At 34.7% G+C, this 215,753-nt stretch overlaps 3 protein-coding genes across 3 annotated transcripts; 2 read left to right on the forward strand and 1 right to left on the reverse strand.

The window, feature by feature from the left end:
- Positions 1-6,710: 6,710 nt before the first annotated feature.
- On the reverse strand, positions 6,711-179,818 carry LOC149788944 (E3 ubiquitin-protein ligase RNF123-like). Its single transcript, XM_089975088.1, has 38 exons — positions 179,734-179,818; positions 172,757-172,828; positions 169,469-169,633; positions 164,090-164,168; positions 161,881-161,954; positions 160,853-160,953; positions 155,922-155,976; positions 155,144-155,229; positions 151,145-151,231; positions 150,608-150,675; positions 149,408-149,533; positions 146,652-146,769; positions 140,566-140,694; positions 139,855-139,980; positions 136,243-136,335; positions 135,159-135,223; positions 131,245-131,356; positions 129,054-129,150; positions 124,352-124,413; positions 118,151-118,222; positions 115,526-115,652; positions 112,171-112,272; positions 108,284-108,355; positions 104,714-104,823; positions 103,624-103,707; positions 99,022-99,129; positions 94,254-94,431; positions 89,560-89,634; positions 85,170-85,257; positions 83,193-83,280; positions 82,123-82,213; positions 73,256-73,395; positions 70,939-71,127; positions 40,727-40,802; positions 28,965-29,049; positions 21,239-21,384; positions 14,319-14,496; positions 6,711-9,411 (listed from the first exon to the last, which is right to left on the reverse strand). Exons 3-38 carry the CDS (start codon positions 169,557-169,559, stop codon positions 9,279-9,281), a joined length of 3,711 nt encoding a protein of 1,236 aa, XP_089831214.1. The 5' UTR covers positions 169,560-169,633; positions 172,757-172,828; positions 179,734-179,818; the 3' UTR covers positions 6,711-9,278.
- On the forward strand, positions 51,644-55,880 carry LOC149788945 (adenosine receptor A2b-like). The gene has a single exon (XM_089975087.1). It carries the CDS (start codon positions 52,327-52,329, stop codon positions 53,365-53,367), a length of 1,041 nt encoding a protein of 346 aa, XP_089831213.1. The 5' UTR covers positions 51,644-52,326; the 3' UTR covers positions 53,368-55,880.
- A 172-nt stretch (positions 179,819-179,990) lies between the features above and the next one.
- On the forward strand, positions 179,991-214,955 carry LOC149788946 (rab GDP dissociation inhibitor alpha-like). Its single transcript, XM_089975091.1, has 11 exons — positions 179,991-180,120; positions 188,377-188,484; positions 189,973-190,069; positions 193,161-193,295; positions 196,255-196,453; positions 198,327-198,458; positions 199,317-199,485; positions 205,827-205,929; positions 207,914-208,058; positions 209,565-209,619; positions 210,187-214,955. Exons 1-11 carry the CDS (start codon positions 180,076-180,078, stop codon positions 210,319-210,321), a joined length of 1,323 nt encoding a protein of 440 aa, XP_089831217.1. The 5' UTR covers positions 179,991-180,075; the 3' UTR covers positions 210,322-214,955.
- The last annotated feature ends 798 nt before the right edge of the window (positions 214,956-215,753 follow it).

Raw genomic sequence — 215,753 nt, forward strand, 5'->3', positions numbered from 1 at the left:
CTACAAAATGCATTCAGCAGACCCCATTGTTCCGCTCACAGTTTAACTATAGAGGAAGGACGACATAATGCCCCCCCCCCCATGTTTAAGTGTTATGTGATAAATAGAAGATTAATGTCACTTTGTTTTACAATGCTTTTTTTTATTATAAAAAATCACAGATCTTAGGAACAGACTCACACAAGAAATATTTATTAAACAACACCCGTGTGAAGACATGTTCTATTCGCTGATGAGGTCTAAGAACAGTCATTATGTATCAATTTGCACAATACGTTTTTTCCAGCATTCAAAAGAAAAGGTCAAATATACACGTAATGATATTATTTTATTTTCCCCTCTACAACTATGGGATTATATAAGTCTTGTTCTGTTTCATCTTTCTACACGTTTCTAGTTTTTTCTTTCCTTTTTCAACTCATTGTGTTAAATCTTCGTAATTTTCCGTTCTACAATAATACACTATTGTTGTGTAACTGTAGTATGGGTCTATGGCCAACACTGCAAATAACCATTGTCATTGTCAAGGTATTGTCATAGAGGTGCACGGCTTTATTGCAATACCGGTTTACCACGGTATGTGTTTTTTCCTTGGAGGTACGTGGTAATTTGTCACTGTACCGGTACATCGGTAGTTTCCATCAGTAAGAGATGTACGGAAATTCCTGAGTAATCTCATCACGAATTTAATGCTATTAGCAAGGTGGCAAATTAATTTTACAAAAATAATTAGTTGTATTTTGTCGCAAATTAATAATAAATATTACAAACATAATTATATTCATGATGCTTTACTCACATGTTTGACACGTGTCACATATGCCAACGTCATCGCCAAATGGGATCTTGGGAAAGATATTCGTTTCCTTTTCCCTAAGGTTTTGGAAAATGTTCGGAATACTATTTAAAAAAAAAAATATAATGATTTTCTAGTTTAACGTTAATATGTCAAGAACATGTACTCCTTTATAAGACTGCAAATCATCCGCTATTTTGTCCCCCTTTATAAGACTGCAAATCATCCGCTATTTTTTCCCCATTTGTTGCAAGTGTTTTATGTTTACAGAACCTCTCTGATAAAAGCTTTAACCGAGAATTGGCATTTCACTCAAAGTTACCCTGCCTATTATATCACTAGTATTGCTAGTAAAACGAAAGCTTCGGTATCAATACTTCCTTTTTATCAAAACGCACCGATGGCCTATAGGTTAGAGCTTTCGCCTCAGATGCAGGAGGTCGCGGTTCGAACCCCGGCCGAGTCATACCAAAGACTTACAAAAATGATACTAACAGCTGCCTCACTTGGCGCTCAGCATTAAGAGGCTAGTGTTATGAATGGTCGGACTGGTGTCCGGATAATGTGACTGGTGGGACATCATGCTACATGTCTGCGGCATGACGCCCCAGTGCTCGACATCAATAGAAACTGCCACACTGCAGTCATCGTAGCTATATGACTAAAATTGTTAAAGCTACGTTAAAAATCCAAATCACTCACTCACTCCATTTTTATCTACAATTTTTCTATGTCACCACAATGTCTTTCACAGGGTGTCAGCTACAGTATAAGCTTAATCATCCCACTTTGTTTGCATTTTATAGATTACAAGTTTACAATAATTAACATGCACATACCAAATTCATCCAATATAAGGTACTACCCATATAAATTTCTCCTTAGAGGGGCTGCGATTTTCTTTGGACCTGATACATTTTATCTCTTATCATAAGATAATTAGTTTTTCAAATACTATAATTGTTTTCATATGGTGTTCATTTTGCTATATATCTGAGCAAGATAGTTTTCCATCTATTGATAGGCAATTTTTCTTTAAATAGTGTCTGGCCCCGGTCTCAAAACATTAACTTTTGGTCCCCGATATACTTGCGGTATGACATGGCTTTTGAAGTGTTGGTATAAAGCAATTTGATATATCAATATTATTGGTATATTAAATTGTGGTCCGCCCATGGCGCATTAATACGCACATATAAACATCGTTTCAACATTAGGTTATATTGCAACATTAGGCTATCGCTTCTTTATTCTCTACATTTATGATGAATTTCCACTGATTAATCACTAGAGTTGTTATAAAATAACAATAAAACTAATAATAATCCCAGTCTTCTAAAGGAATTAATATGATGCAGAATTTCACCAAAAGTTCTCTCGATCGATCGATCGATCGATCACGTTCCATTGGATTTTAATACACTGTTCACAATACCAAAGATACATTAGCCAGTCAAGACTTGTACCGTATATTTATTTGTAAGGATAAATACACATACTGTGATCAGTGTCGTACCAAGGGTAAATGGAGCCCTGGGCAACCAATGAAGACCTTAAGAGGTTATGGCGCCCCGAGACCTCTGGCGCTCCAAGACCTCATGCTCACTGTCCGTGCCCCAAACCCCCGTTAGTACACTACTGACTGTAATCTTTTTAAAGCTTTGTTGTTGTTTTATAAAAAATTGTATTTCTTTCTTCATGTTTTAGAAAACTTATTAATTTGGGTCTAAAAACATTATTTAATACTAAAATGTCTGAAGACTGATCTACCGCCCCTTAACCTTTCTATATTACTGTGTGGACTGATAAGGCAGCAGACGACCAATAAAGAAAATTACATATGGGCAATGAATGAATGCCTTTATGGTCTCTCTCCCTCGCACTCTCTCTCAAAAAAAGGCAAACCCAGCGTTGCGGATTTTTGCCTATGTCATGCGACAATGTCTGTGGACCATTAAATGATGGGAAAATGTCACATGAAAAAACGGAAAGGAAAAGAAACGGATGATAGAAACAATCGCATGGTTGGTAGTAATGTTAATTAAATCATACGACTTAGGTCAGCTGTAAAATATTTAAGTATTTTAATTACTCTCGCTGGTTTCTCATTTCACTTAGTTTATAATTCCTCGTTTAAATATGCTAGCTGCTATGCGAAAGCCAGTGCGTTCAATGTTCAAGTAGTTAACCACGCTGTGTTTGTAGTGCTCTACTTTCTTCATTTAAGCTATCTTTGTTGTTTAAACCATAAGTTTGTCTTATATTTATTTAATCAGTATGAATGGAAATAGAAGTTCAAAAACTAAAAAAAGCAGCTTATTAATTTGCAAAGGAGATTGTGACTTTTTCGCTTAAGTTCAACAACTAGTTTGAAGCGGATACAATGGACTGTTCTGTGCAGAGTTCATTCATTGCGTCACTACACAGTTGCATGAAGACAATCTTAACTGCGTTGGCAATGCAACTATATTTATTTGTAAGTGATGTAAATAAAATATATGTATAGTAGGTATGCTGTATATTTGATATATTAATCTTTGTATAAAGTTTTCATTAAAAGGAAACTGAGCAAGCCTTCTTTCCTTTTAATGAAAAATGTATATTTCTCATGGTATATCAATGAAACAGCACAGATACTATATATTTGCTGATGACTGTGTCCTCATGGCACACAAGACAAGTGACCTGCAGACAATGCTAAGTAAGTTTTCCGAAGCCTCTAAGCTATTTGGCCTCATAATTAGCCTTGGCAAGATTAAGTTCTTTTCCAGCCAGCCCTAAACACCAGTGCACTATAGTCAGTCACAACCCTTGATGGCACTCAACCGAAAATTGTTGACAGTTTCAAATACATAAGCAGTGTTATCACCAATGATGGTTAGCTAAATAAAGAGACCTCCACAAGGATCAGTCAATCACGTCAGTCACTCGGAAGGCCTTGCAACAGATTACTCAACCGTCACAATGTCACCCTATCCACCAAGATGAAGGTGTATAATGCAATGGTCCTCACCTCCTTGCTCTATGGCTGTGAGACATGGACTTGATATTGCAGAAACATCAAGCAGCTGGAGAAATTCCAAAAACAGGTTCTCCAAAATATCCTTGGGATCCGATGACAAGATAAGGTTACTAATCTCGAAATCATGGATAAAACCAAAACAACAACTAAAAGTTGTTAAAACTATGTTTAAAATCTAAATCACACACACACACACACACACACACACACACACACACACAGAGTAAACAACATTTGTCTGATTATTCAATTAATAAATACAATTTTGTATTCACTTCTGAGAATGTTGTTCATAATCAGGAAAACTGCATGTACAACAGCATCACCACTTTCAAATCAACTGCCAGCAAATGTGTGACAACGAGATTGAGCCAAAAATTACTTGGAGCTAAACCAGGAATGTGTGGAGGATGTGGCAAAGCTTGGATGCTGTTGTCATTTAGAGAGTCGGTCATGATAGTGGATTTATGCACTGGTGCACTGTCATGGAACAGATGGATACCTTGGTAGTGGTCTACAGATAGGTGGTTTGATAGTGTTCACAATGTTTGTCAACACTTTGCATTCACATAAATAACCAGTGACACTAGCACAGGCACAAGTACCTGAATAACCGAACCTTTGACATTTAATAATAATATGAATCAAGTCTCCTGACATTCCAGGAATACCAGGTAATTTGCAGTCTCTGTTTGCTTTCTCCAATCCAAACTTTATGACATTTTTCCAAAGTTAGGTTAAAAAAAGTAAATTTATATTTCATCACCTATGACAATTCTGGTCACTATTTTCTTATATGGCGAGTTGCTGTTGGGCAATTTCAGTATGATTCTGTTGGTTTTTTTTAGCAGTCAGCGCTATGGGACTCATCTTGCACAAACATTCTGAACTTAAAATAATTCTTCAGTGCATTAAACACAGCAAAGGAATTACTAACCATGATAATTTAAATATATTCCACTGTGCCTGGAACGTTTTCATCCAAATGCCGCCGTCAAAACAATAGAACATCTTGATCCAAATGCCACCCTTCAAAGCAACAAAACATCTTGATCCAAATGCCACCCTTCCAAGCAATGGAACATCTTCATCCAAATGTCACACTTCAAAGCAATGGAACATCTTCATCCAAATGTCACACTTCAAAGCAATGGAACATCTTCATCCAAATGTCACACTTCAAAGCAATGGAACATCTTCATCCAAATGTCACACTTCAAAACAATTGAACATCTTCATCCAAATTCCACCCTTCACAGCAATGGAACATCTTCATCCAAATGTCACACTTCCAAGCAATGGAACATCTTCATCCAAATGTCACACTTTAAAGCAATGGAACATCTTCATCCAAATGCCACCCTTCCAAGCAATGGAACATCGTCATCCAAATGCCACCCTACCAAGCAATGGAACATCTTCATCCAAATGCCACCCTTTAAAGCAGTTGAGCATCTTCATAAAAATGCCACCCTTCAAAGCAACAGAACATCTTCATAAAAATGCCACCCTTCAAAGCAATGGAGCATCTTGATCCAAATGCCACTTTTCAAAACAATAGAACATCTTCATCCAAATTCCACCCTTCCAAGCAATGGAACATCTTCATCCAAATGCCACCCTTCAAAGCAATGGAATATCTTCATCCAAATTCAACCCTTCAAAGCAACAGAACATCTTCATCCAAATATCACCCTTCAAAGCAACATAACATCTTCATCCAAATGCCACCCTTCTGAGCATGGAACATCTTCATCCAAATGCCACTCTTCAAAGCAACAGAACATCTTCATCAAAATGTTTCTTTCAAAGCAATAAAACATCTTGATCCAAATGCCATCCTTCCAAGCAATGGAATATCTTCATCAAAATGCCACCCTTCAAAGCAAAGGAACATCTTCACCCAAATGCCACCCTTCCAAGGAATGGAACATCTTCATCCAAATGCCACCCTTCCAAGCAATGGAACATCTTCATCCAAATGCCACCCTTCCAAGCAATGGAACATCTTCATCCAAACGCCACCCTTCCAAGCAATGGAATATCTTCATCCAAATGCCTCATTCAAAACAATTGAACATCTTCATCCAAATTCCACCCTTCCAAGCAATGGAACATCTTCATCCAAATGCCACCCTTCCAAGCAATGGAACATCTTCATCCAAATGCCACCCTTCAAAGGAATGGAACATCTTCATCCAAATGCCACCCTTCAGCTTCACAGCATTCACCTCCTGCTCACTAATTGCAGACAATGGTTTTCCCAAAACACAAGTCATCTTCCAATTTTTTGTGATCTTCTTTAAAAGTTAGAAATAAATGCAGCTTTGTTTGCCAAAGATTTCATCAATATTCATAGATCATCTCAAATGGTACTCAAGCTAATCAAAATCAGTATGATATTCTGTCAGCCAAAAAACTGAGCATCTTATTCTCCTTTAGCACTGGGTGCAGCACTTTATTAGCTTGGAATGAGATTAATCCAGTCTAAAATCAACAGTAACAATCTTTTATTTCATTTCTTTGGTCCTTTTATGCACCCTAAGGATGCCATGGAAAGAACATTTTTGTGCCCAAGATGACAAATAAAGGTTACTGGCACAAGATTGCAGGCTAGAATGAACCTTGCAATGCACATTTTTGTTGTTCTTTATTATGGTGTCAATACAATGTTATTAAATGCAAAACAAAAAGATCAGTCTTTACCCACCCACCCCACATTAAGTAACTCTTTTTTTTTGGTGATATTTTTTTTTTTTAGAGAGTGTGCATGTGTGTGGATGGATGGGTGGGTGCATGTTCTTTATGTAAAATGCCTGATTTGTCAACCAATGATTTATTATATATGTATCGACAAGTATAAGAAAAAAAATTTAAAAAATAGACCAAATCTGCACAGTATCTGAAATTTTATTCTGTTATGAAGACAGTTACTTCATCACATGAAAAAAGATGCTGACAAAAGACTTCTAAATGTGGTCAAAGACCATTCAAAGCACAAAATAACTGATTCAGTGGTTATATACTGATAAAATAATTCATTACCATATATACTCGCTTAAAAGACAAGTCCAACTGAAAGCTGCACAGACTCAGATTATGCAATGGTAGATCAGGATCTTTGTTGACTGCAGTTTGACTTGACTTACAAGGGACTATATATGATATTTTACAAAAATGGGTTATATGCTCAAGTCAGATACTTTCTATTTTTATTAGTACATATTTCTTATTTCACTGATAAATTAGTATTCTTTGATTATTATGCACTAATTTAGTTAAAGTAATGGAAATAAATGTGATTTTTAATTTTTTGTGTTAATGCATTATTCAAGATTAATATTAACTGCTGTCATAGTCTTTCTCTTAGAGAATTTATTAATGGAAACCACTCGTCTTCAAAAGTCCAAATATTTCTAGCATTTGGGTCATGCTAACTGTAGAGAATTCTCATGATACCCCATAAAATATTTGTATCTGACCCATCAAATTATTTAAGATAATACAAAGATCAAATATAAAAGAGGCAAACTGCATTAATCAAAAGATACTGATGATAAAAAATTATCCACATGGTGTACATGAAAAAGTGAATTTCATTTACCTTTAGATCATAATTTGAAAATAACAACCCTATAAAAATGACACATTTGTAAAACTAATATTTAAGTAAAATGCCAGTGCTTTTGTAAATCTATCACTGATTTAATTTGTAAAACATAATTGCTTAGCAATATTTACATAGCAGCATTTTATTGTCATAAGAATAAAACAGTTACAGCTGCTAACATTGGAACATGGCATCCACACTACATTTATGTTATTTTCCTGCTATTTGTGAGTTTTGGTGACTATTTCGAACAGAATAAAAGGAAACTTGGAGATATGTCATGGGCAGTCAGTTTTGACAGCTACACAGGATCCATCTTAAGTGACTTAAGATGTCTAATCAAATGAGAAAATATCAAAATAATGGCTAAACACTATTGGTCTTAAGAAACTAAAACTCAAAGAGCTAAAAGTTGTATATAATAGAACAATGTCAAACAATAAAACCATGGTTTCAGCTGTGAGATACAAAGTAAACAAAACAAGAGGCCTAAGCAGTGTTCACTCATCTGGCTGACATATGCCAAACAGCAAAACGAAAAAGCAGTTGGCCATGAAATCTGGGCCTGATGAAGTTGACTGGATATGATATTAAAATAATTATTTCAATTATTTATTTTTTTACACATTGTCATTATTTGTGAAATACTGGGAGAGCTTTATGCCACATTACTTTCAAAGTTGGTCAAATTCTGTTCAGCAATATAATAGACAAAGATCTTAAAATTTCATTATATTTTAGTAATGTGGCCATATTTGACAGCAGAACTACTTAATTTATACAAGAATTAAAGGGCCTTAATATAAAAAGGTAAGAGTCTTCTGTGCCATATTGTATCCTGTTGCATGATGTCAAATTCTGTTGTGCAGGTTTTCAAGAAAACTTTCTAAAGGTTTGCAAATTGTTACTAATTCAGGCCATATCTGACATCACATCGCCATCATTTGTATAAATCAGAAAGGTGTTCAAGTCAGGATACACTCTGCCAGATTTAACTGAAATTGGTCACATGATGATGGGTGGTACATTGTGAATGGTTTAAGCTGTACATAAATATGGCCATACCATAAGATCATTTAGCCTTAAGGCCAGATGGATAAACTGTTGTAAAGAGTATATGTTTGATTTTAAAACCATAAAACCATAAAACTGTCATTAACAAAAAAAAAAAAACAGGTTTCACTAAACAAAATGTACCAAAAAGCAATGAATAACTGGGTTCATTTTCACACATTCTTAATAATCTGTAACAAAAAGCAATGAAATACTTGGGTTTCAATTCCCTATACTCTAAATAAGCTATAAAAAAAACCAATGAATAACTGGATTCATATTCTTACGCTCTAATCAGTGGTTCTCAAACTTTTTGGGCCATGAACCTACAAAATATTTGTTATGAGCCTATGACCCTGCTTCCACATTTTGGTTAAGTTTTGCCACCCTCCAAAACAATCCTGGCAACCCTCTATGATCCTGCGGAACATCCTCGTAGCCCAGGGCTTGAGAACCACTGCTCTAAATAAACTGTACCAAAAAGCAATGAACAGTTATGTTCATTTTCTTGCTCTCCATCTTTACAACTTTATAAAAGAACAAAGAATAACTGTGTTCATTTTCTTACATGCCAAATAAACTTAAAGCAATGAACTGGTTTTTTTCCCTACACTCTAAAACAATGTACGAGACAGCTCTGTATAAATAAGTATGCTTAAATCTGAGTTCATTCAATACATATTTTCCTGTTATTCATAGCAGAAATGCATTGAAAAAGCTACTATAAAAGTGATTAGCATGATTATAGATTATATTGAATTAGAAAGTGGGTTTCTGACACTAAAGTTCAACACCCATCATTTAGTGGAACTGTGCCTGGCATGTTTATCTGGAAGGATGGGTTGTCCATGAAGATTCAGAACAGTAAGTATCACCGCTTTGCAAAAGAAACATTCCTTTTTGCTCATCATCTGCTGACTGATACAGGTCCTGGAAATAAAGTAACCATTATTTTCTCCATGTCTGAAATTATCTCATTGTCTTGTAACATGGCTTGGCAGATAAAATGGTGGGTATGATGTTATCTTTAGACTGAAATAACTGTAGCAGGAAAAAAAGACAGTGGAAAAGGAACTGTCTTTTCATTGCATAAGAATCTTTTTATAACAGAGGAAAAACAGCTAAAATTTCAAAAACACATCTATATTTATTCTCAATAAGTTGAGAAAGTCTTATGGTAGGGGCACTATGGGTAGGTTTTTCACAGTCTAACTAGCCATTGGTTGTTGTTAATTTTTAAAGGACCACATTTATTAGAGGCAGGGAATATTTTGGTCCTTAACACTGGGCACAATAGTTTTAATGAAAAAAATGAAGTCACTCTACTTAGAAAACCTCTAAAAGTGTTGATTCTTTAAAAAAAAAAAAAAAATTTGATAATTTCTTAAGAACATTATGGAAGTAAATAACAGTCAAACTAGATATAATACAGTCAAACTGCACATAATACAGTCAAACTACATATAATACAGTCAAACTACATATAATACAGTCAAACTACATATAATACAGTCAAATTGCATATAATACAGTCAAACTACATATAATATAGTCAAACTACATATAATACAGTCAAACTACATATAATACAGTCAAATTGCACATAATACAGTCAAACTACATATAATATAGTAAAACTGCACATAATACAGTCAAACTACATATAATATAGTCAAACTACATATAATACAGTCAAACTACATATAATAGAGTCAAACTACATATAATATAGTCAACTACATATAATACAGTCAAATTGCATATAATACAGTTAAAACTTCAAAATAAACTTTTGTTATTGTTGGAGGTTAATGAAACATATAATACAATCAAACTGCATATAATAAAGTCAAAACTTCAAAATAAAGTTAATTTTGTTGTTATGGGTTTAAGGTAATTACACAGATATGACAGTATATACACCTTTTCCTTGATAACTTGCACAAAACAGGATCCAAAAATGTAGACCATACTATAAGTGAGGGTACAAGTTACCAAGGGACCTAAAACAAAACATCTGCTAGACATTCAGAAAACTGTGTTGCATGATAATGGGTGTGTCAACTGGGCCATTTAATGACTTAATATTCATTTTATTATCATGTCAAAAAAATTTGTCAATAAAGCACTTCTTCTAATAAAGTTATCTGTTATTCTGTTTAAGTTATATTTATTTTCAAAATGTCCAGCGTCTGAAAGATTGTTAATACTATTCCAACTGGTTTCAACATCCATAATGTGTACGAAAAAACATTTGTATATTATGTCACTGCTTTTTGTTTTGCTGATTAGTCTGGTTCCCCAAGCGGTAAGTAATAGTGTAGTGCAAAGCATGGAGTCTATAACGCATGGAACCACACCAACTGTTGATAAATCACCAAACAAGATTCCTTCTTTAAAAAGTTAGCAACATTTATTTCGTGAGACAATCAACTGTCGAAACTCAATTTTTGCATTGTTCAATTAGTAAACTATTGCTGTCATAATTTCACTGCAAGTAATACTGAAACTTTTTTTAATATCATCCTTGAGGATATCTCAAAGTGCCAATTCAGGAATTCTCTGAAACTTGTTACCCCCACAATGGTCCATATCCGTGAAACAAACCTCTTTTTATTTTATTAAATATTCATTCGCTTGGTTGCTTTGTAATCTCTGATCACAATTATGTCTGATTTAATTTAAGGTAGTTTAATTATATTACTTACACAATAACATTTATAACAGTGTTCAACTGATCACATGAAATGAGTTCACCCGATACACAACCGGAGCTTCAAGATCTTAAACATGTAGGATTTGCATGACTTTTAACTTTTCTTTTTATTCCACCTCCTTTATTTGATTCAAAACATGTAATTAATGTGATAATACAAAGGAGTCCAGCTTTTAATTAAGTGCAATAATACAACAAATACTTCCATTAGTCAGATATCAAAACATGGTCAAAACTTAATTAAATTCTCAGAGAAAAGCTCATAGACAGAGCAGTTTTTGTCGTTTGACATTTTATGTTTAAATACGTGAGGACACATTGCATTTATGATGAATACACTTAAAAGGAACTAAATGACAGAACTAAAGCACAAATTTCACTCAATAAGAAATGATTTAATTGAAATTTATTTATTAAACTACTAGGCACAAGTGACATTTTCATTGACCAAAATTTCACTGAAAATCGTTAATCACGGTGTACTAAGAATGTTGTTTGGAAAAAAAATGTAACAAATTATATGACTTCTTATTAAAAGTTGATAATTTTATCATATTGATTAAAATTTCCAGGTCTTCTCTTCATTTTTTATGATAAAACGAGTGATATATCAAAGTTTCAGTTACCAGTTTTGATTGCAATTTTCAAGTTCAACAATCTGGATCGATTGGGGGGTATTTTGGGTTTAAAAAATGGAATACATGCCTGACCCTGCATTATAAATGGGTTCACAAGTTATCAGGGCATGAGTTATCAAGGAAGTGGTGTACATGGTGGCCAGTGTATTTGGTGGAGGAAGAACCCAGCATAAGCCCGGTAAAAACCACTGACCCACAGGAAGCTACTGGCAAACTTTCTCACATAGTCAAGTTGGCCAAGCCCAAGACTTAACTCATGAGGACACAGGTGAGATGTCAGTGATCTGTAAAGGCGAGCACCTTAGACCACTCTGCCACTCAGGACACCTTCAAAATAAGTCATAAACTTCATGATTTCATAAATTATACACACTGTGCTTTGACCACATGAGAGATTACCTCACAATGTCCAGATGAAAAAACTGTCCTGTTATTCATTCTTTGAGATAGGAAAGACATGTATTCTATGTTGGAATCAGCAATCATCAGGACTGCCAAAATCGATAAAAATTATCAAATGGTAATTCATTTGACAAAAAACAATATGTTTAGTGCTTGAAATTTTAGTGGCTTGCCTCATCTGCTGATTTTCCCTAATGCAACATATTTCTGAGGTTGTATAACTGCTATAATGGATACAATTTCTATGCAATGGAACATGTAGGGAATGCATCATTCAGAAAAAAATTTAACTTTATTAGTCTGAACAGAAAATTAGAAGAGTGAAGAGCATTCAAAGACAACACTAGTGAAGAACAATGAATGAATAAAACTGAATAAAAGCCAGATGTGAAAAGGAAAATTCCACAGCATAATACTGTTCCAGTAGATAACTGTACAAAACAGTCTTTTTCAGTGCAGAGTTTGGTGACTGTCTGAGACCTTCTAATGCCAATCAGGTATATGGAAAGTTCAAGTGTACTCTAGCTACAATGTTGTAGCTTCGACATGATTGATCCTATGAATTGATCCTCTAACTCACAATGGAGCAAAGAAAACTACTGTCAAAGACAAAAAGATGAAATGATCAAATATTTACTACTATGTAGAGTTATGTTGTTAGGAAGTTTGGCTTCTGATAAAGTTAATAAGCCTCGAAAGGGTAAAATTAATTGGCATGTTTACATTAACCATCATCTGACTACAATTACAGATAATAAAAGATTCCTGTGGTAATTTGCTTTCCAAAAAGGACCGCTACACCATCTTTGGTTATTCTATGAACTGCTATTTAATGAGCACTATATCTTCTATGACCTATTAGCATGAGCAAAAAAAAATCGAAAACAAATTTTGCCTAACTACAGGAAGACTGTACATGAACTTACTGACAAAACAAAAATATTTGTTGGTAATGGAAAGGTTGTTTTACTTGCAAAGAACATTAGCATGGTAAATGGCCATTTTTGGAATTTAACCTTATAGGAGTGTATATGGATATAAATATTGTGAATATTTAAATTTAGTTGAAGGAGTATGGTATTATTTTAGTAGTTAAATTTACTATTTAATTTATTACGGTTTTTCTCTCAAAACGCTTCAGCTTAAACAGGGATAGTAAGGTACAAAATAACATGAAGGATAAAATCTCTCTCATATCGGGTCATATTTTATTTTGATCGTGAGTTACAATTCTCTCTCCAACTAAACAAAACTGGAAAAAGCATCAGTGATGCACTTTTCTGACTGCGGTTAATCTGAAATAACACATGGTAATACCATTAACATTAATGAAACCGCACGTTACTATCATTTCACACAGCATTATAACTTTATCCTAGCTATAACTCAATAAATTTTCAGGTTAGCATCATTAAATGTAACTAAAAGGACATAATTCATTTAAAATACTTCATCTGGAGCAAATTCATTACATTTAGTTACATTTAACAATCCTAACATGAAAATGTATAGTTACAGATATGATAAAATTTGCTATGTTGTGTGGAACAAAGTGATAAAGATGAAGCTGAGGTATTGATCTGGCCTTGTCTTATACTTAGCATTGATTTATATATGGATGAAGAGTGGAAAATTTACAAAATCTGCTGATTCTAGTTATGCTCTGCCAGCAAATATGGTAAGTGAAAGCCTCATATCTTTACAACAAACTGTACTGAAGAAGTAATGATAACAATTTAATCAAGATGACCCCCATACTGGATCTGACCATCTTCCTTTAGGACCAGTTGCACATTGTAAGAAGTCTTTTAAAGTCACAACAACCATCTGGAAAAACACAATTTTCAAAGATACATTGGAAGTCATGTTGTATGTCAGATTGGCAGCATTTTCAACTAGATATCAAAATAAGTCTTTTAGTGGAAATTCCATGTTGCTACAGACATCATGGTGCCCATCATCAAAGTCAGATTGGCACAATTTTGATTTAGGTCCAACTACACGTGACAAGGTTTTTTTTATAGTGAAAATCCAATGACGACATAATTCACCATTGAGGAAATTAGAAAATTAGAAATTACCTGCAAGACTGGTGGCCACAGGGTTGAAACATAGCACTTTTAGGATTGGCGTAACAGATCGTACATATGTCCTCATCCTTGACAATCTGCTCCTTCCTGACAAATGTCTCCTGCTGCTGCCGAATGTGAGAAATCAGCTGTTGTAAGGCACTTATCTCCTCTGCATTCACTTCTTTGTCTACAAAATATAAAATTTGGAAAAGCATGTATTACAAAAAGTACTGTGCAGAATGCTGTTTTGCCAATTGAGGGTACCAAGATACAATCTGGATGGCAAGCTTATTTACAAACTTATTTCTGAAGTAAAATAAATGATGTTATTATATGCTCATTTTTTCTCTGTAACTTTACACTGTCAGAATCGTTCAGTAATTTATGATATTGCACACCTTCATATTGCATTCACATGCATAAAATAACTGCTTTCTACTGCAAACAGGCAATGGATGCAGATGCCAGCACTTTTTATTTGTAAACAAATCATGTACACTTGTGGAGTAGGCACTTTATGTTTTGGTTGATTAAATTTGTTTCTGAATGAAGTAAAGCAGATGTTTCGTGAACTGCCACATACTAGCTGATTTGGCACATTCCACGTTAACTTTTTTGATACAATGCTTCGGATATAGACTAGCTATGCAGTAGACGCAAGACTGGGTCCTTACAAATAACATACAAGTGACAAGGCATAAACTGTCTTCTTTAGCTGATAAAAAGAATGGCAAAAATATATACTTAGTTTTACATTCTGAATTTCCTCAAAATGTACTTTCTTAGTTTTGCAAATCCGAATTACATGAGCCATCTCATAGGTTCTCAATCTGATTACACCTTTCGAAATTGTACTGTAAATTCAAATATAAGTGCAATCACATCCCCCTTACTGCACTCGAAAGACTTCATATTTTCCTCACATTATGATTTCAAACATTCAATAACAGAAACAAACACATTTGCAGGTGTCAATATGCTTCTCCCTTGCTTCTTCAATCTGATATATTTCATGTGGAATTGTCACGTATAAATCCAGTCCATAATCATGGAATTTTGTATTATCGAAAAAAATACCAAAATCTATTCATTCCAGATCAAATAGAAAAGTTGTTGCTATGTGCATTCATTCACAATATGACTCCAAATTTCAATTTTAAGTAGACATGCCATTTTCTTTCGAAAGTTATGACTAAGTTCAAATTTATCTGGGCAGAGTTATGTGCACAGTAATAATAATAATAATAATAATAATAATTAGGACTTTCTATAGTACCAGATCTTTAGAAGCTCTAAGCGCTTTACAACATTAGACAACACCTATAAGATAAAAAACATATAATGATATGATTACAAAAACAAACACCATGAAATTAGAAAACATTAAAAAACATGCTGAGCATATTTAAGGTAGGAAACATTATTAGGTCTTTAAGTTTGTTCTTGCAGTTGAAATAAGTGAGTTTTGAGAGCTCTCTTGAATGTGATCACTGTGTCTTTGTGTCTAAGTTCAGTGGGCAATTCATTCCATGTTGCTGAGACTGGTATGCAAAAGAATGCTGTCCATATGACTTTGTTTTCACAGTGGGAATAATGAGTATATGATTATCAGAAGAGGAGCGTAAGTATCTTGCTGGTGTGTACACATGGGTGAGGTCGGATAGGTATGTTGGACTAGAGTCCGACAGTGAAATGTAGCACAGATAACAAAATTTTGTGTTTGATTCTGGATCGAATGGATAGCCAGTGAAGGGTACAGAGCAGCGGGGAGGTGCGCTATGATCGCGGTACTCTAAGTATGATCTGAGCAGCTGTGTTTTGAACTTTTTGAAGTTTGTGGAGCAGATATTGAGATGAACCAGACAGAACTGAGTTACAATAGTCCAGTCTTGAAAGTACTAATGAATACACAAGTGTTTTAGTGGCATCAACTGAAAGATATTTGTGAATTGAGCTGATGTGTCTCAGCTCAAGATATGCAGCCTTGCATATGTTCATGGCATGTTGGTGCAATGTGAGAATACTGTCCAGAGTAACACCTAGGTTTCATACTGATTGTGTGAATTTAATGTTGGCGTTGCTGATATTTATTGTTTAAGGTAAAGGATGTGAATGAGAAAGTCTTTGTGTTGTGATCAGAATGGCTTCAGTTTTATCATCATTCATCTGCAGCTTGTTACATGTCATCCATGATTTCACATCAGAAATGTACCTCTCTACACCTTGGATGGTAGCATCAACTTCAGTTGGGTGGCTAGATTTGTATATTTGGGTGTCATCAGCGTACAATTGATGAGACACTGGATGATGATCTATGACAATTGAGAGCAACTGAGTGTACAGAATGAAGAGAACAGGTCCAAGAACAGACACCTGTGGAACACCACAACATAGATCAACTGGGCTGGAGTGTATTCCATTTTGCAGATACAATTTGTGTCCTGTTGACCAAGTAGGACTTGAACCACAGTAAGGCTGTATCATAAATGCCAAATACATGCTGGAGACGGTGAAGTAATATATCATGGTCAAATGTTGTTGTGTAATGATGAATCTGCACTTGTGTACACCTCTCCCTTGATAACTCGCGCCTGGATAGCTCGCGATCCTGCTTATAATGCTGTGTCCGTCTTGGCTCCCGATTTTTTCCAGAGAAAATCTATTTAAAATATCTTTAAAATATGCTGAACATGAAAAAATTACGATAAGAATTGATAAATTAAACTTTGATACATTGCTCGTTTTATCATCGAAAATGGTGATTAATGCCCATAAAAATATAATCCATATTTTGAAATTTGCAAGTTCTAAATAAGAATTAATTTCAGAGATCTCAAAAACGCTTAATTACACGTATTTGGACGCCAATTTTTGATCTGGGACGCAGAAAATCACTGTGGTGGGAGTCCTCCATACGCATGTAATAGGTGCGCGGGAACATTCAAAGATTTGCCGGTCCTGTTTCAGCCACCTGCTTTGTGGGAAAATGTGTTAACTGTGCTGATATTTATAATGACAGAATTCAGTGACTGAAAGACTCTTTGATGTACATACATGTTGCCATTTTATAAGAGTACATTAAAAAAAAAAGAACATGATGCAACAGCTAGGCGGCTAGTTCAAAGGCTTTGACTGGCGGCCGAGTGATAAAATGTACTGATATTTAGTGATTGAATTCAGAGGCAGAAACACCCAGAAAATCCTAGCGAGACCTCTGTTTAAAGATATCATATATTATGTAAGTTTTTAGGATAAATAGTTGTCAGTATACTGTAAATAAACAGTCTGTTGAAATAGCGATCAATGAAAACTTCTGGTAAATGCTAACAGGTGGCAACAGAGAATGAAATAAACACCAATTAAACGTCTTCGGGTGTGAAAGTCACGTTCTAATCCTTTAATTCCGTTTCAGTGTAAACATTATAATCACAACATATTCTGTTCATTGAAAACATGAAAAGAGTCAATCAACCATCACATCGAAACCCGTGAGTACTTCTGTGAGAACCTAATTACATGCCGGCTTTGTTTTGGTCAACAACTTGGGGAAGTGTCTGTTGCATTAAAAAAAAAAATCGATTACAAGAGACCTGGGGTGCTGGATTAAGGGTCTTGGAGCCGCCTTTGACGTAAAGCAAAACAGTAACAGAGACAGCGACGATGATAGTGACTTCGAAGGTTTCAGTGAACCTGATGTCATTAATGCCGAGGCTGTTTGGGAGAAATTCATACAGACTCATGGTCCTGAGATGGGTGTTTCTCTTGATGATATGGAGGAGTGGATTTGTGCTGACAATGATTGCCCCACAGCCAAATACATGTCAGATGAAACAATAATTAATTCTATAATGAACAAATTTGCAGCAGAAGACGATTCTAACTGGAATCACTGTTGAAAGTGATGCAGACGCAGATGTTGCTACCCCCACCCCCCTGCACAGGAAGCAATCAAATATTTTGATATTGCCATAAGGTGACTGGAGACCCAAAATGTTGACTACGTAAAGCTCATGCAGTTGAGAAATCTGAGGGATTTTGCTTGGCGGCAGCGAAACCAAGGAGTAACACACACAAAAAAATTAACTGATTTTTTCAAAAAGTGAATTGCTATTTGTCAAGCGTGGCACAAACGGCAAGTATTGACTTCTTCTAATTTACTTTGTTTTAAATTTGTAAACCAATTAAATATGTTAGTACTGATTAACCCTTGCTTTTTGTTTTGCATTTTACTTCTATCGCATTCCAATATATCTATCTTTCGTTCGAACAACACTGTTTCTCGAAAATAGTCGATCTTTTGTACATATAAAAAACGTCTAATTTGGATCAAACAATAAAACTAGAATGTATCCAATTCAACATAAAAATTAGTGACGTAGTACACAATGTGTGAATTGGTACACATGTTAAGCGAACAGAAACCATGTGGAATAATGTTTTCGATGATTGCCTCAATATACTGTAATTTATCCTGAAATTAATGTTGCCCTATGAGGAAATAATAAAGTACACCGTTATGAAGAGATATTTATTCACAGTTAATTTCAGCATGATTATAAAGTGAGTATTCAACAGTATAATCTGCCTACCCCCCCCCCCTTATTTTTCCTTTATGTCGTCAATCACTTTATTGGTTTTGGGCTTATTTTATAGGTCCCTCGATAACTCGCGCCTCACTTATAGTGTGGTCGATGTTTCTGGACCCCGATGTGCGTGAGTTATCGAGGGAGTGGTGTATTTAGTTTGGAATATGGCATACATTCAGTTACTTCGTTTCTTGTAGTGTATTTTGTTAATATAATTAAGCATTAGGTAGAATAAGAAAATGAGCATATAATAAAAAGGTTATTGCATTTGTATGAGAAAATATGAACTCATTTTGTCAGATGGATATACTGCACTCCCAAGGTCATGCAGTATTTACATCCGAAAAACTCGTTCATATTTTCCCAAACAAATGCAGTAACCTATAAATACAATTATTCTTAACACTTATCATGCTCACTCATCCAAATTAACATCATATTACATACAAATTTATAACTAGAAAGAAGAATAAAAAGGCACAATTTGAATCGGCAAATAATCCTAATAATCAGTAGGTAAAAATTGGAACATTAGTTAGAAAGCAAATTTCATGTTTTAGGCATTATCTGTCTTTCATATGCATATATATGTGCTTAATAATTCATACTTAGTAATTTAACAAATTTAGCTTCTTACTATTTCTTTTGGCATTAATTGTGTATCTTAAGATCTGATGGTTAAGTGAAAACTACCCAACACCTAACTTATCCTACCAGACTGAGACTTAATCAGTGAGACTTTAATCATGACTTTCAGAAAATGTGTCCCATGGCAAGATTAAGGATGCATTTGATCATATGGTACTATTAAACTGAGTGTTCCAAAACTGCCAATAAACCATGTATTTGTTTATTTCATGCAGACAAATCAACTAAACATACAAAAAGAATTCTTTCAATGAACTCATTTATGCAAACTATTTCAATTCAAGCATTTAGTCCAAAGTTGTCAGCGTATTGCTCCCACTGCAAACAATGAAGTGTAATAGTATTTGATCCCTGTAAACTGTATCCTTGAAAACATCCATATTTAATCTTGGTCACTAACTCTTTTAACTCTAATAATGCATTTAAAAAGGAAGGATTAATATTTTGACAATTAAGACTATCTGGTAGTGTACCATTTGTACTTACTTATTAGTCAAGTCAAATGGCAAACAACAAAGATGAAGTTCTACCAGAGCGTAATGGGAATGCAGATCAGGGTCTACGTTGTTTTGTTTTACTGATTACTCCTAACAAACTGCACAGACCCAGATCTGCCAGTCCATTATATAATGGCAGATCTAGGTCTGATGCAAATTTGATCTGGCAATCAAGATCAAATTATTATGATAATTATATTTTTGCATACCTATCGATTTTCAAAATAAATTTATAAAATCCCAAAATGTAACTGAAACAAAAACTGTTGAACATTTCAATCTTTCGGGTACAAATTTCAATTTAAGTTATAACTAATTTTTTTGGTTCTGAAAAGCTGATGTGCACATGGACATCAATTTTATGCATAATGCATAATGTGTGTGTAGCAACATTCACTCTTTTTCACTATGGTTAGAGCATCCGCCTCAGATGTGGGAGGTCTCGGGTTCGAACCCCGACCAAGTTAAACCAAAGACGTACAAAAATGGTACTAACAGCTGCCTCGCTTGGCACTCAGCATTAAGAGGCTAGTGTTAGGACTGGTTGGCCTGGTGTCAGAATAATGTGACTGGGTGGGACATCATGCTATATGTCTGCGGCATGATGCCCCAGTGCTAGACATCACTATAAGAGAGGTGAACATTATGCAAGGTTACATTATAATTCAGATGAATGAGTTCAACATAAATGAGGTTTCACCACATAAATCTTTAACAAGACACATGATTACAACAGCATGTCCAGTCAATGAAATACCGTATATACTTGCTTATAAGTCAAGTCAAACTGCAAACAACAACAACCCTGACAGGCCAGAGTATATTGCGATTGCAGACCAGGGCATATGTTGCTTGTGCTACAAACAAATGGCACAGACCCAGATCTGCTGGTACATTATGCAACAAAAGATCTGGGTCAGTGCAGTTTGCACTTGGTCCTGACGTATAATTGAGTTTATATGGTATGCTGTGGCATTTAACTATAAACAAACAAACTCTGATACTGGAAATGTGGTATCTATCACAGCAATTAGCTGCTAGGCACCAATCTGTTTTTTCTTAAACCCCAAAAATTAACCCACACCATGGATAGTATTTGCTGATATCCCTCTGATGCAAACATAGGAAACAGAAAATAAATGGAATTAAGTGTGTATCATTGGATAAAGATAAGTATAACAAACTTGATAATACTCACAATGACGGAAGTCAAAGACCCTGTCCTTTAGACTGTCTATATTATCTATGGGCTTTTCACTCGTGACCTTGGCACCCAGCATAAATTCCAATGTCTTTAAATGAAAACTATGGTCAGACAATAAGGCAATGGTGGCTTGAGTCTGGCTGCAAACAGAACAACCATGAAACTTTTGTTAAATAATATTTTCAGATGCATGCTATGAATTGTTCCAAAATATTAATTTAACAGACATTATATCTCCTAAAAGATGAATAAGCCATAATTCACTAAACATCTCAAAACTTCTTCTTCAAATGTAATTTTTTTTAATCTTCTTTTTTTTTTCTTACTGCATGGTTAGAAACAATTATTTTTCACAGAACATTCAGCATGCATCGTAAACTAAAACAGTCATGAGATCTTCTATATTTTTAAAAATAAGTCTTGAATAGCTTATTTTCATAAGAAATTTTGAGGATTTTACTCTTTCTTTTCAAGATTCAAAATGCTTTGATGTGGAAAATTTCAAAACAAAATAGCAAATTTCTATCCTGTCAAACATCTCTACTTCTGAAATTAATATTGTATAAAATATACTGAAAGCAAATAAACACAGAAAATCAATTTGAGAAGAATTTTGAGAATTTTTGTGAAACCAGGGTCAGGCTATCAACCAATTTAATAGATACTCACTTTTAAGTCAGATTCAGCTTCATATGGTATAGAACCAAATGTGCCATATCATAATGTGCCTGCAGGTCTGGGTCTATACTGTTTATTAGAACTTAACAGTAGAACAAATGCAGACCCTGATTTGCTATATCTGGTCTAACAGTTACCTACAGTCGATTAGTCTCAACATCTATTCCCATTTCACTCCATATTTCCTCTATAAAAGTCACGTATACATGTATTAAACAATCACTTGCTTTCAATGGCAATGAATCCCTTAACTTCTTGTTGTAGTTGTTGTTGTTGTAGGGTTTAATGCCATTTTTCAGCACATGATAGGCTATGCATGGCAGCCAGTTTTAATGGTGGAGGAAGAACCCGGGAAAACCCCGGGAAGAACCACCGACCAACGAGAAGCTACTGGCAAGCTTTCTCACATACCCACATTGGCCGAATCCTACACTTGAACCCATGCAGACAGAGGTGAGATGGCAGTAATCTGTAACGGAGAGTGCTTTAGACCACTCGGCCACTCGGGGCCCCCATATACTTAACTAAAATCAGGTTTCTTACTGGTTAAAGATCCCATTCAAATATACTGTAAAAATGAAGAGTCTGTTTTTCCCAAAGAAAGGCAACATTTAGGTAAAGACATGTCAGGTAAATTGTAGTGTAAAGATGCCTATAAATTGGCTAATTTTTATTGTGAGAATTTAAAAAAGCCACAAAATTACTTAGAAATTTTGTTATCTGGGCAAGTACTCAAGATAATTCATTATTATAGTACACACACACACACACACACAGAGTGTTGATGAGCATACCAAATTTGGATTCATCTAAAAAGATTAATAGACAATAATTTTTACCCTTAATTTTCTTCAGTTTATCAAATTTGGCCTATTCAATAATTTCTATGAACGTTTACTGTTTCATAATAATTTAGGAATTAAGATCAGGGTAATCTCTTCCTACGTATTGTGTACAATGTGAAAATACAGTTTTCAAAGATTGCTCCTTTCTGTCAGATAAATGGATATTAATTTTAAGAATAATTTTTTCTTCTTCAAGAAACCTTATTTTCTTCATAATAGTACTAGACCATAACTACATACCACTGGATAGTGGTGGAAAAAATGACATAACCATGCAAAGTTTTGATCAAGTAAAATGTTTTTTTTAAGTGGAAGCCTACAGACTATAATAGTTACTGTAATACGAGTTTACTCTCAACTTCATATACCCATAATTCTGATCAGGCCTTGGGTAAACATGGAATACATATATACAAACCAATCAACAGACACAATTAACTAATCCAGACACAGAATAAATTTTATTTAGAGACAACGGACCAAGGTTTAGTTCATCCACAACATATTTTATGGTAACCGGATAAACAAAACATATAAAGTAATGTGCTATGGTGAACTGACAAGATCTCTGACAGTGGCAGTTTCAACTTGCATTGTACAGTGTTTTTAGAATAGATAAAGAAGCATAATGAACCAATAAGCTACATGTATATACATTCATAACCACTGCTTTTAAAGAGTGAATAGTTAACTGTAAGACTGCTCCTGTGGCCTTGTTCTTGGAGCGTCCACCTCAGACGTGGGAGGTTGTTGGTTCGAACCCTGGCCGAGTAATACTATAGGTTCATAAAAATGGTACAGTAAAACCTGTTATGAGAGACCGCCTCTTCTGCCAACCAAAAACAGTCTCTCAGGACAGGTGGTCTCTCATAAGAGGTGTATGAAAATGGACTGGTTTCCAGGATCAACAGCATTGCTGAAGAAGGAAATATATCCATACTCACTGCACATGTATCATATCCTTTATTCATAAATCTTGTTAAATATTGCATGCATTCCTCTCAAAATAACTTTATATATTAAAGATATACATTTTCAAACAACGTGAATCAAATTTATATCTGAACATCACATGACTATGTTCTTTCTTCCAGTGTTAGAATTTTTCTTTTTTCATCAGAGGTTGTGTCATTGTTATTAGTGTTGATGTAATAATGACTATATGTATTTCAGTTTTGATCAAGTTTTAGGGAAATGTGGAATAAATATATTTTATGTACCAATGAATTAAACCAAAGACAATTAACTCAGAAACAATACATTTATTTAGAGACAAAGTTTAAATCACCAGTGTTATAGCTTGATAAACAAAGGTTGCAACCATCTGCACCCAGGTACACTGTAACAAAAGAAATAATTTAAAAAAATAATCTCGAAAGGATTCTCACTTACTAGTATTAAAGACAGAGAGCTCATTCACACACACACACCCATTACGGATTAACTGGAAAGACAAACAATGTACTCAACCCTAAACTGGTAGCTAGCCTATTTTGTTTTTTTAAATACCTTATTAGAACAATCTTTACCATTTATGTGGTTGTTGTTACAAAGGATTAAATGATGGTTAGTGGTGTTTATCTCGCTATATGGTTGTTCAACTGTAGTGTTATTTAATGTGCACTTTGTTTGCATACAACATGTATCCTGAGCTCTCGTGTTTACAAAGGATTAAGTCAAGGTCAGTGGTGTTGATCTGGGTTTTGTATAGATGCGGTCTTTCACTGGTCATGTTCAACAGGTCGTTATGAGCACTTATATAATAAAATCAATCCGTGCATTGTGATTGTGGTTGGAAATGACAGGTAGTTGCTCATAGCAGTTTTTACTGTATTAACAGCTGCCGTGTTTGGCACTCAGCATTATGAGGTTATTGTGAAAATTGGTTGACCAGGTGTTGCGATAATGTGAGTGGGTGGGACATCATGCTACATGTCTGGGGCATGATGCTGTAGTACTAGCCATCACTATAAACTGCAACATTGCAGACAATGTAGTGATTTGACTGAAAAAAACTTAAAGCTGTGTTAAAATTACAAAACTCACACACAAAGTTAATCGTAATGGGAAATTACATAACTTTGGCACTAAAATGGCTGTTAGTGACATGTGATTAATTTTGGTTTACAATCAGTAACATATGACACAACCTGTAGGTTTAATGAAACCACTAGCCACACTCAGCATATTTTCCAAACTTTTTTTCTTCTTCTGGGTTGGAGCGATATTTACTTCAACTGCAGACCTTCCTCAGTGAAAGTGGTTAAAAAGGACTATGTAAAAGTCAGTAATTTTTACATCTGGTTATACAACGAAGTCATTCATAGCAGTATTAAAACATATATTTCACATAAAAATGGTGGCTGCTGTTCATGTTCTGCCAATGGTTGCTTATGAAATTTATATTTTAAACTCAATCTGTGCATGACAATATTGATTGTAAATGGTAGGTGATGGCTCACAGCAAAGGTCACTAAAAAAGGCTGTAATGTAACTGCATTCAGAAAGAATTAGGTCATCTACCTATAAATCTTTTGCTCTTGTAATGTTATTTCAATGTCCTTGAAAGATAAATAGGGCTCCTCAAAGGTATGTCTCAGATAAGTCATACCTAATTACTGATATTGCTTTTGAAATTGCCTTTGATTTACTGTGAAGCCATTGTGAAATTGTTTGTCCTTTAAATTTGAAGATAACCATGACTACATTAACTGTTTGGTTTCAGTGAGTGGTTGATCAGGTCTGTGGCACACCTGATAAGAGATTCTGCATGGGTTTGCTTGATCAACAGAGGAAGTGTTGCAGTTCTGACATTTACACTGCTTGCACTTCTGCACTACATCCATCTGAAGTCTGTAACTCTAGTAAGGATGACACTGCACCAGGTACAGTAATCCTGTGTGCGATCTTCTGAAGACGAGGGGTCAATGTTGAAGTGCGTTTAGGATGACTTGAGGGCATCTTTGAAGCATTTCTTCTGACCATCCTAAGATTGCTTTTCCTCCTTCACCACAGAAGATCTTTGGTAACATGGCCTGTGCATCTCAACTGTGATTTTATCAGCAGAGAGTGGATGCTCGGAATGCCCGCTCATGTGAGAACCTCAGTGACTGGGACCCTGTACTGCCATCTTATCAGCATCAGTTTTCTCAAGCAGCCCATGTACAAATTATTCAGCTTCTTGGCATGGAGTCTGTACACTATCCAGGTTCCACAAGCAGGCAGAAAAGTTGGCAACACAATGGCTTTGTAGGCCTTAAGTTTTGTTTGTAGATGCTTCTGCAATCCCACACAACTGATCACAGTCTGCCAAAAGCCATACATGCTTTAGCAATTATGGCATTGTTTTCATCTCTGATGTGGATGACAGTGTTCTGCTGAGATAGGTGAACTTGTCCACTGCCAGGAAGTTTTGACCATTAACTGTGATGCTAGGGTCTTTTTAAAACTTTCCTGGTGCAGGTCAGTGCATCACCTCTGTCTTTGTGATACTGATTGTGAGACTGAAACTGTTACAAGCTGAAGAGAAACAGTCCATACCCTTTCACATGTCATGGCACAGTCAATCAGAGACAGTCTGATTACTTTTTATAATTTTGATACACCTTAAAATTAGGCACACTAAAATGCACCGTTTCTATGTGCTGCTTTTAATTTAGTTCACTTGCATGCAAGTCTTTGCTCTCTTCATGTTATTTTCATTTTCTAGCAAAGATGAATAAGTCATACTGGGATGTGGGTCTCAAGAATATGACTGAAGCAAAACATCCCCAATTACATAAAATAACAAGAGGCAAAACTGAGTGAACCAAAACTGAAATGAATAGCAACCAAAAATGAACAAAATGGGTAATAAACTCCATTATTTGACTGAATGTTTTAACTCTGACAAGTTTCATCTAGTATAGAGAAGATTACAAAATATTACAAAGTATGAACAATTTTTCTTCTTTAATCAACATTTACTAATTGTGAATTGCGTTTTATTTACTAATTGTGAATTGTGTATTATTTTACTAATTGTGAATTGTGTATTATTTTACTAAAAAGAACTCAATCATATAACAAACTAAAGTAAGTCATTATGCAAAAAAGAAAACAGTAAAAAAAATAAACAAGTTGACTATAGCCTGATTATTTAAATAATCACTGAATAATATAGGCATGGAGGTAAAGTACATAAATAGGGTTTAAAGGCAAATCAGCACAATCCTGACTATGCAATGATGAGTAAGTTTACTTATCCCTACAATAGCACACAAAATAAGCCGAACATCAAGGTATAAAATCTTACAAGGCCAAGTCCACTTCATGATACAATTGAAACTCTAAAAAAATGGTAAGGACTTCACAGCTGGAGGATCATCGTAGGAAAAATCCCAGGGCAAAATGTTGCCCCCATTAGCTGCCTCTGAAAACATGCTTGAAGGCACATGGGGCCTCTTATACAGTCCATAGCCAACATGTGGCCAAATAGGTGTACAGACAATATATGGATACTTAATATTAATCAAAAGTATAAAAGTACATGTACTGGGGAAGACTACAGACTTAGCACCATGTGTTGAAGCAAGGGTGGAGGAAATGAATGGAAATATTTAAAAAGATTATTAATTAAACATGAATTTTTTACTCTATCAATGTATTGTGTGTGTGTGTGTGTGTGTGTGTGTGTGATCTGGATTTTTAACATAGCTTTTAACAATTTTTCAGTCATATCGCTACAGTCATATGTCTACAGTGTGGTAGTTTACAGTGATGTCTAGCACAGGGGCATCATGCCACAGACATGTAGTATGATGTCCCACCCAATCACATTATCCTAACACCAGACTGACCAGTCCTTATACTAATCTCTTAATGCTGAGCGTCAAGTGAGGCAGCTGTTAGTACCATTTTAAACAGTCTTTGGGATGACTTGGCTGGGTTTGAACCTGGGACCTCCTGCATCCGAGGTGGATGCTGTAAATACTATGCCACCAGAACAGTCACACTGGACAAATGAAAATTTTAATCAATACATGGCTTAGAAGAGACAACACTGGCAATGTTTTAAAAAACTATTAAGATTTTCCAAATGTAAAATTAAAAGAAATACAGTATTGGTTCTATTTACTGATCTGATCAGTCATGAAGCATTAGTTTTGAAAGATCATAAAGAAGGTATACCTGGAAAAGATTATTATATTTTCATGAATTTATAATGTACAAATAAGACTTTAGTGACAGATGTACTCCATGCTGTTGTCTGACATAAAATTTTGCTGAAGGTGAAATTTTTTATCCTACACTGAAGCATAATAAAAGATTCTTTTTCTTTACATTTCTGAATAAAAAATGAGGGTGGAAATAAAAATGGTGTACTGGAAATACTGATGTAACTTTCAAACAACATCCACTACAAATTTCTTTTACCTTAGAGTGTAAAAAGTTAGGTTTACAATGAAAAATTCAGTATAAACTTTAAATGACATTTGAACACATTATAGCTTTCATAGTGGCTAAAAATAGTTGCGATAAGTCAATACATAGCAACTGAATGTTGTAATGTAGATAGCTTGTGCAATGGTCAACAGGTTAAAAAATGAAGCCCATAAGATGAATTAAGACAGAAAACTAACATTTAAACAGTCCTTCAACTTTGATCCATACCTTATTTACTCCTCAGAAACAATGACAAGATTTTTTAACATTAACATTTTACAACAATGGCTTTTTCTTATTTGAAATTACATTCAAGAAGCCGTACATGTATCTAGGCTAGTGTGAAATGTCCTGTTTGTTGAACACTTTTAACTTCAACCATAGTTCCTGGGAACATGTAAATGTGTTGCAATTAATGTTCATCTAGATCACTGTGGAAAAATGTTCAAATGAAAATGGAAATTAGGAAGTGTTTGATACTTTGCATTCACTATGCTTGCAGTAGATGTTCAAAATAGTCCCCCAAGTCAGAATGAAGGTCACGTGTGAGATAGGATAGGCCTATCTTACACCAGAGTTCAGCAAAAGAAAACACAATTGTATACATTTAAGAATGTGAGGATACTTTGCGTTGATTGAAAAAAGTGCTATCATATATGATGTACAGATTTAAAACAAAATCTTCAATATTTTGGCACTGCTGTCACTATGATTGGGATAAAACAATTCTTACTATCTATTCAGGTTGAGAAGGCAGAAATAATCCAAGTTACCTGGCATGGTCTGTCTTGAGAATCAGGTGAATGAGGATTCCAGCAATGACGGATAGTATTGGGTAATAAGTTACACTCTCCATACCTGAAAGACACAACATAATGGTTAGCAATCTGTTCTGAGTTCAGATAATAATCATTTTATAGCTATATGTAAGTGTACCACAAATTAATATTTAAATTCACAAAAGAAACAAGTTATCAACATAATTGTGACAACTTAAAATAATCAATGAAGCATAAAAAGGTCACAGTGACCTACTTTTGTTAACAGTGTATAGCGCTCAAGTCAAATAGTCATTGCATTTTGTCTTTGTACATCCAACAGGTACAGAGAAAAGGATCTAAATACAAAAGCCTGAAAAACTTCAATGATCAGGTTTTATTAGGACTATGAAACTTTCCCTTAGAGAATAGACATGACTCTCTCTGGAAAGTTATTATGCTATACTCGGCTTTAATATATAGGCAAGTGCATTTCAATTAGAAGTGCCCTCATTCAGTTTTATTTGAAAATTTGTCATCTGCAAAGTCTTTTCTCCATATTATGGAAACAGTTTATATAATGACCAGGTGTGAAACAATTTAATATGCAACATGTGCTGACATATTGGTTGATAATCAAAACACACCAATTTTGGTTCTGCAAAATAACCTGGGTGCTAAGCCAGGCAAAACAACTGATCTGCCACACTTTGTTGCTGCTATCAGCAGCTGTCACTAATGATGATTCTAAGCAACTGATTTGCCCTTCTACTTGAAGTACCTGTATGTGAAAAGGGATAAGATTAACAAATCTGAATGTTTTTCCTATCACCCTGAAAATAGGTAAATCTCTCTGTCTCTCTCTCATTTACACTGCTTTAACACAAATTTAAATGTGTAAGAAATGAGGTTTTCCATACTCTCCTGCTGGGCACTAACTACCCATTAGAATCACCATCAAGTTCTTAACCAGGTATGGACTCCTGTTTAACAAATTACTCAGAAGGAACTCCATGTAAGCTTCTCATCTGTAATCTATAAATAAACTCATAAACTTGCTCCCTTCGCTAAATTAAAATTATGTTATATTAAGAAATTCCTTTGGAATAAAGCAGAGATTAATAAAACTCCAACTACAGTGATGTGGGTGAAGACAGTTACTGAAACACAACAGCATAATATGGCATCATGTTTTTGTAGACACAAAGCTTAAAGTTATCTACATAACTGCTACTGGAACACTATTTGTTGCAAATAGATTAAATCAATAATAATAATAATAATAATAATAATAATAATAATAATAATATCAACATCTTTTCAAACTCTCTTTGTCAGACAATTTGCTGCTAAGAAGAGGATAAATTTATTTTAGAATAATTTTTTTTTCCTAACCCTGCTAATAAGATTTCTTCTAAAATCCCAAGCTCAGATTGTTAATAAAAAATAAGTATAAAAAAGTTAAAAATCGGTGCAATGTACTTAACTCTAATCAGTTTATTTCCTTGTAACCATGATAAAGTGTGAGATATCATATGATTGCAACATCTTGTGCCATTGTGCAAAAATTGATTCAGGATAGATATATGGGTTACAAAAGTGCAGATGTAAGGACAGAGAGTTGATCTGATAGGCATGCAAAACAAACTGGCCCTTTATGCTACTTATGTGGTGGCATAAAAATCAATGTGAAATTTTATGCACAATATTAAATAATCATATACTATCCCTGCTTTTTCTTCAAAACGCACAGATAACCAGTAAGTTTACATTGTGGTGTTTTAGTACCTTGTTGGCGACCAATAACCAATCTAAGCCTTGGCAACATTTTTTATTAAATCAGATAAAAGTCTTAAGTTACTCTCATTACATTGGAAGTATGCAAATATCCCCACCTTCTTATTTAGCTTGTTCCAATGCTTAAGAATGTATACAATACCTCAAATCAATTTGAGATGGTTTAGATTTTTTGTTTGTGTTTCTTTTTAACAGTATGTATTATTAAGACATTATTTAAATATATCATGTTGTCCAACTCAGGAAATGGGAGCTAAGCACCATTCCCAAGAAAAGGCAGTGAAGTAACTGGCTGACAAAAGAGGGTATCGAATCTGTGACCCTTGTATTACAAGTCTGACGCTCTATAAATGGAGCTACCACATCTTCCTCAGATTTGGGATGGCTGTACAAACATACAGACATAGAGATGTACAGATGGACATAAGCAAAAGAAGATAGCCCTTTATATTAATGAAGGATGGGCATAAAAGCTAATGTAAAATTTTGATGCGCTACATTGAATAATCACATAATCCACACCTTTTCTTCAATATGTGTGGGTATACCTCATTTAAAAAAAATTAAAAAATATTGGATCTTGAGACAATTTTGGACAGAAAATAATATATGTATGCTGTTCATCCTTATTTCTTTAAAGAAAAAATATTCTTTTCATATTCCTATCACATTCCAAATGTTGAATCCCACCCTATCCCTCTCTCACTCTATCTCTTATTTACATAGACTGATCACATGTTTAAGCACTTATAACAGCATCATTTGCCACACATGCTGGGCACCTGTTTTACCACCACCACCACCATCAAGTTACTAATGAGGCCAAGACTCAATAAACAAATTACCCAGAAGGAACTGTTTGAAGCAGTGCCTGATTTTTTTGATACATGTAACAGGATGGTGTGTGGTCTTCATCTAAAAGCCTTGCTCCTTAAATATCATGACATAATCCTGTATGTTTGATCGATAAACAGAAATTATAATTAAAATCTAATAACTATATAAACATTATAAACAATGAGACAACCTTTCAAAGACAAAAGCTTTATCTAACATATTAGTGGACCATGGTCACTGAGAAATGTCTTCAAAATTACTCATAGAAAAATTGTCTGTAAAATACAAAATAAATACAAAAGTCGGATGTATGACATGAAATAATTTTTTCCCAAATTGTCTTATTGGAATTCCCAGCATTATGATGTATAATTATTGTGTAAATCATGTTGTATTGATGCCACAGGATATTTCCTAATCCAAGGTTTTAGCATGGCTTCATCTGAGATTTGCCCTCATGACTATATCTCCAATCCTTTGACTATTAACATCTTTGCTATCTGATATTTCTTTAGAATCACATTATTTGACATTTCACTGCTGCTGTCAACTCCACTTTACTGACATGATTATCATATACTGTGACTTAGTTTGACATGGGTCAGCTTAATGGTTTTCTTTACCAGCAATATGGTTTGTTGGTGATATCTCCTGTATTGGTTAAGTATCAATTTGTTTTTTTCAGGGATAAAACCTAATCCCATACCAAAAGGAATGGAGAAATCGGTCCAAAGGTATGGAGAAATCAGTCCAAAGGAATGGAGAAATCAGTCCAAAGGAATGGAAAAATCTGTCCAAAGGAATGGAGAAATCAGTCCAAAGGAATGGAGAAATCTGTCCAAAGGAATGGAGAAATCATCTTAACATTATGTGCCTTAATGTATCAAGTCTTAGACCTAAAACTGAATTGATACAGATAATTTGAAGGAGTTGAATGTACGAATTTGAGCTGAGACAATAGGTGGGATTTCAATGTGTGCGTGAAAGCTGGCATGTTAACGTAATTATAATTGTAATAAATATGCTAAAATAATTAGATAATTTTCAGTGAAGAAAATTAATTTTCTCTTTTTATTATTAAAAATACTTTAGAAATGCTTGCCATTGCCATGACAACCAATTTAAGTTTTATATTATAAACTATTTGCATATTTAAATGATACTTTATTTTACTTAGAACCAGTGGCATAGCTAAGATATTTGGGCCCCTATGCAGGTCACTAATCAAAGCATACTGATGGGCCCCTACCTAATCTACAGTGTAAAATAATAATTGGTGGGCCATATGCTTTTCATACTCTTTCTATATGGTACCTACACCCCTGTTTAGAACTGGGCTGCTTCAAAAAGCTGCCTAAGGCTGGTTGATCCTAGCCTTAAAACACCCTTAATTCTAATATTTTACTGACCTGGGGTGATACTGAGGTCTGTACTTGGGTTATCTCAGCAGAAATCCCTACTCTAGATCTGGGTTGATCCCAGAGGCTGAAGAGTGGCATGTTTGAAAAACATGGTGAAATCAAGGCATGTTGTAATTAAATCAGTAGTTGAAAGAGTATCGAAATTGGGGGTAAAACAGTGGCTGGCCATTGCTGAGTGAGTAACCCTAATGACAGATAATCAGATGACACAATAACTTCATTTATAATGTGCAAATGACATATAACACTTTAAGCAGTGCCTGGGGAAGGTGGCAGGATTTTCAGTTCAAAATCATTTGAAAAAGAACAGAATCATTGCAAGTTAAATATGAACATGTGTGTCCTGACTGACTTATCATGAATCCAAACAAATATTTGTCCCAGAACCAAACTATTTCCTCAGGCCTAACTTTGATTGGCTAGTAATGAGCTCATATACATAATAGTCAATTAGTTAAGTCTTAGCTTGATTTTGATTGGTTAATAGTGACCACATATTTCTTAGGAGTAGATTATTCAACGAAACCAATTCTGATTGGCCTTTGAATACATACTGTGTAGATTGAAAATACATCAGTAACATGTACTAGATTGCATAAATTTACTGTTAAAATAAAAGGAGACTTAGAGAGCCATAAAACTACCAACTGCAATACTTGGCTCGCTGTTATGTGTGACATCTTTCTAGAGTGAGAATACTGATTAAATGGTCATGCTAAGTAACAGCAAATCGATGGAATGTAATGCAATGTGTGCTACACTGTAAGATAATATAAAGTCTTGCTATGTCATAAATGCAAGGGTTGTTGTAGTTGTAGTTGTTGTAGGGTTTAACGCCATTTTTCAGCACAAGATAGGCTATACATGGCGGCCAGTATTAATGATGGAGAAAGAACCCGGAAAAACCCTGGAAAGAATCACCGACCGATGAGAAGCTGCTGGCAAGCTTTCTCACATAACCACATTAGCCGAATCTGAGACTCGAACTGACGCAGACAGAGGTGAGATGGCAGTGATCCGTAACAGTGAGCGCTTTAGACCACTTGGCCACTCGGGCCCCCAAATGCAAGGGAAGCAAGCCCATCAGATCTTAACAACAGATCATTGAGGTGATTAATATCTCCAACACAATTACATGCATCAAGTTCAATTATGATAAAATACATACAAATATATCTAAGGAAATAAGGTAAATACAAAAACTTATAATAAGTGACATATAATAAATATTCCATAATGATTTACTTTTGCACATGGTACTCTAAAATTTAAATACACCCATCAAGTTCCATGATTATACATGCAGCTATCAGAGAAATAGAGCTCAGTGTAAAAATTTCACAAAACTGCTGGAGTGTGAAAAGGAGGTCACTGTGACTTTCTTGCCAACAGTGAGCAGTATCGTCATTGAGCATAAAACTGCCAGAGTAAATGAGTTACCAGTATATGCAAAACCTGGAGAATAACACCTATAACAACAACCAGAACACCACTGGAAGATGGATCCCTAAATCTTCCCTATGCTGTTCAAATGAGAAAAATATGATGGCTTCTGTGCAGTATTAGTCACAAATGGTGATCAAAAATAAAAAGGGTAATGGTTTAATTTTTTTCTTAATTTCTAAATGAAGAGGCAGAAAACACAGATTTATTGATTATACTGGGATATATTATTAAGGGTTATCAGAGTAAGTCAAATTTTTACAAAGCATATTACATGTGGTTAAACGATCATAAATCCTTCTAAACAATGAAACAAGGATTTAGCAATCTTATTCAAGCAATCATCAATACAAAATGAAAGCAAAGGAGAAAGAGAGGGTTAAGAAGTTTGAACTGCAAAGAAATATCTTCAAAGAAACTTTGCTTTAAAGATCTGTAGTGGACAAACATAAGCAGCCGCTATTGAGATGAACATGGCAAAATATTATGTGATAAAGAGTTATATTTAAGTAATTGTAGTCCCCCATGTACCAATGCCAAAAACTGTAGTTTACTGCTGATGAATTTTTTGTCAATAATGTTGACTAAAACTACATGCAATTAATGATAATGTGTAGGGGTATTAGGAACATGAAATTAATGATAATGTGTAGGGTTATTCGGTACATGTAATTAATGATAACATGTAGTGTATTAAGTACAATAAATTAATGATAATGTGTAGGGGTATTAGGAACATGAAATTAATGATAATGTGTAGGGTTATTCGGTACATGTAATTAATGATAACATGTAGTGTATTAAGTACAATAAATTAATGATAATGTGTAGGGGTATTAGGTACATGAAATTAATGATAATGTGTAGGGGTATTAGGTACATGAAATTAATGATAACATGTAGGGGTATTAGGTACATGGAATTAATGATAATGTGTAGGGGTATCAGGTACATGAAATTAATGATAATGTGTAGGGGTATTAGGTACATGAAATTAATGATAATGTGTAGGGTATTAGGTACATTAAATTAATGATAATGTGTAGGGGTATAAGGTACATTAAATTAGTGATAATGTGTAGGGGTCTTAGATACATGAAGATAATGATAGCATGTAGGGGTATAAGGTACATGAAATTAATGATAATGTGTAGGGGTATTAGGTACATTAAATTAATGATAATGTGTAGGGGTATAAGATACATTAAATTAATGACAATGTGTAGGGGTCTTAGATACATGAATATAATGATAACATGTAGGGGTATTAGGTACATTAAATTAATGATAATGTGTAGGGGTCTTAGATACATGAAGATAATGATAACATGTAGGGGTATTAGGTACATTAAATTAATGATAATGTGATGGGGTATTAGGTACATGAAACTAATGATAAAATGTAGGGGTATTAGGTACATTAAATTAATGATAATGTGTAGGGGTATTAGGTACTTGAAATTAATGATAATATTTAAATCTTTATTATGATTCTCTCTTGTATTAAACTAAGGCTGACTAAGAACTTCAAGCCTTGATACATCAATGATCAAGCAAAGGCATGTGCTCTGATAATTACCATAATGTTGATGTGGCACTGAATGACCAAGTCCACAAATCTATTTACAAACTGAGGTTGATAGAGATAACAGTGAATGGCCAATACAATGAGATATATGCCACTTGCAGAATGAATTAATTAGATTGACATCTGGACATCAACAGAATCTCTACTACATAAACTAATTCCAAATGACCAGTGTTCAGAAGTGTGTCTGAACCTAGCCATCTAACCCTCCTATTAAACAGATGATCACTCTGAATATAGAATGAAGATGGCCAATTTTCTGAACAATAAATCAATTCAAGGAAAAGAAAGAAGGAAAATACTAAGTATGGAGTATCACTCAGCATGTAAATGACTATGGTTGTAAATTACCTGTGTAATGAATCAGCTTGCAAATGAAACTGGTGTGAATTACCTGTGTATTGAATGAGCTTGTAAATGATACTGGTGTGAATTACCTGTGTATTGAATCAGTGTGTAAATGATACTGGTGTGAATTACCTGTGTATTGAATCAGCTTGAATGGCAATAAATAATGGTATTGTTTGTTACATTACATGAACCAGAGTGTATTCAGCATAGCTTGCCTGTGAAGGTTTTAGTCTAAAAGCCATTGTGAACATTATCATGCAGAATATAAATTTAGTTGTTGTTGTTGTTGTGGGGTTTAACGCCATTTTTCAGCACATGATAGGTTATGCATGGCAGCCAGTATTAATGGTGGAGGAAGAACCCAGGAAAACCCCGGGAAGAACCACCGACCCACAAGAAACTACTGGCAAGCTTTCTCACATACCCACATTGGCCAAATTCTAGACTCAAACCCATGCACACAGAGGTTTGAGACAAAGTAATCCTGACAATAATATGTTGGCTGCAGTGATACACCAGGATATAACATAGAGGAACAGTCTTTTTGTTTTTAATCAAAATTAATGAGCTGATTTAATATACAGAAGTTAATTTTGTTTTCCTGTTTTTGTTATTTTAAATAACTGTTCTGAAAGTATGCTTTGAAGCTATTTTACTGTCCACACATAGAAACCAATTTTTGCTGGGTAAAATTCACAAATACATCTATACATTCATGCACATATACATACTTTCCCAAACACAATTACATCTAGTCACATCAGAAGAAAAAGAAGATATTTGATGTGAATAATCAAATACACAGGATATTACAAATTTCTTGGATCTGGACTGTCTTGCAAATAAATGCTGAAATATCGCAACATAATTTAAACAATGTACTTTTGTAAAACAGTGTTTCTCAGTCTTTAAACAGATAAAACTGTCACACTGTCACCTTGAAAACATGGTAATGTTACTGCATGGGTATGGGAATTACCAATGTAGTATTGTTATCACATCAGGTGTTATAATGTCAATTTGGAAAAAGGATAATGGTACCACATGGATTTGGGAATTACCAATGTAGTATTGTTACTACATCCAGTTCTGGAGATCTGAGAATCAATGACATATGGTTAATGTTGCTATTAGGGTTTGGGCATTATCAATGTAGTAGTGTTATTACATCAGGTTTTGTAGAATGTGTTATACTGTAATGCTACTACATTGATTTTGGGAATTAAGAATGTAGTATTCTTATTACATCAGGTTTTGGATATTACAAATTAAGTGTTATAATGTCAACTTGGAAAAAGGATAATGGTACTACATGGATCTGGGAATTACCAGTGTAGCATTGTTACTACATCAGGATTTAGATATCATAAAATCAGTATTAGAGGGTAATGTTACTACACGGATTTGGTTTTAACAATGTAGTATTATTACAAGCACATTTGCAAGTACAACATCTATTCACTTTACAGTTTCTGAAGCACCTTCCTGATTAAATCTCATACTGTGTCCAAAAAAATTGAAAATTTTCTTAAGAAGAAAAAGTAAACAATTCCTTTCTTGTTCTCGTGGTGTAACATTAAGTGCAGGCCCTTCACAGAATCTGGTCAGGGTATGTGATCTAAATCAAAAGTTCTTATGCAAAGACCTTTAAGGCAGTCCAAAACTTCAAACCAAAAGATTGTTATGTCACTATTTATATCTTCACACTAACCTGATATATCTCTGGTATATATTTAGTTACTATAATAGAACCTGTCTTGAAAGACCACCTCTATTGCCAAAACATTATGGTCTCTCATAACAGGTCACAATGATACATAATTAATAAATTTGTGCATTGAGAATGTGATCTCTCAAGAAAGGTGGTCTCACATAGCAATGGTCTTTCAGAACAGGTTTTACAATATATATATATATATATATATATATATATATATATATATATATATATATATATATATATATATATATATATATATATATATCTATATATAGGGGTACTCACCAGTTATTATATACTTTTGAGAGAGTGACATATGTAAGGTGAAGTTGTTTGCATTTAAAACATGCACGATGGAGAGAATGTTGGCATACCTCTATGCTACATTAATGTAATGTGGATGATATTTCTTAGGATATTGTACTTTTGGAAATTTTACATGACTTAAACACATTGCTAAATAAAATGACTGCTCCCTTGTGCTAAAAAAATCAGTCTGAATTAGTCTAAAGTACACTATACATAGCAGAAGTTATTAAAATTGGGAAAATGAATTCTGCCAGACTAGACAATACCAGCTTCTGAAAGTGTAATGAATGAATTACCAAATATATAAAATGTAAAAAAAGGTTATCGGCTCTTTATCATACAATTTACCTCTGAAGTTCAGGAAGTGAAAATGACCAAGTGGAGCCAGCATTTTTTGAAAGGTGCACATCTGGAGTAATTCTAAGCTGTATACTCTATAATCCATATTACACCCATCAATCATACACCAAAATAAAAGGAATTAAAGGTTGTTTGAATTATACCTAAGATATACATGGTCTTTTTAAATAGCCAGTATAACCAGTAAGGAAAGCTGAGGAAATTCTTTTTCTTTAAAATCCTAACCCTATGCAAAATACGCAACTGTAGAGTGCCACCATATATATATATATATATATATATATATATATATATATATATATATATATATATATATATATATATATATATATATATATATATATATATATAGTAGAACCTGTCTTGAAAGACCACCCCTTCTGCCAAAAAATAATGGTCTCTCAAGACAGGTCATAACACTAATAACACTATATAACCCAATAAATCTATAAAAGGAGAACCTGGTCTCTCAAGAGAGGTTTTACTGTATATACATATACACCATCTGCACTTAAATTAACAGTCATTTACCTATCCCACTCCCTCAATACCAACATGTTCATAATTTGTCTCTTAGTATCCAGCAACCTGTTTGTGCAAGAAATATTTATAAATTATTGTTTGATATTACTTCAATATTGTATGTAGTTTTCCTTTAAGATCTCATTTGCTTGGATCAATGTTTTTAATCATACAGCTTAATTACTCAAGTTAACTACATCATCTAAGCAAAGATTATTGATAAGAAAAGCAGAGCTTGACATAAACCAAAGCTTCTTTCTCAAGACACCGTATCACTTGTTCTCATTTTAAAGCACTTTCCATGATGATTTCTGTAAATAAATACCTTGCAAACCAACAGCATTTTTTTTACTCAATGTACAAGCTATCCACAAAGTCTGATCCAGGTCTGTGATGTAGAACTAATGTTGTGTGGAAACCATTTTTCTTCTTTCAGTCACAATAACCTTGACATTTGGCCTTTGACTCCAAATCGATAGGTTGCTTCCTTACCCCAAGTGCAAGCTAATCCACAAGATTGATCCAGGTCAATGGTGAAGAACTAATGGGTATAAACTATTTTGTTTCCTTTCAGTCAGTGACCTTAACCTTTGACCTTCTGACCCCAAAATTAACAGGCTTCTTTCTTTTTTCAAGAAGATCTTACCTCTAAAGTCTGGCAACAATAGCTGCTGTAGAACCTAAGGTACCATATCAAGAAGGCCACTAACAGATCAGACAGAATGACAGACTTACAAGGTCATAGAATAATAAACTTGGCTAAAAGGTGGATATTAATTTAATTGGTTTGCAATAGTCCAGACCTTCAACCTTCAGATACCATAATGAACAGACTTATTCGTATTGTCACAGTCAATATCTTTAACAGGTTTGGTTAAGGTGTGTTAAGTAGAATTTAAACTTATGGGGGAACTATTTTAGCTTCTTAGGTCAGTGACTTGACTTATTACCTTCTGACCTACAAAAACTTTTTAGAATCCTATATGGCTAGCCACATGCAAAGTTTGGTGATGGCATGTGAAGCATAACTTATCAAGCAAAAACTGTTGTCCTTTAAGATGAACACAGTGGCAATGAACTTTGATCTTCATCACTCCCCATGCCCCCACCACTCCTATCAAAAAGGATCTTTGTGGCCTATTGGGCAATTCACCAGCAAAATTTGGTGAACCTGAAAGAGAACCTAAGATTTTGTGTACTAATTAAAATGGTAATATAGAAACAGATTGATGGACACAATGATAATATACTGCCCCTTGCCTTACAGCAGGCACATGAAAATTAAATATTGCATGAACGTACATTGGTTTTCATCCCAGGTGGACCCGCTGCTCAAGTGAATACAACTATGAAACTCACCACTGCAGCCTGCAGAACTCATCTACTTAATGTATCAGCAATAATTACATATTCAATAATCCACAATTACCTGTAATATACAGGGATACCACAGAGTCAAACATGCCTCCCTTCATAGTGATTCTATTCAAGACTTGACACACCAACTGAAATTGGAAAAGAAAGAAAAAAGCTATACTGTATCACTAATTCAGTTACAAAAAAGCATACAAGTTTTGCTATTGCTAAAGAACCATTTTTATTTTCTGACAGTTCTGGAAAAGAGAATGGTTCTGCAACAGTTGTATTTGTTAAAAAAGACTCAAATGAGCCCAAATGACCATCTGTTAACTCTGTATTTCTGACATTTTGCATTTGGTGCCCATAATTGTTCCATGCAATTAGTTGGTCATTATATTTTTTTAATTGTTGAAAACACTCTGTTATCTAAAACAACAGAACATGGAAGTTAAATGCATAGATGCCTGAGATTGACTAGCCCACCCCACCCCTTATGGAAGAGAACAAATGGGATGGTCTTCTTTCATTTCAAACAAGACTCAAATTCCTGCATTTCAAACACTGGCACTGGCATTGCTTGCAAACAGGAAAAGAGAATAACATCAAGAAAAAGAAATAATACTAATGTACAAACATTTCAGCAGACAAAAGAGTGGCCAAATCATACTAAGGAGAACAAGGCTATGCAGCATAAATGGTACACCGAGTTTACAAAAACTGAAACCGAGAAAACAAAATTCATTGTGGTTGTGCGTTTACATTTAAATCAGTAATCACATAAGGAAACTGTAAGATCTTGGAAAGTTTAAATCAGTATGTTTTTGACAAATTGGTTAACTCGTTTAGAAATCCAGAAGTGACTTTCTTTGTTACAGACAGTGCCTTAGTTACAGACAGTGCCTTAGTTACAGACAGTGCTAGCAATTAAGCACGATTTGTCCTGAACTTACTAGACCATTGTTAGACTTTTGAGATGCGTGCAAATGTACTTCATCTTACTCTTTTTTACAGTTAATATAGTAAAATCTCTCTTGAAAGACCATTACTATAGCAAAAGTAATACAGGTCATGTATGCACATTTACTGATCTTAAATATAAATTGTTGTTTGAAAATTTAATTTTTTTTGTGGATAATTTTGGTTAATCAAAGCATATTCAATCCTGATTATTCCATACTTTGTATAGTAACTGTCACCAGGCTGCTTTGCATAGTAACTGTCACCAGGCTACTTTGCATAGTAACTGTCACCAGGCTACTTCCAGATTAAAATTATCAATTGCTATGGACTTTTACACTGGTGGCTGGGTATTAAACAAGCTCAAGAAATGAACACATTGAATCTGTCACAATATGGGGTAGTACGAATTTCTTTATAACATGCGCAGCTTTCACTGTGGCATCACAGCATGCGACATTCAATCTGGATTGTACTGGATCACACCTGTATGCTGATCTGGTCATAAAAATGTCTATGTATTTTAGCATCGATTTTGCCATTGTACTTTTTGGGGCATGTAAATAATGACCTTCCAAAGGAAGATGGATGTTTCAGGATCTAACTAAAGTAAATAATTGCCTTCTAAAGGTATGCAGAATCAAATTTTAAAAATTTACACCCATTTTTGAAATAGTCGATGCTCAACACCTACAAGACCTGTATGACTTACTTTAGGAGAGAACAACTGTTCTGAGAGACTATATTTTCAATGCATATATTTATTAATAAAATAGTGTTATGACCTGTCATGAGAGATCATAATGTTTTGGCAGAAGGGGTGGTCATTCATGACAGGTTCTACTGTATATTCAAGCAGCCGTGGTGATTTTCTCCAGTTAGATATGCAATCCAAATCTTGATATGTAGCTGACATTGTTTTGTGGGAAGGACAAGTCACAATTTACCAGGACTAGTCAATTTTTCAATATACTAGTCTCTAGCTACAGAGAAATTTACGTTAAATTCTAGGCCTAAAATCTTACAACTAAACAACTATCTCAGGGTCAACAGACATAATATCAGTCCCACACATGTGATATCTAATTATACTGTCACAGTGTACATCAAGTTTTCACAACAAAATATGTGTCCTTTTAGGTTCCAATTAAACAAGACACATGGTACCACAAACAACACCCAGTCTTTATTATCATCCTCCAACACCTATTTGAGGATGTGATTTTAAAAAATAACTTTACTGCTGGAACTGACAAGAAATACAAACCATTGTGTTGATAAATAGGAATTAATTTTATAAATTAAGTTGTTTGAAATAAAACAAATGAAGCATGAAAAGAAGATAATAAAAACTGAAATAACAAAAAATCCCAAAGAGAAAATTATCAATTTTATGTTACATGTAATAACTGATTCTATCAATATTTTCTATGTATTACAACTATGTGTTACTGTATTTATACTAAATTATAATACCTGGCTGCCATTTTAATTTTCAGAAAATACATGCGAGGCCAAAGCTAATACAAATTGGGGGCCTCACAATTAAGTAAACACATGATTGCCCAATACTTTGTTACATACTTTACATTCAGACCCTGACAGCCGATGATGCACTGGCAGATCTGGGTCTGTACAGTTGAGTAGTCAGTAGAACAAACAATGTAGACCCTGAACTGTAGGCACACGCTACTTGTCTGCAGTTTGCTGTGGCTTGTAAGCAAGTATAGACGGTACTTCAGCAAATGAGATTTATGTCTACAGCTCTATTTAGCTGTGTCAGAGTTCTTGAGTTTCAATAATTACTTCCGCACTGATCTGACATAGGAACCAGTCCATTTCATGTCAGGAAAGTAAAGACCATTCATTAATGTGTACAAATCTCAGTTTCATGTTCATATGCCAAAATGAGTTTTGTCAAGTCATGGCAGTCAAAAGGAAGTTCAACACTAAGTAGTAGGAAATAATGAGGGCATATGTATAATATCAGTAATTAGTTTACTAAATATAAAACCATCTATGAAAGCTACTGAATCCAGTGATAATCCTTTGACAGAAGTTCATACATCAAACTGCTCCAATCTTTTCTAATCAATTAACTTGAACTACTCTTTCATTTTCAATTTATCAGACTTGAACTGCCCCTGGACCAATCTTTTCATATTACAAGACCTGAACTGTTCCATTTTTTTTCTTTTTCAAATTACTTGAGCTTTTCTATTCTTTTCAAATTAATAGTCTTGAACTGCTCTGTTCTTTTGAAATTACTAGACTTTAACTGCTCTGTTCTTTTCAAATTACTAGACTTATGATTATCCATTCTGTTAAAATTTGATTTCATTAGTGTTATAATATAAAACCAACTATGAAAGTTACAGAACATCCAGTAATATGCTTTGACAGAACTTCATATGTCAAACTGCTCCAATCTTTTCAAATCAATGAACTCAAACTGCTCTATCATTTTCAATGTATCAGACTTGAACTCATCAATTCTTTTCAAATTACAACACTGAACTACTCCATTCTTTTCAAATTACAACACTGAACTGCTTCATTCTTCTCAAATTACTAGATTCGACTTCTTGATTTTTTCTTTTTCAAATTACTTGAGCTTTTCTATTCTTTTCAAATTAATAGTCTTGAACTGCTCTGTTCTTTTGAAATTACTAGACTTTAACTGCTCTGTTCTTTTGAAATTACTAGACTTTAACTGCTCTGTTCTTTTGAAATTACTAGACTTTAACTGCTCTGTTCTTTTCAAATTCTGTTAAAATTTGATTTCATTAGTGTTATAATATAAAACCAACTATGAAAGTTACAGAACATCCAGTAATAATACTTTGACAGAACTTCATATGTCAAACTGCTCCAATCTTTTCAAATCAATGAACTCAAACTGCTCTATCATTTTCAATGTATCAGACTTGAACTCATCAATTCTTTTCAAATTACAACACTGAACTACTCCATTCTTTTCAAATTACTAGATTGAACTGCTTCATTCTTCTCAAATTACTAGACTTGAACTGCTCCACTATTCTCAAATTACTGGACTTTACTGCTCCATTCTTTTCAAATTACTAGCCTTGAACTGCTCCATTCTTCTCAAATTACTAGCCTTGAACTGCCCCAGTCTTCTCAAATTACTAGACTTGAACTGCTCCATTCTTCTCAAATTACTAGACTTGAACTGCCCCATTCTTCTCAAATTACTAGCCTTGAACTGCCCCATTCTTCTCAAATTACTAGCCTTGAACTGCCCCAGTCTTCTCAAATTACTAGACTTGAACTGCTCCATTCTTTTCAAATTACTAGCCTTGAACTGCCCCATTCTTCTCAAATTACTAGACTTGAACTGCTCCATTCTTCTCAAATTAATGGACTTTACTGCTCCATTCTTCTCAAATTAATGGACTTTACTGCTCCATTCCTTTCAGATAACTAGACTTAACCACTCCATTCTTTTTAAATTACTAGCCTTGAAATGCTCCATTCTTCTCAAATTACTAGACTTGACCTGCTCCATTCTTCTCAAATTACTGGACTTTACTGCTCCATTCTTTCAGATAACTAAACTTAACCACTCCATTCTTTTCAAATTACTAGCCTTGTACTGATCCATTCTTCTCAAATTACTAGACTTGAACTACTCCATTCTTCTCAAATTATTCGGGGCCCCAAGTGGCCAAGTGGTCTAATGTGCTCACCATTCCGGATCACTGCCATCTCACCTCTGTCTGCATGGGTTCAAGTCCAAAGCTCGGCTAGCGTGGATACATGGGAAAGCCTGCCAGTAGCTTCTCGTGGGTTGGTGGTTCTTCCCTGGGTATTCCAGGGTTCTTCCTCCACCAGTTATACTGGCCGCCATGTATAGCCTATCTTGTACTGAAAAATGGCGTTAAACCCTAGAACAACAACATCTTCTCAAATTACTAGACTTAACTGATCCATTTCCTTTAGATAATTAGACTTAACCACTCCATTTTTTTCAAAGTACTAGCCTTGAACTGCTCTGTTCTTTTAAAATTACTAATCTAGAACTACTCCATTCTTTATAAATTACTAGGTTTGAACTGCTCCATTGTTTTAAAATTACAGGACTTTTACTGCTCAATTATTTTTTTTAAATGTTGGGTATGAACTTCTTCATTCTTTTAGATTTAATAGAATTAAACTGTTCTATGTATTTTATATTTTAAAAAACTGAAAGATATTAACTGCTCTATTCTTTCAAATTACTGTTCCATTCTTTTAAAATTAATAGACTTTAACTGATCCGATCTTTTAAAATTACTAAACTTGTACTGCTCACCAAGCATATTCAAATTTTGATACTTCAAACACCTGAATCACACATTTGGCATCACTCAAACATGTTTACCTGCTTAACATCTGTGAAAATGAACCATTGGCCATGAAATCCGGGTTAGTATGATGCATTCTGACATTTAAAGTTTGTATACATTTTTGTTATGGCAGCCTTTTTATTTACAGATCAGCATTATTTGTGCAAATTAGAATGGTGGTAAACCATGATGCTGTATGTGAAATTTGGTCAATCTCTGCTGACTGGTTATTGAAAGGTCGCTAAAGGCTTTTCTATTTTAAATAACAATGGCAATAATGAATAAGACCAGTATAATTTGTACAAACTTAGAAAAAGACCTTTATGTTATCATGCTTATAGTAAAATCTGGTTAAATTCTTTTGAGCAGTTTGTAAGAAAAAGTAATTTTAAGTTTTTTTTTGTTTTAATAATGCAGTTCAGAATAATTTGTATATGAAATATCCTCTTGCCACAGTGGTTTTTGTCAAATTTTGGTTCAATTGTATTCAGAAGCTTGTGAGGAGTTGATTTAAGGTAATTTAATTAATTTATTTAATATAGGTGATATGTGAAAGATCATCACAATTTAATGAAATTTAAAAGGCTTTCTTGTCAGATTGACCAGGTAGTCAAAGTCTGTCTAGCAGTCTATGGGAAAGAAGTCTTTTAAAGATATGTCTGTTATTAGTAATGGTGGCCATATTTAATGGCAGATCACCATTATGAGTAGAAAAAATCATATGTAAAACTTATAAGGCTTCCATGTATGAATGCTTTTTCAAATTGGTAACTTCTGTCCCATGATTTTGAGAAAATGTAATTTAAAGGTTTTAAAGTTTTAGCAATGGATCAGCATCATGTGCACAAACTTGAAAGACCATCATGCCAGGATGCTTTCTGTCAAATTTGGTTAAATTCTAATCCTATCTGGCCATTTTAGGCAAAGATGTTTCAATGTTTTTCTGTTTTAGCAATGATGGATGTACTCAGTACCTTTTAAGCATCATCTGTACAAATCTAAACAGCCTTCATGCCTGGATGTTTTCTGTTAAATTGGTTGAAATTCTGTCCAGTAGTGTTCGAGAAAAAGTCCTTCAAAAAAGTATGTCAGTTTTTAGTAATGGCAGCTATATCTGATGATAGATCAGCATTATTTATTCAGAGCTGAAAGGGCTTCCCACCACGGAAAAATTCTGTCCAATTTGTCGAGAACTTGATCATACAAGCCTATATTCCACATTTTTTCAACATCTTATGAGAAATATTATATGGCCTACAGATCTATAACAACCTCAGCCAATCAAATGCAAGGTCAATTTATTAATACATGTGCATCTTGCTACTGATAAAACTTTTCCGAGATCTTGATGATGTAAGTGCATTCAGAACAGACTCATGAGTGGTAACAGTATCAATTAATCTGGTGCAAAATCATCTTCAATAAAATGTGTGTTTCTATGTGTGTATCTTGCTCATTATTGAGGGGAGCACCATGTGGCCAAGTGGTCAAGGTGGTCACCTTTACAGATCACTCCAACATCTCACCTCTGTCTGCATTAGTTCGAGTCTTGACTCTGCAAAATAGATATGTGAGAAAGCTTACCAGTAGCTTTCCATGGGTCAGTGGTTCTTCCTGGGATTTTCCTGTACTAAACATACTGGCCACTATTTATAGATTACCAAGTTCTAAAATGATGCTAAACCCACAAAAAACAAAACTTGCTCATTATCAAACTTTTCCAAGATCTTGATTACAAAAGCATATATTCCAAGCCTTCTGGACTGTTATTAAGCTCTGCTCATCAGAAGCAAGATGACATTTACAATAAAAATATGCACAGATCTTGCTCATATCTGAACTGATTCAAGATACTGATGATAAATGTATGTTCCAAATTTGATAAAAACAAGTAGATCAAAAATATGGTCTACAGAGTGAAAAAAGGATATTTTGACAAGTGGACAACTAACAGACAATGGAGGACATACAATCAACTCACAAGGCCTTATGACCAGGTCAGCTGCACAGGGGAGAAGCTTCTTAACATAGAAGGGATTTAAGGAAGAAACAAATGGAGGAGCTTGAAAATATGATACACAGCTTTGGCACATTCAGTTGATTTTCAATATGATTGTTTTTTACAAATCAGATGAAATCATATGCCGAAGCATAGACTTATTACGTTTAAGCAGGTACAGACATATTGCATTTAATCAGGAATATATATATATATATATATATATATATATATATATATATATATATATATATATATATATATATATATATATCATTTAAGCAGGAACAGACATACTGCATTTAATCAGGAATAAACATACCGTATATACTCGCGTACAAGCCTGTTCATGTATAAGCCTTTCCCCCCAAACTGAATAGGTAAAAACACTAAAAAGTGGATGACCCGCATATAAGCTGACCCACAACTCCAAGACATCACATTATGCATGCGGCAAGTTCTAAATGCATTTATTTAGGCAAACTTATATTAACAAAAATTACATGTATACTTATCTTGAGGTTGGCATGTATGATTATTAAAAAGAAATGGTATAAACTTGTTTGAAAAGTAATTTCTTTAATTTTCTGTTTTTTTTATATTGTTTCTGCCTAATTTAGATTTTGTGTATAATTTGATCAAATGACGAGAATTCAGCAATCGCAAGTTGCTGTAACACTACCTCTCTCTTTTGACTCAATTACTGTTTGTTTATGCATTATTGCATTGTATATTTTATATCAGTGCACCAGTAATTACATTTTTATTTTGCCTTGAAATTGTAAATACCTAACTCATTAAAATATGATCCCAGTATGACAACACAACGAACAAACAATATGGTTTGATTCAATGCTCGTAATTAGGCTACTAAACGTATTTACATAATTGTGCCACCGCATTTACATTGTAGGTTTGAACACATACTGAATGAAGTATATTTCGCTGAATGGAGTGCACCCCTTAGAGTCGAATCATGGGCACCACTGCACTAACTTTAATGATATCTCCAAAATAGAATAATGAAGTTTCTAAAATAATGCTTTGAAAATTATACTAATACTGTAAAAGCGGAGTTGTAGTTTGCTTTGATGTAAGCAACATTACAGCAGACCTGTCAACTTTCACACTGTGAGAAAAAAATAAATCCCAATTTTTGGGGTTGCTCCACTCCTACCTCCCAATTTAATAATTTCTCCAGATTTTTACATAGAACTCCTGATATTTCTATATGTCTTCGATTTTCATTTCTCCTAAAAAAAACATCAAAGTCCTACATACTTAGATATATTGCATGCAACCCATGGAAGCCATGTTCTGTTGTTTCACCTGTGAATATTGTTGTGATGAAATAATATATTTCTTTACCAGAAAGAATTTGCTTCTTCATTAAATAGAATGTAAAGTTTAAATATCTTTCAAGCCAAACAAATTTTAAAACTCAACAATACAAAAATCAGAAAATAAACCAGAACAAAAAATAAACCACAACAATAAAGTTGTCGACAATTATTTTCAATCACAATAATGATCACTATGAATGCTGCAACTATATGCTATAGCGCCATTCCCATCAAAGAAACTTGTAAGAGTGAACATCTGGCATTTTTGTACTAAATATACCTAGGTGTTACTCTGGACAGTACTCTCACATTGCACCAACATGTCATGAACATATATGCAAGGCTGCATATCTTGAGCTGAGACACATCAGCTCGATTCGCAAATATCTTTCAACTGATGCCACTAAAACACTTGTGTGTTCATTAGTACTTTCAAGACTGGACTAATGTAACTCAATTCTGTCTGGTTCATCTCAATATCTACTCCAGAAACTTCAAAAAGTTCAAAACACAGCTGCTCGGATCATACTTAGAGTACCACGATCAGAGCACACCTCCCCGCTGCTCTGTACCCCACACTGGCTATCCATTCGATCCAGAATCAAACACAAAATTTGTTCTCTGTGCTACATTTCACTGTCGGACTCTAGTCCAACATATCTATCTGACCTCACCCATGTGCACACACCAGCAAGATACTTACGCTCCTCTTCTGACAATCGTATACTCATTATTCCAAGTATGAAAACAAAGTCATATGGACAGTGTTCTTTTGCATACCAGGGCCCAGCAATGTGGAATGAATTGCCCACTGAACTTAGACACAAAGACACAGTGATCACATTCAAGAGGGCTCTCAAAACTCACTTATTTCGACAGCAAGAACAAACTTAAAGACCTAATAATGTTTCCTACCTGAAATATTCTCAGCATGTTTTTAATTTTATCTAATTTCATGTTGTTTGTTTTTGTAATAATATTATTATGTTTCTTATCTTATAGGTGTTGTCTAAAGTTGTAAAGTGCTTAGAGCTTCTAAAGATTAGGCGCTATACAAAGTCCTCATTATTATTATTATTATTATTATTATTATTATACGAACGTTAATTACCATAAAAAAAATAAAAGAAGGAATGAAAATACATACCACGCATCATAAGTGTGCTCAAAAAACTATTTCAGAATACATTTTTCATAGTTAACAATAATAAATGCCTTATGAGTTGACAATAAGGAAATACGGTGGGATATACAACCAGGGTAAATGAAACAGCTATTAAGGTCTAGCTGAAATGTTATCTGGAAGAATGTAATTTGGTCAAAACAATGAATAAACAATGAATAAAGCAAAATCTGCATCTAATATGTTTGGGAATAAACAAGGCTTTAAGTTGAGCCTGGTCTCCCGGGTAAACTCAACTGGCCAGCGAATTATGAAGTCTATATTTACCTTTATTTAATTTCGTGTTGGAGAAATCAGAAAGTATGCACATACAAAATAATAACAAAATCAATCATATTACTTTATAACAGTTTAATAAGTGTCGGGACACTGAAAATGATTTTTTTTACAAGCATATGTCTTAGGACATGGAAAAAGAATGTTTTTTCATGTCCCATGATTTACATCCATTACAATAGTCAACAAAAAGACTTTAAAAAATTTCTGTTTGGACATTGGCCTGTGGATAAGCCGCTGCCACATACCCCCTTTTTCAAAGCCTTTACTTTTTCCTAAATTATTTGGCTTATATGCAAGTATATATGGTATTTAAGAAGGAATACATGTAATGCATTTAAGCAGGAATAGAAGTATTGTGTTTAAGCAGGAACAGACACTGCATTTAAGCAGGAATAGACATTTGCAATTATGCATGAATATATATATTACATTTAAGCAGGAATAGACAAATTGCATTTAAGTAGGAATAGATGTATTGCATTTAAGTGAGAATAGACATATTGCATTTAATCAGGAATAGATGTATTGCATTTAAGCAGGAATATACATATTGCATTTAAGCAGTAATAAGAAACAATGAAAAGACAGGAATATTAGAGAGTTATGGAGCCATCCATTTCATATCTACCACTTATTAATGTATTATAGATATTTGTTGTATGAAGGCCTTTTTCCATTAAAAAATGTTCCGATCTGCATTTTGATATATTTTGTATCAATAGAATTCTGTGTCTATACTATTACATTGAACCAAGTTCTTCAGACTTCAATAAACATTGCATGTCAAGTTGTAATTCAAGGTATAAAGAGGGCAGAGTGTTAATGGAATCTCTTCATTTTGTACTTCTGTGGCTCTCAATAAATCACACCAGTTAAATAGCTATGGTCTGGAAAGCACAGATAAATTTAGGATAAAATTTCAAGTCAAACAATGCAGTGCAATATATTACATAGCGCACCTTACTAATATGCAACTTTGTGCAAACATACAGGTGGGAGTTACATTAACTAGAAACAACAGGGCCAAGTCCAAAAGAATTTACCTGGATAACCAATCAATGATTATTAGCTTAAATAATATTTTATTGACTATTTCAGTGAGGTTTGGATTCGATCTGGTATAGCAGCATCTTCCTCTCAATCATAATGTACAGAATTTGTGCCAGATCTGGGATGACATGCAATACATACGAAGTAACTCAAATTAATTGACACCTGTTGCAGCTGTGCTTCTTCAAGAGTGATTTTCAAGGATTTTTGAGTGAGTGAAAATTAAAAGAATTTGACTCTGCAAATTATATGTGACTATTTTTCAAGAATTCGTTCGCAAGGAAAGTGGTAAAAGTTTGTGGAGGTGCGTACACTTTATTTACTTTGGACAAAATGTTGAAAATTTAAATAAAAACAGTGTCAGTGGAGCAATCATACTTTCTTTTGAAAGTTTTGGAAAGAAGCTGTTCCTCCAGAAACCTTTTAGTTTTTAACTTATTGTTGAATGTTCCTCTGCATTTTATGTAGTCTGAACATAATAAAAATTTGACGAAAATTAATTAAAACATAATGAATACTACCCAGCTTATCTGTTTCACATATGAAAGTAAATTTTCATTTTCTGAAACTAATGACAGTGAATCAAACTTTACTGAATTTAAAAATATTACAAATCTAGTACCAGAAACAGCTCACATCACAAGAATACAAGAAATATGTGACTTGGTGAATGCAGTTATCCTGCTCATTGTAGCTCCAGCAATTATGTTTGGAAATGGACTTGTCATCATATCTGTTGCCAAGTTCAAACGATTGCAAACCAAAATGAATATGTTACTTGTAAGTCTTGCTGTGGCAGACTCTCTTGTAGCAGCTCCAACAGTTCCCGTGTATGTCCTCTTTTACATGCATATTAGCCTGGTGGAAAATGCAAAGTATGCCTGTATGGTCAAGTGTGGATCTGTACTGATTAGCCTAAGTGGGTCAATCATGAGTTTGACAACTGTCACAGTTGATCGTTATGTTGCTGTTGTCTATCCTTTATACTATACAAGCTGGATGACCAAACTACGTATTATGAAATTAATCCTCATCATATGGATCTACAACATCGCCATCAGTGTGATGCCATCTATAGGGGTAAATGTTTGGAAAGATGGGATAATCTGTGATTTCTTTACTGTCCTTCCAATGCCATTCACCATTTTCACAGTACCCATTATTCTCTTCACCTGCCTGTTTGCCTCCAGCTGCATGTACATCCAAATTTTCAGAGAAGCCCATCGAAACAAAAAGCGTGTGGAAAAGCTGAGCCTGAGAGATAAAGCAACGCGAGAAACAAGAGCTGCAAAAGTGATGTTCCTGATTTTCTTCCTATTTTTCCTTTTCTGGTTTCCATTCCTGATTTGCAGCTTCCTAAAATACATTCCAACCTCCCGTGTTGTGATAGAAATCATCAAAAACTTTACCCTAACCCTGGCCATGTGCAACTCTGCAGTAAACCCGATTATTTACTGTTGGCTAAGGAGTGATTTCCGTGCTGCCTTTAAGGCAATTATTCATTGTAAATCAGAGCTGAAACCTTCAACAAATGGACAAGAATCTTTCTGAGGACTAATAAATTAGAAACCTGGCCCTGTTCTGAAGTTTAAGCTTAGAGAACCAAGTTTAGTATTTTAGAAAAGTGTCAATTTCCTAAAGGAAGGTTCCAAATATAAGCTTAAGTATTATAACCAATCGAAAAAATTAAATGACAAACTTGCTATTCATTGATATATACAAGTTTTAGAGTTTGTAAAAGAATTCTTCAAAAACCTAAAAAAGTCCGTAAAAGGACTTTCAAGGAACCATAACAAATTTCTACCTTCTGTAGCTGTGTGATTTATACACATACTAAATATATACTGTGTTTATCTACTTATAGATCTAATCCTACAACATGTACCAAAATCTGCCACTGCATAATGCACTGGAATATCAAGGTCTATTCTGCTTGTTATGACTAATTAGTAGAACAAACAAATTAGACTGATCTGCTAATGCACAATGTGATGGCAGCTCAAGTCTCTATTGTTTGCAGTTGGATCCATCTTGTACATAGAATATACAGGAAGTGAAATTGAGAGGTTCATGAATACTGTCATGCATAAGCAGGTGTCCTTGATATTAGGAGTTAAGGTTTTTAAACATTCTGATTGGGTATTATATGTTGCTTGTGCTTGAGCACTTCTCTACCATAAAGTTATTGGTTTACAGTCATTAGCGGAAACTACATGATCTGAAAATGTTACAATCTCAATATTAAAAAAAATTGTATCCTTGCACAGATCAGAGTTTCAGCTGGTTCTGTGTTAAACATTTTGTTTGATCCATTTTCAAGATTCTGAATTCCATGTGCCATCTGAATGCACTTTCAAACATACCCAAGCACATGTGTATGTGTGTGCATGGCATCCTGCTTATAAGATCACCTGCTTGTCTGGATCTGTAAAATGGTGATTTTTCTATGACTATTTTAAACAATGATTAATGACCCTGGTGCATAATGGAATATACTTATCTTCTTCAATATATACTAAACAAGTCCCATTCACTTCACATTCAATTAGCCATTTCAATTTTCCCAAAGTGGATGACTCACGTGGCCATACTGCTGCTGAATGTTTGCATATACAGTTGTCAACGATGTTAAATAGGACATTTGTTTTTAGACAACATGGCATATGGAGATGCTGATGGTATCAAAAACAAAATCATAACCATATTTTATATTTTTGAAGAAATTTTCAAAGTGATGCCATTGTGGATGGCAGTGTCCAATGCAGATAAGAGAGAGAACTGTGGTTATTATGGTAACTGAATGACAATTTTACTGACAAGAAAATGAAATCAACAATGATAGTGGAACTGTCAAGAGCTGCTTGTGTCTTAGAAAATACACTCCTTCTCTGAAAACAAAAAATTGTGTCCAAATAATGACAATGATGATTACGTGTAATGAAATATGAATATTTCATCAACAAAATGAGGATGAGTACTACAATTTTGCTGCCATGAAAATCTACTGTCAATGCAACATAACAGTTCCACTTATGTCACAGCTTTTATATGATGTCACATTGAAACACAAATGAGATTCATCCAGTGAGTATTTACAATTAATGAGGTGTTTTAAAGCCATTCATGGAATCATGAAAATCCTAATTTTTTAGTTTTAACATGATGGACTTTATTTCAATATTGGCGTATGAAATAATGTTAAGTCTTTATTTGGTATAAAATATGTAATAACTAAGTTATTGAATCTGTACCGAAAAATATTGATGTGCACTTGTTTTGACTGACAATTCATCATAACTAGCAACTCATTATCTTGGCAGCCCAACCTGCAATCTTGTTGTATGAGACAAATGAATGGAATTATGCACTTGCTGTGTATGTATCAATATATGGTTCTCTGCAAAACAGTACATATTAAAGAGTTTAACACTGTGTTCTCACTGTTTCTCATTTAGTATGTATCAATTTAATTTAGTAACCATGTCACTGAAGCATGTAGTTTGGCACCACTCCTAACCCTCATACATACTAGAAAATAAACACACAACATTTTCTTCAGTTAAGTGACTTGTCTCAATTCTGCGCTATGCATCACTTAACATAATGGCACTCTGTGGACTCTTGCCATTAAATAAAGTATTTGGGACTGGAAACATTCCTAGTATAGCAGTCCCAGATGTTTTAAAAAGTTTGCTTCAACACAGTAAATATTTTGGAACTGGAAACATTTCCAGTACAGTAGCCTTGAACATATTAAAAGTTTTCTGCTCAAAAAATGTTCATGTCACTTGATAAGACTTTTACAAACCATACAAATATTTAAAAAAATTAATGTAGGACAAAAAAAATTAAAAACTGTCATCCCAGGAAAGTGAAAGTCTTTTCTGTCACTCTCAGTACTAACTCATAAATATTGGATCCAACTCAAAACTGCACAGACCCCGATGATCATGTAATACACTGGTAGATCTGTACCTATGCAATTTGTCAGGTGTAATCAGTAGAACAAGCAACACAGTCCCTGATTTGCCAGCAGAATGATATATATATATATATATATATATATATATGACAGCAGATTAGAGTATATGTTCCTTGTAGTTGAATCTGACTTATAAACATGTATATATACCATATACACTCACTTATATGTTGAGTCCAACTGCAAATTGCACAGATTGAGATCTGCCATCACAAAATGCACCAGAAGGTCTGGGTCTGTGCAGTTTGTTAGGAATAATCAGGAGAACAAATAAAATACTCTGACTGGCAGGAGCATTATGCTACTGCTGATCAGGATCTTTGTTGTTTGCAGTTTGACTTGACTTATAAATGAGTTCATACAGCAGTACATCCATTTAAGCCATCACAGGCAAAAGGTCCAAATTGATGAAATAATGTTTTTTTAAATTTTGATTATTATAATGTAAATAACAAATTGTGAGGAAGCCTGTCTACAAAAGAGCAATAAAGGAACAATAACAATTTATCTTTTATAGACAGATGTACTTCATATGAAGTTTAAGATGCACTTCAACTTGTATGCATAATTTAAAACAAAAGTTCTATTGTCTCTGACAAATCTCCTTCAGCTTGAATCTTAAGAGTTATTGATGTAAAAATGTAATATTCATTCAAGTCCTAAAATTATATATGTAGTTTGTCATTTATGACCACAAAGAATATGTCTCTTTTATATAATTAAGTCTGTAATACAGAAAAATTATACTCCTGTTAACAAATATATCCTACAACATTTTCCCAATCTCACTGTATTCTATTGTGACAATAAAATATGTTTAAAACAAAACATTTTCCAACATGTCATGCTATGCTTGACTATTGCCAACACTCCCAGCAACAACATTTTCTGAAGTATATGAATGAATGGAAACTCTATTACCTTGCATGGATTGAGGTTTTATATTTCCCTTTGATCAAATATATCTGAATTGCCACTGTTTGCTTCTCTATGAAGTTATGTCACCTGTATTACACTGTAAACACCTGGTCTGCTGAATCACTCAAATTTGCTTTGGGTTACAGAGAGTAAAACAATTTACAAAATATCAAAAATGTAATTTACTGTAACAAATTAGGTTACCCATGATAAAATATTCCCTTAAATCACTGATATTTTTATGATCAGCCAATGAATAGGACTGAAATTGAGGTGAGTGTAAAAAGGAGGGGAGCGAAGGGGAGGGTTAATAAGGTAGTTTAATGTTTAAAGCTACATTTTCATGAGCTAGACTGGCATATAATAAAAAGAATTTTTATTTTCCTCTGTACATAATTCATCCTGTACTATTGAAAAACAAGCCCTATATATTTTAACCTGTGAATTTGCACAAAAAATACATTTTGAAAAAATATATGTCCTGTGTTCATGTTAGACAGGTATCCTTTATATATATACAGGTCACCTAGATAATGATTTTTCATGGTAGATTCAGAAAATGTGCAACATATACAGGTGTCATTTATATAAAAGTGTCATTAACGACAGACTTCACTGTACTGGCTCTATTTATGATTTTTTAAAGCAATATTTTTGAAATTTTCTATTCTGTTTTTCATTTTTTTCCATGGGTTGCTTGTTTTTTCAAGTTCTTCCTCCCAAAAATATACTGGCTACAGTGTAGAGCATATCATGTCATTAAAAATGACAATAAAGCCACAAAACTCCAATCCACAAACAACCTGTTTTAGGTTATATTCTACTTAATTTTTTCATCAGCGAAAAATATGATGTATCTGTTGGGAACAGTTTATTGTAAGCTGTTGGGAACAGTTTATTGTAAGCCATCACTGTATAAGCATTATTGCCATATAGATTTCTGTTCCATCACATTTAACCAAGATGAGATTTCTCAAAATGAAGAATGAAGTTGTGATGTTTGAAATTAGTGCTGATTTATGGGTCTGATGCCAAGATGCATGGATTTAATCGACTGTCATGACTGTATGCACAAAAATTACAACTAGAATCAAATGAACATAGGATGCTTGCTCTATGGCCTTGGCCCAGTGGTTAGCATGAGAGACTCTCAATCAATAGGGTACAAGCTTGATTCTGACCATCAAATAAACCCAGGTTGGCTATTATCGTGTGTTCTTAGGCAAATGCACTTTACTCTGATTGCCTCAGGTCTAAATAACCTACTCATGTTTCAGTGCCATAAAACCCCCATCCCCACCATAGCACCATTTTATGCAGTATAACATCAGCTTCCATTACTTATGCACAAAAATCATTATCAACTGTGCAATGATGTCAGTAAATGGATATAAAATGTTTGTTAGTGATTTAATTTTGCTATTTTTACCAATGGCTACTCAAAATTTATCCCCAAATAAATTCATATCATTAGAAACGTTTTTGAAAATGGACTGGTAAAAATAGTCACCAAGATGGTTAGGCCCCCCACCACCAAAGTGTGTCCAATCATCCAACCATCCCTATTTTTCATTGCCAATTCTAGTATTTATTTCTCCCCAGGTGAAACTTTTGAAATATTTTAGTTTTTCATTTTTTTAAATTCCCAAAAATTATTTGTGCATCTAATTATGCTGCTTTACCCCAGTGCTTGAAGCACTTAGTACATTATATATATATATATATATATATATATATATATATATATATATATATATATATATATATATATATATATATATATATATATATATATATATATATATATATATATATATATATAATGTTTTTAAAAAAATTAAAACAGCAATAGGAAACAAACTTATTTTTGGGGCCTAAGATTCTTAGCTACTGTTTGCTGGTGTTTAGCCTTTTGTATACTGGTGTACCATTCTAATGAGAGTATACAAGAATATAACCACACAAATGTATGTATTTACCAGTACATCATGTCTACCTTCGAAAACTTAAATTTTGAGTCACTTGATTGCTGATCATTTTTATACATGTAGTTTGTCATGTGCAGAATAGTGTTCTTACAATTTACACATGTATGATTTTGTGTTTTAATGTTTATATATTACAAATGTTAGGTTGTGTTCTAATATGTTTGTTCTCAATTATTGCAAAATAAAGCACCAAAAAGTACTCTTTTTCCCATGTTGTTGTGTTTCACCATATATCCTACAACAGACAATCAATAGTAAAATGAATTTACTGATTTTTGTGGGATACCAATTTTCATGTGGTATGGACTGTCAAGGATTCATGCATTGCTGCTAACCATGAATTTAAGACCCAATACAAAAACAAAGAATAACTTCAACCCTGGCAAAAAGTGTATTTAACTCACTTCCATGTAATCAACATGCCAAAAAATGCATATAGCAAAATCAATGTTATAGTATGTGGAAAATCTTGGACACGGTCAAACAAGAGGTATGTTTCATTATAAACCAACTGATGTCAAGATGAAAACATTTATAATATCTTGCACTGGTAATGTTTAGATCCAATGTCCACTTATCTTGACCCAGTGTTCACTTACCTTGACCCAATGTCCATTTATCTTGACCCAATTAAGTACTTGGCTGCCATTCTAATGATGACAACTAACCTGCTGGTCATTAGAGAATCAGAAATGAATAGGCTTTGGTCAAACTATATTATTATTACATTTACAATTTCTATATATATTTAAGATCCATAAATGCAATTACATGACAATGCTGATACACACTTTAGTGTCATATAAACTCACTTGTAAGTCCAGTACAATGGTGAACAACATAGACCCTGATCTGTCATCAAATAATATGCCAGCAGATCAAGGTCTATTTAGTATGTTCTACTGATCATTCCTAACATACTGCACAGACCCAGATCTGCTAGTGCATTATGCAATGCTAGATCTGGGTCTACGCAGTTTGCAGATAGACTTGACCTATTTCAATCATGTGTATATTCAAATGGAACAGCCTTGTTTTTTATCTTCTAATCATGGGTTTAAATGGAACAGCCCTGTTTATCTTCCAGTCATGTGTATATTCAAATGGAACAGCCCTGTTAATCTTCCAATCATGTGTATATTCAAATGGAACAGTCGTGTTTATCTTCCAATCATGTGTATATTCAAATGGAACAGCCTTGTTTATCTTCTAATCAAGTGTGTATGCAAATGGAACAGTCTGTTTATCTTCCAATCAAGTGTATATTCAAATGGAACAGCCTTGTTTATCTTCCAATCAAGTGTATATTCAAATGGAACAGCCTTGTTTATCTTCCAATTATGTGCATATTTAAATGGAACAGCCATGTGTTTCTTCCAGTTATGTGTATATTCAAATGGAACAACCTTGTTTATCTTCAAACCATGTGTATATTCAAACAGAAGTCTTTTTTATCTTCCAATTATGTGTATATTCAAATGGAACAACCTTGTTTATCTTCAAATCATGTGTATATTCAAAATGGAACAGCCTTGTTTATCTTCCAATCAAGTGTGTATGCAAATGGAATAGTCTGTTTATCTTCGAATCATGTGTATATTCAAATGGAACAGCCTTTTTTATCTTCCAATCAAGTGTATATTCAAATGGAACAGCCTTGTTTATCTTCCAATCAAGTGTATATTCAAATGGAACAGCCTTGTTTATCTTCCAATTATGTGCATATTTAAATGGAACAGCCATGTGTTTCTTCCAGTTATGTGTATATTCAAATGGAACAACCTTGTTTATCTTCAAACCATGTGTATATTCAAACAGAACAGTCTTTTTTATCTTCCAATTATGTGTATATTTAAATGGAACAACCTTGTTTATCTTCAAATCATGTGTATATTCAAATAGAACAGCCTTGTTTATCTTCCAATCAAGTGTATATTGGAACAGCCCTGTTAATCTTCCAACCATGTGTATATTCAAATGGAACAGCCCTGTTTATCTTCTAATAATGTGTATATTCAAAAGGAACAGCCATGTTAATCTTCCAATCATGTGTATATTCAAATGGAACAGCCATGTGTTTCTTCCAATAATGTGAATATACCAATGGAACAGCCCTATTTATCTTCTAGTTATGTGTATATTCCAAAAGGAACAGCCTTCCAATTATGTGTACATTCAATTGGTTCAGCCCTGTTTATTTTCCAATCATGTGTATGTTCAAATGGTACAGCCCTGTTTATCTTCCAGTCATGTGTATATTCAAATAAAACAGCCTTGTTTATCTTCCAATCATGTGTTTGCTACAATTTCACTGGAGCAGTTGCACCTGCTTCATATCACCTATAATACACTATGGAGTGTTGAAACCACTGATATTTTTCAGCAGTAGCAAAATGTTCAAATTAGCTGCTGTGGTGGACATATTGGGTATCAACTTGTCACCATTTTCAATTAGGATGAACAAGACATCATAAGAAATCTTCCAGTGGAAACCCCATGTTGATATGAATTTCTCTTCTGGAGGAGCAATGATAAGATTTTTGTGGCCATTGGATGTCAGATTGGCACCATTTCTATTTAGCACAAACTAGATGAAGAAAGAAGTCTTTTTTGGCAAAAGCTCAATGTTGATATGACCAGCCATCTAGGAGGAGTAGTGATAAGATTTATAAACGGGCTATTGTGGTAGTCATATTATTAGTCAGACTGGCATAATTTTCATTTTATGATCAACAAGACATCAAAAGAAGTCTTTTAGTGAAAACACCATGAATATGCCATCATCTACTCTGGAGGAGAAGTAATAACTAATAACAATATTTTCAAGATGATCACCATGGCAACAATAATGGATGCCCAAGCAGCAGCATTAAATTAGGACAAAGTAGATATCGTAAGAAGCCATTTAGTGAAAACCCCATGAGAACAAGCAGTAACAAGGTTTTCAAGATGGCCACTTTGCCACCATTTTTATTTAGGACCAAACAGACTATGGGATGAATGAATGTAAAGTTTCTTACATTGCATTCAGCTGCAGGATCAATAATATACTGTCTGGAAAGTATTTTCAGGAATTCAAGACAAGACCATTTTCTTCTTTTAAACTATGGGTGGTGAAACCATCTCTAATATTCTTGAGTGATAAGATTTTAAAAGTAGCCACTCTGGTAGCCATGTTGTATGAAATTTGGCACCATTTTCATTTAGAATTAACTAGACACCATTAGAAGACTTTTGGTAAAACCCCATTCTCAAATTTCCATCCATTCTGAGGAATACGTAAAAACGTTTCATTATTTCATTGTGACAGCTGTATTTGAGATCAGGTCTGCAACTGTTTTCATTTGGGTCTAACTAGATATCATAATGAACCTCTGCTGAAAACCCCATGATGATATGACCTTTAATTTAGGATGAGTAGCAATAACAAGATTTTCAGGGTGGCTGCCACAATAACCATACTGTCTATTCAGATTTACACCATTTTCATTTGAACCAGTTTGACATCTCAAGAAGTCTTTTGGTGAAAAATCAATCTTCATATGACTTCCAATCTAAGTGGAATAGTGATAATTTTTAAGATGGCTACTGTGGTGACCATATTGGATATTAGAATGGTACAATTTTGATTTAAGACCAACTACCATAAGAAGTGTTTTGGTGAAAACTCCAGGCTGATATGACTTTCCTTTGAGGAGAAGCTGCAATAACAAGATTATTTTCAAGATGGCTGCTGCGGTGGCCATAATGGATTTCTGATCAGCACCATGTTCATACAAGACCAACTACACATGATAAGAAATCTTTTAGTTAAAAACCCACATTTGCATGATTTTCAAGATGTCTCGGCAGCACCATATACCTTTTCATTTAGGACCAACCAGACATCATAAGAAGTCATCTAGTGAAAATCTCATACCAATATGACTTTTCATTCTGTAAGAGTAGAGATAACAAGATTTTCAAGATGGCTGCTGTGCTGTTCTTTTTTTTATGTTAGATTGGCTCCATTTTCATTTAGCACCAACGAGACATTAAAAAATGTTGTAGTGACACCCTTGTGCTGATATCACCAATCACTCAGAAAGAATAGTAAAAGCAAGATTTTAAAGATGGCCACTCTTTAAAACTAAATTTTCCTGTGATTTTTTAAATACAAATCTTTATATCATGACCATGTCAATCCATTTAAAACTGTAAGAACACAGATTCTGTCATGTCCAGGTATGTCAAACTTACAACCTCCATAAAAATTGCAAGAGTACAGCCGAAATGCACATCTTCAAACAATGACCATAATAAGCACTAAGTATCATGGCAATCCATTAAAAACAATGAGATTAGTGAAATTCACAAGTAAAAGTGCAATAACTGATCAAAATCACAATAGCAAAATGATTAGATCATAATATGCAACAAGTATATAGCAACCAATCAAAAGCTCTGGGACTAGTTGAATTCACACAATTCTGTCCCAGCCTGCATTCAGCAGTAAGACAAAATGTGCAATAACTTTTAAAAAATGTTTGGCAACATAGTGATTTTGCCAACATGCACATCTTCTGATGATAACCATAACATTTACCAAGTTTCATGGAGATCCACTGAAAACTGGGAGACTAGTTGTGTACACAAGTTCATGTGATAGATGGACATAAGAATTCATGTGCCTCTATAGAGTAATATAAAAAGAATTACTTTTCTACCTGTCCTGCTAATTTGCCAAAAGGCTCCTTCCATTCTTTTTGGTGGTGAGGGCAGAATATTAATAAAAAGCCATATGTTTCTGTATTAATATAAAACCTTAAAAGAGGTATAACAAGTTGTGACAAAAAAGAAAACATACCTAGGTATGACATTGCTGGAACAATTGACATTGTGCTTTTGTGGTTTATTACCTTTGAGACATCAACACATTAACATATCAGTTTTTGTGAATCTGAAAGGTGTCAAAATTAACCCATGTAATCCATGCACGTTATTCTCATTACCTATAAGCTATGACCATGGAGATTTCCACACCCTGTCTTCTGGAACTATTTTTTAATACTATTGCTATGAAAAAATAGGGCAGCTGTCTTTCCAATTAATAGCTAAATGGACATTGGAAAAATAGGTAACTTAAAATGCAAAGAAGCAGTTACACAGGCTGGAATATGACCCATATATCCGATATAGAATTCTCAGAATGCAAAACTAAAAGAAAAACATGAATAAACATTTGCCAAGTTCAACAGAAAATGTATTTAACCATGAAATGCCTGCAAACTTAGTGTCTTAATCCTTACATTATTGCTATAATGCAGGATTATTCTTGCATCCCACCCACCACCCAGACAGGAATGGCTTAAATATCAACTAATAGGAGTAAATAAGCTCACCTCTCTTATAAAAAGGATTTTGCCAAATGCTGTTTTCTAAACACAAAATGTAATTTAACCATCACATTCTTCCAAATAACAAAATGCAAATATTCATTTAAAAAAAAACATTCAGTTTGAAAATATGAATTCCTTAGAGCTATGTGAATGCAAATCAATAACATATCATCTGCATCAGCACCTCTATGTTTTGTACAATTTTAGTATCCATTAACCATCCCTCCTGACAGACAAATATCCAACAACTTGAATCCCATTTCTTCTGCCATGTCCATGAATGCATCTAATGAATGTTCATGGTGGAATCAACACATTTGGTGGAAAAGTTGTAAACAGTCTCATGAAAATCCATGTATATGGAACCACAACTACTCAAGCTGACATGAAAAAACTAAGTGACATCATACTGGAATTTCCATGAGAGACCCAGTGTCGAAAATGATGTTTGTGTCAAATGTTATATTGAATTCTCTAAATCTACTTTTAAATGCTATTGGTTATCCAGTTTTATATTATTTCTTCAACTCTCATCTGTGACTTTTTTCATGTGCAAGAATCTAAAAATGCATTGCCTATGCTAAGACTGCATGAAATGCCAAAATCATTTGTTGTTCTTTCTATCTAAACTCTATCCACCCTACCAAACAATGTGATAAACAGATTCTCAAATGGGTAATGTTTTAACACGTAATTTATGAAACTTACTGAATAATTTCCTTTTTACCCATTTGCAAAACCTGTAAATTATTCCATTTGTTTCATCAATTTAATATCAAATCATTACCCATTTGAGATCCTCTGATTCTTAAATGTACCTAGACAATGTATCATTTTCAGTTCCAGATCTGCTGCTGCTTTAGTACTAGTTCTATTCTGCCATGATTCCCTGGTTTTCTCTCACACTTTCTCTCACACTACTTATTTATAAAATAATTTTTGTTTCTTTCAAAAAAAACCAAAATACATAATATCAAACAAAACCAATATTTTCTTCCATTCTTCTGTTTTAATAAATATAATAAATTACAACAAGACAGATGTGCTATCTCGAAAATATGCAACACCTAAATTGTTGGCAGTTTCAGAGAAGTCTGATGGTGAAGATTAAATTGTTTACTCCATTAACAAGTATTGGAGAATGATAATAAAAGTTAGTTGTTGTTTCTAGCATGGTTTTTAAAAAAAAATTATTTAGGCCTAGGCTACACATATTTTGTTCTGAAGGTTTGATTTTCTGACACACCATGATACAATATAGTTCCAAGCACATGGTGTGAGAAGCTGATGTAATGTCTATAGCAGAGACCCTGGAGCAATCATTCAATTACAAGAGATAAGCTTGTATACCTCTTTTATCTTGTGCTTTGTGGATACAGAGTGTTTAAATGTAAAACAAATGCATGGAATAATAATAGGCATCTCAAGTCTAATGTCTGATAGGCCAAATTAGCAAACAGACATTGACAACTTGTGTCGGACCAGTCTAGTAAATAAAGTGAATAAAGCTATATTAGGATTTCTGATACACACACATATACAAAGTAAAGCTCCACTGCTTGTATAGTGCAGCTCGCTTCCTTGAACTAATAGGCCTACAACAAATACAAAAAGTGTCCACAATGCAATGAATGACAGGTAAAACTAGATTAATGACTTGCAATACCTTCAAAACTGTGTATAATAGGAAACAACGTTCTCACCAAATACTTACTTTCAGGTATGTACAAGAGTTTTAATCATCAATTTATGTTCTATCATCATTTGGCAGAGCATGAGTATAAATGTTTAAACCCACTGAATATCTTAACTGAAAGAGTGACTATTATGTTGGTACCAACATCTCTTCAATTAAAATTACCAGCTTAAGGACTGAATACCTGTGGACAACTGTAATATGAAACTGTCATTTAAACTGGATATATAATGAAGAACAAGTATGTAACATTATGCATATTTGCACAGTATCTAGTCATTTTACTCCATCAAGAAACCAGCAGCTATCTGCATACTTTTCCATACTTTATCAAGTTTTATGATCTTTTTCCCTTTAAGTGCACTGAAAATTAATTATAAAGGCAACTACCCTAAATTCTTGAGCAAATATTCATGCGAGCTTTCTCTAGTCTTGGGTTAGATCCTGAAAAGCTGAGCTGAATATCCTGGATGTCACAGCCTAAGCTGATATATCATTCTTTCCATCTCTAAGTGGTAATAGCAAGTTAGATCTCCCTCTTCTGATCAGCTCAGTTTGCTATAGGGTGCTATTTCAGAGCCCTTAAAATGTCCAGTAGATACTCTTTGGATGAATGGTCCAAAGAAGTCTGGAGATTCAAGACAAAGGACTGATTCTCACTGGGGTGGAAGTCCTGTTCTTGTCAATGAAACCAGGGTCTGTCATGAGTAACAAGTCGTGTATCCTATGTTTCTTGCCCACTGACTAGGAAGCAAATTTTGTGTGATAGGCGAGATGAGGATGCTCTATACACTGGTTTGAAAAGGTGTCTTATTTAAACATATTAGAATGCAAGGAAGACTATATTTCAGATGAAGGGCTCTAGTTTTTGGTCAAGACAAATGAAATTTCACAGCATGGTCTTTGTTCTGGTTTATATCCTCCATTCCAGGATGTTAAAACATAACTGAATTGTGGAGAGGTAGCCCTTGAATGTAACAGGAGTGAACTGTGTCTCAATGAGCCAGAGGAAGAAGTTAATGGAACTATGATATGATGGCTTTTAAGGGAGAAAGTATTTCTGTTCATACCAATTCTCCATCTCCTCTCAAACACTTCCAAAGTGATGAGCTTTCTTACCCAAAAAATCCCTCCATTTGGATGGAAAATCTGCATTTACATTTGTCTGATTAGGTGGTGAGAAGGTAGTATTTTCCTGGGAATCTCTGCTGCTATGTTAAAGAGATCAGTGATCCATGATATTTTCTACTGAGGGAGCAATCTGTTCTTTGGGAATCAGGAGTTGTGTGAAAAGCATATTCATTGAGACCATTCAAATTCAAGGAAAAATATCAGGCTTTTGAATCTCGGACCAAAGAGTCAAAGGTTGGGACCTTTGCATTCCACCTTGTTGCAAACAGTACAGGTAGGAATTAGCCTAACAAGTGCTGATTTGATTGAAGACTATGGGGTGAATGAACTATTCAGCATGAATCTGCTGATTATATTGGGAAAAAGAGTCTGCCAGGACACTGAGCCTGCCTGTGAGGTGGCAGACTTGGATGCGGATTTGTCTATGATGGCACCAATTGAGAAAATCTCTAACCAGAAGGCAGAGGTCTGTGAACTTGGATACCCCCTGCCTTCTGATGTAACTGTCAACAGCTGAGATGTCAAGTACAAAAAGAATGCCCTTTCCAGAAAGAATCTCCTGCCATGAATGATAGACTATCACTATTGCCTTCATCCAAGGGAGACAGATATGTAATAAGTGAGTTCTACTACAGGGGTCAAACCGTGCAAACTCTGCAAACTGTTTGAAAGAAGGACATGAGATCAGCAACAAAACCTACCATGCTGAAGTTTGTGCAGATCATAATTTCTGAAGATCTGGCAATGGGACATCTGTAAACCAAGTGATGTTCTCCCATTTTCTCAGACAAGGTCTAATGTATTCTCAAAATGTGATTGTTTAGTCCACTAGACAAAGTTCTGGCTGCCACTAGGATAGAAGGATCTTATGCAGTGATCTCATGAACAGGCCACCCAGGATGATGAAGTCGGCTGCAGCAATATGGAGACTCATGAGGCAAATACATTCCCATGCTGAAATTCATTCTCTGAGTGAATGGAAGACACTTCCAATCTGATTTTCAAGGCATGTTCCTGTAAAAGACAGACTTAGAACAACTGGGTTTTGAATCCCATACACATGTAGGTGAAATGAGTGATTACATGAGACTGGATTTGTCCTTGTTGATAGAGAATCCAAGGCAAAGAAAAAGTGAAACAAGAGATTACAGGTCTTGATATAAAATACAACTTTCCTTGTGCTTCCTAGAATGTCATCCCACTAGATGAAGTCACAGATCTCTAAGTGGCTTGGAAGTGTGACATTACTGTGAAATCTACATAGTGAATGGTGTTGTCACAGTGTTGAGAGGGTTTAGGCTCTATAGCTGAACAATGCCTGTCATTGGCATTAGGGGACCAAGAACAATCTGGAGTAAAATCCTTGTGAGCTTACACTGAACAATCTCTACATCCTTGTTTGTTTAAATATTGCTGCATAAGAATGGCCTGGCTCTGAATGGGTCTCTTGAGACATCTGTAATGAAAGGAGCTCTTGATAATAAGGTAAGGGCCTGCACATGATCTGAAGGTAATCCAAGAGGATTGGCAAGATCCACAGGTCATCTGGGTACGGTCTCTCACCAGCTCCATAGCAAAGTTCTGGAGTATCAAGTTCCCCTGCCCAACTACAGCCTAAAAAGGACGGTGGGAAAATGGCATCTAGAAAGATGCTGTCCGGATGAGAAACTGAGTTGAAAGCGATCTTTGCTTCCCTTTGTCTTTCTTCTGTTACCCTTGGAAACTGAATTGTCATCAAAGGAAAGGACTTGGGATAATGGTTTTCCTGTTTGAAATGCCCTAAGAGGGTCCTTCCTGATTTCCCCATCTCTCCTCAGAAACAAGGAATGGATTTTAGGTCATTGGGCATGTCCAAGATTTGCTCCAAAGGCTTGTTGTTGTTGTTGTAGGGTTTAACGCCATTTTTCAGCACATGATAGGCTATACATGGCGGCCAGTATTAATGGTGGAGGAAGAACCCGGGAAATCCCCAGAAAGAACCACCGACCCTTGAGAAGCTACTGGCAAGCTTTCTCACATACCCACATTGGCCGAATCCGAGACTCGAACCCACGCAGACAGAGGTGAGATGGCAGTGATCGGTAACGGAGAGCGCTTTAGACCACTCGGCCACTCGGGGCAGCCTATTTCCTAACCTCTGTGTGGTCAATATGAGAAGTTTAGAAAAAATCTGAAGCAACCTGAGAATGACTTTGTGGTAATATTTAAAGGAGGCAAAACTGGAGACAAAGGCATCAATGTGAAATGAAAGGTATGTTGACATTTGGATCGTTAAGCTGCCTCTTAAAACAATGCCGAATACAAGCAATTCAACAAGACTGGGGTGATTGTTTGAATGATGGTTGGTGTTTCTTAACAGGTTCATGTAGGTGGGAACTTTATAAGTGGCCAATACCCGAGTAGGTGGAGGCAGGCAAAACTCCAGTGACAAATGCTGGAAAGCTTCTCTGCACGATGGGCAGAAGGCCAAGTCTTATCTGGGCATTGATGGATCAAGAAATTATGATGATGATTGTGAGTCTAAATCTTCAAAAGTTGTGTGGTGAAAGAGACAATTCCTGTGATGCATGTTTCAACTGTGCTGGCAAAACAAGATGAAAGGAAAAGTGAATAAGGCTGTGGTTCCTACCACATTGGGAGACAGTTATCTTCAGATGTTCAGTGTGTGTATAACTGACAGTCAAAACTGGGAACCATACACCCTCAGACCAGCATAGTCACATATAAGAATGGACTTATTTGCACCCCATACCATTTATACAGGGAGAGTGCTTGGGACAATCAGTATTCAGCCAGTTTGAACCATCCCAAGCACTTTATACATCTCACTGTCTTGACACCTGTAAACAGTAGAAACAGTGAAATCAATCAAGCAGTGTTCTAAGCTTGATGTTAAGTGGGCACCGACTATTACAAAAAAATGCCACTGGAAACTGCATCCATGACCTTACCACTCATTCCTCTTTTTTAATTAATATAATAATTACTTGACATAATTTATTTTTAAAAAATTCCAATACTGAGCTGAACGGAAGTATAACTGGTAAAACAGCAGGCAATTTATTATGGTGCCAACATACTTATCATACAAAGTAGATAAATGAAGCATAAAATACTCATTTTTGATATCAGAAATAGATATAAATATAACTGGAGTATACATCCCTGGAGTGAGAAATGGACACAAATTTATAGCTTTAGTATACTTACCTGATGTGAGAAATAGCAATACAGCTAGTGTATACTTCTCTGGTGTGAGAAATAGACATAAATATAGGTGTATCATACTTCCCCATACATGCCAACCCCTAAAGATGTATAAGCGCAATTATAACTAATATGTAGCATATATTTTTTACGAACCTGGATCTACAGCTGGCTAAAATAAATTTGGCACAAATGGGCCAAATCCATGTGGATTTGCATATAGGATTTATTTCCCAGCATGAGCAGAATAAATAACTGACAGGTTAAAAGAAATTGGTGCTAATTCCTCTTATCCAAGGGAAGGTTCTCTTATCTGACTTTCTCTTGGCAAGGATATGACCTTTTAGTACTTCTGTTGTTACAACAAGCCAAAAGATTTGGCAAATTTCTTTTCTTTTGCCTGGGAGGGCTGGATCTATGAGGTAGTGAAATTTCTTTTCTTTTGCCTGGGAGGGCTGGATCTATGAGGTAGTGAAATTTCTTTTCTTTTGCTTGGGAGGGCTGGATCTATGAGGTAGTGAAATTTCTTTTCTTTTGCTTGGGAGGGCTGGATCTATGTGGTAGTGAAATTTCTTTTCTTTTGCCTGGTAGGGCTGGATCTATGAGGTAGTGAAATTTCTTTTCTTTTGCCTGGTAGGGCTGGATCTATGAGGTAGTGAAATTTCTTTTCTTTTGCCTGGGAGGGCTGGATCTATGAGGTAGTGGAAAAACTCATATTATGGCTGGGTATGATACTTTGAAAACAAACTTTCAAACATTCTGTAATGCAAAACAAGAGAAATGTTTACAATCTGTTTTTAAATAAAAGCAGCTACATTGTACCTGAATGAGTCTGGAAAGCAGTAAATCAGATGAGGGTTTGAATGGGTCCAAGAATAGGTCAGAGGCAATATTGACAGCCATTTCAAGGACACGAAACAAGCACACAGAAATCTCAAAACATGTACTGCAAATTTTCAGCTGTCTAGTCTCCAAAAGTCTTGGCTCTGTCCGTGAGAGAACCTGTTGTATCTACAAATACATAAATAATACAGAAGAATTACTAGAAGTAATATATAGGAACATCTGCAATGTGGTTTCTGTTACAGATACATACTGGGCTTGGATGAGATTCATGAAGAAAAAAGGAAATAAACAAGAGCTATTCCATCAACTCTGAGAAACATTGGGTGGGTCTGCTTGTTCATTACAGTGATTCAGGTAAGAGCTCTCAGCAGTGAGAGTCCCTATTTTCAGAACTGCCAGTTTCTTGTCCTGGATTATCAGATATAATAATGATTGTGCAGTTTCTACATACTGGACACATTTTTTTTTAAAAACATCCAATAAAAAGCATACCATGGGATATGCAAACATGACCAGTATGGTTGACAAAAGTGGCCTCATTTGCATTAAACAGATTTTGTTCCCAGTGCATCACTGTCACTATGAAATAGCAATAACTAAAAGAAATTTGTGCATGAAGAAATGGCATTACAAGACAGCTGAGCTTTTTATATTTTGGTTCCTATGGACACCACATCACTGCTTGGGGGAGTCACCCTGAAAGTTACTAAATTTGTCCAGCAGTTTTCTAGAAGTTTAACATATCAATATTAATGGATATTGTTATGTATATTTGATTTAATTTATAATATGATTTAATTTAATTGTTTGTTTGTTAGTTTTAATTTTTTTTATTCCATTGCATGCTATTGTAATGTAATTTTGCTTACTGGAATTCGACATTTTCCAGAAATTAGTTTGACCAGACTGTTTTTTTTGTAAACACTTAATAATAGAACTTTGTAGCTTAATGCTGACCTAGTTCCTGATCTTGATTCAGAATCAGTAAACAACTTCTTTTTTATTTTTTTAATTCCTTCGTTGTGTGGCATTTATTAGTGAAATCGAGGATGTACTGGAAGTTTGTGACTTAAGACATGTAAATGGCTTCTATCTTGTTCTAGAAAGTGATCGTGTGACCCTCATACGGGGATCTGTTTTGCATCTTAAATTAGTATATATCCTTTTTCTACTGGGAATTTAGTCAGTCAGGCTTTTAAATACTTAGATGCCATGGTGTTAATTCTGTTGTGACAAGTTGGAGTTAAATTTTAATTTTTCATCAAATTATTTGGATTCTAAGAGATTAAATCTTTTCCCTGGGAATATTTAAGTGCTTATACAGAATTCTGGGACAAAGACATTTAATGAGATTTATTTCGGAATTAAAAACTGGAATACTGTTTTCCGTGGTTCCACAAAAAACTGTAGATAAATCAATACTACACTAACTATAGCCTACGTCATCGCCTTCCATTTTGGAATTTCATCGGGACTTGAACATGGATTCTTTAGAACATTTTATTACCTGGACTTTTAATTTTTAATTCTTGAATTATTCTCGGATTATTTTTGGATTTGATTCTTAAAACTGCAAGTTCTTTTCCTCGTTGTTACCTTGTTTTTCTAGGGATATAAACTATCTGATAAATTTTACAAACCTTGTTGTCTTCACTTTTTTCTTGTTACTGTATATGTAGCCTAAACACATAACAATATGTATGCAGGAACAGAGGCAATACAATTTAACTATAGTGTTTAGTCTTTCTCCAGCAATTTCTGGAATTACACTAACAAATTTTCAAGGTATATTCATAAAATAATATATATTGAAATAGACTGAGAAAGAGACGGGATGAAAGCTTATAAACCCTAATGTTTTCAATAGGTCATAGGAAAGCCATGAAAAACAAGGTAAGTACCCAGTATAGATTTTTGTACAATTCCCTTGCATGGGTAGTTTACTTGTATTTAATTTACCACTTAATACCAATGACATCATTTTAGTACCTTGTCTCATATTTTAAATATTAATTACATGAAATATAGTGTCACACTAGATAAAAGCACCTTGTTGAAGGCATAAAAGAGTACTTCATAATCCAAATGCTTCACTATTTTTGATGATATAAATAATTTTACAACATTCCATAATATTGGTGCAAATTTTATATTTTATGATAACATAGCTGACTTACAAAACCCATAAAATGATTTCTTTTGCTCTAAACTTACTACAAAAAATTATTCAACTTGTTTCATGAATTTCATAAGACATAAGCATCTATGTAAAACCAAGCATTTTCCTCCCTACCTCTTGCATCATCCCAATGAACTCAGAAAAGGACCAGTTTAGCTGACTCAGCAGTGTGTCCAGGAAACGAGTAGCTACTTCTGATTCAGTGTGAAGAATGTCTTTCATAAAGTTCTGGAACACTTTAGATGGACAGGGCGCTGGAAATAGTAGAAATTTATTGCTGGGTAAACCGAATACTGTTTAAATAATGTCTTAAATGAATACAATGGAACTAAATTCCAAGGTAGAGAGTCCTCCAAGGCCTATAAGTGGTTGAAATAGTTGCAGCTTTTAGGTGGCGCTATACAGTTTCGCATTTTGCATAGGGTTAGGATTTTAAAGAAAAAGAATGTCCCCGGCTTTCCTCACTGGTTATACTGGCTATTTAAAAAAGACCTTGTATATCTTAGGTATAATGCAAAGAACCTTTAATTCCCTTTATTTTGGTGTATGATTGATGGGTGTACTATGGGTTATAGAGTATACAGCTTGGCCTTACTTCAAATGTGCACCTTTCAAAAAAGTGCTAGCTCTACTTGCTCATTTTCACTTCCTGAACTTCAGAGGTAAATTGTATAAGAAAGAGCCGATAACTTTTTTTACATTTTATATATTTGGTAATTCATTCATTGCACTTTCACAAGCTGGTATTGTCTAGTCTGGCAAAATTCATTTTCCCTATTTTAATAGCTCCTATGTATAGTGTACTTTAGACTAATTCAGACTGATTTTTTAACACAAGGGAGCAGTCATTTTAGTTAGCAGTGTGCTTAAATCATGTAAAATTTCCAAAAGTACAATATGCAAAAGAAATATCATCCACATTACATTAATGTAGCATAGAGGTATGCAAACATTCTCTTCACTGTGCATGTTTTAAATGCGAACTACTTCACCTTACATAAGTCACTCTCTCAAAAGTACATATTATCTGGTGAGCGCCACCATAAAGAAGATGTAGGTATTATTTTTGTATGATTTAATTATGTTTATATGGCTGAAACATTTAAGTCGCAAGCATCAAAACAATCCTTATGAATAATTCTCCTGCCTTTTTCCCCACAGAACAGTATTTATGAGTGTCAGAGTCTCTAACAAGTCCAGCCTCCCCCCCCCCATGATAAAAGTGAGTTATTTTAAGAATGCACATTACATTTTGTAAACATAGCAACCAATGTTATGCTGAATGACAGGAACATGAAACTAGCCAGAATTATTTCTGAGATATCAACAATGAATTTTACAATTAGAAAAGGGAGGTAACTCATCAGCTTCATAAAGGTCAAAGGTCAAAGTGTTCAATATTTGCCTATTGTTTAATATGGAAGAAGCGAATTCACTTTCTCTTCATTTATTTTTTTTATTTCATTGCAAATAAATGAAAAGAAACATTTTCACCATATAATTCTGTCACTTATTGCAACAGTTTTAAATTTAAGTTGACTCTATTCCTATATTCTAAGTCTTCTAATTTCCCCATAATTAAGGTCACTACTCACACAAACATACCTCATGGCAAATTATGTAAGCAAGAGAAAAATGATCATAATTAGCTTATTTTCATGCTTAACATCAATATGAATGTACCATTTTATTCAGAACATCATACATAATTATATGAAAATTAAAAAAAATAATTGCAAACATTTTTTTACTTTCTTTAAGGTGGCGCTATACAGTTTCGCATTTTGCATAGGGTTAGGATTTTAAAGAAAAAGAATATCCCCGGCTTTCCTCACTGGTTATAGTGGCTATTTAAAAAAGACCTTGTATATCTTAGGTATAATGCAAAGAACCTTTAATTCCCTTTATTTTGGTGTATGATTGATGGGTGTACTATGGGTTATAGAGTATACAGCTTGGCCTTACTTCAAATGTGCACCTTTCAAAAAAGTGCTAGCTCTACTTGCTCATTTTCACTTCCTGAACTTCAGAGGTAAATTGTATAAAAAAGAGCCGATAACTTTTTTTTACATTTTATATATTTGGTAATTCATTCATTGCACTTTCACAAGCTGGTATTGTCTAGTCTGGCAAAATTCATTTTCCCTATTTTAATAGCTCCTATGTATAGTGTACTTTAGACTAATTCAGACTGATTTTTTAACACAAGGGAGCAGTCATTTTAGTTAGCATGTGCTTAAATCATGTAAAATTTCCAAAAGTACAATATCCAAAAGAAATATCATCCACATTACATTAATGTAGCATAGAGGTATGCAAACATTCTCTTCACTGTGCATGTTTTAAATGCGAACTACTTCACCTTACATACGTCACTCTCTCAAAAGTACATATTATCTGGTAAGCACCACCTTAATGGTTCTCATGTTATACATAGAATAAATGTCCTTAATGGGAGATAATCCATTCTTAGTTAACTTCTATTCAAGTTGTGCTGGTGTACATTTTGCAACTGAGTTGACACGAGCAAGCAGTCCAAGTGCACCATTCTGGCACCATTTTCATTTAGGAAGAAATAAACTACTTTTAGGTTTTTTTAAACTGCCCAATATAACCATCCATTCAGAATGAATAGTGATGACAAGATTTTCAAAGCTGTTCTGACATTCTCGAGTGATATGATTTTCAAGGTAGCAACAGTGGCAGCCATAATGGATATAAGGTTGGCACCATGTTTATTTTAGACAAACCACACATCATCAGAAAACTTTTGGCGAAAACCTTTTGCCAATATGACCATCCATTCAGAAGGAGTAGTAGCAACAATGTTTTTCAAGATGGCTTTCAAGGCAGTCTTATATGATAAAAGATTGCCACCATTTTCATTCAGGACCAACAAGAATTCTTCTGGTGAAAACCCCATGTTAAAAAGTCTTTTCATTTAGGAGAAGTAGCAATAACAAGATTTTTTCAAGATGGCTGCTATAGTGGCCATATTTGAGATCAGATCAGCACCATTTTCATTTAGGACCAACCACATATAATAATTATTCATCTTGTTAAAAACTTATCTTAAAATGACTTTTAATTTAACTCCTTCCCTACTGCTGACATGTATATCCACTGCACACATCTGTCTTGCTGCCGCATTGACTTATAAATCTGCTTGTAAACAAGCACTGCCATCCATTATGTGTGCTTTAGACATCAGTGATGGTTACCGTATTTTCCGGCGTATAAGTCGATGCGGAGTATAAGTCGAATTGACCAATTTTGTAAATTTTCCATCCTTCGTCCATATATAAGTCGATTCGGAGTATAAGACGAGACCAGGTCAATAACTTGGCTTTGTATTTTATACTACCGGTAGTAACTTCCGGTTGCATGAATATTGATGGTATCATTGTATGATATTCCATATTGCCGGCAATCGTGAAATTGCATTACCGATGCTAACATGCTTGTGATTTTACTTCTGAACTGCTATATTTTGTTATCAATTGACACAGCTGAATAAACAATCCATGCTTGTCTTATTATAACTGAAAGCACATCCATGTTGTAGTTCATTTTATTACCTGTAGTTATGAACGTGACTTATACAAACTTGTCATTTTCTATCGTAAGTTTGAAAGTCACGGACTCCGTTAAATCGATTCGTATATATATATATATATATATATATATATATACATACATATACTATTTTTTAAGTGTTTGTTCTGTTTGGACTTGGATATAATTAACATTTTATTACTAATCTATTCAATGCTATACCCTACTATTATCTTTATCGGCGAGTTCAAATACAAAGTAATGGGTATGATCTCTTGTCCTTATAACAAATTTTGTATGGACAATGACTTCAATAAAATGTTGACAGATTTTCATTTCCCTAAAACAAAGCCTCATTTCCATACTGGCAGCCTCGCTGATTTGACCTATTCTGTCGATTCTTGCCCTCAATCTGGTTTCAATTATAGCCAAAGCGCTAAGCATGTTTAATTACCGTGTAAATAACACTGCATAGCCATGTGGTTGTTGTGACAATGTACATCGTAATTAAAACAAGAATGAATTGTTGATTTAGAGGTGTTTATTGATAATGGAATATAGTAGGCTCGTAATACATGAGGATTATCACAATCGTCAGGTAACTCAAAATACTGTCTTTTTTCTCTTTGCAAAAGCTACAAATAAAAACTGCCCTGAATAAAAGAACGATCTTGTACACGGACAATTTTTTTTCATCTCTCACTCTCTCTCTCTCGTGCGCACACACACAAGCACGTGCGCGCTCACAATATATCTGATTTTAGTTTAGTTTAAACCATATTTATTTTAATTATGATATCCATTGCAACAAGAGCCACGTGGCTGTGCATGCTATGAAAAGATTGATCAAAATATACCGAACTCATTAAAATGTGCCCGTACTATAGCAATGAAAACAATGCCCATGACTAAATTCATTATTTACATCTAGAGAAGGGAGTGGGCATCATTTCCTGTTGTATTTAATCCCATTGATATTAAAAACGGGTAGCGTAATTGATGCGGATTAATGATAAAGAACAATGGGGTACTGGCAATATGGTAACTAGTATCGGTAGCTAAAGCCAATATCAAGGTCTAAACAATTGCGGCAACTGGCTTTGATTGTTGTTGGAAACCAAAGACCAATTTATCAACAACCGGTATAATCAAAGAGAGACACCGAATCGTCAGCTGGTTAAGAATGAATATAAGTGAAGTGTTGACATTACAATTTGCTTTAAACTGAATTGCGAAACTAAAAATCATGGATCACTGATGATCTATGAGTACTGGTAGTCCATCTATTATCTGATTTTAGTGTAGTTTAAACCTAATTTATTTGAGAAACTTTGTCAAATACAATTAGAAACATATGATTTGGGGGATTCAGTAGAATGCATGATCTACATTATTTTATAAATAATCACAGAACGCTCAAGTTAATATGGATTACATCCCTTTGTAGGATCAATTGGATCAATTAAAAAGCTATGCCGGTAATTGCTCACGTGTGTCCAACATTATACTGGAAAATCAAATAATAATGGACCAGTTATTTCATATCTTTTTTTTAGGAACAAACAATATGCTTTGAATTAGTACAGTACACTATAGAGTATAGACTGTAAGTGTGCTATGCAGCCTGGTGAAGTTTTTACCGGTACGGTAAATTGTTTTCTTTTATTTTATGTTTGAGAAATAAGAAAAAACACGCAGAATGCAAAATAAATAATGACAAAACTTACAAATATAAAAGCAGTCATATTAGTTTATGACAATTTATTGACATAGTAATTTAACATGAATTTGTACTTCTATGTGATCTGTTTTCGATTATGCCAATTATAGAGCAATGTCAATAGCATACCGGATACTGTAATCCATATATAAGTCGATGCAATTTCAATGACACAATCCATATATAAGTCGATTCGGAGTATAAGATGAAGACCGAACTTTCAAGTCAAAAAGTATCGACTTATACGTCGGAAAATACGGTAGATCCTTTCTGTATGTTCATGTTACAAATTATATAATTTGTCAACAATGGGCAGTAAAGGAACAAATCCGAATAGAGTTGACAAATGGTTCATGCTGTGAAAGAAGTCATATACTAAATATGTCTACCAAATACATCGATTTTCTACAATTCTGTAACACATGATAGTTAATACATATGGTTGTTGACATTCAAAATTATGGCTTTTGCATGCGATTTGGAATTGTAATTTTTAGTATTTTCAGAGGATGAGATTGATGTTGTTGACACAGGAAGTGTTAGCAGTGACAGAGAATTATCTTTTTCCAGTCTATCAGAAACTGAGACAGAATTGGATGATGAAGACAGTGCAGTGTGAATAAGAAAGCCATGTGCTCTGCAGGTCTCAAAGTCACTAAAAGCATCAGTCTTACTTCTGTTTTGGATCAGAGGAAACAATTCATAGATTTCTTATTTTAATATTTTCCCCTGGTATTATATGAAAGAGAAGCACGATGATGAAGTCTGAAAGCAAAAGAGGCACCATGAGGTGCCCATAATGTGCAAGCAGTGTGATGTTTGCCTTTGTGTTAAAAAAAACTGTTCTTACAAATATCATCTACTGCAAATTATGTGTGTGATTAGAATTTTTAATGTAGCTTTAACAATTTTTTAGTCATATCGCTACGATGTCTGCAGTGTGGAGTTTATAGTGATGTCTATCACTGGGCATCATGCCGCAGACATCATGTCCCACCCAGTCACAACACAAACGTTGTAATGCTGAGTGACTAGTGAGACAGCCTACAGCAAATTAAGAACTAATAAAACATAATGACCAATTAAACCTTTGTTAATAATTATGTTTACAGATCAGACATATTACTGTATAAAATAATGACAGACAAATTACAGTGTTACAAACAGTGTGTTTTATGTTCAATTCATGGAATGTTTTCATCAATTTTGTGAATGTCAGTGGGATAAAAGAATCACACAGACAAAAACAACTTAAGTTTATATATACATACATGGTTTTTGCATATAAAACAGCCAATGATAAAGAAAAAACTAAAATCAATTGGCCCAGATCACCAAATCATGAACTAAATACTATCATTTGGCTGCAGCAGCATAAGCCTCTGGTGGTCAGCCCACAAATCAGCTGTAGTAGTGACCCCAGCAGCCAGGCAGAGCAGTGAGCCACTAAAGCAGCGCTAGTAGTTTAAGAGTTACAAGGAGTAGCAATAACAAGATTTTCAAGATGGCTGCCATGGTGGCCATCCTGAATTTCATATTGGCCGTTTTCATTTAGAACCAGCAAGACATACTAGTCATCTGGTGAACACCCAAAGTAGAAAAAATTTATATCTATTACAATAACCAACGGGCAGATGTAACAGTCATACTGGATATCAAATAGGAACAATTTTCATTTACGACCAACAAGACACCATTAGAGATTGGCCAACAAAAGCCTCATGTTGAGAAGAAACAATATCAAGATTTTCAAGATGGACACTTTGGCAGCCATATTGGATGCTCAAGCAGCTTCAGTTTAATTTAGAACCAACTAGATTCAAGGATGAGTGTGAGTAAAGTTTCAATTTAATCCTCCAAGTTGGTTTAGGATGAGCAGATATACCAAACTTGTGGTAACAGACAGACAGATGATCGATGATAGTCTATCACATATGTTCTGCTCATATTGATCAGTGGAGTTTTAAAAAAAGCCCAAGATGTCATCTACATCCCCTGCTCCATCAAAATGTCTGTGTGGCAACAAAATGATTTGCTCAAGATTTCATATATATGATGTTTGTATGTAAAAAGTGTACATGGGAATGATAGGCACTGGGAGTTTTGCTCCAGAAATGAAAGAGTGAATGATGTGTGGTTGATGAATAGACAAATGGAAAAAATAATGGAAAAAATATTGAAAGTGAAGAACTGTGAATAGCAAAAGAATAATTTACATCATTTAGCAAATATGTGTACTAAAAACAGTGTGTGTGTGTGTGTGTGTGTCTGTGTGTGTATATGTCATTTGGATTTTTAACATAGCTTTTAAAAACGTTTAAGTCATATCGCTACAATGTCTGCAGTGTGGAGTTTATAGTGATGTCTATCACTGGGGCATCATGCCGCAGACATCATGTCCCACCCAGTCACATTATCCTGACACCAGGCTGACCATTCCTAACGCTAACATCTTAATGCTAAGCAGTTGTCTGTACCATTTTTATAAGTCTTTTGGTATGACTCAGCTGGGGTTTGAACCCATGACCTCACAAAAATTCACAGTTGTTGTTGTTGTTGTTGTTGTTTTTGTTGTGGGGTTTAACGCCATTTTTCAGCACACAATAGGCTATGTATGGCGGCCAGTAATAATGTTGGAGGAAGAACCCGGAAAACCCCGGGAAGAACCACCAACCCACAAGAAGCTACTGGCAAGCTTTCTCACATACCCACATTAAAAAATTCACAGAGATATATTATATCATTTTCAGAGTTTTGTAACAGGAATAAAAGTATTAATAATTAACAGATGGACAAAGTGACAAAAACATTAGAAATATCTTGAATGGTTTTGGAGTTATGCTCCAGATACAAAAGTATGAAAGAAGGATAAATAAACAGGGAAATGAATGAAAATATTAACAGTATTTAAAATGAAAAATTGTAAATATTCAAAAAATGTCTACAGCTATTGCAGTAAGTGTACACAATTTCATAGAGATGTCTTGTATGGTTGTAGAATTTTGTTCTGTAATCTAAAGTGTAAGTCATGGATGAATGGAGAAACAAAAGGAAGAAAACATTAAAAATATTGAAACTGAAGAATTGTGATTAACAAAAGGCACAATTCTAATAGGGAGCCAGATGTTATAGGGATAGCTGAAATGCCTTGGAATTGAAGGTAAGGATTATCAATGGATTGACAGACAAACAGATAAAACATTACAAATTTCAGAACTGAAGAATTGTGAATAAAAAAGGTACTAGTCTAAGATGTGCACCAAATTTCATGGAGACATCATATCATTTTGGGGTTTCACTTGGAAACAAAAGTGTGTATAATGGATGAATGGATGGATGGATGGATGGATGGAATGACACACACAAGCACGCACATGCACACACACATGCACACATACACACACAAATAAAACTGAACAATGCAAAAGGTGCATTAGACAACTGGTCCAATATGTGTACCAGGTTTTGCCAAAATATCCTGAATGCTTTGAGAGTTATGCATCAGAAAGGAAAGTGCAGATAATGAATGGTTAATGGAGACGTAAATGGACAAAGATACAAAGAAATATTGAAAGTGGAAAACTGTCAACAGCAAACGAACAACTGATAACTAGTCCAATATACCTTCAATGAATAAACTGCCTAGTTCAAATCAGTTCACGTCAATAAAAATTGTGTATAGATGATTACTAAGTTTCATTCTTACGCTGAAGGCTGGCTGTTCCAAATTCAGTCAGCTGGACTTTGGAGGGTACAAGGTGAGGTAGGTGACTGTATCTAAATCCAAACCCACAACCCTGAAAACAACATCATTTTCATTTACATATCTTCCAAGAGTAAGGCATGTCATTAAATTTACACAACTTCATAAAACTCAGTATACACATTGCATAAAATTTTGTATGTGCTTCTTGGCATTAAATATACCATACTGCTGTGTGAATGTGATATAAATTTATTTGCCTATCATTGAATTTGTCAACATTTTATGCTAACAACAGATGTGTTAATTACTATCCTGTATTGCCATACTTAACCAGTTAAGAATAGCTTTAGAAAACCTCAACCACACTCTCCCTCTGTCCCCATCCCATTAGAAAAGTAAACACTCTGCTAAATTCTACATTCCTAACTACTGTAGCCAAAACCAATATAATTTCATCATACATAAAGACAAATTTTAAAAACTGTTTACAAGAATGTCTTGAATAAATTAAATCATAGTAAGAAAATCAAGAGTAATCTCTGTGGGATGTTTCAACTTTGGATAACCACCAACTGATCAAAAAATTTTGTATTTTGCAGTATTCAGGTGGAACCATGATAATTCACATTACCTTGCCTACATTTGTTTCTGGTCTTCTCCAAGAAAAATTTATGAATAAATGTGACTAAATGAAACAATACAAAAATCAGTGTCTGTGTGTGTGTTTGTGAGGAGTGTTATTGTTGTTGTTGGGTTTAACGTCATTTTTCAGAACAAGAAAAATATACATGGCAACGAGTATTAATGGTGGAGGAAGAACACGGGAAAGCCCCAGAAAGGACCACCGCCCCATGAAAAGCTACTGGCAAGCATTCTCACATACCCACATTGGCCGAACCCTAGATTCAAACCCATGCAGACAGAGGTGAGATGGCTCTGTGTGTGTGTGTGTGCATACATACATATGGATGGATGTACATGCATGTGTGTGTGTGTGTGTGTGTGTGTGTGTGTTTGTTTATGCAAATAAGTGCCATAAAAATAGAATAAACCTTTAAACTTATTCCTACCTTCCATATTCTAACAAGAATCCAGTTGGTCTGAGCCCAGGATCTGTTCTCATATGGAGCTATCAATGACAACATCATGGCCCTCTGACTGCAGAAAAGAGTGTAAGATTTGATATGCTGTATGCACTGGGCTAATAGGAAGGTTTCTATATTTAATACAGAAGAACTGATCCACATTTCACCATCCCGATTATTGGTTTATCTGAACCTATGTTTCCTAGAATAACTCAAATGTCTGACATATCCCCAAATAGCAGAGACTCAGTCTTTTCCCTAGGACCATTATCATGATCATTGTCATGATACATCATCAGTTTAGCACATGATGCTTGTGAACCTGTCAATATACTATGCATCAGGGTTTATATGCTTTATATTTCATGCTAACCTTAAAAAATATTCTGTTTAATAAACGTTCTGTCATCTAATCCTAAACCCCATCACTCTAAAGAGTACTGGTCGTATAAACGTTCAATTTACAAATGGTGAATAACATTTCTCAATTACTGTTTAAATGATCTGAATGGGACTTTTAATTCTGTGTGTCTCACATTTGTTGATCTGAATGGGACTTTTAATTCTGTGTGTCTCACATTTGTTGTGGACATTATGGATATCATGTCCATTTGTCTGCTTCGTTGAAAACTTCTTTTGTGACTCAGTGAATGCATCCTCATCATCAACTTTATCATCTTTAATTACAAATGGTCCAAACAGCTTGTTTAGTTCATTCATAGACAAATCTAAGTAATCAAAAACTCTGGCATCTGCTACATGAGTGTACATTGTTTACAATCAAAAATAATTCCTAACAGACGATATTAATTTTAGACACACATGTCATGCAGTATGGAAAAATACATAATTCTAACAATGTAAAGTTAACAGAGAAATAAACGCAGATATAGTAATTTATAATACTGATGGTTTGAAGAGTTGAAGTGATAACAATTGACACAAGCTCAGCTGTTATAACTCCAGATATACTGCTATGTATGGTCCGTTTTACAGCTGTATATAACTCCAGATATACTGCTATGTATGGTCCCTTTTACAGCTGTTATAATAAAACTCCAGATATACTGCTATGTATGGTCCCTTTTACTGCTGTATATAACTCCAGATATACTGCTATGTATGGTCCCTTTTACTGCTGTATATAACTCCAGATATACTGCTATGTATGGTCCCTTTTACAGCTGTTATATTAAAACTCCAGATATACTATGTATGGTCCCTTTTACTGCTGTATATAACTCCAGATATACTGCTATGTATGGTCCCTTTTACTGCTGTTATAATAAAACTCCAGATATACTGCTAGGTATGGTCCCTTTTACTGCTGTATATAACTCCAGATATACTACTATGTATGGTCCCTTTTACTGCTGTACATATTCTACTCTAAATAATAGTAATAATATTTGTTTTTGTTTTCTTTTCTTTATATACCATAAAGAATTTATTTGAACACAAAATAGTTTTTGAGAAATTACTGTAAATTCCCTTTAAAAGCATTTGCTTTACAAATGTTCCAAGTATTATCAGGAGTGGAACAATATCCTAGGGAGATAACTACTACCAGGTCCAAACATTTACCTAAATGCGAGTTACATTTACTTATCTAACTCTGAGTTGCCTCCCTTGCTGTATAAAATGGAAAGGCAAGTCAAGTGGCTTTATATTTTCATAATAATTTAATAAAATCATAAAGTATATTACCACTTTTAGTAATATAAATTAGAATGAGTTTTAAAAAATGGACACTATGCTATAAACATGAAGGGATTTGAATCCCCATAAATTCGAAATCAGAAAATTATCAACTATGGAGGAAAAACCTGAGGTAATTTCAAATACACATAAGTTTTAGCCAGCAGGAATGGTGTAGAACTGGATTTTGATTGAAATCAACAATCAAAACTAATCAATTGGTAATTTTGTTAAAAGTGCTTTTCCTACAGGAAGTATACTTACTTTTCTACTGGCAGGGTCTCCAGAACTTTAAGGGACTTCTCATAACAAGTGAAACATGCAAGGGCTTGGATGATGTTATCTCTGGCATCTGAGTAATTAGAAATGCTTGACAATGAAAGCTGATGTAGAAACCTATGTGTGGTCTTGAAAATAAATAGTAGTACAGTGTGACCCCGCTATAACATGGTAGTTGGGAGCCACAGAACCCGACAGTGTTATAGACCGAACCATGTTATAAGCAACCAGGTCAGTTAGCTAAAGAAAATGATGCATGTACCAAAAAAAAATTGCTGGGGGGGGTAAGTAATAAATGCAGGTGGTAAAATATGTGCTTCACTGGCACAGTTATCATCTTAAATCAATGCATATTAAATAGGAAATACACCTGTAATGAAAACAGAGAAGGCATATATAATATTTTACTTTATTTAGAGACCCATGGATTGGTACATATGCAAGTATACTGTTTATATATACATGTCTTATGTATAGCATGAATAGAGTATCAACACCATGTACTCACCCACAAATCTCATCACATACATTGAATCCACAATACAATTCCATCGAAAAAATGCACACACAGAGATTTAAACTATTCAATAATTTTTTCACAGGTCATATAGGTCTGAATTCAGTGGATAAACATAGCACAATCACGTAATGAAAGATGAAGCACATCTACTTTTCAGTACATACCAAGTTGGTAAAAGTTAGTTTGCATTTTAAGCCGCCGTTGGTAGCGTTCATAAGCACAAACTTTTTACCTGCAAAAAAGAAACTTTCACGGCACAGTAAATGTGTTCCACTCACATTGGAAAATGAAAAAATCCATCAGATTCCATTGCTTTTTTAAAGTTTGCTACTAACTTCCTTTGAAGAAAAATTCTTTGTTTTTACTGAAGATTGTAGTCGGCTTTCTTTGATGAAAGATGCATGCATTATTGAAGTCATGACTAAAGGCCAGCTTTGGAGAACAAAACAAATGCCTGTTTCTTATTGTGGCAGTAACATCAAATAATTGTATTGCATGATCGCGATTGATTTTTTTTCATTTGCTTAGTACATATTCTTAACAGTCGGTGCATCAAAGATAATGTTTTCTTTGAAATTTCAGCAAAATGTTTTATCTGGGTATAGTTTTAAAAAAGGAATTGGCCATCGTTTGGTCAATTATGGCTACCATTCCTCCCTCCCTATTGAACAGACCAACAAGGAAGATTTGTAAATATTTTTTACATTTGTGGTAGCAGAGTGATGCTGCCTTCCACTCATGCGTCAAAAATTTAACAAGGAGTCAATGGACGATAGACACAGGTGTTCTGGTCTGATGATAAGGATTAGTACAGAAAATGTGGGTGTTCTGAAGGATTTAATTCTGAGTGGAAAGAGGAGGATTTTTACTTACCATTCACACACAAATGTCAGTCAATGTAAAAATATTACTAGCAAGTGGCCGAAAATCCAATGAAAGATAGATTATGAGATAATGCCTCATTCGGTTGATCTCTGCTACCAGAAATATAAACAACAAAAAATCCGGATATCTCACAACATACAGAACTCATGCTCGATGTCAACATAAGCGGATTATATATAACAATGTACTGTTAAGATGGTTTGTCAATATGGACAAAGAAATTGTTTATGTAACAATTGATAAATTTGAATGCATTTTATATCACGTTTGTGGCTTCCTTTCATGGGGCCTAAGAATTTCTCCACTCTGAACCAATGGTTGTATATACAACCAACACTGTTGCCAATAAAAAAAACTCACCAAATGGTATATTTTGCCACCAATAAGTTTGTGATCTCTTCCCCAAAATGATAATAAACTTTTTATGTGTTTTTCGTACTTTTAACAAAGAATTTTTTTTTTCCTGTGCAAGAAAAATACATGTATATAAAATTTTGGGATCCACACTATGACTGTGTTATATACGAATTCATGTCATAATGGAGCATGCTATAGTGGGGTCACACTGTACCAATAAAAAACTGAATTCCATCATTATCTGATGAAAAACAATGTTGTAAAAAGATAAAATAAATCATGACATTATTCACCAAACAAATTGTAGGACTGTTTAAATAAATTTAGGTAAACACAATTAAATATAACTTTGGAAATGGACAATATTGAAAATATGCAAAGCATCATAGGCAAATAATTTTGATGTTATGTTTTGGTGTTTCACAGCACAAGAACACTTTGAAAAGTTATGATGAAGCAAACAGAGTAAATGCCTTACCCAACGACTGACCACATTAATCAATCTAGGTTGACCTGACAGTGGGAACTGAATCCATACTCATCTGGTCACAAATCCAACATCCTTACCACTGAGCCAGACAAAATTATACAATTCCTGTTTTATTCCAATACACAGTGCTATACTTTAGCCTGAAATTCTCGATCATTAGACCAACATCCATGTTTATATGGGCTGTTGACAAGCCCCTTTTAGAAATATTAAATGTTACCAAACAATAAATAAAAGTAATTTCAAACGAGGAACAAATGATGCCCATCAGTTATGTCAAAACAACAGATTGATTCTGGTCCATTTTAAACCATTTCTGATAAATCCTGTCACATTTGCAATGAAAAATATGTAGACGTATTTGCATATATTTATGTTTTTCCACATGTTTGTTGGTTCTGAGTTGGAAGAGTGTGCAAGTGCTATATTTGTTGGGTCACAAACTCAATCCACTTGACTGAGCTTACTGGTACACCTAAAATGAAATGACTGATCTATGCTGGCCTTCTGCATTATTTCAATGCATCCATTCTTATATCTAATTTCTTTAGACAAGCAAGAGTTAAAAACATTAAATTCCTTCAAGAACCTCCTAACTGTCTGCTAGTATTCCAATTTGATCAATAAAGGTCCTGTGTTTTAGAAAGTGTGCTTGGGACCGGGCAAAGGCGGATGGGTGCAAAATCAACCAATGGCATTAACAATGAGAACCATGTTATACATTTCTGGATTGCATACTATGTGTTAAGTTCAGTTTCAATTAATAGTTTTTTTAATTTGTTAATAAAATTCCCTAATTCTCCTATATGCCTCATCCCACAACTGAATCCTCTAAATATAATACTACCTTACTAAGAAGCACTGGAGAAAGTTGGAATTTTATCAAAAAACTGTGACAATTGGGGCCATAATCTCATTTCAGGAGGTATTTAGGATGGGAGATTCAGAAGGCATCTTTAATCTATTGTTTTTCCATAAAATGGAAGATAAATTAATTTTATACATTCAGTTAAGAAGCATTTTTAGACCACCATGTTGTTTGCTTGACTTGTGAACACTAAATCTCAAAGTTAACTGCAAGAATAAGAGTTAAGGAACAATGGGTAATTATTATAAGAAATGCAGAATATTATTCACTGGTCAATGGACTACATGACAATAACACCACAAAGTCACGTGCATGTATTGGTAGCTTCTTGGGTTTCTGGTGATGGGGTATTTAATTTTATTTATCATTGCCCCATAACTGTAACAACCTTTAGGAGTGAGAGTAACATTGATGTTTATCAAGAACTGAAATTAATTCATGATAAATTGTACGAGAACATATAAAGCAGAAGCTCTAACCACTTAGGCAACTAGTGTGGTGCTGCTTAAAAATGTAACAATTTTTAAAAAAGAGACCTTGCAGCAAACAAATGGATGGATGGACAGATGGATGGATGGATGGATGGGCAGATGTGATTACTATAATTTGATACCGACAAAAAGAATGACTGAAAATTAAGTGCGAATAACTTCTACAAATAGAGGCATTGTATATATTTTCCTTTAAGTCAAATCAAACTGTACAGACCCAGATCTGCCATACATAATGCACCAACACATCTTGGTCTATACAGTTTGTCTGAAGTAATCAAGAGACAAACAACACAGACCCTAATCTGCTGTCACATTATGTGATGACTGAACAGGGTCTTTGTTGTTTGTTGTAGGATTCAATTTATAAGCAAGGATATATGGTAATATCTATATGAACACGTATATGATGGACTTTTTTTTAGTTAGTGAATGCCGGTTACTAATGACAAATTATTCTAAACTGCAAATTTTGTCCTCCCCCCCTCCTGATTTTTCAACAAAAAGAAATTCTCAAAAGAAAAAGACTTGCCAATATTTTAAGGATGCTAAAAAAGCCCATGAATCAAAACAAGTGAAATATCAGGATCACTTCAATGACACTGGCATCATAGTTTGCTTCATGCAAGGTTCAGTTTTGCATAAACATTTCATGACAACAATTTAAAGGTGTTATCCCAGGATTTGCTGACAAAGGTAAAATATCATAAGTTGTGAAACACTAATCTAATGAGATATATGAGATATCATAGTCTGTGACATACCTGAGATAACGATTCTGTTGTTGGCAAAGTTGGTAATCAAAAACATCGCATATTTTTCATTTAACTCATCAATACCTACAAAGATAAAGATGCTAAAGATGTAAAATTCAACAACTGGAACAAAAGTTTACTAGTAAAATAAGTATAATATAGTATCAATTTTGTATTATGGAAAACATACGGGTTTAAGGACTTGGAAGTTGTTCCTTTGTATATTGGTAGGGGAGTGTGGGTGTGGGTGTCCATGCACACACATGTGTGTGAATAAAACCCAGATGGGATAAAGAATGTGTGTGTGTGTGTGTATGTGTGTGTGTGCACTATCATTCCTTCTGAATCACTTTAAAAAGACTGATTTTTCAATCAGGTGATAATATTATGGCTTATTCTGTGCATGAAATCAAATTCAAAATCACCTAGGTACATTTATTTTAAAGGGAAAATCCTGCCTAAAATATATTTACTCGACTGAAAAAGCTCACAGTATTCAATATTTTTAAACGGTTAAAACTCACCTGACCAACCAATCAAGGAGTAATGAAATTTTGGAGTAAAATATTTTGTCTGATAATACTTACCTGATCACAATACATTACAAGATTACCTACAACCTCACCAAAATCAGCCCTTGGGAAAGGCACTTAACTCCCATTTCCTATGCATAAAGCTGCCAATAATGTATTAAAAGCGCTATTAAAATAAAAAAAAATAAAACAAACACATCAGTTACTACTGGAGTGATATGCACAATCTGACAGATTTAAAAATGTAACTACAGTAAGGCTGAGTAGGTGTGAATGTGTTAAGATTGGGTAAGTATTGTCAAACAAACATATTTTACAATAAATATTGATTTCTTCTTCATATACATTACCAAATCGTAATACATATGTAAGAGGTGGAGATAATTATGTTCTTACTTATCCCTGAGAATGACCTGTCTCTGGTCCCCTAATGTACATGAAGCAACTTCAAATCTCATGAGATATTACTGTCTACAAAAGCCTAAGATATCCACCACCAATCCTGCTGCAAATCCAGTGAAAGTATTACAAGGGCTGCATCAGCATGGTGTAATTTCTTGGATGCTGATGGGAAGAGAAACTGCGACGAAAGCAGTCTTTACCTTTCCTATTTTTGTCAACAAAAGCCCTTGGAAAGCTTGTTCTTGGCTGAAAGAAGGCTGGTTGGACTGCTTCTCCATTAGGCATTATTTAGTGGGGTTGGGGCAATCTTGTTTCACTGGTCTCCATTGTAAAATGAGGTCTGAGATCAAGTATGCTGGGCCTGCACAATGTCCATCTCTTTGGTGACTTGCTTACAAACCTAACCAACATGAAAGAGCAGAAAGGGTGCTGGACTTGTCAGACTTGGGTCTGAACTGATACCAAGAGGCTGGTACTGGATTGAGGCTGTTCAATTATTGATGCTAGTGCTGGTTGTCTGATGCTAACATGATAAGTGAAGGCCATTCACTTTCCATGCTATTGTCAGTTTACATCAGGCTGGGACAGGACAGGATGAATTCCTCATCACACCTGATCTCTTCATGCATCTGTTGAAGCCAATTTAAAGCCAGTATTAACCATGGCTAATTAACATCTGAACTCAGTACTGGTCCAGACAGGCTGCTTTAACAAGCTGAACTGATCCTATAGGCATCACAAAGAAAGTCTGTTCTGATCGTGGTTGTGAGAGTGGGACTGGAGCCAGATGTAAAGCCTGTTATGACATGGCCTTCTCAAACTGAACTTTCTGCCTTCAAAATCACTCAGGCAGCATCAGTGTCAACACTGATGGCATCTGCATCCTTGATCATGTGTTCCCTCCCACTTGCTCAGGTATTCTGTTTAGTCAAGATGGTCACACATACATTTTCTGCCTATCAAACGCAAATGTCACATGTATGGACCTGACTGAACCCCATACATATACCAGAAAGGTAGCATGGTTATCTTCAGCCAGCATAAAATGTTGGCAACCCATGGACTTAATCTGACTCCTTGTGTTGACACATGAAATTTCACTGAGTAAAATGATAGCATATTCAAGTGAAATTAATTAAACTCTGTGTGAACTTACTGAATGAGGTCATTCTCACAGAAATATTTAATAAAGTTTGATCAACAACTTTATGTAATGTAATACTTGACAATTACCTAATAAAATTCATACGCAGGTTGAGTGATATAATTGATTTGGATTTAGATTTTTTAATGTAGCTTTAACAATTTTTTAATCATATCGCTATGATGTCTGCAGTGTGAGAGTTTATAGTGATGTCTAGCAATGGGGCATCATTCCACAGACATGTAGCATGATATCCCACCCAGTCACATTATCCTGACACCAGGCCAACCAGTCCTAACACTAACCTCTTACTGCTGAGCGCCAAGCAAGGCAGCTGTTAGTACCACTTTTGTAAGTCTTTGGTATGACTCAGCTGGGGATGCAGATGCTCTCTAACCACTAGGCCACCGGAGCAGTGAGTGATATAACTGAACTGATGAACTAAAGACTGCCAGGCTGGTAATAAAAATGGCACTGATGAAGTCAGATCAATAAATTGTGAATTTTTCATCTCAGAATACAGTAAAAAAATAAACAGAAATATAACTGACATATTATTCCCCATCTGAGAAATCTCCTGAGAATATCCAAACAGCACAAATGGAAAATGATTTCACCAGGACTCCAAAACAGCATGCTTGCTATCTTGAGCAGAAATAGGAATCAAAGTATTTGAAAGACTTAAAGCCAACCCCTATCACTCATCTGGGTGGGCAGATGAATTTTAGCTCTTATGCTGGTAAAAAGTCAGCTTGGGAGGGCTGGATTTGTGAGATTGGTCATACTCCTATTCTAATATGATCATGTAATGTATCTTCAAAAGAAATATGTGTTTAATATGTCAATTTTCATAAGGGGTGTGGCAGTTGTAACAGGCACTTCTGATTAATGTTGTCAGGTTTATCAAGCTTGACCACACTGTGTAAATGAGAGAGAGAGGGAGGGAGCATACTGCAATTTCAATCACAAATTATTGGATGCATGCTTCTATAAAAGAATAAACAGGCTGCAAAGAGCATCTCTTGACCAGGCTCATGAAATGCAATTGAAGATCCTAAACCATTAGCCTGCCCACATTAATTAATAAAACAAACAAAAGAAACACAGCAATAATAGTATCTGCATATTTTCATCTTAAACTAATCTATTTATTTTAAGTAATTGCCAACATTTACAGAATTTTGACTGAGAATAGATATCTTGTGTGTATTTTTCATAATTTACATGTACAGAAGAAACAAAATTCACTTACAAAAATGCAAAATTCCTATGCATGCATAATTGTTTTTTTTCTCAATACAAATCTCTCTCTCTCTCTCTCTCTCTCTCTCTCTCTCTCTCTATATATATATATATATATATATATATAGTGCAAAAATTTAGTAAATACCAAAATACAGAACAAGAGAGGAGACTCATAAAAACATGTACCTTCTCTTTGTTATCACCAGGTAAATGTACCAGTGCAATGTCAACAGAAAAGACAGAGAATATGGTTCATCTCAGAGTACCTGCTAACATGGCATGACCATGTGATAATTAACTTTTAGACATTAACCCAATTGCTTGATTAACCTCAATGTTGAAAATCAGAGTAATAGTTTAGAATTTAATGAGGATTAATTCACTAATGATGGCTGGATTTTCCCTTGAATGTTTTAAACCTTGATCTTCTCTATCTCTACTGAATAATTTAAGTCACATGAATTTACCATGGAGAAAATCATGCTGGTCCACTAGTATACAAATTACAGTAATGTGAATATACCTGTTCCAAGACAATGGTTAATGAGGAATACATTCCCCTTGCTGTACTTTATATACTCACTAACAAGTCAGGTACAACTTCAAGCAATACAGAACCTTATCTACTTTTGCATAATATGCATAATGTGAAGATCAGGGTCTCTGTTGATTACTATCTAAGTTACTTCTAACAAACTGCATAGACCCAGATTTGCCAGTGCATAATACAGTTTGCAGCTGGATCCAATTTTATTTTGAGTATAGTAATATAATTATGCCAAGAATCATTGCATGTTACACTGAAGCTAATATGTTCAGAAAAATTAATGCACCTTAATCAAATGTCGAGGAACTTGAAGCATACAAGACAAAATGCTGATTTTGCAACAGAAGCTCTATTTCATCTTTTATTGCCTGTGCCTTTTGATTCCTTGCACTATTTAAATCTTTCAGCCAATTCATTATATTTACATTTTTCTTAACTTTACTTATAATCAGCACCTTGTAGCAATTACTGTGCTGATGTGCTGTTAAACCCTAATATGTATTCTTTGTACAACAACAATAATATGGTAAAACTTATAACTCAAATTCCATCCCAAAGATACTAAGCATCACTCAAATGACTCACTGTCTCGGTGAGAAAGATTCTCCAGTCTACGACTATGGAAAACTACAAACATTGGATCTTGAGCCAAACGTCTGGTCCTGCAACCATTTGCATGATTCAAAGTTCAATTTTAATCATAATAAAAAATAAAATAATAATAATAATAATAATGATAAAATCAATGCATCAATGTCAATTTTACAAGAAAAAGAGAGGAATATATGTTTTTTGTTCTTATCCCTTCCTTTGAATGTTTCAAAGAGCTTACGTGGTATCTGTTCCATGGAGCTGGTTGGGTGGAAGTAGTTTTTGAGAGCATTGTAGGCATTGATGACAATCTCAACATAGAACTCTGGCATGTACTGGAACAGCTGCTTGTACACAGAGGCCTTCTCCACTGTTTTCATGGCCACACCTAGCAACCAGGCAACATCCTCCTGCTTGGACTGAAATTAATGAGATCTCATTTAAGGCTATACTGCCATCTTCAAAATATAGTTAAAATTTATGATGTTCTTTATAACTTCAAATTAATGTTCTGTCTGTTTACTACCATATTTGCCAGCCTATAAATCAAATAAGCAAATCTGGTAAATCTTCCATCCTTCATCTACATATAAGTTGATGCTGAGTACAAGACAAGGCCAGATCAACACCTCAGCTCTGTCTTTTTCACTTTGCTCCACACAGCATCACAAATGTTATCCTATCTGTAACTCAGTAACCTTTCTGGTTTGGATAATGAAATGTAATTAAAAGTACCTAATTTGTTTCACACGAAGTATATTAAATGTACTTTTAGCTGCAAATAATTACGCTGACCTGAAAATTTATTGAGTTACAGATAAGATAAAATTTGCAATGCTGTGTGGAATTTAACTATAATAACTCTCGGTATTATAAATAACAAAAGTATCACTCTATGTTATTTTAGATTACCAGCAATAGAGAAATTACATCAATAATGCTAAACTGCTTTCTCCACATTCTTGTGGGGAACAAAGATACATAAAGAGATGCATATGTTTTCCATTGCATTTTTCTTCTTGTACCTCACGATCAAAATAAAATATGGCCCAATATATGTGAGAGAGAGAGAGAGAGAGATTCCAGCTCTTTGTGTTTGTTTTATCTTAAAGCCCTTGTTTAGCTGAAGCTTTTGATAAAGACAGAAAACATTAACAAATTAAATAATAAATGTAAACTATGAAAATACATACCATACTCCTTCAGAGTTGCAACAAATAATATTTTTTTTTAAAGTGATTGTACTCTCCCTGTACTTAGGAGTCAATTGTTTTCGATCTTTGCTCATGCTATATGTTACTGTAATTGCTGTCAGTCCTATCGGCAAGTTCAAAAGATGTCACTGGTTAAGAAATTTACACAAGTAACCACCTGGCATTTCCATACATTATATGGTACTGTATTCATAACACCCATGGGTAGCCTCATTTCCTTATTGGTAGCCTCACTAATCTGATCTGGTCTGCAAAATTTTGACCTCAAACGTGTTAGCTTAAGATAACCTGACTACAGCCGCTGCATATTTAATTAGCATGTAAATACCATTACAAAGCCACAATTTTCCTAGACAATGGAAGTGATTACTAAAACTTGAAGGAATTGCTTACCATTAGTATTAATTGATAATGACTATGGTACTGCACTTTTGTACATGAGTAAGATAAATGACATCAAGTACGTGAACAATACAATACAGAATAGCGTTCTCTCTCTTTTAATGGGATATAACTTTTATTTGATCATGAGGTCCAATAAGAAATCTGTGATTTTCATCTTTGTCATGGTTATTCATCTTCTAATTTGTCAATTCTAATGCACATATATCAAATTTAAACAATGTATATTTCAAACAGTGTATATTACTAATGCATCCTGCTTTAGTGCAATTACATCTGATGTACATTCATTTTTAATACTGACCATCATGCAATTGTTTAAAATCCTTTTCCTATATTTTTTCATACAAAATCTTTTCTTCAAAATGAAATATTATCTTATACACATTTTTGTACTTCTGGAAAATTATATGACATACAATACAGCAATTCAGATGACAAGATCAATATAAATGTTGATTCAGAGTATAAGAAGAAGCTAAGATTTTCTAGTAAAAAAGTATCATCTTATAGGCCAGCAAATATGGCATGTAGACAAAAAGATCATTACACCAGATGATTCTCAACTAATGCTGCCAACTAAAATTACATGTATAGCTTTTCTTCGACCCAAGGTCATAATACCTATCACTGATGACACCACCTCAGAAAATATAAAACCAGGAGGAAGAAGTTTGGGGATTTAGTCCCCCCTTGCCTTCTATGATAATTAGCCACAGTGGAGTTGCTGGATAGAATGAGTATGACCCTTCCATGTAACATCTCCAGCCACCAATAAAATGCTACACATATAGAATTCATCTCTTCAATAGTGCTATGCAACAGTCATTCCTGAGGAGGCCACAATCCACTGGCTCGTGAAAATGATGGCAGAAAGTTGGCATTCCAGCCTGCTATAATGGCATCTATACAAAACAGGATTCCAGGAAAACAGATCTGCTAGAAAACACCTGCTGTAAGCCTGGTGTGTTTATCCCATTAACTGAGAAATCTGAACTGTAGAATCATGTCCCAACCAGTCACATTATCCTGACACCAGGCCAACCAATCCTAACACTAACCTCTTAATTCTGAGCACCAAGCAAGGCAGGTGCTAGTGCCATCTTTTTTAAGTCTTTGGTATCACTCGGCTGGTGTTCCACCTGCAACCTACCGCATCCAAGGCGGATGCTCTAACCACTTAGGCCACCGAAACGGTTTGTTGACCATGTAGACAGAAATCCCTGACACGGAGGTGGCACTTAAGCGCCACAAATTTTTTTCCATAATATGTATTAAAACGCTGGAACTATTGCTCAAATGAAAGGGAACTGGCACATACCGAGTCCCTGAATGAGACTAGTCTAAGTTTCTGAATAGTGACGACAAGATTTTCAACATGGCTGTTGTGGTGGGTAAATTGGACATAAGATTGGCACCATTATCATTTAGGACCAACTAGACATCATAAACCCCATGAAAATATGACCATTCATTTAGGAGTAGTTGTAACATTTTCATGATGGCCACTGTGGTGGCCATACTGTATGTCAGAGCAGAATTGTTTTTATTTAGGACTCCAATGGTCATATGACTTTCCATTCAGTAGGAGTAGCAATAACAATATCTTCAAGATGGCTGCTGTGGTGGCCATATTTGATGTCATATCAGTACCAATTTCATTTAGGACCAACTAGACATCCTAAGTCTTCTGGTGAAAACCCCCATGTTGATATGACTTTCCATTCAGAAGTAGTAGCCATAACAAGATTTTCAAAATTACTGCTAGGGACACCATAGTGGATGTCTCAGCAGCATAATTTTCATTTAGGACCAAATGAACAATGTTTGTAAAGGTTAATGGGAATCATCCAAATAGTTTAGGGGTAGAGGTGATAGCAAGCTTATGCTAATGGATGAATGGACATTGGACAATAGGCAATACATGCTAATGGATGGATGGACATTTGACGATAGGCAATACATGCTAATGGATGGATGGACATTGGACAATAGGCAATACATGATGGACAATAGACATCAGATCACCATGCTTTTCCAGTCTATGACCAGCAGAGTTACAAACTGGGCCTGAAAAGTTGAAGCTTTCAAAATGCACATCTATATGTAATAGGCAATTCACCAACCAACTGCATCCAATTATACATAGGAATCACAGAGCTATGCTGCTTAAAGCAATATTCCATGCAAATACAACAGTAATTTTCAAAGGCCATAACTCTAACTCTAACTAAATAGAGCCAATATGACAAAATCAATAAAATGCAGTCAATGTTTATGAGGCAACATACACACTAAATTGTATCTGAATATGTTTTATGGTTCCTGAGGAAATGCTGGTTACAAGGATCTGCTGTTGCAGAGAAGTAATATTGATGGAAAAAGAGAAAGAAACGTTGTTGTTGTTGTTGTTGTTATAGGGTTTAACACCACTTTCAGCACAAGATAGGCTATAGATGGCAGCCATTATAAATGGTGAAGGAAGAACCCAGGAAAAAACCACTGACCATGAGAAGCTACTGGCAAGCTTTCTCACGTACCCACATTGGCTGAGCCCTGAGACATGAATGCAGAAAGATGAGAGATCCAAGTGATCTGTAACGGTGAGCACTATAGACCACTAGGCCACTCCAATAGAAAGGTAAAGGCATTAACTGTGAATTTATTGTTGTTGTTGTTGTAGGGTTTAACGCCATTTTCAGCACAAGATAGGCTATACATGGTGGCCAGTATAATTGGTGGAGGAAGAACCCGGGAAAACCACGGGAAAAACCACCGACCCACGAGAAGCTACTGGCAGGCTTTCTCATGTATCCACGTTAGCCAAGCCTGAGACTCGAACTCACAAAGACAGAGGTGAGATGGCAATGATCCGGAATGGTGAGCGCTTTAGACCACTCGGCCACTCGGGGCCCCAAACTGTGAATTTATTTCATGTTTGTCAATTTTTCTGGTTTTGCAAAGCATAATATATTATTTCTAGTATTCAAGGTGCACAAGCAAACATACAAAATACAGCATTTCAGACATATCTGCATATGATACAAAGAGGCATGATCAACTGTGAGCCGTTGATTTCTGGAGTAAAAAATATATCAATACACAAAAATTATCAATTAAGTTTAACAGGAGAATATGTTTTTAGCAATTCTGATTGCTTGGTCTCCACTTCTATTCCTCTTTCCATACGCTGAAAATGCACTGCCCATATGTATTACTATGATTTTTGTATTACTCCAAAAGTAAAATTTGTTTAGAATTTACATTTCAAAAAGCACAATGCTGTATGACAAAAACAACAATTAGTTAATTTCAACTCAAAATGCTTAACAAATTAACCATGATATTAATAAACTGTGATTCAATCTTCTATGAGATACACAGTTGCTGTACCTTAGAGTAAATGACTGCAATGACCCAGGCCATTTGGCGTGCCTGCTCTGTGATTTTCTCCAGGAACACTACCCTTGCTCTCTCCAACTCCATCTTTACCTCACTCAGCTGTAAAATATACAAGTGAAGCATATTTATCATTTTTTATATATAAAAAAAATACAATCACATTTTGCTAAGACTCATAAAATTTGGCTAGAAAGTAAAACATTTAACATTAAGCTTACTGTAAACAATTTTAACACTGACCTAATAGGGTGTGTGCCTTTCTGGGGATGCCTAAACTTACCTGTCACTATATATCCAGGATTTTGCTGATTTGTCACTCAACTCTATACACACATATCTTCACCTGATTTACTTCATATATGGAACAATTTATACACATACTTGTGTATCATCACATACTCCCCTTATGACAGTATTTTTCATAACAATGGTGGGGTCATAAGGTCAAGAATGATAATGTACAAGGTTTTGGTTTAAGTTTTTCTTCACTTATATATTCAATTCACTTCAGGTCTAGAATATAACATCAACGCACATTGACCTAACAAATTTTACTACTGCTTCAACCCCCAAATCAAGCCACTGTGTGGGGTTATCTAATCACCATGTAGGAAAAGTTTTGATTATAATTTCAATTTCATCTCTTGCATTTTAATTAACTATTTACTTCCTGCTGCAAACCTGATCTTGGGTCATATGCCTGGTTGGGGTAAAGGGACATTTGAGATGTTGACAGCTATCTCATGGGGAATAGATTATCTTTCTTAAATCAAATCACTTTTTTATATGGACTGGATCTAATAAAACATACATGGCCACCCTTTCTACAATAAACAGAGCTGACAAAACACAACACAGCTTACCTGCATACTATACCAGTATTTGATGAAGACCAAATTATCCTACCTCCTATGAAGTAATAGCTTGCAGGGCAATTACTTTTTTATAATATTTTTCATCAAAAAGGTTTTCATTATAAACTCCAGCTGTCGACATTTCAGACATAAGTCTGTATATCAATTTTAACAAACTGCGAAAGCTGGTGAATGGGATACAAAACACAGTATTCTCTAAATGTGATTTACTGTATAACTATTCACCATGATGATCAATAAACTGGCATACACATGCACCTGTAAAATAAACACTACACAACACTATGATTTTAAACACAAACTCTGAGAATCATCAATGAAGCATCACATTTAGGTTGTAGTGACTGACTTTTGGAATGATGAATCATAAAGTATCCATATTACATTGATTAAATGATTGTGGATAATGGCATGCCAGCACTGAAAACCTATATAGCATGCTTGAGATATTGACCTTAAGGCATAGCTCAAGGTCATGGATGTATGAAATATGGCTCATAGTGAACTACTTTAGATGTGATGATCAAGTTCTTAGTATAATGGATCCAATGACAAAGCAAAATGACTGTACATGAAAAACTGTATGACATACTAACTAAATGTCCAAGGTGTATGATAGCACTGATAAAAAGCATTGAAACGTGCAAAGTAAGTCATTATTAAGTACTTCTGGCATGACAGTCTAGTTTTCTCCAAGCTGGATCCACACACTAAACTACATGACCCTACAAGTGACAGTGTTTGAAAAATTCACCTAAAGTGATGCAAATTAACCAAGAAATGATGGAGAGAACAGACAGATGGATGGATGGGTAGCAGTTTATGCCCCTTTCACATTTATTTTGGATCTTACAAAAATGGCTTGTGTCTTTTGAAAGCAATATAAAAGTTAGCAATAGGGTAACAGGAAAAGGGATTTCAAAACTTTGACCAGAAAGAGCAAACATAAAACAAAAACCGTAATCTCATGCTTTTCACTATGAATTGTAATAAAAATCAGTAAATGTTTATTAAACTAACAAGTAAACTCCTGATAATGTTTATAGATGAAATAAGTGAAATTAAAATTCACAGTTCCTGCATACACAACACATTAAACACCAACTTTAACCAGAATCTGCACTAATTCAGTTGGCAGAGCATCAGACTTTTCTTCCTAGGGTTATGGGTTTGATGCCCACCCAGGACAGCCTTGTTTACTGTCTCAGGGTGTTCTAGAGAAAGGCACTTAGTTCCCATTTCCTCCACATAATATAGCCAATTTTGTGCAACAAGAATCATTGAAACCAACAGAAACAAACAAAAAGCCTATAATGTGTGTGTGTGTCATTTGGATTGTTAATGAAGCTTTAACAATTTTTCAGTTATATCGATATGATGTCTGCAGTGTGGCAGTTTATAGTGATGTCTAGCACTGGGGCCTCTTGCTGCAGACATGTATCATCCTGTCCCACCCAGTCACATTATTCTGACACAAGGTCAACCAGTCCTAACACTAACCTCTTAATGCTGAGCGCCAAACGATGCAGCTGTTAGTATCATTTTTATAAGTCTTTGGTATGACTCAGCTGAGGTTCAAACCCACAACCTCCCACATCCAAGGTGGATGCTCTAACCACTAAGCCAACAGAGTGGTCCCAATAATGTGTAAACAATGCCATTAAAACCAACAAAAACAAATAAAAATCAAAAAGCCATTTTAACCTACCACTTATCTATGACAAACCTTAAAAGCAAACATTAAACTCCTAAATTTGAAAACTTTCATCTAAAACTTTTCCGCATACATTTCGAAATTTCAACCTCATAATTTTTCACATAAATTCACAAAAATGTAAATACAAAATCTGTAAAACTGGATAATCAAATGCATTAAATATGGGCAAAACACATGCTATTTAACAAACAGATGTGAAACTAAAATGTATAGTTCCTTCCAAAAAGTTAAATGAAAAACTTTAAGCACAAACTTTAACCTAAAACTTCTTCCCATACAATGCCAAAAATGTATGTAAAACTAGGTAAAAGTGCATTGAATACAGCCAGTCATGTGTTATGTAACAGACAGAAGTAAAACTCGAAGAGTTCCTTTATACAAACAAAAATCAAAACCTTTCACTTGCTAATGAGAGTAGACCTTAAATGCAAACTTGTGTGCATGCGATTTAAATTTTGAATATAGCTTTTTTTTAAATTCAGTCACATTGCTGTAATGTCTGCAGTGTGGTAGTTTATAGTGATGTTTAGCACTGGGGCCTCATGCACAAACATGCAGCAGTCATATTAACCTGACATCAGGCTGACCAATCCTAACATTGATCTCTTAATGCTCAGCATCAAGTGAGGCAGCTGCTAGTACCATTTTTATTAATCTTGTTATGACTTGGCCAGGGTTCGAACCCATTACCTCCTGCATCCGAGGCGAATGACTTTTGGAGTGTTCATAAGCATGGCCCATAAGATGTAAGATTACTTCATCAATAAGTATAGCTGTCAATCATAATCCAACTCACCCAAGAATGCAATAATATAAGCTCATGTACCAAATCTAATTAACATGGCCTCATGAGTGTACACAAGTGTTTTGACTCTATGTTCTTTAACTAAGTAACAGAAAAGAGCAAAAACCAATAAGTTTTGTAAAAGTCAACAAATAATTTATTTAATTGAATAACAAATAAAAATTTAAAAAGAACTTACAGTATTGTGAATTATATCCCAAATAGTCCCAAAAGTATTATCACAGGTCCAAATGTAGAGTTTGACTTGAATTCCAGTGGTGTTCCAAATAAATTCCAATACTGAATGTGTTGATGTGCCTTTAGTCTCAAATGTTCTAATGTGCCAATGGTCTGGAATGTAGCCATGTGTTAGCAGTCATTTGATGTACCACAATAATATAATCCAAAATGCCCTTGTCTGAATCCACTATAATTCCAATATAATTATTTATTCCAAGAAATATTAATGAGCACTTTGATATTTCCAGTGAATAATTTAAATAAATAAATCCACCCAAACTAAAAACTGAACACAACAATAAGACTGATTCCACTTCAGATGTTAAGGAAGGAATGAGTAATTTTTCAAGTAAACAACATTGATATAAAAAGCTAAGACACATCAACAGAGCCAGGATGTATGTCCGTCTCCTTTCTAAAACATTCAAAGCAAGTCATCAACAAATTAGGAATTTCCAAATGAAAAACTGATGTTTACTTCCATTAATAATAACCTGAATAATTAATGTTCAAAACCTTAAATACAAACATTATTCTTCTGTCAGCATATGCTGATGACGATGATGCCAATGATGCTGAGATTAAAATGTAAGCTCCATATCAGTGAGCTGAAAATATTGCTTTATAAAACATGTAATCTCTCATAACAGGGATAAAGTTAAAATATACTATTTTCAGGTAGAACAAGGTGGCCTTATAAAAGGGATGACCATTCTTAAGATGGGCTTCTAAAGGGACCACTGTACTGCACATAGTCCACAAACAAAATTTTTTATTAGGACTATTAAGTATAATATGTATGTTCTAACGTGTTCTGTTCTTGTGGAGTGAAAAACTGTATATTATAAAAACGGAAACATGAACTTGTACTGTTATGTTTGCTTTAAGGAACAAAGAGTAAAAGTACATTCCTTTGAAAACCTTGCAGGAAATCTGAAGCAAGAATTATTTAATATAACATATTTTATAAATTATACCTCAGTGGGGCATAGCTTTAGTTTCTTCTCAGTGTCCTCTAAAGACAACACATATTCCATCAGATTGTCCCTTAATGTACTCATCTGGAATATAAGAAATAATAATAAAAAATTAACACTGTTACAAGTTGAATCACATTTGACAAAATTTCCACACATATTTCATCAGACTGTCCCATAATGTACTCATTCAAATATAAGAAATAATTAAACAAATTATGGTTGTTACAATGCAAGCTGAATCACATTTGACAAAATCTCCAGTCATTGCAATGATCTGTAGTTAATTTTGAATCATAAAATCTTAATAAAATAATCGGCACGAAAATTAACAATCTTGATAGATTTGTTGTTGTTGCTGCATTTAATGCCATTTTTCAGTAAACATCATAGACTGTCACAAGGCAGAACAATATTTTATAACAAATAACAATAAACACAGTGATACTAGTAAAGTTATTGCTGCTCCATAAAATTTTTAACAATATGATGATATATGCATAGGGTTTCATGGCACATAAGCACAATGATGGCTATACAGCACCACATATGTTTAGGTATCCCCCCAATAAACACACAAAATAAATATTTCTGGTTTGGTTTTGTGGAGTTTAACATAATTTTTCAGCACATGATCAGGATATGCATGGAATCCGCTATATTTGCTGGAAGAAAACCCAGGAAGAACAACCAACCCAGAAAATTGTACTGGCAAGCTTTCTCACATAGCCAAGGTTAGTTGAGCCAAGACTTGAACTCGTAGACAGAGGTTAGATGCAACGATACAAGCAAAAAAGGTAAAATCCTTTGAACAGTTAAGTCCAATTTAAAAATAAAAATTGCATTAATTACAAAGTTGCAAGACCTTCTCGGCTTGAACACCATCAATGAGCATATACCATGGCAAAAAAGGTTGTCTTCATTAGCAGCCTCTTAGTATCAGCTAAGCCAAACCTACAATATTCAAGTTATTAATTGACATCAAAAAGAAACTTAAAATAGCTCTGAATAATATGCAAGATCTTACATAAAGATATGTGAAATGCAGATCATTCAAATGATCCTTATCCCTCAGAACATTTTACAGTACCTTGCCCAGCTGTTTGTGAGAAGCAATGTGGTAGAGGAGGGCCACTCCATCAAGAAGTTCCATTAGTGAATTTCCACTGGGCATCTCAGTCTCAGGGTATTCAAGCAATTCTGATAAAATAAAAACACAAATAATATTAACAATATGGGATAATAAGCCTTTGTCTCTCCAGCATCTCACCCCTACCCCCATTATGTAGTCTACAGTCTATTGCAAAATAAAGTCATAGCAGACTCTTGAAGGTGTATATAAGGAGAGAACTTAGCATCAGATTCAATCCTATTTTCTGATTCTTATTTCATATGTGAAAATCAGTCTGCAGATGTGTTTGAAATTATGTTTTGATAATTTGAGAGGAGACATTTGTTAGGATTATTCATCGGAATTATAAAGTGTTCATTAGAAAGGAACATTATTATGGGACTAGTGTGAATTATTCAAAAGAGGTCTGGACAATGCCATTGTGATACATACATTCGAGGATCTGAAATTCATTTGGAACATTCAATTCTTTTGGACTTGAACAGAACTTTCTACGATTATTTCGGATTCAATTCATAACACTACGTTCCTCTAGCATTTTCATTTGATAATTTTCATAATTAAATTATTTGTTAAGTTTTACAAAGCTGGTTGTTTTTGCTTCTCTGTGTTACTTAGTTTTTGACCATAGAATCATAACAATGTAATCTAATTAGGCACTGCTGGTGAGTTCCTCCCTCTCAAATTCTTGATTTAGGAACATGATGTAATTAGACAACACAATATATGCAGCTTGCTCTCGAGGACACATTGTGCAGGTGGCCACAACACTCCCTACCATTTACATGTATCTTCTTATCTACCTCCAAGTATCAGTACACCTTCTTTCATACTTGGTGTCTGTATAAATTGTACAGACCACTTATTAAAATGTTTCTTCAATAAACAGCATAACCTATTTCAGACATTTTCCTACATCCATGAGGTCACCTGAAGCACATATTCATTGCTAATTATGTGCCTGTCTTAAGGTTTCACTTTATACTGTTTGGTTCCATTCTGGATGGAGTAAGTTGTTTTTGCTGTGGGGTTTAATGTCATTTTTCAGTACACAATAGGCAACAGGAAAAGCCGGGAAGAACTACTGATCCACGATAAGCTACTGGCAAACTTTCTCACATACCGGATGGAGTAAGTAATGTTTTTTATCAGGCTTCTGTATTAATGCATGCATAATCTATATCTACTTAATGTACACACATAAAGACCATAGAAACATCTTTGGAAAATTTCTATTTTATTGTTTCATTCTATTTTGGGCAGTATAGTATTTACATATGGTTGGGGATTAACTCCACAATTAGGCCAGTTGCAGTAGCCTACAATCAGGAGTTATGACCCCTTGAGCTAATTCAGTATTAATAAACCATAATGTTTCTTGTTATTAAGTTTTAGTATAAGATTTTAATATAAATAGTTTAAAAAATCTCTTTCTCACATATGTTTCATAAATATTGTCTTTATCACATAATGCCTTATTTTAAACAGTAAAGCTTTAGTACCTCAATTTTAAATTTTCCCTACCTTGGACAATAACACAATGGCTACATGTCAGCTTATATAATGTTTGGAAAAAATATATCATCTAAAACATGACTGTCACTGAGATTTTTGTGCACATAAACTGTGACAACCACCCTTCCAAAAGACCCATGGACTGGAAGCCAAATAAGTTACCCCTTTAGTAAAATCTTAATGCATGGACATCTGAGGTACAAAGCTCAGTCAATTTCTAATAGTTGTGTGGATATTAATTAACAAATGAAAGATACCACAATATTCATAATGCTAAAACCTACAGAACAAATGATTTATGAAAAAAGAAAAGATAAAGCATTCTGTCTTTTACCAAAATTTCCAACTGCAATGTTAAATCATAGTTTCCAGACAAATACGTTTCAAGTTAAGGGCATACACTGATAAAATATAACTATGCATTGACTAACAAACAAGTATCACATGAGTTGTATGTCTTGCCTGATAACTATTTTAGGACTTGAAGTAGTAGTGATGTGCTGTCTTATTTACAATTTGCTCTGCAGTGAAATAAACAGAAAAAATTATGTTGGAAAATCAAAGTTTAGGGAAGATGGGCATAAAGGGGCCATAACACTTCTAAATACTGATAAGTGATGCTGGAAATAAACTAATTCAAGGTCTCATCTGAAGCCACATGCCAAATCTGGTTCAAATCCAACAAAATTTGAGAAGGTTATCTTGAAAAAACACAAAGTTTGGACATCAAGCAATCAGGGCACCATAACTCTTTTAAGTGAGAAGACTAAACTAAGGTAAGGTATATGAGAGTCTATGAGACAACATTCATACCATATTCCATTGAAATAAACTGAATGGTTTTTTCAGTGCTGCTGGTTACAAGCAGCATTGCATGTGCAAGTAGCATTCCATTTGATGGTATGAAGTTAATTACCAAGGGCAATGACTCTATCCAAATTGGAATTAATGAAACAAAATTCATAAAAACAGATAAAGGTCTTGAGACAATGTATTAACCAAACTCTATTAAAATATGCATAATTGTTCCCAAGTTATACTGTTACAATGACTGCTGTTGTCAAGATCATGTAATACTGGTGGAAAAAGGGCAAGAACTCCACAAAAAGTGAGCTGAAATGGTAACGCCTTCACAAGGCACATCAACATTTCACCAACCAAATGGCATCTAATTATACAAAGGGTTGCAGAGCTATGCTGGCTATATGCAAAATTCCATGTGATGATATGAATTGTCAATAGTCATAATAGTCATAATTTAATTCCAAAAAGAGAGCTGATGACAAAACCCCAAAAGCACTACAAGATCTACAAGACAATTTACACACCAGACTGCATTGAACAATTTCTAATCCATACTGGCTACTGGGATCTGCTGTTGTCGAGATATAATACTGATCACAGAAAATGGCAATAACTCCATCAAGCCTGGATCTAAAATAAATGACACCTTTCATAGGAATATTAAATGGCACTTCACTTATCAAATGGCATTCAATTAATGTGTAATGGTTCCAGTGTTATAGTGCTTATAAGCTGTGTGATTGGATGGACTCATGGAGAGACAGATTGACAAAAAAAATAAATTACTATGGGTTTCACACATTTCAATGTGGGACCCTAAAAAATACCATTGCATTCGACTTTCAAAAATTCAGAAACAAAATATGAATGTTAACCATAATGCTTTTAACTTAACCCCAAGAAAGATAATACATTTATCTTGGTATTTGCTTTTAAAACATCAACAGAAAATTTAAAATCTTTTCTTTTTACTGCATTTGCACTGTTAGAGGAGACAGTGGTAGATTGCATTCCTAGGGCATACATATCCCAATCAACAGCTAACTTAGATCACACAAATTGTTGGATATTATTTTAACAGTAATCTATCTACCTTTGCTTTGGTTAATATAGCTTATATCTACCAATTACCAATTTGCTATGTAAACATTTTCATACTGTATGCAGCCCTATGTTAGTCCTATCAAAAGATGACAAAACCTCCCTCACCTTCTTCTGTTTTATGGACCCTGATGACTTGACCATCCTTGATCTCTATGCCCTGAGCCTTGTTGACTTCCGCTACAATGGAAAGTAAATTTTGTTGCAAATTGTGTTTAACTGAGAAAACTTACATCACATTAATGTTAGGAAATAAAATTTGCTGCCTCTCAAATCCAACTTCCTTGGAAAGATAAGAAACTAGTCTTTCACAGCTATATACCACATAGACAATGGCAAGAAACTCTAACCAATGACACCAGTTTCAAATGAGTGCTATATGGATTAGGATGGTTACATCTGAATGGAATTTTTTGCTCTTGATGGTTTTAAAGACATTATTAACAGAGTACTGGTTATATTATGCAGAGGAAATGGGAGTTATTTGCCTTGTCCAAGAACACAAAAGCAGCTGTCCAAGGCTGGGTATTGAACCTACAACCCCTTGGATTATGAGTATGATGCTCTACCAACTGAGCTCCCCATTTGTGTAGAGGGCTGGGAGAGCTTTAAAGTACTGTGATCATGCAACTATTCTAAGCAATATATATTTACTAAAATATTTTGTTTTCTATGCAGAATACATTTTCTGATCACATTAATGCTAGGATAATACGCAATAGGAGGATTTGCTTTGGCATACAAATTCTGACATGGATACCATTCAAAAGAGACATGACTGAAGTCATGAAGGAGAAACAGTCTGATTAAAGTCGGATCTCCGCTGTCCTACGTGTGAAGATCTAACAACAACCACTTAAGGGTCATGATCTGGTGACCTTTGAATTTGCCAGTGGAAATGCAGCTTTTCGATATCTGTAAGTGAATCAAATTGCTCCACACACATTCATACTCTTCATCCACACTGCTCAGTCTTCCAACGCGAAGATATAAGACTTCATCTGATTCGTTGATAAAATTAGCAATTATGGTAATAACATAGGTTACCAGAACATGATCCTAAGTGGTCGGTGTCAGATCTTCAGGTATAACAATGGAGATCTGATTTTAACCAGATTGGAAGGATAATCTGTTTCTTTAATGAGAAGGCAGGACACCAATGATCATGTGACACATTACATCAACATAGTGGTAATATTAATGGCATTTTCTTACCAAGAAAAAAGTTGTTTGAATCCAATGAAGGCTATAACCCTATGTCCATGAGGAGGTTCTACTATCATAAACTTTCTCTGGTTGTCATCTGGTCCACTAGACTAACCAGGTTCAATTCCATCTTTGCCTGCACGGGAACTATATTACTGCCCTCGCTCAAACCCCTACAGACATGTCTATTTCAATCAGATGCCTTCAAATTTCCAAGAAAATCATGAATTAGAAATTTCCTGATGTCACTACACACTTCATTAGAACTGTACCAATTAGGCATCTTGTATTGCACAGTACTGTACCACTGCCTACCATACAATGTTTTCCAAATCAGAACTGATGAAAGGTAAAACTTAACCGTATAACATATATTAATTATTTATTGTCAATTTAATATGACAGCCATTGATTAAATGTGATAATACAGTAATAATATCAAATAATTTTATGTTCTATTTTCTCATGCACAAAACTTATGTACTTAGGGCAAACAGGTCACCCCATTACCCTCATTAATATATTAATCTTCATGCAAAGTATTTGAAAAAAAACAAAAACACATGGTGCAAGACACTCATTGCACAATACTTCCAGCACATAACAATTATAATCTTTTTCTTGACTTTTTTCTTCCTTTTCTATGAGTGGCATAAGCAGTTAGATTCTACTTGGATAATTATTCAAATTTTCATAAAAGTACAAAACCTGATGACCTTTATAGAGTGAGAAGCAATAATAGTATCTGGTGAATACTTTGTTTTGAATCTGCTAACTAAACTGCAAGGGTACAGGATTATTTTAATTTAGCTGGCAAAAATTGGGTGAGAAAAATAAAGTCTGTCAGTGTTTGTATCAAGACAAGGAAATCCATGTCCAGGGTTAAATTATTTGTCTCCACACTCAGCATAGCCTTGTGAGAATACAAATAACATAACCCCTTGACTAGGATTTCCTTGTCTCCATCCAAACCCAAACATAGATTCTATTAGTCTGGTCAGGGATGGAAAACCTAACCATGGTTGATTGCACTGGTTGAAAGAGGCAGGGATTTTCCTTGAAACATCTATCATCATGTCAGATAAATTGTTCACTAAAGATTTGTCCAATTGTATTCCCCATTAATGGAAAGACAAAGGTTATTTAATTCCTATGTTTGCCTCATAGGAGTGATAGAGGATAGAGGGTTCCATAACTCCATGTATATCAATCTACCAATGTTTTCTCCATTCCCACCTCCCTTTGTTTCATAGAATGACTTGTTTCAAAAATAATTTATTGCATTTTCTTGGATTAATAGCCATTGGACAGGATGAATGGAATTTTTCCCATGCTAAATTCCCAGACAATAATTGCATGTTTTATTTGTCTACAATTCAATAAAGTTACAAATGTATAAATGGCTAAATTCCCAGACAATAATTGCATTTGTTTTATTTGTCTACAATTCAATAAAGTTACAAATGTATAAACGGCTCAAAGAAAAAAACACTCCTTTGAGATGAAACTTCAAAGCATAACTGAATACTTCTTCTGACTGCTGGTCCTTTACAGAAGAAAATGTGCTATTTCAGCAGCTTTATACAATGTATATATATACTGACTTTCTTGGTGAGAACACTAAGGATGCTGATTCATTTAGACAATAAGAATGAAATAACAAGCTTGAACCCAACTAATTTGTACTGAACAAAAAATAAAACAAGCACTGTAATTTTATCAATATTTAATTTACTTGCCAAAAGTTCAGAATATCTGATCATACTTTTTCAGATATCCATTGCGGGTACATGTTTCCTTGTTAATTCTTACTGTTAGTGTTACAGCATTTCTGAAATACATGTAGATGTACCAGGATTTTATTAGCAGCAATTATCTACTTCATCATCTGCATAATTACGTGTTGTGATAAGGGAAGCACTTGTCTTTTTTCAAAATTTACAAAGAGAAATGTGCTTTTCCCCCTCCACCAACCTTCCCCAGGGCTTTGCCCTGGACACACGAAGGGAAATGGGTGGCCCCCTTTATCCCAGGACTACTTTCCAGTATTGTGTTTTTTCCCTAATTTCACCCATGTGTATCCATGTTGGGGGAGGTCCCCCAAACTGCTCCACTTACTTTGGCAACTCACCCTCCAATTTTAAATCTAATGGAAGGCCCTGCAATTAGACATCATAAATGTTTTAGTAAAGAACCCATGCTATGACCATCCACATAGGAGGAGTAGTGATAACAAGATATTCAAGTTGGCCATTATGGTGGCTAAGCAAGTGGTACCATTTTCATTTATGACCGACTAGACAGTGTAAATAGTCTGCTGGTGAAAACCCCATGTCAATATGACTTTTTATTCATAAGAAGTGGCAATAACAAACATTTTAAGATGGCTCCTGTTGTGGCCTTACTGGAAATCAGATCAGAGTCATTTTCATTCCGGATGAACTAGACATCATAAGTTCTTCAGCCAAAACCCTATGTTGACATGACCATCCATTCAGGATAAGTAGCAATATCAAGATTTTCAAGATGGTCACTTTGTCAGCCATACTGAATGCTAGATAGGCACCACTGTCATTTAGGACCAACTAGACATAACAAGAAGTCTTCTTACAAAAAACATTCCTTTAACACTTTAATTGCCATATCAATTCAAAGAAATGTGAGCCAAGTGCCTTCCCCAAGGACCCACAGTGTCAGCTGATCTGGGCTGGCCTTAGCAGTTACCTAACCAGTGGCCTTGGATTAAGAGTGTGATGCTAGCTTCCATTACTTTTTGATATCTATTTTACCTCCAAGCATCTTGTTGAGGTGAGACAATGATCCGCCACATCTCTGGAATTCAAAATAATCCCTGGTGTCTGACCAAAACTCCTGGATGGGCATGAAAGCCTCTGTTGATATAAAAAATAACTATGTATTCTAATGAAATAAACATAAATCAGTTAGTAAAATGAAAATGCAATTGTTCTCCAATCTGAAAGGTACAGAAAAAAACTCACTAGCTAGGTATGGCATGGCACTGATCCAACAATCTTATGTTTTTATTAGTAAACTGCCTTGAGACCAATTTTTGGAATAAGTTATGTCTTTGATAATACTTAACTGTCCATAACATGTAAGGAGAACGTAAGCTACCTCAGCTATTCTGACTGCTTGGGACTGAAGACACATTACCCATGTCTTTTGGCTTGTTTTAGCAATAAAAGTCATAAAACATTCTCTGCTTGTTGAGACAAAAGTCAGATGAGAATGGTCTCCACACGGATGTTGGAATTGGCACCAAAATTCCGTCGTCCATTAGTTAGTACTGGAGTGGAAGTGCATGCTCTTCCAGGGAGATAACTGCAGACTGGGCTATGTAGTGAATGCCCATGTAATGATCATATAAGTACAACTGAAAAAACTGTTTACTCCAACAGCTTGTTTCTATTTGAAATAAATATGCTGCTCATGCGACATCTGAAGAGAAAGGATTTGCACTGTCTTACTCCAGAGTTGACTCTGCATCTTAATGACCTTGAGAATCCAGAGCTGGCAGAAAGGCACATGAATCATGATCATTCCAATTTTGTGGAAAGGCACTGGCTGCCTAGGCTTTCAGGACTGGGACTGGTAAGATAAAGAATGGGAATTTAAAATTCTACCTAGGCATAACGAGGTCTCCTCACTGAATCCTAACCCTTTGATCATTTTGTCAAGTAGGCAAAGTTCTGGCAACCACTGGGATAGGAGGATCATCATAAGGACCTCACTGATAACTGCCCAAAACAAGAAAATCCATGCCCCATCAGGAAAGTCATTAATAACCTGCCCAAAACAAGAAGACTCAGGTCCCATCAAGAAAGTCATTAATAAGCTGCCCAAAACAAGAAGATACATACCACATCAGGAAAGTCATTAATAACCTGCCCAAAACAAAAAGATCGATGTCTCATCAGCAAAGTCATTAATAAACTGCCCAAAACAAGAAAATCCATGCCCCATCAGGAAAGTCATTAATAACCTGCCCAAAACAAGAAAATCCATGCCACATCAGAAAAGTCATTAATAAAATGCCCAAAACAAGAAAATCCATGCCCCATCAGGAAAGTCATTAATAACCTGCCCAAAACGAGAAGATCCATGAACCATCAGGAAAGTCATTAATAAACTGCCCAAAACAACAAGATCGATGTCTCATCAGCAAAGTCATTAATAAACTGCCCAAAACAACAAGATCCCTGTCCCATCAGCAAAGTCATTAATAAACTGCCCAAAACAAGATCCATGTCCCATCATTGGAGTCATTAATAAACTGCCCAAAACAACAAGATCCCTGTCCCATCTGGAAAGTCATTAATAAACTGCCCAAAACAAGAAGATCCATGTCCCATCAGGAAATTCATAATAAACTGCCCAAAACAAGAAAATCCATGTCCCATCAGGGGAGTCATAAATTAACTGCACAAAACAACGGATCCATGCCCCATCAGGAAAGTCATTAATAAACTGCCCAAAAAAAGATCCATGTCCCATCAAGAAAGTCATTAATAAACTGCCCAAAACAAGAAGATCCATGTCCCATCAGGAAAGTCATTAATAAACTGCCCAAAAGAAGAAGATCCATGTCCCATCTGGAAAGTCATTAATAAACTGCCCATAGTAAGAAGATACATGTCTCATCAGGAAAGTCATTAATAAACTGCCCAAAAGATGAAGAGCCATGTCTCATCAGGAAAGTCATTAATAAACTGCCCAAAAAAGAAGATCCATGTCTCATGCTGAGAATACAGACCATCATACCCAATTTTGGTGACACTGGGCACAAGTCAAAATGGTGCTGGATTTGCAGTGGATGAGGTACAAGGACAGCAGATATCTGGTACAATATTCCAACACCATATATCCTGAATAGGGGTCTACATGCAGTGACAGGTTGTCCAGGACTGGTCCATGTGGGCCACCGAACCTTGTTGATATAGCCCATTAGTCTGTTCCTTGGTGGTATGGCAGTGAGAAATGAATGGCCAAATAGGTGACAATGTTGCTACAATTTTAGAGGGACAGTGCTGTGGCAAAGAATTCAAAGTCTTTTTCCTTATCAATCACTTCTTGGCATCAAGTAATTTGTGGCAAGACATCAATGGAATCCAATGAAGACTGCTTTCTAGCTCTCTTTCTAGCCAAGACAGCTGTTTCACAGGAAGCATCAGGCTGGATGATTATCTTCAACCAGCTTAAGTCTTTCACATGCCCCACATTTAACCCTGCCCACTGCTACATGTAATTTAGAAAAACAAAACAATGCCATATACAAATGAAATTAGTCAAATATCACAACAGGCTTACAGCAATGTTTACAATAAGAAATAGACTAAATGGCAGAAACAAATTAAAGGAATGGTATAGTTACTGAAAATAAATAATCACTTACTTAGAATAAAAGGCAATGAAGGTCAATTACTGGGATATACTGTAAGTAATACATATCTTTGTAGGTAATTAGGATAGTACTGTTTAGCTTATCATGCTATAAAACTGAACATCGAGTGTTACACATTCAGCTATGATGAGGACTGAGCAAAATTCATGAATCCTTCCATCTGAGGGGAGAAAATTCTCATCCAACTTGATAAGCTAAACTGTCCAAGCTTTCTTTATGGCTAAAACAAGCCTCAAGCCATGATTATAGTTTTGTTTACGTCAAACGGGGCTGGATTTGGAAGAAAGTGTATCTACTAATATATTATTATCAGGTAATGATTTTGAAGAAAAAATACATGTAACATAAATGTCCTGCAGTTTGAAGTTAGCGGTGACTGAAATGTAAGACTTATTTTAGGCAAGAGTGTTGTATTTACTGACAAGCACTCATACACAAAGATTCATTAATTTATAACCACCAGTTTGCAGAAACATACTAATACAAAGCACAAGACAGGTTATGCAGACTGACTGCTGGATGGATCATGATAAAATCTATATATCTCTTCCACATTGGTTTTGGAGCACATAAAAGTTTCAAATTAATTCCTAATTCCTTTAATATGTAAGGTCAACAATGTATCGTCTCTTATTTTGCCTTAGGATGATTTAGCAATCAGTTTGAATTACAAAGTTTAAAAAAGATTCATTATTGTGCCTATCCTTGTGCATGGTCCTTACCTGAGCTATTCACAAACCGTACTGGATCTTCTTTTCTAAAATCATCCCAGAAGTACCGCAAAACCTTGACCATTCTATGGAAGAAGCACAGACCAACTGGCAGGGGGCAAGTGTTAAACTCGTGTATCTGGAAAGACAAGATTCCGAGTGTTTCATTGGATTCAGTATCTAAACAGCATTCCTTTTATTCATTAATTTCAATAAAAAAAGTATTAGCTTTACTAATATTCTTTAGAATTAGTAAATTCTGCATATTTGTAGTTATCATTTTGTGAATTATTCTTTATTGTGTGTGTGATTTGGATTTGTGATGTAGCTTTAACCATTTTTGAATCATATCACTACGATGTCTGCAGTGTGGCAGTTTAGACTGGGCCATCATGCCGCAGACATGTAGCATATGTCCCAACCAGTCACATTATCCTGACACCATGCTGACCATTCCTAACACTAAACTCTTAATACTGAATGCCAAGCGAGGCAGCTGTCGGTACCATTTTTTTAATAAGTCTTTGGTAGGACTTGGCCGGGGATCGAACCCACAACCTCCCGCATCTGAGGTGGACACTCTAACCACTAGGCCACCTGAGCGGTCTTATTCTTTAATAATAAGTAGATGATTTGCAAAGGACATTATATGATTGTATAGTAAATATGCTAAAAAAGTCAAGAATACTATAATCTTTAACATAAGTGAACAACAAAACATAATCAATATGTTAACATAATCTTTAATTGTATTTATCATACAAACCATTAGAAATATTAATTTCCATACTATGTCACTGTTGGGAAAATAACATATTTGTGCAGTTTGTTTATGTGTCTGGTTATAGAAACACAAACCAACCAAACAGTAAAAACCTGAATAAACTGTAACATCATTACCATTTCTACTTGCTTATAAGTCAAGTCCAAATGCAAACAATATAAACTTTGACCTCTCATCACATAATGCATCAGTACATCTGGGTCTATGTAGGTTGTTTGGAGTAATCAGTAAAACAAACAACACAGACCCTAATCTGCTAGCTCTTTACAGTTGGACATGACTTGGTGGCAGCGGTGGGGATGTGGGGGAAGAAAATAAACAAGTTGTCAATCAAACATATAGTAATAATTTCAGTTTATGTAAATTAAATATATTTTTTACTGGTGGAATTTGTACACTTCAATCTTTGAAACAATAACTTATTTTAAAAGGAAATAAAGATATTATGCTACTTGTAAATACATATTACTGATCTATCACTACACTGTCATCATGTTTAAATTGATTTAAAATTGTGAAAAATCTCAGCCTCTTGAAGAAATAAATCCTATGATTAAATTTTATTTTAATAACAAAGGAGACTTGTATACTTGTTTACTATTGATGTACATGATGAGGGTATAATGGTATCTATGTTGGGTTGGGAGATGAGGGGTTACATATGTCTTTTGTGAGTCTCTGATAAGCCAAAGACAATTAATATAACTTCAAGACTGGGATTTCCTTCCCATTGAGCCAACTCCTATACTAAATGATTTTTCTCACCCAGTTAGTTAAACTTATAATTCATTAATTAGTCATATATCAGTTCATTTTAATTCTATCGTTAATTGTTGACATACGTTATGAAATTCTCAAGCCAAAGGTCAATTATAAATACTGCATAATGCTGAAACCTGACAGCATATGCGTTTCATGCAAGATGAAAGACAAGCGACCCATGACAACAGACCCAAGACAACTGACTAGAGATAACAAAACAAAAAAAAAGTGTTTTTGTGACTTTCTATAAATAATGGTTAAATCAAACAGCTTCCTTTTGATGCAAACCTCAAAACAGGAAACAACCTACTACATATGCAAATTACATGCATATAAAACCACTATTAAAAAATTGTTGAACAGTTTGAGATAACTGAAGTAAAGAAGAGTTAAAGGTTGCTGAAATTAATGCATTTTAAAAAAATAATAAAAAATAAAAAAGAGAATGTGGCGAAAAGTTCAAATAGAGGCAGAGCTTTGGCCCAAAAATATGTATTTGATGGCGGCATATCAGCATCACTAGTCCTATTAAAAGTCATCTATGCCAAGGTACTTTTGCCAAATTTGGCCAAAAACGGTATAAATGTTTCATAATAAATAATGGCTGTCATATTTTAGGTGATTCATCTTCATGCATAAATGTGAAAGGAATTCATGTTATTATGATTTCTTTCAAATTTGGTAAAATTCCATCAAGTAGCTTTTTAGAAGTTATCAAAAGTTCATATAATTTTAGCAACAGCAGCCATATTTGATGGCAGAATGGCATCATCTGAACAAACTTAAAAGACCCTTCATGCCAGGATAAAATCCATTAGCTTTGGTAAAATTCTGTTCCTGAGATAAAGCCATTTAAAGGATTTACTTTTTTGTAAAATGTGTTCAATGAACACATATGCCCCACCAGTGCTCAAACTGACCTAAACACAAAACTTAAAGTTAAAACTTATGGAGGTAACACTATCGTGATACATGATTTAATACTCCTTCTGCCATGATATATATACCTTCTTGTTATTTCTGAAGAAGCATTCATAGCTAGATGACTTTCAAAACCAACTGGTGCAAAAGAAAACAAAATGGGAACTTACTCTTGACATGCCAGTATTATCCTTCAGGAACAGTCTAAACTTTTCAATGAACACCACTCGTGTTGTCTTTCCCTAAAATGTAAAACAACATAATCACATATTAATAGAAACTGAAAAAAAACAGCATTTAGCAAATTTAAATGTCAATAAAAATTCTTTGCATATTGTTTTTAAAAAAAATTCTGTAATGAAACAAAAATTGGTAAATCACATTTGCAAACTTCCATCTGGTTTGAATAAAAAAAGAAAATTAATTCCTCTAGAACTATTGCTTGTTGTTGTTGAGTTTAATTATAGTGGCGTGCGCACAATTGTGCATGTGCCACTTTTTTCTGACTGCACCGCAGCCTGCTACTTGTTCCTGGGGAAGGGGATGGTGCCACCTCCCCCAGGCTTTTATGGGTTCAAGGAACCCTGATAGTTTGGCCTCAATCTGTGGGTCCATAAAGGTCCCTACAGTTGAATGGTTGGCTGTCATTAGTGGGAAGGAGAGCTTAGGAACGGTCCTGCTTGCTTTACATTGCTGGTTTCTTCTTGCATTTGCCTGGTGTTTCTTGTGATTTTTTTCGATTTTTTTTTGTTCTTCAAAATGTTCTAAAAAGGGAAGGGTGGGGAATGTTCTATGCTGTTTATAGAGGTTCTTAGTAGAAATCATGTATGAAGAGATTTTCAAGGTTATTATGGTATTACTACTTGAGGTGTTTAGGGTGTGTTTTCTACGTTATGTTATTTATAAGTTTTTAGATATTACCTCTTTAAGTTATTTATTAATTAATGTTTTTAGAGATTGAATGTTATTTATACTTTATTTAGCAAGAGACCAGAGTCCTAGCCGATTGTACGGTTCATTAAGGACATCTAGGACCGGAATCCTAGCTGATTACTCGGTTCGTTAAGGACATCTAGGACATCCAATTTTGCAGTTTCCTTAGTTTTTTATAGGTGCTTCGTAAGTGAATTATTTATTAATACTTTTATAAAATTGAAAGATATGTTATGGGTTTTTATGTGGTGGCTTCAAAATTTATTTAGCTAGTTACTGGGTCTTTTGGTTTTGTGGGGATAGTAATTATATTTTGTTCCTAAGTCCTGCTGAGTCTATGAATTGATTTATATTTTTATATGCTAATTGTTTATTTTTATTAGAGTCCATAAGTAACTCTGGGTATGTGTGTGGTGATCCAATCTCTTTTTGATTTTTGATAAATATTTTCCGAGCGGGTTGATATTTTGGGCATATATTGAACATGTGGTGTAGATCTTCGGTGGTGTGGCAGTTAAAGCAGTTAATGGTTGCTGGTTTGGGTCCTATAAACCTTCCAAAACTGCTTGCTAGTTTAGTTTTTCCAGTTATTATCCTGTTTATGGTTTTCCGTTTTAAATAGGTACCCTTAGGTAACTGTATGTTCCTATCTACGTTTTTTTGGGTTTCATGGTGCTTTTTACCTTTTGTGGAGGAGTTCCAAAAATCTTGCCATGTTTGGTCTATATATGTTTATGTGAAGCTTATTGCTTCTGTAGAGCTATAATTAAGCTTGATAGAGTTTTGATCTCCTAGTTTGGTTTTTGCAACTTTGTCTGCTGTTTCATTGCCAGAGATTCCAATGTGCGACGGCATCCACGAGCTCAACTAATTGATGTGCTGTGGTGATATCGTCGATTAATTGGCATGCTCTGTCGAGGAATTGTTCCCTAGAGAGTGTATTGCGATTTTGGATCAATTTGATAACGCTTAGGGAATCGCTTATAATGACTGCTTTAGGTATTTGGTTGTCTTTGATCCATTGTAGTGATTCAAGTATAGCCCAGAATTCAGTGGTGTAAATGGAGCAATAATCTAGTAATCTGGATCCCGTTTGTATATTGAATTCAGGGATGACTATTGCTGCTGCTGTTCTTGGTAGGTTGTTTGTTTTTGATCCTTCGGTATATATTTTAACATAGTCCGGGTATTTTTGGTTGATTTCGTTTACCAGTACAGGTTTTAGTAAGTTTTCTTGTCCTTCTTTATTGCCTAATTTGGTAGCTTCAATGTTAATCCTTGGTGGTTTTTGTAACCATGGTGATTTGTTCTGGTCTGTATTGTTTGTTACCTGTTTTTTTAGTAGAGGTATCTTTTCTCTTAGTTCAAGGATTACTTTGCCACTTGGTGTGATGGGTATGATTTTGGGTTTGAAGACAACTTTAAACTTGTTTATAGCTATTTTGGTGGGATGGTTGTCTGGGTGGGTATCTAATCGAATGGAGTATCGGAGGAGCAGTTCTTGCCTACGTAATTTTAAGGGTAGTTCTCCTGTTAGTGTTTGTAGTTCTTCTAATGATGTTGAGGGGAGTGTTCCTGTGCATAATAGTAAGGCTTTTCTCTGGATAGTGTCAAGTTTTTGTAGTAAAGGTTGCTTAGCCGAGTTATATGCTTGGCAACCGTAATCCAGTTTTGATCTAATTAGGCTTTTATATATCGTGAGGAGGGTTTCCTGGTTGGATCCCCAGTCAGTCCCTGTGATGTTCCTGAATAAATTGAGATCTTTGTTACAATTCTGGGTGAGTTGTTCAATGTGCTATTTCCATGTGAGGTGGTTGTCAAAGAACATTCCTAGGAATTTTACTACTGTTACGTATTTGATTAACTGATTTTGTATATAGAAGTTTGGATAGACTAGGTTGTTATTTCGTTTGGGGGTGAATATGACTGCCACAGTTTTTTCATGAGATATTTTGAAACCCCATTTGTCCGCCCATCTCCCTATGTTGTCTAGGCTCTGCTGGATTTCTTTAACTACTGTGTTATTGGCAGATAAGTGCATCGTAAAGGACTCCATTCACTACAATTTGCTCCATAGAACCTTATACAGAGGTGTGTTTGTGTGTGGTGTTTAGATTTTTAACATGGCTTTAATGTTTTGTTCATATTGCTATGATGTCTGCAGTGTGGCAGTTTATAGTGATGTCTAGCATGTGGCATCATGTCCCACCCATTCACGTTATCCTGACACCAGGCTGACCAGTCCTAACAGTAACCTCGTAATGCTGAGTGCCAAGCGAGGCAGCTATTAGTACCATTTTAATAAGACTTTGGTATGACATGGCCAGAGCTCAAATTCATGACCTCCTGCATCTGAGGTGGATGCTCATCCTGCATCCAAGGCAGATGTTCTAACCATTTCGGCCACTGGAGTGGTCATATAGAAGTTGTGTTGGGAAGTCTAAGTTATGGATATATGGCCATTCGGGAGTAATGGCTTCTAAATGTTGATGAGATTCTCAAAATGCAACCCTACAAGATCTCTCCACATACAAGCAACATCCAGTGTAAAAATGAAAACATGTAGTTGACTTACAAACATATGCTAAACAATGAGCATCACTTTGTACAAATGGAGTAGACAAAACTAAACCCACATAAGGCAAATTGAAGTGCATGAGCCAGTGTTCATACCAAATCGCTCCAGAGAATGCTCAATGGTTCTTGAGCCATGCCAGCTGCAAACAACATGAAGATAAATGATATGGAGTTCATGGACAAGGGCCATAACTCTGTCCAAAATGTAGCAGACAAAACTAAACCCATAAAAGGCATATACAGGTGCACAAGACAATGCTCACACAAAATTAAACCTGAATAGTTTTGTGCCATGACAGTTTTAAGCAACATCCCATATAAAAACAAGCTAAATGTCAAGGGACATAATTAAATATATATATACATAATATACAAAACAGAATATACATAGAGAAGTTCATTTCTCTTTTAATGAGAATAATTTATGAAATGTTATGAATTTATCAATTAATGAAGATTATATTATCAGAATTATAGCTTTGTAGATAAGTCTGATGGTAAACAAATAGTTCAACCAATATACTTCCATCAATAAACTTAAATAAATAAACAGCTCAAAAGATAGACCACTGAGATGAAAATACCTTTTATTGACATTTTTGTCAGTTTTCAACAATAATTATAAAATTATAAAAGTTCAGTTTCAGTGTTATAGGTTAACCAATTTCCTTTTTATATGAAGCAGTAAGAAATGACCAAATGTACAGAGGATATTTAAAACAGATATAAAGAAATATTTCTGACAGAAGTGGGAAACGCTGTATTGCAATGAGCAATAACTGACAATATAAAAAGTTTCTACTTCACAAATATTTCCTTTTATCTGCTAAAACAAATTGAAGATTTCTGCTTTTTAAATAATATTATAATTTAAAGACAAAACTATCAATTTACAGATTATTTTACTCCATTCCTTGCCAATGCAATTAACACCTTCATTACTACATTAGTAAAAGGTTCTGAAATTTACAATAATTTTAACACAGCAAGTTTTTACACATTTAGCTTGTGCAATAATGCCTCTAATTGTGTATTGTGTCAAATTAGGTGTTTTTTTTAAAAAAAACACTAAGAGATTTTATTTTTATTAACACATTTTTTGCATGGATTGACACAGTGAGCATTGTTGGGTGGGGATACTATGAAAATAACAGAATAGTCCCATTATACAGATTTCAGATTGTAACATTTTTAAACAAAAATTTTAAAGATACGAGTTAACTTGTCTGAATTTTGATTCTTTCTTTTGGTAATTTCTGCATTCAAATGAGATTTTTTTACCCTGGCAGGCTTGTATGGTAACAGATGCTGCAGCCAAATTTAAATGGCCACTTAATCTTGTTTTGCAATCAACACTCATCAATACCAAATCTTTAAATCATTATTAAGCATAATTATGATCGTGCTAAGAGTCAGAACGACTACTTAAATAATTTTATTACTATATTTAACCAAGCATTTTTCCTAAAAAGTTTCCATTTGTCATGGAGTGTAAAAAGCATACAATACTGTATTGGTGACAAAATACCGAATTGCACCAGTTCATGTAAAGGCTATTCCATTTAAGCATACATGGTACCAGGGGAAGGCAGTTTGTTAAAAAAAAATATGCTAGGGTACATTGATTAAACAGATTTCATATTAAAATGACAAGAAAATTCTAAATTGAATCTATGGATGAGTATCCTATTTTAAAAGTGCCTTCCCTGGGTCCTATGTATGTTTTAATGGAACAGCCCTAAATTCAATCACTAATAATTTTCAAAATTCATGGGTATGTGAGAAAGCTTGCCAGTAGCTTCCCATGGGTTGGTGGTTCTTTATGGGGTTTTCCCGGGTTCTTCCTCCACCATTAATACCGGCCGCCATGTATAGCCTATCATATGCTGAAAAATGCCGTTAAACCCTACAACAACAACAACAAAATTCATGTGAAAAAGTAATTAAAAAGTTAATTCTTGAAGCATGCTTTCTGTCGTCTGGATTTTGTTTTTAAACATATCTGGATAGTAACCATTTGCTGATTTTTTATATATATATATATATATATATATATATATATATATATATATATATATATATATATATATATATATATATAAGATGAGTCCAACTGCAAACTGCACAGACCCAGATCAGCCATCACATAATGCACCAGAAGGTCTGGGTCTGTGCAGTTTGTTAGGAATAATCATTAGCACAAAGAAAATAGACCCTGATATGTGGGCACATTATGTTATGGCAGATCAGGATCTTTGTTGTTTGCAGCTTGACTTTACTTATAAGTACATACATATGGTAATTATACATTAGAGGGTTTAAGGCTTTAACACATTTCAAAATCAGTTTCATCTGTTTTAACAAGACAAATTAAGCAACAAAAGGTATGTGAGGTCTAGGAAACAATGTTCCTACAAACTGCATAAGAATATGCTGGATGGTTCTTGAGATACATACAGATAGAAAAAGCTATTAGCATCTGGCCACAGCATGGTCTAAATCAGCTTGGCTCTATGATCATATGTATTGGCTACAAAGATATATCTGCAACTGTTCATAATAAATTACAGCTTCTATAAAAAGGACAAAAATATATATGTACCTTTGGCCTAAAGTGTAAAACATAGGAAAAAATGCTTAACTCTCAAATTTTCAAATTACGTTTTATTAAACAATATTAATGGCATGGGTGCCAGTCTACATGGTTTCTGATAAGGTGAAAACGAGAAATCTGAAAGAAATAACCAATTCTTGATTGGGGATCACTTACTGCGAAAACCAAGAACACTGAGAACTAAGAAGATTATAATTTGAGCTCATGTAATCAAGATGTGACTTTAAAATCTCTTTCTTTTACTTACGCCAACAATATCTTTGTGATACAGCAGGATTTTGAGTATTTCTATTTGGATGGCTTCTATATCTAGATAAAGAAGACAAAAAGAAACCAATTATGAAAAGTAACATACCTTTCTTCCACAATACTGAAGTGATCACAATGTGTTAATTCTCCTTACAAATCCAGCCCTACCATGAGGGTCAAACAATGGTAGCAATGTCTTTGCATTGTTTTTGCACTAAAAGTATAAGGATATTGTCTGCCTGTTGAGATGAAATTCAAATATTCTCCTCTTGAATTTTGGAAATGGTGTCAAATCACCTCATTTGTCAGGTACTATCGGAACAGAAGTGCACACTCTTCAAAGAAACTGATTTTACGTTTAAAAATTGATTTCTTATTGTATCTCATGATATATATGTATGTGTGTGTGTGTGTGTATGTATGTATATATGTGGGAGGAACAGGTAAGCGGTTGAGGAAGTTACATCACCTTCCCTCAGTTGGCTCTGACTACATGCTTCTAATATGACCAGCAGCTTCAAGGAAAGTCTTGTATGAGATATGGGAAAAATTAGCATAGATCAATGAAAAGACGCAGTCCTATGATAATTTAATTCCAGCTAATCCAGTGGAAGTAAAATAACCTGCATCGGTATGATGTTGCTGATGGACATGAAAAGATGGTCTGTTGAGTTTCTCATACAGAATCTACCAGGTCAAACTGAGCATTTTGCGGTGAAAGGTCTATGAGCCTAAAGTCAGAAATTGTTGTCAAACTTCCAAATTATTTCACATGCAAGTCTGGTACCCACTCCCTTAACCTCACGAATTGATATATGCACAAAATTTATATTATAATGAATCTTGTAACTGAATAAATAACCCAACAAATATTATCCTTTCCTTCTTTGGGTGGTAAAACAACAGAAATCTCCATCTTTGAAACAATCTGAACAAGGGTCTGTTGAGGATGAACTTCAACGCTAAAGACATTTTTCCCATTAACAGAAGCCTGTTCTTACCAAGAAAAGCTAGGGCCATATTAAACTGAATAATCAGGATGGAACGGCAAAAATGTTAAGACTAACTGACAAGGCATTAATTCCAATGAATTAGATACAGTCCTGCTAAAGGTAGGGTGACTAGAAAGCAGATCTTGGATGAAAGGAGAATCTGCAAGGCTTGGAAAGTGACTCAAGGGTAACTGAATTAACCACATCAAAACCCAAGGCAAATTCTGTTTCAGACAAAGAGCCAAAGCTTTGAATCAAGACAGGTAAAAAATGGCTAGAATGTCTAAGAGATCTTTGTTTTGACCTATATCCTCTCTTTCATGATGATGGAACATGTCAGATATGGTATCCCTTTTAAGGTATCAGTGCTAACTTCTCAAGAAGGGATTATCTCATGCTTGCATCACTGGAAGAAGACATTATCCCTCACAGACTTTCAGAGTGTTGGGTTCACTAAAATGTTTCTTTCTTAAGGCATTGAAATAGATTCATCTGAATACCAAGGGGTGTATAGACCATTTGGTCTCAAAAGTTGACTCTATCAGTATACTGAATCCACTGGAACATTATGGCTGCCCAAATGTGGTCTTGTCAATGACAAAACTTGAGAAAATTACAAAGAAGAAGGAAGAGATCTGGAATTTGGTGCAATGTACCAAAGATTAGTCATCATATAGGCTAAGAAAACCTTTCCAGAAAGCGTCTCCTTTCATGATTGCAATACATTGACTATAACCTTCATCTCCAGGTAAGGATCACCACAAAAGGTGCTGGCCTGTTGGTGTCGTATAGGACTGTATCAGACTGGTTCATATGGACTTCTGTACTGAGGTGATATGAGCCTGGAAGTCTTTTGATTGCTGGTGTCATTGGTGGCTAATCAAAGTGGGACGGTGGGTTGAGTTGATGCATTAGAACTGGCCTCTTGAGACAGCAATGACTGCTTGGCTTTCTTCTTACAATGCAATCTTTCAGCCTCTAGTAAATGTGACGTACAGAATTTACAATCGTGGTCACATCAGCTGCATGTACATCACATCCTTATAAGAAGGCATCTTAGTTAATTCACTAGCTTCATATAATGAATTTTATTGTTTTTACAGAAACTGTACCACATCTGTTCCCTAACCATCTGGTACAGACTTCACAAGCATGTTTTGTACCATATACAGAGAATTTAAATATTCAATAAACTCCACACCTGACCCTGCCAATTATGCCTGTCAATACAGACAGGGTTCATATAAATCAGGAGAACAGAAATTGGACGACTATTCAATAATCCATTCCCAGTTCTCAATGACGTCTCTCAGCATGAAGTGTTCTAAATCCAAAGATTAATTTAATTACAAGACTTAAAACAAAAACAATAAAAGATATATATAAAAGCAATGAAATACAAAAGGCAGATGATAACAAAATCATTGTAACTGAACCCAAATATTATACACTGCTCTTTAGCTGCTGTACTTTCTCATCCAGATGCAACTCTAGTGCTTTTATTTGCTCTTTTTTTTCTTTTCCTTTTCTTCTGTGTCCATTAGACTGAGATATTTGTGTGAATACTTCTGTTATGCTTCATCTGCCAGTTTGTCTGCTGCCTGGAACAGGCCACTGACATCCATAATATTTCAGCCTTCAACATATCACTGCTTTGCATGAAACCTGTCACTGAAACTGCACCCTCACTGTTAGTCATTGAATTCATGAAATACACTGACAAATCTGGCTTTATTGATGAACAGCAATAACAAAGAATTAATAACACTATTTGTACTGAATCTACGAATGCTGACAATGAAACAGGCTAATGTGTTTTCATGAGCTACAAGTTTTTCTAGCAAACTACACGTTTCAATGTTGCATCTTCTCCAGATTTGCCAACCCTGATGAGTCCATCTCAGTAAGGCAGTCGATTTTTTTCCATAAGATTGACCAGTTTTCAGTAAGGTGTAGCAAAATATCAATAACTACTATTGTAAAGCTGGAAAACGCAATTAAAAGTTCGACACAGCGACGACAAACATTATGTTCTAAAAGGGACACTCCTATGCACAATGTCTGGTTACTTCCCATGGTTTCTGATAATGATATAATAGGTAGCAGATGATGGAAAAATCAAACTGTACTTCCAATCTTGCACAACGTACACTAAATGACTAAAAAGCAACATTTCCATTATAATTTATTTTTAAGCAAAATCTCTGAAGTTTACAATCTTTCAATGACCTAGGTGAAATACCAATCAATTTCAAGGACTTGAAACGAGGTTTTCATTTCTCACTTACTGGGAGCAAAACAATATCATAAATAGGTAACAATCCTTCAAATGCTAAGCCTGATGTGATGCAGATGCTAGAAATGAAATAAATACCTCCAAGAATCACTGAAATGGTCCTGAAGATGCAAGTAATCAATAAATAAAAATAGGATGCAATATGGTCAAATACTCAGATGAAAATGTAAGTACTAACAACCACTGGAACAAAGATGTAACATGGTGTCATTGTGGCTATTGTATGATAAAATAAACAAATGGATGCAAAATATTCATCTATGGTGAAAATAGAGCATAATTCAACAAGAATATATTGAGTATACTTCCTATTTGATGAGAACACTTCATAGATCCCCAAGATGCCTAAATAAGCACAAAGTTCAAGGAATTTATTAAGCCTCAAAATGAGTACACTGTCACAGAATGAGTGGATTTGGATGCTATTTTTAAAAACATCGCTTTAACAATTTTTCAGTCATATTGCTACGATGTCTGCAGTGTGGTAGTTTTTAGTGATGTCTAGTACTGGGGCATCACGCCACAGACATGTTGTATGATGTCCCACCCAGTCATATTTTCCCAACACCAGGCCGATCAGTCCCAACACTAACATCTTAATGCTGAGCACCGAGTGAGGCAGCTGTTTGTACCATTTTTATAAGTCTTTGGTATGACTTGGTCGGGGTTTGAACACATGACATCCCACATCCAAGGCTGATGCTCTAACTACTAGGCCACCAGAGTGGTGCACAGAATGAATGGAAGTTGTTACTGACAAATAATGGTCTTTGATAACAATCCCTTAATCAAAGGGGGAGACCAGTCATATCTAACTTGGATCTCATTCAGCATATAATATCCATGCACTTTTTTATTGCTTAAACAAACCAAAAGATATTAACATCCCTTTTCACTTTGTGGGGACTGGGCTGGATTTTGTATGAGGCAGTAGAAGAACATACTGTGATCGGATAAAGTATTTAAGAACATTTCCTCTCATTCTGTCAGACATGTATAGAAGACTGTATGGTGAAACTGATACAACATATTATAAGCCCTATATTCATTATAAACAACCAGTGAGTACAGTAAAAATTGTGCATAAAAGCAGTCCCAAATGTTTTTTAACTGAAATAATTCCATGCTGGTTGTTCATAATATTTTGGTATCAGTATGGTTGATAACAAAACAATCAATAATCTTGAGCAAACTGTGCCGTAAAGTGGAATATTAGGACTATTATCTATAAGTTTGATTATATTCACTCTGTTTTCATAACCAACCACTTAAGCATCCTAGAAAAAATATCGATCTTGTGGACAAAGAAAACATTTTTCCCCACTTTTTAAATGTAAAACCTTTTCCTACATAAGCTCTGCACCAGGAACCACCTAAATGTGAACTACTCTACTCTAGGATAGTCCATTTACCCTCTATTTTTTCCTGTAAGCTTCTACATGCAGCTTCATATTTAGTCTTCCTCTCTCTTTCTTCAGCTGATTCATTTGGTATGGAATCATCTCCTTCCTAAAAGAAGGGTATACATTTATTAATTGAGAGACTACACTACAACTTATCAATTGAACAATAAATTTATTTATTGGTAATTGGTCATGGACAAGTTCAACTTTTAAAATCTATTGATTTCTTGAGGTACTGATAAGATTTCAGAATACAACTGGACTTATTTGGAATAAATACTGCATTAAAATGCTGTATGAGATATCTTTGCTTTTAAAATCCATCTGAAAAGCCAATGGTAATGAACTGCTATATTTTGTCTGTGAAACTAAAACCTATGTTACACTTAAAAAGCCAGTTAAACTATACTGTATGTTCCACAACCACTTTTTTTTAAATCAATATGTCTCCCTTGCTTTGCAAGGTGATACAAAACAAAACATACATGAAACTAACATTTTGAACTTCTGGTTATACATTGTACAAAAGAATATTTTCTGTGATGTTTAATTCTGATTTGCATTTTCCTTTGTAGCGAAATCTCATTTTCGTAATGAAAAATGTCCCTCTACTTGATTTGTATTCCTTGTTATTCTCATTTTGTTAAGGCTGTTGTTCTTATTACAATATTTGTTGCTGTTATTCCCTCATCACTGCTGTCACTATCATGAACATTACTTTCATCCTTGTTTTACATTTCTTCTTATTATTAATTATCATAACACCAACTGCTGAGATCCATATATGAGTATATGCAAGGCATATCCAGTAGGTCAAAGGTTTTGAACAGCACACACTGAGCAGCCAGACTCCAGTCATAGAGTTCTCAAATATCTGTGTTATCAACTTCTCTTTGACTTGTTCATCAACTATACTAACAAACACTGTAATGATGTAAAGTTCAAAGGTCACTAGGTATGATTTACTGATTGATAATTTAGTGTGTGTGTGTGATTTGGATTTTTAACGTAGCTTTAACAATTTTTCAGTCATATCACTACGATGTCTGCATTGTGACAGTTTATAGTGATGTCTAGCACTGGGACATCATGCTGCAGACATGTATAATTTAGTATTGTTGTAGGGTTTTATCACAATTTGTCAGAACATGATAGGATATAAATGGCAGCAAGGAAAACCCTGGGAAGAACCAGTGACCCACAGGATGTTACTGTCAAGTTTTCTTACATATCCACATTGGCTGAGCCTAAGACTCACACCCTCACTGAAAGAGGTGAGACGGCAATGATCAGTAAAGGCAAGCACTTTAGACCACTTGGTCACCTGGGGCCCCAATTAATAATTTGTCAAACAATCAACAAAGATGTTGCTGACTAAATTTAATTAAGATTGACCACATTGCTTCTTCGTTGGATAATCAATAGCTGTGTCTTCAACTAAGCATGTTTAGTAATTATGTTTTCCCAATTGTCTGAACACTCTTTAGCCAAAAAACACAAGACAAAAGAAGAGCAAAGCTCATTTCCTGGACTTATCAAAAGCCCTATAACTAAATGACTGTATACAGACATTACATCAGTCCCTCACACCACATGGTTTGTGTCATGGTGTGTCAGCAAAATGAAAACTTCTGAACAAAATTATTGAAACCTAGGCCAAATTAAGAAAAATGATACTAGCAACAACAATCTTTAACATCATCTTCCATGACTTATTTGGGGACCGAGATCAAATATAAAACTTTACCATCCAACTTCACAAAAAATGCCCATTAATTAGATATTGCAAAATTTTGAGGAAGTATATCAGCTTGTTTCCAAGTAATAATTAATTTTTTAAAAACAATAGAAAGGAATGAAATATCATTGTTGGGTAAAATTCTGTGGCATAGTTTTCAGGAAAAAAAATATACACTTCATGAATAATTAGTTTGAAAGGAAACAAGTTGAAAATGGAAGGACACTACTAATACCAAAGCAAAAAAAAAACCAGAACCGAAAATGATCCATTTTCCAGTACATTTAATAATTTGGTATAGCAACATTTTGTTCTTTTTGTCAGAACTTGTTGTATATCTTTTGAATATTTACATTTTAAATTTCAGGAGTATGTGGCCACCACATTCATTTTTGGAGAAAAATGTTTAGTGAAAGTAATTAGATTTAAGGATCTCTGACTAATGTGATTTAGCAAAAATACCTTTTTGTTTCTTTCCCACCAGACAGTTGGCACCATGTCTGCCAGCCCTGCATCATCTGGAGGCTTGATATGTAGGAATATTGGGAACTTGATTTTGTCAAATATACACAGAGTTAAGGAGTCAAATTTGTGAATTATGGCCACTGATCACACTGGGGAACAAACAGTGTTCCAAGTCTTTCACTGGTTTAATTATACACAATTAATGTGTTCTTTTAATAACAAAATAACATAAGTGACGAATAGTCACATTTTTTGTGGTGGTGGCAGTTGTAACTGTATAGGAGTTCAATTGTCCAAAGCACTGAATTTGATAAACATCACAAAACAAAAGCATACACACACAGGTAACTGCTAAGATTTTTAATCTTTTTTATATCTTTCCATCTCAATTATTATTTATTAAAAAATTAGAGTATTCAAGTCACATGTGTCTATTCCAGGAATATAAATATGCCTCATGACAGGCATACACATACACATGTCCTGGCCCCAGTCTCGTTGTCTCTTTCTGCACCAGTGAAGTACTTGCTAGGTAAAGGTGTGCTGTGAATCACAAAATATTAGTGCACACCAAATTCTAGTGAATTTAATGTGTGAATCAATTTTCACTAAAATTTAATAAGCATTAAAATTCTGTGACAATATAAGAACATAATACTCATGCTAAATACTATTATGGCTAAACAGATGGATGGTTCTGGAACCCGGGTTAGATATCAATAACCATCATGTGCCATGATTGACGTTTTTGTTTTTAAAAAATAATATTTTAATTAATGTTTTGTAAGTAATTTTGTTAGTTTGTATGTATGGCACATCAGCATAATAGTGGCTATATTCTGCCAACTAATGGTAAATGTTCTAAAAATTTAAAAATTAAATGCACAAAAACTCTGTCAGATAAATGCAAGCATTAAGTGCAACAAGTATAAATCACAAACATGTTAAAATCCTGTAAAAGGTATATAAAATAAAAGATAAAGGTAGCACATTTAATATCCTTAAAATATATGGTCAAAACTTGTTATATAAACTGTATATTCTCAAAAGATTTTCCTGGGTGGCATATCATATTACAGTTTTTCATGCAGTTAACATACGAATGCTTCTTTATCTCAGAATAGAACTCAACACACATAACAAGAATGTATTGCACTGTCAGTGGACAATGGCATTCACTCTGGCTGAAGTTCTCCAATCAGGAGGTATGTATGTATGGGTTAGGTATTTGTTGCTGATACACAATTGACACAATACAACCTCATTTCTGTGATTTGTTCTGTACTGGGATAGCATTTTCTCACCCATGCGACAGAAAAATCTAGCTGTTTTGCTAACCTTACTTTTCTTATCTCAGTCAAGTCATCTCAGACCAGTCGTCTCAGTCAAGGTGTCCACGCGCTCAGAACTACTTTTTTAAAAAAGAAACCCCGGTTGAATCAAAAATATACCTACACTATTTAATGACAAATAATGCACTTACCAGCCAGAAGTAATCATTTATCCGTCATCACATTAATCCATAAGCAAATTTCACTACAGCACTTGCCATATTTCCAGGACAGAAAAATAAATGTTCAAAGAATCCGTGAACCTGAAAGTTTAGCACATGGTTATCCGCTAGAGTCCGTTTTTGGAGGGTCTATTATACATGGGGGTAATTTTACAATCAATATTAAGGACAACACAAGCATGTCACACAGTTTCTCCTCCTCCAAAGAAAAGAACAGTTATATATGATAGTGACACAGAACTCTAATTACCCATGAATAATCTAAAGAAAGATGGTACTCTTTGTTACAGCTTGTACTAAGTATAACTACAGTAAGGCTGAGTAGCCAATATCGTTTTATCATTTACAATATAACTTTTCAAAATTGGAACTGATGAAAATAAAACAGTTTCTTGTAATAAATATTAGTTATTTATTGTCAATTTCACATAACATCCATATACTAAATGTAATAATACCTCATTATTATGCGATGTTTTATGTTGTATTTTTCTTTGCTCATGCATATAAACTGTACTTCGGACACAACGGTCATACCACAGCCCTCATTAACATATTTATATTATTTGCCGCATGTGAACATTAGATGTGAACACTAGTGAAGAATTCTTTTTACTTCAAAGGAAAATATTGCATGAGAAAAATAATCTATTTGGGGTTTGGACCGAGGCAAGGAAATCCCAGTTGCGGCTTTATATTATATGTCTCCCCACTCTGGCAAGCCTTGTGGGGAGACAAATAATATAAATACTTGACTGAGATTTCCTTGTCTCAGTCCAAACATAGATTCTATATCTCCAGTAGTGGGTTTGATGTTCTTATGTTTAAAGAGTTTTCATTTCACATATTTCACCAAGTATGAAGAACATGCTGATTTATACAGTATATGCAATCTTCTACTGAGAAATGGGTGACTGCAAGCAGCTTCAGCACCTTTATCTACCCTTACATTACTCTTTGAACTAATGTGACTAGACAGCAAACAGGGCAAAATACTCTTTCCAATTATATGTGGCATATTAATGGGTTGCTAGATTTGAGGTCTTGCAATGCTTTCAGTGTGGTAAAGGGATCTGAAAAGATGACGATATTTGCTTTTTGTGAGGTCTGAATGACGTTCAAACCTTTCAGTATGGCTGCAATTTACACAGTGAAAATTAAGGCTCTATCTGGTAAGTGACTAAAAAATGGTGCCATTGGAGTTGCAACAGCAGCTCTAACTTTTTCTCCATGTTCAGACCATCTGTATACAGGGAAATTATCTTTCTTTGAGAATACTTACCCAATCATAATACCTTAGGAGAACTACTACAAAGAACCGGTTTCCTAACCAGACTTTGAGAATACTTACCCAATCATAATACCTTGGGAGAACTACTACAAAGAAACGGCTTCCTAACCAGACTTTTCGTCATGAAGCCTCTATCTTGTCTAGACATATCACCTTCAAGACCCAGTTTAGGCTTTGAAGCGGTACCTTAATAAAATAAAGCTGTTGTGTTGAGGGAGATCATGCCTGTGTCTACCTCTCAAGACAGGGCAGGAGGATATATCAACATAGAATATCTTGTTCTGGATTATGTGGGTTATTTGCTTGGCATATAGAAAAATAACCCCAGCTCACATGAACTTATTATACATTTTGGCTAATAAGGTTAGAACAGTTGCCACCAGCATACGATTCATCCAGAACTGTTAGCTAACCAACATCATTCAGGCTGTGGGATGGAGATTGGAGTCCACATTCTCTAGCTTTTATCTCCAAGTTCTGTCATCCCAATGGGCACAATTCATTCTGGTAGGACCTATATCTGCAGCTCAACAGGTCACCATTCCAGGTCGATTGACAATTTAAGATGGGGTTTCACAACTTCTGCTTGATTTGTGGAGGTAAATCTTTCCCTATTTGCAGCCATGCCCTGGCAGATGGAGCCCCCCTCCAGTCCGGTTACCTAGAAGCTGTCTCACATACCTTAGAGGACTGGACCTGATGGTATCTCTTGGTAAGGGGATGAACCTTCCTCCACCTCTTATATATTTTCCTAAGGTATTATTATTGAGAAACATATTTAAAGAAGAAACCAATTTTTCCTAGTAAAATATGTTTTAATACTTACCCAATTGTAATACACATAACCCTTCCAGCCTCCCTGCAGTTACATCCATAGCGAGCATGCCTTCTGCTCCTGTAGTAACTGAGAGGTTCTTAGACTTTGCCAACAAGTCTTATACCTAAGGGGAGATCACTCTGCTCAACTGCCATCTAAGCTCCTTTAACTAAAAGTAGCATCTGGGATGGCTGGATTTGCGAGGTAGTAGTTCTTCTAAAGAATTAGATTGGGTAATGTATTTAAGGCAGAACTCGTGGAATATTTGTTTAAAAGGATACAGAACAAATTCAAGCAGGAAACGGCGAGTCTGATGATGCCGCAAGATGGCAACAAGTAGTGTTAGGTAGATTCTCTGCAAATAAAAGAAATATGCCAACTAAGCTGTAACTTATATTTCTGTTTGCCATAATTAGCTCTGCAATGAAAAGATACCACTAATGAGTTGTAAAAGACAGAAAGCATGGTGGACAAATGAATTATGTTATTTTTCATAAAAAAGAAATGAAGGTTTGGTCTATATCAAAAGGCCGTCAACTTTATAAAACTCAATTATCAGAACTGCACCAAAACATGTCATCTTTTAATATAAATTCACGTGATATCTTTCTCAGTAGGAAATGGCCTAATGACAGCTGTCAATCAACAGTGGCTTACAAGTGGTACATTTCATGGACTACTAACCAAACAGGTTTCCAGACACCTGTGTTGCTTCCTTATGACTTAATGATTGTCCAAGCCAGAGAACTGTCACAGATTTTACAATATAACATATAGGGATTCACAATGTTTTAACATTTTACCTGATCTGGGAAATCTGTTTATAATTTAATCAAAAATATAAGTGACACACAAGTGCAAATTTTGAAAATGATGTCTTGAATTGTACCAGTTAGTGAATAGTTAGAAAGATCATAACTGATAGGTTGGTAATAAAGAATTTTAAATAACTGTAGATGTGAAGGAGGCAAGAGAATAAACATCCTCTTTACAGACAAAACAATCAGCCATACAAATCTGTTTCCCTTAGTATCAATACAAGATGACAAACTTCAAAATGGAGCATGCATTTATGGCTTTCATCCTAAATGATATGATTAAACAAATGATGTCAATAACTTCAATTCCTTTACAGAAACAATTTAAAACTGTGGAGGTATCCACTAAAAAGAAATGTACAACTTCTAACTGTTACTGCATTCAGTTAAAAAAATATCCTTACAAAGTAAATGTATATGATGAATTGAGACAGACCATTCTGAATGATCATTTTTTTTTAAAACGTGATTATCTCCAAAGATTTTGTGTGAGAATAAAAAGAAAGACTTCTCTTCTGGTAAGAGATGCAGCAGTATTACAGATCTGAGTACTTACAGGATTCCTAAAGTCTGGGGTCACAGGGGAAAATCTGTAGGAAGACAACATGGATACCATGAGATGCTCTAAACATGGTTTCAGCTCAAAATCCTGGAAAAGAGCAAGATACATGGGTATTACATTTTTGTGGTTTTACAAAAAAATGATTTGATTATCACTTACACTAATGGATATGCTTCTCATGGGCAGGAGCATCCTACAGTAAAATCATAGCTTTTATTACATCCCCATTTACTCTCATTAATGTCTGCACACAAGTTGTTCTTAAACACACCAAACGGAACTGCTTTCTATCTATCAATCTAAGTTTGTTTTGAATTCTGATTACACTGTATAGATAACAATATTTTGAAAGTGTAAAACAGTGCGTTATGTAACCAAAAGTGCTTGAATGTTTTTCCCTGTGATGGCGGAGAAAACTATTTTGATTGACATATGTACAAGTCTCCCTGCACCACATTAGACAGATTCTTTCTGCCTATTTGCAACACAAAACATGTACTTTTGTGTATGCAGCAATTATGAAAGTTATAAAAATTGGTTACCAAAAAATCAAGTCAAAGTGCACCATTTTTTTTATTAAAAAAAAGAAATTCATAAGTTAATTAATATAAAGCTTTAAGATAACACTGTATTTTTAGCAAAATGTATCATATCTTTCTATCTTCCTTACCATCAGCAGATCACTTTTAACTAAGATTTAAATATAAATATTAGACTGATATAATCTTCATGCAAACTAAAATAAAAAAGAAGTCAGCCAACTGATGATTCATAAAACTGTGTTTTCAGATACCCAAAACAACAATCTTCCTCTGACGTCTCAAACCTAAGGGGCAGAGAAAATTCCCAGCAAAACAATCAGAAAATTTAGAATGAGTGAGGGTGGATCAAGAGTTACAGCTATTTTTTAATTTCTGGAGTCAGCCAATTTACAATAATGTCTATACCTGCTTTTAGCTCCAAACAACATAGACCTTGATCTGCCACTGCATTTTTTAAAAATCTGCCTTCATTGAAAAATCTGAGAAATATTGCTTCCTTTACTAAAATTTCCTCAATGATAGTAATTACTATTGTCTACTGTAATGTACACCACTTAATTAGCAACTAATGAGCACCTGCTCCATAACATGCCATTGATAAAGTGGCATATGGTATGAACTTGAGGTATTAATGCTGCGAGTCATAATCAGAATAAAATATTCATGCAAACATGAGAAAGAGCTGGTTAAATTCAGCCGGGTCAATATTAATGATGCTAGAGCACTGTTATCATAGGCTGTCTCTCACACACTCTTGCCTGAATGCTAAAGAAACGGCTTTCAATTACAAATATATAGGACTAACACCACATACCTAAATGCAGTGGTAATATTAAATCTGACTGACTGGAATGAAATTAAAAATCTCAGAATGGCTAGTGTATGGCAGGGTAAATGTTATACAAATTTCTTTATCTACCACACCCAAGATATTTTCTTTGATCGATTCACAATATCTATTAGATAAATTGGTAAATAAATTCAATGTATTTTTTCTATAAGGCATTTTAAAATAAGAGTAATAACAACTGGACTAATGAAAAGACTGACCATCTTTATGTGTCGTGACATAGCATACATGAAACATATACAACTATTTTAAAATTTTATTCAAATATAATTAAGAATTAAAGATTATGCATACTTGTTAAATCAATTAATATTTTTTGTCAAATGCCATGCTTTTTTCTCTGGGGAAACAACTACAAAACAGAACTTCTGATCACAACTAATATGAATCTCTTCTTTATTATGCCCATCAATTGATCTCAATTTGCAAGTAATACTGATAATCTGAAAATGGCAACTATTGATAGCTTTTTTTGAGGCACTGTACATCGTCACTTTCATATTTCAATACTGGGCATTTGTAATGTGTCTGTGTGATTTGGATTTTTAATGTAGCTTTAAAAAATATTCAGTCATATGCAACGATGACTGCAGTGTGGCAGTTTATAGTGATGTTTAGCACCAAGGCATCATTAGAGCAAACATGTAGTGTCGTGTTCCACCCAGTCACATTATCCTGACACCAGGCTGACCAGTCCTAACACTAGCCTCTTAATGCTGAGTGCCAAACGAGGCAGCTGCTAGTACCATTTTTTTTAAGTCTTTGGTATGACTTGATCAGGTTTCAAACCCATGATCTCCTGCATCTAAGGCAGATGCTCTAACCACTTAGGCCATCAGAGCAGCCGAGCACTGTAATAACCTAAATCACTTTTCTGTTTCTGAATGAATACTGAAACTGATCTTAATTAGTGTCTAAAACATAAAGTAAAAATTAATATTAATGTCCAAAAACTTAGAGTGCATTAAAAGTGAAAAAAATAGGTGTGTGCAAAAACTTAAGTTGTCCAAAAAGTTATGGCAAACATATAACCAAGCCTACTAGTTAGCAAAATAATGTAACCAATTTTAATTATGGGGATTTAACTGGAAGTGTCTGAGAGGCCCTCACCAGCAGGATGTTCCATCACATGCCTTGGAAAACCCAGACCTAATTTCCTCTGGTCTTTTAAAACTTGTCAGAAGGAGTAATAAATCACTATTGTAGTTGGTATAATCGATATATATTTTTACTATTAACCTGGTTCTGCAGCTGGTCAAAATTCTTGTCAAAAAGGGCAAGATCCAGATGGATCAGAACCAGAATACAAGAACATGTTAATTGTTGTAATAGCCTGTTGCTAGTACTAATTCATTTTGTTAACTGGTATGGAGGTGAGTGATTAGTTTATTGACAGCAGATGGTTGGTAGGTAGATTACTGGGATTTATGGTAGCTATGTCAGTAGGACATAAGTGAAATAATTACCTGCCAAAGGGAACAACTCTAAATTGAACATGACAAGTGATCTTATTTGACTTTGTTCTTTGGATATAATTTTTTCCGTTTCTCATACTAATCACTACATATGGACACAAAATGTTCCTCCATATGAAAAGAGCAAGTTCTTGCCTCAGAATAATTCAAATGGTCGAATGTAACTTGCTCACTATTGTTGCAGACACACTTTGAAATGTGACTGGACAATTGCTGGTTCCACTACATTTTACCACCCTCTTTTTCTCAGGACTGCTGTATATCACCTTCCTTGCCCAATCAAGTTCATTACAGGCTACATCATGCTCAGGAAAGAGGAGATACATAATTTTCCCAGAACACACCAAGGCTGCTAACCAGGGCTGGCCTGGACAGGTATTGAACCCATGACCTGAGCATTAACACTATTCAAAATTTGTTCATGATCTTCATTATTTTTTCACATTTTCTACATCAAAATTAGCAAAGATTAACCAACAGGTATATGTTACTGTAAAAAAAAGTACTTTCCAAAAAATGAGAAGTTGTAATTTATCAGCAAAATTTTCATTTCTAATGGCTCATGGTTTTTGTTCTGTCTTTTAAAACAACAAATTCTGCAGTTAGTGTATGCACTACTTTGCCATAACTTTTTCCAACCTGTTGCAGGCCACTTACAGGAGTCTGTACAGTATTTATTGAGCCATATGCAGTGAGCATAATTAACAATGCATAATCAACATCACTAAACAACACAAACCTGCATCAAACTCCACATTAAGTCCAGAATTTTTAATATTTTCGGTACAGGTTGTAGGAAGTCAGATGTGTCATTGTGTTTTACTAAAAACTTTAATAAACAAGCTTCCACTACGTATGCACTTTTCTGCAAATAGAAGAAAAAAATGTTGCATGTATGACAAATTGCATCTATGATATTACCATTTCTTCAACTAGCGGCATTCAAATTTCCACAATCCTTCAAACCAATTAAAATGCAAAATTATAGCCTTTTGTCTCATGGGGACACTGGTCATTTTTTTTATTTATATAACTGCATGAAATTTATTTTGATGTATATGTATAACTATGAAACTGTGGATGCTGCTTGAAGTTTAAAGAGTATGAACACTATTAAAATGTGTAGTCTTCCTTGCTAGAGAAAATACATGCATAGACTTAAAAAGACTAAGAAATTAAGAAATTTAGATAGTTTTTGACAATTCTAATTTTAGATTTTCAAGTAAGATCCATAACAAAACAACTGCTGCACCAAAAACAACATTAAAGACAAGCTAAAACCTTCTTAAAATGAGAGGATATCAAAACAATTTAGTATCAATGTATTCTCTTTGTTCCAGACAAATTTAGTGATTTAAACATCATATTCGTGTCAGAAAATCATTCAGATAACTTTATTCAATTAAATTACATGAAAGAATGAATATCAACAAAATGGAAAATAACCTACCAAAAGTGGGGCCAATTTATCAAATATATGTGCTGCCACTAAAAGCAAGGAACACTTCTTGCTTCTAAGTTCCATTAATGGGGGTGGTGGGTTATCTTCCTTTCCAGCAACCAATGCTCTATCATCTTTCTGAAAAAATTTACCGTCATGATCCAAAAGGTGCGATGACTTTTGAATTCAAACTCAAGTACCATATATCATATGTTTACTATACTTCTTTTATGCAAAAGCAATTTTTTAAGTAAATCTAAGTCACACACACACACACACACACGTGTCAAATTCCTCCTTGTAAAAATTCTTACCAGTTAAATCTGGAGGCTTCTTCTTATCTGTACATGCAGCTGGCACAAACATTCATAAAATCCAATTTCAATTTAAGTGAGACATCAGGTTTTTTCCGTGATGTGCTTTGAAATCATCAAAGAATGCAAACCACATTTTGATTATACTGAGTATATGGAAGCAAGTCAAGTGTTTTGAAAAAAAGAGGTTTACAGACATTGGCTTTGTTCATGCACCTAATCCCTAATTACTGGGAACATTTTGCTTTCATAGCAATCGTTAAGAACACCTGAGAATGTAATTTCTTAAGATTACAATAATGGTATTAAATGTGTTAGTATAGACATGTTTTAAAAAAAGCCTGCATTTTCTTTAAGATCTCTACATTTATGCCACATGTTAGCAATGAATAACTTAATTAATCAACTTAATTACTGCAGCGTGGATTAAACCTGTTTGCTCAAAAATGAATGGAAATGAATGTCTGTGTAATCTTGTACAGAGGCATGTGTTACGAGTCTAAGCAACAGAATGCAAAACCAACCAGTTTCGTAAACTCAACAAATAATTTTATTCTCTAAGTTATAAAATGAAAATTTAGGAGAACTTACAGTACTGGGAATTAAATCTCAAAACAATCCTAAAAGTTCTATCTCATGTCCTAAAGTATAAAATGTTCTGAATGAATTCCAATAGTCATGAATGTCCTGATGTGCCACAGTGATTTAATCCAGAATTTCTTTTAATGAATTCATAATAATCCCCAAATAGTATTAATCCAGTCAATAACCACTTTAATAGTTCAAATGAAAGATTTAAATAATTACTCAGTATAATAAGCATGAAATGCGAGTAGGTATTGTTGATATGCAAATGGCAAAACCATTCAAACATGTCGTTTAAATCTTGGTACATACATTGCATTGTATTTAAAATAATTATCTTTCCATTTGCTCCATTTTCCTACTGCCACAGAATTGTCTCCTTATTTGTTACAATGTCATATATTTGAGTCTTCCCAATGTAAACTTTTTCAGCAAGAACTCTTAACTCTCCCCACTGTCATCAAGATGAATAACTTTTACTTTTTCTTCTAAAGTTTTAATTCTCTATTTATGTGATGACATATTAAAGTTTTGTAATGATTTATTCCTATGTTGCTAGGCCTAACTGTTCAGTACTGCAACTTAATTATGCAGACAAATCTTTTGCAGAGTCCACAGAATGCCTTGTTTATAAAGGAATTGATACACATACTGTCACATGATTTCTCTATAACAACAATGTTGACCCCATTTCCTGTAAATATCTGCATTAATGATATAATATTAACCTTAGTGGTACATGTACTTTAGCCAATACTTCTTTCACTAACAAAAACCTGACATCAAGAAACAGACATAAGTAAAGATAATTTGATTACTTACCATACCATGTGAATTAAATATTGGTTCTGGACTTGTATTAAAATAAAATATGGCCGATAGTGAGGGGTAAATTTGATATTTTTGCACCAATGCTGGTGCTGGTTGCATTAGAGGGGTGGCTTTACTTGATGGGTACTTTTGAACACAAACTCATCGGTGCCAAGGGATTCTGGCCATAAAAAGTGGGTGGCTGCTAGTCTGGGTGCTGTTCATGAGGGGGACCACTGTATTGTGATCATTATACTCAGTCCTGATGTTAAAGTATGCAGGTCAAGACTATGCTGAAGCTGGAGTGGGTATGGTCCTTGGCTAGCTGGTGTCTGCATCAATATCAGAGTGCAGAGTGGATATGGTCCTTGGCTAGCTGGTGTCTGGTATCAAAATCAGAGTGGATATGGTCCTTGGCTAGCTGGTGTCTGGTATCAAAATCAGAGTGCAGAGTGGATATGGTCCTTGGCTAGCTGGTGTCTGGTATCAAAATCAGAGTGCAGTTACCAAGAGGGTGATCACCAATGCTAGTACTGGGATTCTGCATACAGTAATGGAATCTCCAGGACTGGTCCAAGAAGCCACGTCAGGGATCATCCTGGGCTTCGACAATGTTGCAAATTGTGATTTTTTTCCCTTATTGGCAACAAAATATTCCATTTGGCGACTTTTTTGGCAACAGCCTTTTTGGTTTTTTTAATCTGCACATTCAATCACGGATTTGGAGTGGAGAAATTCAAAGGGACAACAAAAGCCACAAACTTGGTACACAATGCACTGGAATCTTTACAGTGCATTGTTACATCATAATCTGCTTATGCTGACATCTGGCTTGAGTACTGTATGCTGTGATACACTCAATCATGCTAACGGACTAAACCTACAATTGACCAACCTCTGAAAACACGAACAGAAACAGCTACAGTTAATTGAACAGCTAATCATTTTGTTTTTGTTTTTTAAATATACCAATAAAATAGTTTTGCTGAAACTTCAGAGAAAACTGATTACCTTTGAAGTACCGATTGCTGTGTATAAAATACAAAGCAAATGGAAAAATCTAAATCACAATTATATACTGTCGACAGTGTAACATAAGTTAGACGTTGCATGTTCATCATCTCATCCTAACAGTAAGTTAAAAAAATTAACAGCATTTGAATTTAGTGCAAATTCATCAGACAACACAGTCATTGAACCTGATATTAAACCTGGCAGTCCAACATCATCTACATGTAGTGATGGTAGTAATGTTTCAAGTGCAACACCACATCATGGTGAATCTGTCAAAAGTTCCCAAAAATTTCTAAACAGCTGGAAACTTGGGTGTCCGTGGCTGAGATACGATACAAAGTTAAAACATGTTCTGTGATATACGTATCAAGGAACAAGTCATCAATTCATTTACAACTAGCTGTCAAATTTTGAAGGAGTGTGTCACCAAACACGAATCCAGGTGGAGTAAGTAATATATGGTAATTTTGCTAATTTATTTTTTCCATTTGCCGCCAATCCCATGTTATGACTGCAGAGACTTAAACTATGCAACAAGAAATAGCAACAACAAAAAAACAAGTTCTGCATAATTAAAATCAAATTATTTCTCAAAATACAAGAGTGAAAGAATTAAATTAACTTACAGCATGGTGAATGAATTCCATGTTTCTAAAAGTCCTATCAATTCCAAAAGTTGCAAGAAATCTGATTATGTTCCAACGAATGAAAAATGCCTCTGCTGTATTTAAGTTACAAATGTACATAAGAATTAATTAATTTCCAAAGAATTCAAATAGTCGCTGAATAATTATAAATGAAATATTTATGGCATAGAAAATTAATGACTATTTCCATCTCAGGGTGCCACCCAACTCTCAGACCTTAAAGTAGATATGCACACACCATATGCATTCAACAAGTGGACAGCCCTAAAATCATGACGGATCATCATGTGACATTCTACAACATTTTAATAGTGCAAAACAGTCATGTAATGATTTATTTTGTAATATTATAGCTGTATTGCTTGTTGTTAATAAAGTAATAACTATCCCATCTTTTGCAATTTTCACTGCCTATTACATTAACCCTTTACCTCATGCAAGCGTCTTTGGACGCCTCTACACCATTCGCATGGAAGCGCCTTTTCACGTCGACTGTAAACATCAGCCATTTTAAGCTGGTTTTCGTAGCGCCACCTTCGGGGAAAAACCCCTATTAGATATTACATTCATTTCTGCAAACGACAATTATGTCAGATCACATGGTCACTGTTTATGCACTGGTCGATATCTGCTATTTAAAGTAACTGGGTCGTAATCTCCACTCTCCAAAATGGCGGTCATGGATTTCATTCAGTATTTACGAAGTTTTCATGATTAGAATCACAACTATGAAAGATTCAATAACCAGGTAAAAGCTAAGATATTGATGTAGGCAGCAATTAATTTTTATAAATTATCAAATTCAGATGACTTAGTGATATAGACGCAGGCGAAAAACTTGTAAATTTCGAGTATGAGAAATGGCATCTACAGTTGGTCATGCGGCCTCACTGACGTGATGGTGAACGAGTTCTCTCAAGATTTTAAAGCACATACAAAATTCTTCCATGATTAATAATTACACAGCTATAACAATTGGACTTTACTCTTAAATTTTTCCACATATAATAGATGTGCACCAAAATTGTAAAATGGTTAAAATTGCTGTTAAACGTAATATACACTACATTGCTAACAGTTCACAGACAGGCCTATGTGTATGCGGTTGACTAAGTAACAGGTGTTCTATTTATAGCGTGCTGCACTTTGTCACTATGCTTTATGAGGTAAAGGGTTAATAGACTTTTCATTGCCTATTACATTAACAGACTTGGAAAAATATTCACTACTTGTTCTGGTGACATTTTTTGAAAATTGGTGACAAAATATTAAGGTTGGTGATTTTTTTGGCGACTACTTTTTAAAAGCCAGGACTATCCCTGCATGTATCATGTCAGTCCTGGCTCAGTAGTCTATTTTATGGTGATATTCTCTAGTTGTGGCACTGTAGGTGGAAGCAGGGCTGCAACTGTGTGCAAGACCTGCAATCATAGATATTGCCAGATACTCTTCTGAACTGAAGATCTTTCCACTTTGAGTGACTTGGTCAGAAAGAACTTAGTGACTGGGAAATTGTCAGTGGCAATCTTGATGGCATCTAAATCATTGTCAGAGTGCTTCTATGCTCTCTCATTAACCCAGGTCAACTGTTTGTCTATGATCATTGCCCATCCCTCTTTAGCTTTTGAGAACACACATCACATTGATGGTTCAAATGACACAACATACAGCTTATGCAATTGGAGTGATTTTCTTGCCAGCTATAAAAAAAACCAACATATAATCTTTCCCCATGTTGTTGATATTTGTAATTAAAGACAGCAAAACTACAGTATATATAGACAAATTAAGTCAAGTATTACACTCATCTACAGTGAAGTGGATGATTTTATTTAAGATAAATGCCAGGGAAAATTACAGAAATATATAATTACTAGGAATAAATAATAATTTACTTGGTAAAACTTACAGAAAAGGTTGAATGTCATGATGAATTGTAAAAACTATAGAATAAAGGACAAGACATTAAGATGGGACTGATTTGCTTATTGTACAATGAAGTTAGACACATGAAGTGCAAATATATGTCTAAGAAAAATGTTTACCGTGCAAGACTTAGTTAACTGATGGATATTTTCTTGAGGTGCAAAAACTCCAAAAGAGCAAAAGAGCAACAGAAACCACTGAAATAGAATTTAGTAGGATGCAAATGCAAAGCATCTTGTCAGCACATGGTGATAACCAGGCAAGAGCAGAAGTAATAACTGATGTGATTTCGTGCCAATCTCTATACCCATGGGGAACCCAAAAACATCTGACTTCCATCTCTGCAATCAGATGACTTTTCAGCACTAATGTTACTAAAACAAGCCAAAGGAAATTTGTGAAGCAATTTATGTACTCCAAATGTATTATAATTGAGCAATGAATTTAAAGAAGAAAGACTATCAAACCTATAAAAGGATGATGTGAAAATGACTATAAATTTGCAATACCTCTTGTTTGACAGAACAACAGAAACAAGAAATTAAGGTCTTACTGTCTTAATTTTTTTTCCTGATTCATGATGTTCCTTTCTTTATCCATGATGTACCTTTACTGATCTACGATACCCAGTCTGACAATTCTACTGCTGCAGTGAAGCAGCTTAAGAAGAAATAAATGTAAACCAAGAATCTCAAATTAACTTCATACCTGTCATAATATCCTTGTTACCACTAGACCGGTAAAACCTGCATTCCAAAATTTCACGAGGTGGCAAGATCTAACCTCCATGATAACTCACCATTTCTTCCTCTACCATCACAGGTATCAAGATGTCCAGGTAAGAAAATAACAACCGGGCTTGGCTGACTTGAGCATCAGGAGAGTCTTGCAGAGGACGAAAACCTTCCACAGGATATGTTCCACCAAAGTTAAGGAATATCATTCTTTGCAGTGGATGATGGCATCATTATTATTATTATTATTATTATTATTTGTTCCCACTTAGAAGATGTGAAGAAGAATCTGGTTCCAGAAATCTGGAAAACCAGTTGTACACTGCAACTCAGGAAATCAATGATAATTTTTTACAAGGATATACATACACTTCCTTTCTTACAATTCAGAAGTGTATTACCTATTCAAAAATGTTGATTAAAGACAGCCCATATACACAAAGAAAGGTAATAAGCCATGGATGGCTAAAAACAAAGCCATACAAGATAGACAAAATTATCTCAGTCACACATTCATACTTTGTGAAGGGGCCATGTAAATAATTCTTTCTGTAATTCATAACATTCCTAACATCTTCTTGCATTTAAATTTTAAGTCACATGTACAGGTGAAAAATAAAAAGTGTAACTGTCAGTGAATCATAGGAGTTGTTTCAGGCTGACTGACCAAAGCTTTATTTGTAATTTACACTACTGGCCAATGCTGCAATAAATTTTTTTATCAACATACAATTTTACAGAAGTGCCAAGTTTCACATCAAGATACAGACGTATACATAATGTCACATATTAGCAAAGAGTGGGTGAAAACAAAGTATACATACCTACCAACCCCTGATGAGGTATAAGTGTAACCTAAGTGGCAAAAAAGCCTAATCTGAGCATAAAATGTGTAATCTTTGTACAACATGCAGTAATTACAATAAGCTGCATGAAGCTGTATAATTACCTTTGCTACTAACCTAGATCTGCAGCTGGTTTAAGATCTTGTAATAAATGGGCAAAATCCATGTGGATTAGTTCCAGAATACAAATATAAAGCATATTAACAAATTAATTATATATATATATATATATATATATATATATATATATATATATATTATATATACAGCACTCACTTTAACTATTACACATGTTTAACTTTCATCAAGTGATTGTGAACTCCACAAATTCTGCAACGAGTATTATGATGTGCTCAACCTGAGTGCTGTATTACATCACTTTCATATTCATATTTTTAAATTTAAAAGCATTATTGATTGGTCCTTTTCCTGATATGACAAGTTTTAAGGTTTAAAGAGATCCTTCTCCTTAAACAGTTTTTTTAGACATATAACATCCTTGAATCACATCGATAAAGCCTGTTTCCTCTTAACATCGGGTACCATTTTTTTTAAAAGTACAGACTGGTCCACTAATCAAATCTCTTCATTCATGTAACAAATATAAGGTTTCAAACTGAAGAAACCCATCTGCTTTCTTTGATATGTGTCATATACAGCTGCTATAAATAGACAATATGGATAGTACATGTACAGTAGGTTTATTAAGTACAAACTTAGACAATGACATCTTATACTATTCTTATGCAGCTGCTTTCATGTTTAGAATAGTCTCAAATTTATAAACAAAACTCAGTATTGTTTTTTCTTAATTTTCTTTTTAATGTACCATATAAAAAAAAACATATTCCATGAACAGGCAAGTGCAAGTGCAGGATGTAATTGGGTGAATAAAAGTGTAATGATTATGCCAAAGCAGAAAATATTGTTCTAACTTAATATGAGAAGATACTTACACAAACTAAATAAATTTTTGTGATGGGTTAGCTGAAAGAACAGATTTGATATGGCACAGGGATATGTTAAAGATTCATCCACTTTACTTTTCCTCTGCCATGAAACAAAGCATGGTTGCACTTTTATATTTATTACAAAAACTCTCTTTTATGCTTCAAAATACTTCTAATTAGTTCGAGTCAATGAAACTCAAAACAAACCTATAAAAGTCTGATTTTATACATATCAATGCAGAGACATCACTGAAAACAAACATCAATGAGGTGACATCATTGAAAATATCAATCAATTCAGGGACATCACTGAAATCACCAATCAATGCAAGGACAATCACTAAAAACACATTAATATAGGGACATCTTTGAAAACACACAACTGTAAACAACTATCAATGCAGGGACATCATTGAAAACACCAATCAATACAGGGATAACACCACTGAAAACACCAATCAATGCAGGGACATCACTGAAACAAATATCAATGCAGGGACATTATTAAAAACACCAATCAACAGAGGGACATCACTGAAAACAAATATCAATGCAATGCAGGGACATCAGTGAAAACGCCAATCAATGCAGGGACATCAGTGAAAACAAATATCAATGCAGGGAAATCATTGAAAGCACCTAAATATTAATATAATATTTCAAATCTTGGTTAGGTACAAAAATACAGAATTAACACCTGAATTAAATGTCTTATCAACTATGCAAGATTAAATAGGTATGTAGTAACATGCTTTTCCATGACAACAGCACAAGTAATATTTTTTCAGGCTGCAGTCGGGCAACACATCTTGTGAAATCTGAGCTATTTTCTGTCTCACATTTTTCTACTTTTAACATGCACATCAATTGCTATCTGGGCTAAATTTACCAGACAAATGTTATATCTACAAATTGCAAGCAAGTGACCAATTATGATGACATCCATAGTTCACCATGTCACTATATATATAGCATGTCCAATGATGTTTGTGTCATGAGCTGAAAATGTATAGTTGCAAAGGATATTGTAGAGGTGTGGCTCCAAAATTGGCACATACATTTTCTGAAGGTGAAAGACTGACAGCAGGAAAATAGGCATATCCCTTTCCAACCTTCACATTGTTGAAGGCTTCACCAAGGCACTTTCCATTTCTGTCATAAATACAGAAGAAAAAAAATGCTATTTATCAAAGTCACTAAAATTATTTTATCAGTTTATTCTACAGCAAATTATACTACATTATATGACAGCTGGATAAGCCATGGAAAACTTTGTATTTTCTTCCTTTTATATCTAAACATTATGTTGATAAGTACTATTATCAGTATCCTCATTCCATAAATCATCTTTATATGACAATGTATCTATAGGAGTTATCAGTGAATGCTGTGGAACATGCATGAACTCAAAATCTGTTTTAACAGCAAATAAACTTTTCTGCAGTAGGGAGCTGGTACAACATTAGACCTGCAGTCCAGACTATGCAGTTTTTATACCTGCTTTGACCAGCCAGGGTTGGCTGCCTTGGCGTGTTCTTGGTAAAGGAACATAGCTCTTATTTCCTTGCCATGATATAGCCAGTAATTCATTTAAAGTGTCCTTAAAACCAACAAAACCAAAAACAAATCTTCTGTAGTAGAATGCCTCAAGCACATATCTTTGTGCTAAATGATTATTTGAACAGTGCTATGATGTACTGTATATACTTGCTTACAAGTCGAGTCCATCTTCAAAACAAAAGACTCAGATGTAGACCCGTTTCACCTAACCTGCCATCACATAATGTGCTGGAATTTAATGGTCTATGTTGTTTGCCTTAATGATTACTCCTAACAAACTGCAGAGATCCTGCGCATTATGTGATTGCAGATCTCGATCTTTCCAGTTTGCAGTTGGATTGGACTGATAATTAAGTACATAAAATACTTCCCCTTCACAAGGTTTTAAAAAACTTGTATGCATAACTTCAACACAAACTCTTAATTTTGACTCTGCAGATGATGTTACCACTATAAATGTGATACCCAAGATTAAATGCAAGATAGACCAAAATTATATGATTAACTAGAAATGTCTTCATAATATACAGATGCCTTACCACAATTCTGAAAAAGACCTCAAGTCGAATCTTAACCAAAGTGTGACAGACAGTGTAGAGACAAGGGTAACACTACATGTCTCTACAACTGTCATTGTGGGGTATAAAAAGGTGCAGAAGAATTTACCTGTAAAAAGTTATTATTCCATTATCACAGTCTATTGTGCAAGTAATCACATCTCCTGTCAACCAAGGCTAGAAAAAGGTAAAGAATATCATGATCAAAACTAATATAATTTCCTTAAAAAAAACTGTACAAATGTTTAATTAAAAATCAACAGAGCACAGTTATTAAAGGAAACGAAAGCCTTCAACACATTAAGTATACAAGGGCTATAGCCCTGTCAAATAGCAGCAAAATGGTTAAACAGCTTATGAATTTATATATGAGTGACATGAACTGTATGAGTAACATGAACTGGTGGTTTACAATGCAATTGTTCATTCATAATTCATTAGGCAAAATAAAGAAGAATAAAAAAAAATTGCATAAAACTTGCTAATTTTATTAACTAATTATAATTTGTCATCAAGCAGCCCCTAACATTGTTACCTTACCTACCTATGTCCACACCCATCCATCCATCTACCAAAACAAACACCAGCATTCACACATAAAAGTAATATATATTTCATGAGTTTCTTTTCTCTCTGTGTGGATTACCTCTCCATATCTCTGTGTCTTGACATTCCATTTTCTCACACGGCTTCCATCATAAGCATAGGAGTCGGGGGTATCTCCAACACCCTCCTATTATAAAAGCAAGACATTCAGTTGAACAGTCAAACATTGAATTTAAATGTAGATACAAAAGGATTCATATGCAAAATACTGTATGCTGGACAACATTTTATTTTGCACAGTAGCTGTCTCACCTACATTAGAAAGCAAGAGACTAAAAGAATCCATCATATTAAAATAGAGAAATAGCTCTTGAACATTACCTCCCTTTGGCATTGCCAGGTGTCGCTAGTTTTTAACTGAGCAAGATACTAACAAGGATTCTTGCACGGTGGGGTGGTTGGGAGGGTTTTATGGTAATGTAAGTGGGTAAGTATTATCAGAGAAACACAATTTACTTAAAAATCTGCTTTCTTTTTTGAATACATTTCCCAATTACATTATATGAGGAGAATAAGTAATGGGACGACGGAATGCTGAGCATCTGACTTCTACCTCGGGTATCCTTTTAGGGAAGAATAGCTGGATTCCCCATGTGAATGATAACCCATTCTCCTAATTACATAAGCAACACAGCATGGGGTCACTTGACCTGTGACCCTAACATACGGTTAGGAAGATGAATTTTGAAATCTTATCTACAAAATTTCACAGGGCCCAGAGTGGCCGAGTGGTCTAAAGCACTTTCCATTATGGATCACTGCCATCTCACCTCTGTGTGCATGGGTTCGAGTCTCGGATTCGGCCAATGTGTATGTGAGAAAGCTTGCCAGTAGCTTCTCGAGGGTCAGAAGTTCTTTCTGGGAATTTCCTGGGTTCTTCCTCCACCATTAATGCTGGTTGCCATGCATAGCCTATCGTGTGCTGAAAAATGGCATTGAATCCTACAGCAACAACAAAATTTTACCAGCAAATCCAGCAAAGCTAACAGGCTGTGTTGATTGATCTAGTTGGGTTTGGTGGCTGTTTGTGCTGCCGCCACAGGATCTACCAGATTCAAGGTTTGCATCCATGAGGCTATATCTGAGATGAAGGCTCAAGAAGGTTGACTCTGCATGTCAGCCAACAGATTCTATTATATCCTGAACTGAAATGTTGCATTTTTGAATGCGAGGCTCACAGAAATGGCTCAAACCTTCTGAACAGTAATCTTCATGATGCAACTCTGATCTGGTGAGACATCAGAGTACACACAGCATACAACAAAATTAGCCCAGAGGCTTGAAGGGTGATATGCAGTGTTCTGGCTCACACTGGCAGGAAAAGGCATTTGGGTGTGCCAGGACTTTTCTCTGTGCATTCCAAGTAGTGCTTGAGATCACAGGCAGGATCCTGCATGGCTGTGTCAAAATCCAAATGTATTAAGTTCCAAATGAATTTCAAATAAATTCCTACATTGAATGTGTTGATGTACCTGTAGTCTCAAATGTGCTAATGTTCCGATGGCCTTGAGTGCGGCAATGTGCTAATAGTCTTTTGACATAATACAATAATATGTTCCAAAAATATTCTTGTCTGAATCCAACACAATTAAGACTTTTTTAGTCCAAGAATACTATGGAAGAGAGCAAGCAAGTGACGACTCATTGGTTACTGACAGATGATAACTTGTTTTCGGTTACAAAGCCTGGTTGTGTCAAGATAACCACCAAACTCTCCAATGTGAACTTAAGAGAGCTCGGTTTGACATAAAGGGTATGCAGCTCACTTACCCTGTATGCTGAAGTGTAAGCTATCAGGAAACAAGACTTTTATGATAGTGACTTTAGTGAAGTGTGTGCTAGAGGTCTGAATGGAATCAAATCAAGCCATGTTCAAACCCAGAAATGCTTCTATTTGGAAACAGAGTTAGGGATTTTGGTCGACCGAGTCCAGAAAGGACTAAAAGATCCAATAGGTATATCTCAGGGCAATATCATGTCTGCATGATGCCCGAATGTGTCCAACATCATGGGGTGGTAGCCTTTGACAGAGATTAGGGTAAACTGTTTGTCCTGAAAGAGCCAAGTGCAAAATCTTAACATAACTGGTTATGACCTATTTTTCCCATGTTGGAAGGACCCTCTTAGATGAATAAATCCATTAAATTTTATGAAAAAAAAACACAGCCAAATGTGCAAATAGAACTCATAATATTCTAAATTAAATCCGAACAAAGGCCTAAAAATCCTGTCAAAGTCCAAATGTATTAAGTTCCAACTGAATTTCAAATAAATTCCAACAATGAATGTGCTGATATGCCTGTAGTCTCAAATGTGCTAATGTTCCAATGGCCTTGAGTGTGGCAATGTGCTAATAGTCTTTTGACATATTACAGTAATATATTCCAAAAATATTCTTGTCTGAATCCAACACAATTAAAACTTTTTTAGTCCAAGAATATTGTTGAACACTTTGTATTTCCAGGAAATAATTTAAATAAATAAATCCACCCAAACTGAATACTGAACACAACAATAAGAACAATTCTGCTTTGGATGTCAAGGAAAGAATGAGTAATTCTTCAAATAAACAACATTATATAAAAAGCTAAGACACAATAACAGAGCTAGGATGTAGGACAGTCTCCTTCATGAAACATTCAAAGTTTCAACAACTTTAGGAATTTCCAAGTAGAAATCTGATGTCCTAGATCCACACTCTAAAAAATAAACATTTACCATTAATAATTATCTGAATATTTAATTCACACTCGCAGAAAAATGTTAACCATGTATTCTATTGTTTACAAAATAAATGTTACTGGTCAGGTACACGATGACCTTGACATAAACAAAGTACAAAAACCAGATGTACACAAAATAATCATTAAGAAAAGCCAACATATTATAAAACATTTAATACACATAACAGTTGAAATATCCTACTGATGCCATCAAAGACACACACACTTTATGACAGAACAACATGGAATCATCATATTGATGCCATCACAGACACACAAACTTTATGACAGAATAACATGGAATCATCATACTGATGCAATCACAGACACACAAACTTTATGACAAAATAAAATGGAATCATCATACTGATGCAATCACAGACACACAAACTTTATGACAGAATAACATGGAATCATCATATTGATGCCTTCTCAGGCACACAAGCTTTAAGACAGTTGTTGTTGTTGTAGGGTTTAATGCCATTTTTCAGCAAGATGGCTATACATGGCCAGTATAAATGGTGGAGGAAGAACCTGGGAAAACCCTGGGAAGAACTACTGACCCACGAGAAGCTACTGGCAAGCATTCTCATGTAGCTGAGCCTGAGACTTGAACCCCTGCTGACAGAGGGTGAGATGACAGTGAACTGGAAAGGTGAGCACTTTAGACCACTCAGCTACTCGCTTTAAGACAGAACAACATGGAATTATCATAATGATGCCATTACAGACACACAGACTAAAAGAATGAAAAACACTGAATCATCATATTGATGCCACTACAGACACATAAACTTGAAGAAAAAAACTACTGAATCATCATACTGATACCATCTTAGGTGGAAAAGTGATACCAATGTATCACCAATTGTAAATCATGTGTCGACATTAGGTTGACATATTAGAAAAATACTGAACATACTATTGTTAGAAAACATAAAACCAAAGTCATTATTGATGACCAGGGCAAAGGCAGTGCCCTTAGACTTCAAAATTAAAACCTATCATGGTTTCATTTTGGTTTCTCAAAATATGTATTTTGTTCAGACAGGTACTGAGTAAAGGAATGGAACTTTTTTTTAAAATTACTTTGATGGAGTATGGATGCTCCACCACAGTACCTAAAAACCTACATATATGGAAAACATAAACTTAACTGAAGTATGACAGATGGACAGAAAAATGCACAGAACAATGGATGAATAACACTATATGCCCTACCAATGTTGTGGTGGGGCATTAGAAAACATCTAACCATGCTTGTCATAGGGGTACAGGGTAGAGAGAGAGAGAGAGACAGTGAAATAGGGATATACCTCCTGAGAAAATTTACACTTGATAGTGCACCATCCTAACTGCATAACTCCTTTGGAACCCAGCATAAGCTCGTACAGCCATTTTCCTAAAGAAATTCATACACTGCCAATTAATCTGTTATCAGTAAGAAAATATCCACAGCATCACTCTTTAATAACAATAACACAAAAACATTAATATCATTCACAATGCTCTTGGTGAGTTTAAATATCAAAGACTGACATACAAACTCTGCATCATAACCGTACACATTTGTGTAAAATTCAAGTCTAACTACAAACAACAAAGACCATGGTATGTCATTGCATAATGTGCTGGTGGATAAAGGTTTATGCTGTTTGTTCTACTTATTACTCCTAACAAAATGCACAGAAACAGATCTGCTGCCACATAATTCAAAGGCAGATCTGGGTCTGTGCATTTTGCAGTTAAGCTAAACTTATATACAAGTACATAAAGTAATCTTGTAATGGGTCTGCACCAGTTGCTGTCTGGAACAAGTTATGAGATGATTATAAATCACTCTCAATACTGCACAGCAGTTTTGTTAGTTGCATTTTAAAAACTAGAAGTTGCATTACCTGTCAATGCATCCCTAGTTAAATAAGTCAAAAATAAATAATGACTGTGTGATAATTGGTTCCATGTGGTAATTGGTGCAGACCATCTTTTACAAAAATGACAAAACATCAATAATGATGAAAATGTATCATAGGTCAATAAATGACTCAATGTGACAGAGAAAGAAAGAGAAATTTGAAAGACCAATTTATCTACCTTGATAGACACAGCAGTTGGCTCTCATTGTGCTGAAGTTGCTATGACTCTTTAACTGAAAATTTGAAGAGAAAAAAAGCAGAATTCATATATTTTTCATACTATACACTGGGCTTTTATATGCATGTATACTGTGTGTAAAATGCACAAACAACTGTGAACACTGCAAACTCTTATTATCAAAATCAATGCTGTTTGCATGAACATACAGATTCTGATCCACCAGCAGAAAATATGTTATACAGTGCGACTCCACTATAACTCAGTGGCTGGAGTCCACAGAACCTGACTGTTATAGACTGAACCATGTTACAACCAAACAAATCAGTTAGCCAGTAAGATCAAGAAAATGATGCATGTACCCAAAACGTGGCTGGGGGTATAATAAAATGGGTGCAAAAACAACTGTTTTTGACTAACAGAAATGAAAACATGTGGATAAATAAAAAAGGTTAACAAACATCTTTGCGAGATACACTATCTTCAATTAATTTGATGGCAAGATAGCTACGGTTTCAAAAGATTGGAAATTTAATTACTGGTATGCTACCATTGGTAGCAATCGTAAGCATAAACTTATTTCCTATAAAAATGAAACTTTCACTTCAAAATAAACACATTCCAGTCACTCTGAAAACACAACAATAAATCAGATCCCATTACTTTTATTTAAGTTTGGTACTGACTTCCTTGGATAAAATGTTTTTTGTTTTAATTGAAGATTGTAGTTGGCTTTCTTTCATGAAAGGTGCATATGTTATTAAAGTCACCACTAAAGGACAGCTCTGGAGGACCAAACAAACGTCCATTTCTTATCGTGGTGAAAACATCAAATAATTGTAGAACACTGTTTAAGACTGATTTTTTTTCATTTGCTTAGTATTTACAAAACAATCAGTGCTTCCAAGGTAATCACTTTTATTTGAAGTTGCAGCAAAACAATTTTTAAGGGTACATTTTTAAAAAAAAGAATTAGCAGTCGTTTGGTCGCCTTTAGCAATTACTGTTCCTGCCTTCAAAGGTTGGTTGATTGAAGCTAGTCCTGGCAGCATGACTAGTGGAGTGTATCACAGCATAAAGTACTTAGGCCAAATGTCAGCATCAGTGGATTATGGTATAACAATGCAGTTATAAGATGGTTTGTCAATATGAAGAAAAAATTTGTTGATATAACAAAAGATAGAATTTCTCCAATCCAAACCGAAGATTGTATATATATAAAGGTTTAAACAGCCAATAATATAGCAAAACAAATTTCTCCAAATGCTGTATTTTGTTGCAATACAGTAACAAAAAATAGCAATTTTTGAAATTGGTGAAGCCCAGCACAATCCCTGAATAAACTTTGACATCATATTTTTCATATTTTTAAGAAGAAAAAACTATTTTTTGTATATGAGAAAAATGTATGTAAATGAAATTTCAGGAGTCACACTAAGACTATTTTTTTATTAGAATTTGTACATTATCTCTTCCCCAAAATGACAATAAACGTTTCACATGATATTTTGTGTACTTTTAAGAAAGAAATTTTGTTCATGTACGAGAAAAATACACATACTGTGTGACCCCACTATAGCGCACTCCGTTATAATGAGAATTCGGATATAACACGGTCATGGCATGACTCCCGAAATTTCATATACATGTATTTTTCTTGTGCAAAAAAATTCTTAAAAAGTATGAAAAAACAAACAAAGCTGCTTATCATTTTGGGGAAGAGATCACTTATGAATAATACAAGAAGGTCGTGGCTTGGCTCCTGAAATTTTATATGTATTTTTCTCATACACGAAAAAGTATTTTTTCTTCTTCTTAAAAGTAAGAAGAAGAAAAAATGCATAAAAAGTTTATTCTGGGATCGCATAGGTCTTCGCCAATGTCACAAACTTGGATTGTTTTTCCTTAATGGCTGCAAAACATACCATGTGGCTTTCTTTTTATTTGTTGGCAACATTGTTGGCTGTTTAAACTTTTATATACAACCATTGGTTTGAAGTGCAGAAATTCAGAGGCCCCATGAAAGGAACCCACAAACTGCATTTAAAATGCACTGAAATTTATCTATTGTTACATAAACAAATTCTTTGTCCATACTGACAAACCATCTAAACAGTACATTGTTATATATCATAATCTGCTTATCTTGACATCTAGTATGAGTTCTGTATGTTCTGAAATATCCGCTTTTTTGTTGTTGACATTTCTGGTAACGGAAATCAACCGGACAAGGCATTGTCTCGTAATCTATCTTTCATCGGATTTTTGGCCACTCGCTAGTAATTAATATATTTACAAAGACTGACATTTGTATGCGGATGGTAAAGTAAAATTCCTCTTCATTTCACTCATACTTAAATCCTTCAGAACGCTCAAGTTTTTTGTAATAATCCCTGTCATCAGAACACCTGCGTATCTATCGTCTGATGACCCTTTGTTAATTTTCAGATGCATGCATGGAAGGCAGCATCAAGCTACTACCACAAATGTAAAAAAAAGTAAAAAATAAAAAATACATCTTACTTACTGGTTTATTTAGTAGGCATGGAGGAACAGTAACTAGAATAGTCTAAATGATGGCCAATTCCTTTTTAAAAATGTACCCAGATAAAATAGTTTGCTGAAATTTCAAAGGAAACAGATTACCTTTGAAGCACCAACTGTTATGAAAACGTACTCAGCAAATGGAAAAAATACCAGTCTCAATCATGTAATACAGTTATTTGATGTTGCCACCACAAAAAGAAATGGGCATTTGTTTGGTTCTCCAAAGCTGTCATTTAGTGGTGACTTCAATAGCGCATGCACCCTTCATCAAAGAAAGCCGGCTGCAATCTTTCAATAACAGCAAAGAACTTTTCTTCAAAGGAAGTCAGTACCAAACTTAAATAAAAGTGATGGAATCTGATGGATTTTTGCATTTTCCAACCTGACTGGAACACGTTTGTGCTGTGAAAGTTTCCTTTTTGTAGGGAAAAAGTTTATGCCAACGGCGACTTAAAACACAAACTAACTTTTACCGACTTGGAACGTACTTCAAAGTAAATGTGCTTCGTCATTTGTTGCGTGACTGTGCTATGTTTTCCCAGTGAATTCAGACAAATATGACCTGTTACAAAATAAATGAATATTTTAAAGATGTGTGTGCGTATTTTCGATGGAATCACTTATATTGTGGATTCAATGTATATAATGAGGTACGCAGTTGAGTACATGGTGTTGATACTATTCATGCTATAAATCAGACATGTATATATAAACAGGATTCACATATATGTACCAATTCATGGTTCTCTAAATAAAGTAAACTATTATATTATGTCTTCTGTTTTCACTACAGGTGTATTTCTCATTTAATATGCATCAATTCAAGATGGTAACTGTGCCGACGAAGCACGTATTTTACCGCCCGCATTTATTACCCACCCACCCCTCCATTTTTTGGGGGGGAGGGGGTACATATTCTTCAGCTAACTGACTTGGTTGCACATAACACAGTTCGGTATATAACACAGTCAGATTTTATGGCTCCCAACTATCCGTGTTATAGCAGGGTCACAATGTATATGAAATTCTGGGAGCCACACTAGAATTGTCTAATATCCAAATTCGTGTTATAATGGAGCATGCTATAGCAGGGTCACACTGTACTGTTTCGCAGATGGATGTAGCATTACACACAACATATGTAACAATTATAAAACACTGACAGTCATTTGCAAGTTTTGACAAGGAAGTGGCAAAAGTGTTATAAATTTACAGCAGGCTACAAACATTTTGTGTGTTTGTACATGAAGAATAAATTCATCTGTTTCCTCCTCAGTCAGCCAAGTACCTCTAAAACAGGATGGATTTGTTTATGTCTAAAGTAATACTACTCACATACATTGAACTGAAATTTTGTTAATATCACCATATATGATATAGCTATATAAATATTGGCTATATCTAATTTGAGGCCATGGAATAAGTATTGATTGGAAAAGAAATTCTGGCACATATTTCACCAGCATCAAACTTAAAATTATGTCTAACCATGAAGAATTTAACAGGTCAATTTCAAGTTGGATTTAAAACCCTAATGCCACCATTTATCATAAATTTCACCCTTCTTCCAGTCTAAGTATATTTTTGAAGGAAGGAAAGATTTGTTAAAAAAGCTATCTGACATAAACCATTCTTTGAAATAATCAAGATATTAGTTTAAATGATGTTGAAATATTCAGCTTAGAATTAAGAGGTGCCACCCCTTAATTTAGTTAGCAAAGTCACGTGTAATTCCAGTCTTTTTCCAAAGTGCTTCAAAAGCAGTGATGTGATACATTTGACAAATTCTGTCAGCAACTAATCTAACAACAACATTAGCATGTGACACACAAAACGGATTTGGGAGGGAATGAAGAGAGGCACGCATGCTTTTTTAAGCAGATCCAAGAAGAAATGGGTGCATTATATAAAAATAAGACTTAGGTGAATATTGGTGATCAGCTGGGGTACTGGAATATACAATGAAGGATGAACCTGAAATGAAGACAATTGGATGTAGCATGGTGTTTTTTTTGTTTATAATGGTGATGTCATCAAATCTTGTGTGCCAGCTTTTGAGTGAAATCAGTTCACCCACGGATGTTGCTGTTCAGCTTCGGATTACATGTACACATGTGGAAAATGGCAGGGTATCTCAGTTGGAAGTAGAAATTACATACCTCATATGATGAAACATCAATATTATCTGATTTTAATGGAACACAATGATGTTTAGGGCCAATATCTTTCAAGATTCAGTTTTATCCAAATCATTTGGCATAAAAGATTTTTGCATGTAATGGTGGCATTGGAGCTTTAAGTTTCAGCCAAACAAACTGCTGTATTCTAGACATTAGTTTAAGACCAGGCTTAAGTTTTGAAGGTGAAAGATTGTATAAAATTACCCCAAGCCTATTGGGTTCCACAACAAGTGTCCCTACATTGGCTGATATGTCAAATACAACCTCAGCTGGGCCTATCCTTTTAGGGGTCTTTTCGTGTTTCACTGAAATGTACAGATAAAAAATAGAATCCTATTCATATTTCACTGAAATGTACAGATAAAGACCAGATCCTATTCACACTTCACTGAAATGTACAGATACAGACCATATACCATTCATACTTCACTGAAATGTACAGATACAGACCAGATCCCATTCATATTTCACTGAAATGTACAGAATAATACAGACCAGATCCCATTCACATTTCACTGAAATGTACAGATACAGACCAGAATCCCATTCATATTTCACTGAAATGTACAGATACAGACCAGAATCCCATTCATATTTCGCTAAAATGTACAGATACAGACCAGATCCCATTCATACTTCACTGAAATGTACAGATACAGACCATATACCATTCATATTTCAGTGAAATGTACAGAATAATACAGACCAGATCCCATTCACATTTCACTGAAATGTAGACACAGACCAGATCCCATTCACATTTCACTGAAATGTACAGATACAGACCAGAATCCCATTCATATTTCACTGAAATGTACAGATACCGACCAGAATCCCATTCATATTTCACTGAAATGTACAGATACAGACCAGAATCACATTCATATTAAAAAAAAATAGATACTTTAATCCACAACTTTAGAAATGTTCTTTCAGATATATAAAAATGAAAAGCATCAATTAAATATAATGTTTCAAGTTTCATGGTTCTTGTTTGAATCAATTCTGATAGAATAAAAAGATGCTTGCATTCTATTTCAAAATAAGTTTATAAATACTTAAGAATTTATACATTGCCTATAGGATTAACTTGCATGCTATAATGCAGCATCCCTGTAAGGGAGGGAAAATCAGACAGACAGATGTCACATGAAAGAGAGATGAGAGTGTGTCTCAGATGGAAAATGGAAAAGAGCGAGAGGATAGACATTTAGCAAATGAAGGAAGATTACCAGATTTTTGTGACACAGTTTCATCTGCAGCTCTGTCAAGAACACTATGAAGGTTTTGTAAGGTCAGTGCTTTCCTACAAGAAAGAATATCCCATATTATTCACACATATGAAGTCACTATCAACACATAAAGATTTGAGAACACTCTTAAAAATGTTTAAAGAAGCAATAAAGAAAAATTATACAACTTTGAGATTTCATTAATTATTTTGCAATGATGTTAATCCTGCTAATCAAGTCTAACACAAGAGTCCCTAGAGGGGACTGACATTCTACTGACCAAAAGAATTTCTAGAAATTCCAGTATTAACAAAAATGATTTTGTGAAAAATATGACAGGCAATGAAATTATATGTATTTATGAATTATTACATGACAGACAAAAATACATGAATATGATGTCTGAGAAACTGGTTGTTGCTGTAGGGTTTAATGCCATTTTTCAGCACAAGATAGGCTATTAATGGCGGCCAGTATAACTGGTGGAGGAAGAATCCAGGAAAATCCCAGGAAGAACCACCAACCCACAAGAAGCTACTGGCAAGCTCTCTCAAGTACCCACTTTAACCAAGCCTGAGACTTGAACCCACACAGACAGCAGTGATGGCAGTGATCCCTAACAGTGATCACTTTGAACCACTCGGCCATTCAGGGCCCCCTGAGAACTTAGTATGAAATCGGACAACATGATATGAAGTCCAACAACATGGTATGAAACCACGATAGAGAACTTCCTCTTGTAGAAAAAGACACAATCACACAAAAATAATCTTATATAAATTTTGTAGCATATTTCATTAAAAATGTTCATGGTTTTTTCAAGGTTTTTTAATGTTCAAAATCATCTTTCTCAAGGTGCATTATTACATTAAATTTAAAGGATACATAAATTAAACTGTATGTAAATACAAGTTAATACTATTACTCCATACGAGGAACATTTCTTGCAAATTTATTTTTTTAAAACAAAAAAACATGATCATTGATATCTTTCCCATCTTACATCTGGGCATTAGAATAATGTAGTCACTGAACAAAGTTCATTTTACTCTGTCTACACTACATTATTTACAAAGTCCAAAATATTTTTGAGTGAATTTTTCAGTTCTTGTAGCTTGTCATCAAGCTGTTCATCAAGAGCTCCAAGTTCAACGATTTTGTCCTTTTCACTTTTTCATCAAATTATTTTGATGTCATAATAAAGAAAATTTTCCAAATGGTCTCTCCTTTCAATGCATAGTCATCAGCAGCAGCTGTCACTGTCTCAATGTCTTTTTCAGTACCTTCCTTTCTTCTTCACTCATTCCCATAAACCAAAAAATATAAAGATATTTTTTCTATTATTGCTTATTTAAAAACAGTGTATGGATATTTTAAACTATTTCATATTAGATATATTAATATTTCTCTCAGCTTAGCTGTATTCAAAATTTTTAGATTTATCGTGTTCATTGCAATTATCATCTGTCCTATTTCCACTCAATCCCAAAATACAACCGGATTGAACTAATTTCATAATTATGACTATATAAAGATTCTATTTTAAAACTTGAATCTCTGTGTTCACAGGCACACCTCTTTCATCAAAAATGATTTAATGCTGAAGGCTTCTTGTTTTGCCTGTATTAAGCGCCATTACAAGAGCTTGTTTTTTTTTTTTTCTTCAGCTGCATGTGACCGTAATCACTCTCTCCCATTGCATGCAAATCAATATCATTCTGGCACAATTTGAATTTTGCAAGCTCTCCAAGAAAGATCTTATAATCCAAACTTTATATTTTACTTCATCTAGCCACCAAAATTGGAATCAGCAGCCTGCCATGTTGAAGCAAATGATTCAAATTTAAATCACTGCTACATACGGGCCTCATACAATCGGAAGTTCAAAATGTACGACTGCGCAGTGGCCAGTTGTGGAAATATTTTTGTTCTGGCACAAACTTAGCAAGAGATTGTTTTTTTTTTGTCCCCCCCCCCCTTCTTTTGATTTAATTCTGTAAAATGAAAACTATATATTAACTCCTTTTGGATTCAAGAAAATCAAGGCTTTTCAAGGTCCACAGACAATATTTTGAATTTTCAAGGTGTTTTCAAGGCCTTGAAGAACAATTCATTCAAGGTCCCCATACAGACCCTGTATGTATGTATATATATATATATATATATATATATATATATATATATATATATATATAATTCAAACATTTACTCAGTTCCAATTGCCCCTGCTTCAGATGATAAACATTGATCTTGAAATATTCTTTGCAGCAGTTGAAACATAAAAGGATCTGAAAAAGAAAATGCAAAATTCTTTAAATTTGTCCTTTAAAAGTACAGATTTCAACTTGAGATATTGCAATATCACATGGATGGCCCTACGAATATAATGAAAGCCAATTACAAAGTTCAAAGTAAATGTGGATCATTAACTCTGCTACATCTTTTCAGAAAATGGTGAAAATCAAATGTGACCTAGATCTCATTAATGTATAAACCAAATTTTGTTTAAATCCATGCAGTCCTTCAAAAGTTACTGTCAAAATGCTGTGACAGAACTAAACATGGACAGAAGGTTTAATCTGGTTTATTGTCTTACAAAACAGCAACAAGTTGCTTATTTACTGCCAAGGCAATCAGTGTAAATTGTTCTGTCCAAGGGCAGATCACTGTAGCTAACCTGCACTGATTCAAACAAAAGATCTGAACCCACATCCATTCAGTCACAAGTCCAGCATACTAACCACTAAGCCACCATAGCTCCAATGGGACAGACAGACAACACTATATGCCCTGTCTATAGATATAGAAGAGACATATAAATAAGGGCCCAGGAATCAAATTCACTTTTTCTTCAACATCAGCAGCATTTTGATAGCTACAATATTTTCAAGAAGCAAAATTCAGAGTATTTTAATTTCCAGTAGCATATCTCATATTTTTTAATAACAATTTAAACACACTTCCAAATTATCATTACCAAGAAACTTCTAATTTATTTTATTTTAGCTAGCACTACCAGAACAGTAACTATCAAAATGCTATCTTGCAAATGTCAATCTTGATCCCTATGGTTTTGACTGAACATTCTGTGTGTGATAGGTATGAATGTGAAATGTAGTTTTTTGGGGGAAGGGGTAAGTCCTGTTATTAAAAAATACTTATCTCTCGTTATTATACCGTTATCCTTTTCCTGGTATTAGTCCCTAGTTCAAGGTGAAAATTACCTCCGATTAGTAATTGGAGGACTAAAACAAAAACAACACAGCCCCAATTATTTAGTCACCTTTCATTTGCAGTACATTCATACCAGTAGTGTTATCCTTATTGGACTTGGACCAAGGCTATGCAAATGGGGATGGAGGGAATCTGGTAAGTATTATCTAATGAAAAATTAGTTAACTCCCCAGTGAGTAAAAATTAACAGCATTAATACATTGCCTGCTATTATTACATTTTGCCAGTCTGGAGGGAGGCTGATGGTCCCATAATAACTGTCAAGAAAAACTCAGCTGCTGACACAATCTGTCGTAATCCATAAATGCCCTTGCATTCAGTTGGGGGTAGAACTAGGAGAAAATGGAATGAGAATGGCAAAAGGCAATTCGCATTATATCATCCTGAGAAGAATAATTAATAAAGGCCCAAGATGTAGCATGAATCTCATGGGTTTTGATTCACAAGAAATCATGAGCTCTTTGAGGTTGACAGACTCTTTAAATAGTGGAACTAATCCACCTAGAAATGGTGGCTGGTGAAACATCAGAAGTAGCTTTGATTGGGATAAAGAGTAACTTCTTACCATTTTTTTGCCTCTTTTGATCAGCCATAAAGAAATGTAAGGCTCTGACCAGACCAAGAAATCTTTCTTGATCATTACAAGCACAAATGTCACAGAGACTAGGGATCTGAATTAGTCCAGGAACTAACAAAAGTAGCTGATTCTTGGCCACAGAACCAGGTCGGCACAGAAGAGAGACTCAATCATGTCACTGAAACAAAGATAATCCTCTTCCACCAATAAGGTATGAATTTCACTCCTTCTCCAAGCTGATGCCAAATGAAAGAACGAAAACTATCTTTAATGTGAGATTCCTGGAAGAAGCCTAACCCTGAGATTCATGAGGAGATTTGCATGACAAAAAACAGCACAATAAAGGTTCCACCCAGACAATAACTCTCAAAAGCTTAAAATACCTATAAGCTGATAGATAAGGATCTGACCTATTGGCAAACCCCATAAATACAAAAGACTATTAGAAATGGCTGCTCAATAGCTCTTAATGATGGAAACCAACATTTTTCTTTAAAAAGAAAGAGAAGAAAATCTGCAGCTACATACTGTGCAATGACTACACGAGATGAACATGCATCACATCAATTTCAAGAACAACACAAGCCGGAAAACCCAAATTCACAAATATTTCACATCTTTAATTATTACATTACATTACATAACAGCCTTAAGTTAAGAAATTTGCTAGGGGCCAATTTATAAAATGTTGGGGCCCCGAGTGGCCGAGTGGTCTAAAGCGCCCTCCATTACGGATCACTGCCATCTCACCTCTGTCTGCGTGGGTTCGAGTCTAGGATTCAACCAACGTGAGTATGTCAGAAAACTTGCCAGTAGCTTCTCGTTGGGTCGGTGGTTCTTTCCAGGGTGTTCCTGGGTTCTTCCTCCACCATTAATACTGGCTGCCATGCATAGCCTATCGTGTGCTGAAAAATGGCGTTAAACCCCACAACAACAACAATTATAAAACTGTCCCCTGCCACCTTGAGGGATTGGTTGGAAAGATAGAAGGGTATTGCCATACAGTTGATCCCACTTCAGACTGAAAGCATCCACCCCTCACCCTCATGCACTTTGATCCATAAAGTGAACAATTTTTGCTGAGCTTCAATGCAAAGAGGCCAACCATTGCCTCACCTATCCCATCCCAGCTGAAAGTGATTCTCTGTTACTAATTGATGCCGGACCATTTTTTTTAGGGATGCACATCCTTGCCTTGAGATGGTGTCCACCAGATTATTCTTTTTTGTCTGAAATGTGATGAACTTTCAGGGTGATCCCCCCCGAAGCTGCCCACTGAAGGAGGTTCCAGACTTCCAAACAAAAAGGAGCAAAAGTGTAACCACCCACGTCTTATATATGCCATGATGATCATAACAATTATGTTTTATGTGACTGATGCATGCCTGAAGTGCTAGAAACACAGCATGCATTTATGGGTTGCTTATGTGTAAGGATGAGACCTACTCAGACAAGTCCTGGAAGGACTTTTCCCGTGACTCAAGGTGAGTGCCCAAAAACCCAAATCTGAGGCATCAGTATACAGGAAGAAGCGAGGCCTTGGGGAATGCAGCAGAATTCCCACTAAATTCCTGTCCTGACTGATCTACTCTCTGAGGTGGGGTTGAAATCTGTACAATAACAGAACCCAAGCTGAAAGGTGGTTCAGGGTTCTCATGAGAGAGAGAAAGGTAGAGGCAAGCAAACAGTGAAGGATTTTCCTGTGGTACAGAAAGGTGGGGTAGAATATCCTGGAGGTCAATGTAGACTGCCCAGTCATTCGACCTTAAGGCAGTCCTGAATGAGTCTTATATATCCATTTTAAATACACTTCCATAATAGACTTGTTTAAAGGGGATAAGTCATTTAGAAGATGAAATTTGTTTACTTTTTTATGAAACCAAGAAGATCCAGGAATAGAATCATGGGGTTTTGAGTGATTAACACCCTCTCTAATACTTCCATTCTTAACCATCCCTGGCTGTTATGGATGCCCTGTTTAGTGAATGAAGAGGGAAGGGATTTTTAAAAAGAGTTTGGCAGTTTAGATGGGACCTCAACTAAAGTGTTTTAATGTGGACCCACTGACCTCTCAGGCTGAGGATGCTTCGACAATTTGGCTGGCCTGGAACCACAGCCAAATACTGGTACTGCTGATTTTCCAGATCCTGAGAGACCACTATAGTGAATAACCTACCAAACAAGGATACCAGTGTTTAGCACCCTCTCTAGTGATCTGATGAAAATACAAAAGGGGTTTTGAATAATGTTGAAGGTCCTGAAAACAAGTCACTATCTCTTAATGTTGATAGGATCCATTCATCATTCATGAGGTCCTAGCAGGCCTCCAAAAAGTAGTCCAGCAGCCTAGTCTGGCAAGTACAAGACCATTAGGATTAGTAGGACTCAGCCCTTATGGACAGTAGAAGGAATCTATAGACTTTATGTCCTGACCTTTATGGTTGCCACATAGAGAAAAAGTAGGCTGAAGGAGATTTTTTAAAAGGAGTTTAGCAGTTCAGCTGTGACCCCTACCTGAGGTGTTTTGGAATGGAAACTCACTGATCTCTCAGGCAAAGGGCACTTCATGAAATCAAATAGGTCTGTTACCGTAGGCAATGTCTGGTGCTGCTGATCTGTCACAGCCTGAGTCTACCAAAGGCATTAACCTGCCAAAAAAGGATTCCATGTCCAATGGGGCCACCCACAACAGGTTTTTGCAATGCAGCATCCATACATAGGAGGAACAGCTCAGCTGATAGTGCCAGTGAGAGTGAGGCCTCCAGGAGTCTCTGTAACCAGTTATAAAGACTCCTCAATTAAAGGTTAAAGGAGACTTCCAAAAAAGGTGGCTAATGTGCAACAAGTTCCATAAGTTCAAGTACCCTCACTGGAATGCAAGACAATGACAACAGAGATCCCAATGGTAATGCACCTCAACTAGCATGTACAAAAGATACAATCAAATTTCAATAAAATGACAAAAAATGGGACACATGTAATAAACTAAAATGTAAGGTCTGGCAATAAAATGAAAACTGCACTACAAAATTGGATAGTACTGAGCATAATTACGGCAAAGACACTCAGATTAATAATAATCTAGAGTGCACAAACATGCATGTTACATGTACTACCAAGGAAACCCATGGATAAGACAGACAATATCCTAAATGAATGGAAGTGACTAATACATTTAACTGGGATGGTGCTGTATTTGTTCCAGACCGCCTATTAGAATTTTCACCTTGGACTGGTAAATTGGACAGGAAAAGTGACAGTAATGTTATAACAGCAAGTAATGTATAGTTATTTTTTATACAAATGTTATCTTCCTTGACTACTCTCCAAAGGAAAAGATCAGTATAGGCCTATGATTTCAAATTCAGCCATGATCCTGCTTACTTAACTTTTTATAAAAAGTGGGGCTGTTTTTTTAAGTAGTGTCCATTTGACAATTTTAATTCAGTTTTATTCAAAGAGGCTTTGATTTTCTTTTAACAATAAATAATCATGTTAAACTAAACTACAGATTTAAAAAAGATAAAATACACTGGAATTTTACCTGTTATCTCTGGTTTACTTTGATACAAGATAATTACCATTAACAGTCCTTTCTGATATGTTCTGTCCAAGTAAAACCCAATTTCTATAATCCTATATACAATATTCTTAAGCAAATTATTAATCCCCAATTTCCATCTCTATTTTTAAATACTTCATTTTTGAAAATGGATATAATATGAAGAATAAAGAAAAATGTCACAGAAGTGACATCATATGAAGGAATAATCTTACCCTCATAGGAGACAACTTTGACTCTGCTATTCGGTCTAGGGTCAGTTCCAGAATCTGGAGTGATGTCCTTCCCTTTATACCTATCACCCATGGCTTGTTTTCAGTATAAATTTAAATTTTGCTCCAAATGAAAGCAAAGTTACTATGGTAGCACCATATCATTTGCTGCAAGTAAAGAAATGAAAATGAAAATCTGGGTCACTGCTTTTGATTTTTATAACAGGTTCTGTATGTATAATACAGGATTACAAATTAGGCTTCAAGTCTGGGATGTATAACAACATTTGGATAGTGTAAATCATTATACATTATGCAAACATTTTCATTAAGTCTTTTGAAATTAATCTGTTGGTCATATGACATAATTGATAATAAAATTAAGAATTTACTATAAAAGAGTCCCTCAGAGGAATACATGTTCTATTATCCAAATCAAATTTCAAGGAATACATGATAAGATTTCTTTTTTTAAACTGCTGAATGTGGAAACCATCTCCTATCTTCTTAAGCAAATATATTTTCAAAATTAGCTACTATGGCAGCCCTACTAAATTCAAAAGTGGTACAATTTTCATTTAGGACCAATAAGACCTTATGGCTGAATATGTACCTAAAGGTTTCATGGCAATCCTCCAAGTAGTTTAGGAGTAGCTATAAAAGCCTGTACTAGCAGATGGATAACTATCAAACAACAGATGACAAACTGGCCATCCCATAACTCTTTTAGTCTATGACCAATAGAACTCATAAAACCCATTTCATAATATTCTTTCACAAGTTGTCAAATTTATATTAGCTATGTTAAAAATATAATCATTATACTTTTAAGTGAAGTATATCATGTTATCAGTTGCTAACAAGCTTTCATGTGGCCATCAGGAGAAAATGTGTGGGAAATAGTATAAACCTGTGTGAGCGTTGATTATCATATAAGTACATCAAGATTCCACAAATGAATCACATCCCTTTCAAACAAGTCCCAACAAAATTTTAATTTTAAATCTTTATCCAAAGCCTCAGTGAACACAGCTGTTCAATCATCATTTCCATATAACACACCCAGAATGGAACTACATGTACTTAGGAGTCTTCTTTGAAGTCTGCATTTTTTTTTACACTGTAAATCAGTCTTTAATAAATCCCAATTCCTTGTGAATTTCATTTGTACAGTACAGCTAAAATTATTTGGAAGAGGCAAAGATGGGTTGTGTGATAAATACAAAACCATGTTTGTGGGTTTTTTTCTAAGTCGAGGGAAGAACTTGTTTATTATGGTTTATAATCATGTCTCAGTCTCATGGCCTCAGTGCAATCTGCATCGTATAAAACTTCTTCTTTCTGCAGTCTCAAAAGAAAACATGTATGTAGTTTTGTGTATTTATGACTTGTTTTTCACTGCCATTTAATGAAATTTTTATTTAATGCATCTGTGCATTTGAAAACTAAATTACCACTAACGTACATAATATTAGCTTACTGTTATATTTCTGTATCAAGAGGAATTTATTTCATACTTTGTATTTTTAAATACAATGACATGCCTAATTGCTGTGGTTTTTAAATATTTATTCCAAAAATATTTGGACTACTAAGTCTTGAATTTTAAAACAGCTAATGTGTAGGGAGAAAATAAATTTAATGCACAATTATATGCATACATGCAAGATGGGTATAGCTATCCTCATCCTTTCAAGGAAGTGGAGGAAAACTGTGATACTGTCCATCCATATGGTCAGGTGTATGCATGTATAAACTTACCCACTGAGATTTAAGAATAATCTTGATTATCAGACTGATTACTGATATTTTTATATTAAAAAAACTTTATGAAACGTACTAAAGTTATTTTTTTGTACTCCTTCCATGTACAATCAACCCTAACCCACATGGAAAGATGAACAATTTTGTTTCCATCAGCCTGCAACCATAATCCTGCAGTTTTTGCAAGTATAGTTAACAGACAGTATTTCATCTAGTTTTGTAAAGTCTACAAAATAATTGGAATTGGGAACATTTCCAATTTTTGTAATTGACTAATAAATTTAAGTTTAATTTACTCTGTTAAATTGCATATCATACAAAAAACTCTCAGAACTTTGTCCAGGCACTTGATGACATAGGTACTGGTGAGTGTCAAATGGTTTTCAGGTGGAGAATATGCAGCATAAAAGGTCCAAATTACAGGTACCAAACAAAAACAAATATACAGGCGTACAAAAAAAGCCAAAAGAAATCTATGGCTGTCCCTTTGAAAATCTGGTTACAGGGTACAAAAAAAAACACAAAAAGTCCATGGCTGTCCCTTTGAAAATCTGGCTACCCAGCACATAATTGTGTTTGCCCAATAAATTACTGCAATTGCCCACAAGACTGCTGCAATCAAAATTATCCAACAACTTATATAGTTAGTTCTATGTGGACATAATTATTGTAACTCATTTACAGTTCTGCACCACAGCTCTGGTGGCCTAGTGGTTAGAGTGTCTGCCTCGGATGCAGGAAGTCATGAGTTCAATCCCCAACCGAGTCATACCAAAGACTTACAAAAATGGTGCTAACAGCTGCCTCGCTTGGCGCTCAGCATTAAGAGGTTAGTGTTAGGACTGGTTGGCCTGGTGTCAGGATAATGTGATTGAGTGGGACATAATGCTACATGTCTGCAGCATGATGCCCCAGTGCTAGGCAACACTATAAAATGTCACACTACAGACATCGTAGCAATATGACTGAAAAATTTTTAAAGCTACATTTTGAAAAAATCCACAAAAATCCAAATCCAACAGTTCTACCATAAAGTATCACACAAGTCTGCGCATATACTTGATCTATTTGAGATCAGCAAATAAAAAATAACAACAATTTCCTTTTTCTCACAGTATCTTGTCTGTCAGCTTTCTAGTATTCTGCCAATATTGACTAGAAATATATCCATTCTTCATCTTTATCCAAGTTTACATCATTATGCTACATGTTACTGTTAATCTGATACTGTTCATCCTGTCTAAACATTCTGGGAACTTTAAGTTTCCCTGTGGGATTTGTGTTTAGCCATTAAACCAATATAGTATAAAATAACACTCATGACTGTTTTAATTAAATAAACTTACCATATTTTGTATCTAAGGTTATCCAACTGTTACAGGGGTAGATAAATGTGAAAAGCTTTGGTTGTCCCCAGGTAACCAACTTTGAAAGTATGGTTGCCCAGTAAATTACACCTAAACTGCTGCACTCAAATCATTTAACTTCTGTCATCTGTACAAATAATGTACAATAATTGTAACTCACCATAAGTCCTGCTAGTGGAAACAGAGATCTCGGAAACGCTTAGTTACGCATATTTGGTTGCAATTTTTTTATCTGGAAAGCAGAAAAACACCCACGCATGAGTCCTCCATACATACGTTTTTGTTGCAAACAGGAATGTTTCACGGCACAATAAATATGTTCTAATTACTATGAAAAATGAACCAATAATTTTATTTAAGTTTGTTGCTGACTTCCTTTGATCAAAGGTCGTTGGCTTGCTTTGATGAAGGTGCACGTGTTATTGAAGGCGCCGCTAAAGGCTTTTTTTGAAGTACCAAACAAATATCCATTTGTTATTGCTACAGCAACATCAAATAATTGTAGAACATTCAAACATATATTTTTTTATTTGCTTGGTATATATCAGTGCTTCAAAAGTAATCAGTTTTCTTTAAAGTTGCAGGAAAACTATATTTTTATATATTTTTTTTAAATTGCTGTCTTCTGATTGACTGTAGTCATTTCCCGTTCTCACGTTAAGAGGTGGTTAATTGTAGTTAGTCAGCTGCATGGCTATTTTGGTCATATTACAGCATACAGTACCAAGGCCAGACACCAGGGTAAGCGGATTATGATATAACAATGTACTGTTGAGGTGGTTTGTCAATATGAAACAAGGATTTGTTTATGTAACAATAAATTCCAGTGTATTTTTATATCCAAGTTTGCAGGGACCTGTAATGGCGCCTTTGAATTTTTTCACTCCAAAGCCAAAATTATATACAGTTTTTAACAGCCAAAAATATTGCCACCAAAAATTTCTCCAGATTGTATATTTTGATGCTAATTAGGAAACAAAACCACAATTTGCAACACTGGCAAAGCCCAGCATGATCCCTGTTATTGTGTTCATTTCTGATGGTAGCCATATAAATATTGCATGCGACCTCAAAATCAAGACATGTTGAGACTTGGACAAAATGCCATGTGCAAATCTGGATAAGTATTTTGGGGTTAAATGGAAAACTGATGAAAATTTTAATGAGATTCAGAACTCTGCTAAAGTTGCTATAACTGATAGTTTGGATGGAACAGTAGCCAAGTGTAAGAAAGTGTGTGATCCCTGGCTTAATGTCTGAAATAAAAACTTTCCTTGGATTTACAAAATTCATTCTGATTGAAAAACAAGTTATATGACAGAGGTGTAAAGAATGTTGAAAATTAAACTCAATGGCAACTACTGGTTCTTCTAATCTGCAAAGTTCCACGTTTTCTAGGCATGAGACATCTTGAGACCACCTACTTGCTAGATAGTCATAAAATCATTGAACTGCACAATGACAGAAGCTTGTACAACTCTAGTTCAAGAGTACAGAGACTTCCAGACTCTGCAGTCCTAGCTGTGATTGTGTTGGTGTTACCAGTGACATCCATGGCATGCAAGAGGCTTCAGTGTGCAGAACAAAATCAAGACAAAAGGAATGTCCAGAATAAAACATACATGCAATATTATCCTACATACATACTGATTCTGCACTGAACAAAGCCCGTAATCTTACTCAACATGAGACTTTAAACACAGCAGAATGTAAAATAGAGAGAGATGTAATTCCTTTCACAATACAATATAATCCTTCATTACCCAATTTAGGTCGTATAATTAATATATATTATAGTCTCCTAAATTTATCCAATAAAACTAGCGTCAAATCACTTTTCAAAATTAAACCAATTCTTGCTTATAGAAGACCCAAGAATTTGCAAGATTTTTTAATCAGAACTAAACAGACAGAAAATAAAAAAATACACTTTTCATCATCTAAATGTAACAAACACCAGTGCTCTCAATGTGCAAACATAAGAGAAAGTACTTCTTTCAGTAGTGCTGATACAAAAGAGGTATTTTCTCTACGCGATAACACCAACTGCATATCAACTGATGTGATTTATTTAATAACCTGTAAAAAATGAAGCATGCAATATGTTGGACAAACACTACAACAAGTTTCTAAGAGAATGAATAATCATTGCTTGCATATCAAAAATTATAGAGATCCTCAGTTTTCCTCTAATGTTTCAACACACTTTAACACCAATAATCACTCTCTACTTGATTTTTCTTTCATGCCAATAGATATTGTGCATGGTGACATGAATAGACTCATAAAAGAAACTTATTGGATTTATAAGTTAGATACTCTGTATCCGAATGGACTTAATGCTAATGCACTATATAAAATTGTATAACTTAAATTGATATATTGTATATCCTTTATAACAATATAATTATATGTATGACTGTTTGTCTCTATTTTATTTTATTTCACCAAAATAAAACATGAGACCTTAACACAAATGTCAAAGAAAAGGAACAGTGTGGAGGAATATGATCCAAAGCTAAGCATCAGAAAATTTTGTGAAATGCGACACAGACAAAAGTGAACTATATTGTAGTTACAGAATATGATATTTGTACATGATATCAATTTTAATACATATTTTTTTTATAGAATAATAAATGATTACAAAAAATAAAACGGACAAAGTTTTGTCCATTTATTCCAGGCATTTTAATGGACATTTAGCCACTTCAATGTGTTTCTGGGAGGGGACTGCCAACTTCTGCTAGTGGGACTCCGATTTTTTTACCAAGTTAGGAGTCCTGGACTCCTGGTTTTAAAATTCTAGTGAGACCTCTGGGAAAGTGTCACATATGTTGACATTTATTTCATCTGCTTGAAATCAGCTAATAAATGATAATCAAACAATTTCCTATTTTGGATGATGTTTTGTAGCCTGATAAATCAGTCCACAAACCTAGAAAGGTATTGATGGGTAACTAGACTTGGCATCTTTATGGCAATAAGCCACCACTAATCATTATGGCTCACATTATTATTAATTTGATGCTAATATTCCCGTGTCTAAACTTGAAAGTAAACATAAACTTTCTACATGGGATTTTTGTTTAGACATTATCCTACAAGCCAATATGGTATGCAATAACAATTACAAATAATTCAAATCTTTATGCTTGCTATATTCTTTTAGCTAAAGTTTGCCAACAAAAACAAGTGAAACATGCTCTACAGCAAGTACCCATATCATTCAATGTCCAATGAAAAAGTGTACTACATGTACTAGATCAATGGCACTGAATGCATCAGGTCAAAGATGAAAGATACCACTTCCACATCTTGGTGCACTGACACAACATGGGAATTCACTGATCAAGTGTCTTTAAAGGTTGTAGTAAGGATTCTGATTACTTAATCGGACATGTGGATCAGTGTGGTTTCCTACCAATAAAAATCAACCAACATTCAGCAGGTATATTATATGGAGATACAAGACAAGAACCTTACTAAAGGTACTCAGAGGACAATTTAACAATCAAACATTTGTGCTGAATGCTTGGAAACAAATTAAATTCCATTCTAGTTTTTAACATCATGATCTTTAAAATATCTGTCGCACTGCCTGACTGGGCTTTTACATTGGAAAAAAGTTGCCTAGCATAAAGTTTTGCTCATTCTGGATTTTCCAGGTAATTGAATTTTCTATTCCTGTGTTGCATGTTCTAGTGCAAGTCTCTATTTCTTCAACAGATGAATGAGAAAGTGTAATACTCAGAGATCTTGGAAATGCATAATTACGCGTATTTGGATGCCAATTTTTTATCTGGGATGCAGAAAATCACTGAGGCGGGAGTCCTCCATATGCATGTAATAGGTGTGCGGCAAAATTCAAAGACTTGACAGTCCTGCTAAAGCCACCTAGTTTGTGGGAAAATGTGTTGATCAGTTAGCTATGCTGATATTTACAATGACAGAATTCACTGACTGAAATACCCCTTGATGTACATACATGTACATGTTGCCATTATAAGAGTACATAAAAAAGAACATGATGCAATAGCAGGGCAGCAAGGTCAAAGGCTTTGACAGGCGGCCATGTGGGATATTGTACTGATATTTACAGTGATTGAATTTGGAGTCAGAAAGACCTGGAGATGTACATGTGGTCATTTATAAAAGTACATCAAATAAACAACTTTAGCTTTCGTTATTGTTTTCAGTTCTGAATGTATTGGGGTTAAACGGCAAACTTACTAAGATTGTAATGAGATTCAGAAGAGTGCTAAAGCTGCTAGAATTGATAGTTCGGATAGGACACCAGCTACATGTAAGAAAGTGTGTGATGCCAAGCTTAGTGTTTGGAATAAGTCCTTACTTGGATTAACAAAATTCAGTATCACTTTGATGGACGAACAACAGCTATTTAAGAGGTACATTGACTGACCATTCTTTTTTTAAATGCCCCGAGCTTTAGCCCGGTTACAGTACCTCTAGTGCTGTAGCAAAATGTATTCATCAATAGATCAGTAGCTAGGCCTAGTTTTGATAGCTGATTGACCATTAACCCTTTTCCGAGTAAGGTAGCAACTACCAATTTCCTGCATGATATCCTTTGATGATAAAACATACAAACATGTGTTTTAAGATCAGAATCGGTGATCTGGATATATATTAACTGCCTCTTAAACAATATTTCATCATAAAATTAGTTTGAAACTGTAAGTGAACCAGTAGGCTTTACGGGAAATAATGGCGGACTTTGCTAAGTCTGGGATGTACCAGTTTATTAGGTTGTCTGTTTTAGTAAACCATCGGGCAAATATTTTCAGAAAAATATACAAATCATTGAATGCAAAGCCAAGGTATTATTTTATTAAAGAGTTAACTTTAAACTGCAAATTATGTAGGTCAGAAACGTATAGGACAATGCTATATTGTGGAATTCGTGAGATGCGCTTTAAGGTCTAAGCTATTTTCCGACTTGACACGTATTTGCGAAAATACGGGGAAAAAACAGCAAATCAGATACTATTTAACTTTTGCCTAAAATTACTACAAGGATGTAGACAAATAAATAAACCATAAATTTTCAATCCTGTCAATGGACTGTTGTAGTGAAGCTATAGTAGAGTGAGTGATTACATTAGGAAAACCTCTCCATCTAAAAATAGATGCACTCACATCTGTATTGATTCCGTAGAAGAGACTGCAACTTTTGATGGTGGGACTCCTACTTTTAAAAAAATGAGAATCCTAGACTCCCAGTTTTAAAATCCTAGCGAGACCTCTGATACCTGATGACAGTTTTTCAGTGTGTCAAACCGAAGGTAAAATAAACCAATACTATGTGGTTATATAGCGACTAAAGACGGTCTCAAGTCTTGTTTCTAGTAAGGTTTACCCTCAGGGCTAGTAGAATGGACTGTGAGTATTTAATCAGGTAATGAATAGCCAACACCAGTAGATAATAATGGCTCTTACCATTAACAATAACCCAACACTCAATTATGGAATTAGTCTGGTACCTTGCTATGGGTACATGTACTATGAGGGACAATATATGCATCAAATGTTTGTCATTAAAATTTTTTAATGATAATATGCTAATAACATTTTCTGGTTGCCTAACTGGACTTTGAATCTGTTTAAAAAAAAATCTGCAATGCATTAATGTTAAGTTGTCCTAGGCAATTGATTTTTCTACCCCAGATAATACAGATGTGTAACTGTCCACTCACCAATTGAAAAATAACAAATTTGTGAAGGAGAAAGAACAAGTAATAAAGAATGAATGTGACTGAAACCTTTAAAAGTTCATTACAAGTACTATGCCTTATGATGCAGAAAATAATTCTTTGTTTTTACATAAATGTCATGGCAGAATACAACTGCAGGAAGCATATGAAAAAGACAATTATATTATATTATGATGGCACTATTCCAATCATCATTACATATATGATGCCACTGAATGCTATTATTGAAAAATTATACTAGTAGTAGTATGAATCATTTTATAAGAAAGCAACTTTGAGAAAGTGAGACTTGACAGTTTACTTTCAGAATTTACATTCTTTCTCTCTATTCCAGAGAAAATAATGCACCATACTGATATAGATTACTGTTTTAAAAAACAGATATACTTCAGATATAGACTAGTGAATAAAGATACTGGTCTTAAGATGGCATGTTACACATTATCAGAAAGATATGTTATCATACATCAAAATTCAAGTGATATGATAAGTTAATGGTGGGGATATAGTATACAGGCAGATGAGGCCATATTTTCAAACAATTTTATAACTAATAAACTGCAGTCCTTTGCTCCTGTTCATCTAACATATGATTTTCATCTTGTGTAAATGTAACTGAATGCACAGATAAATATCCCTAATTGTACCTTTCACCTTATGATCTTACGTTAGACTGCATATGGTAAATTTTTAGCAGCTCAATCAACTACTTTCATTCCATATTTATAATTCTACATTGATTTAGGTTTTTCCTTTAAGATCCTTTTTCTAGCATAAATAAGTAGCAAATAATGTTTTTCTCTTCTACAGGCAGACCAAACTTTGTCTACTGTGAGTTGTTGCTTTTCTTTAACAATTAAAATGTAATCCACCTGTTTCAACAAAGATTACTGAGTTAATTCCTCCAATAAGTTTTGTTTGTCTTAATTAAATTATATAATATGTATATATTTATTAATCTCTATATTTACAGTAGGTAATATCTAATAATTTCCCATCAGCTAAGAGTAGCAGCATTACAGCACAAAGAACCTAACCAAAACTCCTCAATACTTTAAAGAATTAAATTATGCTGGCTTGGCTAGCTTTTGATAATCTGTACAAAACAGTACCCAGTAAACGAATTATTGATGGCTGAAATAATTACATGCTTACAAAATATTCCAATTATTTATTTGGTATAAAACTATACATCTGAAAACGCACAAACAAAACCAAAACAAACAACTATACTAAGTAAAGGCAGTGTTGGCAGCTTAACATCTTAAAGAAAGATCAGCCCATATTCGCCGTATACTGCCCACTTGTATGCATTATTTGTTTCTTTTTACACAAGTTATCATCTGAAAACAAGCAAAAACTTTGTGCAAATGCATTAAGGGTGAAAGCAAAGCTTATTTACCATTACATCCAATTGACTGTCATAATCTGTATACTTCAGTTTCCACCGGAAACGACCTAAGAACATCTGCAAAATAAAGGAAACTACTCCGCAAAATAAAAATAATTCTGTGATTAATTTGCTTGACAATTTATAACATGCAGTTAAACAATTAGTAAAAGAAATAAACATGAGAAATCTTTAAAAATCTAAATTTAACGGTTTCAAATGTATTAATCACAGAGACAATATTGTGACTATCTGACGTCATCAATATTAATCCGCCATAAGTGGGGGCCAGTTTCGTATCATACCGGCTAATATAGACGTACAGGGCACTTCCTAGATTTAGGATTAATAACAATGGATGAAGAATATGATGCTGTTGTTCTTGGTACTGGTTTGAAGGTGAAAATGTGTCTCTTTATATTCATTGAGTACATGAAAACCATTTATTTAGGCGATTTGATGAAGTGGCGGTACTGAATTGATTCAGCTCATTTTTTCTCTCTGACGTATCTATATATAATAATTTTACAAAGGGTACAACGGTTACTTTACATTCTTATTTGTCAGTCATGTAATGATCGAATGATATCTTTGTCGGTTTCTAACATAATTTTGTAAATTGCTTTAAAATGAAAATGGTCAGCAAAGGCAATTGATATGCGAATTTTGATATTGCTTATTTATGCTGTAACTGATCGATAACAGGTTCCGCCTACCATCTCTGATTAGCCACTCACAGTTCATTAGAATGGCGTGGTGATCCAAAAGTATTTTAGATATCGTGGCTATTTGATAGCCAAAAACTTGCCAGTTTAATATTACCTTTTAAATTTGCCAACATTTGATAAAGGAATGTTTTGACGGAGCACACATTTGATGGGGTTTAGCAGTGGCTGTCACAGCTGCGGCAAGAAGAACAGAACAAGTTTATGCATATTGATTTATGTCTTCTTCTTTGCCAGCTGTACATTATTGAAGAATGTGAATGTACAATATAGAAGAATGTGAGTGTAGCATAATCACACCAGAATTCTGTTCAAGGCCCCTAGTTACTTTGTAATGAACTCTCATTATTGAATCAGATATCCAAAATCAAATTGTACTGTACTGGCTTCCTGGCCCAAAACTTTCACTTGCAGTCCTTTTGTATTTTTTGTGTGGGTAATGGCAGTATCAGACTGGAATGGTTATGGGCATTAACTCAAGGGTATCTTACTTTCAGAAGTTTTGAAAGGAAATTGCAGATTATATAATCATTCAAGAATGGATATTTGCATTAATTGAAACTAAGAATAGATACCTTTCTGTAGCATAATAGGTTATGACTCATTAGCTTCATTCTTCTGATGGCAACCTTGAGATAAGGTTGAAAACTAAGGAGTCATAACCTATTATGATGCAGAAAGGTATCTATTCTTAGTTTCAATGAATATAAAATCATTTTATTACCTAACCAGTATTGAATTTTTATACATTTATAGTAATGTCAAACTAAAAACAATAAATGTTTAGTAATTCTCCATTTTTTTTAAAAGAAACTGCTATCTGTAAACTAGTTTTCAAACAAGTTAGTTTCTTTACATTTTCTTATTCTTTTACTTGAAAAATTGTTTGGCATCAAAATTGACAACTACATGACCCTCTTCTGTTATTCTGATTAACTTGTTTGATGTTTTGTGTTACAAACTTGACCAGGCTATGGTTTTAAGTCTGTTCTTTCCTAAAATGCCTTTCACAAGCAGCATAGGAACAGTTTTTAAAAAAATATATACTAAGCACGGCAAAATGAGTTAAAATGTCACTATTCTTCCAAATGTCAACACGTACAACTTTTTGTGGCATGTCTCATTTGCTTTAGGACGTGCTTGAATTGGATATAGTCTTGTATTCTTTTGCCATCTACCAGGTAGGAAGGCCATGTGCCTTACATAAATGTTCCACGAGATCCTGGAACTCACTAAATATATTTCGGGTGTTACTGACAAACAAGCTGGATTATAAATTTTATTGATATTCTGCAACTTATTGAGTCCTCGCATCCATACCATATATTAAAGGAGACCAGAAACCAATGGAAATATAGAATAATAATAAAAGTACTATAGCAGAAAACCTTATTCTGAAGTATCATCTGCGACCGTAATGCCAATATTAAAATATTGGCCTATCTTCTAGGAGCTGAATTTCCGTGACCTCGTATGCAAAATTTCCGCGCCTATTTGGTTACTTTCGGGATGTGACGTCATAGTAGCGACTCCAGCAGCCCAAGTAGGAGTTGCCAGAGTAAAAGACAATACCGTTTTGCGTTGCTTACAGGTGTAATAGAACATTAAGAAAAGCCTGTGGACAACATTTTTTTTCTTTTCCGAAAGATAAAGGCATAATGAAAGAATGGATACATTATTACAAACAAGTTGATTTCAAAGCAACACCATACAGCAATATGTGCTCGTTACATTTCTCAAAGAACTGTTACGAGAGGGATTCTGAAAAAATGGCAGCTCAAGGATACGCAAATGCTAGGCCTAGACTAAAAGTTGGCGCTGTTCCAGACGTAACATTGAATATTTTAAATCCTAGGAAAAGTGTTAAACGTGCGAGTTACGAAAATAGGCAGAAGGCCGAGTAAGTGACCACAAAATGCAACAATCAATTCACAGATCTTTTATCTACACCAGCAGTGCTAAAAACAAATATGATAGCCCAACACCCTGGGCCCCTCTGGTTTTAGTTCCGGCCCATCTTGTATTCAAAGTGAGGTGCCCGTCAGGCTTGTCGAAACAAAAATTGTTTGCCTGAGGAAACTTTGATCGTGCTGGTGAAATTAGTAAATGTATTTTCAAGATGTTGATATACATGCCTTAACACGGCACAATCTAAATCAAATCACTACTGTCCAAGGTGAAATTTAGATTTGATTTTAATCAAATGGAGGCTTTGCCAAAAATAATATTCTAACCTGTCATGTTTCAAGAAAACACAATTTTCAGTAATCTTATAAAAATTACAAATTTTAAAAAAAATCATTGTATACATGTAGTATGTATAAACGGTAATCTGTAATGATTGGAACTGATATAAAACTATTCCTTGGGCAGTTTAAATAGCAGCGATTAAAAGAAAAGAGGTCAAAGTTTCACATTAAATGGCTGACAATAGAAACTGGGGGGTGGGGGACTATTGACCCAACCCCTTGCCCCAATGTGCGAGCGCCCATGGGACGTACCTTTTCTCCATGTGATACGCCTTATTATTCCCCCAGGACAAGCTCATTTTGCATATTCTGGTCAGCTCTGGCTAAATTGCAAAATAGCGAAAGTTTTGATTTAAGTACACAAACAATAAAGCCGGTGTGACTAATGAACATACTCCTTATCCTTGCATTGATCTTGTGAAAACGACTGCCATTCGGACATACTTCAAAGAAACCATGTTCGACTGTGTGTGTATATGAAAGCACCAGCAATTGATTGCCAAAATAAACGATGCCTATTTTGTTGTTACTTACAATGCCATGGACTTCAGGTTTAAGTCTTAATGCATGTAACACTGTTTGCTGAACAAAATATTTATTCAGAATTAGTTCTTTAGGGCCACATATACTGCATGGTATATTTTGTTTTATTCCTTGTAATTTAATCATGGTAATTGAACTTTACATATACAGTAGAGGAATGTCAGGTGTTAACAGGCCGAGTTTCTTTGGCGGAAATGGAGATGCGATTTTGTTTGCAGAGAAAATTTCACAGTGATCATTCATTTAAGCTAATTGGTGACAATTTTATTCTTTTAATTTTTTTATACTATAGTACTGTTGTAGTTGTTTAAAAACATCTGAAATTTACTTGAATAATGTTTAATTTTCACGTTCTATTTACTGAAGAAGAAAAAACTGTTGTGTGATAGTAATTATTTCGTCCAGTGCTGGATTTAGACGTGTGTGAATGTGATTTGAATTTTTAACTTAGCTTTAACAATTTTTCAGTCATATCACTACAGTGTCTGCAGTGTGGCAGTTTAGACTGTGGATTGCATACGTTATATCTATTTATAAATGGTTTGGGATTGGGTTTTTTTCTTCTGACAAATGAAAATTGACAGACATAATGTAAAAATCGGGACTTCACTGCAAAAAATTTAGAGATATTACGAGATCGGGATGTAGATGAGGAAATACACCCAAAATCGGGAGGTTTTTCTCCCTGCTTGAGAGTTGACAGGTATGAACTGTCTGGGCTTGTGGAATTTCAGTCAGGGCTTGAGTTTATTTAAGTCACCAGCCCGGGGCCTGTGCCTAAAAAATTTCTTTTAGCACTGACCAGTACAGTACATAAACTATTATATCAGACTGCAGATTCAAGTTTTGAATGTGCAACCCAAATGTGGTCTCCTTCCGTCTGCCTCGCTCGCCAATGTTTATGTTTGTATTCGAGGACTGGCTAGTATTGCGTCACGCTACCACGTGATCTGTCGTCTCATTAAAACTTGGAAAAACTCGGCAATTTACGTAATCGTGGTATCTTCCATGCAATAAAATCACTACCTGCTTATGATATTTAATTTATAAACATGACAGTCGAATTAAAATCTGTAGAGAATTACATACGTAGAAGGAAAATTTTGATTTCTAGTCTCCTTTAATGTCAAGTTTATCAAAATCGGCTGTTGATGCTGTTCGAAATAGATTCTTTTGTGTCACAGTGATTCACACCCCTTCATTATACTTGAGATATCCTTCAAAAACCCTGTGGTAATAGAAGTTGGAGTCTTCACCTTATTTTACAAGAATTTTGCTTCAGCATTACCTTTCACAGCCTTTTACACACTAGATACTTCATAGACTGCTGTGTTAGCAACCTCCAAATATTGACCCAATAAAAGTCCAATCTAAGACATGTACATAATTTAAATATTTCCACCACAATGCGGTCAGATGGTATCGGCTGTACCAAAGCATGGTTGATGTCAAGGTTTTCAATAGACGTGTACCCTTGGGTCTTGATGCGTGGAATTAAAAAATAACCCATTTTTGATGCGAAGAAATTTCGACTTGTGCATCTTTTTGATGCATGTAGATTTGGGCTGGAACATCAAACTTAGTTTCTTACTAAGAGTATGCTGTCTGTAACAGATTTATTGTAGGAGGCACTGATAGTTTAGACTTTGATGGCCAATAATATCACACCAATGCCAATGGAAGATATATATATAAAATGGGTGAAGCTAACGGTTCCCTTAAGTCAGGCTTAGATTCAGCTGATTTATGTTGAATTGTTTCAAGATTACATTTGAAGTTTATGACAGAAAGAGGAAAAAAAATGTTGACATTAATGGACTGTCTATTAAGCAGATATTATCATTGGTGTGTTTGGACTATAATCAACTGGTCAGAACTGGAGCATATCATTCTGGCGGCTTGCAAAGCCAGTTGTCATTGGAATTGGATGAGCTTTAATTGTTTTTTTGGCAAGTTGCTTCATTTAGTGGGATGTTTTAAAGTCTGGAATCATTTATGGCTTCACTGGATTCATTTCTGATAAAATATCTGCATTTTTTTTATTGCACTTTAAATTATAATCAGACAAAACGGGAATATGTGGCCTCTTGCTAAGCCAGTTTTCAGCATGGGATTGCATTTTATTGGTGAATCATTAAATGCTTGAATCAGCAAAATATTTAAAACCTTAAACATTTTAATTAATGGAAAATTAAGAAAAAATTGAACAGGCATAACACTCAGTGCATACATCTGAACTTTAAAATAACAGTTTCTCTAAGAAGTATATTTTCTTTTCTGTCTTGGAAACGACCTGCCAGTGATGAATTTTCTGACCCTGAAACTCCAAGAAACTGAAAGACAGCGTTGACTCTAATGAGAAGAAAAAGAGTCAATCTCCAAAATTTGTTAGAAAATTTAAGGACAGTGGAAAAGTGAACTGTCAATTCTGTGACGTACATCCTTGGTATTTGAATAATATATAGCCTTCATGGTTGTATGGGTGTATTTTTACATAAAATGTTATTTGAGCAGTTGATAATAGAATATGTTCAAAAGTTGCAAATATAATAAAGTATAAAATAATCCTGTCTGTTTCATATAAAAAAATATACACACAGTAATGTATAGTTAGAAAGAGAAACATTTTTACAAAATTCAGATTGTATATTTCTTGCAAATTATTGTACAAGTATTTCTCAAAATTCAGCACTGGATGAGAAATCATAAACATCATTTGTTTCCACCAGTAATGAAGAATCACAATTATAGGCTCATGACTGCCCAAAATAACTGACTTTTAAGATTTTAGTTTTGACTCTTGAAATTTTCATTTTGACTCATGAGATTTTGGGGTCAAGAGTCAACTGGCTCTTCAGTTTGGATATCTACTGAGAACCCTGGATGTTAGAAACATTTAGTACCCACGAGCAATGTTTGTATGTTGTTTATGTGATAATTACAGAGACTTGCCATTTGCTCCTTGGCAATCAATCAAATGGATAAATGTAAATGTTATATCATTCTCAGAAATAAGATTTTAAAATATTTTGATGCATGTCGCAGGTTTGAAGGTGACTATAAGGTAATGGATAAAATAAGTGTTCTCACATTCTTCAGATTCAAGTATAAGTAAGTCATTTCAAAACAGCACAGCTATAATTCTTCCTCTCTCTCTCTCTCTCTCATAAATGTAGTTGTTTCAAAAATATTTTATACATATTCCTTTATTTGTCTGTGTACATGTATGTTATATCTGCGTTCAAACTACATATCTACATGTGTTATGTACATATGCATTATTCAAGAACTTCCTCTGCATATGGTTTTAGCATGCCAACAGAGATACAAAGAAAAAAGTTTCAATAAATATAACATGATTTCCTTAAAATATGCAATATTTCATCTTATTGGTTTATTCATGTTGGGATATTATGTTTGGGGCAAGCTTATACTTTCCAAAGGTAAGATCAGTTTTCTAGTCTGCTTCCAATCTGATTTTTATAAAATGTGTAAATCTCTGGTTCTCTATAAAATGTACATCTCGCTCATGAGAATCTACTCTAGGACACTGGAAATAAATAAGGATATTTTGTGAATTGTAATATCGGTTGATTCATCAATGAAATGAGAAGAAAGTACATCTTTCTCAATGAAGGTCTTTTTATAGAATTTTGCAAGTTGATATCCACGTCTACTTCACTGGAAAAAGTTGCAATCCCACTCCTAAAAGTCTCCTTGCAGCAATTCAGGTCATTATGTGTGTATTATAGATCTGTAAACAGATTGTTTTTGCTCATTTGTTGTGAAATATTTGGTATCATAAACTATTGAAGATAAAGGCAGTTGGTAAGTGTGGTATTGCAACTATAACAATTCTTAATGCCATTACCTTGCCATTCTATAATTTTTTGTCCGGTTCAAAGAAATCCATTCTTCTATATTTTAATTTATTTAATTAGTCAAAAAAAATTGTCCAAGACACTGGAATAAAGAAATGATCATATTCCATTTACTTTTTTAATTTTTATCTCTACAGCATATTAATGTTCATTTCACAGACACTTAACTACAAGAGGGGCCTAAGCTGAAATTAGTCAGGCCCTGTGCATGGACTTGAAGATTTTTCTTGCACTGGTATAGATGGTATGGTTGCTATGTGACATAGTGTATCTCAGTGTTAGAGTAACTTGTGACACGCATTAAAAATTGACACATTCAAATATAAATAATACGATAAATATTTGAATACCAATATGTGATTTGAATGTTTACGAGAATTTATTCTGATTAGAATACTAATTTTAGCTCTAATGCATAATGATACTGGAATCTGTATCAACTTATGCTTATGAAAAATGAAAACAGGTATAATACTTAAGCTTTGCCAGCAATTTTCTGTTAAAAAATATACCTTACTAATTTTTTAGCTCACCTGGGCATTTGTCCAAGTGAACATTGGATGGCGATGCGACTTTATCTGTCAGCATTGAAATTTTTTACTTTGTCTTAAAATACAGTGGGAGGGGAGTGCAGTTTGGATCAAACTTATCATGAATGTGCCTCATTACATGGTTCCAAACTTGTATTTGGATGGTGTGGTTTCCAAATTAATGATAATCTACTAATCCATGAAAGTGAATTGATGAGTGGTCAAGTTCCACTTGTTTACCACCAGCTGTCAGTCAGTCATTGCTTGAAATTCAGATGGAATGTTTACCAATCTTGTCTACCAGCTATTACAAAAATAATACTTGGAGTGCTGAACTGTTCTAAATCTGTGGAAGTGTAGATCACTGATTTCTTATTTTAAAAAAATAACTTTTTCCCACATCGGACCCAAATTTATAATGTTATAAATGTTGAGCTAATTTTTGTGAAATTTAAAATACGTTGAAATGTTTTCTAAATGAATTTTTTTCAGTTATAGAGGATGCTATGGAATTGTATGGGTGTGATTGTGCTTTGATTTTCCAGTGTTGAAGAGATCGTGTGGGAATTAATGGAAAATTGCAAGAAGTTTTCTACTTAGTAATTAAACACTCATTTTCATTTTTAGTTCTTACTAAATTTGTCAAAAGAGACATATAAGAATATATCAAGCATACTTTTTCTAGCATATGTAATGCACATTAAATGGATGTAAATGTTCCTTTCAGGAATGCATTCTGAGTGGGATGCTGTCTGTTTCGGGCAGGAAGGTGCTCCATATGGACAGGAACAATTATTATGGAGGAGAGAGTGCTTCTATAACACCACTTCAGGATGTAAGTCCTTAATTATAGTGGCTCATAAAGATGACATCCACTCGGAAATGTGCCGATATATTACATAACTACTTTATTTTGCATGTTCACCTTTCAGTGAGATGGTGCAAGTCACCAGTCTGCAGCTGGTAATATTTTTGATTGAAGCTAATGTATTTGTTTATAATTCTTAAGATTAGACTGATTCTTGTTGTTATAGGCCCACAGTAATAACGTGTGTTGATGTAAGCTGCACTTTAATTGACTTGTCAGCAGGGTTGTATATACAAATCTCATCTGCATTATAAAAATAGAACTATCACACTAATATAACAAAATTATTCCATCACATTTTCATTCTTGAGTAATTCTAAAGCATAAATTAAATAAGTGAGCAGAATGTCTTATAAATTCTTGCTGAATGTTACATGAATTAAAATACCCATTTTAAATTCTCGTCAGTTAAATTAATCGCCAGTGAAACAGTTAAAATTTGTCCACTTATCTTTGATAACTGGGTTTGCTAGCAACCATATTTTCCACAGTTTTGCCTAATTGATTATTATTTGATGGGTATGCTGATATTTGATCAAACGTTTAATCCAAACAAGTCATAAATAATCCCTCTTTCTCTATCATAAATGTCATAGATACTCTCAAAACAATATAACCACGATCCAGCTAGGCACAAACATGCATGACATCAGTGGCCTGTTAGTTCCACCAAATACATATTGACATAGGTGCAATAATGCTGGTCAATATGGGGTAAACAGTAGTCTTGCAAATATTGATCACTGGCGGATAAATTACCCAATGTGAATCAAGGGTAATCAAAACTCTGGCCCAAATCAACTTGCATTAAAAAAAACGCTTATGTTTGAATTTTCATGTGTCAGAAATGGTCAGATATAAATTCCAAGCATCAAAACCTGAGGGTATGTGTATGTTGTGAAACATTACACTTTGCATTTAGCATAATTTCTCTGATACTTCTGATTGGCAGTTTCAAATACCTATATGTATATGCATCATGGCAAAATACCAGGTATAAGATACCCTTTGCAATCTGGCATTACTGCCAGTGGGTTTTTATTCTTCTTAGTGTATAATTACTCATTTAACAAAATGAATATTTAAAATGGCATTTTTTTTATCCATCTGGATAAACTATTGATGTTTCTGTTTCACAGCAGCAGCAATAGTAGTGATATGTGTAATATATATATATATATATATTTGCAAATAAGTTGAGTAAAATTGCAATCTGCAGAGATCAAGATCTGCCAGCACATTATGCGCTGGCAGATCTGTCTTTACAGTATTTTTTATTTTTAAATAAAATGTCATAATATTATGTAATTAAAACATTTTCGGTAAAGAAATTTCAAGCTTTGAGAATTAGCATAAAATCTGTTAATAATGGCTTTTCCTTGCATGTGATCTTATCTTTTCATTCACTATGATTAAAACCTGTGTGTAAATGATGTTAAACATTTCTTTTGACAGTTGTATGATAAGTTTAAGATGGGGAAAGCACAAGAGTCGATGGGGCGAGGACGGGACTGGAATGTGGATCTCATTCCAAAGTTTTTAATGGCAAATGGTAAGACTACAAGAAAGTTGAAGTACAATAGAACATTGTTCACTCAAACAGCCCAATATTTTCGAGTTTTCATTTGCTTGAGTATTTAAAGCTGCAGACATGAAAGCTTTATGATCAGACTCGGCATGTGATTATCACGTTTAGAAGTTTAGAATTTTTTTTTTTTTTTTTTTTTTTTGCTCTACTGGTCCATGTCCAGAAGAGTTTATGGGATGGTCTATTGTCCATCATCTGTCTGTCCGTTAGCACACATTTGTTGTCGCTGCTTCTCCTAAGCTACATTGAGGAATGACTTGAAACTTCACACATGCATTCATCCCATGGTCTAGCTGGCTGTAAATGAAAATGGCACTACTCGGGCATCCATTATGGCTGCCACACTGACCATCTTAAAAATCTTATTATTGTTACGTCTTCTGAATGGGGTGTTCATATCAACATATGGTTTCACCACAGTGGCCATCTTGAAAATCTTGTTATTGCTTCTTCTCTATGGATGGTCATATCAACATGGGGTCTTCACATGAAGATTTCTTATTATTTCCTAAAGGAAAATGATACAAGTCTGGTGTCCATTATGGTCACCACACTGGCCATCTTGAAAATCTTGCCATTGCACTCTGGAATGGAGGGTCATATCAGCATGAGTTTTTGCTTATTTTGACTTAAATTAAGATGGTGCCAGTTGTAAATCAAATATGGCTGCCATGATGACTCTCTTAAAAATCTTGTCAATGCTGACCCAGAATGGATGATAGTTATGTTATCTGGTTTTTACCAAAAGATTTCCAGTGATGTCTACTTTGTTCTTATTAAAATGGTGTCGAGCTGAATAACAGTATCTGTACCACATTAGCTAATTTGAAAATCTTGTTAGTGCTGAAGAATAACAGAGATGGTTTCAACACTCAACAGTTAAAAGAAAGAAATGGTGTTTTCTTGAATTCCTAGAAATTCTTTCTGCCCAGTAGAGTCTGATTCCCTGCAAGGGACTCTTGTTATGGATCTTGTGGTTACTTCCAACCACAAATATAAAGACCCAATGATAGACAGTCTGTCTCTAGAAAACAGTAATACACCTTGTATAGTCTAAAGATTTAAGCATTAAGAAAACTAACTTTTTGCAAATGCATGAAAATTTGTACCCATGAAAATAATATAATGTATGGTATTGCCATATATTCAGTTGATTATTGCTTGAAAAACTAAAATTGATATACTGTCTATACTCATGGTTAAGTCATGTTCAGCTGCAAGATCTACCATCACATGATGTACCAGATTAGTGTCAGTGTTGTTTGTTCTACTGATTTTTCTAACACACTGCATAGATACATACATGCCTGTGCATTATGCAATGACAGATCTTGATCCATGCAGTTGCATTTGTACTCAGCTTGTGAGAATATACTTTATATTACTTTTAACCCTAAAGGTGTGTCATTGCAGATTGGTGTATACTGATTGTGTGAATCTTTTACAGAAATTTTGCTGTTAATTAGTTATTAATTGGTAGATATTTTTTTTACATAGTTTCAAATTATACAACCATGAAAGTATGTTTTTAAATTGTGTAACATGTATTTAAGACCAAATCTAGTTTTTCAGAATGTCATATTCTTTCAAAGGAATAGTACTTCTCCCATTTTAAAAATAAAAAAAAATTCATGATTGAATTCTGGGGATTGTTTCAAGGGTACTCAAGTGGGCCAGTAACTGCTAACTAATCTCTCGGCATGCTTCCAAAGTTCATTTCCTCTGGTAACATTCCTTCAATTTCCGGCTTTAACACATTAACCCCCATAGGTTTTTGTTGTTTTTGCCTAAAATTTGAGTAGAAAACACATTTTGATAGCTATTTCCGAAAACACCAACATCCAGGTGATCATCCAGTAGCATACTGCCTAGTTGTGTTAGAAACATCCTTTTTCATTAGCTATTTGGCTCACGCATGAGCAGTAGGGTAAAAGTTGGAGTTCTTTTTTATTTGTGCTAACAGAGCCATTATTTTTGTATCGAGACCATTCTTTATTCCAAGTGCCCATCTTATCCTACTTTTTGCAAAGCTTAATCTGTCTCTTTGCAGTTCATACCGGTTTGCCTTAGATCTGAGACCAAAAAGTCTAAAATTCACACACAAAATCTGATTCCGACCACAGGCGAATTTTTGTATAGAAAAAAATCTGGTCCAAAAATGAGGTTTTCCCCTCTATATTTTGTAGTGCAACTAGAAATTACAGATTATTTGATATCATTGTAGAGCTACATCTGTCTACCGTTCTGTAATACCACCCACTTTAGTGTATCATGCATAACCATGATGCTACAGAGCTCGGCAGTAGGCTACTACCTCCTGCCACGTTAACTCGTCACCAGGGCTTAATGCATACATGCCAACCCTTACACTTTTGGCATAATCATTATGCTTCTTTTCCACCAAATTACACATTGTGCGTAACTATATTCGAATTACGCTTTTTTATATATCCCCCTCCAAAAAAAATAAAAATTTGCTTTGTCATTTTTATTAACATCCCATTAATCCCACATACTGTGTTCTAGAAAAGACGGCTTCTGTATAAATATGGTGATTGTTTTTGTTATTATTTTAAATGTGCTTATTTTGCAGTTTGTCAAAAATGATATTAAATAAAGGTAAAGACTTCTTAATTCACAGGCCGGTTATAGTTTACCAAGGAGACCAGGCTGTACTTAAAATGTACAGTAATTACACAGTACAAATCATGCTTTGTGTCACTTATATCCTTGTTTATTCCCAAATATATTATATACAGTGCTTTATTCATTGTTTATACCAAATTCCATTCTTCTAGATTACATTTCAGATACACATACAAAGCTGTTTCATTTACTTTAATGGACACACTCACAAGTTAATGTTTTTCAGTGATATAAGTGATCCTACAAAGTGATGTAATATTTATTGAAAGGTACACACAATTCATTTGTATAAGGCACATAACCAGCATATGTTCACAAAACCTGTCATGATGAATATAAATGCACATGTCCATGACATAGTATTGTTTAGCTGTACATAGTTTCATTCAGTTTCTTGTCTGTCTTCCAGGTAAGCTGGTGGATCTATTAATCCACACTGGTGTTACAAAGTACCTCGAGTTCAAGTCTGTGGAAGGAAGCTATGTCTTCAAAGGAGGAAAAATTTACAAAGTCCCAGCAGATGAAAAGGAAGCACTATCAAGTTGTAAGTGTTTGTTTAGCATGTATAAAATAAACAACTAAGCAGTAATCTTTAATTGTTGTTGGTTTTCCTTTTTCAACAGTGACATAGCTGTTATTAGCTACTTTTGCCACAAGCAACAAAGTAAGAAGCTGAGCTGTGCCAAGGTTAGATTGCTCAGGAGCACCTTTGGGCAACCAGTTAAAATGCTCATACTCATGACCCAGTAGCTGCGAGACTGGAACTCCACCAACAAAGCAATCCTGTATCTTGTTTGATAAGAAAGAAGCATGACTTGCAGCAATATCATCCAAACAAGTTTCTTTGTAAGATACTATTTGTTTATACCATGATGAACACATAATGTTCAGTACCCTCCTGTTTTCTCGTGTCAACGTAAGGAAGACATGGAAAGTTAGAATAAAAAGTTTGGCTGGTTCGCCGTTTAGTTTTGGAAAGTACTGATTTATATCAAATAACCGAGATTATAGCTAAAGAAGCAAACTACATGGACAAGATGTTAAAAATAGGTTATACCACATTTTAAGTAATGATATCAAATGGAAGCAAAAAATGTCCATTATAAGTTTATATTAAAATAATGTATCAAATGACAAATGTAATTTGCAATAATCAGCAAAATGTTAGCATTTCCTATGCAAACGAGAGTTATTTTTGTATGACTATTTCTTGCTATATTCTTGTAGATTAGCCTTTGAACTAATTTGTATCCACTAAATCATGTATTGCTGACCATGTGTACAGCTGTCACACGTTTGTTTTTGTAACCTAAGTCATTTGTGATTAACGAATGTAACTTTGTATACTTAACTAAACATCAACATTAGAATGTTTGTTACTCCTATCTTCAAGATCTTGACTACAAATCATAAAAACTCCATATTTCCATCGCAATGTCTCTTCTGCATTATAACTTTGATTATAATATAAAACACTTATTCGGCTTATTGTAAATAAATAAAAAAAACACCACCAAAGTAGTATTATCATACGTGCCAACCATTATGCGTAATCATTAAGCTTGTTTTCACTAAATTAAACCTTACGCATAACTGTATTATGATTACGCATTTTCATTATATCCCCCTCCAAAAAATGAATAATTTGTTTTCTCATTTTTATTAACATCCTATTAATCCCACAGACCGTATTCTGAAAAAGATGGCTTCTATATAACTACGACATAACAATACACTTGTCCGAAGACTTGCATGCACTTTCCTGACAGTATTATGTTTTATTTATAGCAGTTAACCTATTTCAAAGACACATGCTGGTTTCTACTTTTGACCTCAGTTTCTATTTATAACAGATGTATGGCTTAGTTAGGAGAGAACAAAATGGTTTTCTAACTTTTGATCTTTGCTCGCAGATTCTTTATTCTAATTCATATCTGGTACAAAAGTTAGTTCAGATTTATTCTAGTCGATGCATGTGCTAGATCAAAAATATTTTTCAAATAATTTCACATGGATTAGGAAAAGACGAAAAACCAATTCAGAGATGAATACATGAATTATGCAATATGGCATTCCATTCTAGGGCAGCTTCACGCCCCTTGCAGGTTACGTGGAAACGATTTTAATATTGGTCATGATGGTAAAACAAAGAACCTTGAATTAGCTCATAATGTCTTTTTTTTTACAGCAGAACTTAATTGTCGACATAAATGTTATAAATGCAGAGGTGTTATCTACTGAGTTCTTAAAAGAACACTGACTGCTGACTTCCCCTAGCAGTAGAAGACTACATTAGTTGATTCCACTGGAGATAACACATTTTTTTATTTGCTTGATAATGCTTTGAATAAACATAAGTTTGCAGAACTGTATGGGGTTTTCAGCTGATACTGCATCAGTGATGACAGGAATTCATAAAGGAGTTATATTCTATATTTTGAAAAATATCTCCATCGTTGTACATATCAGGTCGTCTCTGTTACATGATGCACCATGCTGCAGGAGAGGCTGCTGATAAATTAGAAGGAGAACTCTTTAAGTATCAAGTTGGCAATCTACCTGACAATGTACTTCATGTGGACAGAGTTGATTTTTTTTCTTCTTATTTCCCAGCTAAAAGACCCAATAACTAAGATATAAATTTACTCTTTTTTGCCAGGTTATGAAAGGAAAATTGGTTCTTTAACATTCTAATACTGACTGACAGATTGTTCAGCATTGTTAACAAAAGTAAAACTCAATTCGGGTCCAGGCTATGTAACCCAGCACTTAGTGCTCTGCTGGTGTGCAAAACAGTCATAGTCTGAGCTGGTAGAAATTGTTTTGAAATGCACTATGAGAGTCTGTTGCTTTTTAAAGCTGAAAGCATTATATATGAAATCTTGAAGCAGTAATTGATGTTAAAAGTCCAGAGGGATAAATAAATCGTTTTGTACACGTGCTCATTGAATTTTTATCACATTATATGTGGATTACTCTTTTTCTGCTCAGATTACTCTTTTTGTCCACTTGAATTACACTTTTTCCTCGCCAGGGGTTGGCATTTATGTATTATGCAGCAGACATTTATAGTTACTGTTGAATAGATCGGAGTTGGTATAGAAAAGCAGTTCCAGAGCAAAATTGGTTGTCTCTCAGTATTTTCTGTAGAATTTATTTAATATGACACCGGCACATTAAGAGTGGGGGGTATAAAAATTACAATTTGTCTTGCAGATAATTATCTGACTAGATGCACTAATCACATTGATAACGGTTCTTAATTGTCTGTATCATTTGCTACACTTTGAAATGATGTATCTTTAATTAATAGTTCCCTGTATAATCACTTATAAGTTGAGTCAAACTGCAAATGGCAAAGATCCTGATCTGCCTTGCATTATGCAATGGTAGATCTGGGTCTGTGCAGTTTGCATTTGGTCTGAACTTGTAAGCAAGTTGATATGGTGATTGTAAATATTATATTGCTAATAAATCCTTTTTTGCCTCATTTTGTCAAACAGCTTTGATGGGAATCTTTGAAAAGAGGCGCTTTCGCAAGTTTCTGATGTTCTGTCAGGAATTCAACCTAGAGGATCCAAAGACCTGGGAAGGCGTAGATGCCAAGATTACAACAGCCCAAGAGTTGTACGATAAGTTCAGTCTGGATCAGAACACCGCTGATTTCACAGGGCATGCTATAGCTCTGTATCTAAATGATGAGTAAGTGCTTTAACTTAACACAGTGCATGGAACTTGGACAAGACACATCACTTCTGTTAAACTTTATGATCGTTAATAATCTTAAATATTTACACCATTGAATCTTCAAGTTCATCTTTTTTGCTGCTGACTTTATTTATTGTAAATATGAGCAGTTTAATTTCATTAACGTGGTATTTTAAGATATTTATTTTTTTTCCCGTGGGAGATGTAGCTTTTGCATGCTCATTCATTCATAAATTGTTGCATAGCTGCCAACCCTCACGAATTTGGCATGAATTTCACAACTTTTTCAGTGATTCACGCATTCATGTCGCAAGCCAAAATTTAATGAATTCCAATTCTCAATTATTTTAAATCTTTAATAAAATAACCGATTTACCGTTAGGCGCTAATCGTGATATTCGCAGTTGCCGAAGCGGTCCTGTACTGCTGGTCGCGATATTAGTAGAACTACAGCCGATTAGTACAGTTGGCCTGGTAGCAAGTATTTTAGACTATTTTAATCTATATGTGTAAGAGTAGTTTTACATATGCTTTTGAGAGAAACTGGGTCCTGACTGGAATTTTGCTCCGTGCATGCATCACCAACACTGATTTGAGTTACTGTTCAGCATCGCATGTAAGATCTTGAAAATGTCTTCACCATGAAGGAAAAAGAAATATATTGCTGAAAAAGTGAAGTTTAATTTGGAATATATCAAAAATTGGCCATGCATTCTGCCATTAAACATTGATATACATCATGCTTTTTGCACACAGTGTGCCCCAAATTTTAGTATTGGGCATGGTGGCGGAGACAATGCAAGGAAGCACATCGGTTGCAAAAAAAAACCCACGTAGAAGTTTGGAAAATTAAGAATTCGCATATTTCAGCTCTGGAATATTTAAAGCCATTGGCGGAAGATCTGCAAGCTACCAACGCTGAAGCATTATTTGTGGGTTTTCTTGTTGAACACAATCTACCTTTATCAGCTGGAGACCATGCTAAACATTTGTTCTGACAAATGTTCCTGTACTCAGAAGATTGCTTCCAGATGTTCCTGTGGAAGAACTAAAAGTGCTGTAACTCCTGTGCATTCCTCACAGCAACAGTGACAGCGAAAGAGTATTTTCTCTAGTGAGGAAAAATAAGAATAAGACAGACTTTAGGGCCTCCTTAGCTGCAGAAAATTTGTCAGCAATTTTAGTCACCAAACTAAACCAGCAGGCAAAAAGTCTGAACTGTTTAGAAAACAAATCTTCGATCAAGCCATTGAGGAAGTTCAAGTCTGCCACAGTATCATGTCTTGATAAACAACCACAAGAACAAATGAAGTTTATGAATACCATAATAAAAAGAAATGTATATATATTTCTGCATATGTGTAGTGTTTTAGTTTTATATTGCGATCTGGATATAGTGTAGTATTGACGGATAGAGTGGATGGAGTTATTGTCATGGTATTTTTCACTAATTCATGTCCAGATTCACTAATTTTTATCTCTATTTTCACTAATTGCAAGCCTGAAAGGTTGGCAGCTATGCTTATATTTCTGTCAAGCTTGTCTTGAGTGAAAATGATGCAGATGTTGCATCCAATATGGCTGCTACCATAGCTAATTTGAAAATCATGTCTCTGAAGAATATCAGAGATGGTACTCCGCAGTTATAAAGAAAAAATGATATTATCATGAATTCCTGGGAATTTTTTTCAGACAATAGAATGTCAGTCCTCATTTTGGAGGAGATGGGTGGGGTCTTTAAGAAAGAGTAACTTAAATATATGAAAACTTTGCTAGATTAGTCCAATTTTCATGCTTGAGTGGCTTTTAATTTTCAGCAATTCGTTACACATTTTGATGATGTCCAAATGTTTTTCACTGCAAACAGGTACAAGAACAAGCCGTGTGGCGAGTTTATCGAGAGAGTCAAGCTGTACAGTGCCTCCCTGGCTCGTTATGGAAAGTCACCCTACCTTTATCCCTTGTATGGACTGGGAGAGCTACCACAAGGATTTGCTAGGTATAAAATTCTGGCTATTGTTTTACAATTATTACATTTGGTAAAAGTGTGTCTCTTTTGTCTGGAAGCCCACAGTAGATTTCAGATAGTTTTCACAGAAAATTTTGCTACTTTAATGAATGGTATATGTTAAACAAGATGGAGACTTGTGTGCAGGAAATTTCCTATCAAGGGGAGAAGTGAGGGCTGCTTTGTTGCACATGTGTATGGCTTTTGACAAATATAGAGTACTCAAATCAAGTTGTATTTTATTATGTCCTGTTTGAAAATGGGACACTAAATTTGACATACAATAAAATGAAGATGAAAAACTTACCAGTACAGAACTGATACAGTATGACATTTTTACTGTAATACAGTCAAATCTGTATATCAACTATCCATGGCATGAACTAAAAATGAGTTCCTATTTATGGGTGGTGTTCATACACAGTATAGTAATTTGCTTTTGGAGTGCACAGAGGAGTGGATTTAGGGATAGTAAAGAAAAAGATATGGCTGTAGTAGATGAAGTTTTGGATAGAGGAGAGGTATGTCCTTAAAGGAATCCCGTAATATCACTATTTGGTGTCTGAGTGGCTTAAAGCACTTACCTTTACAGATCATCACTGTTGCACCTTTTTCATGGTTTCAAGTCCTGGCTCTGTCAACATGGGTATGTGAGAAAGCTTGCCAACAGCTTACCACTAGTAATTCGTTCTTCCTGGGGTTTTCCCGGGTTCTTCCTCCACCAGACTGTACTTGGCTGCCATGTATGGCCAGTCATGGTGGTAAAGAATGATCTAAAACCTATAAGCATATCATGGTTTCAAATGGATATAAAAGATTAACAAAAAGCTTTTGATTGTTCTTGTGCAGGCTGAGTGCAATTTACGGAGGGACCTACATGCTGGACAAGAAGGACCCCAAGATAGTGTTTGATGGTGACAAATTGTTGGGAGTGGAGTCTGATGGAGAAGTGGCCAGGTGCAAAATGGTTGTATGTGATCCAAGTTATGCTCTTGACAAGTGCCAGAAGACTGGACAGGTATGGTCACACACATTAGTTTCTATTATTTCCCTAATGGATCTTTTCTAAAATTGAAAATTATCATGGGAGTGTACAGAAAAACAACTCAGTGCCATGCCAGCACCTGATGGCAGCAGTGCTTTTAGCATGACCACCCTATAATGTGCTGAAAAATGGCCTTTACAGATAACTGTCACCTTACCTCTATTAACACTGGTATGTGAGGATGCATTCCAGTAGCTTCTCATTGGTAAATACTTTTTCCTGGGTACTCTTCAATCCTTAATTAACCTTGCTGCCATGTATTCTTTCTGCATCATATTTATGAAACTAATCACAACTATACAGATGGCTTTCCACAAAACACATTTCCTCTTCTGAGATGTGGCTCTTTATTGCACTAGGATTTACTTTGAATCATCAGCTTCTATGGTAACAGCTGCAGTTGTTAAAATATGTATATCTTATTCCTGTACAGTATTTATAAACACAGAATGACACTCGATGCTTTTCAAATTCTGAACGTTTGACTTTGATTATCTCTTTGTACCCAAATCTTTGACAGTACTTTATGGGTCAGAAAATTTTGTTTTTAAACGGACTACAATTCCCTAAAGTTTTTTGGAATTCTGTATCTTTTCATATTATGCAGTAGTATTCCTTTAAGACTGTTTCTCCTAATATTTTTTTGTACTAGACTAGGAAGCATTGCTTCCAGACATAGACTAGGAAGTGTTATTGAATAACGGCTACTTTTGTGTGCTGTTTGTTAATGATTCTAATGTACAAGATATTATATGAAATGCAAATTATGTAATTAGAGATGCATGTGAATGTTGTTGAGATATTCTGAAAGATCGTTTCTTTATGGCTGATATGGTAGGGAAGAAATGAGTACAAATGAAATTGTATTCCTACTGACCAACCCGTTATTTATCATGAAAAAAGAAATGTGTGTATTTTATTTTAGACATAAAACTGACTTGGGCCTCTTGTTTAAAGATCTATTTTGGAATGTAGAGAGTTGTCAATCACAGTAAAGAAGTAGAAACAAAATTGGTATTTGCATAGCAAAATACTATTAGTATGTGCCTAGAATATTAAAGATTTTACTTGGTGTTCTATGAACCTTTTGTATTTCTGATAGTCTCAGAGATAGTCTTAGAGAGGGATATGTTACATGATGCCAGCATCTTATCCCTTATCATAATAATAATAATAATAATAATGAGGACTTTGTATAGCGCCTCAACTTTAGAAGCTCTAAGTACTTTACATGAGACAACACCTAAAGAACATGTATAATGATATGATTAACAAAAAAGAAACACCATGAAATTAGAAAACAGAAAAAAATGATGAACAAATATTTATGTTAAGGAAACGTTATTATTAAGTCTTTAAGTCTGTTCTTGCAGTTGAAATAGGTGAGTTTTAAGATAACTCTTGTCCATTACTTCCCCATGATACCACCTGGTGTCACCAGTTTTTAGCTTTGCTGCTATAGTCTACCCATTGCACAATTTATCCTCTGACAATCCAGCCATTCTTGTGTTCCTATGGGCAAAACCCAACCTTCATTTTGGATTTTTTTTGCTGATTTATCAGTCTACTGCATGTTGTGTGCATTATTTACAGTTGCTGCCAATTTTCAAGTGATTTGTCACTTGTCATGACTTGTTCTTGTAAGACAACCCTCCCACCACGCTATCGTTGACCTTATAACAAGATAACTATAAGTTAATGTACCTTGGACTTTATTCACTTACTTTCCGTTACGGAGCTCTTCTTAGCGAAATTCTGAAGTGCTCCTTGATAGTTTATTCTTTATTCATGCTGTTGTGATAGATTTTTCATATGACACTTTCTCTACTCGTTAGTTGCAACCTAGTCATTTCAGCATATTACTAGTTTCTGCCTAGTTTTTATTTTTTTTGTTTATTTTGTTTCAGGAAAATGTCAGTTTAAATTATTTATATACAACTTCAGAGCATGGAAATCTACCATGACTCTTGTTTTTTAATACTATACACTTTCTGATTTGCAGTGTCTATAATACTTAGTCATTGGAAGCCTGGGCTTCCGTTTTAGAGTTATTAGTCATATACTACAGTTGATGCTAGTAGCTAGTCAGTCACATACTAATTGGCTAATATATGCTTTGTTTTCTCTTGTGTTGTTACTATACACATGAAGTGCATGTTTACAGCGATCTTTTTGGCAAGATGGAATAAATCATGAGACACTATAGTTGTTGGCGATGCCGACTCATTTGGGAGTATTCCCCAATTTTAGGCAGCCACGGAGGCACAAGTCCCCTCGCATATTTGAGCATGGCTTTAAGACCTGTAAGTCTGAGGACATGCCATATTGTTACTGGCCATCCAGCTGTCCTTGGCCGTCCTGACCTCACCAACCATCCAGTCAACATCAACCATCCCAGCATGGGTTCTTTTTCGTTGAAATGGTCCAGCCAAATAGTTCAAATGGCGACCTTGATAGATCTGTCCATCTAGCCATGCTGTCTTCAGCTTATCATTACTATACTGGAGATTTCAGTGAGAAATCTGTCACCCAGGCAGTTGCTGAACCATTTTATAAACCACCAGCATCAAAGCCAACCACACACCATTTCACACCATATCCATTGGATCTAATGCATGTTAAAACTGCACCATTGTCAGCGTCCAGCCATTCCAACATGGGGACCTTTACATCAAATCGAGTAGACAGAGTTAGGCCTTAACACAGTGTGTGCGACGGAACTCCTTCTAATCCACATCTTTCACATCTTACTTTGATCCGACCATGGAACGGATTGAAGTTAGTTTTCAAGCCACCATCGAGGACAGTTTCTTTTTTTCAGGTGTTGGCTACTTCAGAATGTCCCAATCCTTACAGCTGCTCGAAAGAATCAGTAGATTTCGTTGAGGAGGAAGAAATGGTCATGAGATCACTAACACCTTCAGAATTGATATAAATGACAAGAATGTAGTAGCTGCTCATATGTATGCTTGTCTGTTTTATAAGGCGAATGAATCTGCCTCATGCCTGACAGATGGTTTGGGATGTCATTGAAGACACTGGGCAATGACCAGGATTGCAAGGTTCAGTGACCAGGGCTGCTCACCACGCCATGGCCAATTCTTTGATGGGTTTGGCTAATCTACTCTTGATACAATGTGTTGCATGTGTGTGATGTACATTGCTCCTACCTTATCATACCATCCCTGTTCAGGTCACCATTGCTTTGGAAGAAGAATAGAGGAAGTTTGGAGGCAGGCTGCTCAGGAACTGCCCCTCCACTTTACCACTCAATGCACACTGGTGTTTGAAACCACTCTGTCCCCATCATTGTGAAGGGATGTTGAGTGGCCTCAAGACAGGATCTCCTCAGCCACATGTGCATCAATTCCTAGGATGCAGTCTTACAGTGGTGGTAAGAAACTGATTTTTTAGCTCACTGGACCTCCCTATTCCCTCAGAAGAGTGTGGGGCTGACCCAGGTAATTTGGAGGGGCTTCTGGTTTCGTTCATGAACAATCCCCTTGCCTCTCATCACGATTACACTGTCAGATTGGGAGACGTGTTGACTTTGTACATTAGGAGATACGGTCATTAATTTTTAATAAAAAAGGCACAGGAGCTTGTGCAAAGGCCACAGTCTCCATTGTTTTACGCAAGGCTGTTTCATTTTTTGGGAAAGCAAATAGCAAGTTGAGGCCCACCATCGACTTGAGTCACCTCACCCAATTCATGATAGAGACAGCAAGGTCAATTCACCTTAGTCAGACACATACTTTCAAATCCCTATCCAAGTTTCTTCATTTCACTTACTGCCACACCATTTATCTATTCACTGTTCTTCCATTTAACCTCAACATCAGTCAGATTATAGATTGCCTTGTTTCCCTGTTCCAGTCGACATCATCTACATCGATGGCAGCATACCTGGGTGGCATCTTATAGAAACTCATGATAAGTTCTATCTTTCTCCAAGGCGGGAACGATCTTATTTCTCTTCTACATCATCTAGGCCTTATAGCGAACTGGGAAAGTCAGACCTCTATCCATCCAGAACTTTGTCTATCTGGGTATGGAGTTCTTGACCAACTGGAATTTGATGCAACCCTCATGTGTTCATGTTACCAGAATCATTGAACTTGACTTGGATTTCTGCAGTAGAGTACTTGCAACTCCTCAGTTAATTTTATACAGCAGTGGACTTGATCCCACTTGACCGTCCCTTTATGCAGACCTTGCAGGCACATTGCATTGGTGACCCTTTTTATGTCCCCTTAATCAAACAGTCATGATCATTCCCACGTCAGTGAGGCAGTCCAAGTCAACTGATAATTGGAATCCTACTGAAGAACCCCCTAGTGGAAATAATGTTATTTACTGCCACTAGTGCACTTGGTGAGGGTGTCCACCTTTTGCTGACTTTCACTACCATCAGTGACATCTGGGAACCAGGGGAATGGCCTCTACGTATCAACATCCTAGAAATGAAGGTTGTCATCAATACCTTTCATTTCCGAAAAGATCGACTCTGAGGCGATAATGCTTCTCATTCAGTCTGGCAACTCTGTGGTGGTGACCGATCACCTCAAACAGGGAGGCACCAAATGATTAGACCCATATGTTTTGATTTGGCGTTTTCTACATGGGTGCAACCATCTCCATATCAAAATACAAATTAGACATATTCTCAGCAACATCTTTGTCTTAGCCAAGAATCAATCCAGACGTCACATCCTTAACACGAATGGTCTCCCCATCAATTGGTCTTCACTTCAGTTTGTGCACTTTGGGGGCATCTGATGATGGACTTCGTGGCAACAAGGTGTAATCACAAGCTTCCCACCTTTGTCTCTCCAATTCCAGACTCAAAAGCTTGGGCCATGGATACACTATCAATCATTCGGCAGGGGTTGTGGGCCTTTACCTCTCATCCCACAGTGCTGATACTGAAAATAACCCAGAAGTTACTGGGTCAGAATGGCAAGATGATTCTGACAAGCCCTGGGTCACCAGTCTACTCTTTATAGCAATAGATATACCAAGGAAGATTATGGCATCCACTGTATCAGGTGATCCTTCCTTGCATGGACTGTCCTCATCTTTTGCATGCCCGGCACATACCAGGAAGGCCATGCAAGTCAAACAGTTCAATCATTTGATTGTGGAGAGAATCTTGAGATTAAGAAGACCATCCACTCTGAAGGCTGATGCAGGAAAGTGGCATGTTGTCAAGGACTGGTGCCATACCAACTACATCGTACTTCGGCATGCCTCTATCCCTAAACTGGCACTTTCCATATTCTCTTTGAGGAGAATCAGTTGGGCATCAAAGGCTACCATTAAATGAATTTGGACACATTCTGGCATCATGGCAAACATGTTTTGGGGCAGGATAGAGACCTGTCAGATCTTTTAGACAATGTTGGTCTCGATCAACCAGTTGGATCCAATCCTGGGTTTTAACATGGCTCGATTCAAATCACTTCAAACTCCTTGTTTACACTTCGTTAAAGTCTCTATTATACAGATCATATTTCCTGATATGTTTAGCTTCTGCATGCAGGGTAACGGAGCTGCATACCCCTTTATGTTGACCCAAATTCCCATCTGTTCAGATCGGAGGGTTCAGTGGTTCTCATGGCACCATTGGAATTCATAGCCCAAAATTTGTTATCATCTGTCAGTAGTCAAACATTCATCACTTGCTTGGTCTGTTCCATAGCCAGGTAGAGAACAGCAGCTATGCAAGATCCTGTTTGCACTCACGAACACTAACAGAGACAAGTTGTGGCACACACAAATGCTTATCCTTCAGGACTGAGCCAAAACACATATCACCCTTCATGCCCTTTCTTCGGGGCTGAAGTGGATTGTATGCTTGGTGTACTCTTAAGTTTCACCATATCAGAGTTGCCTCACATAGCATACTGCTGAATTTTCTAGCAATCTCTGTGAGTCAGAACATAGGATATCCTTTCCTCCTATTACTTATTCTCCTAACGTAATGTGATTGGGGAACATATTCGTGGAGAAAGCAAATTTTAGGTAAGTTATGTTTCTCCGAGAATACCTACCCAATCACATTATTTAAAAACCCTCCCAACCATCCAGCTATGCAAGCATCCTCATGAGTATCGCGCTCAGCTAAAAGCTGGTGACGTGGTGGTATCAAGGAGAGGTAATGGGCAGGAGTTTTTGCCTTTTGTTTATTGATATAGACAGGGAAAGACAGATTATTTTGTCTTTTAGTTGAGCTGGCTAATATTCCTAATGTAATATGATTGTGTAAGTATTCTCTGAGAAACAGTTTACTTAAAAATTTGCTTTCTCCACAGGTGATAAGAATAATATGTATTTTGAACCATCCAATACCTCATACGAATGATTCCTTGTCCAGTCAGATCATCATACCACAGAACCAAGTTAATAGGAAACATGGTAATCAGTCTCACGCTCTCTGTTGGTCTCTGTCTCTCTTGCACACACTGACTTGCATTTACCATGAATACTATGTAACAAAGTCTTTATGCTTATCTCTCTCACACACACACACACATACATTTCCTGTGATTGCTATGTAACGATGTCTTTATGCTGATAAAGATAATTCTTTTATTTCAGTTTCCTTGCTATCTGTATATGTTACTTAGGAGTATGTATTTATCCATCTTGAAATCTAATTAATTTAATTAAGACCATCATTATTAATATATTATGGATGGTTCTAACAATAAAATTTGAATGGTACTTTTTCATTACAACATGGGTATTTTTGGAATTTTTAACACTGGCTTATGGTTTCTTACCTTCTAACCGACATCACACATAATGTTTGTTGCGGTGTAATTTCTGGTGTTCCTTTATAACAGAAGAAACTGTTTTAAATCAAGATTATTTACATTATTTTGTTCTTGTTTGGTAGACAGTAGAGGTGGTAGAAGTTACTGTTGTTGCTGTGATCTTGCTTTGAAAAAATAGCCTTTTTATAACAAGTTCTTAATATGAAACTAATTAATATGTTTATTTGTCAGACATAATATAAATTTAAGTTGCATTATACTTCATTTGTTACTTACAGATGTTATTGGAATAAATGTACCCTGTGATCATATTGTTAATTTCAAACTGAATTAAACTTCCATATTTTAAAGGATAGGAGTCATGCAGCATATTTACCAAGCAGAAATAAATCAGCCAACTTTTAAAACCACGTTTCATTTTCTTCTTTTTTTTTTTTAATACATGAAATAGAACGACGTAAAAACACATCAGTTTGGTTCATTAGAAGTACATTAGTTTATCCAAGGGGCCCCGAGTGGCCAAGTGGTCTAAATCGCTCTCCGTTACGGATCACTGCCATCTCACCTCTGTCTGCGTGGGTTCGAGTCTAGGATTCTGCCAATGTGGGTATGTGAGAAAGTTTGCCAGTAGCTTCTCGTAGGTCGGTGGTTCTCCCCGGGGGGTTTCCGGGTTCTTCATCCACCATTAATACTGGCCACCATGCATAGCCTATCATGTGCTGAAAAATGGCATTAAACCCTACAACAACAACAACAACAACAAGTTTATCCAATATTTCATCATGTAGACATATGATAATGTAATGTTGCTATGGAAGATGTTGCCAGATTTTTACTAGAACCTATTTTTCAGGTTGCTGTTTTGTTATTCAACAAATGTGGTGAAGCAGTACAAGAAAAGTTATATATTTATGGGATTTTAATACTTTCTCAAGATCATTTTAATAATGTGGCATGAAATTAAACAAAATATAGGTTTAAAGTTAGTATTTTGAACTTTCCACACCCACTTTCTCCCTATTTTCACCAGATTTGCCCCATTCTAGCTGGAGAGGAGTAATTTATGATTAAATGCACTTATAAACAATTCCAGCTGGTTGTGTGATTACAATCATTTATGGTCAGTATGAATGGAATGAGAGACAATTTCTGGCAGGCTAGATTGAATAGCTTTAAATGGAAATTACAATCACCAGAAATTCGTAGACTTTTGTCTTGGGGATGATATAAAACCATGTCTCAATCTGTCTGTTCACAAGTTTATTTATTGTGGTAGAGTGGGGAGTAACTAAACTTGCTAGACTTCTTGTCTGTATAAAATTATCTGTAAGAGGGGTTTTATTTTGGCGCCTTCCTTGTAGTATGTGGGATGGGTTAAAATTGATATGTATGAAAGTTCAATTGCCATTGCGTTTTCTGATATTTTCATACCATACTTTATATGTAGTGACAACTGGGAGACACATAATACCTATTTAATCTTTTGATTCTTAACATTCACTCAGGGAAGGGATTGTTTATGCATAAAATGCACTGGGTTTTATGGTGGGAGCTATCAGTTTATCTAAGTTTAACTTGCTGAAACAACATATTTGACATGCTGCATTATATTTGTTTTGCAGATATCTATATAGGCTGTGTATCCTATGCCCATAATGTAGCAGCCAAAAACTTCTTCCTGGCTATTGTCAGCACACATGTGGAGACTGATAATCCAGAAAGAGAGGTGCAGGTTGCCCTGGATCTTCTAGGACCAATAGAGCAAAAGTAATGTTTTTTTGTTGTCACCAGACTTAAAAACTAATAAAAGTCTTTATCATCTAATTAAATTTTGGAAAATAATGGAGAAAAAACCACAAATCTTGAAATATCCATTCAGATATCCCATCCTCACTCCTAGCTTCAGTCTGTAAAGATTTGGGAAAAACACAATCAACCATTCTGTATTAAGGTAAATTTGTTTGTGGATGCTATTGACTGCAAGACAGGAATAAATTAGCAGACTCATTTAGAGACAGCATGGAAATAATATTAATAGACACTGAATGGAAGTAATGCCTACAAAAACTGCCAGGAATAATGCTCATAGAGACTGTTTACATGTAATGTCCATAGAGACTGCATGGAAATAATGTGACTATAGAATGCCTGGAAGTCATGTCCACAAAAGTTGCATCGATAAAAATGTCCACAGACTACAAGGAACTAACAGATATCAGTTGCTGTGTGTAGAGAATGGCTCTGACTGCTGTTACTAATGATCATAACAGAACTCTTAATAAGCGGTATATTTGCATATTTTGCACAGACAGATCAACTAAAGCACATTAGGAAAGATTATAATGCATTCAAATTATGCACAGGGGCCCAGAGTACCCAAGTGGTCTAAAGCGCTCACCATTATGGATCACTGCCATCGCAACTCTGCTTGTGTGATTTCAAGTCTAGGGCTAATCCATTGTGGGTATGTGAGAAAGCTCGCCTGTAGGTTCTCATGGGTGGGTGGTTCTTTCCAGGGTTTTCCTGGATTCTTTCACATTTATACTAGTTGCTATGTATAGCCTATCTTGTGCTGAAAAATGGCATTAAACCCTATAACAACAACAACAAACAATTACAAATATTTAATCCAAAGTATTCATCATTTTGCTGTTACAGTAAACACAGTCCATGTTGTACAATGGCATGTTTGATCAATATAAACTATGTTATAGGATCAAGTTCCAGATGCTCTGTGCACATTTGTGAAACAATAGCACTTGATCACTTTGAGAACACTCTTAAACTGAGCCATATAATTGAAATAGGCTTGACTATTAGTAAGGCTTGGTATTGAAGCATAAGGTTGTGTTTGTGGTTTGCAGTTTTCACAAAATATCCCATCAATTTTTTAAAAGCCATTAAGTAAATCACAGTTTATTAAGTTCTTATCTAGAGATGTAAGAATCAATAACAACTTGACTTCAATAGCTTGATGAAATTTAAATGAAATTAATTTATAGTTGTTTGGATAAGAAGAAATGATAAAATGAACAGTATGGGTGTCGAATATTTTCTGTTGAGCACACTGTAAAATAATTCAGTTATCAGCAACTTAATAAGTACATGGCTTTTGCTCTTAGGTTGACATTTCCCACATTTGTGATTCCACTATCATAAATCTTGTTATATTCTTGTGTGCTCAGAAAATTTCTTTTAGGCACAGTGACAAAAAAAACCCCCACTGATCTATCCTTGCATGTTTCTTCTAATTCTCTCCTTTTTCTTCTCCAGATTTGTGACTGTTAGTGACCTGTATCAGCCAATAGATAATGGCAAGCAGAACAAGGTAAGTTCTTAATTGGAAACTATGTATGAGCCCAGTAATTCTTCAGTGATTGTGACCATTGTCCATTTGACCCCAAAAATCAATTTATTGTGCCTCAACCCAGGTGCAGACAATCTATGATATTTCATGAGAACTGGGTACAGGAACTTTAATTTATCCTTTATACCAGTACAACTGTTGTGATGGCTATTCTGGTTTCATAGTAAACAACATTGTTTCATTTAAGAACAGTAGGGGCAAAGGGAAAAGGCATGATCTGAGGGCATGTGTTTACTTAAAAGCTGGAAACCTGCATCCATGAATTTCCTGTTGGACCCCCATTCAGAAACCTTGGAAGTCCTTGAGACTTACTGTTTAAAAACTTGATCTGTATTATATCATAAAGGGCCAATATAATTAATGCTCCAAGACCCTTATGTAGAAAGCTGATAAGTCCATTGGACCGCTTAATGTTCATTGAGACTTCGAAGGGGTGGGGGACTATGTAAAAGACTAACCTAGAATCATGAGAAGGAGGAAGCCCCCATAACTTTAAAGTGATCTATCACTCTTTCATTTTTATTTCAGGTGTATATTAGCAGCTCCTATGATGCCACATCACACTTTGAAACCACATGTCTGGATGTCTTAAAAATTTATGAAATTATTGATGGAAAGCCCTTTGACTTCTCCAAAATAAAGAAAACAGAGGATGACATGTGATATGAATAGAGGGAACTTGATGTTAAGCAATGTATATTATTGTACACAAATACCTTTATGCCATGTTACTGCCTCTCAGCTTTTGATCATGGACTGCAATGTTTAATGGTTCCAATTATCAGTCTCGTGAACATGTGGCTTGTAAATAAGAATTGTGCAAGTAAAGCTTAGTTTCAGGATTGGAGGGGCTGCTATCATGTTCACATGTATTTTCAGCACAGTATTTTGCTGGCAATCTTTTTTCTATGCTAGGGCAGATAGAAAGGATTCAAGTTTAAAATTATTTGAAATTTTAAATTCTCTACTTTCTCTACTTGATTATTCTAAACTTATTTGACATTCTTTTAATGAATGTACTTGACTTAAGTATTCTGTACTGTACCACATCAAGTATAATACTTTTAAGTATTTTTTCTGTACAGAACAAATGAACAGTAAATGTTAACCAACTTGTCTCTAAATTAAAAAAAAAATTGTATATGTTATCACTGTATTTCCATTTGATCTTGGAATATTATGTCAGTTTTACAAGATACAGGGATGAATAGGTATTGCATAAAAGGGGTCAGTGTGTTAAAGTTTGTATTGGCAAATTGCTACATCATCTAGTTACATGCAAATTTTCCAGTTGGAAAAGGGAGATAACTATGCCCTGTTTGATCATGTGTTTTAACAGCACTTGGACATTTATTAACTTTGGTAGCTGTAACGAAACATGTACTGCTTGCACTTTATTTGTCATTTTTGTGATTTTCCGGTCAATGTAAGACATCCTTTTAATCTAATATTTTCATATATGGGCAGAGAAAGGTATTTACTTTGGTTGCAATTTAATTCCAATGAAAATTCTTCTACAAAAAGCACTGCAAGCTGTTAAATATAGATTTAGTAAACATCAACTTGCGCTGTACGTATCTTACATTCAGATTGTTTGTCAGTTTATTAAGCCATTTCAAGTTTAAATGTTAATTAATATACTTGTAAAATAATTATTTAACAAAGTATTTGACAGGAAAATGTTTTACATGGTTTGAACAAGACCTTTAAATATTTGTTCTCAACAAAGAATGTGTAAACAACACTCATATCTGATGGAATTATCATGCACACCTAATGTATTCAAACTGTTGCTTTGGAAATATATAGTCTAATTTGTCTCCTACTATACATAGTCATATCCAAATTTCAACTTGGCAAACATTGTTCATGAAACTAAAATTTACATTGTAGCTATGCTTTTATACTGACTAGCAGGTAAAGAAAATGATAGAAAAACTAGTTTTCTCTTCCATATGTGCCTCTGTGTGTGCATGTGTGTGTTTGCATTATTTACCTTAGTTTTCAACATAAAAGACAGTTGATAATTGTAGTCTGTCACAATTCTAACACTTCCATATGCTATATAAGGGAAAGCCATTAAATATCACAAGTGGGTAAAACCTTTTTTCATTGGATGTTTTACTGCTTAAGCTCCCCTCAGTTTATAGTAGATGATGAATTAGATTTATTATTTTTAATTCTGTGAATACTAAAACCCATGTGAAACATTATATTTACACAATTAAATAGTTGAAATGTTGTTTGGGTGACTATGCAGCATCATTTAAATACTGCATTTCTCAAAATAAATCCATAAATTAAAAAAAGGTAAAAGTGTTGAAGTGGATGCTGCTCTCAGGAATATCTCTGGACACCATAAATTGAAGTTTCAGATTCTGTTATCTATTCTGGTGGAGGCATTGTTCAATCTCCAGCCACATTTCTTACACTTCCATTTGCTATATTGGTGAAAATGTCCAACATACCAGGTATTGTTGATGTTGTGCTGTACACTGCATATGGCCTCCACATTGATTGGTCAATCACCTTGCAAGTTACTAACATGCCAATAGGCCAGATTTTATTTTAATAAGTTGTCTTAACTCGGATGCAAGCAACATTGGACATCTGCGAAGTAGCCGGGCTTCTCTAATAACTATGTGTGTTTTTTTTATTTATTAAAAGCCATTACCATCAGCATCTAAAATATGCAGTGTTCCCACAGGTATACATTATAACAGCATACAGCCTTAAAAGACTTGATACTCACTGTTTTTATTATTTCTGTGTCCAGTGGATATAATTCTTCATGTCAGGAAGTTGTGATGACCAAAACTTTGTTTGCCAAACAAATAATGGGTACAAGTTTTAAAATTGACAAAGAAAAGGCAAACAATAAACAAAATATCTTTAAAAATAAGATATTGTTTTTCACCATGTAATTACCTTTGAAGGATATATCACAATCTGCACTGACTAGAAAATGTATTCATTGTGTAAAATGTGTTGGGACTGAAAGGCTGGAATTGCCTTCTTTATTGGCACTAACAGCATGTCATCATTGTTAGCGCTGTAAAGGTTAAGGATAACTGAATTAATTCCTTTTTGCAATATTTTATGCAATTCAGTATGCATTTCATTCAGCATTGTGCACTTGTTTGTGAACATGGTTTGCATTGTGATCTTGGACAGCTGTATGTGCTGTACAAAAAATTGTGTTTGTCATTGCAAATCAACTGTTGATTTTATGAATGTAACATTTTTGAATTAAAACTGACTCTACATGTTTGCTTTCCTTATCCCTGCAAAGCCCCAGGAAATTTGTATCACATTTTTAAAAAACTAATTAGCATTATAGAGAAATTGTTTGCAGTAACTCTTTAGTAATTTTAAAAAGTGTCTTTAAAACTGCAAATTTCAACTGTACATGAAGATATGCATGACAAGAGAGGGTCTGCTTTTACATGACACACGTTCTGTTTTATACTTGGACATAAAAAAGCTCTTTTTAAAAAAATTCTGAAACTCTGGCTTAATCTGAAGTCTTTAACTTCACCTGATGAGATTTCTGTTCATATTACTGTTTGCCTTTCAGTCTTTGGTGTATAATCAATTTATTACATTTTAAATGTACCATCCCCAGTGGAATAACATTGATATATGTCAGTAGTTGTTGTTTCAGCAACATCAGTATTCTTGAGACAATTCTTGTTTCCATAGAAGGAATGTAACTAATTAAAATGATTGTCTCCCCTTTTTTATCATGTTGATAAAAATAACCCATTGGTTCAACAAATCTTATGATCAATATTGTCTTGTAAACTTGTTTATGTTGTTGATGTTGCTATCTTAAAGATTACAGGAGTTTTGCAAAACTTATTTTAAAATATAATACTAGTGAATATATGTTAGTATAGTGACCATTTATGCATGCTTATAAGCCGAGACCAACTGCAAACTGCATAGACCTACATCTGCCATTGCATATTGTGCAAGCATATTTTAGTCTGTGCATTTTGTTTGAAACAATCAGTTCAACAAAAACAAAGAACTTAATCTGCCAGCACATTATACTGGTTGTAGTTGGACCAACCTAAAAGCAAGTATGGATGGTACATTTGATTCCCCAAAGTTAGATTTTGTCTATCAACATTAATGTATACAATACAGAAGTTGAAAATAAGAATGATTTGATAAGAACAAGCATTTTGACGCTACACTAATATCATAAGGGGGTTTATTGTTTTATTGCTTCCTGCTTGTGCATTCATTCTGATCTGTTGTAGCACATTAGCACAGAAACTAAGAGCTATGATATTTTACACACTTTATCATGGTTACAAGTAGATGTCCTGCTTTGATTTTCAGGTCATGGGAGAACTTTTTCAATATTTATTACAGTTTTTAAAATATTTTTACAACACATGTTAGCATAGTTAGGAATTAGGCAAAACTCACTTAAAGTAGAAATTTAAATTTGGTTGGCATCTTTGTATTCATAAGTAGATAATTTTGTTACATTTTCAGGCCATTGCAGCAATTTTCAATTGTAACATATTTTTATGTGTCCTCCTTTTCTTTAAAAAAGCGTGCATAATTACACAAAAACATTTCTTGGTAGATGGATAAAATTTGGCATGTATGTATACATATGTGGATAGCCCGAGTTAAATTTCATGCCATTGTAGCAGTTTTTCAAATTGTATTAAAAGTTTGGTTTTTTTAATAATTAATTTAGATTTATATCCTTGCTGCAACAGGTGCATATGTTTTGCCAACAAAATTTCCAGTTCCAGTATTGAATATTTTACATATACCCATCCATTTGTGATCTTGTATGTTGTATTGATTTAAATATAATAGCTAAATGGGATCATATTAGGGATATTTAACAATTCACATCAGAATAGTTTGAAAAGTTGTAAATGTGACTAAATGTACAGGAACAATGATGCTTATCATATATAATGTTTGTAATGTGCAATGGGAACGATCGATGCTTCATTTTCTTAATGGCATTAAATGGAACTTTTTAAACCCTGTCTTTATAATAAACACAGTTTTCATAAGCGTATTATTTCATGACAGCTGATTAAACATAAATTACAACATTTGAGTGGCTTGTCATTTTTGATAGTAAAATCAATGTGACTTGAATTACAGTACATCTGATATTAGATTCCAACGGCATACTTGCATCAAGAGATGTTATCTGTAAAGTATGCTTTTATTTCCTTTACTATATTATGTAACTGCAATGTCTCTATCATCTTGAGACATTTCTCTTGTATAGTCCACAATAAACCTAATATTGACTTGGGTTGTTTGTTTTTTCAATATTCTGAAAATTAGGTATTGAGACTGGAAGCTATGCTCTATTGAAAGTTTGGACATTTAAGTAATAATAACAATAATATCAGCTGCAGTATTATTTTAATTCTTTAAAATGTTTTCACAGTAGAATTTGTTACAGCTACATCATGGATAAAGTCAAAAATTCTTGTCCTTATCATAGAAACTTTCGAAGAAAGATGGTGTTCAATTTTAACTAAACTGTTACTGAAGGTCAGACAGACTTTTCTTTGTATATGAATTTGTAATTTAGGAGAAACTAGAAATGTGTTCAGACTGTATGAAATCCCCCAAAACTGTGACTCTTTTGGCAGTATATAAGATACTTGCCAAAATGACCTAAATTTGAAACTTGACCAGTCATTTAAGCATGAAAATAACAGTCAAATAAACCAACCTTTGTTGGAACAGTGTAATACTCCCCAAGTTGTTTACACCAAGTTGCATGACCATGTAGCCAATACTGCACTGGAAATTGACCAGGACATAAAGTCACCGATGCATGAAATGTACAGAATGTGAACCTACTTTTGATGCTGAGGTGTTTGCACTCACCAAGTTGAATCCATGTCCATTTCTGCATTGGGAATAACTCTGCAAAATTTCAAACCAGTAATTTCTAAATATTCGTATCTTACTTCCCTTGCATTGTAATAAAGACTGTCAAGTACTTGCATGCACTCTATAATGTGTAAATACAGTTCAAAATTGTTAGAATTTAATCTTTAGACATGCCACAAGTGTTTTAAAATACTAAATCT

This window comes from Sinohyriopsis cumingii, chromosome 11 (genome assembly GCF_028554795.1).
Source record: "Sinohyriopsis cumingii isolate HCF-2022 chromosome 11, ASM2855479v2, whole genome shotgun sequence".
NCBI lineage: Eukaryota > Metazoa > Mollusca > Bivalvia > Unionida > Unionidae > Sinohyriopsis > Sinohyriopsis cumingii.

Excerpts from the sequence above, each read along its gene's own strand:
- LOC149788946 (XM_089975091.1), top strand. The coding sequence starts at position 180,076 with ATGGATGAAGAATATGATGCTGTTGTTCTTGGTACTGGTTTGAAG. Across the intron at positions 205,930-207,913 it reads CCAAGTTAATAGGAAACATG|ATATCTATATAGGCTGTGTA; the intron begins GTAATCAGTCTC and ends TTTGTTTTGCAG. Across the intron at positions 209,620-210,186 it reads ATAATGGCAAGCAGAACAAG|GTGTATATTAGCAGCTCCTA; the intron begins GTAAGTTCTTAA and ends TTTTTATTTCAG.
- LOC149788945 (XM_089975087.1), top strand. The coding sequence starts at position 52,327 with ATGAATACTACCCAGCTTATCTGTTTCACATATGAAAGTAAATTTTCA.
- LOC149788944 (XM_089975088.1), bottom strand. The coding sequence starts at position 169,559 with ATGGGTGATAGGTATAAAGGGAAGGACATCACTCCAGATTCTGGAACT. Across the intron at positions 161,955-164,089 it reads GCAGGGGCAATTGGAACTGA|GAAAGCACTGACCTTACAAA; the intron begins GTAAATGTTTGA and ends TCTTTCTTGTAG. Across the intron at positions 85,258-89,559 it reads CAACAGAATCGTTATCTCAG|ATGCCAGAGATAACATCATC; the intron begins GTATGTCACAGA and ends CTAATTACTCAG.